We start from the raw sequence: 236,443 nt of genomic DNA, 5'->3' as shown, positions 1-236,443 counted from the left end.
GCCCTTCCGTTGCACCTCTCCACATCGTATTCATCAGCTGTCCCCGAGTCCCTCAGAGACACCCATGCCCACACGTCACACACACTTTCCTTCCTTCGCGCTGTGCAACTCGGCACAGAGCAACGCTCTTTCGTTTTGCCCTCCTCTGCCTCTCCCGCAAGGCACACACACGCACACATGCGACGCGCATTTCAAGGCGCCCCGAGACAGTAATGGTGCTTGTCGCTGCACGTTGGCGTCTGTATGTATGCGCCGTGCGTGTACACACCAATGAGGCCTGCGCTGCGAAGAACGGAGCAGGGGTAAGGGCCGGCCGCCAACAGACCCAGTCCCGTTTCCTTAGCAGCTAACCATGTGCGTCTCTCGCTCTCCCTCTCCTTCATCCTTGCTTGTTTCGATAATCGCTCAAGACACCACTAAAGAGAAAAACACACAAAACAAAAGGAAGGGGAAGCAAACGCACACGCATACAGAAAAGAAAAAAAACACAAAAAAGATGTGCGCGTCTAGACGGGGAGATATATATATATATATGTATACGTCTATGCTTCTCTGTGTGTGTGCGTCTGTGTGCAAGACAGCAACACGAGCCGAATCCCTTCAGAAAGAGAAGGAAAAGAACACGTCGCCTCGCCGGCTTTTCTCTTTGCTCTTGCCTCGAATACTCCTCCTCTGCTCTTCACGGCTTGGCGCACACAATCAAGCAAGCCGCACCGCTCTCCAACGCCTCTGTCTCCTCCTCCCTCTCCCTCCCTCACTTCCTCAGCACGCTGCGCTGTTGCTTGTCCGTGGCCATCCGCCCGACACCTGCGTGAAGGCAAGAGAGGAAGGCTACCGTGCAAATAACCGTACACGGTAAAACGTCGATGAGCGGGTCGGAACACAGAGAAGCGACAGCCAACGTGCATCGGCCACAATGCCCGGGCGTGGGTCTACGGCTCGCTTGATTGGCCAAAAACGACGCTTTCTTTTTCAGAACAAACATTAACTAGAAAGAGCATACACAAGAATGAAAAAAAAGACACAAAAAAAAACACTCAAGGAAGGGGAAAACACACGAAAAAGTGCTCCAGACAGCGCCCCCAACCGGCCTGCTTAGCGGATGAGCACTGTGCCGGCGAGCTGCCGGCGCACGGGTGGCCCTACGCATGCTGAAGCGTACAAAGGGACACGAAGGAAAAAGTAAAATTGAGAGAAGTGAACCCAGAGAAACACCAGTGGCGGGGTGCGACACGCGCGCGCCGGGCCAAGTTAGAGTAGCGGGTACATCCTACAACCCACCTCCCTCTGCACGAAAACCAGCTTGCTTGCTTGTGTGTGTGTGTGTGTTTGTGTTGCGCCTCTTCGATCCTGCAACGCCGCGGTTTCAGCCATTGCTAGTGCTGGCGCAGAAACTCGAACACGAGAGTAACACCGTAGCCGGTGGCGCCGGCCGTGTTGGAGCTGGGGTAGGCCATATCAACGTGCACAAAGGGGCCCCTGAAGCGCTCGCTCAGGTGCTGCTCGACAAAGTACCCGCCGCAGCTCGAGCCGGCGCTGGATGGCGAGTTCGCAGTGTTGCGCATGTCGGCGCAAGGGCTTTTGTACACCTCCTCGTGGTACTCGGGGCAGTACAGCACTGGGTAGCACAGGTCGCCGGACCGCAGGCCCGCATTGATCATGTCCTTTTCCGCCTCGGCATCGCTGGCGTAAACGCCGGCGTGCTTCGAGCCCGTCGCCACACCCTGCGCACCCGTCAGCGTCGCCATGTCGATCAGCACATCCGGGACGAAGTCCTGCTCGCCCGTCGCGTAGCACACGCCGTCGCCCAGCACGATGCGGCCCTCCGCATCCGTGTTCATCACCTCCACCGACTTGCCCGACTTCATCACCACAACGTCGTCGTTGCGGTACGAGTGGGGGCCGATCGCGTTCTCTGCCAAGCACAGCGTCACGCTGATGTTGGCGATGTGGCTGAAGTGAGTCCTCTGCATCTTCATGCTGCGCACCACCGCGATGAAGGCGCAGAACACGCCAGCCGAGCCGCCCATATCCGTCTTCATGTTCGTCATGTGCGCCGCTGGCTTCAGCGCAAGGCCGCCACAGTCGTACACGATACCCTTGCCAACCATCGCAATATTCTTGGCGCCCTCAGCGGCGTTCGGGTTCCTGTAGCGCAGCGTCACCAGGTGCGGCGGGTACTGCGCACACTTGCCGACAGCGTAGATGCCGCCATAGCCCTTCTCGCGCAGCTCCTCACCCTTGAGCACAGTCATATCCACACCGAGCTCAGCGGCGTAAGCAGCAGCGATCTCAGCGTACACGACAGTGTCCAGCATGCACGGCGGCGTGTCCACCAGGCGCTGGCACAGCTGCACAGACGTGCAGATCGCCTCCAGCTCCGCCACGCACACGGACTTTCCGCGCACCAGCTCCTGTGTGAACGCAGCGCGTGACGACATCACGACATTCAACGTTACTGCCTGCTTCATGTACGCCTTCGTCGCCTGCCTAGCCTTCGCGGTGTACGAGTGGGGCGCAGCACGCGCAACAGCGTTCGCGACCGCCGTCTCGGAGCCAGCAGGCGCGCGCACGTACACGTCAAGCACCTCGCCTTCTTCGACGCTCCCGCACGCAGCAGCGACGGCCTCCGACATGCTGTCCGCGCGGTAAGGGCAGTTTGTGCGCGACCTGGTTGCCGGCAGCGCCGTCACCGTCACTTCCGTGTAGCCCTTGCGCCCCGGAACCTCCGCAAGCGTCTTCACCGTCGCACCAGCCTTGACGCGCTGTAGCGCCTCCGCGACAGCCGGGCAGTAGAACAGCACGGACTTGAGAGAGCTTTCGCGCAGCTGCTCCAGCGCGCCCACCAGAAGCACGTGCGGCGCAACACATGATACCTTCGAGATGTCCGTGAACGTCACATTCGACCTGAAGTTCGTGCACGTCTGCACGTACGCCGACACCGCCGTCTCCTCCACCACCGAATTGGAACGCGGGCGCTTCATCACGGGCGTGTCTGATCAAGATACGGAGAGAACGTGAGGGGCAGCGATGCGAAACGAAAGCGAAAGCAGGGGTGCGGGGGTGGGGGGAGGGGGGAGGGGCCCAGAGTGAAACCGGCGGTGATGAAAGACAAAATGTGGCGTACGCGAAACACTAAAAGAAAAAAAAACACACACACAACAACAGATTCGGGAGTGGAAGGCACTTTACGTCGGTAGTGCAGATGCACACGCACACACACACACACGAGGATTGATTTATAGATAGAGAACAAGTAAGAACGATAAGCGAATGCAACACAGAAGCAACCGTGTCAATGAAGAAAGGAGGAGGAGGATGAGGAGGGGGTGCGACGATCAGGAAGCTGATGAGCAACTCCGAAGAACGAAATCGCGAGGTGTGCAGGCGTGGTTCGTGCGCTCGTGTGAAAGGCAGAGACAGTGTGGAAAGTTGTTCGATGGAAAACAAGGAAAAAGAATAGGCGAAAGAGGAGACACAAAGAGATGGGAAGAGAGAGGGGGTCCGGCACAAGTAAGTATGCCTCTCACGTGGCAAACAGCTTTTTTTAGCCCGCAAACGTGAGCCGAGGGGCAGCGTGTTTCGGGGGAAGGGGTTGGGGAGAGGGGTGCGCCTATCACGGTGAAAGAGCTGTAAGTTCCAGAGAGGTAGAAGAGACGAAGAGTCTCTCTATTCCTATTCGCCACCACCACCTCAAGCCACACACCGTAGATTCCTTCCACCGCCCCATTGCCTGGACTTCAAGCCCAACCCTCGCTCGCCACCGGGGGGCGTCGGGGGCAGCCACAGCGCGAAATGAAATCGCGTGCGCGTGCAGGCGATTTTGTCGGCTATTTTTTTACTCCTTTCCGTCAAGGACGACAGTGTGTGGCACGATCGCTCTCTCTCTCCAACTCTTCCCCCCCCCCGGCCCTCTCCCTCCTGTGCACTGCCGGCACCGCTTACAGCTACGATGGAGGTCGTGATAAAGTGAATAACGCCGTGGAGGCGAAGAAGCTGGGGTCGTCATCCGCAATGCCTTCCCGTCCCTCTGTGACGCCCCTCCTCTCTCTACATCCGCCAGGCTGCCGAGGTCGGTGGAAAGAAGAGACGACTTGCAGACGAAGGCGAAGTCAACACAGACGCGAACGCGCGAGGGAGAAGAGGGAGACCAAGCACAAAAGAGGAGGCGTGTATAGCAGTGAAAGGAAGAGGGTTCGAGGGCACATGCACACTCGCGCCACCAATGCACGTGCGCACGCACGCACAGGTAAACAGCATTGCAAGAGAGAGACAGCAGGAGACGCTAAAAAAGAAAGCCGCCAAAGGCAACCAGCCGCACAGGAAGGCACGGTCAGCCAGCAATGAACCCTTTCCGCCCCTTCTCAGCAGTGTCGCACCGAGTCGCTTAACGAAACGACCTTTGGTTCTGCATCCTTGTCGCGCGTCACCGCTATCGCCCAAAGTCCGCGCATAGGCTGGGCACGCACGCACACATACACACGCGTAGAGAGGGAAACGCGCCCATAGGATTCGACGCACAAAGCCGGTGCGTCCCTGAGACCCGATGAAGAGAGTGACAGAGGGAGAAGGCATATAAGGAAGCAACAAGTCAGAGGGGACCCCCCATGCGAGCTACAACAACGCACCACAACTCGGAGCCAGAGCAGCAACCCTCAGCGCCTACGCACTCGGGAAAGCGAAAAGACACGCCGACGACCTCACACCAGTTTGTAGGGGGCGAGAGAATACGAAAGGGCGGCAGAAGATCGAGCAGAAAAGGCTGAAAAATGATGGCGGCGCCGGCCCGCCAGAGAACGCGTCATCGGGGACTACGAAGTGGAAAGATGCACACACACACACACATGTGCACGTATGTGTACATGCAAACGCGCCACTCGCCGCGCTGTCGGAGGGAGCGAGTAGGATAGAGAAAGCGTGCGCCTGGCATACCTAAAGCAGACCCACATAAACACAGGGAGAGCATACCGCACAGCGGCGCGAGAAGAAACTCTGCGACCCAGTTGCGATGGGGGTGTATCGAGCGGCACGACGGCACGCCTTCACGCAATCGCTTTTTCAGCGATGCTTCGCCGCAGCACAGCACGTCTCGTCTTCATGCTGTGCATCGGCAGCCAAGATGCGCTCAGCCGCACTTCCTCTGCCGCTCGACTGCCACCTGCGGACTTTGGCACTTTCCTTTTGCTTCCACACCACTCACTTCGTTCCCCCGCAGACCTCCGGAGTGCGCCCCCTAAAACCAGAGATCCTTTCGGCCACCTCGACTATTCTTGTTTTCTCCTTCCCACCCCCTCCCCCCTCTTCATGCCCTTCACACCAGAAATGGGCTGCCTCCGTGCGTGCTGCGCACGTCCTGCATCATCAGGGACTCATCATCACTACGTCCGCCGCAGTCATGTTGGAGCTGGGGTAGGCCATATCAACGTGCACAAAGGGGCCCCTGAAGCGCTCGCTCAGGTGCTGCTCGACAAAGTACCCGCCGCAGCTCGAGCCGGCGCTGGATGGCGAGTTCGCAGTGTTGCGCATGTCGGCGCAAGGGCTTTTGTACACCTCCTCGTGGTACTCGGGGCAGTACAGCACTGGGTAGCACAGGTCGCCGGACCGCAGGCCCGCATTGATCATGTCCTTTTCCGCCTCGGCATCGCTGGCGTAAACGCCGGCGTGCTTCGAGCCCGTCGCCACACCCTGCGCACCCGTCAGCGTCGCCATGTCGATCAGCACATCCGGGACGAAGTCCTGCTCGCCCGTCGCGTAGCACACGCCGTCGCCCAGCACGATGCGGCCCTCCGCATCCGTGTTCATCACCTCCACCGACTTGCCCGACTTCATCACCACAACGTCGTCGTTGCGGTACGAGTGGGGGCCGATCGCGTTCTCTGCCAAGCACAGCGTCACGCTGATGTTGGCGATGTGGCTGAAGTGAGTCCTCTGCATCTTCATGCTGCGCACCACCGCGATGAAGGCGCAGAACACGCCAGCCGAGCCGCCCATATCCGTCTTCATGTTCGTCATGTGCGCCGCTGGCTTCAGCGCAAGGCCGCCACAGTCGTACACGATACCCTTGCCAACCATCGCAATATTCTTGGCGCCCTCAGCGGCGTTCGGGTTCCTGTAGCGCAGCGTCACCAGGTGCGGCGGGTACTGCGCACACTTGCCGACAGCGTAGATGCCGCCATAGCCCTTCTCGCGCAGCTCCTCACCCTTGAGCACAGTCATATCCACACCGAGCTCAGCGGTGTGCGGGTCTGTGTACTGTCATGAAGCGATGTTGTGGTGTGCCCGTGAGAAATGCGTGTTTTGCAATTTGGCATGCAACAGAAGGAGGGGTGCGTCGGCTCGTGAAGACGCCCACACAAGCACATGGGCGCATACGTGTGTGTAAGGGTGAACGGTCAAACGTTGCAAGTCTAATAGAGAGCACCGGCGCGATTGCCGGAGACAGCAGGCGATGGACGAGGAGGCGCGAGAAGCGGAAAGTTGGGCCGCTGGCGAAAAGTCGGAGGTGGAGAGAAAGCAGAACCAGACGACTTGTGAAGTCAGAAGAGGTGCCTCATACACGGCACGCCGCCGAGCGTGACGGAGCTGAAAGCATGGATGGCTCAGTAGCATATGCGCGCATCCGTCGGCGTCTGTTTGCGCCCGATATACCGTACGCGTGACTTTCCACTTCTCAACGGCATGGAACAAAGACGATGAAGCGTATATGCGAGACATCTGAAGCAAACTGACGTGCCGGCAAGCTCGCACCCTCAGCCGAGGAACGGAGGGAAGCGCCGCTCTCTGTCATGGAATGGGTGTGCTCCCACGCGGTTCGACGGGTGTGACGCAGAGACAGGGTAGGGAGAGAAACTTGAGTAGAGGGGACAGGGTACGAGTTGGGCCCGCCACCGACACCACGGCACTCCCACTCCTATTTAGCGAATTAACCTTGTATGTGTATGCGTTTCTGTTGCCCTGTCCTTATCAGGAGTGAGTGGCCTTTGTGGCACATTCAGAGCTGCCCTTCCCTCCCGCGTATCCGTCGAACATTGAGAGAGGCAGGGACGGTGGGGAGAGGATCCTCAAAAAAAAAAAGAAAAAAATAAAAACAAGCCAGACGAAAATACGCTCGGTATGGAGAAGGGAAAGGAAGAAAGAGGATGAGGCATTGCAACACACACACACGCACACACCAGAGTCAAGGACAGGGAAAAAAGGGAGAGGGGGCCGTCGCCGTCCGCAAAGACTACACCACACAGGCAAACGTGCAAGGGGTGAAAGAGGAGAAGGGATAACCGAGGGAGCGGTGGATCGGAAAGCGAAACACGAAAGAACGAGAGCGCATCATGGAGGTTACAGACATAAGGGGTGTGCCCCTCCGACGGCTCCGCTTGATTCCGTCTTTTCCTTAGGCTTTCGGGGAAGAGGGGTGTTCGAAAGGAAGGGATCTGGATGGGAGGAGGCGCTGACGAAGAAAGATAAAGGGGTAGAGGGGTAGGACACCGACGTAGGTGTACTCGTAGGGGGTGGGGAGCGGGCATGGGAGCGATGCTCCAGCATACACGTCATGAGCGGGTCGGAGGCAGTGGGAGTGGGGGAGGGGTCCAAAGAACGCAGAAACACAGAAAAAAGGCGAAAACCGGAAGAGAAAATGGAAGAAAACAGCGCCACAGCTGATGGAGGGTGGCGTACGACGGAGAACAGAAGAACCCGTCGCAAGAGTGTAAAGAGCGCGCGCAGACTTGGCGCGCAGATACAAGTGATATCAGCAAGGGGAACCAACACAAGAGGTGTTGGGGTGAGTATGGAACAAAACAAAAGTGCAAGAGAGAGAGAGAGACAACAACGACAACAAAGGCCGCTGTCAGCAGCCCTTCGCTCCACACGCACAAAAACGCACACCGCCCGCGTCCGCGTCAGCCCATGCGCGCCCACGTAGAAGATACACATCAAAGGAAAAGTCAACCATTCATCAAACCAAAAGACGAAAAGAAAGGGAGGGGCAGCGAAGATGAGCGAATAGGGCGTGGGAGATCCAAGACCAAGAGACAACGCGGAATGCCAAAAAGGAGCGAGAGGACGTGTCACAGCTACATGGGAGGAAGGGAGAGGGGGGAGGGGGGAATCAAACATGGAAACAGAAGACAGTGCGGTGGCCTCCGGCTGCCGCGAAGAAAGGCAAAGAGACACCGAGAGCACGTAACTGACGAAGGAAAGGAGTCGCTCCCTCACCTTCCGCTTATACTTTTCGTGGCTCCGGTGTCTCTCTCTGCCCACGCTGGACGAGCAACCATGTGAAAGCGGCGTATTTCGTTTCCTTCTTTGGGTGAAACCTGAATGCACCCGGCACACAAGGGAACAACGTCAGGACAGCATAAAGCACACACACACACACACAACGAAGCGCAACACAGCAACACGGGGACCTTCGTGATTTTCGACAAGGCGTGAGTAGTTTCTGTGCGTGGTTCAGGGCACACAAAAAGGGGGAGAGGAAGCAAAACAGGCAGCATGCACAGAACGAGACAGCAGCAAAGATGGCCAACATCACCAATCACAGCATCGGTATAAAAAAAACGAAAAAGCACACATGTCGCCTCTCGTCCTCTCAGAAAGACGCCTAGGCGAAGACACAAACACAAGCACACTGAGCAGGCATTTCGATGTGCATTCCCTCTGGCGACACGTGACGCGCTGAAGCGCGCATGGAGAAACAGAAGATTCGGAGAAAAAAAAAGTGAAGTAGATAAAAGTGGAGGGGATGGGGCAGAGATCAAACAAAAAAAAAGTAGGAAAAAGGGGGTGGAAGCACGGCGGCGTCACCGAAGATGCGCAGCGGGCTAAATAAGACGGGAAGAAAACGTAAACGGAGCAGGGACGAGTGAGAGAATGGAAGAGGATGCGGTGGCCACGCTGAGCGACGTCGTGCTTGTCTCTCCTTCTCTCCCCCTCCCTCTGATGGTGTATATGCTGAGGAGGTGATCCGAGAAGAGAATGGGCACACACCTACATGCACACAAACACATAGAAAAGACGAGAGGGCTATACAACGAAGGAAGAGGCACAAATAAAGTGCGAATGCCACGAGAGAGCATGCACGCACACAGTCCTTAGTTTGGAGACCTCAACGTAGCTTCGAAAGGATGCTTGCATGCATAAGCCAACATAAACGAGTGCAAAACAATGCAACGTTCCCTTTTCGCGGTGCTTTTCTTGTCTTTTTTCATGTGTGTTCCTGGGTAAAGGTAAAACGATGGAGAAGGTGGGCGTTGGGTGAGCATTAAGCGCTGAACACCCCCACACACCTATATGCATACGCACACTGTCATATATAGGCATCTATATACATTTATATATATATATACATATACATAGGCACGTACATGTACGCACGCGCACCCAGCATACATGTACACACACACACACCTACATGCACATCCATCTACTATATATATATCAGATGCGCACGAAGTATACATGTGTATTCACGCACTTCAAGCCCGGAAAGCCGCGAGGCAGTTGATTCGGCGGAGGGGGGGGGGGGGGCAAAGCACCCGTACAGAAAGAGACGCGCTAGCCCGTGCGTCATCAGGATCACGCCGTCGAGGCGCTGGCGCGCTTGCGCATGCGGTGAAGGAAGTTCAAGCGGGTGAAAGAAAAAGAGAAGACGTACACTGAGAAGAAGCCAGAGAGAGGCAAGTTGCCCCATCTCATCACCCACTCTCGGCTTTCTCCGGTATTCAGCTGCAACAAGCCAAGGACAAGCACATGCATAACGAACCAAAGCAGTATCGCATGCACGCATGCACTTCAGCTCCAAGCAGCATGAGCCTCATCATCCATCCTTTACCGATACTCACACGAGAAAAGAGAGATATGAACAGTAATACATGCATAAGACCGGTGCTTGCCAGCTCTTAAAGGGAATATCTATATACATATATATATATATGTGTATATATGCGCGTGTGTATACCAGAAACACGGAATGCCATCAAGGGCATAAGGCAGGAGGGAAGAAGAAAACCTTACAAAGAGCGGGAAGGAAAAGAAGAGCCCCGTCACGCCGAGACCAGCGTAAAGTTAAGACGACGGCAAGGGGGAGGGGGCAAGAGCTTTCAAGACGGAGAGGAAGAGGCGGGGGGTGCTGTGAACGAGGAGTTCGGAATCCGTACACAAAAGAGAATATAACTATATATATATATATAGTTATATATAACAAAGAGGATCGCGCAGTAACCTGAATACAAGCTGGGACGAGAAAGCTCAAAACCAAAGGAGGGGCAGGAGCTACCGTGTGATGTGTGTGTGTGTGTGTGTCGGGGGGAGGCGAGAGTAGGCACACAAGAAGAAAAAGAAGAAGCGCAGAAGGGCAGCACCGAGAGATGGACAATGAAAGAGCCGAAACAACGACATAGAGGCAAAAGAGGAGCCACGAGGGTTGGCGTGACACGCTCAGCGCTTGTGTGTCTGCGGGCGCACTTTTTACGGACTTCGCTACATGGCAAAGGATGGTGGCAGGAACTTTGGGTCCATGTGAATCACCTGCGCACTGCTGCCACTCGTGCTACCGCCAGCCCTGTAGCTACCACCCGCCAATACTGGCACCATGTGCGGTGACAACATCATCGCATGGCCATTGTTGGTCGGAAAAACCGGCGACCCGCCATGCAGCGATCGCACATCGCCAACGCTAGTGAGGAGAACGCTACCGCCAGCTGCAGAGGCGCCGCTGGCGGCCACGGCCTTGCCGCTCATGCTCGCGTTGGAGTGGCCATTGTGCGCCGACGACGACCCTTGCAGGCGGGAACGATGGCGATCCACGGCGGCGATCGGCACGAGCTCGTCGAAGCAGCGCGGTCCAGTGTTTTCAGGGACCAGCCCGCGATCCAGTGAGCGCGACAGCTCCACGACGAGCGGCATGCAGGGCAGCCCATCAGTCTGGAAATGCCTCGTCTGCTGCGGCAGGCGCCGAACACTTTCGCAGTACTCCTTCATGCGCACATACTGATCGATGTCGGCCGCGTACCAGAAGCCAAACCGATCCATCAGCACACGGCACCGCAACTTGTAGATCAACTCCCACACGTTGTTCGTCCGCACATGGGCGATGAAGGATGTTTCGGAACGGGTTTCGAAGCTCTGCACAAGACCAGCGTCACGCCCGCACGTCGCTTCTATCACGCGGTTCAGTAGGCCGACGCGGTCACGCAGTTCGCACGGAAACATTTGAATGAAAATGGGCAACACAGGCGCGTTCTCCAGCGAGGGCGTGTCACCTCTCAACGTGCAAGAGGACGCCTTCGCTCCATCGTGGCTCCTAAAACCGTCCAGTGATCGCCGACTTCCGTCCAGGTTGCACTCTGTGTTGCTATTCACGGACCGCGACGACCAGCCCGACCCGCTCAAGGACTGCACGAGAGTGCTGTTGCTGGCCGATCGGGTCCCCGTCACAATTGGCGCCGTCAGCGCGGGTGGGGCACTCTCGTTGTACGGGTAAAAGGGCAGCACGTTCATCATGGCACCGTGGACATTAACCTGCTTGCGCAGCATATCTGTGCTTGTCGCAGGCGCTACCGGCCGGATGCTAGGGCACTTCAGCCCAGCCATCTTGCTGCCTGGAGAGAAGGCCTCGGTGCTCATGGCGTGCGGCAGATGCGCTGCGGCTGCCGTGCCCAAGGGCGATGGCGTCCTGGCGTGCAGGGAGGCCGAGGCTGCCTGCTCGGCCGCTTTCGGCATACCCGCGCTAGGCACTTGTGAGGGGAAGTGCCCTGAGTACTGCTGCAGGGGCAGCGGCCGCGATGGCGAGTGGTTCGCTGGAGGATAGGTGTGCAGGTACAGGTAGTGCGAGCTCGGCGAAGATATCTCTGGTGCAGAAGCTTGTGTCATGCTGACGGAGCACGAGTGGCCAGAGACGCTGGAGGGGGGCGATGTGTTCACCTGACGCCCCGCCGCCGTGGGCGGGAACCCCGCAAAAGCTGTCGGTGCTGTTACGTACAGCAGGGGGACGGCACTGGCACCGCTACCAGAAGCCACCGTTGTGGGGCTCGACAGCTGCATCGATGGGGACGGTACAGCGCCACTGCAGTGAGAAGATACATAACGAGGCGCGGCGGCTGTCTCGCTGGTAGAGAGAGTCTGAGCCGGCACCTGCATGGCGTAAAGGTGTTGCTGAGCTTGCGTCGAGTGGCCTGTAGACGAGTTTTCACTGGACGCAGGCACTAACATGATCAGATGTGCTGGGCCACCTGACGGGGGCGTGCCGCTGCCTGTGTGGTAGCCATTGGAAGCATTGAAGGATTGCGCTGGTGAAGTTGTGTAGACACCGCTGCCAGACCAAGCCGGACCTACAAACGTCGCCGCCCCTGATGTGGCCCCGACAGAGTACTGGCGCGAGTTCGACTGCGAATGAGCGTTTAATTGAAGTTGCTGTTGGCCGCTACTGGGGGCAGCCACTTCTTCGCCATTCGCAGCCCCAGCAGTGCTAGTCCACGTCTGCGCCAGCAACGGAGATGAAGTAAAAGGAGCTCGATGCTGCGGCGGCGGCAGCTGGAGGAGGACCATCCCCTGCGACGGCAACAGCGGTGTTTGGAAGTCCCCCGAAGACGCCTGAAGCTGCGCGTGCGCGCTGCCTTTCAATTGGTTGACCCCGGTCGGTGCGTCCTGCACGGTGCCAGCACCGGCGGCGCTGGCGGACGAATACGCCCGATACTCGTCCGAGCCAGTCGTGGCAGTGCTGAGTGGTTGGAACGTGCTCAAAGGCGGCGGCGCCGGTGCAACCGGCGCACTCGATGCCGCCGCCCCCATGGCCGCTCGAGACCCCGGTGCTGCCGACAGGCCGTCAAAGCTGCCTGCCTTCACGTGCAGAGAAGCCGACTGCTGCAGGCGTTGCAGCGAAGAGCTGCGAGACGTATCGCACGACCTGCCCAACTCCTCCAGCTTGCCGCTCCCGTTGCTATCGTTGCCACCAGTGCCGTCGCACAGCTGCTTGACAAACTCTACCTGAACATGCATCGCATGTTCGTAGTAGTCTTCGCCGGTGAAGGAGGGAGGCACCGTCGGCAGGATAACGGAGGTGTACCCGGTAATGTGCTCCTCTGGAGCGGGCGTCAATGGCGACAGTAACGAGGAAGATCTCGACGACAGCGACGCTGAGAAGAATGAAGCGCTCCCGTGCACGTGTGCTTGACGCGATGGTCGCGACCGCTCATCGCCGCAAGCCTCCCCGTGGTTGTTGCTGTAGGAGATGGCACAGCTTAGATTTTCCCCTTCCGCCTGGTTCGCCGACGACGCGTTCAATGGCATCGGAAAACTGCCGTGGGCGCTCACAAGGTGGGGATCGGTGGCGGCAGAAGCTTTCGTGTCGAGCGCGTGCACAAAGGAAGACGCGGTGTACTGATTCACTGTGCGGAACTCCTTGGAGAAGCTCTGGGAAATAAACGACGGGTGTCGCTGTTGCAACGGCAATGCGGAGAACTGCTGTGGAGCCTCACCGCCTGCAGAATCCGAAAAGGGGAAGGGACCGTCCATGCTGGGCATAAAAGGAATCGATCTTGTCTGCACAGGAGTCGGCAGGCGTCTGAAGGCCTGCGAGGGTGCCTGTTGCTGCTGCTGCTGCTCACTCTTAGTCACTTCGGGGACGTCTGAAGAACTGAAAACGGCCCACGGCAACAACGTCGCAGTGAAGTCGCTGCTGCTCAGCAGGTTGTCCATGTCGTCGGCCAGAATGTTCCGTGAAAGCCCCGAACCCCGGGGAAGCCGCGCAGTGGCGAGCGAAGCGAAGCTCTGAGCGCCGGGAAGGGCGGCAGCAGCTGGGGGTGTGCTGGTGGCGGTAGTAGCGCAGTTATGGGTGGAAAGAGGGGACGAAGACTGGAATTTGTACATAGCGCGCGGTGCACAACAAGCAGCACGAGAAAACACAAAACGAAAAAAAAAAGGATGCGTGAAAGGTGCGAAAACACGCTCACACTCACTCAGGCGCAGGGGGGTGAGGGGAGGTGCAACCAACGCTGCCAGCGGGGACAGCGATATGCAGAAGCAAGAGCAGCCGGCGGTGCACAAGAACGCGCGCACGAAACCGGTACCGCGATGTAGAAGCTTCAAACTAAAAAATGGTGTATAAAAGTCAAGCGATCAAGGACAATACGACTGAAAAAAAGAAGAGAGGGGATGGGGGAAGAAAATCGTTCAATGAACCGACGCAGCCACTGATTATGTTGCTTTCGTGGCGTTGAAGAAAGAGAAGGAGGGCACTTCCACACACACACACACGCAACGTGACGCGACGCTAGAGTCGTAATCGAAAGGAGAAAAAAAAAGATCGTAAAAGGGGAAGCAACGACAAAAAAAAAGTACACGTAAGGAAATAAGAGAGAGACCCGATGACAGGAGAACCAATGCAGAGCGACCAAACCTCAAGAATAAAAAACAAAAGGCGCCAAGATGCACGTATGGAATAATGTATCCTTGTACGGAGAGAGCGAGGGACGAGTCTGTCAGCCGCAGAAATATAATCGAGAGCGAGACGCAAAGGCGACAAACACAAAAAAAAAGAAAAATAATTGCCTCGAGGTTTTCCCGAGTGTCGAGCCCGCGAAGCACACGAGAGGGCAACGAACAAGTCAAAGATGAGAAGCTATACGGCAAAAAGGGGGTCCCTTGCGTGTGTGTGTGTGTGTGTGTATTTATGTGTGTCGGTGTGTCTCTTCTATGTATGTATATATATATATATATATTCGTATGAGCCCCTCGAAGAGAGCGGAAGAAGCAAAAAACAAAGGAGCACACGCGCACGCACGCACACACAAGCAGAAAACAGTCGCGCACCGAAGGGAGCAGGAGCCCCACACGAGAAAAGGAAAAGGGTGAGGGGTCAACTCAAAGGAATATACAATTTTACGCAAACACTACCAGCAACAACCGAAAAAAAGATCGAGAGCGAGAGCACACGTAGACAAATATAAAGCGAGGGAGCCAAAAAAAAGAGGGAGAAAGGAATGAGCGCAACGAGAGGGAACAGCAGAGACACACGTAGCAACACACAGTCCTCTATGTGCTCCTCCGCTGTTGTCTTTGTGAATCCTGTTAGCTTGTGTGAAGGAAGGGGAGGAAGATGGGGGCCCGTTGCTGTTGTTGTTGCTGACTGCAAAGAACACTTGCTCGCCTCTTCACCGTCGCTGTTTTTTGTTTGCCCGAGTCCGTACAAAATTTGGGAGGGTTGCAGCGTGCTTACAGAGCCAAGGACACCGATTAAGCAGGCAAGAGGGTTGAAACCCTACTGGGTGCACCGGGTCGCAAGTTATTGTCACGCGAGCCCCCCGGGGCCGGGAGATGCAGGTGGCACAGGCCACAGATATGAAGGTAGAAGGCGAAAAGAAAAATAAGCAATGGGGGTAGACGAAAAAAAAAGGGAACAACGAAAAAAAATGTAAAACAGAGAAGAGCGCCGCTCAAGAAAATGGTGGGGTGGGATGAGAACAAGGCGAAGCCCAATTGTGAAAAAGACGGTAAAAAAGAATATCTTTCTGTTTTTTTTTTTTTTTTTTTGGGAGGGGTGGGGGTCACCACACGACGATCACTGTGAAGTACGACACCCAAGTATCAGAGGAGCGCAGAAGCCGCGTTCAGTTTTTCTTTGTTGTTTGTTTTCCCGTGGTCTGTTGTCGTGTGAGAGAGTCCGTCCTACTGAAGACAGCAACAAGTGGGGGACCCGAGAGAGCGAGAAGGGCGTGGGGGTAGAGTCGAACACGCACGAAGAAAGTGTGAACAAACAGAAAGGTTGTCAAAGAAAACTTGAAAAAGGTGAGGCGAAGATGTGACCAACAGAAAAACGCGCGTGGTGGAACAACAACAAAGGGGGAAACAAAAACGCCAAATAGATTTTCAAGCGCATACACACACACACAACAGAGAGACGAAAAGATGACGGGGACGGACGAGGGGAAGAGAGGCACGAGAAACGATAACGTGAACCCACAAAGACGAAATATGCAAAAAAAAATGTGCGGACGACCAAAGGGAAAACAAAATACGGAGAAGGAGCCGTCAACAAAGGAAAAAAAAAGAGCAGCGTCGATCTCACAACGGCAAGACGACGACGACACCCACGCAGTTTCACAACAAGTCGCGAAACAAGTCGAAAAAGGGGGACAGATACGCGGAGATTGGGAGATGGAAGGAGAGGAGCACGTGGGCAGGGACAAGCAAGCGCACAAGCAAACAAAAAAAAAAAGACGGCAGACAGAGAGAGAGGGAGGGGGACGGGCAAGAGAAAAAAACGGGTTCTGGTACGCACAAGCACACACACACACACGTGTAGCCCTTATAGGAGCGAAGAGATGAAAGACAACGGCAACAAAATCACAGAGAAAAGGAAGAGGACAGCGAGACAAAGCAAGAAAGGGAGAACAATGAATAGCGGGGGAGTGAGAGGCAGGAAGACAGAAAGACAGGAGATGAGGTGAAGAAAACCAAAAATCCAGAAAAAGGCGGATTACTCGTGCCCGCTTCGCCAAACGAAAACAGCAACTTCAGTGGTGATGTAGTACGCGCAATCACAAGCACAGACGCGCGCGGAGAGAACCGAAAAGAAGAGGAACGGCAAGGGGAAGTAGTTATCTTCCGATCCAAGAGAAAATCGGCAAACAGAAGCGTAAAAAAAAGAGTTTCTGCTGCCGTTGTGTGTTTGGGTGCGTCACGTTTTTTTTTTTCGTTGGTGATCCGCTAGACAAGTTCGGATAGATAAAACCTTGATAAAGATTATGGGGAAAGAGGGATGAGGAGGGAGGGAGGGGGCCGGCAACGTGTAAATCGCGCACAGACACGCAAGCTCAGGCAGAACGGAGAGAGAAATCAAGTAGAATAGGGCGAAAGGGAGACCAGAGGAAATGCACGTTGATCCGGACAAGGAGCGTACAAAGAAAAAGAGAGACGAGGTAGGTGATACACGGAGGTGGTTTTGGAGTGTGGAGAGGAGAACGTAAGAGGAGAAACGGAGCGGGAAAAGAGAGACGAGAGGAGGGAAGGGCAGCTCACATCCTTCACGAACGACGCGCGAAAACGGAAAATGGGTGAAAAAGAATTCGAGCAACACCAAATTGCTACACGCGCACGGCGAGACGGACAGAGAGACCGCGAGCAAGCAAGAATAGGCAACACAAACGGAGAGAACAAAGCGCAACGGCGACGAGGCTGAGCTTGCGCGTGGTGGTGAGAAAGGGAGAGGGATCCCCACAAGGTGTAGCGTGCGTGCGTTTTTTTTTTTTTGGTGGTGGTGGTGGGGAGGAGAGGGGCAGGCAGGGAGGGAGAGGGAGGCCCCCCGCCAGTAAGATTGAAATGGGAGAAAAGAACGAGGAAAAAGGGCAAGAGAAGGAGTAGGAAGTGCGTCGCTGATCTATTTTTTTTTCGGATTCTTTTTGCTTGTTGGTCTGTTTGCCGTCCGATGTTTCACGCCTCTTTGTGCTCCGTTTTTTTTTTGCGCGCGCGCGTGTGTGTGTGTGTGTGTGTGTGTGTGTGTCTGTCTGTCTGTGTGTGTGTGTGTGTGTGTGTGTGTGTGTGTGTCTGTGTGTGTGTGTGTGTGTGTGTGTGTGTGTGTGTGTGTCTGTCTGTCGCTGTTCGCTTCTCTGGAGGCGAGGGAAGGTGGAGGAGAAGGAAGGCTTTTCCTTCGTGTTTACGCGCTGCACTCGCCTTGGCACACGTCCCCGTAGATAGAGAGGGTGATACGAGGAGGTGCACGCAAATCCAATGAACAAAACCGGCAAAGTCAAAGGGGGAGAGGGGGGGGCGATTCTACTTCTGAAGGAATGCACGCACGCACGCACAGGCACTCCAGCACCCGCAGCCAAGATAGAGCGCACACGAACAAAATCAAATCGGCCGCACCAACACAGAAGCGGAAAAGAAAAACAACAACAAAAAGGAGGGAGGGGAGGAGGGGGGGCGCAGGAAATAGATTTTACGCAAAAAGAAGCGAGCGCCAAGGGAGGAAAGGACGAAAATGAAAAGGTGAAAAAAAGAAAAAGGGAGCTCCAGTCGTAATCAAAAAAAAGGAGAACGCGCAGAGAGAAGTGCCGCTGCACCTGGTGCGAATGTGGAGGAATGATTCTTGTGAGCCGGTGGGAAAACGACGGCACACATGCGCGCGCGGAGAGCGGCTGCGAGACAGATGAATCGAGCCGCAAGGGAGGCGAAGAAGAGAGTGCACAAGTCGAGGAAACCTTCTGTTGCCCCCTCGTCCACACACTACTGAGGAATCTCGTCCAATGGCACGCAGGCGCACCGACAAGAGCAGGGGCAGCGATAAGGGAGCAAAAAATACAGTCGCACTCGCACTCACCGGCACACGCCAGCAGTGAGCAAAGACGGAGCTGAGGAAGAGAGGAGGGGAGGATGCAGGAGGGGGGGGCGTGAACAAGATGAGCGGCAGTGGGCAAACCGTAAAACGAAGAGCCTACGAGAAGCGAGAAAAGAAAGAGGAGAATCGAAAAAAAAGACGGAAAAGGAGGGAGAAAAACAAAGATGGAGAGAAACGACGGAGAGGTAAAGTAGTGGAGCCGTTTCTCCGTGTTTTGTGTGTGAGCCGCTCGTGAATTCCTCTTGCTGATTTGTGTATGTATGTGTGTGTTTGTGTGTGGTACGTGGTTCCGCGCGTCAGGTTCCACCACGAGCACAGCAACGGAAGCAGCGAAACGAAAAGCCGAAGACGGGAAGGAAGGGGGAGGGAGGAAAAGGTGGAAAAGGTGGAAAAGGTGGAAAAGGGATTCTTTTGTGTGAAGAGGCTCTTGAATGACAGAAAAGCGACACACACGCATACACCGCGTGAGTGGAAAGCGAAAGCCAAGAAGGAAGAGAGACGTCAACCAAAGGAAAAAGAGCAAAGAAGGCGACTGGCGGGGCCTAGGGTCGTGCACGTGTGCATGAATCAGTGGGCCCGTATGTGCATACGTGCGTCTGCAGGGCGGCGCGCTCCGACCTGAGTGTACGTCAGGAATGCAGTAATAGGAAATGAAAAGAGAGAGGGAGATGCAAGGTAAGGAGACGAGCGCCAGCCTTGGAGAAACGAGGCGTAAAAGAGTTTCTCTGCAACACGGCGATCCGCTCCAACGCACACACAGACGCCCCGGCACAGATGGTGTGACAAGACAACAAAATATAAAATACACACACACAGTCGACAAGGTACCCCCCCCACAGTGAACAGACGAGGGGGAAGGGAAGAACAAACAGTAAAAATAGGGGGAGAGGAGGAGAATGTGGTGAGGAGAGGCCAAAAAAAAAATAGAAGACGGGCAAGAGGGGGAAGTCGTATACGCGAGTGGAGGAAGGGGAGTGAAAGGGGAAGGGGGGAAGAAGGGGAGGTAAGTGAGCAGGGCAGCGAGAAAGAAACAACGAGGAAGAGAGAGGCAGAGGGGAGGCAGACAGGTTGAAGAGAGAGGAGCGGGGGGGGGGGGGGGGGCAAAAAAATCAAAAGTACAAGAAATATTGAAAGACAAAAAGAGGCCAATGGGGGGTGGGGGCACTGGGCAAGAGAAGGGGGAGCGAGTGGGAAAGAGAATAGATAAGGACAAGAAGCGAAAGGGGAGAAGGAAGATAAAGATACAAGGAGAGAAGTGTGACAGTGTACTCGTTGCCAGCGCTTTCAATAGTGCCTTTTACTTCTGCGTTGAGCTGGCACGTTTTGGGGGTGGGGGAGAAGAGGGAAAGACTGTATGCGAGTGCTTTGTGTATGCGTGTGGGTGGGTGGGTGTGGGTGTGGGTGCCAAGCAGGGACGGCGTACTCCGCACGCAACTTTTTGTTGCTTTTCGCTTATTCTTTCCGATTTTCGATTCGTCGTATCCTCTGTGTGTGTGTGTGTGCCTTCCCTTTCTTTCGTGATTTTTAACCTTTAAAGTTCTGTTGCTTTTCCTCCGATTGGCACCTTTGCTTCGGCTGCACGGAAGCTCCGCTGGTGTCGGCCTTGCCGCGGTAGCCTTTCTCTCGATTTGTCCTGGCGTGAGCCACTTCTATGTGTTTGTGTGCGCGGAGGAGGGGGTAGTTTTGCGTGTGCTCGGAGGTGTCCGTTTGCAAAACAAGGGGTGGGCTGGGGGAAGGTCGTTTTCGTGGTGTGAGCGACGGTGCAGCAGGGGGAGGGCCCAGCGAGAAAAGGGAGCGAGCTAATTGGTTCGTGCGCCAAGTACACGCTTCTGCGTGGGAGCTGATGGCGAAAACGATGGGATGCAGTCAGAGGGAGTAGGCGGGAGAAGGGCGTGGTGCATGGGCAATGGCGGTCGAAGAAGAGAGCAAACAAGTGAGTGACAGGACCGGCGGCAAGACTGTGAGGTCGAGAAGAGCACGAGTGGAAGGAACCAGTTGCCACGGAAGAGGCAAAGCGGATCTGTCCTCCCTTGGGGGGGGGGCTCAACACACGCAAACTCGAGAGCACCACTCTCGCACGCACTTATCACACCACAAAAGGGAAAAGAAAAGGACCGAACGGCTTCAAAGAAAAAAAAAGGGGGCAACAATAAAAAAAAAACAATGAAATGCGTGCCTTCCAATCTCGGGGGAGAGCGAAGAGCGGAGACAGGGAGTGTGTTTGGTGTCTTCCTGTGTGGTACGAGAAGAACGGAAAGATGAAGAAAGGCGCACGAAGGCAGCCGTTCTTCGACCGACGCACACTATAGGCGCAATACACCGACAAGCAGACTACAGAGTGACAGTCAGCGAGAAAGGGGAATATATATATATAGATATGTGTGTGTATATGTATATATGTATGTGTGTGTGTGTGTGTCAGACGTTTGACATAACACCCATGAAAGCACAAAAAAAGGAACGGAAAGGAACGGAAAGGAACGGAAAGGAACAGAAGGAGGGTGGAGGGAGGAGAGAGGAGGGGCGTGCCGGTGTAGGCACGCGTGTATTTAGGCGCGTGTTTTTTTGTTGTGCGCGTGCCTCTTATCCGAGCCACCGCGGACAGAGACGGAAGAAAGGAAAACGTGGAATGACAACGAAAAAAAGAATAAGCCAAGCGAGAAGGCAAATTTAAAAAGGGAATAAAATAACAAGCGAAACCGCGAAGAGTCTGACAATGCCCTTTTACTCTGTGCGTCCGCCCTTCGTGGTCTCTTTCAAGGTACGTGTGCAAAGGGGGGTGGGTGGCGATGGCCAAGGGAAGGGGGGAGGGGGGCGGCAGCAGCAGCCGTGCCAGCTGTGTTTGGAAGGAGAGACTTTGTGTGCCAAAAAAGGGTCAGGAGAAAAAAAACACAAAGATGGGTGCTGATCGAAATCGATTTGTTCCTTTTCACACGTGGGCGCCTGTACCTGTCTGCGCGTGTTGGAACGCTGCCGCAGCTGCCTTGTGTATATCCTCGCTCACTTTTTCTTTGGGAATCTGTCGTCCGCTCAACAGAGTTCTTGAGGAATTCGTTCTTTCTTGTGTGGTCGTGGGTGTGGTTGGGGGGGGGGTGATGGGCCCGAGAAACACAGAGAGGCCAAGACAGACGGGCAGAAACTCAGAGGGCACAAAGATGCGAATCACTGGGAGAAGAAAGGAGGAGGGAGCGAGATGAGGAGCGGGGAGAGACCGAGGGACTCGAACGCGTGCGCGTGCAAATCACACGAGAGTGAACGAAACCACAAGCGAAGAAAGAAAGCCGAAGGAAAAAAAAAGGAAGCACCGTGAGAAACGGAGAACGAGAGAGTTGTGAGCGTGAGTAGGTTGGCGAGGGGACAAAAAAAAGAATAGAGTCTATTGTGGTGGAAGCTGCACGTACAACACGTGTGTGTGTGTGTGTGTGGTACAGGTCAATCGTCGCCGAGAATGACCGGTGAAAGCAGCGCGAAGAGACCCGCACCCGTTCAATGCAGAAGGCGTGAGGGAGGGTAGCAGGATGGCGGCAAGTTGAAGTGGATATCATGCGCTGCAAGGATCCATGGCGGGATCTCGCACGGATGGGATGAAGAGCCAGACACTGATGAAACTGTGTGCCGTCGATACTGCGCAGGTCTGGAAAATTGGCGGGCACGTGATGGCAGCCTCGGCAACTCACTGCAGACACACCAACAGGAGAACCCTGACCCTCTTCTCGGCAACCGCATCCACACACACACACACACACACACACACACACCTACTCCAAGCTGGAGGTCATTGCGACACTAGCACTGAGTGCTGCTGCGCCACTTGCCCGTCGGCGGGTGCACAAGAGAAAGAGCAAAAAGAGAGGAAGGCAGCAAGCCGAAGAAAGAAGCCGGCCTGTCTGCCCAGTCTCCTCCTCCTCGATGTCTTCATATGAAGACGTCCGCGCAGCGTGAACGGTGCAGCTGCGAGGGCTGGCGCTCACTGACGTACGCGTGCGTACAGGCGCAGCAGGGGTGTCTCTCTTTGGGGCGACATGTAGGGCCTTTCTTCTTTAACATATATATGTATACGGCATTATCAACTTCGGCGCGCAGCTACAGCAGCAGCCACACGCGCGTGCACATGCAGCCACAGAGAAGCTGCATGAGCAATGGGCGGGTGGGGGACAGCGCAGCACAGTCAACGTCCTTTGGCGCAAGGCAACGCACAGAGACAGAGGCACACGCTCAAAGTGAAGGTGAGGTCTCAGGCACGAAACAAGGAGGGGCCGGACGCGTGTTCAACGGCCTACGCCGTAGCCTCGGCCACCGTCATGGCTGATGCATCGGGCGGTTACACAAGTCGCCGTGCACTCGACCCCTTCCCCTCCACCCACCCTTCCCAGCCCAAGTGCACGCCCCATTCATCACCACCGTCATCACCGCTCACCATGACAGTAACTTTTGCGCACCTCTCAAGGGCTCTAAAACAGGTTGTCGTCGCTGTAGTAACCGCTGTCCCCAAGACGGCCGCCGCGGCGCGATGAGCCGTGACGGTGGGAGTGCTGCGACTGCTGCGAATAATGCAACCGCTGGTCATGGCCACGCGACCCAGCACCGCCATGCTCGCCCTCTGAGTAGCGTTGGTGACTGCCACCATAGCTGTCACGAGACCGCTCCTCATGGTGCCGCTGACCACCCTCTTGAAAGCGGTCTCGACCGTGCAGAAGAGGCGAAGACGAGGGGGCAGGGCCGCCGCCGGCACGAGAGAACGACGGAGACTCGTAGCGCCGTCGCTGATGATCTCGATCGCCACCGTAGGAGTCGTTGTAGTACGCGCTGCCCTCGCGGTGGCTGTTGCTGTACTGGTTGCCCCCTACGCGCTGCTCGCGATTGTCGCACCAGTCTCGCTCACGGCGCTGGCCACTCCCACCACCGCCGCGGTGGTTGCCGTAGCGCGTGAACGAGGAGGACGATGACGGTGCCCCGCCGGGGGGACTGCCGTAGAACCGCTGCTGGTGTTGCTGTTGCGAGGGGTGTCCGTAGCCGCTGCTACTACCACTGTTGTTGAAGGGCGCACCAGCTGTTGTAATGCTGCTGCCACGGCGCACGGAATCCGCGAAGAGTTGGTTGCGTCGCTCAAAGTAGTCAGGGTTGACGTGCTCACGCTGCTGGCAGTCGAAGACGGTGTGCCCGCGGACGCCACAGAAGCAGCAGGTGGAGATGAGCGTGTGCGGCACTGCGGCAGGGCCGGTGGACGACGAAGCAACCAAGGCGTATGAGGAGGGCAGCACCACAGTGGAGCAGTCGAAGTGACCGTACTCGTTGCACGCCACACAGCGCACGGCTGCCATGCCGTTCGGCTCCCCCGCTGCGGCCGCCGTCTTCTGAGTTGCCGCACGCCACTCGGACGGCGTCGGGTACACGATGAACGGCGACGGCGTGATAACGGGCGTACATCGGTGCGGCGACCCGTACGGGCCGCGCTTCTGGTGGCAGGTGCGGCACAGCGCGTTGGGGCAAGCGGGCTTCTCGTGTCCTGACATGCCGCAGCCCCAGCACACCTTGGCCGGCGGGGCGTGGCCGCCGGTGCTGGCGTTCTGCACGGAGTCGTAGTAGCGCGGGCGTTCTCGTGGAGCGGCAGGGAACGATGCGGCGGCGGCGGTGGCTGGAGTAGCGCCGGCAGTGAACGGAGCCGAGTTGTCGAGGGAGTCCACGTCATCGGTGTCGCTGTCGCTGTCGCTGATCGTCATTGCATTAGCCTTAGTGCCTTCGTCGTTCTCGTCCCCCCTATCTTCCCCGTCTTTAGCGGACGGTTTCGGCGAGACGGCGGCAGCGGTGGCAGAGGTGCTCGGGACTGGCGTGCTGCGCGAGGCATCGTAAAAGGACACGGCGAAGAGAGTGCTCACGCCGGCCTCCCTATCTGCTGCCCTGGCGGCACTGGGCTGCCCACCATGGTGATGATGCTTTGATTGAGCCGTCATGCTCGTGCTGCTGGCGTCTATGACGAGCGGCGCAGCGCCGCTGCTCTCACCATCCGGAGCGTTTCTGCGAGCATTCGAAGCGGCCGCTAGGCCATTGCTCTGCCGCTCACTAGCCGACCTGCACGTGAAGGGATGCTTGCAGACGCAGATGTAGTCAATCACCTCCATATCAGCGTTCAGCACCGCCTTCATCTCGCAGCACTCGGCCTTGCGCCGGACATTGTGCGTGCTGCACTGCACGAAACCGCTTGGGGCGGAGATCACCTTGCTGGGCGGCACTCCTCTCAGATCCGTCATGGGGCGGCTTGAACAGTGAAGGAGAGCCGAGTAAGAGACAGCGATGCGGTAAAAGTGGGGGCGACACTCTAAGGGTGCGTCGTGGCCGTGTATCTGTACTTACTGCAGTACGCCGTTCAGCTTTCGCTTCTCTGTTGCTTTCTTCTTCGCGCTCAGCCGCACAGGCAGGCAAGGGTGAAAACAGGACAGTCAGCGGAAACGACAAGAACACGTTGCCGGCAAGTGACGCGGTGAGAGCAAGGAGAGCAAGAGGAAGAGAGACGATACAAAAAGCTTGGGCCCATCCACCCGCACGAGTGGGGTCCATGGCAAGTTGAGCGTGAATGCCTGTGGCAGCATGAGGGGAGCACATGTACGCAAGAAAGGATGGTAGAGCAAGCTAGGGTGTTCGTCCGCGCGCAGGCACGTTGGCATCAGTGCTGATGTGCTGTGCTTCTTAACATAAGAATGGCTGGCACGTAAACACAGCGGTGTAGGGACTGCACAGCCACGATACAAGGTCAACCCCATGCCTCACACCGTGGCGGTGGTAGTCCAAGACGCCCTCGGTGCTATCACTCGATGATGGTCACCTATCTCACCACGTCTTTCCACATCGCCTCACGACCCCGTCTCCTACCCTCAGCCGCCACTCCCAGCATTCGCAGGAGGGCAGACGTGGCGCAGCGGCGGAGTCGAGATAGGGACGAGGATGACGAGCTCCATGCCATCGACCTTCCCAGCAACGCCCACGCCCGATCGGACTCCGTGAAATAAAGGAGTGGGCACCGAAAAGCACATCAGAAAACACGCCTAACCCGAGTACAGCACAGACGGCGCGAGCATGCATGCGCCCCATCGCACGAAGGGAGAGAGAAGGACGGAGAGCGCGAAAGAAGAAGGGCATGCGTGGAGGCTGTTACAGGTTTTTTTTTCGCACAGCACACCCTCTCACAAGAGCACGCGCACCAAAACTCTCATAGGCACGTCACTCTATTTTTTTTACCATCGGTGCCAGCCGCGTCGCACGCAGTGCTTCTGCCACAACGACACGCGTGTCCTCCGGAGCGATCACGCCGTCGTCCCAGAGGCGCGCGGTGCTGTAGTAGCACGAACCCTCCCTCTCGTACTTCCTCTTCACCTTGTCCTTGAAGGCAGCAACCTCGGCCTCCGAGGCATTCTTCAAGTTACGGTTCGTTAAGGCAAGCACTGTAGCGGCCTGCGTCCCGCCCATCACGCTGATGCGCGCGTTTGGCCACATGAAGAGGAAGCGCGGCTCGAAGGCGCGCCCGCACATGCCGTAGTTGCCGGCGCCATAGCTGCCGCCTATGAGCACCGTGATCTTCGGCACCGGTGCTGTGGAGACTGCCATCACGAGCCGAGCACCGTTGCGAGCGATGCCGCCCTCCTCGTACTTTTTGCCCACCATGAAGCCGGTGATGTTCTGAAGGAAGAGCAGCGGCACCTTGCGCTGCGTGCACAGACCGATAAAGTGCGCCCCCTTCAGGGCGGACTCCGAATAGAGGATGCCCTGGTTCGCGATAATGCCTACCTGCATCCCCTCAACCCTTGCGAAGCCGCACACAAGCGTGCTGCCGTATAGCGCCTTGAACTCATCGAAGCGGCTGCCGTCGACGATGCGCGCAATGATGGCCCGCACGTCGAAGCTCTTGACGACGTCCGACAGCATATCCGGGATAAAGCCGCCCAGCTCCCTCGGGTCGTACAGCGGCGGCACCGGCTTCACATCGGTTGGGTTTCGCGCTTCGTTGTGCTCCTTCAAGTTCAAGTTTGCCACGGCGCGGCGCGCGAGGTACAAGGCGTGCAGGTCGTCAGTCGCGTAGTGATCCGCCACGCCGCTGATGCGGCAGTGCACGTCTGCGCCGCCGAGATCCTCTGACGATACCTTTTCTCCGGTGGCCGCGAAGACAAGCGGCGGACCGCCGAGGAAGATGGTGCCGTTGCGGGCCACGATGATGCTCTCATCTGCCATGGCCGGCACGTAGGCGCCACCCGCCGTGCAGCTGCCCATCACCACCGCAATCTGCGAGATGGACTTGGTGGACATTCGCGCCTCGTTGAAAAATATATGGCCAAAGTGCTGCTCATCAGGGAAGACGTCGTCCTGGCGGCTGAGGTTGGCGCCGCCGCTGTCGACGAGATAGATGCAAGGCAAGTGGTTCTGCTCCGCAATCTTCTGCGCGCGCAGGTGCTTCTTCACGGTGATCGGGTAGTATGTTCCGCCCTTCACCGTTGCGTCGTTCGCGACGAGCATGCATCGAACGCCGTTCACGATGCCGACGCCCGTCACAATGCCACCACTGTAGCACCGCTCGTACTCCTTCTTCTTGTCATCCCAGTACAAGTCCCACCCAGCCAGCTGCGAGAGCTCGAGGAAGCGGGTGCCGGGGTCGATAAGCCGCTCGATGCGCTCGCGCGCGAGCATCTTGCCGCGGCTCAGGTGCAGCTTGCGGACCCGGTCGTCCGCCTCGAGGGACGAAATAGAGACGCCCGCCTTGGCAGCCTCCTCCGCCGACACAACGCCTCCGGCTTGCACGTACCGCACGCGCGCGCGCAGCTGCTCCACGAAACCCTCCATGCGCGCCATGTTCTCCTGGAATGTCGGGTCAGACGTGTTCGCAGGAAACCGCAGTATGTTGGGGGACTGCGAAGTGGAGCGCTCATAGTCGATCGGGTGATGCGCGTAGAGGCGGGCGTAGTCGACCCCCTTGCTCTTTATAGGGGCGGCAGGTGCGGGAGTGGCAGCGGCAGCCGGCGCTGCGGCAGTCTCCGACGGCATCAGGGTCGCTTCAACACGCGGCTCCTCAGTCGGCCTCGTTTTCTCGCCCGCATCAGCATCCTTTGGCGGCGACTCCGCACTGGAGCTTTCAAAGCACCGAGTGCACCACAGCGCTGACGTGGCAGACGCTGCGGTCGGCGTGGCAGGGCGACGGAACAGCGCAGCCATGGGAATGCAAGCTGTGCCACCGACGCTAGCAGCAATTCTAGGCAAGCCTGGCCTGCCGAGAGCACGCATCACCGATGTTCGGAGCATGTCGCGTGTCGCGTTGCGCAAAAACGAGTGCTTTTATCTACCAATGTCGATAGGACGTGTGCGTGCCTGCAGCCCTGCACACGCGCAGAGAGATCGAGGATGAGAAAGAGAGGAGGGCGCGTCTTAGAAGCGCTGACAAACACACGAAATCCAACGAAAAAAAAAAGAAATGCTGCGAAAGGAAAAGGTGATGACGGGGCGCACACCGGTGTTCGCACCTTCTCCCTCTCCTCAGCTCCTCCTCCGCGATCTCCGAGATGATGAGAGCACCGTTGATCCTGTTTTTCCCTCCGATCGTGGCAGGAGACACGAAACGAGAAGTAGGTCGCGGATACACAAACAGCCTCCGCTGTTCTTCGCTTCTCTCTGTGTCTCCTCTCACACGGGGAGGCGCGGGGAGGGGTGCGAGAAAGCGAGGAATGTGAGCAGCAGCAACGGTACGGAACGACACTAAGGGCGCAGGAAATGCATATACACATATATGTATACAGCAGTAGCTTTACAAAATAAGCGACGGGAATAGCAAGATGGACAGTCTTTTCGGGTCCTCCCTTCTACTCCTCACCAATTCTCCTTTGCGTCACTTGAGACTGTGCGCGAAGGGGCAGACGCAGACGAAATCGCACGCACACGCCAACTCAAAGATGTGTCGAAAGGGGGAAGAGAGAACAGGTCCGCCTGACTCCTTTGCCTTCTGAGGAAGTGTGTGGGTTGGGTGGGTGGGGTCTGGGTGTACGCATGTGCCGTTATGCATGCATAGGTATATACATATACGCATACGCACACATATATATGTATGTAGGTATGTATATATTTGTATATGTGTGTGTATGTGTATGTGGCGCGTTGTGGCTTTGGTTGATCTTGCAAAAGGAGTATTTAAAGACAGCGGGAGAGAGAAGAGCGAGAAAATGTTGGTCACGGCTCATGCCATCGTGTGTGTGTGTGTGTGTGTGTGTGTTACGTGTCGAAAGGAGGAGGAACGCGAGGGGAGGGGGAGGGGGATGATGTAAAGGCATGGAAAAGGAAAAGGTGATAAAGGCACACATGCTGGCTAACGTAGACCGCAAGGGCTCGCATCGGCATACTTAGATCTATACTCATGTACACTATATATGTTTGTGGTGATTGGTTGGGTGCCGTCCACAACATACCGTGTAGTCCCTCCCTCCTTCACTGCAACGCTAAAGGGACGGGAGAGGGGGACTGGTAAAACAGACAACGAACAGGGAGCACCCTCCCACGGCTCGAGCACGTACAGGCCAGTCGTAGGAACGTCGTTTACGCCTTGTGACAATGCACTTCGCATCTCTTCCGCATCTTTTCGGTGCCCTTTTTCGGCTTGCGCTGGCTTTCTCTCCTCGGATGTGACGCTGAGCTTCATGCCGCGCCCGCGCACTTTCCGTTTCTCTTAGCGTGGCTGCGCGGGGGGCCCCCTTTCCCTCCGGTGGAGGGTCTCGTCTTCGGCCTTTTTCGTTCTCCAACGGCGACGATCGCTGGGTATGGGGTACCTGCGGGGCACAGGGAAGGCAGTTGCCAAGCGGGGGAGCATCAGCCAGAGGGACGAGCCAAAGGTGACAGGCACAAGGCTGCAAAGAAAAGGGCACAGCGACTACACGTCAATTTGGTGCTGCTCGTAGGGCCCGCACGAGACACGGCGTTCCATCACGCGCTGCTTCCGCAACGAGCAAGCCAGCGAGTGCACGCACACACAGCCGCCGGGCATCCGCCGCTGCCGCGTCACGGCCCCATCCCGGCCGTCTAGGGCGAACCGTCCTGCCGCCGAGCCCGCCCATGCGCCTAACGGGCTCTTCTCGCCCCCTTCCTCCGGGACACTCCGCATCATCCGCGCCAGGCGGCCCCGGGGGCACCGCGCGGCTTGACCCACGCGGGCCGCGCCCAGGGTCCACCGCCGGAGGGCAGCAAGAGGTGGCGCCTTCCGTGCAGGGCAGCAGGGGGCGGGGTCCAGGCGCATGTCGGGCGAGCTCAGGAAGAAAGTCGGGCAGCCGCAGGCCAGGGCCCCCCGAGCCCCTGCGCCCCGCCTGTGTGCCATGCCTCGCCCGCCCCATCCCCCACAGTCGCATTACGCCGCAGTATCCCATAGTATGGCCTGGGGGCTCGTGGCATTCGGGTCTGCAGAATTCGACGGTGCTATTCACGGCGCTCTCGCCATGCTTCCGGCATTGGCGCCTCGTCTGTCCACAGGGTCGGGTGTAGGAGGTGCCGCATGTTTCGCTCACATGCGCCCTGGGGATGATCCGTGTGGGTCTCTGCGCGCCATCTACGTTCATCACCCGTGCCCTTGTGGCCGCTGCATGCCTTGCTCGGATGCGATGCGCCAGGCGCGTTGTGCCCGAGAGTGTCTGCGCACAGCGCCCGCATCTTCGCACGTGTGGTGGTGGAGGGGGGGGGGGCTTGCTTCAGAACGGCGTTGTTGTCTGGGGTGGGGGGCTCGCTGCCTGCATCTTCCGTTTCCGTCCGTGCCACGGGGGCGCGCTGGGATGACCTGCCCGCATGTGCCACGACAGGTGGGGCGGCGCCATGGGTCTATGGCTGCATGGGGGCATCGACCCCCCCCCACTTCTGAGCCCGCATGCCTTGGCCGGGTGCGGGTGTTTCAGGCGGAGGAGGCCCGTGAATGAGCAGGTTCCTGAGCGCAAGGGCTCGTAGTCTGCCGTTCTGGGGGAGACAGTGGGCAGCATCCGTGGACACCCGAGAGGGGACGCTCATGCAGCGCGGGTGGGGTGTGCGTGGCCAAGTCATTGCGTGCAAGCCCGGGGCTTCAAACTCGGCGCGCTTCGAGCTTCAAGGAATCGGGGAGGCTCACGTGGCATTCCGGGGCGCAACGATGGGTCGGAAGCCCTCGTAACAAGCACAGCCGGGGATGGGGGTGCCGCAACGCTGGCGGAGTCGTGCGCAGCACACCGTCTGCACTCCATGTTGCCACTGCCTGTCGCCCGTCGCTGTGGGAGCCCAAGGTGCGCAAAGGTGTTCGTGCACAGCCGAGCAGAGGTGGTCTCCCGCCGCCAAGCAGCCCTTGTCGTCGCGTGTTGCGTCGGGCGGCGCGGTTTCGGGGGATGTCGGCTCGGCGTCTGGAGCCGGTGGCCGGGTCCGTGATCCATGCAGTTGGTGATGGCGCCTCCGGCGCTGCCTATTTCGAAAGCCTGTGCACTCTGTCCTTGTGTTCCCATTCGTGGTGCGAAAAGGCAGGCTGAAATCGGAGGCGCACGCGACAGGCCAGTCGCGACAGCGTTTATGCCCCCGCCCGCACGCCGCAGTATGCCACACACAAGCGCACCCTTTACTCTTGCGGGGGCCGGTGTCGGGTGCCATGGGCGGGGGGAGGCGGTGTGCAACAGCCGCGCCTCACCGCCCGCGCCTTCGCTGCTCCAGCTCTCTTCGCGGTTGGCCGAGCCCCGGCTCCATCGCTTTACACTCAGCGCGGCAACTGCACGCAAGGGCTCGCGGTGTGTTTTCGCAGCACGTGTCAGCGCAGTATTGTTGTAGAGCATCGCCGCCGCTCCTCGCCTGATGCCTGTCTGCACCGCGCCGCCTGTCAAAAGCGAGAACTTCGCAAAACGCGAGAGTCGATGCCCGCATGAGAGCTGCCGAAGTGTTGTGGCGACACCTCCATCCGGCGTGTGCACCTCCCGCCCGAAACGCGCACAGGGTATTTTCCCGGCGTGGCTGCGGGGGGGGTGTGCAGGCGTGGGCGGCGCAGCGGCGCCATATGTTCGGGAGGCGGTGGATTGGCCTGTCTAGGCGTTTTTGTTCATCTGACCATTGTTCTCTCTGAATGGGCTTTAATCTTTACGCTGGGCATGTCGCATGGCGGTGTTGTTATAAGAAGCAGGGGGATAGAGGGGCGTGGAGGAAATGCGATTTAAAATGCTTTTGGGGCGTGTTTTCCTGTGGCCGGGAAGGATTTTTTGCGCGTTTCTTTTGGGTCGCTTGGGTGGGGCGGGCCGCGGGTGCGGTGCGTGGCCGGGTGTGCCGAGATCTCCCTCTTTTTCGCCCAAAGGGAAATGTCAGGGACGGATAAAATGTGCCAGATTAAAGGAAAACCTCTTCGGATGGGGTAAGAGAAACGTGTTTATTTGCTTGTTTTTCTGACCGGGTGTCATCGAAGTCCTGGCCGCTAACGTCCGTAGCGGTGCATCGCCCGCCGCCCCTAGCCCAGGCCGTGGATACGTTTTCCCTTTAAGGTGAAAGGCGTTCGGTGCGGGCGAGGGGGAGGCCGCTTAGTTTCCATACGGGTGGGGCTTCTTGGACCGTGGAGCGCCACGCGCCGAGATTTTCGGGTAATTTGGAAGAGCCCTCCGCCCCTAACCAAAAAGGCCGCCACCCGCCGGCGCTCCTGTCCGAAAAAATTTGCGCCGCCCGGGAATCGAACCCGGGTCAATACCTTGGGAGGGTATCATCATGCCACTAGACCAGCGGCGCCGTACAATAAACCCAAACTAAGCTTTACTTCAAAATAGGTTCCGCAGCGAGGAAAACGTGGACGAGTAGGGGATCGAACCCTAGGCCTTCCGTATGCGAAACGGACGCTCTACCACTGAGCTACACGCCCATCGAAAGGTCCAAGTGCTGTAGAGACACCAATGGTGGATGTGCAAATGTTTATATTTTGTCGGGCCGTATAAGGTGAGATGGTCGAGTGGTCTAAGACGTTGGATTAAGGTTCCAATCCTTTCGAGGGCGTGGGTTCAAACCCCACTCTCATCATTTTTCGCGCCACAGGCGCTTGTCGCCCCCGCTGCCGTACCGACGCGACGACGAGTACGACCACACTTGAGTGAAAACACCATATCCCGTCCGATTTGTGAAGTTAAGCACTCACAGGCTCCGTTAGTACTGAGGTCAGTGATGACTCGGGAACCCTGAGTGCCGTACTCCTTTTTTTCCGCCGCACCGTTTTCGTGCTCACCCTGCCCTGTTGGTCTTGGGAGGCGGCGAAGCAGCGAGTGGAACGTTGTTCAAGTCAGTCGTCTTTCTGTTCTCGCGGCGCAAAGGAGGAGAGCGTGGGGGCTGTGAGCACAGATTTTGAGACCACCTGGTTGCGTTCTTCGGAAAAGGGCTGGGATGGGGATAGGGGAAGCCCGCGATGCCTTTAGCCAAGTATCGGTGTTTCTTAAACTATGGGGACGGAGGACGTCCTGTTGTGTTGTTGAAAGTTCTTCGGTTGACTATGCAAGCGGTAGGAAAAGACGTCTTTTGTTCGTGTAAGCGGAAAAGTATGATTGTGCCCCTCACCTCTCCCTCTACTTGCGCAACGAAGTTGGGCAGAGGATGTGCAGCTGGATCATGTTCTCTTGAATCTCAGTGGCCGCTGGCAGCAAGGCTCGAAAAGGAGGTTCACTTTAGTTTGTTCTCATATTTTCATAACTCAGGTGCACTGTTCGTCTGAGATTTCTTGAAATGATGCATAATTTAGTGGAGGTTTCTTTGGAGTTTTTGCCTTGATAGCGCTGATTACGAAGGGCATCTCCGTCCGTGGCATCTCAGGGTCCGCCGCGCACCTTCTCTTTTGGGAGGCCGAGCAGCCCCCCCCTCCCCCTTCCCTCTCGCTCTACCCTTGCCAGTGCTGAACAGCCCCTGGTGGTGACAGGGCCAAGCATCTATGGCGTAGGGGTGGCCAGAGCGATGTATCCCCACGGATGCCGGCGGCCGGGCCCTGGATGGCGCTGCGTCGGGGCGACTTGTGACCGTGCACGCGCCCGTGCCGTCCATGTGATGGGCGGGGTGTGTGCGCGACCCGAGCGTATCCCACGCCCGGCCCTCACGCTGCCTACTGGTGGGTGGGCCCGGGTGCCGCCGCGAGGGATGCACGACGTGGCGACCCGCCTGCTGTGCGCGGCTGCGAGGCGACCTGCGGGGCGGGAGGTGGGCAGTGCTCCGATGACTGAGTCGGCGCATTGCTGCACCGCGTGTCTGGCGCTGCTTCGCACCGCGCGATGGGGGCGTGTGACATGCCTGGTAGAGTGAAGTTTTACTCATTGTGCGCTAGGACGTTCGTGTTAAATGACCGTATTTTGCCTTGGGAGCACTGTCGACCGGGATGAAGGAGTCGATGCAGTAATATGTGATGTTTCATTTCTCTTCTTCAATTAGTCGAAAAACTGAACGAGGGCTTTGTGCATGCAGCGTGGTTGCATGGCTTGCGAATCCGCGAAGTAGAGCTGAACGCTCTCTTCTGTGAAAGCTTTTTGTTTGAGTGTCAAGCGTGAGAACGCGCAAGGGTGAGAGGCAGCCCTTGAAGGAGATCTGGGTTGACATCTTGCTAGTGTGTCGAAAGAGCTAAGCAGCTAAAACGGGTAAAAAGGGGACGATTTTCGACTGTGCGAGCAAAGTCATAGATCCTGGGAGGTCGTGGCGTGGAGCATGTGTGTATCATGTGACCTCGTTTCTTCAAGGGTTGAGAAAAAAGAGAAAACGACTGATGCGCTGTGTGTTGTCAGGAGTGAAAGCAGAACTGATCGAGTGGCGGTATCCTCCTTTTCTAATGGTCAACTTAGATGCGTGGCGAAGCTGAAAGTTCCTATGTGAAAGTCGAGGCAGAAAAATGTTTAGTTTTCTCCCTTATGCCCCACTGGTAAAAAAGAAGCTCCCACACGTACATCACTTTTGCTGCAAAAGCAGACCTGGCGTTGCCAAGCCATTCGTGCTCTCTTTGCTCTATGATGCCGTTAGCGGTGAGTGAAGCGCTGGAATATTTCTTCAGCAACCCGCTCTACTGCTTCTCATAAGAGTGCAAAAAAAAGATTGTTGTGCACCTGTTGCTTTGCTGCTGCGAAGAAAAAAAATGGAATGCTATCTCTCTCACATTCGATTTCCTCTATTCTACTGAAACTGGATGTTGCCATTTGATGAAAATGCAATCAACAGTGCTGCTCTTTTTTTCCTGTAAAAGAAACCAACATGCTAAACGTCAATGCGAAAGCGTTCGTTCCTCCGGGGGTGATTGAAGGGGCACCTCCGAGCTTCCATACAATTGGCTGGTACCGATACCGACTGAGCGTTCCGGTTGAGAGAAAGATGAGCGTTGTTCAAGAAGATCGGTACTTGAACAGTATTTCCTCACTTTTGTCACTTAAGTATCTCTACGCCGAACGTGGTGGATTGGATGAAGACTCACTGCAGTACTTTCTTAACGGGCAGTTTATGGTGTCGAGCAATATCCCGTCAAATGGCGACGAAGAGCATGTTTCGTCGGGTTTTTTGCTTTCACGGTCTATCTTGACGCTATACACGGAACTCACCGCTGTCGCACATTTAAATGATTCTCGCGGTCTTCTCGTGCACCTAGATTTACCAACTGAATTCAACGGCGACGTCGCCATTTTTCTGGCAAACGCCTGGGAAGCATTTTTTGCGGCCGTTTCGGAAAATGCTAGCGTGTCAGCAATCGGCTACAGTCGATCGGTGGTTGGCATGGGCGGAATTCAGACGAACGGGACATACCGGCACTATTTTTTCGCAGCGTGCACTTCACCTGAATCGCTAGAGGTGGTGGTTGGGGGCATCATGTCTGAGTCTCCTGTTTCCGTTGCGCGCATTGTGCGCATGAAATCGGTGGTGCCGTACCTCTGCAGTCCTCATTTGCAGCTAGGCGTCATGATCACTGTCGGTGAGGAGGCGAAGCTTAGTGCAATAAAGGATCGGCGAGCCGATTTTTCACTGGAAATGAAGTATCGGGCAGACGATTTTTTCGAGGCGTGGAAGGCGCTGCGCGACGTCGAGACGCAACTCTTGGAGATACTCAACGGAGATGTAAAGTGGGACCGAATTCACGTTTTGCACCTGCACGTTGATCCGGCAGCGAGCGAGAACCCAGTTACCATTCCGCTTTGGGACATAATTTGGTATATTGGACTTTTGTGTGATGATTGTAGCGCTAGCGTCATTGGAGTTTCATTTTCCACCTCCTCTCTCGATGCGGCGACGAGAGAATTGCTGAGTCGCAACAAAAGCGCACCGTTTTATGTGTGCAGCAATCTTGACGCAATGCTGGCCGCAGATTTGTCACTTGACACAAACCACACATATTACGGGGGCGTTCCTTCGCATGTGAAGAAAGTTCTGCCGTGCTGGGCTTGGGCATCAGCCGCTAGCGCAATGGAACTATGGCAACGTGTTCAAAAACATCTTTCTCCAGTTCAGATGTTGACGCGCATGTCATTTGCGGACGCTGCAGACAGTTTTGCGCGAGGTACGTACACGGTTCACCGAAAAGCTGTGGGAACGCCTGTTGTTGTTGGAACAGATGCAAAGGGCAACATTTTCGGGTTTGACGTTGCCCATCACAGCGTCTTTGGCCTTCCCCTCTGTTTTGGTGGAGCCGTAGATCCGGTGATTAATTGTGTGTTCAAAGGCACGGTTTCCCCTTCGTATCGAAGCAGCCTGGATTATCGCATCATCATAGACGACGTTTTGCTTTTCAAAGGCAAGGAGACCAAAGGCATCCCGTTTGCTGAACGCATGCGCATGCTGAACAGTGTTGGAATTGAGGACGAAAGCACATGGCCGCACGCCCATCCTGCGCACATTGTTATTCTTAAAGCAGAATGTCTTCCGTTAGATTCCTCCAAGAAACTCGTCGATACCCCAGTCTTCGATCACAGCAATATGGGCCTCGTGTTTACACCATCGATACAGCTGGATGACGATTCGGTATTTCCCACGTTCGTCTGGCTCCCTCCAACGTCCCTCACTGTGCGTTTTTCGGTCGAAAAAGTTGTGGTCGCAAACGAAATGAACGAGGGTTTTGACCGCGCTTACCTTGGGGTCTCTTCCAACAGCGTCCACAACAGGATAATCATCCCCTACGAAGGCGAATTCGCAGATTATCAGAGGGAGGCGTACCCCACGCTGGCTGTGGGTTCAATTGTAGAATGTCTGCTTCGCCGTGCCGACGATGGCGCTCACTGGTGGGATGTTTTGCAGGACTTTGACGCCGCCGAAAACTGCGAGGCAGACTCATTTGATCACGTTGATGAGCTTGTTCATAGCCCTGGCGTGACGCAGGACGAGATGCTGTGGCTTTTGAAGGCGCCTTCTTATCAGTGCGAACGGTGCCACAAGGTGAACGACGTGGGGAGGCGGAATAGTAGGCACAATGCGTACTGGTGCAAGAACTGCTGGATCGAGACGGGCCACGGCGATTGCATGTACTGCGGGCGTGCTTTTGCGCTGGGCATGCTGGACGGCACCAGCAATCTTTTCTACTGTGAAGAGTGCTGGAGGGCGTTTTCGACCTTCAACACGGACGCTGAAATCGGCTATCACGTGCCACCGCCGCCAAACGCGACTTTCACACAGCAGGTGACCACCCGATGTGTATCTCTCTTGATCGATCTGATGAATCCGAAGACGCCGTCGAACGATGTTTTGGATTTGTGTTGTGGCGGGTCTGTTGTGCGTAAGTGGATGCGCAATAAGACCTTGCGCTATGTGGGCATCGATCTGAAGCGCAGCGTGGTTGATGCGACAACGAGCGTCATTTCCAGCTCGAAGGAAATGCCAACTGAGGCACGCTACGACGTCATCTGCGGCGATGTGTTTTCCGACGACTTTTGGATGAGCACCATTGTGAAAATCCACCCCCGACAGTTTCATGTCATCAACTGTTTCGCTGGGCTTCACCACGCGTTTTGCAGCGAGGAAAAGGCGCGTCATTTTTTGGGCAGCATCGCAAACGCCCTGGTTCCTGGTGGTACCTTTCTCGGTATGTTTATCGACGCTAGCGTTCTTTTTGCGAAGGGAAAGAAGTACGCAAATAGCATCATGAAGGCGGGATGGTCCGTCGACTCTGTTCCTCGCATCGGTCACACTTTCCAGTTCACCACCAACAACGGACCAATGCGTGACGTGAACGTCATTCCCATTGATTTCTTGATAGCGGTGGCCTCGGAGTATGGGCTTCATGCAGTTTCCGAGGCTTACTTGACGTTTCGCGAGCTGATTGAGAAGGATCCCAGCTGGACCAAGGTTCCTTCCGCGGATGAGAAGGAGTACCTGTGCGCGCGGCGAACATTTGCATTCAAGAAAGAGAGCAACGAGCTGGCACCGTTCTCGCCTGCACGCAAATCAGATACTGCTTGAAGTGCTGAACGCCATCCGCTGGGGGAGGTTGCTGCTTTGGCTTTTTCTTTTTGCTTTGCTCGTTCGCCGCTGATGATCAAAGCGCAGCGGCGGGGGCCCAGTTACGCAAGACGGCTTGTTTTGCTTTCTTTTCTTGGTCCTTCTCTCCAGCACACATACCACTGAGCCCTATGACTTACGGTAGCTTTTTTCTTCTTTTTCAGCTCTCCACCTTTTTTTTTGTGTGACTGGTTCTCTCTTCTTTTGTTCTCGTTACGGAAGTCTGTGAGGTACGCTCTGATTGATAATTGTTTTTCTTTAATCTGGAGTGAGGACTCAAGAAGGCTTACTTAAGAGTTACTTGAAAAGAGGAGCAAGCACGCAGATTCGCTGAATTTTGCGGCCGCACGCTCTTAATTATCAAATGGATACTAAACACTGGCACGCATTGTTCAACTCTCTCCGCCGTGTTGTGCCGTGCGTCCTCACTATTCACACCATCATCACCGTTTTTCCTTGTTTATTAAAACCTACAAGATTAAGTAACCCTTTTCTAGAAAGCGAAGCAAATCGTACAAATTAGCAGGGGCAAATACGACGACGCTGCTGCGCGTCATGGCGATCGCCGTGCGATTGTCCAGATACTTTCATCCCTTCAAACCAGCCTTCAGTAAGCTCCTGCCGCAGCTTTGATGAGGTCGGAGGCGTGGGTCCGTGCAGTTCATTCGCTGCGGTAGCGCGAAATGGAGGGGAGAGGATGTGTCACATATGCTTCTCTTACTACTTCATCAGACCACTTTTCAACTACTTGCTTCCTCTTGTGCTTTACACATCATTTGCCCTTGGGATGAGAATCACGACCGTCTGGTGTCTTGCGTATCTAGTCATCTGCATCGCCGGAGCGTTTTCGCTGAAGCCGAGCGCTTTTTTTTCTTTGTCTCCCGCGCACTGCGCATCTAATAGCTCTTTCACACAGTCCGGCAGCACGTCGCCATGCCTCCGAAAGGTTTGTTCAAGTCCGCGGCAAAGGCTCAGAGGGCAAAAGCCAAGAAGGAAAGGCAGCTGCTCGAGGCGCGTATGAGGGAGTGCTACGAAAAATGTGCTGAGGCCCGAGGATATCTAGAACCGACAGGTCGTAGCGCGGAGCCAAACTTCACCAAGGCCAAAACGGCACTGGATGCTGCCATTGAGGCATACGACGCAAGCTCGCTTGCGTTCTTCCTGCTCGGGCAATGGAACCGAATGCAGGGAATGTACAAGGAAGCGATCGAGTGCTACTCTCACGCGCTGGACTTGGAGCCAACAAACGTGCAGGCTCTTGAATGGCGCGCAAACTGCTTCCAAACCTTGCACGATTACCTGCACGCCATCGAAGACAATACTAGTATTATCTCGCTAGATCCAGAAAACGATCATGCGTACAACATGCGCGGTCTTTGTGTTCTGCAGAGCAGCGTACCGGGGTTGCGCTTGCGCTCCGTTCATTTTGAGTCCTGCGTGCGTGACTTTAGCGCCGCGGTCCGCCTCAACGAGGCCAACTACTACGCTATGGCAAACTTGGGCAAGGCGTACGAGGTCCAAGGCCACTTGGAGAAGGCGATCGAGTGCTACGGAAAGGCGCTCGACAGTAGTGAAGGCTATGCCTACGCGAGGTTTCGCCGTGGATGCACAGCGTTGCACATGGCGGAGAGGTCAATTCTGCGGCGAGAGGAGAGCGAAGGGAGTTCTGATAGCGACGCGCCGGAGGCATCTGCCGACGCGGCGAAGGCAGTGCATGGCAGCTCAACCCAACACATGACAGAAGCGGCCTCCTCGACTATTAGTCGAGTCCCTGGCGGCGCGACGACTCTCAAGGAGGTGAAGGCCGAGGTGCGCCAGCAAATTGAGGAGGAGGAGGAAGCGCAGAAGGCAGCGAAGCTGTTGAAGCTGGCTGATGGCGATTTCACTATGTTGCTAGACCGCAGCCCGGAGGCAAAGATACTCACGGCGGATGCGACCGTGGTGCTGAACATCGGCATTTGCGCACTTTTGAGCAAGAACATCAACAGGGCGGAGGAGCATCTGAAGCTCGCTCAGGAGATCGTGGCAAAGAGACCGGGCCTTGTCGAGGAGGGGGAGGCGCCGCCGCTTGAAAACATGGACACCTTCAACAGCGTACTGGCTATTCGGTTGAATGAGCTGCAGAAGTTGAAAGACATGGCGAGATCCGCGGCATGATATCGCGTATACGCCCTTTTTCTGCGCACATGTACAGATGTAAAATACCGTTTTGTTCTTTGGAGCGTGCTACATGGTGCTGAGGGTTTCATTTTCCCCAATGGTGCGCCTAGTGGTGCCCTATGGGCTTCGCCTTGATGCGAAGGCGAAGCTTGGCGATGCGGCGACACCCTCGCACATACGAAGTGGGGAGGACCCCGGTGAGTCGGGTTATGCGTGTTACAACCTACGTCAAGGTAACGTACGCTGCGGCAAAACGCACACTCCCTTGAGTAGCTTACGAGGGGCCGGGCGGACTTGAGTCGATATTTGCGCACGCGGTGCTCGCATCTCGTCAGACGACAATGCGCACGCGTGCCAGTCATGGAATGACTAGCAATGGGCGGTGAGTGAAAACTGTTTCCTCGGGCACCTTTGTCCTGTTATAAATTATGACTCCCTCTCTCTATCCTTGCCCCTCTATGTGCGCCTCATTACATCGATTATAAACGCAAAAGCAAACCACACGCACCATAGCACACAAGACTCAGTATCGTTCATAGTGTGATGCTGTACGTTTCTATCCCATTAGTCGCTTTTGTTCATTTCTAGTATAGCACGTTCGCCCCAGCATGCTTCGCTCTACGCTGACGAGGCGGAGTGGCTTCAGCGTGAAGGAGCTTTACCCGTATGGGGTGCCGAGGCGCACATTTCCGTACCGCGAGCATCAGAAGCAAATCAGCTTGGCGCCTACCGCAGGCGGGTTTTATGTAACCAAGCACGCCCTCGGCTGGCCGTTTCAAATCCCGTTTGAGTGGCTCTTCTACCGCTCGTCTGTGGCCTTCTTTGTATTCTGCGTAGCGTATGATATGCTCTTTGGCCTTCCACACCCATTTATGAAGGAAGTGCCGCCGGGAACGCCACATCACTTTTTCTTCGGTAATGCGGGTGGCACCCCGCACCATTTGTGGCAGTACCAAGACGGCTGGACGGTGCCGAACATGTCTGGTGGCCGGCGCTGGTTCGATTAGTATGCTCTCGCAGCCCACGCTTGTCGAGTGAAACAGTTACGTTCAGAGGTGTGGACCACATCGAGGAGAACGCAAAAGGAGACAAGCACCGCTACGATTTTGTACCACCCAATAGTTTGCAGTCACTTACATCATGCAAGTGGGAGAAGAGCTGGAGGCCTGCTTTTCACTTTCGCCTAGAACTGCTTAGCACATTTATAACGGCTACTACCTGGTTCTGTCATGCTAGCTCTCCATACCCCCATCTCCTTTTCCTTTTCTTCGTTAGCGGTATGCTCTTTGTGTGACAGGTACTCTGAAAACAAAAAACAAGAACAATCAAAGAAACAGACGAAGAGCATTTTATTGGCCCATCGACCCTTTCCTGTGTGTGCGCTTGCGGCATTGGAGGGTGCTCGGTGGAAAATGAACAACTCACCTTTTTCCCTCTCAAACGCGCTTGCTCTCCCTCCTTTAACGCGAAGGAGTGTAAGTACATATGATGTCCCTCACCAGCTGATATATATATGTGTGTGTGTGTGGGAGGGGGTGTATGACAACTGTCCCTCTTTTTTCTTTGCCACCTTTCTCTTCCTTTTCCTTTCCGTGTCTTTGGCGCCGTCGTAGCTTCGTCGTCTTTTTCACACATGTGCGGTTGTGTCGCAGTGGATCGAGCGTCATGTTAGCTTTACCCACTTCTCTCTTCTGGACACACACACACACACACACACACACACAGGCGAAAGCATACAACTACACGCGTATGCGCTCTTCTTCCAGCTACTCTTGCAAACCTCAGTGGGCACACTTTGCGATCTCTTCGTTTATTACCGCTTAGTTGCCCCCTTCCATTTTGCCGCTCCGCCCACCTTTTTCTCCCCCCCCCCACACACATCAGCACTTCGCCCGCTGTCTTTTTTCTCTCACAATTTTTATCCCTTGTTTCTCATTGTTTGCGCTGGTTCGCGTATGTGTTCACGATGGTGCAACACGCAGCGACGCTGAGTGTGCCGTGTCGTTACGCTAGCCTAGTTTCTCCCCCTGATTTGTCTCCCGCTCTTTGGTTTGTTCTTTTCTATGTGTTACACTATAGCCTCTGTTAAGTTCCCTTTTGCTCAAGTCCTTTGAGACTGTTTTACTGTGTTTACTTCTGTGCTCTTCTTCTCACACTCCCTGTCCTTCGGCTATGGTATTGCCGCTTTTATTCTTTTTTTTCATGAGGTGAAGTCTCCATGTGTTTGCCTTTACTCTTTCTGGCGGTCCTATTTTTTCTTTGAAAGCACGACTCGTTGCTCATGTTGAATGCTTCTCTCCTTGCATATTCCTCATGCCAGAGAGCACTCTAGCCCTCTTCTGTCGCATGTTTCTCCCTTAGAGAAAAAACGATTTCCATATCTCCGCGCGCTTCTACGCAGTTCTCGCGATCCACATGCGTACACGAAGGCACGCACGAACAAACATACAGCGCGGTCACCTGTCTCTTGATGTGCTTTTGGCATGGGGCTTCGCCAGCGCCGACAAAGGTGCTCCAGCTCCACTGGCGATCAAGCGGGGTGATACGCCCAACCCGTCACCGATAAGCAGCGAACACCACGCTGCCTTTCGGCGGCCCAAAGAGGGCCTGAGGAGCGCACCGCGTGGCATATAAGCGGTGAGCCCCGCGCTTCGGGAGAAAGACCCCCCCCCCGCACGACACAGAACGGGTTCGTCAGGAATATCGTTCTACAAATGGTAGATCTTGACGCGGCGCGCCACGGCGCAACCCAAGGGGGGGCCGCGTACCAGGCGATGATGTCGACCCAAAAAGGGATCCGGCGCGGAATGGCCGAGTCACAGCAAAAAAAAGGAACGAGGCGCCACCTGTCTTCCGAGATGTGTTGCTCCCGATGGCGAGTGGGCCGCCAGGGATGCTCTGAATCGCGCTTCTTCTGGCCTGGAAGACGGCGCCGTGATGGGATGATCTTTCGAGGATGACGGAGCGGACCAATGTTTCTTGAGGGAGGGGGGCAACACAGTCATTCCTAGCTTCGGTGCGGTGGCAAGCATCAGTTGCACACTCCCTCTCCCGCCGAGCCTTTAGTCGTCGTGGCGGGTGGCCTGAAACCCGCCATTGCAGAGTACTTGCGACGCAAGTGCGGCAGGAGAGAAACCCTGCGCTTCAACCTTGCGACCGCGGGAGTTTGGGAGTTGTCACGGCCGCTGTGCTCCCGGTGACAGCGTAATCAAACGCCGGGCGCTGACGCACTTCACAGCGCAGATGATGGGAGCGGGACTCCCTTTGAACCTCGCCTTGGCGCTGGCACGCCACTGTTGGCTGACCAAGGCTTGCAAAGAGCGGCCGAAACAGGTTCACGCCGCTCTTCCCCGTGCATGTCCGTATGGAAATGCATGCACGTTTGTACATCACCCTTGGCTACTACGCTCTCTCTATCCCGCAGCGCACTTCTTACGCGGTACGGGGCAGAAAAAGTGGTAGCCAGGCGGCGAGGATGTTCTAACTTTTATCTTATCTGCCCCACGCTCTCTCTCTGTTATTCTGTATACACATATATACATTTTCTCCGGTGCGCACCGCTGCTTTTCTTGCTGTTTTTTCACATAGACGTCTTTTTCCTCTCTGCACCCTTTCAGAGACGAAAACAAAAAGAAGAAAAAGGTGTGAAAAAGCATCAACTGATTCTCTTGTTGTTTTCTTTTTTTTTTCGTGTCTGTGTGTATGCTCAGCCCTCCTTCTCTGCTGTTTTTCTTTTTTCGTACATCCGCACAGACGCTTGAGTTTACATTGATGGCACTACATTCGCCCAAGTCTATCTTGCTTTCTTCTCGCGTGCTTGATTTCTTTCCTGGTCTCACCGAATGTGAAGCAAGGGTGGTGGAGCGAAGGAAACGTCTACACAAATAGGTGCAAACAAGCGAGATAGTGACAGGGCTGGATGGGCCACCATGTCGATTGCCTTTGTAGGAGTTTCTGCGGTGCCGCCCTTGGAGAGGCAGAAGCAGAGGCTGGCAAACATGGACCCCTCTGTGTACGCGGTCTTCGAGGAGTGCCGGTACAAAAGTCTGCTTGCCATCTGCCATCTGGCCCGAATCATAGATGCTGCCATGCGTGGGCTTGACGAATCGACACAAGTGCCCGCTTCACAGCCGTGCGAAGACACAAGCCACCACGATTGTGCCCTTCGGAGCGCAGCGAACGCAGACAGGGAGGAGCCTGTCGGACGTCCAATAGCGGATCCCACCATCAGCCGTGGTAGCAATGAAGATCTACCCCTCTTCATACCTTTGATGGACGACAATTCGGACGTCTCATTCTGCTCCATGTTGCACGTAGAGGCGGAGAGTAGCTCCAACGCAAGTGGTCTGGGGTACTTGTCCGAGAACGCCGCGAAGGAGCGAAGCAAGCAGAGCACAGACATGAAAGCCACCTCTCACGCCGCTCTCGGAAACAGGGAGCGTGACGTTGCCCTTTTTCCCCACCTCAACGGCCACTGGGAATGCGGCATCTTTGGCGGGAAACGGGTGTACATCGATACTGGTGGCTTGTACCTCGGCCGCGGTGCGACCGCGTTGGTTTACGAGGGGTGGATGGTTGTCACGGACGCGATGGACGGCAGCGAGGTGTGCCTCGCCAAGGTTCCGGTCGCAATCAAGGAGGTCACTTACAATGCGAAAGATAGAAGGCTGCACGACTTGTACGAGCTGGCGGTGAATCTGCGCTTGAATATGGTGCATCCTGGAATAGTGCACAGCTACTACGCAGGCACGTACATGCCACGCCTAGCTGGCTTCCGCAGTGCAGAGAAGGCGATGGTGTACGCGCACCTAGTGTTGGCGCGCAGTGTCACAGGGAGTGTTGCAGATGTGCTGAAGCGCAGTGGTCCATTTCCAGAGTCGGAAATCAAGCGGTGCATGACGGAGATATTGTCGGCGCTCCAGTGCGTTCACGAGGACCACAACTGCGTTCACAACGACGTAAAACCGCACAACATTCTCATCTTCGACGACTCTAGTGCCTACTACGCTGAGTTCAAGTATCAAATCATTGACTTGACCGATATTGCCCCGGCTACACCCATCGAAGACGTTCTGCGGGATCTTGCCGCCGAAAGGAAACAGCAACAGAATATTTTCTCGGAGAGGGGTACGGTTATGTACATGTCCCCAGAGAGCTGCCTGGGGCTGGGGACACTGACAAGCAACGATGTATGGTCGCTCGGCATCACGGCGTTCCACATGGCAACGGGAACGTTGCCTTGGAGGCCACTGGAGCGGCAGTATCCCAGTATGATCCTGAACGGGTACCGTCGAAAGTTCACATTGCGGAGTCTAGTCGACATGCATGTCAACGACGCATTTGGAGCTTCTGGTTCTTGTTACCCGACTGGAACGGACAACCCTCTGCATGCTGACAGCGACGGTAAGCCGCGTGCCAGATTTCACGCCAGCAGCGCACCTGGCTCGAGGGCCACCGGTGGGGCCAGTTGCACAAGCCAAGTGTTCTGCGACCAGTACAAGGGCTTTGGGCCAATCCTTGACATGCTGGACGAGGTGAGCGTCTCAAGTGAATTCCGTAGCTTTTTGGAGCAGTGTCTCACTGAGAACCCAGTCAAGCGCCCAACATGCCGCCAACTGAGAAGCCATCCATTTGTGAAGGACGTGACGGTGGCGTCGCAACACTGACGTCTCCCCATGGCTGTGCACGCGCACTGCCGTTGAGCATTTCCCTTTTCTTTTTCTCTTTTCCTTTGCAGGCCCTCTTCGCTCTATATTTGTTTTTCATTTTTTTAATTGTTTCTCAAAGGTACTGTCCTCTCTGAGTCTTTCTTCATCCCCCCACGTCGCCGCGCCACTCATCTCTGCCGTTTCCCGTCGCCAATGGTGAGCCGACGCGCACGTATCTCTCTTTTTGGAGGTTAACTGCCCTCGTAGAGTTATACAAGGGGAGAGCAAAGGGTTCGAGGGACGTGAGTGACACTGATTGCTCACCCCGCGTCGGCCGCGCAGATGGCGCACTGAGGTTATCTGTTGGGCTCGCTCGGCGGCTTGTACGGCCGTGGAGTACCGCTGATGATTGTCAGTCTCCGAGTGCGCAACCGCCATTTGAGCTGACTGGCAACGTGGTTAAAACGGGAGTGGGGTGCCGCTCGTTGCTAGTCCTTTATGACTGCACCTGCGGTACCTCTTTTTCATTTCCTTTCTAGCGGTGGGCGTGAATGCTCTGCAATTATACTCGTCGCAGATATGATTTCTTAAAAGGGAGAAGCGAGGAAGTTTTGGACAGCCAAAATCGGTTGCGTGCGTGGCTTGTGCGACATTTAGAGGGGGATGCAGCGAAAAGGGGGAGAGGATTGAAGTCAATGCACCCACTTGCGCCAGTCATTTGTTTTTTTTTATTGTTTGGCTTTGCTTATGCGTGTGTGTATTCTTCATCCGCGCCTCACTATTCCCCCTTCCCTCAACGCATGAACTTTATAACCTGCTCGTTTTTCTTCTCGTCTTTTTTCGTGTGCGCCCTAATGCTGGGGGGGGGGCATCTCCGTGCGTGGCATCTCAGGGTCCGCCGCGCACCTTCTCTTTTGAGAGGCCGAGCAGCCCCCCCTCCCCCTTCCCTCTCCCTCTATCCTTGCCAGTGCTGAACAGCCCCTGGTGGTGACAGGGCCAAGCATCTATGGCGTAGGGGTGGCCAGAGCGATGTATCCCCACGGATGCCGGCGGCCGGGCCCTGGATGGCGCTGCGTCGGGGCGGCCTGTGACCGTGCACGCGCCCGTGCCGTCCATGTGATGGGCGGGGTGTGTGCGCGACCCGAGCGTATCCCACGCCCGGCCCTCACGCTGCCTACTGGTGGGTGGGCCCGGGTGCCGCCGCGAGGGATGCACGACGTGGCGACCCGCCTGCTGTGCGCGGCTGCGAGGCGACCTGCGGGGCGGGAGGTGGGCAGTGCTCCGATGACTGAGTCGGCGCATTGCTGCACCGCGTGTCTGGCGCTGCTTCGCACCGCGCGATGGGGGCGTGTGGCCGGCCGGGTGTGGGGTGGGGAGTGTAAGTCGTGTTGTACGGCAGAGAAACGCACACGCAGAAGAAAAATCTCTTCGTGTGCGTGTGCGTCACCGGAACATGCGACTGCGCGTGCGGGCTTTATACGAGAACATGAATGTGACCTCGAACGTCATCATTCATAGACCAGCGTTTTGTCGTGTGTTCTCTCCGCTTTCTGCTTGTTTCTCCTTCCCCCATGTGTGGTCCGTGTGGTGGTGCGCTGCATGTACCATGTACACATAGAGAAGAAGTGGGGAGGGGTTGAGGGAGGATTTCCGCGAAGCGTTTCTTCATTTCTTCATCTCATATTTAGCCCCTCCCCCTTATTTCTGGCCTTGTCTTATTCCGCGTGAGCAGCGCGCACAGGTTTCACTCTCAGCCAGTACGACCACTTTTGTCTGTTTTTCTTTTCCGCCCCCTTTCCTTGCACTGTAGAGGAAAGAGGGAGGGGCGGAGGCCACAGAGCACTTCACAAAGGAAGGCGTTGCCAAGGAAATAGGCAGCAAAGAAAGATGCACAGAGAAAAGGCAACATGATGAGAGGCACGAAGCTTTCTCTCGTACTTGTTCTTGCGGCGCAGCTCATCGAGATGACACTCATGATGCGGTCTATTCACCCTTGCACAGGCCGCCGTAATCACCTTCCTCGCCATCAATGCCTAGTGAGTTTGCTGTAAAAGAAAAGGAACCAGGAGCGCCCAACAAAGCTGCTCAGAGGTGCGTAGCGGAGCATCCTGTACACCATCACACATACAGTTTCACACACCTGCGGTCGATCCCTAGCAGAAAGAGAATAGGTTTCTTTCGACCAGAAATGGTACCGGTGTCGTTGAGCGCATCGCGCGTTTCTTTCGAGTCCTCCTTCACTCGCTGCACTCTGCCTCTCTGTGCTCTTGCAGCTGATCATCAATATTATTCGGTTTCTTGTCTTTTGTAGTGGGCTAGCAAACAGGAGACACGCGCGCACACCAGAAAAAAGGAAAGAAAACGTGAGGAACTGTCTTTTCCGCTCGTTTGTTGCTTCTAGTGTTTAGTGTGAACATTCACGGTGCACAGGGTTGAATGCGAAAACCCGTCGCCCCCACCTTGCTCTTCGGAAACGGAGAGGACAGCAGGGGAAGAGTCTGCGAAGCGAGGCCCCGCATTACATTACGTGTAGGGGTAGGCCATCAGGAACCACACAAAGACGCTATCAATTTCGTACAAAGGACAGCACATCTGTGCGTCCGCTTAGGCGAAGCCATCCATGGGACCACATGCGCCATACGAGCAAGGCAACTGCGTTTTTGCTCATGCTTCCTTTCCCTATCCTCGCCAAGGTGAAAACCACAATGGGCTAAATCCAATGAGGTGTGCCCGTCAAGTTGAGGGGGGGGGGGCGGGAGGATCGAATCGGATGCGAGAGAGATTTTGCGCTCGAAGTAATATCAGCGTTATGGTCTTTCGGGTCGGCTCAACGTGATGCCATTCCTCTACCCTCGAGCAATTGCGGGCTCTGCTTTGTTTTCTAACCTTTGTCTCCGTATACCTCCACATTGTGTTTACGTTTTTCGCGCAACATGCCCTCTCAGAGATGCTGTGTCTCGCCGTGTACCTCTCGCGTTTCACAGAGTGAATTTATCACATCCGCGACTACAAGCTACCTCGTATCTCTTTTCCACAGTGCGCTAGCTGCAGTGCCTCTATTGTGTGCTTCAGACGGCTCTCATCTTGGCCTCTACTGACGACTGAGGACGCGCTTTTCTTGGCGTAACGCGACAACACAGAATAGGCAGAAGCCGCGCTCACCCTCGTCAACGAGAACAACTCTACGCTCGCCCTTTCGCTCCTTGTCTGTCTCCTTTCCGTATTTCTCTTGGTTGACCTTTCTTTGTGTGAAGGTGAGGGTGGCTGTTGCAAGATAGTTTTGCTGTGCCCACTGTGCACCCGCTAGACTGAGCCCGATTTCCCTTCCCCCTTCTTTTATTTGCCACAGCTTGTGAGAGCAAGGCGAACCTGCACACAGAGAGAGAGGCAACACACACATACACACACACAGACGCTTTTCGGAACTTCTACTCTTTTCTTTGCTGCCAGATTCGTCTTTTTTAACGTACGCCGCTTTTGACTGTCGACGAACGAGGGTCTCTGCTTGTCTTGTGTTACGCAATCTTTATTACGTAGGCACTGCCCGTAGTCACGCCCTTGTGCGTGTTTCTTGTTATTTACTTTGTCCTCCTTTGTCTCGGTGTTCTTGTACTCTTTCCCGCGTTTCCTTTCGTGGTCCTTTGGTGAATGAGCAAATATGAACCCAATGGAATAGTTTGGCAGCTCTACGAGCATCCGCCTCGTAGTCATCTGCACCGCCCTGCACTACCGAACGGGTACCAACTCGCTTCTGTCGAATTATCCGCCGATACGTCACCCTATCCGAGCGGGAGCTTGAGCAGTAGTGGTGTCAAAGGGGGATACCCAGCCACGACAGACAGTTTCGGCGGCTCTTCGGTTAGCGTCGTGAAGAGAGACAATGCACTGGTACAGGACTCGCCGTTGTCACAGACGGCGCCGCCGCAGCGTAGGGCTCTCTCCACATTGCTTCTGACGGGGTTGATGTACACATTTACCATCAGCGGAGCCTACGGAATCGAAGAAGCGGTGATGGGCGGCGGTGTGCTCTTAACCATCGTCTCGATTATTGTCATTCCTGTGATAATGGGGGCTCCAATGGTGCTGGTTGTGGCAGAGCTGGCAGCTGCGGTGCCGTCCAACGCCGGCTTCCTCATGTGGATCAAACTGTCGTTTCACCGGTGTGTGTACCTTTCCATGGCAATCATGTCGCTCATCTACATCGCCGTTGACAATGCTCTCTATCCGACAATGTTCTCCGAGTATTTGTGCACATCCATCCGCTGCAGTGATACGGGGGCGAAGTTTCTGCGACTGGGAATGCTGCTCTTCACGTACGCCCTGAACATGCTGGGTGTGGAAGCGGTTGGCGTGACGAGTGTGGTGCTGACCGTGCTCACGGTGGCCCCATTTGTGCTCATGTATCTTCTGCAACAGCTGCACACGGGCTTTTACGTGAACTGGCCAGCCGTGGCCTACATCCCGGCATCCGTCGATTGGACTAGGTTTATCTCCACCGCCTCGTGGTGCCTCTCTGGACTTGAGCAAGCTGGGACAGTCGTGGAAGAGGTCGAGGACTCGCAGCGGACCATAATCGGATCTCTCATTCCACTTATTGGGCTTGCGGTGATCACCTACGTACCCCCCATCATCGCAGGTGCCAGCGTATCGAGAGAGCCATTGGATTTGTCGAAGTGGAAGACCGGCTACTGGGCGGAGGTATCGTACCAGGTAGGCGGTAACGCTCTCAAGTTTTTTACCGTGGTGGGTGGCGTTCTCTCGGCGTTTGGGCTGACACTCTCGGCGCTGTGCACTACTACACGCATCATTTCGGGGATGGCGCTCACAGAGGCCTTTCCAGGAAAGGTGGGGGTGTGGTTTTCGCGGCGCAACAAACGATTTGGCACGTACCACTGGACACTGACCTTCAACACAGTCCTCACTGGCCTCTTCTCGACGGTGCTGGGCTTCGGTTCTTTGGTGCTGGTGGATCAGTGCCTCTATGGCATTCGCGTTGTTGTAATCTTAATCTCGTTTTACCGCTTTCGCCAACTGTATCCGTATCTGCCGCGACCCTTCCGAATTCCATTCGACGGTTGGCGACTGCACCTCATGATGGGCGTGGCCTTGGCGTCGTCTGTTGCCCTCACCATTGTTTCTCTCTTTCAGGAAAAATTAACGGTTATTTTATGCGTCGCCGTCGTCGGTAGCTCCTTTCTTGTGTCATTTTTGTATTGCCATTTTGTGCACCGGCACGATTTCGCTGGCCGTATTGTCACCTTTGTCGCGATCCCAGTCAGCCGCCACAGCAACGATGGCGGCAATACGGATGCGGCTGCGACGCGCCGTGTATCGCCAGAGGCTCCTGCGCCCACAAGAGAATAGAGGCCGACCAGCTAAACTACTATGCATTCGTGAGACTCAAAGGAGAAAAACGACGTGTGAAGATCAGCTCTGCAACTGCCATCGATTTATGCTTCCTTTTTCCATTCGCCTTGCGCGCAGAGGTTTGCATCGCGGAAATGATATTTAGCCTCTCCCTCTTCCTCCCTCTCTCCCATCATCGAAGGCTTTCCTGATCTTTTTTTTTTTGTTTTCAGATGCTGCACTCTTCCTCAGGGGAAGCGGCAGCTGCCGCGGGAACTCCGGCTCTGCATTTCTCTCCTCTATCGGATGGCTGCCGAATAGCCTTCTTTGCGTGCCCCTTGCTGAACTTTTCTGTCGACGTGAAACGAGGACCTCAATGTGTGTGCGTGCGTGCGTGTCACGGCATCGGAACAGGAAGCAAATATAGCCGGGGTCTTTTTTTGTTTGGAAAGGGATGAATGCCACTCCTCGTGAATGCGTGTCCATGTGTCTGGGGAAGCACATGTAAAGACAACCTGTGGTGCCACTCCTGTTCGCCTTGCTCTCGAAACACTTTCTATGTGTTTCCCTCGCGTGCGCCTGTGGCAATGCTGCTAACCTGTGTGATCGCTGTCTTCGACGCACAGCTGCGCTCGGCTACTCCTTGTTTGGTGAAGCTCGATTAAACACGCAACACCGAGAGAGAAGGGGAGGAGGCAGACAACACCGAGAGGGTGATGTGCACACGTGTGCGCGCACATGCCCGCTCACGCTTGTGTTTGCGTGCTATGACAGAAGCGTATCGGTGGGTGATGCGGGGCTACAGGAGCGCCGTACCCTAGTGCCTTATCTTTTCCCTGACCGTCACCACAGCTACGATGACACGAGAGGTGTGTCGCCGGGAGGGGGCTCGGGGAAGAAGGCGGGATTGCCAGCAATGCAGTGCATCGCAAGGCGGTGACAAAGAACTATGTGAAGGGTGACGTTGCCAAAGCAGCGTGTACGCAGCGTGCGTTCAATCCACCCGCCCCTTCCTCTCTCCCGGCGAAGCCATCAAAACCCCCTGGCAGCTGCGATCTTGGAGAGGGTAGGTGAGGGGGGAGGGGTAGGATTGCACTTCCAGCCCCCCTCTCTCTCATAGCTCGATAGGGGGCGAGGGAGCCTACGAGAAACGTGAGCGAATACCCAAACAACACAAAGGAATCATAAAGAGGTTTGAGACCTCGTTTTGCCTCTTCTTCCTCGTACGCTGCAAGGCAACACCCCAAGCAAAAGAATATGCGGTATGCCACTGACCACTTATGCGGTATGGTTGCGTTGCCGCTCGGGCGGAACAAGAGGTGCCCAGAGGGCATGCAGGAGAACATAACTGCACTGGTATCGGCGCGCAGACATGAGTTCTCTTCTGTGCTGCTGTCTTCCGTGTCGCGCAGGCACACACACACACACACACACACACACACACACACACACACACTGTTCTTCTCTGCACCTCCCTTTTTTTTGTGGTCACGTTTTCCCATCATCGCCATGAAAACACACGCACACACACGGCACGCATGGGTGCCGCTCTGATTTATTGCAAAAGCCGCTGTTTCTCTCTCGACACGCTGAAAATCTTCATGTCTGCTGCCGCCGTGACTGCAGCATCTGGCCGCACTGCCTGGCCGAAAGATGCCCTATGCTACCAGTGTGCTCTTCGAATGTCAATGCTGTTCGATTACCCTCCTCCACGAGCGATGGGGCAGCTTCCGCCTTCTCTCGCATCAGGAGTCGTCTCTGCCCCTTCCGACGATACAGTGCCGATGCTGGACGATGACCACCATCCACTGTTCACTCTCGTCCATGAGACTCCTCGGAGCGCGCGTCGCTACTTTCGCGGCGCCCTACAACCGACTGTCACCACAGCAGACGGTCTGCAAGCGCCACGTCCGGCTGGCGCACCTGAAGTGGAGGAGACCACAGCTGCAGCGTCCACGGCGCATGGTATGCTTGGGGGTGATACTGCTCCCAAATACGCAGTATCGTGGTTGTGTGTTGCGTGCATGGGACTGTACCAGTTCATCGACCTCATTCACGCCCCTTTGGCGGCGGCTGCAGTGCGGGCAAGCCCGTTTTACGATTCTGAGGCCATCACCATCAACGTGAACATTAACCGTAGCTTCACTTTCACGTGGCTGGCTGTGGCAACCCGTTACTTCGACCTCAAAGGAACAGGCACGGAAAGACCGTTGCCGTCGTCGGTCGTGAAGGAGGAGCTGAGCAATTTCAAGGACTTTTACATGAGCGATTTGCGTGCACGCATTCTTCCCTATCTGTTGTACTCACACGACGATGTAGCGGCCTCAAGCGTGTCGGCGGCAGCCATCAGGAGAACCACGCAGCTTCCTGGGCTCGCCGTGTATGTCGACGCCGTTGGGGCGACGCTGCCAGATCATGCGAGAGAGGCGGGAAAGGAGGCCGCTGCAGGAGAGCCCGTCATCAAGCGCGCACGAACCGCGGTGACTGCCGTTGTTTCTGGGTCGGCGAGCTCTTCTAGGGCGGCTGCTCCAGATCGCGGCGGAACCAGGCCTGCTCTCGTCGCGCTGCAAGCGTTCCGCTACAGCGGGGCAAGTGAGAGCCTCGTCGGAGAAGTGTTTTGTCGTCATCACGCCACGGAGGGTCTGATCACCGATGGGCACATGCCCTCTGCGTACTGCGGAAACCGCTCTACCGAGGTGCTTCCGTACAGCGTCATCTACGACTATGCAGTGCCGTATCTTACCAAGGCCGGATGGATGCCGGCGACAGCGACGGCCGCGAGAGAGGAAGGACAAGAGGATTGTCGAACGACTGCCCGGCAGGCAGCCAGAGTCTCCTGCCGACTGCATCACACGAACATCTACCTCATGGGAAGCTATCGCAAAATGATGCGCAACATGTCACAGTCTCCGTGGTTCCTGAATGGGCAGCGCATCGGCTCATTCTCTCTCCAGGAGGTCATCGCAAACCCGCTGCTGCCCTTCTTCTTTCCGGATATGCCTGCCCTGCCTCCCGAGACAGCGGAGTCGCCCGCGTTGCCCGCCAGAGACGAAGGGGAATTGACATCAGCTGCACCTCTGGCGGTAGAGCGCGGCGCCCACGCCACACGCTGGCAGGCTGTCACCCCGTCCGTCGCCTCATCCAACCTCGTCTTCGGCTACAATCGCTACAAGTTTCACAGCGCCGGCCGCGAGGATGTGGATGTGCGGATGCTCGGTGAGGGGCGGCCGTTTGTGCTGGAGTTTGTTTCGCCGATCCGTGAGCGCTTCACCGAGGAAGATCTGCGCCGCCTCGAGGCGTCCATTTGCTCCAGCCACGAGGGCAGCGTAGAAGTGCGTCAGCTGCGTCGGACGGATGCGGACATCACCGTCCGCCTCGCCCGTCATTCGGAGAGCAAGGTGAAGCAGTATCGCTGCGTCATCTGGTCTAGCCGTGCCATCGACGACGTGGCTACCGACCCCCATGTGCGTACCATTCACGCTATGAGGGACTTGCCGATCCAGCAGAAGACGCCCCTGCGTGTGCTGCACCGACGCTCGCTGCATCGTCGGCCGCGGCTGATTCACTCGATGAGGCTGACGCCTCTCAACACGCATTGGTTCCTGCTCGATCTCGAAACTCAGGCTGGAACCTATGTGAAGGAGTTTGTGCACGGTGATATGGGTCGCACGACGCCGCACTTGGGCATGCTGCTGAATGCCCGCACGGACATCATTCAGTTGGATGTCGTTGGGATGGCCATACACGACTTCGACCAAGAATGATGCGTTTGCGAGCGTTCTGCAAACTAATGGAAAGTGAGGGGTGGCGGTAGCGGCTCGACGAGCGAAGGTGCCTGCGGTACAGGCCGAGTTTGTGCATACTGAGCTGCATCTGACGTGCCGTCTCGATGCCGACGTTGAACAGCGCGCACCCCCTTTTCTCCGCTCCCCTTTCGAGTAACTAAGACATATACGCAGACGGGGGCGCACTGGCTCATGTGTCTCTCTCTCTGTTGTGCACAAAAAAAAGCAAGCAAGCAACAGCGGCGAGGTATCTGGCACCGCGATGACGGAGTCTCTCCCTCGCTTCCGTGACGTGACAAGTCCTCCGCTCCACGTAGCGATGCTTACTGCTGGTCCTACCGCAGCCCAGTGGCAGTATCTTCGTGGCGGAATGCACCACCTTTTCTAGTGGCTTGGTGATGCTCTGTTGAATCCATGGGAGGTGACCAGTGGCTGCATCTTGACGCGCTGCTGTCTCGTCGCGTAAAAGGGCGAGGGCGTTGTTCACACAAGGCACCTTTACTCCGCGTGCCATCTCCTTTTCCCTACTGGTAACACACTCCACACCTGTCTTCCCTTTCTCCGTTCCAAGGCGGTATCATGGTCACTAGTCGATCACCAAGGCAGCTGCAGGAGGAGAGGCGGTGGGGCTGAATGGCAGTGGTGGCGCCCTTAACTGCCATAATCTTGACGTTTGCGGCTATGCCACTGCACACACGGACACATACACTCACGACGTGAATTAGCGAGTTTGTTTGTCGATCTTGAGCCAGCCGGATGACTCTGGAGTCGATTCGCAAGCGAGGAGCGGAGGAGTCGTCGCCCGTGCATCATCAGCCACCATCACCCGCAGCTGTGCTTGGGGCGCTTGGCGTTGGCTCACTGCGCCACCGTCTTTGGAGCGCTCGCCGAGGATTACGCGGTCCGCGAAGTCTTTCTTGTGTTCTCATCGCGGCCACGATTTGTTTCTTCATTTGTTGTGTGATCTTGTCACAGACGCAAGTGTGGGGGTGGGGCTGGTACGGCGATGAAATGGTGGCCTTTCGCCAGCAGCAAGAGCACGACGACGCTCGTCGTCGCTTCCGCTGTCCGCTGACAGAGGCGCTTGTCTTCTCGGCCAAGCGCTCTGCCGAAGACCCCCTCGAGGCCGCTTACACGCTGATGTCTCAGATGCCCTCAACGGTTGCACGCTCACAGCCGTACGCGTTCGGGCCTGAAAGCGTCACGCTCGACGGTGGCGCGTCTGAGGGGCATCTTAACAGTGTAGAAGCGCTGACGGCCTACTGTGCAGCGCGCGTCGCGGAGAGGCCTTCATGGAGGACCGCTAGCTGGCAGCAGGCGAGCGCATCGAACGCGTCCGCGTTCCGCATTCCAGTTTCGCCGCGCTACCTGGCGAACGCCAGCTACGCCGCCACTGGCAGCCCTGTGTGCCTCCGCGCTGGCCGCATCTACCTGACGGATGCGCGCATCCGTGCCGGGATTGCCGAGTTTCAGGCTGCTGGGTTGACAGTTCTTCCTTTGACGGACGACGTGCTCTCCAGACCGTCTTCTCGCGTCTCTAAAGCCGCAGTGCGGGTTGTGCCAGCGATGGCGGTGCTTCTTAATGGAGCGTGGATTGCCACCCACTTTTTTCACCTCGTCACCGACGCCCTTGAGGCGCTCCGCAGCGCCTACCAAACCTGGCAGGACGGCGTGCTGCTGCGCATCCCCACGCAAACGGTGCTGCTGCATCAGCCAGAGTCGAACTGGATGGACCGCCGCGGGGACACACATAGGAAGATGGAGCTAAGCGCTGCGTTGGCGAACGCATTCTCGTCGCCGGAGCTGGCCCGCGGGTCTCCGTACAACAGCTCATTTCTTTTCCGCTCGCAGTCCCGTCATTGTGCAGAGTTGGAGGCGAATGCGACGGTCACGATGGCGTCGCCGCCGCCGCCGCGACGACAGTCTCAGGCCACTGCGTCCACTCTGTGCTTCTGCGACGGCCTTCTCGTGACCACCCACCGTCTCCCCGTGCTCGAGCGGGACATTCTTTACGGTATTCAGGATTGGGTCGCGCGGCAGTTCCGGGCTTCGCCGTACGGAGTGAATCGGTCCGTGCAGGAGATGGAGCGGCTGCGGTTGCAGCACGCATGGCTTTCGTCGGCCTCGACGTTGTGGAGCATTGGAACGCTTACATCTTCTCAATTGTCTTTGTCGTATAAGCCGCGAGTTCTATTCGTGCACCGCACAAGCCGGGTGATCGCTAATGCGTCCCGCTATGCAGGGTGGATGCGGGCGGCGGGGTTCCGTGTGGAGGAGGTATACCTGGAAAAACACACGGCTGCACAACAGTATCACCTGGGCCGCTACGCGGACATTGTGGTGGGCATGCACGGGCTCGGCATCGGCCACGCACTGTGGATGGAGCGCTCGCCACCTCGCTGCCGCGCCGTGATCGAGTTCCGCCCGTGGGTGATTGCTTCCATGCCAACACAGCCCGTCCTCACCCTTGAGGGCGCTATGCAATATCACTTTGTCATTATTCCACCGATTGACGTGCGCTTTGGCCCGTCGGTTGCGCACCCGGCAGAGGAGCGAGAGCTCCTGTTGTCGTCAGCGCGGATGGTCAACGCCTTCCGCTATCCAAGCTTCACCGACCAAATCGCCATCTACGATGACGACAGGGTAAAGCGGGTTATTGCGGATGTCCGTCAGCATCTCGAGCGCTGCCTGCCACCATAGGGCGACGGTGATGCAGATAGGCAGGCTCATCCGTCTGTTGTAGTTCATGCGACTATCCCCGCTCGCGTGTGTATGTGTATATATGTCAGTGTGTGCTGTTGCACACGGGAATGTGCCTCGGAGCGTCTCCTGCCACCCCGCTTTTCCCTCCTCAGAACATATCCATTTTGTCTTTCTGTACAGCGCCGCCTCCACGATAATGAGGGGCATCTCCGTGCGTGGCATCTCAGGGTCCGCCGCGCACCTTCTCTTTTGGGAGGCCGAGCAGCCCCCCTCCCCCTTCCCTCTCGTTCTATCCTTGCCAGTGCTGAACAGCCCCTGGTGGTGACAGGGCCAAGCATCTATGGCGTAGGGGTGGCCAGAGCGATGTATCCCCACGGATGCCGGCGGCCGGGCCCTGGATGGCGCTGCGTCGGGGCGGCCTGTGACCGTGCACGCGCCCGTGCCGTCCATGTGATGGGCGGGGTGTGTGCGCGACCCGAGCGTATCCCACGCCCGGCCCTCACGCTGCCTACTGGTGGGTGGGCCCGGGTGCCGCCGCGAGGGATGCACGACGTGGCGACCCGCCTGCTGTGCGCGGCTGCGAGGCGACCTGCGGGGCGGGAGGTGGGCAGTGCTCCGATGACTGAGTCGGCGCATTGCTGCACCGCGTGTCTGGCGCTGCTTCGCACCGCGCGATGGGGGCGTGTGGCCGGCCGAGTGTGGGGTGGGGAGTGTAAGTCGTGTTGTACGGCAGAGAAACGCACACGTAGAAAAGAGCAATACAACCTGCGACGCTTCTGGGCAGCACTTGAGAAGAAGGGGGCAACGAACAGGCGAAGCAACGGGTAAGATGAGGGACCTTTGCGAGTCTTAGGGTCACCCCAGCCACGCGGGTGCGCATGTGCGTATATGTTCGGTATGGGACACTCGGGCGGCAACAAGGCCCCGGACCCCCTCCTCTACCTCCCACGTCCAATCTTAGGCGTTTGATTGCGGGATCGAATGACGTGGATTCTGTCCCCGTTCTGCACTGCCTCGCGTCTGCGTCTGTGTGTCCGCTAATCCCTGCCCTCCTCTCTGCTGCGTACCATCCCACCCCGCCTCTTTGCACACACACACAAACACTCGCTCATGGATTGGAGGAAAAACGGAGACGGGTGTGCGGTTCCGTAAAGCGCCATCCCCGCTTCTGCCTTTCCCCGCCAACCGCTAGCTCCCGCTCACATCTTGTTCCTTGCCCCCCTCTCTCTTCTATTTTCGGCACGCTCTCTTTCTAGCACTTTTCGGAGACGCCCCTCAGCTCTTCCACGCCCGCCCTCCCTTGTTGCCACCGTTCGTGCTCGTCGCACCTCCCCTCGTCGCGGCTTCTTCTTTTCCGCTGCATCTCTTTGCGTCTGTATCCCTGACTCTCCGTGCTCCTTGTTTCGGTGCTGCTGTTGTCGGTGTGTCGTCCACAACGCCCCTCTTGCAGCCATTGCATTCCTGCTGCTCACGCAGGAACTACCCGACCCCCTCCACATCACCCCCAGACACGGCGCAGTGCGAGCGATGTCGAAGCTACCGCAGGCGGCCATGCTTGTCACCAGCCTTGTGGTCGGCGTGACCATGGTGATGGGCCCCAAAGCCATCAACAGTGCCCCGAGCTTCATGCTGGAGTACTACAAGTACCTCGCTGGCAACAAGGCTGCAGAGGCGCTCTCGCCGGTGTTTTGGAGGAACATCCTCAACTTCTACACAGTGGTCACCATAGTGGCGCAGGCGATTCATGAGCCGACAAACTTGACTTCCTTCATGTGCCGTTTCTCGCTGCTCTTCCGTCTCGAGGTGAGCTGCGTGTTGATGACGATAGAACTGCTCGTCATCCTCATCATGCCGCACACGAACGCTCCCGAGTACGGCGCGATCGCGGCGCTGATGATCGTAGCATACCTGGGCGGCGCTGCTCGTGCCTACTTTGAGAACACCGGGTATGCGCTTTTCGGCCCCTGCCCTCCGATTATGATGACTGGCATGCTGGTCGGTTCGGCGGTTTCCGGGTCTCTAGTGTCTGTGCTGCAGATCGTCTTGAAGGTAAGCATGTCCGACACCTACAACGCCGTGCTGACGCAGTCCCTCATCTATTTCTGCCTGGCGATAGGCATCATCTTCCTCTCCGGGCTGCTTCTCATGATCTTGCCGTACAATCCATACGCGCGGCGCTACGTTGCTGAGTTCCGCTCGAGCCGGGGTCTATGGGCGAACATCTACTGCCCGCGCAAGGCTGTGAAGGAGATGTCCGATGACGGCGTGTGTCGCAAAAACGGCGCCGCCGGCTTGCAGGACCGCGCTGCCTGCCGCTACTTGGCCGACTCCGGCTCTGAGAAGAAGGCAGAGCTGCTGCTGGAGACGGAGCACGGCGATGTCACAGCGAGAGGTATCCGGGCGCGCCACCACCCCAACCTTCTCTATGATGACCGCTTCTTCACCAGGGAGGGGTTCGAGGCGGAGCCGACGCAGGAGTTTGCTCCTGAGCCCGGGAGCCACGACGGCGCTGCGGTGAATGCCACTGAAACGGTCGCATGCGACTGTGCATATCCGCAGACGACCTCCGGCGAAGTCAGCAGCGAAGTTGTGACACAGACGAAGGCTGACCTTGATGGGGACAGCAATGACTGCCCTGCTGCCGCAGACAGGATGCTGACGACAGCGGAGCTGCTGCAGGAGGTGAAGCTGTGGCCAGTCATCAAGAAGATCTACCCGATGATGATTGCCTGTTTCCTGACCTTCTGTGCCACCTATCTCGTGTACCCGGGTATCATTGTTGCTGTGGACAGTGCTGACGGATGGTTCACGACACTCATCATTGCGGCGTACAACTTCGCTGACCTCGTCGGCCGTTTGCTGACCCTCTGGAGGCGGCTGTGGCCGTCGCGCAAGGTGATCCTGATTGCCTCGATTACACGCATCATCTTCATTCCTCTGCTGGTGCTGTGCGCGGTGCACAAGATCCCATCGAAGGCGGCCGCGTATGTGTTCACGATTATCATGGGTTTGTCGAATGGCTTTGTTGGAGCGCTTTCGATGATTTACAGCCCTGAGACGCCAAGCCTTTCCACCGATGGCGAGCGAGCCATGGCCGGTCAGCTGACAGGCGCGTGCCTGCTGATCGGCTGTGCGGCGGGCTCGCTCATTCAGCTGGCGGAGGTGCTTCCATTCACTTAAGCGAAATGGCGATACGCCTCCACGTCGCGCTTCATCAGGCCCATGCCCCCCTCTTTCTTTTCTTTTCGGGTGCTGCAGAACAGGGATGAAATTACAAAAGATGGTGGACTCGCTTGCTTAACTATTTCCTTTATTGATACTACCCCCCTCCTCCCCCGTCTCGCCGGCCACGTGCCGCTCTCCTCCCCTCCAAGGATCACTCCTCTTGCTCTTCTGTTTTTCTCCTGTTTCAGCGTCTTTGCAAAGGGCTGTGAAGAAGACGAAGTGACAAGTAGGGAGTCGAGTGGACAGACAAACCCCCAGGAGCCCGCACGAGCCCCCCCCTCGACACACACGCACACACGCAGACACAGGCGGACATCCACTTCCGGAAGGTGGAGCCCGTTACAATGATGGCGTCTTTTTTGTCTACTTAGTTTCGCTTATCAAGCAAAAATCTTTCCATCTATTTTACCATTATCTTATCAAGCTGTCATGTGTGATTTTGCGTGCATCTCTCGCGGTCTCTGCGTGTGAGTGCGAGTGTGCTGGAGGGTGATGTGAAAGGAAAAAAGAGGCTTGCGTGGCGCGACTTCCTGTTCTGGGAGTTGGACGTGCCCAGTGAACTCGTCGGCTTTCGTTGTCTCCGTCTGTCTTTCGCTCTCTCTTGTGATTCCTGCGCCGCAGTGGGAGATACTGTCACTTTAAGCGAGGTAATTACATCAGCCAATGTAGATCGAGAACTGTCTTCGATTTACGACAGGTGTTGCTTGTCTTTTCATCTCTATCGATTTTTTTATTTTCGTTTCCCTCGACCCGCGTTAAAAAATGGGCGCATCTGTGCGGCAGCCGGCCAGCCGCCATGCTTTGCTGTATTCCTTTCTATTCTCGCTTCTGTTTCCACCCGGATGACGCGGGGGGGCGTCTCCGTGCGTGGCATCTCAGGGTCCACCGCGCACCTTCTCTTTTGGGAGGCCGAGCAGCCCCCCCTCCCCCTTCCCTCTCGCTCTATCCTTGCCAGTGCTGAACAGCCCCTGGTGGTGACAGGGCCAAGCATCTATGGCGTAGGGGTGGCCAGAGCGATGTATCCCCACTGATGCCGGCGGCCGGGCCCTGGATGGCGCTGCGTCCGGGCGGCCTGTGACGTGCACGCGCCCGTGCCGTCCATGTGATGGGCGGGGTGTGTGCGCGACCCGAGCGTATCCCACGCCCGGCCCTCACGCTGCCTACTGGTGGGTGGGCCCGGGTGCCGCCGCGAGGGATGCACGACGTGGCGACCCGCCTGCTGTGCGCGGCTGCGAGGCGACCTGCGGGGCGGGAGGTGGGCAGTGCTCCGATGACTGAGTCGGCGCATTGCTGCACCGCGTGTCTGGCGCTGCTTCGCACCGCGCGATGGGGGCGTGTGGCCGGCCGAGTGTGGGGTGGGGAGTGTAAGTCGTGTTGTACGGCAGAGAAACGCACACGCAGAGGAAAAAATACAAAAGGTGGTCGTCTTCTCTCTCTATGTTTCTGTGATGTTTAAGTTACTCACTGGCGCTGTGTGTGTGGTGTTGAATTCGGTTATATCGGCGAACGACCCGCGATAGCTCTCTTCGGCACTCCATGTTTCGCTCTTCTCGTGTGCTTCTTTTGGGGAGCATTTGAGCCGCTCCTGTAGCCGTTCGAAATGGGCGATGATATGTCTGTGTGTGCCCATTCACATCGATGTCCCTGTCTCTGTCCTTATCAGCCCTACGGAGCATTCATCATCATCGTCACGACCACCACACACTAAGAAGCATGTGAATCGGCTCCCTGCCACATGAATCGATCCCACGGTGCATGGGTTAGGTATAGGAGCTGATCGAACGGCGCCGCACGTGGGTCCGCCTCACTCAGGCGGGTGTTCCACAGGGGCAGCCGGCGTGTAGCGTCCTCTCGGAGGAGAACAGGCTTTCACGTATGACACACTTGTACAGTGCAGCGCAGCTGGCCCTGGCATCCATCCGTTTCTCACTCCGGAACCCTTCCGCAAGTGGAGAGTGGAGACAGTGAGTCCGCATCATCATGTCGACAAGGAGACGCTGCAGCTCCACTTCGCAGGCATGACGTCACGGCTGAAGAACGCTCAGACCAATCCTCATGGCTCTGGAGCCAGTGAAGCAGGCATCACCCGAGATGGGGGATGTGCGCGGTGGGATCGCGCGGCGCCGTAGGCCACAATGAACACCATCGGCGACCGGGCCGCCCAGTTCTACATTTTGGGGAGGGGGAAGAGATGTGGAGCCCAGCGGGCACCGGCAAACGGTAGGCCGGGGAGATGTCCTCTGCCATGTGGTACACGAACTGCCATCGGCAGGCCGTGCTGAATCAGCGACTTGCGGGGCTGGGTGGCTGGATGCAGATGGCTCCAGCAGTGGTCTTTGGCACGCAGTGGGAGCTGCAGAGACACAACACACAGATGGCGAAAGCGGCGGCCGCAGCCCGACAGCTCTCAAAGAGGCATGCGGGCATGAACTCAAGAGCGCACGCACATTTTCGATCGGCAGCGCAGACGATTGGCAACCGGGAGCAAGCTCAAAACGCAACCTGGGGGGGGGGAAATGTGACGGGCCTGGAAGGGTCGCCTCGCCGAGCATTTCCAGATACTCGACAAGAGCCAGGTAGCGGTTGACGGCCGTGCTGCAGGCCATCGAACCCGAGCTGACAGCTCTCACTCACATATTCGCCGAAACTGGAGAGCGCAGCCGCGAGGAGATGTTCGAAGGACAGGCGTCCTTCTCCGGAGGCCTGAAGCGGCGAGAAGGCGAGTGATCGGGGATACAGAGATGGCGGAGCCATTGCGCTCGGCTTTCAGACTGCTGTGGCAGAAGCTTGTTGGCGGGGCGACTGCGGCTTATCCTGTGGCCCCGCAGCCTCGATACCAGCGGCTCCACGGCAGAGCGTGACGACGGATTGGAGGGAGAGAGACGCGTAGCTCGACATGCTTGCTCTTCCAGGTACAGCTGCCGCGCAAACACCTCCACGCTCGATTTCGATTCCGGGACGAGGCTGTCTCGTGCCACGAGATGCGGGTGCCGCGAATGGGGCTGCGCGTTGATCTCGAGATTATGCAGGCACACACACACTCGTGGCCACCCTTGGAGGCGGTCCCCGCCTACACGTGGGTGTAGAGGCGGCCTCTTCACAGACAACAGTAGTCGCACAGATCGGCAGCCTGGACATCGCAGGGAGGGGGAGAGGCAGCGGTGCGACCGTCGGTCACGCTGACGACAGGAGGAGGCGGTGTGCTGGCAAGCTTACTTCTGCGTGGGCACCCTTGAGCGGCGAGCTCGATAAAGTTCCGCCAAGTCTCTGTGGCGCAGCGAAGGGCGTTCTTCTGGAAAGCTGTGGCTCGCTGCGCACGCTCTGGCGATTCCAGCTTATCGGGTGTCGGTGGCTGTTGGAAGCGGCCTGAGGGGTCACGGCAAAGCTGGGCCGAGGTCGCGTCGCCCTCGAGCATGAAGCGCAGCTGCAGTCCATCGGCGCTGCATCCACTGGAAGAAAAAAGACTGGTTTTCGCGCGCGATCGCCAGCTGCCCACGCCAGGTTGCGGTTACGCAACCGACGAGGCAGACCTTTAGCGCCGACACCGATTCGTCCTCCGTTGGATGGGGTGATTAGCCCATCCAGCGGGGTGGAAGCTGACCAGTAGTGGTTGGTGGTTGATGGCAGACGCGACTGAAGCACGTGCAGCCACCCAAGTATTTGGTTTTCTTTGAAACGCGATCCCTCTCAGATCCTGCGTACACCCTTTCGTGGGCTGCACGTCCGGGCTTTCCGGTTGGCGTAAGGGACACGAACGTAGCTTCGCCATCGACCATGAGCGGCGCCATCGCTCTGAAAGCGATGGCCTCCTTCAGAGTGTGAGCTTCCGACACGCCCCCTCGCGCTACAGCCTAGCAGATGCCCCGAGTCGGACGTTGTGGCGGGCGTACGAGTTTCTTTTTTCGAACTCATAGTTTCCCATCCTTTTCTTCGCCGGTGCTCCACGTGTGGATACGGAAGAACAGAACTTTCAGACACACACACACACACACACACACACACACCAAACAGCAACAGACAAGAAAGTATCTGTGCATCATCATCACAGCAACGGCGGTGGGGCACGGAGTAGTCCAGAACGAGTTCCTTTCCATCCCTCACCATTCTCTGACGAGGTGCGGGTGAAACCACGAGAACTCAGGCCAAGTATCGGAGGGCGGGAAAGAAAATGTGTGCGCTACATGAGAGGTTCGAAGATGCACACCCCGTCATTGCTTTGCGCGACCACCTGCCTATTTTGAGGAGACTGCTCAGCCCGCTTTCTTCAACTATTTCACATCGCGTGACGAGTAGCTCATGCATCTCTCGTTTACTTCGCACTTGGATCGCATCCCTCAGCTCTCACCCCCACCCCCTCTCTCTGCACCACCTACACGGGACTCTCCGCACCAACCACCCCTCATATCAACCTACCTCCCTTTCCTCATGTGGGTGGGTAGTCCTTTGTGTGTGTGTGTACATATAATATATATCTTGTGCTTCTCGCCACAGGTGCACTTGCAGGCACGTGTGGCTCTTCACTTTTTCTTTCCCCGCTTGTGGTGCGCTTGCATATTTACTGCACCCTTTTGCGGTTCTCATCGCGCACTCACAAGGACGTGCGACGCTACTCTGGACACAAGCCGTTTCTTGACCTCCCTTTCAAGTACGTGTCTCTCGCCCTGCGCCTCACATCGTTCCTTCATCTATCTCCCCATCTCCTCCGCTGTTGGCGCTCGTTCTTCTTTGCTTGTCCTGCGAGGCCTCTTTCGTCTTGGCGCAGCCCTTATTCGACGAGTTCCTCAACTCCTGCACGCGCATAAAACACACGTAAGCGTTCTTTTTTTTCTACGTATAAAACTGCTCACGGCGAGGGGCACACCCCCTACCTCCCCACACACGCGAACACGCTGTGATTGACCCCCTCCTCCTCTCCTTGTTTCTTTCTCCATTACCTTCTTCGCTCTTGCGGCTCCTCGACCGAGAGGTGCTTGACTCTCACTCTCTCCTTCCTCCCTGTGCACGTTTGTGCGCGTTTCTGAGCACGAGTGTCACTTGCCTCACAGCTGCACGCACGCCCACTCACTATCACGAACTTGGCTGCGCAGGGAAGCAGGAGGGACACAAGCACAAAGAAGAGATCAAGCGGAAACGCAGGGGACGCGCATGCACACAAGAGAGAAGCCTGATCCGCCTTCACAAGTACTACTTCACACAGGTCGACTCGCCTGCCATTTGTGGCCATTTTACCGTCCCGTCCTTTCACCCCCGCCCGCCGGCTTCACAGGCGACGTCTAGCAGAAGCGTAGGTTTTACTAAGCAAGAGGGGTAACACGGATAAGTTCACACACATAACAACGGACGCCCCAGCCGCACCACGACCAGCACGAGCATCACCGACTCCCCTCCCGCGACCCTCTCCCTCCCCTCTTCGATCTCGCCCTCCCCCAGGGACTGAGAGAAACACACGCGCCGGCTTGCCTCTCTGTCTTGCGCTTGCTCACAGATACTTCAGCAAGACCCCCGTTAAACAGTTGACCTTCTGTGCCCTAGGAGGCGAAAGAAAGGCAGGCTTTGGCACTCCACTTGTTCGCGCTTGTACTCACGTACCCCCCTTGTCCCCCGCCACAGTGCGTTCTAAGCGACAGAGCACGTCCCTGCCCCCTCTCCTCCTCTTACACGCTTGTCAGCGGTGCTGTGGCCCGGCGCAACTTCAAGCGCACACGCACACACTCATACACACTTCCTCTCGTGTTTCTTTGTAATTTTCCTGTCTCTCTGTGTGTGTGTGTGTGTGTGTGTGGCTTCGTAAGCGCGTGGCGGAGCACCGGTGGGTGCGTGAGGAAGCGAGTCTTCAGACGAGAGCGCAAAACGAAAACTGTATCGTCATGCAGCGCGGTGGCGATCGCGCTTTAGGCACCCGTATCAGCAGGGGAGCAGGGATAGCCATCCTCCCCCTGCTGCGCAGTCGATGGATCGCTCTGAGGCTCAGCCAACGGATGTGCTGGGCCCGATATCGCACAACGCAGTCGTCACTGCGCTCTTGCTGTGTACTGACGCTGTCCCTGAGGCGGTCTTGGTCAGTGTCTCCCTGGCCATCATCGCTACGATGCACAGCGGCCACGTCGTCGTCGTCGTCGCTGCCTTCCTCGCGGGCCTCCTTGTGGTGCCCTTGCCGAGGTGCAACGGGCTTCCTTCGCGGCCGCCACACGTCCCCTCTACTCCGCCCGCAACACCATTTCTGTAGCTCTTTCTCCGCTTCTCCATTTTACGCATCGGGTGCTCGCTACTGCTCATCTTCCAGCATTTTCGGCCCCACCCGCACTTCTCTCGGCTCTGGCGCGTTGAGTCGTGCATTGAAAACTGCAAAAGCCTCAGACGGTGGTGAGGGGACCGACATGGTAGCCAGCGCCAACATTGGGGGGACGCCGAAGCGGATCAGGAAGGCGTCAGCGGCGCTCAGGGCGCCAACCGCAACGGGGAAGAGGAAATACACTCGAAGGGCCACTGCTGCTGCACCTAAGGCAGTGGCTGACACCGTTGACAGCGCCACCGTGGGCGCATCTGCATCGACCTCCTCCGCCTCCGGGACTGAGACGAAGCATCGCCCATCGACGCACCAGGGTGGCGACAGTGCCTCGGGCACGGATGCTCATGGCACCCGAGACGAGGAGGAGGAGGTGTACAGTGGGCAGTATGAGTTGTCGCCCGAGGAGACGTACCGGCAAACAAGTGAGCGCCTGCTACTCCCCCTGAACGCCGTCCGATTTGTGCTGACACAGGCGAAGGAGGGCGCCACGATCCCCTTCCTTGCGCGGTACCGGCAGGGCGAGACCGGCCGAATGGACGAGACGCAGTTGCGCCTTGTCATGGATACCGCCAAGGAGGTGGCTGAGGTGCACCGCCGCCGCCAGTTCATGCTGCGAAGTCTGGAAAGTCGAGGCTTGCTGACGCCGGCGCTCCAGACGGCTCTCGAGTCCATGGTGCACGTCAGCCAGCTCGAGGATGCTTGGGAGCCGTACAAGGAGCGTCGAACAAGCCTTGCCTCGCGCGGACGCGCTGCCGGGCTAGGGCCGTACGCCGACGCCCTCCTCCACTTCAATCCCGAAGACCCCGATTGCAAGGCGCGCCTCGACGAGCTGAGCGCGTTTGTGCGTCGCACTGACGAGGGGGAGCGGTTGCTGACCGCCATTGTCGCCGAAGACGTGCAGCGAAGCGAAGAGCTGCGGCGCCGACTTGGCGAGTACTGCCGTCACACGGCGCGCCTGTCGTCCACGCTGATGGCGAAGCCACGCAAGAAGGCCGCGAAGGAGCTGCATGAGGAGAGCTTCGAAGCGCTGCGCAAGCACTTCGCCTACTACGACAACAAGTCATGGTCAGTCCAGCGCGTCGCGGCGCACGTTGTGCTGGCGCTGCAGCGCGGCGAGGCCAAGGGCGCGCTAAAGGTGGACACGATATCAGGCCCGAAGAGCCACGGGTTGTTCATGCACACCGTTCGCGAGCAGTACCCCTCCCTGAATCGGCTGCTATCGTCGTCATCGCCTTCCATGCCCACCGCGGACAGCGCTGGTGCCTACTCCCACGTCTTTCGTGATTTCGGCTATGAACGGAAGATTGTGCATGCTGGCTTGCAGGCAGCGTACGACCACCTCGTTAAACAGGCGCACTTTGCGATTCGGCGAGACTTGAAGAAGAGCGCGGAGCAGGAGGCCATCGTCGTGTTTGCGCACAACCTGCAGCACATGCTTCTCCAGCGACCTCTCTCCCGCTCGCGCATCTTGGCGATGGATCCTGGCTTGGCGAACGGCGTGAAGTGCGTGGCGCTGGACGAGAACGGCGCAGTTGAAACTTTCTTCACCTGCACACTCATGGACGAGCAGAAGATGCGGCGCTACGTCATTCAGGTGGTCGAGTCGAGGAAGTTGAACAAGGTCGTGATTGGCAACGGCACGGCATCTGGCCGCGTGACGGACTTGATTGCGGACCTCATCAAGCAGCAGAAGTGGACAGATGTGGAGTTCGCCGTCGTGAGCGAGGCGGGCGCGAGTGTGTACTCAGTGTCTGATATTGCGAAGGAGGAGTTTCCCAACCTCGACGTCATGTACCGTGGCGCGGTGAGCATCGGCCGTCGCGTGCTGGACCCGTTGAGCGAGCTGGTAAAGATACCAGTGCGCAGCATGGGCATTGGAATGTACCAGCATGACGTGAACGAGAAGGAGCTGATGCGGGAGTTGAGCTACGTGCTGGAGTCCTGCGTTGCCAAGGTCGGAGTCAACGCGGCCAGCGCAAACCGCTACGTCATGGAGAAGGTGCCTGGCATTAAGAAGAGAATTGTGGACCAGATTGTGCTGGCGCGCCATGCGAAGAAGCTGCATAGCCGCGAAGACTTGCGGCGGGTGCCGGCCATGACGGAGAGCGTCTACGAGCAAATCGCAGGCTTCTTCCGCTTCCCTAACTCGCCAGAGCCACTCGACAACACGAGTATCCACCCCGAGTCTTACCCGCTGGTGCGGCGTCTCGTGACGCTGTACACGGCGGGCCAGCTGGGGGACGGCGAAGCGATGGCCGAGAAGCCGGGGGACGCGGCAGATGGTGCGGCGACGGCACTCGGTAACGCACGCATCCGCCAGCAGGTCGCCCAGCAGCTGGAGCGCATGTCTCCCGCTCAACTTTCGAGCTTGGCCTCTGAGAAGCTGTCTTGCAGCGTAGAGACGCTGGAGCTGTTACGCCAAGAGCTGCTTCACCCGGGCTTGGACCCGCGCGCTTCGCTGCCGCATGCCGGACTAATGCGCCGCGACGTGTACGACGTGAAGAATCTCCGTTCCGGCGAACTGCTCTCCGGTGTCGTGCAGAGCGTCACAATGTTTGGTGCGTTCGTTGACTGCGGCCTGCACGACGCTGTGCTCTTGCGCGGTGAAGGCGTGGATGCGCTGCAGGTGGGCATGTACCTGGACCAGTGCATCCGCTTTGACTGCCTCGACCACTTGCAGCGTCCGCGGGTGCTCTTGGTACGCGCTGCTGCTCCTGCCGCCTCTGGCGACAGCGCAGATGGCGGGAAAGGATGTGCGCTGTCGGCCGCGCCTCGACGGCTTCGGCTGGAGGCCGAGGACGTTCTCGGCAGAAACGGGCGAGGCTTCGTCAGCCAAGCTTCACCCGACGTGCAGATCTACGGCTCAGTGGCGAGCAGTGCGGAGGGGGATGTGACAGCAGCGGCGCCAACGCTGACCGCGCGGGTGATGCGGGAGCGCAAACGCCGCGCCGCGGAGGCGCTCGGTAGCGCTAACGGCACCGCGGCGACCGGTGCGATGAGGGCAGAGGAGAGCAGCCAGGCGAACCGGACATCTCGGCAGCACCTATTCCACTCTCCGGCGGGGAAGCGAGCCCGGGAGAAGCCAGAGACGGATGCCCTCTTTCGCCGCGCGCCGCGGCGTGTGGAGGATGTCGTCGTTGCTTCTGCTGCCGCTCGTCCAAATTCGACCCTGTCCTTGCAGTCGCCGAAGTGTCCCACCATAAACGGCGCCTCCACGGAACCGCCTGCAAGCGCTTCGCAGACGTCGAAGCCGACTGCTCGGAGAGTAGACACGGGGGATGCCAGTGACCAGCTTGGTGCCGGCGGTGACGGCGGCGACACGGTCTTCTTATTTTGAGATGCGTTGCGCGGTGTCGTTCAGGGCTGCTTCCGGGTTGTGCTGGAGGCGCTACGCCTTCTCTGTGTTGTATTCTTTCGCTTTTCCTTCCTGGGTGTGCCATTACCTTTGACTGGTGGTGTGCTTGAGAGCGAGTGAGCCCGTTGCTGTGTGCGTGTGTGTGTGTACGCTGCGTCCAACACAGAGCAGCGCTTGATGCGATTTCTGCCGTTCGAGGGCGAGGTAAAGAGGGAAGGGGAAGAGAGCGTGTGCGTGCACATGCATGAGGTGGGAAGGTCCGATAGCTGCGCTAATCAGCTCTCTGTCTCGCTCGGTTCAGCCTCGGTGCCGCTTCCTCTTTTCTCTTTGCGGTGCCTCTCGTGACGCGTCTCTGCAGCACTGAGCGGCGAGATATCGACGAGCCAGCAAGAGGGAAGGAGGGCGGCTCGAGTAAAGGATCGACATACACGTGTTGGTCTGCGAGGTACTCGACGTCCAAGCGGAAAAGAAAAAGGGCCACACGCACACACAGACGCACACAGACACACATGCGTGCAGGGGAGCACTTTCAGCTGTGCTCATGGCATGCGTGCACGCGTGCCGTTTCTTTTTGTTTTGTTTCTTCGGGTGACCTTTGCCCATTCCACTTTTGGTCATGGGAAAGGCAAAGTGGCGAGAGGAACAGACCCGTGCATGTGCGCATGCGTTTTCTCTCTCCATCTACTCCCCCTCCCCCCTCTCCGTCCTTCCCGCTTGCCTCGGCGCAGCGCTGACCCACTCCCTGGCGTGTGTGATCATCCAGTGACGTAACAAGAACAGAAGCAGCGTGCACTGATAACTCCAACCCGAAAGTAAGCGCGCTGATCAACAGTAGCTGCGTGCCTGTATACTTACCTCACCATCCTCGTCATTACTTTTTCGCTCTCACGCTTCTCTTGGTGTTTTTAGCCGCCGAGACCACACGCGCACCGCGTGCTGACAAGACCGCTCTTCTTCCTACACATCGAGTTGCGCAGCGGACGCGTGCTCTCTCTCTTCGTTTCTCGTTTCGCCGCCGTTGCCCGCCTTGAAAAAGACCTGCTCGAGAAGCCGACGTTGGCGATACACTTGGATCCTCATGATATGCGCCTCGGTCGCGGCGGCGGTGGCCGTTGAGGCTGCGATGAGGGTGAGCATGGAGGGCGTGGCAGTGACCGTGATGGCGGCAACATGCGCGAGTGCCACAGCCGCGAGAACTAGGTCATCGACGTTGCCAAGGAGAACGCGTGAACGCTGGCGAGCGCGTCAGACCCAGTCGAGACGAACTGCTTTCCGATTGATTTCTCTGAAGGCGAGCTCCACAACTACGCCAGGTCCTACGAGTTCTCGGAGAGGCGCAAGGACACTATTAGTGCTCTAACGTGGCGACATGACGGACGCTGAGGCCACCTTCACGGCGAACATGGAGCAGGTGCTTGCAGGCTGGGACACGACGACGGTGGCCGCGCAGCTCAGCTCGCACTTCGGCATGCTGGGAGTTCTCACGACGATGCTTCCACGTGAGGTCAGAGGCTACACTGGCCTCAGCAACGCCTCCTGCGGCTTTTCCACGACGGTGTATCGTATTCTCTTCGCTGATGCCGATCTCTACAGAGCGGTGGACTCCTTGTGGAGCGCGAACTGCTCCTTCGGGGCATGGCTCGTACACCTACTACCTCGCGCAGAAGCGTGCCGCCTCCCTCTCGCTAATGGGCCTTCAACAGCTGACGTATAACATGTGCTTCATGTACCCGAACAAGCCAGACACGCTTCCGTTGCCATTGCCTATCAGCTGCGCCTACGACTACCCGCGCAAGTACGACTCGCTAAAGGCATTGAGGGAGCTTCCCAAGAGTATGCATGCCACGATGCACGACCTTTAAGGCGACGCGAAGCGACGTGCAAGGGTGGGCAAAGGCCGTGACGCACTTGCTTCCATGGCGGTGTGTGCGTTCACGCCTTGCCCACCCCCGTAAACTTGCCAAGCTTTCACTGTCATCGGTGACACTCATTCCTGTTGCACACAATTTTTTATCGTATTCTCTTTTTCATCGTCTAACGCCTTTTCATATCCGCTTTGAAGGTGCTCCGCGCGTGTCTGTCTGTGTGCACTCGGATGAAGCACTACCTGCTCTCGCAGCCGCGCACAGCAGGCGGGTCGCCACGTCGTGCATCCCTCGCGGCGGCACCCGGGCCCACCCACCAGTAGGCAGCGTGAGGGCCGGGCGTGGGATACGCTCGGGTCGCGCACACACCCCGCCCATCACATGGACGGCACAGGCGCGTGCACGGTCACAGGTCGCCCCGACGCAGCGCCATCCAGGGCCCGGCCGCCGGCATCCGTGGGGATACATCGCTCTAGCCACCCCTACGCCATAGATGCTTGGCCCTGTCACCACCAGGGGCTGTTCAGCACTGGCAAGGATAGAGCGAGAGGGAAGGGGGAGGGGGGGCTGCTCGGCCTCCCAAAAGAGAAGGTGCGCGGCGGACCCTGAGATGCCACGCACGGAGATGCCCCTCATCGTACGGGGAGATGAGGCGAAGAGGGAGAGGAAAGAATGGCGCTGATAAAAAGGAAGCGATCGAGTCGGAGAAAGTGATGCTGCGAGAGGCGGGCAAGGAGGGAGGCGACTGCATCTTTTCTTTTCGCTTCTTGGGACGCATGCCGCGCGAAGTGGATGCTGCGGCTATTCGGTAGCACTCACATGTCTTTGTGTGCATGTGCCTGCACGCTTTTCCTTCTCGACCTTCCTCTCTCTCGGGGGTGGGCCTAAACTGGGTCACCGACTTTGCCTTACATTTTTTTCTCATGCTGATGGAGGGATGGTCGTGGGATATGCTCACAAAGACACGGTTATAGGCACACCCGCACGCGTCGACGGTCGGCGCTCCGTCGTCTCGCATCAGCTCTTTGAGGGCTTTTTTCGTCGTTACAGCACCACGTCAACGACGTAAACGACAAAAAAGAAAGGGTAGAGCGAGCCTGCAGACACGTAGGAGCACACACACACACACACACACACACACACACACGCGCTGATGAGAACATCACCACTGCGCACTCCTGGCGTTGGCCGGTGAGGATAGCTGATGCTGCACCGCGAGCGAGGTTGAGCGCGCTTTGCGCACCGACCTCATCCCCTTCGCTCCGGCGCATGCCCACGCCGCACAGCAGGCGAGTTTAGCGTGCTTTATGGCGCGGCCGCTTCTCACGTGAGTCCCTTGTGTGGGAGAGGGTGGGGTGTGTGGGGGCTACACAGGCTTGCCTTCTCTCTGCTGTGTGAGCGTCCTGCTGGCGAATGCTCAAGCCCACTCGTAAAGCCTCCTCTCTCTTCTGCTTTCCCCCTTACCGCTTCTTCACTGCATCCCCTTCATCACTGCTCCCACCCACTCGTCCTGATCGTCGTGCGCTTGTGTGCTGTATTTGCTCTGGCACTTGCGGCGCATGCATGCAGTGAAATCGCGTGCGCGTGTGCACGGATATCCGCGTGCGCAGATTATCGGCCACTCATCCATCCATCATCATTACTCTCTCTATTTTCTTGTATGCGTGTGTGTGTGTGTGTGTGTGCGTGAGTTTTGCTTTGGGCTTTTCTCTCGCTTGGGTCCTCTTTTCCTTCTCTTCCCTCCCCTCTTTTCCGTTGTCAACCTTGGCGCTGCTGGTTAGATTTCTTTTTTTTTGTGTGCGTTCTTCTTGTATCATCAGGTCGTTGCACCACCCCCGCCTCCTCCTCTGGGCCTCTTCCGTCGTTTACCCGCCATCGTCACAGCAGCTGGCTGCGTACGCGTGCAGACGTCGCACAAGAAAGAGGTCGGAGGACAGACGGCAACGGAAAAAAACACACCAAATAAGTCGGCGTCTCTTTTTTTTTGCCGAATATTTATTTATATATATATTTTTTTTTCGAAACGTTTTTCTCCTGCTGTGCTCTAGTGTACCCTTCTTGTTGCTCGCCTTTTCTTCGCAGCATTGCAGCTGCTCTTGTGTGTTTGGGTGTGTGTGCTTGCAAGCTTGCTTTTTGACTTTCTGCCTCTCGGCGACCCTCCTGTGTTTCTCTCTTTCTGATTCGTATCCGTCTCTGTCTCACTTGCCCCGTGAGCGCGGTCTGGCTTGTTCTTGGAGCATCTGAAGAGACACATACACGCACCGTTGATCCAAGTAATTTTTTTCTGGTCTGACTCCCTTCACCATGTCTGAGGGCGAACTGCGGGTGTACTCATGGGAGGAGATCGCGAAGCACACGAATGATGACGACTGCTGGGTGGTGATGTACGACAAAGTGCTGGATGTGAGCAAGTGGCTGCAGGAGCACCCTGGCGGCCTCGACCCCATCAAGGACATGGCTGGCATGGATATCACGAACAGCTTCGAGAGTATTGGGCACTCGAGCACAGCGTTGGTCAAAAGTAAAAGCTTCATCATCGGCTGCGTGGACTCGGAGGAGTCGAAGATGCGCAAGGAGGCCGCAAAGAAGGCGTCAGCCCCGGCCCCAAAGTGGTCGGAGACGAAACGCGAAGAGCTGCGGCGCTACAAGGGTGGTGAGGGTATTATCCCGCTGCCCGTCCTCATCGGGGCGATGGTAGCCATCCTGGCTCTTCTCTTCTATCTGTTGAAGTGACGCAGCGCCGCATGCGCATGTGTGTAAGTGCTTGTGTGGGCGGAGCGTTGAGGTGAGAGCGAGAGGCATCCGCTTTCACCCCACCCACCCACGCCGCCATCATCCATAACACAAAACTGAAGAAGTTGGAACCATCAACGTTATCAGGAGGCAGCAGAAAATGTAAAGAAACAGGACGAAGGGACGGAGGGGGGGGGAGGCTGTCATTCCTTATTCACCGGAACGCGGTGGACTTCTCTTCGCTTCACGCACTTCGCTGTATATCTGCCTTCTGCCTTTGGGTTTGTTTTCCCTATCTCGGGCAGGGATGAAGCGGCAACGGTCTAGAGCGAATGCCGCGCGCTGGATGGACGGCCGAAGTGCAACACACCCAAACGTATTGAAGGGCGCACGTGCAACAGATATGGCCGTTGATGAGTGTGGACAGCGGGAGCGTCAAGAACAACAACAAAAGGAATCTCAGAGAAGGAAGCGGAAGCGAGGAGCATGCGTGTGTCGTCTTTGAGTAGGAGTGGTCTTAGAGGTTCTTTCGTTTTAGTGTGTGTGTGTGCGTACCTCTGGAGCTGAACCCTGCACTGGCAACTCTGGTGAAAAGCACAACAACAAAACGAGTGAACGCGAAGGTACCGCTTCACAGAGGGAGCCATGGAGTTGAGCAGCTGCCAATACTCGCAAAGTAGTTCATCACGGTGCGCTGCTGACTCATAGAATGTGGGGAAGGCTGCGGGAGAGAGGCAGAGATCCATGTATGAGCGCCAGCTATGCGCTGCAGGCTCACTCGCCGGATACGCATCGCCATCTCGATCCCTCTTTTACTTACTTGGCGGTGGAAGCACACGTTCAAATGTTTTGCTCGGCTTTAATGCTGATGAGTGATTGCAGAGGACGCACAGGATCGCGACCCTCTTCCGTGGCTCCTCCCATGGCTCCTGTTTCGCTTTCTTCTGGACTCCAGGCATCCAACATTTTGCGCAGACTCGCACGCATTGGGACGAGTCGAGTTGCCCAGCTGGCGGGACACTCCGCATTGTTTTCTTCTCTGATCGCCTATTTGCGGTGTTCTCCATCTATCATGTGACTGTTTCCATCGTGACATGGAAGGGGGAGAAGGGGGCGGGCTCGAGCTTCCGGGGAGGGAGGGGGGGGAGAGGAGTTGAATGAGACGGAGCGTTCGCAGAAGCATTCGGATGCACGCACGCAACCCACACGCTCTACGAGCATCGTAGAGGGCTGAGCGAAAGGGAATAACACGCAGCCTCTCGGGAGGTGGTGCGTGTATGTGTATAGACGGCATGTGCAGTGGGTAGAGAGCACCGGCGAGACCGGGCCCACGCCTCCGCGCTGCCCCACTACTTAATGCCTGAGGAACATTAAGCTGTTATGTCGACGCTTTATTTCTTCCGTTCTTTTCGCACTCCTGACGTTGGACGTACAGGGGGTGATGGCGCGCGTATCGCAAGAGGGAAGGGGTGGGGAGGGGAGTGCCGCAGCGAAAAAGAAAAAGCGGACAACGCGGTTAGAGCGAGCGAGCCGGACGCGGCTGCGTGGTTGTCGCTGGGCACGCACACGTAGGCGTCTCTCCGTCCGTGTCCCAAAGGCAGCTTCTCCGCTGTAGATACTTCTTTCCGTCTCTCTTGTTTGCCTCCTTTCGCCTTGTAGACGCCATCATTCTCTCTCCCGGCTCCTGATGCTTTTCAAAATGCTCTGCGCCTCTCGCCCTGTCCCTCGACGCCATGGCGCCGCTGCGCCGCCCACGCCTGCACACCCCCCCCCCCGCAGCCACGCCGGGAAAATACCCTGTGCGCGTTTCGGGCGGGAGGTGCACACGCCGGATGGAGGTGTCGCCACAACACTTCGGCAGCTCTCATGCGGGCATCGACTCTCGCGTTTTGCGAAGTTCTCGCTTTTGACAGGCGGCGCGGTGCAGACAGGCATCAGGCGAGGAGCGGCGGCGATGCTCTACAACAATACTGCGCTGACACGTGCTGCGAAAACACACCGCGAGCCCTTGCGTGCAGTTGCCGCGCTGAGTGTAAAGCGATGGAGCCGGGGCTCGGCCAACCGCGAAGAGAGCTGGAGCAGCGAAGGCGCGGGCGGTGAGGCGCGGCTGTTGCACACCGCCTCCCCCCGCCCATGGCACCCGACACCGGCCCCCGCAAGAGTAAAGGGTGCGCTTGTGTGTGGCATACTGCGGCGTGCGGGCGGGGGCATAAACGCTGTCGCGACTGGCCTGTCGCGTGCGCCTCCGATTTCAGCCTGCCTTTTCGCACCACGAATGGGAACACAAGGACAGAGTGCACAGGCTTTCGAAATAGGCAGCGCCGGAGGCGCCATCACCAACTGCATGGATCACGGACCCGGCCACCGGCTCCAGACGCCGAGCCGACATCCCCCGAAACCGCGCCGCCCGACGCAACACGCGACGACAAGGGCTGCTTGGCGGCGGGAGACCACCTCTGCTCGGCTGTGCACGAACACCTTTGCGCACCTTGGGCTCCCACAGCGACGGGCGACAGGCAGTGGCAACATGGAGTGCAGACGGTGTGCTGCGCACGACTCCGCCAGCGTTGCGGCACCCCCATCCCCGGCTGTGCTTGTTACGAGGGCTTCCGACCCATCGTTGCGCCCCGGAATGCCACGTGAGCCTCCCCGATTCCTTGAAGCTCGAAGCGCGCCGAGTTTGAAGCCCCGGGCTTGCACGCAATGACTTGGCCACGCACACCCCACCCGCGCTGCATGAGCGTCCCCTCTCGGGTGTCCACGGATGCTGCCCACTGTCTCCCCCAGAACGGCAGACTACGAGCCCTTGCGCTCAGGAACCTGCTCATTCACGGGCCTCCTCCGCCTGAAACACCCGCACCCGGCCAAGGCATGCGGGCTCAGAAGTGGGGGGGGTCGATGCCCCCATGCAGCCATAGACCCATGGCGCCGCCCCACCTGTCGTGGCACATGCGGGCAGGTCATCCCAGCGCGCCCCCGTGGCACGGACGGAAACGGAAGATGCAGGCAGCGAGCCCCCCACCCCAGACAACAACGCCGTTCTGAAGCAAGCCCCCCCCCCTCCACCACCACACGTGCGAAGATGCGGGCGCTGTGCGCAGACACTCTCGGGCACAACGCGCCTGGCGCATCGCATCCGAGCAAGGCATGCAGCGGCCACAAGGGCACGGGTGATGAACGTAGATGGCGCGCAGAGACCCACACGGATCATCCCCAGGGCGCATGTGAGCGAAACATGCGGCACCTCCTACACCCGACCCTGTGGACAGACGAGGCGCCAATGCCGGAAGCATGGCGAGAGCGCCGTGAATAGCACCGTCGAATTCTGCAGACCCGAATGCCACGAGCCCCCAGGCCATACTATGGGATACTGCGGCGTGATGCGACTGTGGGGGATGGGGCGGGCGAGGCATGGCGCACAGGCGGGGCGCAGGGGCTCGGGGGGCCCTGGCCTGCGGCTGCCCGACTTTCTTCCTGGGCTCGCCCGAAATGCGCCTGGACCCCGCCCCCTGCTGCCCTGCACGGCGGGCGCCACCTCTTGCTGCCCTCCGGCGGTGGACCCTGGGCGCGGCCCGCGTGGGCCAAGCCGCGCGGTGCCCCCGGGGCCGCCTGGCGCGGATGATGCGGAGTGTCCCGGAGGAAGGGGGCGAGAAGAGCCCGTTAGGCGCATGGGCGGGCTCGGCGGCAGGACGGTTCGCCCTAGACGGCCGGGATGGGGCCGTGACGCGGCAGCGGCGGATGCGCGGCGGCTGTGTTAGCCTGCACCCGCGTACTTTTGGCGTTTGAGAGGCGCGCCCCCAAACAGTGGGAAAAGCATCTTATTCGTGAGAACAGGATGCTTTTTTTGCCCCTTGTAATTTTTTTTGGTTGCTTTAAAGGTGTTTCTGTGGCAAAAATGCGCGGGTATCGTGCCTCTTTTTTTTTAAAACGAAAAGTCCGCTGAAAAGGTTTTGGTGGTTTTTTTTTCTGTCCTGCGGCTTGGCGGGTTCATTTTCCTTTTTTTGTGGAGGTGGGCGGGTGCTTTGCCGAAAAGCTTTCGCGATTCGGGGGCGAAATCTTCTGGTGAGGCGGGGCGCCGATTACAAGGAGGCATGGGGGGACAGGGCGCGGGGCTTTGGGAAAAGGCTGGCGGCGGCGCCGCCGGCCATTTTTTCGGCGGCTTTTTGCCGGCCCAGGTAAAGAAGCCACCATGTTTTCAGAATAGGGTTTATTTGTAAGCGCGTGCCCCAGGCGTGGCGGTGAACATTTAAGGCGCCCAATACCGCCGTCCGCGTTTATCAAAGAAGACTGGAAATGGCACTTTGGTTGCCGCATGGGGTTGCTATGGGTGTTGTCTGCTATAACTGGCGTTTTGTTGTTGGGGGGCGTTATTTTGGTTAAAAGAACAAAGCAGAATAGCCGCGTAAAGGGGTGTTAAAAACGCACAGAAAATCGAAAAAAAAAGCATTCGCCCGTAAGAATCGACACACCGCAAGCGGCATCACGAACGCACGCTTTCGATCGCAAAGTGCCGCGGTGGAAGAGCACAAAAAAGCGACCCCCAACTGAGCAGGCGCAAGGAAGAATGGCGGAAAAGACCAGATAGACAGCACAACCAAAGCAACAGACGTCAAAACCATGGGCGGAAAGCAGCGCGGGGTCGACAAAATGGTAAAAAAATTGTTTGGCAAAGCGTGGAAAAAGCAGTGGTGATCGGAAAGGTGGGGGGGAGCTTAGGCGAAAAGGCTTAGAAGAAGCACCCCCAGAAGAAAAAAATCACACAAAAAATAAGCGAGTTTTTCGGTTAGCGCAACCACGACCTTCTCGCACGGAAAAAACAAAAACGGGCAGATAAAGGGCTGGTTACCCTAGCGCCGCCAGAAAAAAAAAACGAGCAAAAGACAGCACCAGAAAAAAAAAAAAACAGAGAAAAAAACGCGGCATACAAGCCAAAAGGGATAAAAGAATTATACAGGGCAGGAAAATATCGCCGGAATAGCTGGGACCCTCGTGGGGCGCTGAGAGGCAGAAAGACAAAAAGCCAAAAGGCCAGCGGAACGCGCTGACTCAGCAGAAAAGGGGGTTAATAAAAAACGAGGCGTTTAAAGCCATATAAAAGAGAAAAAAGGGGGTGGAGAAGAAACCCGCAAAAAAGGTCGCGCGGGAATAAAATAAACGATGGGCTTTTCAAAAGACACTCCGCGGATGTACTCTTTAGAAAAAAAAGCAACCGCACAAGCATCATGGCCGGCAAGCGTTCAAAAAAAAAGTGAGTTCCCCCACCCCCAAAAAAAACTGTCAATAACCTGAAAACGCAATGGTTAGAAACCTGCCATTCCAAAGAAACAAGGAAAAAAGGCATAAAGGAGGCAGTGGGGATTGAAATGGTGCAAGAAAAAGGGGCACCAAAGCCTTTGAAAGGAGGTAACCGAGGGTGGTCCAAGGATACTGACTGAAAAAAGCCAGGTGTTGCCGAAGAAATGGTTAAAACACAACAGAAGCCGAAATCAAACAGGCTTCGGTGAATTCAAAACCCCCCTCGATCCAAACCGCATGTTCGGTGTGCCCGTCCAAAAGGTATACCCAGAAAGGCGTGTTGAAACCAAGAACTGTGCTCGTCAGGCGGCGGTCCGAAAACTTTTTCAAAACGTGTTCCCCTGGAATTCAAAACACTTCTTAATCGCAGAGCGCTGCAAAATGAAAGGGCAGTGCAATTCAAGAAAAAACCGGGCGCTAACCCACAAAAAAAAAATTATCTCGCTTAATGCGCGACAAAGAGTCCCGACTAGTAACAAGAGGTGCTTGCACTACGTGGCTTTATGCGCCACACATCTGCCACATCAACGTGCTCTACAACAAACCCCTGCTTGGTTTTTTACCTTATTTTGCATGATTTGCCCGGCTGTGGGAATCCCGTCCGTCCGTGGCATCTCAGGGTCCGCCGCGCACCTTCTCTTTTGGGAGGCCGAGCAGCCCCCCCTCCCCCTTCCCTCTCGCTCTATCCTTGCCAGTGCTGAACAGCCCCTGGTGGTGACAGGGCCAAGCATCTATGGCGTAGGGGTGGCTAGAGCGATGTATCCCCACGGATGCCGGCGGCCGGGCCCTGGATGGCGCTGCGTCGGGGCGGCCTGTGACCGTGCACGCGCCCGTGCCGTCCATGTGATGGGCGGGGTGTGTGCGCGACCCGAGCGTATCCCACGCCCGGCCCTCACGCTGCCTACTGGTGGGTGGGCCCGGGTGCCGCCGCGAGGGATGCACGACGTGGCGACCCGCCTGCTGTGCGCGGCTGCGAGGCGACCTGCGGGGCGGGAGGTGGGCAGTGCTCCGATGACTGAGTCGGCGCATTGCTGCACCGCGTGTCTGGCGCTGCTTCGCACCGCGCGATGGGGGCGTGTGGCCGGCCGGGTGTGGGGTGGGGAGTGTAAGTCGTGTTGTACGGCAGAAAAGTATGACGAATAGAAGAGAGGCCAAAAGGCAAAAGGTAGCGCCCAAGAGGTGCTAGTTCGCTGGGGAGGGGGGTTAGGGTTTTCTGATGTGTTGGTAAAAAAACGTGGACGAGTAGGGGATCGAACCCTAGGCCTTCCGTATGCGAAACGGACGCTCTACCACTGAGCTACACGCCCATCGAAAGGTCCAAGTGCTGTAGAGACACCAATGGTGGATGTGCAAATGTTTATATTTTGTCGGGCCGTATAAGGTGAGATGGTCGAGTGGTCTAAGACGTTGGATTAAGGTTCCAATCCTTTCGAGGGCGTGGGTTCAAACCCCACTCTCATCATTTTTCGCGCCACAGGCGCTTGTCGCCCCCGCTGCCGTACCGACGCGACGACGAGTACGACCACACTTGAGTGAAAACACCATATCCCGTCCGATTTGTGAAGTTAAGCACTCACAGGCTCCGTTAGTACTGAGGTCAGTGATGACTCGGGAACCCTGAGTGCCGTACTCCTTTTTTTCCGCCGCACCGTTTTCGTGCTCACCCTGCCCTGTTGGTCTTGGGAGGCGGCGAAGCAGCGAGTGGAACGTTGTTCAAGTCAGTCGTCTTTCTGTTCTCGCGGCGCAAAGGAGGAGAGCGTGGGGGCTGTGAGCACAGGTCTTGAGAGGTGGGGCGGGTGTGGAGCTCGCCCATACAGTGCGACAGCCCAAGGATCAGCAACGGAAAAGGCCAGCTCCTTTTTGTTCAGGATTGTGTTCTCACACCGATGCGCACGCGTGTGGCGTCTATCAGCACCGGTCTGCGGGTCAGGGTGGGAAATTCGTTTTGGGTTTGCCTCAGTGGCGGGATGGGGAGAAACGCAGCAGCAACATATTGCCCCCCCCCCTCCCGCACGTGTACGGGCGGAAGTACAGGGAAGGGGAGAGGGAGGCAGTGGTCGGCGCGTGCCGGCTTACCGGAAAGGCGCACGGCCACGCATGCGGTGACGTGCAGCATGTCTAAAAAATAGGAATCACTTTCATGAGTTTGTCCACCGCGCCTTGACATCCTGCAGGGACTAGTGAGGGTCGTGTGGACGACGGCAGCAGCGTGCTCACCTTCGCCTTCGTGGGGGGCAAGAAGTATGCTCATTTGGTCTAGCGCATCAATGAAGGCAGACAGCACATGTGGCGACCCGCAGTCGAACGCAGCCACCGTCCACATGACGCGTTCCTCAGTCGCGTACGGGCACGCGCGGTAGCGCGCGTTCCACGATACTTCATCCGGCACGCCACACGGTATCACCACAAAAAGTAAGAAGCGCAGCAGCAACGTGAGTCCCTCGGACGCGATGACGCGTGCCTCGAGCACCACCGCGTCTTTGTGTGCGCACACCGCTGGACACGTCAGGAGCACCTCTGCGAGGCGCACGGTCAGCTGTCCAACGAAGGCATCTGCTGCGTCGTAGAGACCCCATGGCAAGGCGGGGAACACCTCGGCGCGGTGCGACACATCCAGTAGTTCCTCATCGATGGCGGCGTGGACGGACCACAGAAAAACATTCTGCAGGATCTCCACGTTTGTGCCGAGGACCGTGGGATCATGGGACGTCGTCAGCAGCGCCGTCTGAGACTGGCAGTCTCGCAGCAGCTGCGTGATGATGCACGGGACGATAGGCGTTCGGCCGATGAGCATCCGCTGCACATACCGGACGTACTGCGTTGGTGAGCTGCGGCTTTCCTCGCGCACACTGAGCAGGTCTTTCACAACCGTCGACAGCAGGGGGACTCGAGCCTTGGCAGCGCCTGACGCGGCCGCCGGAGACGCGTCCTTCTCCAGGTACACATGCGTAGACATCTCTACGAGCCCGGCAAGAACGGCATGCATCTGCATTGCTGTGCTCCTCGCTGTGTTGCTGCCTGTGGCGCTCTCCTCCACCTCCAGAAACACAAGCGCCTTCACCAGTCGTACGTACGCGACGAAGAGAGAGGCGTAGTTGAGGGTGCTGCTGGAGAGGGACGAGATGGGCAGCGAGACCGGGGCATCCTCCTCTCCGTGCGGGACCGACTTCGCCACTGTCCGCAGAGCCAGTTCCCTCCACACATCTGGTGGCACCACACCGGCATCTCGCACACCGAGCACAACGTGCAGCGCCGTGTAAGTGAGCTCCAGCTGCTTGGTGGCGTCCCTCGGCTGTCCGATAACGGACACAACAGACAACAGCAACGGCTTCCACGACTCGCTGGCGAGGGAACGGACGCACGGGTGCTCCGCGAGGACGGCGAGAAAGCTCAGCATTTGACAGAGCAGGGCCGCCGCCGTCGTCGGTGACAGCACCGATGCCGGCGCGTTCGTCTTCGGAATAGACGGGTTCCTTTGCGTCCCTGCGTCGCCGGACCGCGTCTGCGCCATCTCCAGCTCCGTCACCCACGTGTGCACGTCGTGCAGAAGTGTGTGGTTGGCTAGCTCTTGCCACTGACGCCACTGCGCTGGCGACAAAGTGCTGCAAGAGGCGCGTGAGGAGTGCTGCAGCCGTGGTGCGGATGGCCAACGCCACCTGGGCGGACCCTACAGACCACGGCTCTGGGTGGTGAAGACGACGCGTTAGGTTCAGCAAAACGCTCTGCAAAACAGCGTCGGGCACGTGCGGGGTGGGGGCCTCACTGCGTTGGGGCTGAAGAGCGCGCGTCACAATCAGGAGAAGTGGTGCGTCTGCGGTAGGCAAACCACTCAGCGCTGTCAGGGACGGCACCAGCCCGAGGAGGGGGTCTCAAGATCGGCCGCTGACATTCGCACCTGCGATGAGGCGAAAGCGTCGCGATAGAGTGCGCCAAGGTCTGTGCCCATGGCTCGCTGAAGGCGAGCGCGGATATGATGATCGACCTTTGCCTTTGCTCTTCCTGGTCCGCGTCAGGCACTGTGAGTGCGTACGAGTCGTAGATGCTGCCGAACTGTTTGTGCAGCTGCTGCAGTCGTTTCTGGAGCGGCGATCCAGCCGCAAGGGCGGACGTGACTGTTTACCCTCGCTTCTTCGCTTCCTTGAGGAGGAAGAGATGTGCGTGTGTGTGTGTGTGTCTGAGGCGGGACGTGGGGCAGCGGTGGCTCAGGGGAACACAAATCGAGGTGTGGATGTGGACCGCGTCAGGAATAATGTGCCTGCGTGCGTGGGGCCGTGCAACGAGAGCAGGAAGAGTGCAGACACTCTGTCGCTAAACGCACACCCGAGGAGGGCTGGGAGAGCCGTGAGGCTGGGGCAACACAAGTTCCATGTTGCCGCTGTTTGCGAAGGAAAGAGGAGGAAAAGAGAAAGGGAGTGCGCACGACTCGTGGAAAAACCAAAATGGCGAACATGAATACTCCAAGAATGACAGGGGTGGAGAGGGAAGGGAAGGGCTCGCCGGCAGCATCCAACGTGTTGCAGATATAACAGCACGTGCACAGATGTACACACACACACACACACACACACTGCTCCGCCGCACGCAAAAAAAAGGTACGTATTCTGGTCTTCGTGAACCACCGAAGTGCTGAGAGAAGAGGGATAGCGAGTCGAAGAAAGATATTAGTTTGCCGTCGCATTAGACGTGTGCCACATGATTGCACACCCACAACACCGAAGCATGTGATATGCTCACTCCTTACATGGAGAGGCATCTTAGTTCGCTTAAACCAAACACAACACACATAAAGGCACAAGAAAGCCATGACACGTAAAACTCTTCTTCACAACACCCTGCTACTGGGGTTGCTCCTGTTCCGGTTGCTGCGCAATCTGCACCACAAATTTGCCAAAGAAGTTCTGCGCCAAGTCGCTGCGCACCAGCGAGTTTGCGGAGAGACGCTGCTGCACCGCCGACAGCACCGTCGGCTCCGCTTGCATCAACTTCTGCAGCACAATCGAACCGCACTGGTGCGTGGCGAGGGCGGTGAGGTTGGGCATGATCGTCTTCTCCACGCACACCTGCTTGCCGCGGGCATCCATTCTGGCAAGCAATGCGCAGAGCACATGCTGCGTGCCTCGCTCCTGGGCTAAGGGGAGAAACTGGCGCGACACGCTCTCGCGCACATCGCGGCTGGCGGCGATCATCTTCTCCACAATGAAGCGACCGTTCACGTGTGTCGACAGGGGCAACACGTGCGCCTTTAGCGCGTTGCACAGAAGTGTGTGCGTTGTGGGGTCCACCAGCTCAAACAAAGTGAACACCACGTGTGATGCGTACGGGCTGCGGCACATAGAGAGCAGTTCCTCTCCACCGGCCAGCTTCTGCGCCAGCAACGACGCGCCCGACTTGCCGAGCGCAGTGAGATAGGCCGTGACGACCAAGTTGCCAGCCTCCGTGTACACTAGGTTCGAAAAGTCCTGCTCCACCATGCCTTGCAGAAGGCGGCCCACCTTGGAAGCCTTGCGGGAGATGAGAGGCATGAGGCGACGCACCACGAGGCTGCCGTGCTTGTGGTACAGAAGATCCGTGACATTGTGCCGCGTGACAAGCTGCTCCGCCAGCCCCTCCACCGCAGACTCCGAAGAGAGCGTCAGGGCAGCGTCGATGAGGGACAGGACGACGTGCACGCCGTTGCCGTGCGTCACCAAAGCAGAGATACCGGCAGCGCCTCCCAGCCCGAGCTCTAGGCGCTCCAGCTGCTTCGTGCTCTGAGGCCCCATGACCGGCAGAAGTTGGATCAGCGCCTGAACAACGAAGTTCGCACGCTTGTCAATCGCCATCTCGCCCAGGTCACTCCCGAGACGCTCCAGTACGTCGCTAAAGAGAGCCACCGCCTCTGCCTCTCTGCCCTCGCTTGAGGCGACGGAGGCCGTCAGCGTCAACAGCTGCGTGAGGAACGCGGTGCCGCGCTTGCTTCGGAGGAGTTCAACGATAGGCAGGCGCTTCAGCAGCTCGCGACGGGCGTCGGTGCGGAGCAGCTGAAGAAGCACCTGACCTGACACCGGACCATTAACGAGCTCCATGAGCTTCTCGGTGGTGATGCGCTCGCCAGACGCCGTCTCTTCAGCGGCCGCGCCGCGCTGCTTGGCGGCCTTCTTTTTCCTGCCCCCGGCTTCTGCAGCAGAGGACGAGGTGACGGGGGTGGAGAGGGAGAGCACCTCGCAGAGCCAGGCAGCGGTTTCCGGACCGTAGCTCTTTAGGAGCTGCTCGATGGTGCCGGCGGTGTGGCGGTCAGAGAGCAAGCGCTCCACACCCTCGATGGTTGTGCTGCGCTGGCGCAGCAGGTTCAGAACACCCTGCCGCGTCGCATCTGAGCCGAACTGCGCGAGGGCGCTCATGACGCGACACGCCACATGGTGCTGAGGGAGATGCTCGTTCTCTTCGAATTGCTCCAGCACGGCCTTTGCTACCGCCTCGCACTTGCTGCTGCGCACCGCGTTCAAGGAGGCCAGAAGGGTGGCGACCACACGGCGGCCGCTGTCATCCTGCAGGATGTCCTGCAACACCGTCACTGTGTCGTCGTCGTCGTCGTCGCCCAGAGCGTTCTCCCCGTCCTTCGCGCTGACCGCGGCTTCTTCGATGACTGCTGGTGCGTTCTGGGTCCGCAGCAGCGCATCTGCAACGGTGTCGAGAAAGGCGGCGCCTGCAGCGGGTGCCTCCTCTTCCTCCTCCGCCTCGTCACGCTTGCGCTTGCGGGTGGTTGACTTGCTCGATGACGCACTTGCCGTCACCATCGTCGTCGATTCGCTCTTCTGCTCCGCTACCTTGGCGTAGTGACGCATGAGGATGCACATGTCCGTGCTGGGAGCGACCAGTCGGCACGCTTGCGCAAACTGAGCAAGCAGAAGCGCTTGCTGCGCTTCGTTCGGGAGGGGTCGCTGGACAACAACTTTGTCGATCTTGCGCGCCAACTTGTCGACGCCGTGGCGCCGGTCCCGCTCCGCTCGAGAGCGCTGCATGCGCTCTTCGCGCTTCTGCCGCGCCTCCTTGAAGCGGGATCGGGCGAACTCCGCCTTCTTGCCCATGATGATGACTTGGCGGACGTAAAGGCAAAAATGAGAAGGGAGTGTTGCGTATGCGCGCACTTGAGTCCGTCCGTCAGCGCTGTGCGGATGTGGTTAAAGAAGCAGAGACAGTGCGATGGAAGGCGTAAGGGGGCGGGGGCGTGCGAGCGAAGTTGGGAGAGCGAGGGGAGTCGGTGATCCGTGTAAGAGGTCGTCACACATATCACAGGAGCAACGTGGAGTGGAGAGCGCTCGGCATGGGGGGGGGACGAGGGAGGGGGAGCGAAGGATCATAGGGGGGTACATACACTCCGCCCGTCGCGGCACGAGGCGTGCACACATGCATGCTTGTGCGCGGTTCACGTCATGGACAGCACATACAAACACACAAGCATGCGCACGCGGCTATACGCACAGCCCCCTCAAGACGCATTTTTCGGCCTTTAGTTTTCTGTTCGCTTTTGGTTATCGACGAAGTTCACGGTGAGATGGATGAGCCACATAAAAGCGTCGGCTCGAAAGGAGCGGGCCGGCGGTGGGGAGAGGGGGTCACACCGTGGCCTGGATCCAAAGCGTGTGTGCGTGTGTGTCTGTGCGGATGTGGATGTCTGTTTGCATGCGGGCACCTCTTACTCAATTCGGATAGAGGGTGACGGTATAGGCTTCGAATACATGCGATACCCACGCACCCACGACCTCAGCTGCCACCACTGCGGGAGAAAAGTCGTCCGCTGTGAGCCTTTTCCGAACCTTGACATGGCGGTGCACCGCCTCTGTCGCCCATGACAGGAGCCGTCGTTGGAGTTTGCGCAAGATGCCATCATTCAAGGTGCCGCGGTGGTTTTCCTCTTCTTGCTGTTCGCGACAAACGTGCGCCAGAACGTCGCGCTGGAAGGGTGCCAGAAGCTCAGAGAGATGGTTTACGTACACCCTCCACGCCAGCGGCACCGTAGAGGCGATTGGATCCGGCATGGAGCCATCTTGCAGAATCGTCTGTTGTTGCACAACGGCATCAGCACACTTGCTGACATGTTCCATTACCCATGCTGGTAGTTGTGCCTCTCCTGCTGAGGCCGTGGCTGTCGGTGGCAACCGAGCAGAGAGAGCGATCGCCATAGCGACTGCTGTTTGCTGATGGGCCACAACAACGGCGGCCAGGCGCTCCATGAAGGCAACGAAGGTATCCAGAGACACCACGCCCAGCATGCTCGCCGACGCTGCCATGCCATGCGCAGGGCTCCCGAGAACGCGGGTCAAGTACGCTGTGGCCCGTGACTTAAGGGCTTCCAGCGGTGACCCAGCATTGAGATCGTCCGCCTCACCGCTCCTGGTACCACAGCCGTCTCTTCCATCCACGGCAGCTGTGCCAGCCGTGTGCGGTGAGAGGGGCGAAACGATCATCTCCCGCAAACAGCAGTGCAGCCAGTGATGAAGTTCATCAAGCTGATGGACGGTCAGGAGATAAACGCCGCGTGTAATGTGACAGACATCAGCGTCCCCTGTTGTGGTGTTCCTGTCATCATGGCTGCTCTCCTGGACTTCGTCCTCTTGTCCTGGATCTAAGGCACTCGCGCTGCTGCTGTTGCTGCTACACTGGGTGCTCTCGGCGTTGTGCTGGAGATCCATGAAGGCTGCCAGGAGCTGCAGCGCCAGCAGCTTCACTGAGATTTGGAGGCGGCGGCACAGCCGAGGCGGTTTCTCAGCACCACTTGTTCTCCCGCCACACTCTGCACGGCGCAGGTGCTCTTCAATGACCGCCATCACACACAGAAGCACTGCCGAGGCAGGAATCTCTTCAGCGGCGCTGTAGTCGACTGGCGGCATAACAGCTGCACTGCATGATTGGGCGTCCCAGTGCTTGGCTTCGGCAGCGAGTTCAACATAGGACATGCGACTCTGCCGATGCAGCAAGGCAAACATGTCCATCCACTGCGGAAGCCGAGGTGACGACATGGCGTACGCAGCTCTGGCGGTAGCGGTATCGAGACCTTCCGCACTGCCCACCGGTGACGTGCTTACCGCAAAGCGACTCGGGGCGGCAGGCGGGGGACGCAGCGGCGGACACGCGCACGCACACCGCGCCACTGCGTGCAGGCCGTACGGTTGCAGGCGTCGCCTTACCCAGCTTTGCTCTATCAGGTGCTCCACTGTAGGTACGGACGCGTTACGGTCGTTGGTGACAATCGACAGGTTCGGCTTTTCGGAACCATTATTGAACGCGGTAGATTTCGCTGCCCCTGGTGCCGACGGTGCACCGATCACGCGACCCGCTTCCGCCTCCAACTCTCTTTCCCTCGTCGGCGCAGACGTTGTGGGGTAAGTGGCGGCCAGGACGGCTTCCGTAGAGAAGCGAACGCTCAGGACACGCAGCGGGTCTGCCGGCTGCGCTGCGAGTATCTGCGCAGTGGAGTCGAGGAGACGAGCGCGTGTCCACACATTCAGCGAGGCTGCAGCAGCGGCGCCTGGACTCGACTTAGCACCGTTGTTGTTGCTGCTGGTGCTGCTGTGCGCACTACCGCCTCGGTGTTGCGCGTCGCGCTGAGCAGAGAAGGTTGACCTCCGCATGCGTGCCTGCGTGCACGAGGCGAGCGCAGTTGGCTGGGTTGGCAAAAGCAGAACACGAGTCGCGAGTACGAGGGAGGGGGGGAGGAGGAGAAGCGGATGCACGGCAGAACTTGAGACAGCGGACATGAGAGGCTGATCAGGTGCATTCAGAGACTGCTGTCTATCCAACACGCTGAGGTCCACCGGGAAAGCTGCAGTGCGATCCGAACCATCCTTGGTGCGGTCGATAGCCGAAGCTGCGCAACATGAGCCTAAGCCCCCGCACACGCATAGAAAAACTGAAGCGTCTGCTTGGGATGTAGAACTCTCCACCTTCCTTCGTCGGTGACGGGGCCTCCTATCACGTTATATCCATCCACGACATGCACTGTGGCTTCATTGTGGTTTACTGTTCCTTGAGGAGGGCGATGATCCGCCAGATTCCGCACACGCGCGTCCCCCTTCTCCCTTCCCCCGCCTGGGTCGCCTACGACTTCCAAAAGAAAGTGGTCACATGAACCACCCTTTACCTCCGCGAATGGCCTTGACGCTGCCAAAGCGAGGCAGGCCGTGCTCTGTAAGGGTGCTGAACTTCACTGTCGCGTAAAGCCCTGCGAGGGAGACGATCTTGGAGGGGCTCGCGTGTGCAGCCCCCCCATACGGCGCCTTGGCGTTCGACCTCCTGTTATGAAGCGTCTTCATAGTGGCAGATGCGGCCTCCCTGCCGTCCCGCATCGCGTCGCGCCCCGCGCTCAGGAGGTGCTGCAGCAGTGTGTTCTGTTGCGCGAGAGTCATCTTCGGCAGGGAAACATTGAAGACGAGTCCGTTCTCAGCCAAGCACTGAAGTCCGTAGAAGACAGCCGAACCTTCGCCGGAAGTGGTGGCATGGTTCATGCTCTTCGTCTCCTTCTTCCCACACCGTGAGGTGGCTGGAGTCAGCGTTGTCGCCTCGTCACCGTCGCTGAGTGCCGTGCCGGTGCTTGGTTTTATGGAGTACCCGAGAGCACGCACGTGTGAGCGTGGGATGGACACCAGCTCCCGCGTTCTGGGGTTTTTCGATGGCTCCTTCAGCAGCGGGCGAAGGATGGGGTACTCGCGATCGTGGTATGTGAGTACCTTGACAGCGGTCATCGAGCGCTGCGGCAGCTTTGCACTTTGCAAGATCGCCCGCCGGCCCACGGCTACAACGTCCAGCACATCCAGCTCGGCATCAGTGAGGCCGGCATCGGAGGGCAAGATGGGCTGCATTGGCTCACGACGAGGAGCATCGCCCCTGTACGCGTGCACCATCAGCGGCGTGGCTGCACCTAATACAGGTCCGGCGTTTAGGGAGAGTAGCAGGGCGGCGCGGTTTCGAGCTCTTCGACCACTCGCTTCACCTGCACCGGCGTTTGTCCCACGTAGGTGCCGACCTCGACGAGTCTTCGTAGTCTCAGTGGCCCGCAGAAGTGGAGCGACCAATGCAGCCAGCGTGCCCTTCGTCTTTTCCTTGAAGTCGTACGTGTTCACCGGAGCGCGGATGACGGCGCCTTCGTAGCCCGCGTCAAGGTACACGGGCAGCACTCGCTGCGTGGTGTCTTCGAGAGACTTCACGAGCTGATACGGGATGCGAGACACAAAGTGTCCGCCGTGGTACTGGCCGATTCCGCTATGTGGTGGCTGCACTTGTGCCGCCATGGGTGTGTGCTTGCGACAGTCGCGGATGGAGCGTGTCGTCGGTGCGCTACACATGCGCGCAGATGTGGGGCAGAAGTGCTGCCGCAGCACTGGCGACTCCATGCCGCGTGAGAGCAGCTCAAAGAGGTAGTGCATGGTGCGGAGTCGCTGCGAGAAGGGTGTTACGTTGGGAATGATGCGAAGCTGCTCCACATCGTTGAGTCGAAGTGCATCGGTAACGTTGCTGCGGACACGCTGCAACTCTGCCAAGACTTGCTGAGAGCTTTCATCATCCTTCACGGAGGCTTTGGTCACGACGTGAAGACGTGACGCTGCCGAGATGGCGGTCGGCGCATCGCGCGTGGGGGGTGCCAGTGGATTTGCGCACGGGCTGTAGGACGGAACATCGAATACGCAGAGGCGAGGCAGAGAGGGGACGTACTTCAGGACACCTTCCTCGCTCGCGCACTGGAAGGTGGAGCTGCGAAATCTATTAACAAGCGCAGAGACGGCGAGAAAGCCCGTATTGAAGTTGTTGACTCCGTCAGCATCGGAAGACGGCAGCGCCCTTCTAGGTGGCTTTCTCTTCGTACCATCTGGGGCGTCATCCCGGCCTTCCTGCCCCGCTCGCGAGGCGTCCATGTCGGTCTGGTGCAGGTACAGCTCCCCATCGATGATGAGCGAGGCATCGCCGCAGAGGGCCCGCAGGAGGCGCAGCTCCTCTTCAATCCAGAAGAGACCGTAGATGGGCCGTCCGTAGCGCGAGTAGCACGTCGTCAACGGCGGCGACGCAGCTGTGGTGGCGCCGGTCTTCTTGGTCTTACTTGATGCCTGCTGCGCAGATGGGGACTCTGTTGCAGTTGTTGGAGGGACGTACGAGATGAGGCGCACACCATCGTGCTTGGGGGAGATGAAGAATGGAGCGTCGACACTGCTGCTGAACCATTTAAGCTGATCCACCTTGTCTGCCTCACTGTAGTTTCTGCTGGCACTCGGCGCCGCACCCAACTTGGGGGTAGCAGCGGTGTTGGTTGTACCACCCAGCCCAGCTGCCTGCAGGCGATGTTCCAGTATGTCGAGGGTACCGAGGGCCATCGGCACAAACGGAAGGGTATTGAACAGCCGACGACATGGGTGCAGCATGGCTGCAGGCACAACGCGACCAGCCTATGAAAATCAGAAACGAAACGAACACACACTCGCGAACGTCTGCGTGTGTGCGTCTTTTCCTTTTGGGAGGGAGGGGTAGAGGTAGGGAGGAAGGAGGAGACAGAGTATGACGGGCTGCACTCTTCACCACTTATTGCTCGTCAATGTGTATGTGTGTGTATGTGCAGATATGTATATGTGTATGTAGGTGTGCATGCACGCGTATGTGTCGGCGTATCTGTGTGAGCGCGTATCTACAGAGATGTCGGCTGCACGCTGAGGAGCGCACTGCGCCACACCTCGCTGATACGTCTCCCCTCACCGCCATGGTAGGTGGTAGGAACGAGGGAAGGGGAGAAGGCATGAGCGGTGCCCTTGAGCGCGAGATCATGGTGCACTTGCGCGACGCCGTCGGTGGCGGGGCTTCAGAGTACGCGCCTTCCGCGTTAGCGGGTGAAAGAGAGGGAGTGCGCCACCGATGCAAAATCTTTTTTTCGTGTTCGCACGCCCTTTTCATTCCAAAGGAACGCACGCACACAACCAACTATCCGAACGACATGCGACAACGTGCGTATGGGTCGATGGGGCTGCATACAGTAAAGCCGCGCATACAGCCTGACCACTCCATCACTGAACCTTTTCTTACACGCACCCTCGCACCTGTAGCAACACGAATTCTGAAAGCGACATCAAGCGACACAACCCACAGCACGTTTGGCGCAGAAGGGGAGGTGGGAGAGGAGGCCGGGCGCCCCCCCTCCCACCCGTTCATTTCGAGGAAGAGCTGCTCTGCTGCAATTTTGTCATAAAGAGAGCCGCAATCTCGCGCCTGTCCATCTTCGATGTACCCACTGAGCTGCTCATGGCGGCGGAGTTCTGCGGTGCGCTGCGGAGGTCGTTGTTGGACGCATCGGGGGTGTCGCTCTCGCCGTCCTGCGAGCAAAGCGACGAGTGGGCGGACATCTCCACCGCTAAGATACGCACCGACGGCGACCGCTGCTGCTGCTGCTGTTGTGGGTGGCGAGGCATTCTATGCGCACCGCGCGAATCCCCCTCTCCGTGACCCGGAGCTGCTGCTGCGGAGCGCAAAGATGCCTGTGCTAGCCCTTCCCGGTCCTCCGCCCTCTCTTGCGAGCACTGCCGTGCAAACTTTAGCCGCAGCTCTTGAAGCTCTCTCCGCAGGGCAACGACCTCGCGTCGATAGTCGTCCCGCTCCGCAGTGACGCGCACGAGCTGCTCCTCCAGGTCATCCCGGACGAGCTGACTGCTGTGACTTTCGCCGTACCGCGTGGCTTGCGGTGCGGCGACGACGGCGCCGTATTGGTGAGGCGATGATGCGGCGCCTGGGAAGAGACTTGTAGTCAGCGAACCTCGACCGTTGCTGCTGTGCAATGGCCCAGGGGACCACGACACGTGCGTGCGGTCAGGTGAGGAGGACAAGGAGGCGGAGCCGGGGGTTTCTGTGAGGCGGTGCTCATGCGGTAGGGCACGACGCGGGCATGCTAGGCTATCTGACGAGCCTCCCACCACCCCAGTAGAGGCGGCAGAGGCGGTGGTAGTGGTTGGAGCTGCCGCAGATAAATACGACGGGCGAGCGCTGTCGGACGTGCCACGATGAGGCAGACGGTGATGGCTCCGTGGGGAAGAGGGGTGGTCGTGTCGCGGTGCCGCTCTCTCCAGCGTTTCGGAAGAATCACGCATGCCGGTGGTGTCGCGCATGGATAGTACTGTTTCTTGGTGCGCGCTTGCTGGCCGGCTGTTCTGCCCGCTGCCGCAACGCCCTTCCTTGCGATTCTCACCGACAGAAGCCATGGTGCTGTGATCGAGCGAGCCGACGGACGACGTGTCTGCCACGGAGGGAGGTGCCGCTGTCGAGCTGCGGACACTGCTGGGAGGCGCCGTCGTGGGCAAGTCGTGCTGCTCGACACTGGAGGGCAGCAGGAGATGGAGTTGAGTGAGCAAGCGCTTGCGCAGGAGCAGGGGGTTGCCGGAGAGAAAGACGGCGCTCAAGAGTGAGAGAGACTTGAGGGAGGCGACGTCTGCCAACTCTCGCAAGAGGTTACCCTCTGCGTGAAGTGTGCGCAGCTGACCGCAGTGCTCGATCCCTATCAGGGAGCCGAGTCGATTGCACCGCACGTCGAGGTACGTCAGCTGCGCCGTCACGTTGGGAACCCCTCGCAGGTCTTCCAGATCGTTGAAGGAAACATTAAGAGAGGTAAGAGACTGCAACGGCAGAAGAGCGGCATTCCGGAGTGAGGCGAGGTTGTTGTGCGATGCATCGAGTTCGCGCAGCGTCAGCGGAAGTCCACCACCGAGGGAGCGCAGCCCGTTGTGAGAAACGTTCAGCACAGTCAAATGGGTCAGCCCTTCAAGTCCACGGATGGTGTACAGCGAGTTGTGCGAGAGATCCAGCTGCCGCACCTGCAGAAGGAGATGTAGGTGCTCGTCCGTATTGGCGAACTCGGCGGGGTCGAAGGACTGCAGCCCGCGACGTCGAAGATCCACCTGCATACTTCACACGCTGACAAAGACATGCAGCCACAAAGTGAGGGTGTGCGTGGGCGAAACGCGCCCTCGACGGAGAAGAGAAACGCCAGGAGAGCCTGAGAGACGACAGCACCGAATGCACTCCACGGCCTAGCATGACGTCCGGAAAATAAAAACCGCAAACCAACAACAGGTTGGGATCAAAGCGGGGTGGGGTGGGGGGTGGGGAGAGCCTGAGAGATGAGATGATGCGGTGGTGGTGATGGCGTGGGTGCGCGACTGAGGGGACTTGACTGAGCACGTGTTGTGGGGCGTTGAGAGAAAAGGGACCAGGGCTGCGCGGAGGGAGGGAGATGAACAGAGGTGACAGTGAAGTGTGAGCAGATGATGCACTCGATAAAGCGGGGAGACTAGAAGAGAAAGGAGAGGAAGAAACAGCAACACACACACACACACACGCCTAGAATACATAAAGAGGTTATCGTGTGTGAAAGCTAACACGGTCTATGGAAAGGGTAAGGGTGGCTTTGGCCGTCTCCACCGCTCTATGTGTAAACTAAAGCGAAAAAGAAAAGGGCAGAGGAGAGAGAGCGTGATGATATGTGCGCGTGCGTACGATTCTCTTCAGCACCCACGTGGCGTGCGCTGACTCGCCGTTTGTGCCCTTGCACAGGAGGACAGGTGAGAGGAAGGGAGGAGCGCGAGACGAGACGAGACGAGACGAGACGAAGAGGCAAGACGGAAGGAGACGTAAGGAAGGAAGGTGGAGAGGTGCAGGAGCCGAAGACAAGCAGGCGGGAAACCCCTGACGTGGCGTCACCCTTTTCACAAACCAGAGGACGAATCGGCGGAGAGAGAGAGGCGCCTGGTTCACCCTCCCATAGAACAGAAAGGGACGCCCTGAGCGCTCGTCTCGCCATGAGCGATGACGGCGTCCCCACCAGACGCTACGCATCTTTTCATCTTTTTGTTCGTCATTGCTTCTGCTCCGCACCTTCTGCTTGACAGGCGGAAGAGAACAGAAAACTGTGGAGTCACGAACCTGCTAAGACACACATACACCCTCCCACCTCACATCAGCGAGCAACCGCAGAAACCAACTTGCTCCCTCAGCAACAGCTTGACTGGTCATGTGTGTACGTGTGTGGTCTGTGCGCTCACACATCCTCAATCCAAGCCGTCGTCGAGGTCCCCATCGTCGTCGTCGCCACTTTCATGATCATCATCGTCATGGCTTGGCGCATTCGGGTTGTTCAGAGAAGCCGCACTTGCCGCCATGGTGGCGTCCGACAGCTCTTGGCTGGGCACTTGGATGAGATGCACCACAGCACTGCTTTTCACGTTTTGCTTGTCCGTTTTGAGCACAACGTTGAAGTACTGCGGGTATCGAGTCACGAAGAAGTACACACCGCCGTACCTGCGCCGAATCACCTCCTGGGCGCCGAAGGGGAGGTTTGTGTGAACCATGGACGCCGCACGAGCGCCGCGCTGCTGAAGGAACTCGGCGATGAGCCGGAGAAGATCGCCATCGCTGAAGTTCTGTCGAATCACCCCGCGCGGCAGCGGTTGATCGGGTCGACAGAGACACCACGTACCGGCGCTCTGGTACTCAAACTGAGTGAAGTACTGCGGATAGTTGTTGAAGAAGCATCGTATGCGCTTGGGCATGTACATCAACAACTCCTCCGGCACGTTGCGCTTGAGAAATATCTTGAGGTACACGAAGCCACGGCGGGGAAGGTGCTTGCTCACTTCCTTCGCCAGGTTTTCCGGGTCGTGGAGCGGGTGAGACGGGTCGTCACGGAAAGCGATCTTGCGGCGCAGAGATCGAATGCGTGCCTTATCGCGGGCATCCGTGGCTATGCGCAACTGTTCCTCCAGCGGCAGTTTCGCGCGTTGAGTGCGCAGCCGATAACGCATCCGCATCACCACTGTCGGCGTCTCTGGCGGAACGAAGAAGACTGGTTTGTGAGCGGCAAAGAAACCTTCCAGCCCGTCATAGTAGCGGCTCAGTTCCGCGCGAACCTCGGAGGTGAGCTGGCACCTGACAACATCAATGTCGACCTGCGTGTCACCCGGCACCAGGTTCATCAGTGCCTGGAAGCTCTTTGGCGTTGGCGTAGAGTGAGCTTCGAGGCCAGAGTAGCCGGGCTTCCGCAGCAGCACCGCGGCCTCCGTCGTGAACTGCGGTGACGATGGCGCCCCCGCTGCACCGCCGCCCGTTGTGGGGACCTCACGTACTGCGAAAGCAAAGCGGTGCTGCATCTGGGCGAAGTACGTGATGGCAGCGGGGCCTTGATAGGGCAGCTGCGCCGTTACATCCGGTCCAACACGGCGCAGCAGCTCCGGCAGCGGCATCCATTTGTCGTAGATGCCTTCAAAGGCGGCTTCGAACGCCGCTACAAGAGCCACATCGGGGCGGTAGCGCGCGTAAAGTTTCTCTGATACCTCACTCCCACTCAGTGACAGATCGCCGAAGCTTCCATAGAGGCGCACATAGCGCTCGCCGGCCACGGTTACCAACTCCAACGACTTGACATTGAGGTACACCTCAAGATGTTCCGCCGTGTAGCCGGGCATATTCGCGACCACTTCTGTCACTGGAACAAAGAAGGGCGGGATGTGCGAGACAAAATCCCGCACCGCGATCACGGCACCATTCGCGCTGGAGTGCGTCCCATCCACAACGAGCGCCGACGGGGTCACATCGAAGTCTCGCGGCGGATTCGGTATGTCGTGCAAACCAACGTCGAAGAAGAAGCCCACAGGGCCCGCTGTACTCGAGCTGGGAGAAGTGGCGTCAAGGTCGGTAGCGTTCATTTCTGTAGATGATGGGGGCGAGGGGGTGTGCACAGCTGCCCTAGCCACGCTGTCGCCGTGAGCATTGGACTTCAGATTTGCAGCTTGGCTCTCCTTCACGGCACTGACTGTGTTGCTCTTAGCGGCCTTGCCAGGGCTGCTGCCTATGCTCTCTGCCGAGGAGGTGCCCTCGATCGACGAGGCTGCAGGGTAAGGCATCTTTCCTTTTGCGTAGTACACGCCCGTCGCGTTCAGCGATATGCCGAGCACATGGGCGCACTTCTGCAATACGTGGGCCATGGACTTGTGCGGCTTCACGTAACATCGACGCACATGGGACGGCAAAGCAGCGTACAAGTCACTGACTGGCAACCATGTCTGGTCAGCTTGCCTCTCCAGAACCGCGCGAATCTCGGAGAGCAGGGCGGGAGCCACAGAAGTGTTGGAGGTGCCCGCTGTATTACCCGCAGCGAGAGCGGTGGCGGATTCATGTGACCCTTTAGCAGTAGTGGCAGCAGATACGCCCTGTACACTGCTCGAAGAAGAGGTGGAGAGGGCTCTACGGCCTGGTACGGCATCAGCGAGGCGTGCGATAGCGAGGCAACGGAGCGCGCTGGAGGCGGAAACCGGTGTTGACGTCGTGCAGTCCAGGATGGCACACTTCGCTATTGGTGGCAGCCAGCAGGTGACCGCGTATGGTAAACCACCAGAGGAGGGTGGCGAGAGGGAGGAGGAGCCGAGAGCCTTCGTAAAAACACTTAGCACGCGACTTTTCGGAGCTAAAGCTCCCACGACACGGGCGACTCGGTGGGAGCGCTGGGCTCTGCAGAGAATGCCAGCATGAGAGAGTCGCTGATGCTTGTCAGAAGCGCGCCACATAGTGACGACGCCGGTGCACAGGCTCTCTATGCACCTCTTCCCCATCCTACGCCCTTGGGTGCGCGTGTGTGGGGTGTGTGAAGGGGTGGAGGGAGGGAGATAGACAGGAGGGACACGTGCAGGCCACGTGCGTATCCGCTCTCCCTTCTGCTGTCTCGCAGCGGCAACTATTCCAGTCACGGGCACGCCCATCAGGGGGAGGGGGAGCACACAAAATGCCATTAAACAGAAAACGCCAGAAATGAGGAGAGAAAGAGAGGGACGAGTGAGGAGCGTGCCGGTGGGTGGGTGGTAGTCCGCAAAGGGGGCAGAGGGGCAGGCTACGGGGGGGGAGGGGTGGCCGAGAGGCGTAGATTGGGTTGGTGAGAAAGCGAAGGAGACACCTGAAGGACCCCCTCTGTGAATCTTGTGCAGTCGCGCGCCTGCAGGACCGAGATGCGCACCGACACAAACACACACACACACACGTGATGGCCAGCGCCTCCGCACAAACTCGATCTTCATCTCTTTCGTGTGTTTCCGTGGTTATAGTGTCGTGACAGGGGGAGAGAGGGGCCTGGAGGGTGCGGTGAGGCAGGTGGCTCCACGAGCCCCTTTCCGCACCCGCCCTCTCCCCTCCCTCGCGGACCACCGCGCCTTCACGTCCGTGAAAGAATACCGGCGAAACACAAACCAACGCAGCGAGGAACAGAGAGAAGCCGAGAGCCGGCCGCACCGATGTGCAGGTGTGCGTGCGGATAGGCCACCGAGAGAATTTACGTGAAAGGCGAAGAGAGAAAAGGGTGATGCTACCCACGCGCGCACACACGCCCACACACGGACACGCAGGAGGTGCCAAGTGCAAAGATGTAAACGGTGGTGGAGGGAAACAGTGGAGGCAGACCGGGGTGAGGTCTGCTGCGCTAGTCGCTCGTGGTCGCTGGCGCTGCTGATGCTGCTGCTGCGTCAGCAGGACGCACATCGACGAGGAAGACGGAGTGTCGCGCGCCGGCCTCAACAGCACGAATCGCCATCACTTCGTAATGCACCTCCGCTCTCGACGTGAAAGGCTCCAGCGCTTTTGCCGCAGCGGGGAGGCGGTGGTGTGCGGGTGGAGCCGCAGCGTCGCGCAGCGTCTGCTGCACAGCGGTAGCGACGCGCAGTACATTCCCGTCTCGCAGAACAGGCCGTGGTGCCACAACAACGTCATCTCCCGGCACATCCCTGGCCTGCAGCGCAGGTGCACCAATCTGTCCGTGCAAGTTGTCGCCAAAGCCAAAGACACACGATGACGAGGCGACCGTCGACCTTTCGTACGAAGGCGCGGCTGCCGCGGAAGAGTGGCCCGCCGGGCTGCTCGCCCGCTGCTCGTGCATCCAGATGAGGTAGTGCGAGCGGCCCACCACCGAATGCACCGTCGCCTGACCTCCGGCGGCCACGGGAGCGTCCGAGAAAGCCAAACTCGTCCAAGTGCGCGTGAAACTGTCGTCGGTGCCGAGCCCAAGGTTGCCGCTCCCCATGATTTGCAGCAGTGGCACGTGTGGAGGGGCTATACCACAGGGCGGTGATGCCGCGCTCTTTTCGTCTTCTGCACGGGCGAGTGCCGCTGCCGATGCGGGCACCGAGGGGGCGCACGTCGCTCTGTAGCGCAATAGGCTTTCCTCTCCGGCATGTATTCCCATACACAAGCCACGGAGCGCCGCAGCAGCCGCACCGGCATCATCCCTGTGGGATGCATCTGGCACATCGGCAAAGACGTCCCGTGGGTGGGAGGCGGCTGCGTCCTCGATGTCAGAACAATAGTAGCAGCCCCAGTGCAGAACCAGCTGCTGCTCCCCGCCCTCTTTGCGGCACCGCCGCAGCGTGACGGCGGAGTGGTGATGCATCGCCTGCAGCTTTGCCACCTCCCATCGCCTTTGGACACCGCTGCTGGTCTGGAGGGCGGATGCTGTGGGAGGGAGACACATGCAGTCCGTTGCAGCGCGCTCATGGCAATGCCGGATCACGTCCTCTGCCAGTTCATGAGCTGTGCAACCTCGGTGAAGCAGTGCTGGGCGCAACTCCTCCGCACAAGTCGTAGGAAGCCGCACCGCGCTTTCCTCCAGATGGTCCACACCCTCCACCAGTTCGAAGAAGGCTGAGTTGAAGGGGAGACGGCGCTGCTTGACGGCGGCCGCAGCCTTCCACTTGAACTTGTAGGTGTCGTCCGTTGCGCCGTGCTGACCGTCATTGACGTTGCCGTGCGCCTGCTGCTGCTGCTGCAGGGATGAGCGCAGCGCGCGCTCCTGCCGCTGAGATTTGGCCTGCAGCACCGCCCAGGCGTCGCCGTCGTAGCCGAGCTCGCCAAAGTCGCCTCGGCCGCATGCCATCAGTAGGGACGGGTAGTGAACAAGCTCACGACTGTCATTGGAGTTGGCCGGTGACTGCTGGGAGGCGGGACTCGATGCTGCTGTCGCGCGCAGGATGACTGCGTCACTCCAGGCGAGAAGGGTGTGGTGGGTGCCGCAGCTGATGTGCGTGAGGCGGCCGTAAAGCAGCCGCGCGTGTCGACCGCCCAGGTCGGAGTCGCACGCGCTCGGTAGGGCCGACATCATCGGCGAAGCTGCACGCGACGCTGTTGTCGTGTGCCTTGCATTGCCGTCAGCAGTCGTTTGGGGGAGCGCCGCGCAGAGTCGAGTCCACGTGTACACATTGTCCGTGTGCCCGAGGCCAAGCTGGCCGCAATCGTTCCGACCTGTCACGTAAACGCCGGCCGTCGAGCAGAGAAAAGAGTGATCGGCACCGCAGTGGATAGAGATGATGGCCGCGCACACGTCGGCCAACACCCCGTCCCCACCTGGACATTCGGGGAAGGGGATTCGCACAGGTCGATCCACGTGAGTCGGCACCGACGCCGCCGTCGCACCTGCGTTGCCGAGAGCACCGTCCACGGCAGCCGCTGCTGTGCTTGCAGTGGATGGCCGGCCCAGGCCGAGTTGGCCATCCTCATGCAGTCCCCAGCCGTAGAGTCCAGTGCTCGTCAGCACCAAGGTGTGATATGCTCCACAGGCCACCTGACGAATCTTTCCTACGGTGGAAGCGGAAGCGAAGGTGGGCAGGAAGTCGTCTAGTAGTGCAATCTCGCTCATGGTCGACGGGGCGTCCTGCCCAATACCGAGTCGGCCGCCATGCCCGCAGCCGCACACGGCAATCGCTGTGTAGACTGACCCTGCCGCCATGGTGGAGGCTGAGGTCAAGTCGTCCACTGACATGTCCGTGTCGCGCAGAGGAGGGGAGGGGGTGAGTAACCGAGTGAGAAAGGCTGTATGCGTCTACGGAGAAGGATGCTGCAACGCTACTGTCATGCGTGCGGAGGAACGGGTGGGGGCTTTACGGAGAGAGAAGTACACTGCCCCGAGGTGGTCCCCTGCTTTAGGGAGCGTGGTGGATTCGTGACGGTGGTGCCAGCATGCGCTGCAATGTACACGGGCACTGTGCCTGAAGCACAGAGGTATCGTGGCAATGGATTCGTGCCCTACACCGAGGAGGAATACAACGAGAGGCAGAGAGGGACGGTTGGGACGGGGCGACAAGGAGCAGGGCATGAGACAGGTGAGCTCTGTGTCTTCGGTGGCAAACGATAAGGCCGCACATACACAGACACCTACGCCGCTACCTGGCTGTGATAAATTTGCTTGGGAGCTCCTCCTCTCGCCCAACCGTATGGGAACTTAACGTAGCACGTGTGCGCACACCCATGTCGCATGAGGGGGTTGATGCAGCCGGCTTGGGAGGCGACCGGAATGATTCGAAGGCGCGGAAAGCACGATATGTCGCTTCTCCAGCTGCTACACACACACACACACACACACACACACATATACACAAGTGCATGTGCGTGAACGGATGCTGTAAACCCGGTCCCGGCTTTGCGCGACTCTTGCGGCTGCTGCCTCTAATCCACTTCTTACGTCCACGCGCCTCTTCAGGGTAGTGTCTTAAGCGATACCCTCCATGAGCAAGGAAGGGAGAGTTCTTTATGATGCGAGCGTCCAGTGGGCCCATGCACGAGGAGGAGGGAGAAGGGAGAAGGGAGTAGAGCACAGCGTTAATCTGCTTAATAGAGGTAAAAGAAAACATAACACAGTGACACGCATTAGACAGGCCACACACACACACACACACACACACACAGCGCCAAAACGACAGACAAACAACACCATCGACACTGCCTCGGACCCGCGCTCGCGCTGTCCATCTAGACCAGCGTGCGCCGCACCCCCCCCCACCGACACACCACTTCCTCCGCGCACTAAGTGTTACTCCTTTTCTTAAACGACGCAGCAGGACCAACCATACACACACACACACACAAAATAACGTTGGCGCTAGTAGAGTTCCGTCTTCAGGTGTGCACCAACACGACACGCAGTACCGCAGACGTGGCTTCATCGTTCCTATGTACCGATTTGGCAAGCGTCAGCGTCAGCAATGTCACTCCGTCCACGCCGTCACCACGCCGTCTTCGGTGGACGTAAAGAGCCACGCAAGCGTGGGATGCCACGCCACCGCGTACACCGGCCGCTGATGCTTCAGGATCTTCACTGGCACGACCAGCGCGTTCTTGTTGTAGTCGTCGTATACCATGCCATGAAACACATGCACCTGGCCATCCGAGGCGCCCGTGGCGAAGAGCGGGTAGGCGTTCGTTTTGGGGTGAAAGGCGAGCGCGTTCACAACGCCCCTGTGCGAACGCATACGCTTGTACGGCTTGTCGGAGAAGTCCATGTCAAACCACGATGTGTGGCTGGTCGTGTCGCCGACGAGGAAGTTGTCGCCCTCGGGGTGGATGGACAGGCACGTCGTGACACCGCCTGAGGCCTTGAAGCGCCGCTGCAGCCGGTGCGCCATAAGGTTGTAGCACCGCACGGAGTTGGTCGTCGCGAGGAAGAAGATGGGTTCCCGCGGGTGGAAGCGGCAGTCCGTGACAACTTCAGAGAATTTGCGGAACGGACAGAACACCTTGCGCTTCGAGAGCTGCAGCATGATCGTCTGGCGGTACTTCACGTGATCCTTAGGACACAGAGCGCACAGGTAGTCGCCCTTGATGTGGAAGCAGAACTTCTTCACCTTGGCGTGCATCGCGATCTTCACCACGATACCTGCATTGCGCTCCTTAGCGCTGGCATCGACGAACTCGGCGCGCTTCTCGCGCTCCTCGATATCGTGCAGGTCGGCCGTCGCCTCGTGCGCTGTCTCGTCCGCGTCGAGCGTCGTCTGCGTCACCGCGCGACCGCCGAGCGTGTCCACGGCACCAAGCGCGTGCGCCGCCTCCCGCTGACCTGCCGACAGCCCTGGTGCGCGCAGGAAGCGAATCGTGTGGTCGTTCACCAGGGTATGAGCCGCGAAGGTCGGCACAATGAACACGAGGCTGTACTCCACTGCGGCAGCGAGGATGTTGAGGGACGTGGAGGGGCAAAACTCCACCTGCTGCACCGGCGCCCCCATGTCGTACCGCTTCATGAGACGGCCCGTCTGCACCTCGAAGACGCGCACGAGATGGTCGTCGCAGCCGGTTGCGAGGTACTGCCCGTTTGGGCTCACCGACACGCTACGCACTGTCGCTGTGTGCCCCTTGTAGTGAAAGGAGAGCTTCTCCGGGTACGGCCGCAGGTCCTTCGGGTCCGGCAGCTCCGGCAGCAGCTTGTCAGGGTCCACCACGAGTCGCGTGCGCTGCGCACGAGGGAAGAAGGCGAGGTCCAGGCAGCGCTGGTAGCGATCTTGGATGGTGTGGTGATAGAAGGGAACGTGGCGCAAGGCGTCGAAGGACTGCGGCAGAAAGTGCTCCTTTCGATCAATGGCACGCAGGCGAGCCTGGCGCTGCTTTGCCCGCTCACTCGGCAGGTACTCGGGCGGTGGGCGGTAACTCTCGAACGTGCCCGGCGGCGGAAGCTTCGGCTTTGGGACGCGGTTGAAGTACTTGAAGTGCGTGTGCGTGTCCATCTCCACGTGGCCGTCGTCCCAGAGAAGCTGATCCTCTTCCTCCTTCTCTTCCTTGCCCGGGCGCAGCTTGCGCTCCGCTTCCTCTTTGCGCAGGCGCCGCACCATCTTCGCAATCACCTTCATGTCGTGCAGTGCCGGCACGAACGCCCTCTTGGACGGGCCACCACTGCGGGCGAGCGGGTGGTTGAGAGGATCAAAGACGACTGTGTCCTCCTGCACCTCCGAGTACATGTCGTAGTTGGGGTTCGTTGTGCGGTTTCGCTGCAGGTTGAAGATGAGCTGCAGGTCGGCGTTCGACAGCGTCTTCTTCTCGTCGTGCAGGGCGTCGTAGATGGTGCGCATCGCGTTTGGATCGTCCGTCGCCTCCAGCAGCCGCTCCAGCGCAGATCGCTCCTTCTTCATCAGCTTCTTACCCTCGATGTCGTAGCCAATGTGGTCCTCATCCTTGTACCACTCCAGCGGAATGTCGCCGACGCGGTTCAGCGTCGGCTCGTCCTCGCTGCTGTCCGACTCTTCGAGGTGCTGTATCGTCCCCAGACGTACTACACGGCCGTTGTCGTCATCACCGTTGATACCGGCAGCGGCGTTCGCGAGCTCCTCGGCGTGTGGGAAGAGGATGACATTATCCTCGTTCGCCCTGCCATCCTCGCTGTCGGCGCCGGTGTCGCCGTCTTGCAGGATAATGTCGTGAAGGCGCTCGTAGCCGTGTGCGTTGTGTTTGCTCTCGGCTGTGTATCCAGTGAACACCACCGTGTCGTCGCGGGGGCTATCGAAGCTGGAGCTGATGTGGCTGCTCGCGCTCGCACTGGCGCTGCTGGTGGCACCCTCCGTGCGTTCCTCTGTGCGTGGGGTAAGAGCTGCAGTTGTCGGAGCAGGCGCACTACGCTTCGGCGACGGCTTGCCTTTTGGCGACGTCATTGTAGACTGGAGGGAGGAGGACGAGACGGTGGTGGTGGTGGTGGTGGTGGCGGTGCTTGGCGCACTCGCCACCGCCATCTGCCGCGACGACGGCGACTTTGAGACGAGGCGACGCTTCGGAGGCATCCTACACGGTGACTCTTCTCTGCGTATGCGTGTGGGCGTATTACTGCCACTTCTCCCGTACCTGGGGTTATGATGGTCGAATGCAACGGCGGAGACGCTGCGTGCAACTTAAACGTCGATGGGCAACACCTGCGTGCGTGCGTGCGTGAGGAGCAGGTGATCAAAGACCAAAAGGGAAAGACACGAAAGCGGATGGGGTGAGGTTGTGTGCAGGGGTGTCAAGTGAGTCGGAGTCAAGAGGCGGAATGGCTCAAGTCACCCTCTGCAGACTCGACGAGCGCGAAAGAGGGGCCAGGGAGAGGGTGAAGAGGTTCACCTTCGTATCCTTCGTGATGCCGTTCGTTTCACCTTCTCGCCCGTTATGTCTCTTACCATGTCGTGCGCGACGGGGCTGACGCACACGCGGGACCGTGGCAGCCTGCGCCACCCCCCTTCCCTCCCTTTCCCACACACACCGGAAGAAGAAGCACATGCTGTAGCACGCCTTGCGGTTACATGTCTTTCGTCTGTTTAGCTTACAGAAGGAAATCAGTGTCATAAAAGAGGCATCACACAACGGGCGACACCGACGCCGCCGAGGCCGTCAAAACCACCACCACGACACGCCATGACAAAGGACGGCAATGACGGGAACAGCGTGCTTGTCGTGTGCGCATGGAAAGCACGAAACCGAGAGAGGGAGCGAGAGAGCTGCAGGCGGAAGGCGAAGAGGGAGGAGGCGTGCCCGTACGTGCACGTGCCAGCAAAAAAGTACCCGTTACACATGCGTGAGTTCTTGGGCGGGCACGGCTTTCATGAGGGGTGCGGGCCAGCGGCTGCCATCGGAGCTTCGCCACGCCACTGTACACCTACGGCAGTAGGCCCCTCTCCACCCCACCGCACCCTCACTCACATGGAAGCGCACTTCGGCGTTGTCCGTGAGGTGGATGGGAGTAGATGGACGTAGAGCGACACAGTGCCGTCCACACACACGCACACCCATCACAGCCACAAAGAGCAACAACCACATAAGAAGCCTCATATCACACAGAGACATGAACGACATAGCGGCAGAGTCCTGGAGCTCGTCCGCCTCACCACTGAAATCATCACCGGACTTCCACTATCCTGGCAGCTATCGTTCACGATGCCGGGGGTGGGGCGAGGTGGGGGAGGTGCGTGGGCCACACAGGCCACTGGGTTCCCCCAAACAAGGCAACACAAACACATAAGCACACAGGCAGTTAGCATAGGAAAGCACACATTACGAGATAGAAAAAGGACGCACCAGCGCGCACGCCGCACCCACCCACCCACCCACCTACACATACACACACACACCTACACAATGAGGGGTGAGGGGGAGGGAGGGCAAAAGAAGAAAATGAGACCAACAACAGAAAGAAGCGCGCACAGGCGACTTGTCCATGCAAAAAAAAAAGGTGGTGGAGGGAGAACGAACGTTAACGACGCGGAGAAGTGGCAGCGCTGCCCATCCGTTATTGTTAAACACACAAATTTCCCCTGCGTGTATGTGTGTGTGTGCAGGGTTTCCCGCAGCTGAGGCGGGGGCGAGAGAGAGAGAGACGCAAGACAGACACGTTCCTGCGAACAACGAAAATAAATGATACAAAGAAGTTTGTGCGCGGAAGGGTGGTGGTGATCGAGGACGGGAGAAAGAGGGAGCAGCAGCACCGTACACACAGATATGCCCGCTGTGCTGCACTACCTGCTTCCTCTCTGGTTTCTCACGTAGTGATACTGCGTCGCTCGCTGCGACTCGAACCGCCGCACCAGCATACGCCCACGCAAAGAGTTACGGAAGCACAACAATAGGCAGCAGCACGCGTGACGTAAAGAGAAGAACACGCACTCTGCTGAGAGCGTGTGCATCACCGTTAAGCTTTCCCAATAAACCTCGTCACTCATCCTGCAGTGATGATCGCCTGGGCACGCGCACGAACGCAGACGGAGAGACGCCCTCTGTCGCTCTCTCACTCAGTCAGGTTGTAGTCATCATCGTCATCGTCCGGCTGCGGGTCGGCGGCGGCCTCGTAGTCCAGCATCGCCTGCAGCGTTGCCAGCCGCGCCAGCTCTTCCTCGGTCGGCTCTTGGTGCGGAAGTATAGAGTGCATCTCGCAGTCTTGCGACCTCCGGCCAGAGTGCGCCTCGCCGCTAAGGTCAAGGTCACGCATGCTGTCGCTCAGCGAGACGGACTTGCACGTCATGGAAGAAAGCTCGTGGCTGTTCGCGCGCGGTCGCCCAGCCCCGTTCGGCGTTGTCACCGGTGAAGGCGTCCGCAACTTCTGTCGTGGGGTAGGACGGCTGGAGATATGGATGGGACCGTTGGCCGCGGGATGCGGTGCAACGGTGCAAGACAGCGACGCCACCTCATCGTCCGGCTTGTCCGTCTCCATTGGCTTCATCTGCAGGGCCTCGCTGGCCGGCATCGCAGTTGCGTTCGAGGCCGGCGTGCCATCGTTTGCCGAGGGGCTCGCCGGGATAGCGTTGATTGTCATGGCTATAATTGTGGGTGAGCTCCCGGTGACGAGGCGATGCACCTCAGCAACGCGCGGCTTCGCCCTGTTCGCTGCCGTGCCATCTGCCGCTGTTGCCTTGACGCTCGCCTTCTGCGGTGAGGACGACGTCTTTTCGGCGAACGAGTTCTTTCTAACGTGGGTGGGCGAGAGCTGCGGCGTGTGCACGCGCAGCGGATGAGGCGACTTAGCGGCCGCCGGCGTGGAGGTCGCTGTCCCGCCGCTCTCTGACGGTGTGGTGCTGCTGCGGGTGGTGGACGTGTGTGACAGCGCCGCCGCACCGCTGCGAGCGTCCGATGAGCGACGACGGTGACGCAGTATGTCTTTCTCCATTAGCTTGAAGATAGTGGCGGGGGCAGGCTGGCCCTCGCGACCGGTCAAGGGAGTTGGCGCGACATAAGGGGCGGCGGGCGCCGACGCGTTGTTCGCGGCAACAGAGGGACTTGTGACGGTTTGGCCGGAGGTGGCGAGGAGTGCGGCAGGGATTGTGCCTATGGGCGTTGTTGTGTCAGCGGCACCAGAGTCCTGCGCGGCAGAGGTGGTGTTTGGCGTCATCAATGTGGCCGGCGTGCGAGGCGGCAGGACCGTGCTGGGGCTACCGTTAGAGCTGCCGTTACGCGAGGTTGTCAGCAGTGGACCCAGCAACGGTGGTCGAACGCGGGAGGGCAGCGCGGAACTCGTGCGGACGCCCGGCGACGGCGGCGGCGACGACATCGGCACCGGCACCGGCGCGGCGACGGTGCTGTTGTAGTAGAGGCGGCTATTAGCGGACTCCAGTGTGGCCAGGCTCTGGATCGTGTCATACACGAGCTGCACATCTGAGTTGGGAGACGGATAGATGCGCTTGAAATTCTTCAGCTTGGTGTCCTCAAAGTCGCGGCGGGCATGCACGTAGGGCGGTATCTCCTCCTCTGCGTTCGCGCGGCCCGTTGCCGCGGGGCTGTGGTCGGGTGAGTCCGAGTTGTCGGCGCCAGCGCCGCGCGAGGTATTCTTCTTGAGCTGGCTCCCGTAGAGCGGGTGGTTGCTTGCCCACGGTGGCATATTGCGCTTCGCGAACTCGTCGCGCTCCCGCTGCCGGTCCCTCTCGTAATCGGTGGCCTTACAGTCGATGATGCTCCATACCTCCGAGATCAGCTTGCTCTTGATTTCGTAATCCAGCGGTGTCTCGGTGGCGAAGGACGGGGTGTGATTGACCTCCATGAGCCACGGCTTCATCTTATTGTCGATCAGGATGTCGAAGCCGAGTACCTCGAAGCAGCAGTAGCCCTCGTTGAAGCCGGTGGGAAAGCACGAGTCGTACACCTTGGCAATGATCGGCTGCGCCGCGAGGATTGTCTTGACGACGATAAAGCCGACCTCGTTCCAGAAGACGTCCGGCGAGTGGCCGCCCTCGGCGAGCCAGCGGTTGAGGAAGCCGAAGTTGCGCTTGTTGCCGACGTCCATGTGCTCGACATTCGTGTTGAAGACGAATTCCGAGCTCTTCTTGTTCACGGCGTAGTTTGTGAGGTGTTTGCAGGCTTGCTTCACGTTCTCCTCGTTCGGGGTCTCATACGGCTCTGTGCAGATGCGCACGAGACCGTCGTTGAAGAGAAAGATGGACGGATGACGAATCGAGGTGAGCAGCACGTACACACGGAGATCGAACTTCTTGCCTTCCAGCAGCAGGGGGCGGTGCACGTACTCCTGCACAATGTAGTTGTCGAGGATGTGCTCGTCCAGCGCCGTCAGCGGATCGCGCGCCACGACGATGCCGCGGCCCTGGCAGCCAGAGTTCGGCTTCAAGATGAAGTACTTGAGGATGCGACGCTGACGGACGGCTGTCATGTACTGCGTGAACTGCATCCGCTCGCTCCGCATCGACCACGTGCGCGGGTAGTAGGCGAAGTGCGAGGGCAGCTTGCGGCGCATCTTCCCCAGCGTCGTGCTCAGGTGCCCCTTGCGGCAGAGCAGATACATGGATGGGAAGTGGTTGGTGCGTTGCCAGTTTCTCAGCCGCACGAGCCTCATGAGGGACAGCACTGTATCGCTCCAGCAGAGGTTGAACTTGTACTCGTTCAGCTCGTCTTCCGTTGTCTCCATCTCGAAGCCCATCTCTTCCGCAATCTTACGGATGAGAGGGTACTTTGTGAGGCACACGTTCAGCACCTTGCGCGGCTGGCGGGAGCGGCGGGCGAGTGCGTTGGACGGGCGTGACGAGTGGAGCGCCACCTTGTACGCGTCTGACGGACGCGTTAGGTCAGTCATGCGGGCCACGTGCATGATGGAAGAGGGGCGGGAGATAACGATGTGCTTGTCGCGGTGTATCTCGGCGGTCATGATCGCTTCCTTCTGCAGCACGTCAGAGGCGGCCGACGCCTTCGCGTTTTCCGCTGTGTCGGCGGTTTTGAAAGCTGGGATCAGCACCGAGGGTGTGGCGACCTCGACCACTTCGCGTGAAACGCCGTTGCCTCCGTCGCCCCTCACCTTTGACTGCTCGGCGGGGGCGACGTCAGGGCGTTGCGACTGTGGACTACCCACGGTGATGGTGATGGACGAATGGGAGGGAGAAGATGCCAAGTGCTCGAAGCTCGCGTCCGTCGCAGACGCAGACGCGGACGCGGAGACAGGCACTGGTTCAAGCGCAGCGCTCTTGGATGCGGCGGATGCTGCTTCAGCACCAACCACGCTGTGGCGCTGATGAGGCTGGTTGGAGGCGCTTTCTGCCGTAGCGGGGGCCCGCGGAGAGGTGTGGATGGCCTGGATGTGCTTTGGGATCGAGTGCATATACCACGCCGCGTGCCCAGCGACGGTGGAGGCACCGTTGGCAGCAGGCGGGTGGGCTGGCGACGTCCGCTGCATGCGCTGCCGTTGAGGCGCGGTCATGGTGGTCTCTGCAGCACCGTCCGCAGATGTCGAGGGGTCAAGAAAGCGGGTGCGGCGCTGGCGCGGAGGACAGCTGCTCTTCATAGCGCTGCCGTTGCCCGTTAGATCTCCTGCGGCACCCACGAGCACCCGGCGCGACAGCTTTGGCTTTTCCACCGGAGCTGCCGTCCAGTGCACGCGCGACTCCAGCTGCGCCGACAGAGTTCGGGTAGCGGGTGAGGGGGCAGAGAAGTGCTTATGGGCGGCCTGCAATTCAGTGGCCACGCGTCGCGAAGCCGGGGACGATCGACCCTGCGGTTTCCACGGCGAAGCGCCTTTGGATGCCGCAGCGGCGCCATTGCTGGCGTTCTTTCCGCTTGAAGTCGCAGCGGCCGCGCCTGCAGACGACCTCCCGTTGCTGTGGCCGTTTGTCTTTGCGGCTGAGGCCGGGTAGACGTCGGAATGGTGCGGGGCACCGGACTCGACTTGATATGGGATGTGAATCCGAACCGTAGCAGGTGCTGGTGGTGGAGCTGCCTCCGTAGCAGGTGCGTCTTCCGTCGCCGTCGCCACTGCTGCGGACCCGAGGTCGGGGTCGAGGTCGAGTGCCGCGAGTGCACTCCCTGGTGCCACGGATTCTGCAACAGACGTCATGATTGGCAGCGGTGAGGAGCTGTTGAAAGTGAAGGAGGGGGGGGGGGTAAGAGAGAGGGAGAGAGTCTACTCAGTCCAAAGAGCGTCGAGAAAATCGGAAGGAGGAGGTGGAGTGGGTGGGTGGGATCGGAGGAAGAAGTGACGCACTACGAGTAAAAACAACAAACAAAAAAATGAAGGAGAGGAAGCAAGCAAGAGAAGGGAGGGGGAGGGGGATGAAGAGGTGTGTGTGTGTGTACCACAATGATGACAACAAGAGCAACAACAACGCGTTGCACTTCCGTGTGCGCATACAAAAATGATTTTGTTTCCTTTTAAAGAAAACGCGCGCGCGCACACAAAAACCGAGAAAGATAGAGATGTCAGAGGAGGAGGAGGAGGAGAAGGAGGAGGGAGGAGGCAGCAGGTGAGCGGTATACGTACTGGCGGAGCCTGCAGGCGGGTGCGCGGCGAACAGAACACAGACAGACGTATTGTTTTCTGAGGAGGAGCACGCTTGATGGGACGCTCGAGGCGAGCCTCTCAGAAACAATCAAGACAAACAAAAAAAAACAAAATGTGACGCGCGCGGTTCTTCTTTCTGCCCGTGCGTTGTGTGTGTGTGGGCGTGCGTGTGTGCGTGCCCCTCTCCGCCTTCTGTCGCTGCCCTGCTGGCCTCTTTGTTTTCGGGGGAAGGGGTGATGGGGGATGGTGGCGCTCTGCCAACGAAAGAGGAGAGAGACGCACGAGAGGGAGCGAGCGAGCGCGGCGGTAGTGCCTGGATGTTTGCCTTTGCCCGTGTGCACGTCTGCCTACGCGAAGACGACTCCACAACCACGACAACCAGGAGCGGACGTGCCGCGTACACGTGTGCTCCTCTGCTGCTTTCTTTTCTTCCTTATATCCGATTCGGCAGACGTTGGAGGGTTTCTCTCTCTGTGTGTCTGCGCGTGTGTGGCCCACGAGGGTCGGGGGAGGGGAAGGAAGGGGAGGGAGAGAGATATGAGAGGGAGGAGGGCAGCGGCGGCGGCGGCTGGAGTTGTCGTGACGGTGCGTTCGAGTCTAAGATCTAATCCGTCGAAAAGAGGGACGTGAAACGAAGAAGGGAGAGCTGTATATATATGTGTGTGTGTGTGGAAGAAGAAAAGAGGGAGAGTCCGACGGAGAGCGGGATAGCGCGTGCGAGTCGGGAAGCAACAGCAGCAGCAGCAGCAGCTAAACACGCGAACAGGAGCGTTGAGGAAGGCGAACAGTAGACACCACCGCCACAACCAAAAAAAAAAGATACGCTAAACACAGGAAGACACTCGCAAGACAAGAGGAGAGAGCGTGCGTACAAAGGTTGGAGGCGGGAGAGAGGCGGGAGAAGGGGGAGAGAGGGAGACGAGAAAAAAAAGAAAGGCAGAGGGAGTGTTGTGCCGGCTTCCGTACGAGGGCCTACGTGCGTGCGCAGATGGGGCTGGGATAGACGACACTGTATGGTCTGCTTTGGATGCACTACAAAGAAGAGGAGAAAGAGGGAGGAGGGTGTGGGGAGAATGCGGCCGTCGTTGAAGCGCTGCGCCTCCGCCTACTTTACTTACTACTCTGCCACCCGCTCGCCCTCTTCTTGCTGGTGATACAGCGACACACAGCAGGAGAAGGTGAAGGGAACAGGGACGAGGCACTGACCGAGGGCTCGGGGGCTGGGAGCTGATGGTGCACACGTGTGTGTGTTTATGTCCAGGTTCGTGGGACGGAGAAAGAGAGTGATGATACAGAGAGAGGGGGAGGGGCCTGCCTTGCGTGCGAGTATGTGTGCGCTTGGGTACACGGCTCCGTCGTGTGCGAGTGCCTTTGTGTACCGCGTGTGGAAGGCGGACCCACGCACGCACACGAAGAGGAGGAAAGCGAAAATGAATCGCCCACAACCAAGGCGAAGATTAGGGGTGCCTAGAAGACGACGTCACTGGCGAACACGCGCGGACGTCGGGGGATAAAGAGAGGGAGCCAGCGAGAGGGACGAGGGAGGGGAGCGTGTGATCAAGCAAGGAGCGTCTTCACAACAAACACAAAAAGTCGCCACAAGACAGAACGCGAGCACTAGCAACCACAACATATAAAGCAAAATCAAAAAGGCAGCGCCCACAAAGAACAAGTTAAGCGTTTCTTCCCTTATACGTGTGCGCGTGCGCGTGTGTGTGTGCGTGTGCGTGCGACGGCGGCGTCACGGCGACGGCGTTAGCCGATCAACACGCCGCGGAAGGGAGGCGAAGAGCGCGCGTGGGACAAACCACAACAAAATGGGGAATGACCAAGCAACACAAAACGCAAAACAAGAAAAAACCGAAAAAAAAACCATAAAAAATACAAAGCGAAAACGAGAGAGAGAGACGTCGCAACACTTCGCTGCTCGGCGTGGGTGAGTGGTGGTGGTGGGGGGGAGGGGCGAGTGTGGGAGAGGGAGAGAAGGTGGCATATGGAGGTGGTATAGCGTGGGCAGTAGTGCGGGGTGGGGGACAGCGTGTGCATTTGGAGGAGAAAGAAAAAAGGCGCCCCTACCCCACCGTGTGGAACAACCTCCACGCGCGAGGGATGCGCATGCGGCTGTATATGGGTCGAGGCGGCCATGAGCTGTGCTTCATGGCGGGCTGGATCAGAAAGAAACCATGCATGCCTGGTGCACACTCGCACACGCTCTCCATCTCTAGGCAGCTCTGAGGCACACCTCGAGGGGGCTCGTGCTGCACAGACAGACACCTGACACGCGCCACCCCTCCTGCATCCCGGCCGCAGGATGGATACGGAGAGCGGGTAGAGAACAAAGCCACATCGCCTTTTAAAAAAATTCTTCTTTCGTTCTGTACGAATAACGTAACCGAGTGCCACGTGCTGAACAGCAGCGACACACACACACACACACACACACATGCGAAGAGGTGGTGTGGTCATCCATGCAGAGACTGCCACGTGACACTCAGTGTCTTCGAATGTACATAGGGCTAACTACATGAAGCCCCCTTTTTCGCCCGCAACGCCATCAGCACCCGGATGACGGAGGGCACCTCCGTGCGTGGTATCTCGCGGTCCAGCACATCCACACTCTGTGTGGGAGGCAGCCAGGCAGCCCCCCTATCTCTGCCAAATGGCGAACCACCTTTGGTGGTGACACGGTCAGGTGCCTACGACGTAGGGGAGGTCAGAGCAACGCACGGTGACTGATGTCGGCGGCCATGTCCTGGATAGTGTTGCGCTGGAGAGACTCGCAACAGCGAACATGCATGTGCCATCCATATGATGGGCAGAGCGTCTCAACGTGACTGCAACGTACCCCACCCGGCACGTTGAGAGGAGCGACTGTGAGGCGAGGGGTGGGTGGGTAGAGTTCGAGGCAGAGGCCGTACTTGGATGACCGAGTCGGCATATTGCTGTAACGCGTGTCTCGGGCTGCTTCGCACGGCGCGATGTGGTGGGGGCGTGTGATCGGCTGTGTAGTGGTGGAGTGTGTGTGGAGGGGGGGTTTGAGCTCACGCGCCCCGCGGCGGCGAAACGAACACGTTGGAGCGACGAAAGAAAATACAGGCGACAACACCTGACGTGCCAGACGCACGTACGCGGCAAACAATAGTCCCACACCAACGACCGCCAGCGAAGCATCCCTGTGTCTCAGAACGGGAGCACAATGCAGTGCGGGTTGCTGGTGGCTAGCAGCGCCAGCTGCAGGGACTCGGGTACCAGGGACTTCGGCATGACCAGCACCTCCGGCTTCAGCGACCCGACCTGCTTTATAATCTGCGGGAGTGCCACTTCCGGCTCTGAATCGAGGCTGAGGAGCGGGTTCTTTTTGGAGGCCTTGAGCATACAGACCCTCACCGGGGAGGCTGCTCCTCGCGGCGCGGGTGCCATTGTAGCGCTGCCCTCAACACACATCGCCGCAGCACCATCTTCCGGCTGCTGCCGCTGCTCTATCCTATCGGCTTCACCGACAGCGGCAGGGTTGATGCTGCTCACCGGCAACAACGGAGGCGCAGCTGCATTGGCAGGGGGGATCGATTTGCATTCCACGAAGGGGAGCGACTCAAGATACCGCTTGTAGGCTTCAAGAGGGCTGATCCGCGTCGAGCCATCTTCCCCACCGGAAGCGCCGGGGCCAGCAGCGACGTGGCCGCTGTTCTCGCTGCGATCTGGTTCCGTTATGCTGTCGCCATCCTGCGAGCTCGACGTGGCGATCACGGCAAACGTGATCGGTTCTACCTGCGGAGCAGAGTGGAGGCGCATGCAGCGAGTCTGCAGGTACTGTACCGTCGCCGCTACCGTTTCCTGGACGTGCATGGGCACCTGTGGAGGTGCCACTGACGGCGTCTCGATCGAGGCAGTCGTTTGCGGGGCCACCTCCTCGTTGGCGCTCCTCGTCTCGGCTGCCGCGGCTGACTCCCATCGTGCGTCTGAGGGCACAGTCACTACGATCGTGAAGCGACGCGGGGTCGCTGCGGCTGTCGTCGTCGAAGTCGACAACGCGGGGCGCCACTTAACACCGTCCTTTTTCACGTAGTACAGAGGGTAGAGGCTGCGCAGCTCGAGAAGGACCCCCTGCGCCACCGCCCCGACGGTGCACACCTTCCCATCTTGCCGCTGACCGACTCCGAGAAGGACGGCTGTGACATGGTGGTGCGCCGCGCGCGCGGTGGCGAATTTCACCACCGCCATGGCTCTCTTCTCGTTTTCTGGGATGCTGACGGGGGCTTCTTGTCTCTCTGGCGCTGTGCCGCCGCCGGTGTTGTTGCTGTTTCCAGCAGAGATCTCCGCTGCCGTGTCGATTTGCCTCTGCGATGGGCGACGATCGGAGCGACGGTGAGCCGCAACAGCACCGCCAGGCAAACAAGAGGCGTGCTTCTGCCCTTGCCCAGACCTGCCGTGCGCTGCCTGCAAAGCCGCGGCACCGCCTGTTGGCGCAGCGCCAGCTTCGGGGAGTACGCTGTGGTCGGTGTTGTCACGGGCGAAGACAGTCGAGGCACAAGCCGTCTCCACTGTGTAGTGCAGTTTGTTCTTCAAGTACTTGTTTGAATGAATGTATCGCAGCGTCGTGGTGAGCACGTCGGCACACGGCATGGAGCTACCGCCGTGCTCGCCGGCACCAGCGGAGGTGTGAGCAGCTGCTGCGGCAGCGCTGCTAACCGATCGGCGAGGCGCATACATGCCCTCGGCACCAACGCTGGGGTGAAGGATGCTCGTTCGCGTCACTGGGGCATCCCAGACGTGGAGGAGTAGGAGCGAGCCTTCCTGCGATGGCATCGACGATGAGGGGGTGGCGTTGCCGGCGCACGCCACCTCGATCGATCGCAGAGACCCCTCCGAGCCGTCGCACAGTACGAGCGTCGTCATGACGACGGTGAGTGTAGCGGCAAGAAAGGAATACCAGTGCAGAGGAAGCAGTCCGCGGCACACACCACCGCACAGCCGCACCGTGCAGGGATGCTAGAGTGGGTTAGGAGGCGGTGGTGGTGGATAACAATGCAGTGCTGCGGTGCGTGTTGGTGTCTGTGCAGTCGCCTTCACCATCGCAGGGTGAGCGAATCTCCTCCGAACCTTTTCCTTCGCAGCAGAAGCAGCAGCAGCAGCAAACCCGCAAGCGCCGTCGCACGCATGCGCTGAGGGTGCGCATCGACGGACGCGGAGCAGAGGACATGTTTCGTAAAGCCCGAGAGAAAGAGGGAAGAGAGGGGAGGGGAGAGGAGAGGAGAGGAAAGAGATGCGGCATCACGCGGGCACGGCGACGACAGAAGGGGCAAAGGGCGACCAGTGAGACACATAAACAATATACTCACTCAGCTCCGACTGTACGCACCGGTGTGCAGGGAGCATCACCCCAGGCCGGCGTCGTGGCCCGCGGTGGGAAGGGCTGAGAGGGTGGTGGTGGTGGTGGCGAAGAATACGTAAGGGCGCTTCTCCACGCTGCAACTACTTAGCCTTTACGGACGCTTTCATCGCCCTTCACTTTATTCCTCACTTCTTCGCAGACTCTCATGACGGCGGCTGAGGGAGGGCGGGGCGGGGGGGGACGCACCTGCTCAGAGTGTGGTATCGCAGGGCCCAGCCCCCCTTATCCCTGCCCCATGCCAAACCACGCCTGGTGGTGACCGGGCCAAAGTGCCGACAACGTAGCAAGGTCAGAGCGAGGCATATCGCTGCTGATGTCCGCGGGCCAGGCTCCGGATGGCGCTGCGTCGGAGCGGCCTGCTACAGTGCACAACGCTTGTGCCATCCCAACGATGGGTAGAGCTCGAGGCAGAGGGGGGGGGAGGGCGTGCTCAACCGGGTCGGCGCATTGCTTTCATGCGTGTCTGCGGCGGCGTCGCACCACGCGGATGGTGGTGGGGATGGCCTGTGACTTGTCTGGGGTCAAGCGACGCTTGGCTCATGCTCTATGGACGAATGGACATGCTGTACCTCATAAAGCCTTATCACGGATTGTACGGTGACTTCTTCACGGCTCGAACGCTGCAGCCGCTTACTCCTCCGTAGACGTCGCCCCGCGTAGGACGCTGAGGTGTGGTGGTACGTGCTGAGCCAGGCAACCCCCAACAATGCTCAGCCTTACGGAAGCGAGGGGAGGAGAGGACGGCGGAGGCCAGGCAGGACGCACGCAGGTCAGAGACGAAAGGCTGCAGGCAGCAATGGCCGCACCCGTCTACGTCTCTCCACACGCGCGCAGAGACCTGAGTTCTAAAAGTCCACCTCGCGCGGCACCGGATCGATGAGTACCCACCCCGTCTTATCGTGCGGCTTGACCCCCGCTGCCGCCTCTCTCTCCTTGTAGATCTCGCGCATAATCTCGTACAGGGCCTTGGTGTCGAGGGAGCAGTACTCCAGCAATTGAATGCGCAGGGTTTGCCACATGCGGTCTCGCTCCTCCTTGGTCATGGTGGTGCGCACGCTCTCGGACCAGTTCGGCGTTTGCTGAGTACCGCCAGAGAGACTCAGCTTCGCCCGCTCGAGGTCCTGCACGGTGCCGCCGCCTTCCATGTGATGCCAGAGCCGGTACACGCCCATCGCGTTCTCGCCTTTCTGCTCGTCCTGGCCCTCTCCGGCGCTGCCCTTGGCCACGGAGGCATCAGACACAGGCGCCGCATTTCCTCTGCCACCCACACCAAGCAAGCCATCATTTGCCGTCACCATCACCGTCGCTTCTGAGCCAAAGACGCCGTACTGGAAGTCGGGGCAGAGCGCCGGCAGAACCTTCTTGAGCGAGTTCGACCCATGCGCGTTGGGGTGCAGGTATCCCTTCTTGATGAGGTCGAGTGTGTCGAGGAACCAGAAGCTCTTGATCTCGTCCTTGTACTTCTCCTCCAACTGACCCAGCTTCTCCAGGCACGCCTTCTCGAAGGAGGCGAAGTGCGCAATGAAGCAGCCGTCGTAGGGATGCAGCGGCTGCTCCAGCGGGTTGGATTTGGTAATTTTCGGCGGCTTCGGCATCTTGCCCCGTCGTCGGCGGCGTCCGCTCGCCTCCGCCGCCGCTGCCTCCTCCGCGGCGCGCGCGGAAGCAATGCGCTCCAGCTCACCAGATGCCTCCATCGCCTTTCGCTTCTTCTCCCGCTCCAGCCGCACGATCCGGATGAGCTCAGCGATGCAGGCTGGGCGGGGGTCTGTGTTTGGCGAGTAGCCCTTGCCAAAGTGCAGGTAGTTGTAGTGCGTTGGCTCCTCCGTCAGGACGTCGTGCTGGAACACGTCCAGAGAGAACTGGAACGGGATAGACTGGTACGCCACCTCCTTCGCAAAGGGCGGCAGGGCAAACTGCACGGCCTCAAAATCGATGACGAACAGCGGGTACTGAATGCGGTCGAAGAAGGCGTCGATTTCCTTCGGGTTCAACGCTACCTTGCCTTGTCGGAGGGCGTTCGCGTAGCGCACTTGCGGACTGGTCAGCCGCACCCCGCTTTCCCCTCGCTCGTACGCGGCGAGCACGTCGCGCACAGTGCGCTTGCCCTGCGCCCACCACGCCGCCTTGCGTGCGAGGGAGGTGGACGGGAGTGTGAAGAGGTGGTTGTCTCGTGCCACAATCGCGTTGTCCACCTTGCGAGGCAGACACATGCCCTCGGTAAAGAACGGACACGCGTCGCCGCCGCGCAGACAGTGAGTGCCAACGTACCGCGCGTAGCACGGAGAATCTATGTTGTCGCCGCCGCCCATGCCGACGTCACCAGCGTCCTCCTCCGCCTCCGCCTCCGCCTTTGATTCCTCATCCTCGCCGGCCGCCGGGGCTTTTCGCTTCCCTCGGCCGCCTGCTGCCGCGCCTTTCACTATTTGGGCCGCCGACTTCACACCCTTCTTGTGCTTGCCGTTGTCCACTGCGTCGGCGGCGCAGCTGGCGCGCACGAAGCCGTCGTCGCCCAGAAGGTTCGAGAAGGCAGTCAGGGGGCTGCTCGCTGGCCCCTCGGCGGAAGAAAATGCGGCCATCTGCTGTTGTTGGCGCTTCACGAGGGGGAGGGTGTGCTGGCGCAGCAGCTCCTCCATGAAGCGCTGCTCTGCCTCGAAGAGACGATGATGCACCTCATCCTTGTGGCGCTGGCTGCGTGTCGCGCGGGAGTTGTGAAAGTCGCCGAGTCCCAGAGCCGCCAGCTCAACCTCCGCGGCATGGCCGGCGAGGACTGGATGGGAAGCGATGGCGCTGGTAAAGTTGCGCAGGTCAAACGCCCCACCGGCGCCGCCGCCGCCACCGAGACCGTGATGCGAGAAGTAGTCCGCACCGCCGCCTCCAGCGCGAGCGGTGGCGTTGCTGTACTGCCGCCCGCGACCATCCTTGCTGTAGTGCTTGCTGTCCTCCGCTATCAGTTCCTCCAGGGAGACTCGCTGGATAAACTTGACAAGCCGAGGCGGGTCGCAGTCCATCAGCGTGGCCGGGCCGGGGAGGAACTGGCGAATGTGCAGCAGCCCGCTGCGCTTCAGGTCGATCGGCGCCGCCGCGCGTGCGGAGGACTCCAGTGAGCGGCCACCCAAGTTCTCGCACGTGATGCTGTCCAGGTCCACCTGCAAAAATTTCTTTCGAACTTCGATGGGCAAGTGCGGCTGCGTCAACCACAGCCGGAAGCACAGAGCCGTGAAGTGAAATCGCTGGACGAAGCTGCTGATGCGGCTCGGACTGCTGAGAGGGTCAATGACGGCCTGGGAATCGAGGAAGACCCACTGATTCTCCTTTGGGCGATACCGCACTACAGCCGGACGCGCGCGCAGCTCCATGACTGCCGAGTCAGCGGCAGCAGCACTGGAGCCGCGGCCGTCAGCTCGCGTTTGATGCGCGCCGCCAGGGAACTCGACGGCGAAAGCCGGCCGGTGAATCGTCAGCGACGGCGCCTGCTCTGCGAGCGACTTGTACGGGCCTTGGAAGTATGTCGTGATGAGCTGCTCCGTGCGCTGCACCGCCTGGTAGAATTCGTTCTCCTTCACGAGCACAGCGCGGCTGCCGAACTGGAGCCGGTCCCACCGCCGCACCAGCTCGTTGAAGCCGACGCTGTCATCGAAGTGCATCATGTCGCCGAGAGAGGCCTTGGGGATGAGGTCGGAGCGATTCTGCAAGAGGAAAAGCTTCTTTGGGCAGACGAGCGATGCAGCGAAACTGCGGTACGTGATGATGGAGGGGGAGGCTGAGGCTGTCGCCGACCGTGGCTGCCGTGGCGGTAGTGACTTGAATGGCGCCTCGCTGGAAGCGCCGGATGAGCTGTCCGCCTCCTGTATGGTCTCGTCCAAATCTGCGAGAGGCTGCGTGGAGGCGAGAAAGTGCTCGACAAGGGCGGTGAAAGTGTCTCGCGGCGGCTCTTCTTTCACAGCTGCGGATGACGCCGCAGATGAGGTCGCAGGCGACGGCGGTGCAACGGTAATATGCGTGAGTTTCTGCTGCTGCAGCTCCCCTTGCTCGAGCGTCAGCTGGTCCATCTCCTCTTTCTGACGCCTTGCCTCTTCGAGAATCTTTCGATGCTTCTCGATGAGAGCGAGCGTCTTCGCTTTACTGCCGCGCGTTGCCGGGGCGTGCACCTTCGCCGCCGCTGCAGTTGCTGCGGCCGCTGAGGCAACCGCCGTCGTCACGCTCGAAATTTTCTTCTTGAACATGATCGCCGAGCGTGCGTGCGTGGGATTGCAGTAACAACCGCGCAACGGTGCAGCAGCGCTGTTCCCCGTACAGCCGAGCACCTGTACGGTGCCGAACTACAAAGAGCAAGAGAGAGGAAGAGAAAAGGAGCGCGCGCGCTGGTGTGTATGGCCGAAGGCAACTGGACGTCCACATGCGCAGGCGGAGGAGCTGCTTGTGCGAAGGATGAGGGGGTAGGGGTGGGGATGCAGATACGGTGATAGGTCACCGCTAGTTCAATGGCACGCGTTCTGCTTCCGTTCTTGTCCTGCTTTTTCTCAACTCGATCCGTATTCAGTCGATGATGGAGTTAGGGAGAGACACTAAAGATGCGCGGCGACGTGGTCTATGATTGTCAGAAGATGCGCATGCACGCGTTGGTTTTTGTGATCAGTTTGTGGTGACTTTTCGCGTCCACCGCCGGATCACCTGTCATGTCTTCGTGCGCGTGTGCGTGCCACCGAGAGAGGGACGAAGACGCACACACACACGCACACATACAGAGGCAAGCTAGCGAGGAAGAGGACACGCGGTAACACCGGAAGAAAGGGGTCGATATCAACACACAAGCGATGCTGAGATGGTTCGCAGAGGTGACGCCCTGTTCGCTTCGTCTCGTGCGCGTGTCTATGCGTGATGCGTCTGGATGGGATGCAACCGCCGCAGTGACGCCACGAGACGGCGAGGAGACAGAGAGAAAGAGAGCGGAGACGGAAGAATCGGAAATGGGAGCAGCAGCGACAACACCAGCAAGCGAAATGGCTTTCACAATCTACAGAGACAGGGGCAGTGGGGAGGCGGATGCACAAGACTTGCCTTCCTGCGCCTTATGCCTTCCGTTCCCTTCTCTGCTTTGTGTGTGTGTGTGCTTGATCCTGTCCGTGCGCACTGTTCATGGCAGAAAAACGTCTCACCAGGGCCGATATCGGCTTACGTGTATGTGCGTGGGCACCATCCTCGACGCAAATTCGAGAAAATCACACGACAGTGAAAAGGAGAGGCGGGGCAGATCGAAGCGCCGGCAGAGGCGCCATCCATTCACGCAGATATAGGTTACCATGGGATTCATGAGAAATACGGGCGGTGGGGTATGCTCAAGGTGCGTATGAGCCTGCTCTTGCGCGCAGGCACTTGGTTGAGGACTCCGACACGGCTTTGACAAAACCCACAAGCCCATCCACAGAGAGGGTGGGGGGGGGGCGATCATCCGCGGAGAAACGAGCCCATACAGAGCAGCTCCAGCCTGTACGTCTCTGTGTGTTTTCGCGGACGGCCCTGTCGCGCAAGTGCCCGCGGTACAGGAGTGGAGTTGCCACTTTCGATGTTCGAGTGCGAGAATGGGCGAAGCCGAAGAGGAGCGCGACGCGCAACCTGACAGAAGCAAAGGGAAAAACGAGCCAGCGGACGGTACCGTCTGCCGCCTTCGCTTTCCTCACGCGCTGCTGCGCACCTCCACTTTCAACGGGGTGCGTGTGTGCAGCAGCGCTAGGTGGTCGACAGAGGGGGATGGGGGAGGAGGGCGCCCAGCAAGAGGGATGCCGGCACACGATCCACTCGTCAGTCAGCCACTGCCTCAACTACGGAGTGCTCGACGACCTCCTGCCATACTCCTGCCACTCCCCCCCTTCCCACCTCTTCCCTTGGTGCCTCGGTTCTAGCATCATCAGCCAAGGTGGGGCGGCGGGGGGGGGGGAGGGAACGGCCGGCGAATTTGGTAGATGGGATGAGGTTGACTGGGAGGATGAAGCGACCGTGAGCGTCTGCAACCGTGAACAAAGGACGTGATAGTTGCATGGCTGCGCGCATGAAGCACAAGAACAAATACAGCGAATACACGCACCACCATGAACACCGATGGCACGCGCTACGCCACGACCCTGAAGCTGGCCAGCATGAAGAGCAGCATGAGTGCTGCCACTATGGTCAGAAATGCATTGCGACGGAGACGCCGAGGAACACCGGTGGTGCCGCCGCCCGAGAAGCAACAGGCGCACAGGCCGCACGTGCCTGGGAGGTGTAGACGCCGCCGCTGCGCCTCTAGCAGGCGCAGTGAGCCATGCAGGCTAGATGGAAGCAATGATGCCGCCGTGGAGATGAGCGGCGATGTGTCGGCGAGGCCGCGGTCGCTATCGTCGTCTTCCGCGTTGCTCCTGTCACCGCCTCCGGTGAATACGCCGCTGTCACCATTCTCACGACGACCGTGAGGACCACCGACGCCACTGCTACCACCAGCACGACCACCACTCTTACTCTGCTGTAGGAGCAGGCTGGCCTGACTTGCCATGGAGCTGCGCATCTTGTTCAGTTTCGCCTCCGCAGCCGCCAGAAGGGCAGCCTTGCGGGCCAGCTGCGCCGCCTGCAAATCGAGATTCGCTTCCCTGGCGGCGAGTTGGTCATGCCACGCCTCAGGTGTGCGAACCGCTGCTGCTGGGGCAGTTGCAGCGGCAGATTCGTGCTCGCCATCAGCCTCGGCTGATTTCTGCGGGGAGGGACCCCCTTGCGACGTTGCTGCTACTGCCGCTGAGGGAGGCTGTGAGGCTGTGACGCTGGCGTAGTACTGCATCTTCCATTCCTCCGCCTCGTCCCGCGCAGCCTGGAGGGCCCGCTGCAAGTCCATCGTGATTCGCTTGCTGTCCTCCGAGAACATGAGCGAATGGAAAGCCTCCTCGCGCATCGTGGACTCTTCCTCCAACGTGGCGACTTGCTGCTGGGAGGTGCGAAGTTGCTCTTGCAGGCGCTTGTTGGCCAACTGCACCTCGTCAGCGGCCTGAATGCGCTCCGCTAGTTCCTGACTGAGGGCGGACACCTTCGCTGCATATCGCTGCTCCAGCGCCTGCCGCTCTGTTTGAGCGTGCGAGACACGCTCCATGTACCGACTGTTCTCCACCTGCACCTGCTTCAGCAGTGTGTGTGCTACCTTGAGCTCCTCCTCCCGCAGGTGCAGTTCTCGCAGCAGTTGCGTCTTCTCCGCCTCGTGCTCCTGCTTGGCGCGGCCCAGCAGGAACTGCGTGCGCTGCTCTTTGCTTTGCAGATCGGCCTTGATGCTTTCCATTTGCCTAGCGTGTGCCGCTGCCATAGCCGTCTTCTGCCGCTCAGCGTTGCTGCCATTGGCGTTGAAGGCGGCTGAGCCGGTTCCGGAGGCTCCAGCAGCAGCAGCAGCAGCAGGTGACGCGCTTTCGGACCTCGTTCCGTCGGCTGCGTGGTCGCCTGCTTCCAGCACGCACGTCTCCGCCGTGAAGCCACACTCTGGCTGAAGCAGCGTTGCGAGCTCATCGTACTGGGTGCCGAGTCTGTTCAGTCGCAGCTGCAGCACGCCACACTCGTGCTCCGCCTGTGCCCGCTCCGTTTCCTTCGCTGCCGTGAGCATCTGCAACTGCGTCTTCTCCTTCTCCCAATCCCCCTCTCTGCGTTTGTACTCCGTCTCCAGCTCCAGTTGGATCACCTCGCGCAGCTTCGTACGTGCCGCCTGCAGCTCCGCCTCGTGCGTGGCGGCCATCGTCTTCTTCTCCTCCCGCAACGCGGCGGCCTGCTTCTTCAGCGCCTCCAACTCGTCCCGCTGCATCGCGGTGCGCTCCTGGAATTCCTCTGTCAGCTGCACCCGCAGCCCGCTCAGCGCATTTGCCTTCTCCTCGCGGAGAAGGCGGAGCTCTTCGCGGAGCTTCTTATTCTTGCGGGCCGCGTCGTTGAGCTGGGTGGTCACCGCCTCCTTCCACTTGCCCATCTTGACTTCGAGCGCGCGGAGCTGCTCTTCCGGCGTGGGTGAGGCCGCAGCGGCGGGGGTGGTGCTCGGCTGCGGCGGCGACGACAGCGCCTCCCCGCTAGCTGAGAGAGACAAGGGCGGTTCCAGCAACGCCACATCTCTGGCTGGAGCCGATGGGCCTGTTTCCGCCATGGCAGAACAAACTTCTATGATGGCACATAAAGGGGAAGCTGAGCGTGTAGGCATGTGGCAGAGAAGGTGAGCGAGAAGTAGGGCGGCGGCTGAGGAGTAATGCATGGCGCGACGCAAGAGCGGGTGTGAGTGGGTGGGGCGCAGCGCCAAGATGTAGCCCCCTTCCACTGCCACTTGCTCAAGAGGTACACAACTGCAGACGCAAGCGGAGTAGGGTGCCTTGTCTACGTCATGAAAAATGCGCAGAGAGAGTGCGTGTGAGCTCGTGCCTCCAACCGTGCCGTCCGCCCGTAGAGGATGAGAGTCACAAGCCTCCATGGATGCGCAACGGCTTTCATGGTCGCCTCCACCGACACCAATCTTCAGCCTCGCTTCCGCGTCTTCCAGCGCGTGTGCGAGCGTGTACAGGGCTCTATGCCTCCTGTTGAGTGTGTCCATAGTCGTCGTGCGCGAGCGTTTGTGTGACGTGCGCGGGCGCCCATGCATAATAGCGCAGGACCGTCATTTCTGTGTGCACTCTTCGCTCCGGCCTGTGTGACGGCATCCTCGCCTTGACTTGCTTCTTTGCGTGCGTGTGAACGGAGCGGGCGAGAAAGCAACACGCTCCAGCAGGCGCGCGCGCGCAAGCCGAAAGCATAACTCCAGAGGAAGATGAACGTCTGCGCAGAGCACATACACACACACACACACAGACGCAGACCTGGCATACACAGCACGAGCCAAACACAGGAAGGAAAGAGACAGAGATAAGGGGGAGCGGGCGGGAGGGTGGGGAGCAGTTGAGGCCATCGGATGCGAAAAGACGCACACGAGGATGTTACACGTCCTCATTTCTCGCCTCCTGTCGGACAACAACGTTGTCATCGGAGGGCACACCGACGCCGCCCTCCGCACACGCGCCTGCACATATCGGCATAACGCAAAGGTACTCCCTGAGAAGAGCCGCACACCCACGCGTGAGGAAGACGCTCGACGGATAAGGCAACGTAGGGGAGGAGTGGCGGCGACACCGCCATTGCCACACAGCGCGATAAGCGTAGCCATCGGTCAAGAGTAAGGAAGGGCACTGCCTTTCTCCCCTTCGTGTGGCCGCTGGGGTGCGTTGCATCCAGGCAGTGTGCCCCCCCTCCCCCTTTCCGCTGCATCCCCCTCCTCTTACGCGATGAGCAAGCGATGCGCTGACCCTCTCCACCGAGCGGCCCGCTCATTCTATGCCCGCTTCTCCATCCGCACGACATTGCCCATGAGCTGATCCAGCTCCTCTTGCAGGAAAATTGTCTCATCGTGCTTGCTCACCTTCACCGCGGGGTCCCGCGGTGGGGCATACGCCACGTTGAAGCCGTTCTTGCGCTGTGGGACGACAACCTTGCCGCTCTGCGCCAGTCGCTCAAGCTCTTCGGCTGCGAGGCTGCCGCCGCTGCTACTGGCACTGCTCTTTTTGCGGCCTTCGGTGTGTCTGCTCACGGAATCACCAACAAAGCCGACGCCGCCTGTGACGGCACCCCAGAGGGCACTGAGCCGCCCTGTCACGCGCAGTTCCCGCACTGGAGGCAACTCCTGCACCGGCGGCGAGGAGGCTGCCCTGTTGCTGCACTCCACCAGCTCGTTCACCTTGGATTCGATTGCCTCCAGGCGGGCCTGCAAGTGGGCCTCTTTCGCTGCCGATGTGCGGGACTGCTGGTAAAGCTCCACCACGAGCAATGTGCACAGCACTGTGTAGGCCACCAGCTCGATGAGAAGGTCAGCGCCCGCTGCAACGAGTCGATCCTCCGGGAAAGGAGCGAGAAACGTTTGGCGGAACACATCCCAAGCACTGCGAGACGGGTAGCGGATAAAGACACGGGCTACCTCGCCGACGGTGCGCGAGAGATCGAGAAAGACGGTGCTGTCGTATGTGTCCACCGCCCCACCCTTCGGCTGCGGACCGTAGACGACGCTCTGCAGAAGCGATCGCGACCGAGGTGTGACGGTTGCCGGCGTAGCAGCGGACTTCGCCGTTGTGGCTATGCTTGACTCTACGGCTTTGCCCGCCTGCGCCTTCGCCGCGGAGCTCGCTGCTGTGTTGGTGCCGCTACTCGATCCCGCCGTGTTGGGTGTCTCGCTGCTGCTTGCTGCTGTCGATGCCTTGCCCACCACATCCATGGCCACCTGCGCCGCGTTCTTTGCTGCAGTCGCACCCGCAGCCTGTGCCGCCTTGAGCTTCGCCTCCCGTTGCTTCTGTTCCTCAGCCCGTGTCCACTCTGCGATGACGCCGGAGAGGCCGAGCGAGACGCGGCCCAGCCCAATGCACACACAATACGTCAGGGCGCGCTTCGTGTTCGCACGTGAGACGATCTGCTTCGCGACAGGGCGCGTCACCTGGCGGATGGCCAGGAAGACGAACTTAAACGCCGGCAGCGCCACCATCTCATCGGCGGCGGCGACGTTCCTAGCTTCACACCCGATGGCACTTTAGCGGCGATTGGCCGATCCGAACAGGAAAAGAAGAAAGCCTACAGGGTGGGTGGGGGCCGCGCGCGTCTCTCTCTGTGATGTTCTTGGAGGAGTCGCTGATGAACGCCGGCCGAGTGAGCGAGTTCCGTAGGTGTGCGGTGCGCTGTGCGTGCGACGGAGTTCGAGCAATCGTAATGGCGAGGGCGAGAGCAGATGGCGCAGATCGATGATACCGAAAAAAAAAGAACGGAGCGGAACAGATTTGTGCTGACACACGCGCACGTGCTGATGGGCGTGGTGCTTTCATTTCGGGGGGGCCGGGGTGGGTGGAGGAGGGGCCCCCCTGCCTTGCTTTGGGCCGGTGCTCCACATCCATCCGCTCAGACCCGTCCACGCATGCACGCGCGAGTCGACGCCTCGCAGGGAGGCGAGGGGTAGTGGTGCAGGGAGCACACACACACACACACACACACACACACACACACACGGGCAAGGTCAGAGAAGAGAGGCGGCGTTTTTTCCTGTTTTGGTTTTCAATGCTGGGCAGAGGGCCGTGCACGAGTTCGACCAAGCTTGACGAGGGATGGCGAGAGGGCGAGAGGTGGCAGCAGAGAGCACACGGGAGAGCACACCAAGGCGGCACGCACAGCAGATGCACACACACGCACACAAAGTGCTGCACATCTGAAAGGCAACGCCATCTTTCCCACCTTTTCTTTTTCGCATCGCTGAGAGGAGCTTCTTCTACCTCTGCTTTAGAATTCTTGTTTGCTCGTCATCCACGCACGGGCCTGCGCCGGTTTGCTCTCTTAGCCCTCTTTTCTTGCCGCCGCTGCCGCCGGCCCTCCGTCCCTCCCTTCCTTCTCTATGCCATCCATCACCATCGTTGCCACCTGCCCTGCCGTCTTTCGAGCCGTATTCGTATACGTCCCTCTTTTTGCCTTTTTCGCCGCCCTTCCACACGAGCACAAGCCGACATCCAAACGCCGATCGAGGCTTTAGGCGGATGCGGGCATCACTCAGACGAACACGCGCGCACACGCATCAGGAGGACACATCACGATGAGCATCAGCATGGAGGCAGAATAATAAGAAACTACACCACAACGAGAATGTAAAACAAGAACTCAGACAACAGAGCCACGGCACAACTGCACTCTCCCTCTTCCACCCCGCCACACTACCAACACCCTCACCTCTACGCATCCAAAACAAACAAAAAAGGAACGCACGTACGCGATATACGGCTCTTGCAGACGGGCACACCGCTGTGCAGCCATCGAAAAGAGGGGCGGCGCGGGGCGGTAAGAAACGCCTAAAGAACATACAAGTGGGAGGAGGGGAAGAGAGGCGAGACGCCCGCACACGCACGCGCGCGCGCCTGTGCAGGAGATGTCGCTGGGCCGTACATACATGACGAAATAAACGAAAAAAAGAAACAAAAATAAATGGAAAGCAACGCGACTTGTACCCGGTTTCGCAGCCGCGCCTCTCTCCCTCCCTCCCGCCCCCATCCGTCTTCACGGGAGGGAGGGAGGGAGGAAGGCGGGGGCCCGCAGGCATCACGAAAAGAGGGTGGTGGGGTGGTCGGAGAAGAACCAACAACAGTGGAGCACGTACACAAACGCACAGACTTTGACACACACACACACACACACACACACACACACACATACACACACACACACACACACGTGCACACACACACACACGTGCACACACACACACACACACACACACACGCACGTTGAAGGAGATATGAGACGCGCGTGAGAGCGGCGAGCGAGGGAGTCGAAGAAGCTTGCAGCGGAATAGGTAAAGAGCGAGGGCGGCACACGGGTGTGTGGGTGTCTGCGCCCACCTTCCCCACCCAAATACCACCAGCACACCCTCTTCCTCTCCCTATTTACACGGACGCCGCTCCATCTACAACGTCGTCGCTTTCCTTGCGTGCGCGCGAGTGCGTTTGTGTGTATCGGCCTTTTACTCAAGCTCCTCCATGGCTGTTTCATCATCCTGGCCTTCCGGGCGAGAGTCCTCCGTCCAGAGAGCGAGGTTGTCGCGCAGCAGCTGCATGATGAGAGCTGACTCCTTGTGCTGCTCCTCATCTAGCACCTCCGGATCGCTTAGGGCCTCCTCGAAGGCCTGGCGAGCGAGCTGGCAGCCCTTGTCGGGACTGCGCAGAATCTCGTAGTAGAAGACAGAGAAGTTGAGGGCGAGGCCGAGGCGGATTGGCGAGGTCGGCTTCAGCGAGGTTGTGAACTCGGACGCCTTCTTGTACGCCTCCAGGGCAAGGTTCTTCTGCGTATCTGAGCCGGACTCCACCTCCGCAAAGTAGCGGTGGTAGTCACCTTTGAGCTTGTAGTAGTACACCTTGCTCTCGTCGTTGTCGGCGGCTGGGATGAGGTACTTGTCCAGAAGCTCCAGAATGTCGGAGCAGATCTCCGCCAGCTCCTTCTCCACCTGATGCTGGAAGCCATTGAAGAGGCTCGCCGTCTTGCCCTTGTGGCTGTCCTCCTTGTGCGCCATCGAGCTCATGCTGCGCCAGCAAGCGCGGCGGGCACTGATAATGTACTTGTAGGCGGCAGAGAGCAGGTTGCGCTCCTCGCTGGACAGCCGCGGGTTCATCTTGACAGCGCGCTTCATGCAGAAGAGAATTTCATCGTGGCGCTCGCACTGCTCGGCGATCTTCGCCGTGTAGACAAGCTCCTCGCGCTTCTCCGGGACCTTGAAGACGTTGGTCATGGCGGATTGGATGGGGTGCGTCTGCGCGTTTCAGAGAAGACGGACACAGGCCGGCAGACGCAACGTATGCACGCACTTTAACGGTCGCTGAGCGGATCGCTAGAGGCTCTTAAGGAGGGCGGATAGGGTGATGTTGGTGGTGGTGGCGGTGGCGAGAATGAGAAAAGGGGAAGCAAAAAAAAAAGAGACGCAGTCGTGCATTCTGCGGCAGAGGACGTACGTGCGTTCAGGTGCGTGTGAAGGGAGACGGAGAAGGGCGGAGGGTTGATCGTTGATATGCATGCATGATGCAGAGGTCGAGGGGTGCATAGATGACGAGATCAAGAGTAAGGGAGAAGCTGTCAAGCAAGCAAAACGCTTCGAGGGGTTCCTCGTTATGGAGCACTGCCCGGAGCGATGCACTAGACGGAGTGGCCTCATGGAAGCATGTGCGCGTTACGCTAGCCATTTCTGACGGACGCACTGGCAGCCGCGCCACCCGCCGATGCACAAACGTACAGGCTAGACACGGTGATGTGGCGGGGAGAGGGAGTGGGCATGCAAGACACTGTGCCGTCTCCTCACCACGAGCGCTTTCTGTTTATTGAGGAGACGCCTTGCAATGATGCTGCAGTCTCTTGTAGCAGATGAATGAAGCAAGCAGAGCGGCGGAGGCCCTGCTGGGGGTTGGGACGAGAGACAAGGAGCCAACGAGAGGAGCACACATGACCGCACACACGGTGGCCGTAAGCGCGGCACACTGAACGTCTACCTGCTGCTGATTCGCTCTCTCTCTCCCCATCGCCGCGCCACCAAAGAGTTGTAGAAGAAAACGAAAAAAGGGGGCGGGGGTGGATCACTAGCACTGCCGCCGATCTCGTCACGTCCTTGCTCCACGCGCTCCGTCGGCCGGGTATGGGGCGATGCGATTACCAAGGAGGAGAACCACCGGTGCTACAGCTGCTGCTGGCACTGCCGTCAACGGCAAGTGTGACTCAGGTGCGCCGCTGCGGCGCTTCTGAAGTTGCGGCACTGCCGCCACGTACGGAATTCGGTACTGGGACAACGACGACGGCATTGCGGCATTAGGCGCAAGTCTGGAGCGCGTGGTACTCGCCGTGTTCTGCGACGGAGCCGCCGCCGCCGCCGCGATGGATGGCTGCTGCTGCGGCGGCGGCGACTGCGCGCGTGGCGACGGCGAGTCGCGTTGCCGCTTTGCCTTCACAGACGGCGTGACACGCACCCACCGCGTTGGATGGGGCTGCACACACCAGCCTTGACACTCGAGACGGTGGGCACATGCGTCGGAAGCTGGGTGGCGAGGCGGTGCCGTGCGTAGCCACTCCTGGGCCTGGAGAAGCGCGAAAAAGCTCTCCTTCATTACGGAGGGTATCAGCCAATAGACGTCCCCCGACGTCGCTGCTCCTGGTGCGGCTGTGTCTGGCTCTGAGGAGACCGAGGCCGGCGTCATGCACCCTGCCGCGCCGCCCCCTTCCACGGACACTAGCGAGGAGGGCGCAAGCATGAAGCACAAACCGGTTGCATCGACGCGCATGATGAGTTCTCTCGTCTGCTGCGCATGGGGGGAGGTCGAAGATGGGTGCAGGGCACGGTTAATGACCGGCGATGCGTGTGCGTCAGGGCTGTGATGCCAGTGTACCACTTGCAGACAGTCCCCACTGCGCAGAGAGTACACCCCCCACATCGTCATTGGCATTGTGGTGTTGTTACTCAGCTGCTCTGAGAGAAGGTAGGCGACATAGTGACCCTCGCCGTTGCCATCCTCCCCGCATTGAGGACTGCAGGAAGTGACACCTGGTATGCATGGCAGGTGGGTGGCCGCCAGCACAGACGGAAGTCCGGCAGCACCGCTGGCTACACTCAAGCGGGCCAAGTCGGCCGGAGTGGGCGGGACAGAGTACAGGAGGCCTGACGTGCCTGAGCAGCACTGGTAACCAGAAGTGCCTGGCTGCTGCTGCTGCTTCTCGCTCTGCTTTTCCTGGGACATTTCTTCTCCGTGTGCTGATCGCAAGTTTGCTTCAGTGGGCGACTCAGCAGCAGCAGCGTTGCTGCACGTGCCGTTGATGGTCACCGGCGCACAGGATACAGCCCTGTCGCCGGTTGACAGCGTTGAAGAGAAGCCGGCATCGCAGTACTGCACAGCGGCGCCTTCATCAGCGCCACCAACAGGTACGAGTGCTGCGGCGACAGCCGCTGCTTCGGCTGCATTTTGCAGCTTGCGCGCTGGTGCCCTCCGCGCCTTCTTGTTCTGGCGCTTGCGCTTGTAAACCATCTGCGTGGTGGTGGTGGTGACCCCTACGCCAGCTGCTGTCTGCAGCTGTGGTGTGGCGTCGCCGAAGAATCGTTCTGTGACTGAGAAGAGCGGTGACGGTGCCGTGAACGCTGCTAGCAACCTAGTGCATCCCTGCAGCAGTGTAGAGAATGATGCGATGCGAGAGCGTATTGGTGCGCGTGCGTGCGCGGATGCCCTAGACGACGGTAGAAGAAGCGCAAAAAGGGAAGAGGAGGGATGAAGAGTGCTTTAAATGGCAGGGCGTTGCTTGTTGAGAACATGGCGCGCTCGCCACACACACACACACACACACACACAGGTGCAGTTGCGCAAGCCTGGCTGGCATTGTGCAGGTGTGCACGGCAGCTACACACTAGCCCGATCGAAACATGCTCGTCCCTTGAAGGTCGAGCGGAGGGGGGAGGGAAGGGGGTGGATGAGGTGGCGCCGGGCGCCAGTACCCAGCAGGCACTCGTGCAGATGCGAGCGATGCATACACCCACTCGCCATCGTGTTGCCACGCTTCCCAGAGGGAGAGAGAACCGGGTGGCTTGCGATCCAGGGCTGCACGCCCCCACACGTTCGGCCTGTCCTGCGTTTGCGTCACAGACAGCTCCCCGCCACCAAGGGACGAAGAGGAGACAGGGGGAGGGCAAACCACCAGAAGATGCACGCACGTACACACAAGGGCGTGCGCATTGCACAGAAATACAACGGGTGGGGAGGGGGAGTGAGGGCGGAGGCATCACGGCAAACAGATGAACGAGAGAACTAAACACACACACACACACACACACACACACACACGCCGGCAGCGCATCAGCACCATACGCATCTGTACATGTATATACGCATGTGCGCGTGCTCGCGTGTGCGCGCACACACCATGCAAAGAGCGCGAGCGAGAAGGCGGGCGACGGAAGAGAAGGGCATTCGTTTCTTTCCCCCCTCTTTGCTGTACTGTGAGGGAGGAAGGGGTGAGGGGCGGAGTCGTCACACCTCAGCGACATCTAACTGCATACGCAGCAAAGACAGATACAGAAGGGGGGATGCACGGGAGCGACCAGGCGATAAAGCAGCACCCGCCACAACAAAAAGGGCTCACAGAGACACACGCACGAATAACACGCAACCTACACGACACGCGGAAAAAAAAACAAAGAGGGTCGATTCAGGGGATAAACAGATCGAAGGAGAAGGAGGGAGGCATAAACAGAGGAATGCACATTGTCTACGCTGCCGTTACCGCATGCGCCTGCGTGGCGCATCGCTGCGTCGTCACTGTTTTCCCTCGTCTCGGGCTCACCACACGTGCGGTTGTTGTGCATCTTTCGCCCGCTCCACTTCTGCGTGATGCCCAGCCATCGGACCCGTGAGTCTATATTGGATTGCCGCCAGAAAGTACACACATGCACGCACACACACACACACACACATATATATATATAAGCAGAACAGTGCTCGCGACTATCATGCGTACGCCCTCGTTGTCGCGACCTTATCTCTCTGCCTCTCCCTGTGTGCGTGTGTGTGTGTGTGTGGACGTGCATCTATGAAGAGAGAACAACTACACATGTATACATAGAGAATACCGAAAAGAAACAACGCCAAACCGTGGTCGCACACGCATACACGACTACACATGCGCAGGTGCAGCACAGCGGAGCACCACCACCTGCCATGGTATCAACAGCCCAAATACACGCGCACACCTCGAGAGAGAGAGAGAGAGCAATGGGGGATGTTGTGGAGGGAGGGGCGGGGGAGAACACGTGAGCCGACTGACCCTCCGCACCCCACTTCCGACTCTTTACCGGCAGGCGCCACCGTCGTCATCCATAAAGATAAAGGGAGGCCTAAAACGTGTGCTCTTCGCCCATGGCAAGCGAGACGGCGGGCGACGCCGCTGCCGCGGCTGCTACGGAGGCTGCCATGACGCTGGCGGCACGCTCAACGTCGCAAGACTCGTCACCGTCCATCTCCTCCGCCTCCGCTCCGTCTCGCCTACTCGACGCATCAATGCTGCCACTCACGACCGCTGCTGCAGCTGACGCTGCGTGCGCAGAGCCTTTCGGAGCCGCTGGCCCCTTGCTATTCTTCCCGTTGCTCTTGGTGCGGTGTCGCGCGTCAGTCAGCTTCGCTACCCGCTCAACATGCCGCACCAGTTTACGCATGCGACGCGCTACGAGGACCGACTGCTGGATGGCGCTAAGGTGTTCTAGGTTGAAAGCCAGGTCATCAGTGTCGACCTCCCCCACCATGCCGGTACCGCCGCTACCGTGCCTGCCTACACGCACCATCACTCGACTACCGTCGCTTGTGCTCGTCATCTCGTGAGCTGAGAGCGCCTCATGGTCGTCCTCACCGTCGCTTCTACTACGAGACGCGAAGCTTCCCCCAGAGCGGTCGAGAGCACTGCCGTGTGCCTGCGGGCTGCCGCTCCCCGACACCATCAGCGGAGATATGCTGCCGCTCATAGACGTCACCCCCTCCAACAGGCGACGCAGCGAGGCGCCACGGCAACGAAGGTGGTAAATGGTGTCGTTGCATCGCTTCCATGCCGAGATAGGGTACTTGGCGATGTCAGCGACGGTCAACTGTAGCGCCCCACGCAGCGCCTTGTCGAAGTGGACGCACGTTTCGTTCGCCACTACCATACTTGCCGTGAAGCTCGACATGGACAGCTGCTCCGGGTTGCGCACGCGGCTCATGGCAACGTACAGCAGATGCTCACACGGCCACATGCGGGACAGCTCCAGGTGCACGCGACCCACCAGGGTGAGCCCCTGCACCTTGTGCACCGTGAAGGCGTAGGCTAAGGAGAGCGGCAGGGCGACGCTCGAAAGGCTGTAGAAGTGCGTGTTTGGCCCACCACCAACGGAGAACTCCCACGGTGGCACCGCGATTTTCTCGCCGCTGTAGAACTGGACGACGGGCACCATTGGCACTGGCATGCCGCACTCGGTGAAGCAGAACACGCGATAGCGGTCGATGCAGCGCCTCACAGACTCAGTCTTGATGTACTCGGGAAAGGACTCCTCCTTGCACTCCACAAAGTCTACGACGGTGCCGATGCTGCCGTTTACGAGGCTGTTCGAGAGGTTCGAACGCAGAAGAACGCGGCAACCCTTCTTGAGTGTCAGCGGCTGCGCGATCGGGTGCTTCGACATAACCTTGTGCAGGTAGTCTTCTGTCTCAGGCGTGTGCAGGCCGTCTCCGTTCGGGATGATCTCCGTTACCGTGGCTCCAAGCTCCAGGTCGTTCAGCAGGCCAGCAATCTCGAGGAATCGCTCCCGCATCGCGTCGCGCCACGCGACGGACTCGCCAGGTGGCAGCATGACGCGCATCACGTGACCGTCTTCGTACACACGGTAGAGCGAGAGGAGGGAGGCGCGGGGCAGGTCAAGGGTGGCCTGCAGTAGAGAGCGGGTGTGGCGGGCAAACTCGGCCTCGTTGAAATCCGGCGTCGTGCGCAGCAGCAGCGTCGCCGTCGTTTCGCACTGGAGGGAGGTGATGCCGGTCTCTGGCGTGAGCGTCAGCGGGTCCCCTGGCAGCTCCTGGAGCTGTCGCTCGTTGGCTGCATGCACCTCCTTGTTCGTCGGCAGCAGATTCACGGCGGAGTCGACCATGGTTCCCGGCGGCAGTAGCTGCACCGTCGTCTGGAGATCGCTCGGCACGATACCCAGACGCATGAGCTGCAGGTCGTTCGCGAACTGGGAGTTGGCGGTCTGCCGCACCTGCGTCTCGAGACGGATCTTCACAAAGTTCTTGTGGAAAACTGGTGAGCCAATGAGCGATTTTTCGTTGATGCAGCCGAGCTGGAGGAAGTCACCGCACAGGATGATCTGCACTCCGCCGAACGGCAGATCAGGCGTGCCGGCCTCCTCGCGCAGAACGCGGTCAAATTCCTCAAAGAGGCTTTGCGGGAACATGGACACCTCATCAATGATGATGACGTCGTAGTCGAGGATGATGCTGCGTCGCATGAACTCGCCACGGGAGGTGACGCCGAGGGCATGGTGGAAGGTCGAGCCGCCAATGTGGCACCCAGCTACGCCCGTAGTGGCGGTCATCGCAACGCGTAGGCGGTGGCCTTGCAGGCGACGCGCCACGGCACGCAGAAGCACTGTCTTGCCGGTGCCGGCGCTGCCGCCGATGTACAAGTGGTGCCCTCGCAGGGCGATATCGATGACGCGCTTCTGCTCGTCGTTGAGCTCGATCGCCTGATCCGGATCGTGCCCGCCGTTCATGCCTGCTTGCTCCGCCGCCGTCGTCTCCGCCATGGCGGCGTCCAGGTCGCTGTTCACCGCGGACACAACGGAGGTGTAGCGGCTGCGCATGACGCTGTTTGTCTTCACCTGGATCATCTGCTCGAGCGCCTTCGCCGGATCGCTTATGTTACTGTTCATAACCACCGCACTGATGACGCGGGCGACAGTGACGGGCCACTTCGTCGGCAGCGCCGACGTTCCGGCGCGTACCCGCTCGGCAAGCGCGTTCAGCACTTCTGGATGCTTCATGATCACCTGGCGCTGGTCGTTGACGCCAAAGCCGAGTTCGCGCAGGCATTGCATCGTCACCGACGTCTCGCTCGTCATGCGACCGGTGAGAGCGTTGTACACGAGAGTCGACTCCCTCGGCTCTGCAATGCTGGAGTCGCCTTTGCCTGGTTGGAGGAGTGACGAGAAGAAGGACTCCTCGTCAAGGCTCTCGCGGAACGCGTCGGCGGCGGGGTTCGCTGGCGCCACCGACGCCTCAGCGGCTGTGACGACTGCTGGTGTTGGTGTAGCCGTCTCCCGCTGCGTGCGTCGTCGGCCTGCTGACCTCTTCGGCTTCGCCATCACATCCGGCGTAGCTGCTACGTTGGTCTGCGGCCGCTCTTCTTCCCAAGCTGCTTTGCCGACCGATGGAGCGGACGAGCTCGCCGGTGTCGCGGTGGCACCGGCATGCCTGGAAGCCTCCACGGAAGCGCCGACGGCAGCAGCCGTCGGCGGTTCCACGAGCTTGGTAACCTGTGCCGTGAGGGGGGTTGCGTCAGGCATGTTCAAGGCGCTAGTTTCTGGAAAAGGTGCTGGTGCTGCTGGCATTGGTTCGGCAGAGCCCGCGAAGATCTTCTGCGCCACGGAGGCCACTGCTTGATCCAGAGCGGCGTCTGTTTCTGTGCGGGAGACATCGCTCACCGCCATCCTTGTGTCGGCGGCTGCTGTTGCGGAAGTGGACCGGCGTGTCTTGCGGCCCGGTGGTCGTCCACGCCTCTTGCCACCCTCCGGCTTTGGCGGCGTGGAGGAGGGGGAGGACTGCCACCGCATGCTGGTGAGCTGAGCGCTCACCAACGCACTGCGCGCCACCGCGGCAGCAGAGCCGCGGATCGTTGACGATGCGCACGCGTGGGCGGCGGCTGAGTGCAGAACCGCAGCACTGGTGCGAAGATGGGCGCAGACGGCGAGCTGCACGGCTTTCTGCCGCGCCGCGGAGGAGGACGACGTAAAGTAACGAAACATTTATTGTGGAGGCGAGCGAGAGCAGCGCCAGCAAGAATCCGTTCGTGATGTGCCCCTACACACGTCAGCGAGGAGGGGTGAGTGGGGCTGGGCGAGCGGCCAAAACACCGGAACAAAATGGAAAGCACACCACGAACAGCGAGCACACGAGACGAGAGGAGGAGGAGGGCCGAGAGAGGCCTGAGCGTCTGTGCGATCCGCGTGAGACGGAGAGGACAGAGGAGATGCGGAAGAAACCGAAACAAAAGGAGAACAGCGAAAAGAAGAGAGGAGAGCGCGCCCACACACACGCTTGTTTCGAAGGAAGCAACGGGATGATGGGCGGTGTGGCAAGGTGCGGACTGGGTGCGCGCGTGCGGTTGTGCGTGTGCGAGAAAGAGAGAGGGGAGGGGGGAGGGAGGAGGAGAATCAAGATCTATGAAGGTGTGCGGGGAGTTCGGAAAGAAGGAAGGAAAACAAAACACAAGGAAGGGCGCCTGTTTACAAACAGAAGGAAGAGCTTGACACGCCTGGGAGAGAGTGGGGAGAGGTGTGCGTGTGTGTGTGTGGTACTATGAAAAATGTACAACGACCAACACTGGAGCGAGACACCAGGAGAGCGGAAAAATGAGTCAAAGTAAGGGAACCAAGAACAGGAAGATGCAACGGAATACCACCGCGCAACCGACAGAGACGACGATCTGAGTGAGAGGGATGCGAAGGGTTGGCGCGGAAGGTGAGGACCAGGAGAGGTCGCGCCGAGGATGGTAGACCGCAATGTATCGGAGAACCAAAGAAGAAGCAAAGGAAAGAAAGATGTGTACAGGAGAAGTTACGGAGATGTGCTCTATGAATGGTGTGCGTGTAGAAACAAGTAACACCAAACAACACACGGGTGGTGTGTGGTGGTTGGTGGGTGGTGCAGCCGTGTGGCAGGACGGAAGTGCGAAAAAAAAAAACGACACAACGACAGTTGTGGATAGAGAGAAAGAGAAGCGAGTCTCTAGGAGCGCAAGAGAAGAGCGTGTGCGTCGGCGGGTGGGACGAGGAGACGTGAGGGGCGGTGTGTGTGTATTTGTGTGTGTGGAGGCGAACAACAGGGTGGCGGTTGTCGTGATATCCGCTGCTCTCTTTTCACTTCTTCCTCGCACTCGTTTAGTTCCGTTCACGCTCCCGCTTGCCCAGCCGCTTGTCTTCTCGTGTGGTTACCGCTGCAGCTCACTTGTAGATGATGCGCTGGTGCGTGTGTAGGTACCAAATACCACAAAGGAGACCGGCAGCGCACACACAGACGCACTCGGTCACGCAGGCGCACGTGCTCGAGCACCGAAGGCCAAAGAGAGAAAGAGGAAGGAAGACAGCGGAGACGCCGAGAGGCGGGGAGGGGGAGATGAAAGATGCCCAAAAGGCGGGGTGAGGTGGGTGGGTGGGAGGGTGGCAGGCGCCAATCTAAGTAAAGGCCTTCCAGCACCACAAGCACGCACACATACACACACTCGCAATGTACGAAGCAAAAAAAAAAGAAGGATCACAGTATATAGAGAGATATATACAGAGAATCTAGTGTAGGTTACACGTTACGGGCCTCTGTGATGGCACCGGCGTGACAAGCGTGTGGATGCGTGACGGAGTGAATGGGGAGTGGGGTGGGGAGATCGGAGGAGGAGAAGTATAAGGAGGAGGCAATGCGGTAGAGAGGGCGTGCCATGACGCGAATGCTGTGGGCGAGGCGAGAAGGGGCAGAGCCACCGACGGCTCCGGTGCATGTTCGTTGCCACCCCCCTTTCTCTCCTTGCTCCCCTCGAGGCGTGTGATCGTCGGCAGACGAGCGACGGTGTGCGTGTGCGTGCGTGCTCGCTCTTTCGCACAGACCGACCGACGTGGCCGCATGCGTCTCTTTGTTCCTCGCTGCGTACACGAGTGGTTTGCTTGTGGGTCGATTTTCACTTCCTTTTAGGAGGTAACAGACTGCAAGCCAATGGGAGCGGGCCGGTGGCGGCGGCGGTGATGGTGGAGAGGGCTGGGCTTCTGCATCGAGTCGCCCATCAACAGGCATACAGTGCACGCATACAGATATCTGTGTGTGCTGGTGCCCCCGCAGCCTCCTCACATGTACCGGCCAAAACAGTGAACATCAGACTCAGACATACTTCGGGGAATGCGGGATCGCCTATGACCCGCTGAATCGGTGTCGGCACATCGGCCCTCTCGCTTCTCACACCATCGGGGAACCAGCAACGGCGCCCAGCTTGCCGGGGGTGCTACGACGCTTGCGGTGCGCGGCCGACGCCCTCACCCGCTGCTTTAGCATCTTCTCCTCCAGGAGTCGTATTTCTGCGCGGATGTCGCCTTTACTCGCCTCACTCTGCAGCCTCTGCTGGCGCTTCTTCACGTACGCCTCGAGGCGCTTCCTCAGCACCGTCTTCTTGCGTCGCTCCACTGAGCGCCGCCAGGTCGCCGCCACCATGTACGGCGCGATTCGCGCCTGGGTCACCGGCGGCAGGCTGTCATCGAATAGCAGGCAGTCCGCCGCCGCACGCACTAGGCTGGGGTGAAAAGAGGATACCGACAGCTGCTCCGGGTTGCGCACGCGGCTCATGGCAACGTACAGCAGATGCTCACACGGCCACATGCGGGACAGCTCCAGGTGCACGCGACCCACCAGGGTGAGCCCCTGCACCTTGTGCACCGTGAAGGCGTAGGCTAAGGAGAGCGGCAGGGCGATGATCCCCATGCTGTAGAAGTGCGTGTTGGGCAGCCCTCCAACAAAGTGCGTCACTGGCGGGATCACCTCCTGCCGCCCGTTGAAGTCCAATACCGGCGCCAGTGGCACGTCGAAGCCCTGCTCGTACTTCAAGTAGTCGGCGTACTGCAGGATGGATTCCTCCCGCTGCGCGTTGCCAACGATGTAACGCGGAAGCTGGTCAATTTCCAGCTTGCGAAAGGCCACAACGGTGCCCAGGCTTCCGTTCACGAGCCCCGGGGCAAGGTTGGTGCGGAGCATCACGCGAGCGCCAATCTTCAGCCCCAGTGGCCGGGCAAGCGGGGTGCGTTGGGCGTACTGCGAGAGAGTGAACTCGTCCTGCTCCGTGTGCATGCCGTCTGCGTGAACGAGGACGTCGCGGACCCGTACGCCGTTGTCGATGCTTTCAAGATGACGATCCAGCTCACTCAGGTACAGCAAGAACTCCTGCGCCTCTTCCTTGTCCATCGTCGGCGGCAGACGCACCCGGAGGGCCAAGGCGTCGACGAAGAGGGGATACAACACAATGCTGCGCTCGCTGAGGCTGGGGTGCAGGAGCCACGCGCCGTCACTGAAGTTTGCCGACGCTACCGCGGTGCTGGAGGACGCCGCGGCATCCTTTTCGCGACGCGCCAGTCGCGCTGACAAGCGAGACGACGGCTGCGACGACGCACGCTGCCCGTGTGTGTAGAACGCGGCGAGGTACCGCCGTATCTCCAGCGCGAACGTCTTCATGTTCAGCTTCGGTGGCGCATGGATGCGCAGCACATACGTCGGAGACCAGGTGCCCACGAGGGATGGGGGCAGGAGCTGAGGCGCAAAGGTGATGAGATCCCCTTCCAACCTGTCCAGCTGCTCCGTGTTGGTCGCGTCGACCTCGCGATTCGTCGGCAACAGGTTCACGGCGCCGTCCACGAATGCAGCCACGCTGTCGCGGCGCCTCACTTGTGGGAACGGACTCACAGGCGTGGTCGCCGCCGCGGACTGAGTCCGAAGGCTCTCATCGGCAGCGTTGGAGGTCGCCACTGTCTCCGTGTGAGGGTCTATGGAGGGCTCGCTGGTTGCGGTGGACAGGACCTGCTGCAGCTGAGCCTGCTGGCGCTCACGAAGCTCAGACGCTGCATGGTGCTCGGCCACCACCTGCTCTCGTGACATGAACCGCACCGATTTCGGTAGGTCCAGTGGCACCATTCCGCGCCGAAGCTGCTGCAGCTGGGCGGCAAAGTGCAGGTCGCGGTTCTGCCGCACCGCCGTGCGCAACTTCAGCTGAACGAAGTTGCGGCGGAAGACAGTGGACGTGATGAGCGGCTGCGCGTGAATGGCGCCGAGCTGCAGAAAGTCGCCACTCAGTATCATCTGCACACCGCCGAAGGGGAGGTTGATGTTGTTGGCGCGGCGCAGGTGCACCTCCAGCGACTCGAAGAGATCTCGTGAAAGCATCGACACCTCATCAATGATAATGACGTCGTAGCTGCTCAAGTCCTTGCGACGCGTGAACTCGCCGAGAGGGCTGATACCGAGACAGTGATGCAGCGTGCACCCGCCGATCTGAGAGCCGGCAATGCCAGTCGTCCCCGTGACAGCCACAGCCAGCCCTTCACGAACAAGCTGCTGCTTGATGACACGGAGCAGCACCGACTTGCCCGTGCCAGCGCCGCCACCGATGTACGTATGATGTCCCTGCATGACCAGCTGCACGACGGCTTGCTGCTCCGTGTTAAGGTCCTGAAGGGTGAGGAGCTTATCATCGATGCTCTCCATCATACTAGGCTGTGCAGTGGTCGCCTCTACAGCCGCTGATGGTGTTTGCTCCGACTCTGTCGTCTCTCCGCATACGACAAGACCAGGCTTCTGCCGCTGCAGGTGGGATCGGCTGTACTGCAACTTCAGCAGCCCAGACACTCGCTCCACGGGGTCCTCGACGGTCGCATCGCTCAGGAGACGCTCAATCTGTTGATAAAGGGGGCCGCGCGACCAGAACTTTGGCCAGGAGACACGGTGGGCACGCAGCTCGCCAGCGAGGTTCCGCAGTGCCTCGCCTTCCGTCACGCAGAGCTCACGCGTGGCTCGGTCGACGCCGATGCCCATCAGTGCCAGTGTGCGGATGCTCATCGATCCAGCCTTGGCGACACGGCGCGTAAAAATGTTGTAGACGAGTGCGCCCGACTCCACCGCTGGCGCAGTCGTGCTATCCCTCTTCGGTGCCCTGAGCAAGGCGGTAGCGACTTCGTGACAAGGTGCCGGCAGCGCACCGCCAACGGTTCCATCTGCACCCTCGTCTGGGTTGAGGGGGGCTGCAGACTGGGCGGCAGGAGGCGGTGCCTCGGCTTCCATCGTTGCCGCGTCGTTCTCACGACTCAGAGGCGCCTCTGACGGGTGCTCTGCATCCGTGAGGCGGTCTCCGTCTGTGTCAGCATGAATCGAGGAGGCGGCGGCGGCCGCCTTGCCGCGCTTCGCCTTCTTGTTGCGCGGTCGGTGCCACTGCTGCTTGCGGATGGCTCGAGAAACGTCGGCGTAAAGCTCAGCAGTCAGCGCCTCCTGCAAGCTCGTGTCTTCCTCGGCGTCGATGCTCTGCTGCGATGCTGATGCCATAAATGCTGCCGTTGCCGGTTCAAAGCCCTTGGCGACCATCGCTGCCACATGGCCCGCGCTCGGCGGCGCTTCGCCGATTGCCGCCTCCGCGTCGCTGAAGGCGGCATCGTGCGTTCGATGGCGAAGCCACTCCGTGTACTTGGCGGCAGCGGACGGCGCGAGTGCCTCAGTAAGTTGGTCCTTGATGTGCGTGTTCGACTCGAGCAGGGCCTCGTCCATGAGCGGCGCGTCGGAGGCCTGGGCCAGCCACTCCACTGGGTCCAATATGAGCTGGCGAGTGCGCTTATCGGCTGTCCGCACAGCATCACCGACAGAGGCGGCAGGTGCGACGGGCAGGGCATCGTCGCTGATACAATCTTCCACGTCTTCGATGTCCTTTTCAACAGCGCCGTACGCCTGATCATCCCAGTTGTCTTTCGAAACGCCTTCCTGATGTGCTGGTGATGCTGCCGCCGCGGAGGCGTCGCCATCGAGCTGTTGATCCCTCTCCTCGTTGATCGCGCGCCCCTCTCCCTGTTCGCCACCTAGATCAAAGGCAGAGATGCTGTCCATGTCGAACTCTTCGAGAAGCGCGTCGTCATTGCACACCAACGCAGGCGATGCAGCGACATCTGTGTGTGGATCGCCTAATTTGGCCGCTTCCGCATCCCCGCGTGGCGCGAGTGAGCGCGCTGCCGCAGGTGCGGCCTCGAGTGCAACTGGCTTAAGCGTTTTGTGTGAGGTGCGTTTCCGTAAACTGCCGCGTGCCGCCTGCACGCCGCACTCGTCTACGGCACGCCAACGAAGATCGACTGTGATCGTTGGTGCCGCTGCTTCTGGCTCCGCTGCTGTAATCGCAGCGGCGGCGTGCCGGCGCGCGTGTGGGTTGGCGCGCTGAAAGTCGGGCCGGAAGAGGAGCGGCACGTACGCCTCTTCCTCGGCCCCTGCCGAACTGCGTAGACAATCGTGACGGCTAGACGCATCCAGAGCCGATGACGCTGCAGCGGGCACTGCTGCCCCCTCCTGAGCACTGATCTCCATCGGCAAGTCCGCGGCGTGTGCACTCGCGCACCTGCCGCCGGCCGAGACACCTGCCGTCTGTTGTAGTCGGCGAAGCAGCTCGCTGAGCAGAGATGGGCGCTCCTCCTTCGCGTCCCCATACTCGGACGGAGCCGCTTCGCTCGATGGCGCGGGCCCACATTCAGCACGTGGTGACAAATCACCGCCACTCGGAGGCTCCCTGGACTGCGAGTGGTACCACCGCCGTGCTGCTGTGTGCCGCGTTACGTGCACTGCCGCCACAGTCAGCTGCGCGAGCTGCCGTTGTCTTCTTTTGCAGTGGAGTGGCTCTACCACCGATGACGCTACAGCGATGTACGCTCCCCTGGCGCAGTACGAGCCACCGCCGCCTCTCCACCGCCCCTTGTCCCGTGTCTTCGCCTTCACCATCAGCTGTGTACACTTTTCTGCAGAACGCACGGGGGAAGCTGGCGATGCTGAGGGAGGTGGGGAGGATGAAGGAAGAGAAACAAGAGGTATACACGACGGCGCAGCGACACACTTGGACACTGGTGCCATAACAGCACCACGAGCACGGGGACACACAGGTGCAGCAGTGAGGTGGCGATGAGACGCGAGGAGCACTTGTAGGTATCCCATACTGCTACGCTTTTTATGAGGGCCGTCGTATGCATGTAGCAGTGCTGTGCACTGGTGCCCGCTTTCGTCTGATGTTGTACTTCTCTCCCCCCGTAATAACCGAACAGATCGAGAGCACGACCGCACACGCTACAGCACGCAACCGAGAGACTATGTATGCCAATATAAATGGATGCACGCACACCGACACAGTGCACAACACGCTGATGAAGGCGGCGGCGGCTCAATCGTGATTGGGGAGAAGGAGATGCAGCAAGACGGGCCAGCCAAACCACCGCAGCAGGCTTAAGCACACGTGTGCCTTCCGCTTTACGGCTCTTGCTCACCAAACTCTCTCTCTCTGTGACGACCTTCTTTCGCCTTCCGTGTTCAACGCGTCGATGTGACGCGCCCCTCTTTTCCTGCGCGGCAGCTGTGTGATCGTCTTCTGCCGTTCCTCGCCGCCTCGTGTAACCTTCTGCTCGTCTATCTATCCTCCTTTACGCCTCCCGCTCTTCCTCGCACCCACTGCGTCAAGCAGCGGTGCTGCCGTGTGGAGTGCGTGAACGCACCGGCACACGCGCACACGCACGGCTACGCCGGCTGTGCTCGATGAGAGGGAGTGGCAACAATAGTAAGAATAAAGGAGATCTACGCACACGTGCACGCACACGCACACACAGACAGACAGACACGCACAGAGGAGAGAGAAGATGTATATATAGAGATATATGTATGTGTATATGTATGCATGCTTGTATTTATGCGCGTGTGTGTATGTGTGTATGTGTGTGTGTGTGTGCGACTTGCGCTCTTATGAAGTTATATGCACGACCTGTATGCGGTGATGATGATGTGCCGTCGAGTGGGCTGCTCGACATGAACACCCAGACACACGCGCTCCTGCGTATGCGTATACAAACGTGTATGTGTATGCGTGTATGTATGTGTGGTCCATCCACACGGACACCTGCGGGGCATATAACAAACCCGAGACGGTAATCACGAAATACATGCAGAGAAGGGGCAGCAGGGCAGGACGAGGTGTGGCGTGGGCGCCCCTCTTCATCGAGAAAAAGAAGCGAGCCCACTCCTCACCGATCTCGCGCACGCTTCTCTCCCTTTCTCCTCCGCGCCCTCTCCCTCTTGCCTTTCAGTGATGGCCAGTACTGCAAGAAAAGCGTGTGTGTACACGTGTGGCGCCTTTCACTTCGTGTCTGTGTGAGATGCGCGTGTGAAAGCCTCTCCTCCGCCTCCGCCTTCAGCTACCGTCACGGCTGTGGCTGATCAATGACGAGTTGCCCGACTCTCCAGAAAAGACGGCCACGCCCACGCTGCGCAGCGGTGCTGTCTCTCCAGCTTGCCTTCACAAGCGCAAGTAGACAAACACCAAGTGATGCCCTCACACCCTGGCAGCGAAGCAGGCGTGATGTCAAGTGCTGAGCCGCCACAGCCCCGGGTGAAGTGTAGGATGAGGTTCCTTCCACTCTCCGACGCCTCTGCTCGCCCTCTTTCCGTCCGGAGAGGACCTCCCCGTCCTCCCCCCGCGCAATCGTCACCACCGTCACCGGTGCGCGCCACTCCTCCACTCCACCGAGCGCCGGCCAACGAGGTACGTGCGCAGCACCACTACAACGATGTGATGTCGGCGCAGGTCACCGACAGAGGGAAGGATCCACAAGCGGGATCGGCTGCAGTTGAACGATAAGTAGAGCGGCAGCTGCGCTGTACCTTAGCATGATCGCTGTGCGGGTGCGCGCGCGTGTCTATGTGCGTATTAACCGATAACGCCGTGATCGACACACGCGAGAGCGAGGTGTAGTGCGAGAAGAGAAACGGGTCGGGCCCGAGTGTGACCGCAACGGCGGCACAGGACTTGATGACAAGCGGTCGTTGAATGCGCGATAGTTGCTCCCGCTGAGCTGCGAAGGCAATTCAGGCCACTCAACTCGCGCGCACGAGGACCGGTGTACGCGAAAGAGAGTGTGCGCGTGATAGAGAGCAGGCGTGAAGGGGCAGGGGCAAGCAAACCTACTGCAGAGCGTGAGCGAAGAAGAGGCGCAGATGTGGAAGAAGAGGCTACGGTATTCTGTCGTCCGTAGTCGCACACGTCTGAAGATGTTGGTGGGAGAAGTGGCAGTGCGGCGCGAGAGTTGAAGAGGCCGAGGAAAGGCCGAGGACGAAGAGAAGAGGTAAGCGGGCATGAAAGTGTTTGGCGCACACGCGCTCGCTTGGCATACACCCTTCTTCCTCTTGCTTCGAAGGAGCGTGGGCGACGCGCACGCAGACAGGGACACGGCACACTGCACTCAGGACTTTCCAACGTGTGCGCCTGTGCCTGGTGGGGTGCCGCCTCTCTGGATCCGTGGCCGCGCTTGACATGATGAAGTGGCCATAGTGGGAGACCGTGGGCATCGGCGAACTCGAGAGCCTACAACAAACAACACACATTTTCTCTTTGCACCGTTCGGAGTGCGACGGTGACACGCCGCCTGCGGGTGTGTGGGTGGGCGGGTGCAGACATCTCTAGTCGTGCTCTTGACAACGATGCTGGGCGATGCAGCGGGCTTTTCTGTGCCAACGATAGCGACAGGAGGCCCTTGCGCTGATGGCGCCAGCGACAGGGGGGCGGACGGCATCTGTGGCAGCTTATCGAAGTCCGCGAGGTAGGTGGCATAGATGGTGCGAGGCGAAAAGAGAGCCTCTGGGGTGTAAAGCCATCGATGGCGCCGTTTTGTAGTCTTGGCCTCGCCCTCCTCGGTGCGCATCTGCACGCCGAGGCGGCCATGGCGCGCCGCGACGTTGCTCCAGGAGGCGTGAGGGCTTGTGGCGACGGGCTTGGGGAGGGGGCCCGTGGCTCAAAATGAAAGGCATCTTTGCGCCATCCGCTAAATGGCCAGCGCCTCTCTCGGTGCTGGCGTACATGCGTGTGCGTGTATCGGGGAGTAGATGATGAGCAAGGGAAGAACGGTAGATGGGAAGAGATGGCAGTGAGCGTCTGTGCCGGGCTGCTGATGCATCACTCTCTGATGACAGCCGCCGCTCGCACACTACCTCGCTGCGTCGCAGTGGACCGGCCACGACACAGCACAGGACCGGGTGCATGAGGCGGGAGGCAGGTGATACGTGGCGCACAACGGCCACCACCTCTGCGGCAGCGCAGTTCTCCTCTCCCACACTCTCTGTGGCGTGTATAGATATACATTGAGAGAAAGGTGGTGCACACTGGCAGACACGACGCGACCCTGTCGCTGCTACTCACCCTTCACGTGCAGCCCTTTGGGGGGGGGAGGTCGCGTGGAATGGAGAGACGTCCTGCATGGCGATCACTGTCGCCTCGCTTACGTGCGTCTTGCCAGAGCGTATGTACATGCATGTCGCAGATAATGACGACATGACGAGGGAGGGGAGAAGGCACAGCCGACACGTAGCACCGCACCTGCATCAAGAAGCGAACCCAGAGAGCGAGAGCAACACCGTGCAGGACTGACCTGTCAGATAGAAGGAGGGGGGTGTCCACAGAGTGACACGAGCAAGATAGATAGAGGGTTCCAAGGAGTGGTGGTGGTGGGAGGGTGGGGGCAACATTGATCACGCACACAGACACGTCCGCACACAACGCACTCACTCATGGCGGAGGCGATCCGCTGTACATGGGCAGCAACAACAACAGTAACAACAACAGAGGAAACATGAACAGTACAGCCAAACACCAACATGCACACACACACACAAGCGCCCACGCACACTCTTTGTGTCCTTGCGTGACTTTACTGCAGACGCGAGCGAGCCCTTACTTCCTGTCCTTCCCATTCATGCCCGCAGCCGCTACGAGGCTGCGCCGCACGCGCCAATCACACCGCTGCCACCCCCTCCGCCCGTGTGGCTGGAGATGCCGTCGTTGTTGACGCTACCGGCTCCCGCTGTGCCAGAAGAGACCAAGACGCTGTTCGACCCCCCGGCTAGCTGCGAGCGCGACACCAGCGACGCCAGAGCAGGCACCATGTGCGTCAGCGGCCGCAGGAGCGAGTGATGCAGGAAGGAGAGCAGGCGCTCCTCAAACGGGACAAACACGTTCGGCTGCTTGAAGCCGCACAGGACGCACAGAAAATCGCAGAAGCCCTCGAAGGTGAGAACGTGGGCGCGCTTTCGATGCGCTGGTTGCGCGACGGCGGACTCGGTGGCGGCATCTGGATCGACGATACGCACCGCGCGGTAGCCTGGCCGTCGCGACGACAACGGGAGGCTGCCAGGGCCGCCGTTGGCGTGCGCCAGCCGATCCATCTCCTTGCGGTTGGCGATGGCGACCTCTTCGTTCGCCTGGCGCAGCACAGAGCAGCTGGAAAAGAGCTCATGGATGCGATGCTGTGAGAGCTCGGTGCTGGTGAGCATCGCATCGCGCAGAAGCCGAAGCACATCCTTGCGCACCATCCCCGGCTCCCCGAAAACCTCCTTGCTATAAGTCTGAAACACAAGCAGCAGCGCTGGGGCGCAATTCCGTAGCACCACCTGTGTCCTCACGCCACGCGTGAGCTGGTGAAGAACGAAGCGAGGATCTGTCGCTTGCAGGTGGGCGGCGGAGCTGGGCAGCACGATGCCCTGCATCATGAACCTGAAAGCCTCCATAAGGGAGCAGTAGGTGGGCTTGCTGCTCGACACGCGGCGGCTGCGGTTCGCCTCATCGCCATACGGCGGCAGCGAGGCGGGACCCCCGAGCCGCCCATCATCGCTACTGGCGAGGGTGCTAGATTCCCAGCTGCCGACAAAGGCAGTCGGTGAAGACAAGGGTTGCACTGCTACGCCTGCTGGAGTCGCCGAGATGAAGGCCGGGTAGAGACGGTGCGCCAGTAGCACAAGCGCCATCACAAACGACGGGTATGTCATGTCCATCTGTATGTCTGGTAGCGTCTGATGCTGCATTGATGACTTCGGCGAACGACTCCGCCTGTCGTCACCCTCGCGGCGCAGCTCCGTGGCCGCTGGCGCCGTCTGCGACGACGCCTCCCTGGCGGTCCGTGCCGACTGCAGCACTGCGGGGTCCACCTCATCCCGAGCGAACGACACCGCCATGACGGCGCGTTGAAAGAGCTTCGTCACTACCTCCATGTCTATCGCCTGCAACTGCGGCTTCGGCTGGCGTGACCATAATGACTGGACTTGCATCTGTGACTGACCAGATTCGCGCCTCCTGAGCACCGCAGAATCATGCGCGCCGGCGTCCTCGCTGTCTGGGCTCGCCAAGCTGATCACTCCGAGGTCACTACACAGCATGCGCCAGCTGCCGAGGTCGAGAACCGGAAGCGCCAGGTGTGCGGAGAGGGTGGCGCGCTGCACAAAGAGCGAGAGAAGATCTTCCTGCCAAAGACCGGTGATGGCGTCCGTCAGTGACGCCGTCTCAGCAGTGGGGTCGGTCAGATGCTGTTGCTGTGTCGGCGGCTTGGCTGCCTCATCGTCCACGGAGGTGAGAGAGGCGCCGAAGGTCTCGCTCGCCAGCGCGTTCAGGTAGGCCTGCTGGCGCTGCTCCACGCACTGACGGATGAGCGGATGCTCGATGGAGAGGTTCTCCTTACCGTCCTGACGAAGTCCCAGCAGTAGTGCCGGGGCTGACGCACACGGTCCGGTAAAGACACCGTTGCTCAGCCCACCATACGTGCGCACCGGCACCAGGCAGTTGAGCGTAACATGCCAGCGGTGCAGCTCCAGTGAGCGGCGCAGCACTATGGCGAGGGTGCTCAGCATCGCGGCCAGCTCAGGGCTCTCGAAGGCGTCGCTTGGCCAGAAGCCGCCGCGCAGCAGGAAGGGGTGCGCCTGTGTGCCGAAGACAGGAAGGCAACGCTCACGGAAGAGCTGCCACGCCGTCTTGTCTTCTGTCGGCAGCTGACGCAGCATGTCCGCCTCGATCGAGTAGCCGGATGGCGGTGCCCGGTCAAGCGTCGCCGTAATTTCCGCCGGACTGCCGCCCCCTCCTGCAGCATCTCGGAGGCTGCCGTTGACGATGCCGTTGAGCTCGGCCGCTGTCGCTTGGCCGCCGCTCCAGAGGTACAGCAGTGCGCTGCGCTCTCGCTTCGCGCTCTGAAGACTCTTGTGGTGGAAGGGGTGCGCGAAGCGGACGTAAAGAAGCGCCACGAGCGTGATGACGGCTGACCTCTCACCGCGCACGATGGCGTGCGGGTCGACCGCGGTGTGGAGCGGCAACGGAGCTGACAGCGTAGGCAGCGACGCCACGGCGGCTCGCGGCGACCGTTTCACATCCCCCGCCTCTGCCGCGCTCACACGAACGTCGACAGTGGCCTGCCCGCTTGTATTCTCACCGTTTGTGGTGTTCGCCCGCCACGCCTCGTTCTGCTCCTGTGCCGAGACGTCTTGACCGGCCATGAGCTCTGTCGCAAAGGCGAGAAGCTGGGACATGCGCTCTACAGGCGGTGCGGCCAGCAAATCACCAAAACAGTCGGCGTACACAGGGAAGGGCGGGTTTAGCTGCACGCCATGCTGTTCCAGCAGTTGACGTCGGCGATCGATGCCATCCAGCCTGGCCCCGGCAGAGTCGCTCATGCCCACGCTCGCGCCGACGCCACGTTCCATCTCGGCGGCCGACGTCGTGGTGCGGTACCGCGGCAGGGCAAGGTAGTAGAGAAGTCGACTGATCAGCACCCCGCTCCGCGCTTCCTCGCTGAAGCTGTGGAAGCGCTCGGCTAGAGGGCCATCCTTCATGTCGTCGAGGCACTCCAGGTCGTCGAGGCAGCTGTTGGCCCAGTCTGCGATGATGACAAGGGCATCAGGGAGTTGACGGTCTGAGCGCAGCACGATTGGGGCGATGCGGCTGAACAGACGTTCCTCATCGCTTTCGCTGCGTGGCGGCGCCGCGCGGCTTTCTGTGGAAGCCGATGTCACCGACATGGTGGCTGTCGCCTCTCGCCCGTCCGCCGTCGCCTCGGCAGCCACGGCGGACTTCGCGGCATGAGGCGAGGCGTTGCCGAGCTCGCCCTCGTCACCATCGTCATCGTCGCTGGTGGTGCACCCTGTGCCGTAGCGATCCGCGTGCACGCGCGCCTCGTCGGCACCCTCGGCTGCCGCTGTGGAGACCTCGCACATGTCTCCGACGACGCGCAGCACGGTGTTCTGCCACGGGCGGTGCCGGTGCGCGCGCAGGCGAGAGCGGACGTGCCGCAGCTGGCGGTTCTTCTCCTTGATCGTCATGAGCTGCTCTTGTGCGGTGTTCAGCGCCTCCAGCTTGTCGCGCAGCAACTGCAGCGTGCCATCCTCCAGCTGGCGATTCCGCTCACGCAGGCCATGATTTGCAGCTTCGACCTTGCGCAGTCGCCGAGACTGCACGGCCAGCTCCGCGCGGAGATAGGCGTTGACCCGGTCAATTTCGTGCAGCTTCGCTAGCATCGTCTGGAAGAGAGGGTGCATCGGGACGCCGCCGGCGTCACCTCCGCGACTAGAAGTGGCTTCCGCCAAGGATGCGTTGATGTCAGATGCTGGGAATGTGGACGGCGCTGTAGAGCGCGCGTGGTATGACCTGTTGCCCTCGTCTTGGATATCGTCAGCGTGGGACTCGAGGTAGACGAGTTGCGCCAGCGTTCCGCCGCCATCGATGGCGTTGTCCTCATCGTTACTGCCCTCACTCTGGTCTTCGCTGCTGGCATCCCGCACAATGTACCTCTCCATCATGCCACATTTTCCATCTTCTCTTGCAACGACTTCATTGGCCGCAGAGGCATTGCTTCCCTGCAAGCTGCGGGTGCCAGCCTCCCCGGCTCTCTCTTGCTCTGCCGACGCCACGCCGGCAGCCTTCCGACGGATAAAGGAGAGTTGGACTCGGCTGTAGCCCGCCCCCTTGCGCTTCGAGGAGTGCGTTTCGTGGCGATGGCGGCTGGGAGGGGGCGACAGGGACGCCTGCGCGCTCCTCCCTCGCGAGTGGCTGGGGGCCACCGCCCATCCGGCAGGGGTGTCCACCATTGTGGATGCGGCGCTGGCATGGATGCCCGTTGCTGAAGATCCTTCCCTGTTGCCAGCAGCAAGTTCCTGCTGTCTTTGCCCGCTCTCTTGCTGCTGCTGCTGCTGAACACGAGACCACATTGTAGCTACGGGTTCAGCTGAGGTTTCGGGGCCGTACATGAGCAGAGCCGTGGCCATTGTCGCCGCTGTTCCCACGTATGCTTGATTGTCCCGCAGCGCTGATAGCCTCGACTCATTGAGAAATTCGATGTACGCCGCCTCCATCCGTGCCTCACGTACAAGCTGCTGCCCGCGCTGTGCCTCTCGCCGCCACGCGCTGAACATCCGATGCAGCTCGACACGTCCCCGTAGTCGTGCAACCACGCGCTCCGTTGCAGCCTGCTGGGCGAGGCACTGGCGGTGCCGTATGACTCCTTGCAGCCACGCGCGCATCGTCCACGACTTCACAACGCCCTCGAGGTACTTCGCGTCGGCCTGGGCCTGCACGGCTGCATCTATCAGGCTCTGCTGCTGCTGGACGCGCAGCGGAAGGGTTGCAAGGTGGGTGACCTGCTCGCTCAGCGTTCCCAGCCGTGGCCGCACCGCCGCCCACCCGGCATAGTCGGCGTACACGTGAGGCAGGATGTACTGCCGGAGGAGGTGGCTTGCGAACTCCATGCCTGCCGTGATTGACTCCGCCTTCTCAATCATGCTGGAGAGCAGCGCAACACTGACCGCCGCTTCTAGCCGCAGCACGGGGGCAGGGACAGGGCGGTCACAAGGGAGAGCGACAACAGAGACGCCGGCCCCGGTCGGCAAAGCCGTCGACACCTGTTGCTTCACCTCCTCCGCCAGTGCACGCTCCGTGTTGAGGGCGGCCTGTAGCACCTCGTGACGCTGCTCCAGCTCCAATGCGTGCTGCGCCTCCACTTCGTTCTCTTGCTCCGTGAAACTGCTTGAGGTGCTTGTGAGACCGACATGCCGTCCTGCATTGCGATTTCCATCACACGTGTCCTCCACGGTGGCGACTGCGGCGGTGGTCTTTCTGCTCTGGGCCTCGATGAAAGAAACGCTCGTCTGATGAAGGACCAGCTGCAGCGCTTGCAGCAGCGCCGCCATCTTGTGGAGCGGCACCGGCGATGCACTCGATGGTACCAGGCACACCCCACTCTTTCGCTCTCGCTGGTGCTGCAGCTCGCGCTGCCAATGATGTTCTTCCGACGTCAGCAGTGCTCGCACAGCTTGCTCGAGAGCCGGGCTCAGCTGTTCGTCGAGCGCAGCCACATGGCGCTGGTGGAGCCGCATCGCCTGTCGCTCACGCCACCAGTGGTGTAGCGGGCCGTTGAAGGAGGTCGTTGAGGCATGAGCCGGCGCTGTGGAGGCGGTAAAGGCTGGCGTGCTGCGCGTCCACAGCGCCAGCTGCCGCGTCTCGGCAGCGCTCAGGTCTGGTGCCACGATGTTCTCCGTGGTTGACGCTGGCAAGCCCACGAGCGCTTCGTGGAGGGGTGCAGCCGCACAGCCGGCAACGCTGGCCCCAGCACCGGGTGGCGGAGACGACTTTGCCTTCTGCCGATTCGCATCGCTCTTATCCCTCTTGTTGTCCTCGTTTGGCTGGACGCGAGCAGGGATGAGGGCTGCGTAGACACGTGGGGTTGCTGCAGGCGGCACGCGTATCGCCTCAAAGCCGCTCATCGACGCTGCAGAGGTAGCGGGCTGAGCTGCTCTTCGACTGTGGTGCGCCGACGCAGTCTTGAAGAGGCCACGCGCTGCTGCTGTCGTTGTCGTCGCACTCTTGCCGGCCGATTGCTGTAGATGTGGCAGTTGCGATGTGGACGCCGCCGCCGCACTCGAAGGGGCGGCGGTCGCGTTTGTATAGGATAGCGGGCGCAGGCGGAAGGCGCTCACATCGTGATGGGTGAATGTGGGCGCATTCGAGGGCAGCCGCTGCTGTGGCGAAGTGCGTGACGAGGAGACGGGCATCCTTGTATCGCAGCACCGAACCCGCTCGCAGACAAACAGTTGTGGGGCGGTGAGCGCGTCTCTCTGAGCGTGCGGTCGTTGTGGTGGTGCTGCACGAGAAGGGGAGAGGGGGGGGGAGGACAGAAAGACCTACAGTCGAGGTGTGTGTGTGTGTGAACCGTCCGAGACCATACGTGGAGATGCGAGGGGCGAGGGGACAGGCGCTGGCAAACGCGCGTCGCACACCCGTGAGCGTGTCGACTTGAGGGTCGGTGCGTGCGCAGAGTGCAGGCAGATATAGGCGGACCGTGCGCGTGTGTGAGTAGGCGCGCGTGTGTGTGTATGTGAGCGGAGGATGCGACTTGAACATAGCGGCGCTGGAGAAGAGAGCGAGCGATCGAGACGACACCGTAGAGCAGTAAAGGCAAAAACTGCTTCCCTTCACACCAGCCTCGTGGGCCCACAAACACGTGGGGCGGATTACGCAGGCACGCACCATCGCGGAGCCCCCCACCCCTTCCCATTCTCACGCCTCGTCCAAGGTGACGTACACGGTGGTAGGAAAGAGGCGAAAGACTCGCTGCGCCACGACGTACAGCACCACCAACGCAAACAGCACGGCAGACACGCGCAGCAGCAGATCATCGCGCGACTGCACTGTCAGTAACGTGCGCACCATGCGCTGTGCCATCTCCATCGATGAGTGCACATCTTGGAGCGACTGTTGAAGGGTCGCGAGGGACTCACTGGAACCGGCGAGCCCCTGTACCGCCGTGTCCATCTTCTTGAGCTCCATCGAGAGCATGGACCGCGTGTGGAGCAGCGAGCGGAGCGCCGCCGCGGTGCTGGCGGCGGATCGACCTGAGGTGGACGTCACGTCACCCTCGGTGACGTTCTCTGCGTCCTCGACCTCGGCCACAGCGCGCGGAAGCACGCGGCGAAGGTCGATGCGGGCCTTCTCCAGCCGCATGTACAGCTGGCGCTCCTCTTTCGTCGGCGCCCGATTCGCCACAGAGGGCGATGCAGTCCGAGTACCGGGAGAGGCCGAAGAGCCGGACCGCTGCTGCAGCTGCTGGTGCACCCGGTGTCGCTCGCGCTCCCGCTGCTCCCGCACCGTTTCTAATGTCCGTAGAACCAGCTGCGCGTGTGCAGCGGCGATGGAGAGGGCACCATGCAAGCGCTGCGTACGATTCGTCACGAAGGCGTGGTGCGTCGTGATCAGCTCGTGTAGCGCCTGGTCCGCACGGTGCGCCAGGGACAAAAGTACTTCAGCCGTTCGTGGCGGTAACGGCGAGGCAGACGGAGGCGAGGGCGATGCCGCCGCAGCGCGTAGCGCGGCAGTCGCTTCCATGACAAGGGGCACCAAGAAACGTTGCTGCTCCGTTCATTCAGGTTTGTGACTCTCCGCGCGTGCCAGCGCGGAATGCAGGCGCAGGAGGGGGAGGGAGAGGAGGTTCGATGTGGAGGAGAGACACAGAACAGGCGAGGGCGATAGCACATGCCCGCCTCATGGGTGCGGTGCGCGTCACCGTGACACAGTGCAGATGACGTACACACACGCTGGGCCGTGGTGATGGTGGGATGCGGCTGCTGCGGCGCGAGACGCCCCCGCACATGCTTGCCGATGGCGGTGGCGCAAATCGACCGTGCGGCTCACACCCCATCAGCGGAGGCTCCCCCCTTTCTTTTTAGCTCACATAGCATCAACGCTGCTCGGGCGACAGGCACATGCTCACACGCCGCGGGAGAGGATGTAAAACGACACAAGAAACCAAGTCGATGCACGGGAGCCGCGAGCTTCCCCCCGCACCCTCTTCTATGAACAGATGCCTTCACAGAGGTGCACAGACACCCACACGCCACTGCACGTGGCCAAAGCATCGCTGTGATCGGCAGAGTCGCGTGAACCACCTCCGATATCGCAGGCGCCGGCACCCCCGCCGCCTCCTTCAGCGCCAGAGCTGAGGGCTCATGCCCGTGCAGAGCAGATGCGGCAGCCTTGCCTCCGCATGAGCCCCTCTCGCTGCTGCTACTCCCTGCAGACTCCGCACCATGTACCATTACACAGACGGCAGTGTGGCACCACCACAACCGTTGCTCCTGTAAAGCTTGCAGTGCCAGCTTCCACTACGTGGTGGTGCCGAGGAGTTGCTGTCCTTACAAGCCCTTCCCATCACTGTCCGGCTGATGTCTCGTGGCAGGCTGGAAAGTGAAGAGTTGCAGTAGCTCCGACACCGTTGCACTGGTGCTGTGATCGCGCCGAGACGTGGTGCGACACCGAGCGGCCGTAGGCGTGCGAGGCCCCGTCTTGCATCCTCGCTGCTGCTGTACTTCATCCTCTCCCACTAGTGTGGTGAAGGCGGTGAACTCAGCGGCTAACGCGCATGCCACAATGCGCGCGTACCGCTCCTGCAAGAACGCATCGTCCTCATCGAAGGAGCCGCACGTCTTGTGATTCGGTGGTGCGCTGCCGTCGCCGTCGCATCGCTTGTCGCGCGAGGGCGGCAAAAAAGGGCGCCTCGCCGCAGGACGGTCATAGTCGGACACAGCGCCGCCACTCGAGTGCTCATTGCCGCTCTCGCTGCCCTCATCTTCATCGACAGGGTCAAGACGAAAGAGTCGCCGCGCGACATGCTCACCTTGCCGCTGCAGCGGTGCGTTTGGCGAGCGCACGCCTGCACCGCCGCGATGTTCTCTTCCACAGGGAGCCGTTTCACCGACCTCCGCCATCGCCGCTGTCGCACCACCATCGGCCTCACGGGTTGACTTGACGCTGGAAAACACGCTCAGCAGGTAGCTCATTGCATCCTGGTTATCGAACTTCACTCGCGGGGTCTCGAACTGTGCATTCCGCGTGCGTTGTGCAGTGTTGCGAGGGTGCCGGGCGAGGGAGCTGCTACTGCTGCTCCTCTCCTGCTCTGATAGCAGCGACGATGCCCAAAGCGCGTCTGCAGTTGCTGCCTCGCCGGACGGAGGACGATCACACACAGTGCTGGGTGTTAGGCCGACGTTGGCCTTATCGCTGAAGCTGCTAACGTCGCATACGATAGACGGAAAAGCGAGCGCCACCGCCATGCCGTGCTGCCCGCTCGACTTGCTGGCGGAGCGCGTCGGCGAGGGTACAGCACTTCCTGCTCCGCTGCTCTGGGGGCTGTGCGGTGCCACGACAGTGGCTTCTGGATAGGGCCCCGTGGTGGAGTCGACGCCCGCGTCCTCGGACGAGTTGATGGGGGACACCTGCGGTGTCGTCGGCGATGGGAGAGTGAGGCACAGTCGAGGGTCTTCGTGCGTCATCTTCCTCTGTGTGGGCGCTTTGGCTGTGATGTGATGTGCGTGATGATGCCGGCGCCCCTCCGCCGATACGCTGAAACTCTCTGCCGTGCTGACGGCCGCTGCACGTTCGCGCTTCTCATCACCACCCCGTTGCCGGTCTCGGCGCTGCCGGTGTGGACTGGAGTGCAGTGCCGCCCGCAGGGAGCGGATATCCTTCTCCTGCTCCAGCACCTGTTGAGAGAGCTGCACGATCAGCCGCTCGCATTGCCGCAGCATGTCATCCGTGTTCACTGTCGTGAGGGCCGAGGAATCCGTCGACGCCACGACTGGCCTTTGTGGCTGCCTCCGAGTACGCGACGATGACATTGACCTACGGCTCGCAGAGTCTGGAGTAGGCGAAGACCACAAGTGCGCGCGCGCAAGGCTGTATATGAGTGTATGTGTGCCTGTGCACCGGCGAGAGCCACTGAGCAGGCGGGAGATCAAGCTTTTATGCGTGTGCTCGGTGCTCCACTTCTATAAAACGTAGGTGGCCCTCGAGGGGAGGGGCGCGTGCGCCTATCTCACACCCACGCACGCCTTATGTCAGGGCCGCCGCCAACCCACGGTGAAGGCTTCACGGCCGAGGGGGTGGTGGTAGTGGTGGTGAAGGAGTGAGATAGACACGCGAAAAGCGGAGCGAAAAACAACAAAGAAGGACGGACACACGATCGGACCCCTCCCTCAGCGTCCTTTCGGCTGCACGACTCCTCCTTTGCAACGGCGGCGGCGATTGTGCGCCGAGACAGCCGAGACCTGTGCCATAAGACAACGCACAAGCGGGATAGGGAGAGCACAGGTGGGGTGGTCGTAGTGGTGGACGAAGTAGGAGGGGGGGGCATAACGGTGATGGTACGCTTGCGTGCATAGTGCGCGTGCCTGCTTGTCTGCGAATGGGCGAAAGACACGGGCACAGGCACAGAGACGGTAGAATCCAAGGGCTGATGCTGCCTGCACGCGCTTGCGTATGTCTGCACCTCCAACGGGGCACACCTGATGCATCAGTTGAGTTTTTCCTTGGGTCTGCGCCCTCCCGCTCATCCATCACACCTCTACACACATGCACAGCGCGCTGCGCATGGATGAGCAGTTGGCCCGCAGACAGCCCTCCCTCCCCACATAGGCAGACACAGCGAGCACGGCTGCCTGTTCGTCGCACGGTATCATAAAAGCTCATTCGAGGGGTCCGAGACGTACATGCCAGCCGACATGCAGACGCGGAACTCGCCGCGGCTCCACTTGCCGGTGGTCGAGAGGTAGCGGTCCATGTTCTGGAGGGTGCGCTTCTCCGACTCGAAGAGGCCGCCGAGGCAGGAGCTCTTGTGCTGCACGCATCGCAAGCCTAGGTAACTCAGGAACCACTGCGTATTCTACATGGCAGCGTGCCGGTGCACGCGGAAGAGGTGGGAGGGAAGGCAGACAACTTCTCGGTCGGTTGGCTGCTTCACGGAGGTGAAGCGCCGTGTCCGTTCTACCGTGCACTTGAGAGATACAGAGGCAAGCTTGCTTTCCATCGTGCGCCGGATGTGCTGGAGGGCGTAGCTGACGTTCGGCAGAAACGAGAGGTATGTGCCAGCCACTCGCGAGAGCTGCGCCGTGTTTTCGGAGAAGAGAAGCGTCGCGTACTGGTTCAAGTACGGCGACCACCCAGCTGCGTTAGAGAGGGAGAGCCGCGGCACGGCTGCTGGCGCCGCAGGAGAGGCGGGTGGATGGGCGGCAAGTCCGGCTATATTGCTTGTGGCTGTGGTAGTCGTTGAGCACGCCAGATTATCGGCACGCCAGCGCTTACGCTCAGCCATCTCGCGGTAGTGCAGCTGTGCTGCCTTCAGGTGTGCCACCCACTCCACCGTGCACAACCCGTCGCCGAGTCTTTGCGCCATGTCCATCTGCTACACCTCGACGTCGCTCTCGCGCTGTGCCGGGGACTTGCGCAGGGTGACCATGAGGCCCGCCACCTCGGCTTCGGATGCTGCGTCCAGCTTGGCGTTTCCATGTGCCGGTGCCTTGGGGCTCGGAAGCAGCGCGAACTGCAGCCACTCCTGGCAGAAAACGCGGTAGAAGGTGCTCCCCTGAAAGGCGTGTGCATCACCAAGCCCCAACTGGCTGCTGACGAGCGCCTCGCAGAGAGTCGTGAGGGGTGGAGACGGTGCTTCAGATGTGTGCCGAGAGCGGCGGAGCCAGTATGCGGGTGCCGTAGAGAGGCGCGCGTTGGCAGTGGAATTGAGCGGATGCGCTGTAAGCTACAATGTGCAGCCCATTCTGCATCGGCATCTCACTCGTTGCAGTCGCCTCAGCACCAGCGGTGGCATTGGCGTTTCTGGCGGTGGCGGCACTTGAGATGAGGGCGTCTGAGATGGGTTTGTGGACCGACGCCACCACAGAAGGGGATGTTGTAGTTGGAAACCGAATCTTCTGCACGTAGGCGATCAGCTTGAATTGCAGTCCCGCCTCGCGCTCTGGCTGGCGCCATTCCTGCGACGCGCACACTTGCAGGCGGTATGCATGCACGCCCTCTGTGGTGCCGCTGCGCTCCTGTTTCACCACATTCGTTGGCAGATCTGGGCAGGCGTTCTTCGATAGCGTCTGAGGAGCTAGCGTGATTTCGCTCTGCACAACGTTGCCATTTGAAGAGGGCGAAGTGTTGGAGTTAGCCGAGTCGACGCGTCCGATGGACGCAGCACTCGTCGCGTCTGCTGCGCCACCGAAGACAAGCCTGCTCGCCCCCGTCAAGGTTCACTGCAGGTTGTGAAGAGCGACGTACTCCGTCACGACAAGCCGGACGCCGTGCAGGAGCGCGAACGCCAACTTCGCCATTAGAGGACTCGTGAGTGATGTGTGTGGCAGCCCCGCCACGCGCACATGCGGCATCCGCTTCGAGGCAGAGGTCCGCCCCGTCACAGAGGGGGCCGCTGCTGCCTCCTGTTCGCTGCACGCCACGCGCCACCACGCCCGCACCGTGGCCTCCTCACTCTTCTGCGCCGCCACCTCCAGCACTTTGCTGTGAACAAGGAGCCACTCGTGGAAGCTGACGTGCTGCGCCGTGCCCAACCGGTAGAGGCCTACGGCGGCCCTCTTCAGCAGCCGCACTTCCTTGTCGTGGATGCGGCTGGTGGCATCGCCCCGAGACTCTCGGCGCCGTCAAGGGCGTACCTGCCAGGACGGTAAGAATGGAGAGCGAGTGGCACAGGCGAACACTGCGATCACCTTTAGCCTACGGCGCAGGACGTAGAGGGGGCATAGGGCTATCACGCATGTCTTCCTCATCTTGCTGTTTCGGCGGCTGTGGTGGTGGCACATGTGTGACAGGGGTCGGGGTGCTGCTGCTGCTACTGCTGCTGCGACGGATTTCCGGTGGCGGCACTCGGGTGGACCAATGAGGTCAGCTACTCTTCGACTAGTGAATGCAACGTCTCCGCGTTGGTTGTCGTTTCTGCGGCATTCCTTTCAGTGACGGCTGAACGGTTTGCGTCGGCCACCTGCTCGTGCAGGGGTGCCGATGCCGATTCGTGCACTGATGACATCACATCAGGTGAGGCCAGGGCCGGCGAGGCATTGACCCACAGTACGTGAGCCGTGGGTGGCAGCGGCTCTTCGTCGATGCCACCCCTTTTGCCGGCTGCCGTCGCCGCAGCATCGTTCTCCCTGCTGCCCACCGCAGCCTCCGTGGACGCCGGTGGTCGCGACGTTGATGACGATGACGCCACCGCTCGCTGCCCAGCCTTCATTTGATCGGCTCCCGCATGGCCGACCGAGGCTGTGGGCACAACAGGCCTCAACACCGACCGCGCTAGTAGAAGCTCAGTGAGGAAGAGCGTCATCAACGTCAGCGCAACGCAGATGCTCCAGTAGAGCTGCCCCATCACGCGGCCGCGCCGTTGGTGCAACGTTGATGTCGCGCCTTTCGTGACGCTGGGTGCAACGGCCTTTTAGGTCCGCTAGCGGGTTTTGGAGGAATGCGGCACCGCACAAGCGTTCACCTCTCGCCAAGCACCGGTATTGGACGACTCCATTCGCACCGTCTCCGCAGCATCCTGGCTAGGGCACATGAGCATACGTGATCGCCTGTTGCGACGAGTGTTTCGTGGTGGTGATGAGGCAGTGACACCCACACCCACCCACCCACACACACACACACACACACGCACACGCGGTTGAAGTGAGCTTGAGGAGGGTGTCTGCATTTGCACACTTCCTTTTCGGCGCCAGCAGAGAGGGAGAGAGGTGGTGGTGGTGGAGGGCGGGGGGGGCCGAGGGAACGTTACACGGAGGTCAATGGGCGTGTCGGCATATTCGCTTCAGTCGACCCGACTTCGGCGGTGGCGGTGGGTGCGGTCGTGCCGCTCACACCGAGCGCCACAAAGGCACGCATAGAGTGCGTCTTTTCACGTAAGAAGATACATGCACGCATATGCCTGCCTTTGCAGCTTACTGTCGCACCTCACCGTCTCGCCAGTTGTGCACTGCCACGCTTGGTAAACGGGGTCGCGGCTCGGTCCGTCGGCGGAGTTTTCGCCGCATTGTGTGTAACGAGCCGTAGATTACACACGGCAGGGGAGGCATGCAGCGATGGAGTTCCCCGTTGACTACATGAATGTGCGTGTAGCCCTTGCGGACAGCAGCGATGGTAGAGGCGCCATCCGCATGAAAGTGAGCCACAGCTCCAGTAGACAAGAAAGAAAAGGCGCTTCCCATGAGCGGCGCCCCTACACGGTCGGCGGGGCCATTTCCCTACCGCGTGCCCGTCGTGGCACCCGGATTTCCCGATGCTCTGCGGGTGCGTGCTCGCTTCGCACCATCTCACCCTCTCATGCTCCTGCTCGCGGTTAAACACATCAGGGCCACGAAGCCCATCGTCCGCTCGTACCGGGAGCTTGCGCTGCAGAGGGTGAGCCCGCGCGAGAGCCGCGCCTGAGTGAGGAGGCTGTCGAAGGCCCTCTTCAAGGCCAGCGCAGTGTCGCGGGTCTCTGGTGGGGCCATGCTGCACCCGTTGAATGCGACGCCGTAGATTGTCGAGAAGACGACAACGAGGGTCTGGATCATGCACCAGCCTGGGCAACAAGAGTTGATTCTGAGGATTTGGACAAAGTCCGAGTGCTCAGCGAGACCCATTCCCGCATTCGCTTCGTCTTCCGGCAGCGGGTGCAGGCGCACTCCTCCGACACCCGCACACCCTCCTGCAGCATCATGATGATTGAACCATCTGCAATCAGCCCATTGGAACTCAGCGGAAGCGGCGCCACGATCTGCACCATCAAGACCACCAGCCGCGTACGGAATACTCCTGCCCGGCAGAGTTCCTATCGCGCAAGAGAGAGATCGGCATGGAGTGGCATCTGTGGAATGTCTGGTACAATGATGGACTTGCGCGTGCCCAACTTCCTCTGCAGTGGCTGCTGCACGTGCAGTCGCTGGCGCGAGGGGGAAGAGAAAGCAAGCAGGGGCAAGCCGCCAGCAGCCAGCGCCCGAGGCACGCCCTCACCGTCGTGTTCGTGTGCCTGCATGTGCCTGCGTGCACGCGCGTATGCCGCCATTTTGGTTCGCCCCTGTGCGGCTCTGTGCCCCGGCGCTGGCTCCTGCACGCACGCGCCGAAGAGAGCCGTCTGGCAGGTGGGCGCCGGAAAGGTGGTCGCGACGGTCAACGAGGCCGAGGCGAGCGAGAAAGGAGGCGCATACCAGCGAAGTATAGACCTTCGCTTCGATGCAAGGCATCAAAGAAGGCTGATGCACCGTCGACGCACAGCTGCGCACGCACATGAGTGCGCGAGCGCTCCTTCCGCTGATGCATGGTGCACACTGACGCATCGCCCAAAGATGAAAGAGCTGACGTGCGGCTGTGTGCGTGTGTGCATCCGTGCTTGTGAGGATCTTCGTGTGCTGTCTGCAGGCCTGACGGCGCCGCGCGCTTCGCTGTACTCCGGGGTTTCATGGCCATCTGACCTTCCAGTGAAGACCATCACACACCTACACTCATGGGTCGACGCCAGAGGGGTCGGGCGACTTCGCTGACGCCTTTTCATCTTATAACCTCCGTGCTCGGCCTCTTCGCCTCTTCTCGCTCCTTTGGTCTGCACCACACAGACGCCGACGCGCAGAGCAGTTCAGGCAAACTGAACCATCGCACTGATGGTGAGCGGCCAGCACCACCACCACCATCGCCCCCACGAGCAAAGCCTTCTCAGATCGAGCCAGCCGACCAACCGACCACCAGCGATGCCGCCGCTGCATCTGCCAGAGAGAAAGAGCTGAGCTGTAACTCGCCCGCGTCTCCTTCCTGATGATGTGCCGTCAACATTGTCTTGCTTGCCCTTGCCATGACGACCATCGCGCACACGTGTACACCCCGTCAATGATCTGCGAGGAAGTGTGTCGAAACGCCGAACTTGTACACTTGAGAGCGGGTGTAGCCCATGTCTTTGAGGAAGCCAGAGTAGCGATAGAAGGGCCCCTGCCAGTAGCCGTAGTTTCCGAAGGAGCTGACGCGACCACACAGAAATGCCAGCATCGACTGCGGCCCACAGATGAGCAGCTGAGGGCGGTACGTCGCGAGCTGCGACGCGGTGCCACTGCCGACGCCGGCGCCGGCCTCCACAATGCGCACCGGCGGCGGCAGCGCTGCCGCAATTGTTTCAGGGTCGATGTTACCAACGTACATGTTCGGCTCGATCGGCGCGGCGCTCCCCCTTCGCCGTCCACCGGCCAACACGTTGTACGAGACCTGAATACGGTTCTTGTTGCGCTCTGCATACGCCTTGAAGAAGGTATCCTTGAACGGAATGTCGGTGGCTGTGTGGTGGCAGTAGAGGAGGCTGAGCTTGGTGTCATCGGCCTTGTTCTTGTCCATGATGTTCATGAGCTGCAGCGCCACGGAGGCGCCGGAAGTGGTGCACACTACGCCGAGCTCCTTGAAGGTGTTCGGCTGGTATGGGAACTCCCGCATCCATCGCCCGAGATAAACGATGTCTCCCGGCTCGAGGTAGCGCAGGCGAGCAGACATGCGGCCGGGATCACAGTCCTTGATCGCGAACTCGATGAAGCCGCGTTCGTCGGGGTGGCTGATCGGGGTGTACCACCGGGAGAGCGAGGAGAGCTCGCGCACGTTCCCACTCATCATCCGGACAGAGCTGACCGGCTCATACCCGGCGTAGTCGTAACTGTTCGGCAAAGCGAAGCGGTACACGAACATGCTGCTGCCCTTCTCCCCGTTCTTCTCCACCAGTGTGATCGGCACCGGCGGTGCACACCAGCTCCACCGCTTCGCCAGCGGCCGACGTTGTTGCGTGGGCTGCAGCACGAGCGTGTACACCGCGTAGCTCATACCAAACGCCGTGGCGACGGCGGCTGTCACGCGGGTCACGTAGCCCTTATTCACGTCGTTGAACATGCCTTGAACGGCGCCCGGGATGTCTTGCAGGGTGAAGGACCACCGCCGTGGCGATGCAGCAGGACCGCGTCGCTGCTCGCCGGCCGCCCCGTCATGTCCGCCGCGCCTTTGATGGTGGTACTCAAAGTCCGAAAACGTACTGCCCTCTTCCCCCGGTGCAGGTCGTCGGTGCGACATGCTGCTCCCCGTCAGCTGCTGTTCCCACGGCTTTGGCGGCATGCGGTGAGGTGGTGGTGGTGGTGGTGGGGGCTCTCTGGATAGGCGGTTATGGAAGCCGCTCATATATGTGTGCGTGTGTGTGGCCGCGGTGACGGCGTAAGAAGGCGAAGGATGTGGGGAGAGATGCATACACGGTATAACGAGGAAACACATCTGCGGCGGCGAGTGTGGGTGCCACACACCGTAGCACCATCACCGTTCTGGGTAGACTGTTCCGATGCCTCCGTTGCTGTTTGACACTCTCGAGGAGCGTCGGAGGCGACGATTTCCGGTACTCTCGTCACTGGCCTGCACGAAACCACTGACGCCGCGCAGTGAGCGTGGATGCGACAGTGCCGGCGTGTGCGTGTGCGTGTGCGCGTGGGCTGTGATGCACGTCCATGCACAACGTGGTAAATACGAGTTGGCAGATACACATGTACAGAGAAAGCCGAGAGAAAAAAACAAAGGAAAGAGAAGCGTCACGCCCGCGGCATGATGTGCACACGGGCACAGGCGGCTGCCAAGCGACGGCTTCCACGTGCGAGCCCTGCTCCCCCTCGCACTCCCTCAAAGAGAGAGAAGGACAGCAGCCGCAGGGAGGGAAGCGGCGCCCCCTCTGTATGCGTGTGTGTGTGTGTGTGCGTGCATGCGGGGGTGCATCAGCGAGCACGCAAGACGGTGCTGGAGCTCACTCGTCCCACTTCCCGCCTCTCGTCTTCTTCACCTCCGATAAGGGAAGGGAGGCTAGGGGCGGTGCTGCACGTACCGCTACGCATGCGTCAGCTTCCCTAGCACGGCCTTTGAGCTTGCACAGGGAACCACTTTTACACTTTTTGCCGCCTTCAGCGCCGTCCTCATCGCCTCCTTCAGCGGCGCCTCTTCGGCGTACAGCATGCCGCGGTCCTTGAGCGTGCTTACAATAGCAGCGGCGGCGTCGGCTCCCTCGCCAATGACCACCACATCGACATCCTTCATCAAAAACCTCGAAGGACGCGGCTGATGGCCGGCGAGCTTGTCGGTCTTCGGCGCCTTGAACAGATGCCCACCGGCGTACGCCTTCGTGGCAACATCTTCCGTGTAGTTGTGTGGCCACTTGAAGCCGTACTCGCTGACGTGGCGGCGGCCGTGGTGGCGGTGTGAGAGGGTATGCGGGAGGCCCATGCGCGTGGGCAAGCTGCGCTGCACCCGCTGCAGGTCCTGCTCCACTATGTCGGTAGGCAGCGGCTTTGCGCCAGTGGCGCTCGCCGGCATTGAGACGACATCCCACGCACGGGATACAACGCTGTTAGCGATGCGGTGATGCCGGCTACCGTAGAGCTGCGGAGACGTGCGCAGAGCATCCGCGTCGGCCTCGTCGCCGGTAATCACCAGCGTCAGCGAGCGCCCATCCTTCGACATGATCGACTCGCCAGGGACGGTGAGGTAGCCTTTCTCGTCGGCGTAGAAGCCCCAGCGACCGCACAGCATCGCTGTGCTGTCGAGGAGTGCGTCGCAGCTGGGCTCGCCGCCCATGGCGCACTTCATGGGAATGCTGTAAGGCTCCGTCGCGATGAAGCGGTTGTGACTGAGGCCCATGTCCTTCGGCCGCGGCCCGCCGAACTCCTCGACGATGCGCGGGCTCTCAAAGTCGTAGGAGGGGGCGTGGTAGATGAGCACGCCAGGGCGGCGCCACCCCCACTCGTCGATCGGCGACTGCGACAGCCGCTTCACAAGCGTCACCTCCTGCCGCGCCACGTAGTTGAAGGTGCGAATCGCTGCCATGGACGCGAAGTAGGCATGCGTCGGGTTGTCCGTGATGATGCGGTACGGGGTAGCGGTGCCTGGGTCGCTCCCAAAGACGCCGTCTACCAGGTAGAAGCGCAGCCCTTGACCGAGGTGGTACTGAAGCTCGCGCAGAACGCGCTTGCCGTGCAGGGCTGAGATCTCCGTCACGTCCTTGTTTGCCGGGTTTTTGATACGGTGGTGCTGCTCGTGCTCCTTCGTGTGCGGGAAGCAGAGCCTCTGCACCGGCTTGCTGGTGCTGCGCTTGCCGTAGCGGATCATGACGGCGCCGGTCTTGGGGTCTTTGCGGCCCCACGCACGTCCACGCAGCTCGTAAGGGCGCAGGTTATACTCGCCGATGCCGTACGTGTAGCGCCACACGCCCGACCACATGCCGGCGTTCGCGTAATCGCCAACCTGCGACCAGTTAGACGCCAGCGTGCTGGCGTTGGCGTTCCACCACGGCCCAGGGTCTTCGTTCGTCTTTTTGAAGAGCGTCAGCGAGTCGTAGCCCCACTTGTGCATCGTGTGCAGGTAGTTGTCCTCCTCTGCCGCGGCGGCCGCATCTGGCATCACCTCAGCACGGAAGACGGGCTTGCGCCGCTCCTCCTCCGCATCCGGGTTGCAGCATATCTCGTTCAAGATGGAGATCTGGCCTGCAGTTTGGCCAGGGATGGGCTTCAGAGTCTCCTGGATGTTGGCGTAGCGCACGCCACGGAGCTGCTGAAGCAGCGGGGACGACGACGACGCGGCGGCGGCGGCCGTGGTGCCAAGCCGAGAAAGACGCATCATCTTCCGCTGCACCCTCGCCGCACGAAAGAGGGGAGGGGCGGACGGAGAGGTTTGGGAGGGGTGGGGTGTAGATCGTGAAGAAGACGTGCAGTGACGGACGAACACAGGAGACGTGCTTGTGCACCCCGCACGTGCCGGCGTGCCTGCGTGAGCGCCAAAGCGAGCGCGCGCGCGGGGCAGGAGGCAGCCGCCTCGCTCCGTGGGCCCACGAGCACTGCGGAGGCGGCTGCGAGTGATGCTAGCGCTGCAGAGCGTACACAGAGAACGCAGGAAGGGGCAGCCGCACCACGCACACGCACACACATGCGCGTGGCCGAGGACAACCACAGCGGACGAAGAAAGAGAGAGAGAGGACGAGCAGCGCGCCCGTGCCTAAGTTATTGCTAATCTGCTAACTACTCTATTCGTTGTGCAAGCGTGTAGGATGCACACGCGAGGGAGTTGCGTTCGTGGACCCGTACGCGGGGGCTGGGGTGGGGAGCACGTCGCTCTCCTGTCGTGAGAGAAACGTAGCGGCGACGGCTAAGAGAACCGATTCAGGAGCGATAAGTGGGTGCGCCACGAATATACGCTAACACGCGCGCTGTGATGTTTCTGTTGTGAGAGCTACCCTTAACCACCGAGTTCAGAGCGGGTGTGGACGTGCGGGGGTCGCAAGGGCATCGCGGTACAACGACACCAAGAGAGGCAGAGAGAAGTGAGAGAGGAAGTACCGCCTTCTGCAATCTACATGACGCTCTTACCGACACGTCTCCGTGTGAAAGAGAGGGAAGGAGGAGGGATGAGAGGGCGTTCCGCGTTGGCAGCGGAGGGACCAGCCGGGCCGTTGGCGCATCGTTGCCGTTTGTCGGTGCTCCTTCGATTCTCACACAAGTGGCACATGTTTTTGAGCATCCGCACGGGTCAAGATACACACGTTGCAGGGTCTGCACGCACACAGCCCCCCCCCCCCCCCACACACACACACACACAAAGCCGTGGGCAGACCAAGCGAACGCCGGAGGGAGGAGGGGCGCGTGGGTGCGGGCACGCTTGCTCAGGACAGACAGAGAACTACCGAGCACAGCAGGATCGAAAAACGGCGCACACGACGACGACGACAGTACAACAGAGTCGACCAGCGGGAGCCGATCACCACACATACCGAAGCAAGGATGGAGGGGGAGGGAGAAGTTGGCCGTGCGTCAAGCGCATACGCATTGCACCACACGCACGCGCACGCATCCCGCTCTTCCTACCCACCGCACGCAGGCGCCGACACGAGCTGGCAAACGGTGGTAAGGTCGAGAGAGAGCGAGACTAATGGCACGCGTGCCATCGTTAATACGCATGGAGAAAGGAAGAAAAGGGCACACGGGGGAGAGGATACTGCCGGTGGTGGAGTTCGAGGGGCGACCGTGAGAGAGAATGAGATGGACAGCATGGGGCGCTCCCACAGCACCGCCATCACAGCAAACAAACAAGAAATAGACAGGGAAAGGAGAAGACACACGCACGCACAGGTACACACACACACATATATATATATACATGTATGCATGTGTGCCTAATAGGGAGGCCGGAGGCAACAATATAGAAAGGATACACTAGGCACATGGAAGGGTATGCTCTAAAGGATGGGCGTTCGTTGATTGGGAGATGCGAGACAGTGAACACAAGTACACCCGCAGAGGCCCACACACATACACGCAAGCGGGTGGAGAGGTAAACAGTCAACCGTTCTCCACGGTGGGGAGCACTGAGAGGAGCGAGATGTCACTTAAGTCCTGTAGCCTGGGTCGGCCCTCTCGCCGCTCTCGTGCCCCCCACCTGACTGAGCTGGCTCCTCGACTGCTGCACCTCATACAGCCACCGAGGGAGCAGCGGCACTGCCGGCTGCTGAGCGCACTCCGCCAGACCCGCACGCACACTCTCTAGCTCTCCCTGCAACTCAGCTCCTGTTTTTTTCGGATTCGTGTCGGTCGCAGGATGTTGAGGCCGACGGATGTGATGCTAAGGCCGAGGATGCCCTTGCTGTACCCGCTTGTGCCGCTCTCATCGCTGCTGCTGCTGCTGCCAAGGTTCATACTCTCCTCTTCCGCGTCAGCAGCAAGACTTGCACTGCGCGCCATTCGACCCTCGGCGCAACACTGGTGAGAGGCTTTGCGAGGATTGCCGAGGGTTGCGCTTCGTGAGCGTGTGCTGAGCGATGCCTTCCGGCTGCGTCCGCCAGCCCTCACCTCTGCGGCCTCTTGCTCCGCTAGCATCGCGTGCAGCATGTGGCACAGCTCAGCTGAGGAGATCCGCAGCTCTTGACGCGGCTCCATCATGCGCCGCAGCACGGTGCGCCACTGCTCTGGGAGCGAGGCTGGTATGTTCACACCCTTCTCAACCGTCTGCGAGATCTGGAGCATGGATGTGAAGGGCACGTGGCCGATGAGCAGTGTGTAGAAGGTGACCCCTAGCGCCCAGACGTCGAGGGCAAACGGGTCGATCACGCGTGAGTCGCGCCGCTCCTCGCACAAGGGGCTCGCCGTCATGTTGCTGCTCTCGTCAGCATCATTGCTGCTTCTCCGCCGTGTGCACCGACCTGGGGCTTGCTCCGCATCCTCGTCTCTGTCTTCGTCGTCGACGCCGGCGTAGATTTCAGGAGCCATGAACAGTGGTGTGCCTTGATAGGTGAGCGTGGCGGCAGTTGGTTGGCCTGCCTTCGCGCTCATGAGCTCTGCGACACCGAAGTCGGCGAGAAAGGCGTGCCCGTCGCGGTTAACGAGGATGTTTTCGGGCTTGATATCACGGTGCACAATATGCTGCTCATGAAGGTACACGAGACCGTCACTGATTTGCGCTGCGATCGGCAGAACGGTCCACGGGTGCAACGGAGCTCGAATATGTCCAGTCGAGTCGAGCTGCGCGACAGCGCCGTTATCCACGTACTGTAGGACCAGGAAGAGGGAGTTCGCCTTGGGGTCGTTGATGACCTCGTAAAGACGAACAATATTGGGGTGATTGAGGTCCTTCATAACCTCGACTTCGCGCTGCAGGTTACGCGTCTTGTCCGCCGCCGTCGTGAACGGGGTCGACGGTGTCTGGCGGTGCTTGCTCCGCCTCCGAGCCGAAGAGGACGATGACTTGAAGTTCTGCATGGCTTCGGGTGTCGTTGTAGCCAGCGCAGTCGCTGCTCTTCCCCCACTAAAAGTTCCCCCGCTGCTGTGCTGCCCGAGCACGGACGTGGACGGGGAAGCCGACACGCGGTGCTGCAACCGGTACTTCTCTTTCGGCTTCAGAATGATCTTGATGGCAACACTCTTGTTCATGCTCGTGCTGAACGCCAGAACGACGCGCCCTGTGGATCCACTGCCGATTTCGTTCAGTAGAATGTAGTCATTGAGGTACTGAGCACCGTCGAACGTCTTCGCCAACAAGGCGGTGGAGTAAAACTGCGCCGTTGTTGTCGTCGCTGCCGAGCTCTCGTCCAGCGGCGGCGGCCCCAGCGGTAGAACGCTCGCTTCGTTTGGCTTGAGGTTCGGAGCCGACGCCATCGTCTTGACCAGCGGGAGAGATCCGCTCGCGTGCACACCATCACGGCCTTCGACCGTGCTGCGTCCGCTCGCTTCTGGGCGCGCCTTATCGGCCGGGTACGAGTTGCTTCGATCTTTCCTTGACGGCGCCTGCGCCGAAAGGCGTGGCCCCAGGTACGAAAAGGCGTCGTTGCCTGCCGGCATTGCATGCACATCTGCTGCTGCTGTAGTCTCTGCCGATGATGACACCGATACCGTGGGTATCTGCCTTGTCACCGCAGCTGCAGGGGGCGGCACAGACATCTTTGAGACGAGTGAGGATGAAAGCTGTAGGCTTGTCGACACTGATGGCACCGACGTGGGCGGCGCGGCTGGCATGGTGGCATGAGTTGGTGAAGGCGGCGACCGCAGCAATCTGCTGTCCTGCTGCCACCGATCGACACCGTTGCTGAAGCCACGGAAAATCGCGTTCAGTGCGGGCACATCGTAGGAGCGGCCCATCATCTGGTGAAAGGACGGCATCGGGGACAGCAGCGGCGAGTCTACTGTCGAGGTTGAGGGCTGGCCAGCATACTTGTGGATGCCGACGCCAAAGCCCTCGCTCGTTCCGCCGCTGTTGTGCCGCGACGCAGTGCGTTGTCGCTCGGCAGAGAAGCGATAGGGGAAGTCTAGGTGGGCGCTGCAGGTGGGGCTTCTCTTCCGCCACACTGCGTCGTTCTCGCCGCCGCTGGCGTCCACCTTTTTGTGGCGATTGCCACTGCCGCCTTTCGTGCGGCCTCGCGATGGGATGGCCAGAGAGAATGGAGATGAGGAAGATGGCGCCGTTTCCCGCTCGACGTCAGGCGGGTCGGAGAGGCGCTTGAATGAGTTGAGAGCAGGCAGCGGCACGTGCGAGTACAACATCAACGCTGCCATTGACGAGCGCGTCTCAACGGACGACCCGGCATCAAGTGCGATGGCAGGTTGCGAAGCCATCGCTGTCCGCTCAGACGCGGTCGCGACGCCGAAGGCCATTTCCGGCAGCACCCGTGAATGCTGCGGAGAGGCCAAGGACGCGATAGATGACGCGGGCGCCACGCGCGTGATTTGGGTCGATGAACGGAGCATCGGCCCGCGCAGCGGGCTCAATGAGGTCTGAGCGGCGGCGCTCTCTTCATTGAGTGCGCCGCCGCCGAAACCGTCATCATCTCTGTCGCCAAGTGAGCGCGTGGTGCTACTTGCCATGCTCTTCAGGCGCCGCCTAATCGCCATAGACTTTTGGTACATCTTCATTGCCTTGTCGAACTTGCCTGCCCCACCACTCGCACAGGCACGGCCTCTCAGGGTGCCGCTCCCGCTGATGCTGCCTTCTGCCTCGCTGGTGCTCATGGCGCAGTGCAAGTTCTCAAGCGCTCGGCCGTTCCTCAGCATCGGCTGCACCGCCGTGGGCGCACGGGGCAGTCGTAGAAAAAACTCGAGCTTGTTTGCGCGGCTGTTTAGGTGAGTGGCGCGATCGTTTTCACACCCTGACTCCGCCGTGGCCGCCGCGACACCCTCTCCACGAAGCCGACCTTGAGCTGCAGCCGCGCCAGGCGTAGCAGGCAATCCCTGCCAAGCGCGATACGCAGGCGAGAGCGCGCGTGCTCTCGCTCCTCAGAAACCAGGCGAAACGCCGTTTTACCTATACACAGGCATGCACACGTGCTGTGCACGCAGAGGAGGGGAGGAGGGGGGAGGGGGTGAGGCAAGTGTAGGTTTCAGTGTGGAAGGGCAGAGTGCCCAAGCAGATGACGTAAGAAAACCGAAACAAAGCAAAGGCGGACCGCGACTGAGGACGCGCAGGCGAGGTGTGGCCGGATGCGCCGTCGCGAGGCGCACCAGTTAGCGAAGCGGCGACACGCAGACAGAGGGGTGGGCTGGTGTGGGGCGTGATGGGGGAGGGCAGAGGAGTAAGGAAAGAGGCAGGAAGCGTGTGTGCGGGTGAGGGAGAGAGCGTCACTGCACAGGAGAGGAGAGGACCGGGCCACACACAAAGGAGGATGTGCACAGGTCCGATTTCGGACATACAAGGAGGGGGTGGTGCCAACGGTAAGATGGGGCTGCGCCCGCAGCGTTTCAGCCCGCCCGGCACCGCGAGGGCCAACTACAACAAGTGCCAGCAGCGCGCGAGGCTCACCTCGCTCGGACAAAGAGGCGCCTGCTCAAGAATCTATTCGTCCGCTTCATCCAATCGCGGACGGAAACGCCGGCGAAGGAAATGGAGCGAGGGCCGTGCATAATCCAAAAGCGCCGCCGCCGCTCCTTCGAGTTGGTACTGCTGCTGCTGCTGCTACCCAAGACGGCATGTGGTTCACTTCACCTTCCGTTTCTCTGCTGAAAGACGCGCCCACAAGACAGAACCCCGTGAACCAAGACATACGTGCACTCGTGAAGAACAGACGAAGCCTTCAAGCACCTCCGCCACCTCAAAACACGCTGCTCTCTCACTTCGCTTTATCGCCCGACACTGTCGGGGAAGGGTGCCCCCTGTTCCGCTGCTACGGCTTCTACCCATCCGCGCATTTCGCGGCATCGTGCACACGTGTTCGACAGTGCCGGAAGGGAGGAGAAGAAGGTGCCGGCACCGGTGAACAGGGGTGGGGTGGAAATCGAGAAGAAAAGATATATAACAGCTAGCGCCGCCTCAGCGACGTTCATACACACACACACACACGCTGCAGGCGAAGGCTATCCTCAGAGGTGCGAGAGTCGGTGAGGGGGAGATGCTACTCCTGCTCTGCCTGGCGCTTCTTCTTCGCTGCTTCCTCTTCCCTTTCCTTCTCCACCTCCACGACAAACTTCTGCAGCTCTTCCTCGGTCAGGTAGCGCTCCTCCTTGTACTGCAGTACCAGCAGCTCGATGTTGCGCGAGCCGCTCTCCACTACCTCCAGCAGCGACTTGATCGCGAAGTGCACACATTCGTCGCGCGACATGCCATCCTTGTAGTTCTTCTCCATGTACTCAATCACCGTCTGGTCGTGGCGGCCGATGGCGACGGCACGCCAGGCAGAGCACATGCCAGATGGGTCTGTCTTCCATAGGTGTGGCTTGCCGTCCTCGTTGAATCCCCCAATCACCGTGGCCACGCCGAACGGGCGGCTTCCGCCGCTCTGCGTCGACTTCTGCTGCACCCCGGCCACGTAGCGCACGAGCATGTCCACGTCGATGGTGTCCTCGTAGTTGAGCGAGAAGCGCTGGCACTCGAGCTGGGCCTTGTTGATGAGCACGCGCGCGTCGGCGGAAAGGCCGGCAAAGGCGAGGTAGATGTGCGCATCCACTTTGTAGATCTTACGGATGGTGCGGCTGTCCTGCAGCTTGACAGCTGACTTCTTCTCCACCGCGATCACAACGCAGTCGCTGCCGAGCACGCCGACCGCCGCCAAGCCCTTCTTCACGGCTTCCTGAGCGTACTCGACCTGAAAGAGATGCCCGTCCGGGGAGAAGACCGTGATGGCGCGATCGTAGCTCATCTCGAGGCGTTTCTCCGTCTACGGAGAGATGGCAAGTGCTGCTCACGGTGCGTCTAGCTACAATACTCGGCGTGTGGGCGAGTAGGCAGCGTTTAAAGTCCGATGAATGGCGGAAGTACAGTGGGGCTGTGTCGCTGTAAGGGAGGAGGAGGGAGATGTGTGTGTGTATGTGCGCGGTTCTGCTTGTTTAGAAGGTGCTCTGTGGCGGAGGGGGAGGGGTGTGTGGTGTTGGTCGCTCCACCGAGACTCACTCAGTAATAGCCAACAGACGACACGAATACGTGCGCACAGGCACGGCTGCTCGGCGTATGTTCTCTTTCACGGACCGTAAGCGAAGGAAAGCAGTCGGACTGGAAGGCGTCGGGGGGGGGGTAACTCTCTGATTGTTTTGGTGGTGTGGCTCACGAAGGGGCGGCGGCGGTGGTGGTTTGTGGAAGAGGTAGCGGCAAGTGAGATTAAAAATGTGGTAAGGGTGGAGGGTGGGGCGGAAGGAAAGTGGAAGGCATAGCGCACGCAGTCGTTCCCATGCGTGCACTGGCGTGGAAAAGATCACGACAGCCGACGGTGTATGGCTAACGTCGATGTGGACCGCATTCACTCGTACAACAGAAAGAGTGTTCGATGCGCGGCAGCGGCAGCTCTGCAAGCACGGCCAGCAGACCGCTGCGCCGCGTGTACGGGTTACGCAGATATGCCTCTGTGTTCCTGTCGAGGAACCTCGTGGCTCCGTGAGGGAGACAGCGAGCACCACCCATAGTAGTGGTAGATGCACGAGAGTGCACGACATCATGCTCAGCAGCACCGCGAGTGGAGGAGAGGGAGATCGCGCGCGGCAAACGCAACACACCCCAGGGAAGGGGGCGGGATCGCCACACGTCCCGGACGACAAGGATGCCAAGGGGTTCGAGGTCATCACACATGCACGCGCACTTCCCCGTTATAGATACAAGAAGGATGGCACCTCCGTGTAGTCCCACGGGTCCAGGGACAACAGAGACAGCCCTTCTTCGACTTGTGTGTTCGGCGCCAGCGGCACCGCGGACCCACGACTCCCGTCGTCGTCGTCGACTTCCTCTACGCAGAGAGGAAGCCCCGGCACGCAGGGAGGGTCATCTGAGCACGACAAGGACGTCGGAACCCTTAGCTGAAGGCCTACGGCGAACGGTGCACACAGCGGAGACTTCAGAACCTCGAGTTGCCACCTGAGCCGCAGTGCCTCCCTGTCGCCCTCGGGGCCGCCGGCGTCAAAGGGCTTGCTTGGGGAGGGCCTGCAGCCGGCAGACCGCACACCGGCTCGCAGCTGCAGCCGCACGTTCACATTGTGGAAGAAGAGCCGACCAAGCTGTCCCACGTCCTCGGAGCTGAAATCGCTACGGCACGCATGAGGACCGACGACACCTGCGCCTCCACTTGCATGTCTGCTATACTCGCTGCCCCACGCCTCGCTGTCGTCCTCGTCCTCGTTGCCGTCCTCCTCGTACACACCACGGATGGTGTGCGAAATGCTAGATCGCCCGAGCGCGGGCCAGGGATGGCGCTGCTGTTGCGTGATGACGAGAACTGCCACTCGCTGTTCCTCTGCCAGCCGCTTCAGCGACTGAAGTGTCGTAGCGAGTGCCTCATGCCGCTGCAGCGCGTCGTCGTCTTCGAAGCGGAAGCTGCGCCGCATGAGGTCGGTGATGCTATCCAGCACAATCAAGCCAACGGTGGAGAGCGGAGACGCAGAGCCCTCTGTGCCTTGCCAGCGGGCCAGCAGCTGCTGGAGGCCATCGAGGCTTGAGAGACAGGCGACATGCACAGCATCGACCAAGGACGACAACTCAGTTGCATCTGCTTCTTGAGCTGTGGCCAGCACGGCAGAGTGAACGGCGCTGCCGGACTGCAGCCACACACAGTCGTGCGCCGTTCCACACGATCTGGCATGACGGAGGCAGCTGCGGCACCACTCGGCTGCGAGCGTTGTCTTGCCAGTGCCGGGGAGTCCGGTCAGCTCCGTTACCCATCCGCGCCGCAGCCCACCCAGTAGCGCCGCGTCCAGCGAGCGAAGGCCTGTGGGGAGGAAGAGGTGCGAGGATGAAGCCGCCACGACCGCGGCACTTGCCGCTGCAGACACCCGACCATGCGCGTCGCTGCCACTGCCTGTCAGAAGGTGGGGAGGAGTGGCCCGGCAGCAGCTTCGGAGGAGGTTAGCTGCTGTGCAGGGTCGGTGCGGGGAGTGGGGTGTGCCTCCTTCCAGCGTTGTCTCCGTCGTGTCTTGAGGCTCCCGATGGCCACTTGCTGATGGTGCGGCGATCGTGGACGTTCTGTGATATAGAGGGCTCTGCTGTTGGCTGAGCTGCGTTCTCCAGGCCCACACCTGTGCCAGCGAGGCGTGGTGCCGTGCACACAGCTCTGCGTCTGGCGTCACTAAGAAAGCGCTGTCGTCCGGCATACGGCGGTGAAACATATGCGCTTCACTCTTGACTGGCAGTGCATCTGTGCTGGACATCATCATCGACATGGATGCGCCTTGGGGGCCCGCAGTGCCAACGGCGTCGTTCACGGCCCTCAAGGATGGCGGGCCCGCTGCTGGGCTCTCTACTGCTCCGTGCTGACTGGGGAGGCCCTGTTCGGTCACAGCAGCGAGATGCGTCGCCTCACGCAGGCCGCCGTACGCGCTGTGTAGCGCGTAGAACTGCGACTTGTTCATGCAAGCACCACTTACTGTGTCGCTAAGACATCCGCGCAGGCGTGCGAGTGCTTGTATATGCGGTGGGGGGGGGCCAACGCAGAGGGGCGACGAGGACTGAGGGGAGACACACGCACACGGACACAGAATGCGGTGAGCAAGAAAAGAGCAGTGAAGGAAGAGGAGAATTCACAGGCATTCATGGGCGTCTGTGTGTGCGCCAGGGCAGCTGTTTGAGACGCCTATACCACTGCTGCACGTAGCTGCCGCTCCATGAACGTCTTTTCGCGGCAGCACTCGTGGGTGCACCGCTGCTGGGCAGTGACCCTTGGCCGGACAGAGTCTACGAAGAGGCGGAGAGAAAGCGAGCGAATACATGGTACATGGCTTGCACAGCTTCCACGACTGTGATGCGATCAACCTATTTTTTTTTTTCCTTGTGCCCTCTGCTGTACCTCCACAGCTCAATGCGCGCGCATCGCTTCGTACGCCGCGTTCATGGCCTTTGCCAGATCCACGTCCGCCTGCGTCACCTTGTTGCCGGCGTCGTGCGTCGTCAGCTGCACGTGCAGGCGGTTGTAGACGTTTGACCAGCGCGGATGGTGCTGCATCTTTTCACAAACGGGCGCGACAGTGTTCATGTAGCGCATCGCCTCTGCGAAGTCGGCAAAGACATAGTCCCGCTCGATGGCGTTTTGGTTGTTGCCGTTCACCCTCCAACCCGGGAGCGACTGAAGTGCCTGGGTGACCGCCGGTGCCGAGAAGGCCTTGGGCGCACATAGAAGAGCGGCTCGACGCATTGCTGCTGTGCTGGCTGTGGCGCGTAGCCAGGAGGAGGAGGAGGAGGAGGAGGAGAGAGCGGGCGTCAAGGGTGGTGGCTTGTGTGTGTGTGTGTGGCCGGCGTGTCGGCAGAGGAGGAAGAGGGAGAGAGGGCTCGAGGAAGGGCACAGGGGGGGGACCACACCAGCACTGAGAGACCTTTGATGCACAGCTGCGCATATGCGTGAGCACGAGCATGTGCGCCACCATGGGTAACGCCTCTTACGGAGCAAGGAAACGCAGCGGAAGCTGCGACGTCGCTGGCGACGTTAGTGCCGACCACGTACGACCGTTCAGTCGAGGTTATGAAGGAGATGAGGGCGGCGCAGCGCAAGTGTAGGCTGCCCCTCTCCTTTACGCTTGTATCTTCTCCTGTGCAAGGCGGTGACGCCAGGGAGAAGAGCACGAGGGCCTAGCAGCAGCATCAGCAACACCGGCAACGGCCGCCGCGCGCTCCCATCAGGAAGTGCGGCATTCTCCTTTCCACTGATCAGCACACAGATTTGAAACACATGCACACGTCGTGCACCTACCCATCAGACACGCTGCGCACATGCAGTGCGAGCAGCATGGCACGATCTCTGCTTCCAAAGGAGCATATCTGCGCGCAGGAGGCCCTGAAGCTCTATCTGTCCATCAAGCGCCGCCGCCGCTGCTGCCTCGGGAGACTCACGTCTCGCTCATCTTGGCCTCGATGATGCTCCGCTCTGCCTTGAGGTCGCTCAGCTGCTGGCGCAGTTCGCACCGCTCTTCCTCGAGCTCTTGGATGCGCTGGTCGACGTACTGAAGGAGGCTCTGGCGTTGCTCCCTGTCTGCAAGGTGGTCGGTTGTCGGCAGAAGCTGCGACTCCGAAGAGCTCGACGCTGAGCGCGACATGCCGCAAGTACGTTGCTCAGATGCTGCGCTTTTGTGGTGCCCCACTCTCGTCTTCGTAGCGCCTCCACGCGTGCGTCGTGTTCCTAGCTCCTGCAGCCGTTGGTGAGTATTGTGACTGCAGCCAAGAGTGTGGGAGGGGACGGTGTTGGCTCGCAGGGGTAAGGTGAAGAGAGTCGGAAAAGGAGACGGAGAGTGATGGTGGCTTCGTGGCGCCTGTCCAAGGGACGAACAAAGCATGCGCATGTGGACTTTCGGGCGACTACCCCTGACAGCACACGGGCGCCATCGCACACCCTTCGCATGCCTCCGTGAGCGCGTCTGCGTGGCCGCGCAAGATGGTGGTGTGGAGAGAGGTGGTCGGTACTGACACGCCTCGCTTATTTCTTCACGGCGCTCTTGTACGTAAGAAATTTGCCTCTCTGCACTTGCCGTAGAGATGCCCATCGACGAAGAAACGACGGTGGCCGAGCGGGAGGGGCAGCGGCATCGGCAACTTCACAACTGCTGCGGTAGCCGTTGATGAGAGACGCGCATGCACACATACGTGGCAATTTCCTTACCTCCTCGCCTCGCTAAAGCGGTGTGCAGCGCCACGCACGTCTTGGCGCCAACAGTGACGGCTGGGATGGGCAAGACGGGGGGGGTCATCTCGATCGGGAGCGCGAGGTTGCCTCCTGCGTCGTTTCTCTCCAACCAAGCGGTGTCGCCTGTTCCATCGAACAGGGCCTCAGCGTAGAGAACGTGGCTCATCAGTACGCAGGTTGCAGAGCTGCGGAAGGGTGCAACGGTGCCTCCCACGCTGCTGTAGCCGGTGGAAGGGGTTTGCGTCACTGGGTGCGCAAGAGACGTGTGTGCGTCGAGGTCCAGCGTGCCTGTGACACCGACGCGCAGGACTGCTTAGAGCCCGTGCTACCGTGCCACTGAGCTTCCGATCGAACTACATGGACGGCCTGCACGGCGTCCAACAACTGGCCTTAGCCACCTCTTGCAGCGCCCGCGCCCACAGAATGCGCAGTCTCGGCGCTGGAGAAGACTTCGCGTTTGCCGGCCGCGGAAACGACGCGAGCGTGCGACTGCCGCCTGACACTGCCGCTGCTGCGGCATCACAACGCGACATGACGTAGCTGAGCGCTGAGGGAGTCGATACCGATGTTGCTGCGATCCTACCCGATGCTTGCGCAGACGTGTACGAGCTTGTTCACGAGCGAGGGCGACCGCGGGGCTGGATCTACGTAGAACTCTTTCGGCCGCGGCAAAGAGGGGTGGGGAGGGGGGGGGCAGCAGGGCTGCAAGCGATAGAGAGAGCGGGAGTGACAGGGTGGAGCGCCGCAGATGGGAATGAGGGCGCGGAGAAACAACGATACACGGGAGGCGGAAAAAAAAATATGCACAAACGGAAAAGCAGAAGTACCGAAGTCCAGTGCAGCGGCACTTGAGCTTTTGGCAGAGATCGGCGGAGCGTGTGGGTGGTGGTGGTGGTGGTGGCTCAAGAAGGAGAAGCGACACAGTTGCGTGCCTCCGTACGCGGAAGTATTCGGAGTGACGGCGCTGGGATGAAGGTAAGGACTGTGCCCATCGGTAGCGGGGAGAGGAGCCGGCGGGGGCTGAGAGACCGAGGAAGCAAAGGATAGGATGCCAAAGACTTTTACATGACGGGCGAAGATAGGTGGGCGGGAGTTGGCGTGGTAGCCCACGGAGTGCCACGGCACTGCTTGAGCCGCGATGCCGTTGAGAGCACTCGCGGCCGTCACACCCTACTGCAACGCACACGTGGGTCGCGATTCACACACACACACACACACACGCACACAAGCATCGGCGGCTCAACGAGGGGCGGCAAGAGAGGCGCAACTGTTGCGACCGCTGCCAGCATCGCGACATCTTCGCAGACGCGCTCACATGCTTGTCTTGGTGTCCACGTGGGCCCCAACGATGCTCACTGTACGCTGAGAAAGGAGGGTAAGGAAAGGACCAGTGGAAGTGAGAACGCACACACACACACACACAGAGGCCCTCATGCCCCATCAAGAGCCGAGAGTCTCGTGAGAACTCAGCCAGCGGTGATGATGCGTGCGTGCATCCGGGTCACGTCGCGGCGCATAGGAAAAGCAAAAGCCAGGTGGCATCCACTTTAGAGAGGACACAAAGATGCGCGAGGTCAACCACCCCAACGGCTCGTGCCCATCAACAAGACACTGCGCATGCCAAACAACACTGCCTTGCGGCTCAGCATGTCCATGCCACCATACAACGTGAGCTGAACGCCACGTGACCCCGGCCGCTCACACAGGCCCCCATCGCGTCGGGCAAAGCAGCGCCATCCAGGACCTGACCGCCCATACACCAGCAGCAATACATCGCTCTCACTTCGCTGCGTCGCGGGCGCTTGACCCTGCCGCCACCGGAGGTGGACCGGCATTGGCAGGCATAGGGGGGAAGGGGCCTGCTTGTCCCCTTCACACACAGAGTGGGGCCACTGAGCCCTGATGCGGCGCGCCGAGGTGTGCCCCTGTCATCAGGGGACGCCGACAACAGTAGAAAGTAAAGAAGCAAGGCCAAGCGATCACAGAGACGCGGGCAGGAAGAGGGAGAAGGGCGTGCGACTGAGAGGAGTGGGTGGGGCGCAGGGGGTGAATGATATCCGTGTCGTGCCGTTCCCTTCAAACACACCGTTCTTCTCACCTCAACCTCTTACTCTCCAAAGGACGCCAGCACATCCATACACCGAGGCTGCGTGAGGCCCTCGTAACGAGAGAGAGAGAGAGGCGGGGCGGCGGTGAAAGACATGAGCGAAGAGGCGCGGGGGAGGGAAGCGGCCCACGCCGTTGCACCGACAGCACAAGCAAGGCATCGTGCTGTCCTCTCAGATCCACAAAAGCCACCACAGATGCACCAAGCTACTCTCACACATAGAGAAACAAAGTTATGACGTCAGATGCGCCGTGCACGAACGCAGTCGACACATACACGCACCCACGGGGGAGGGCGCGGGGGTGGGGAGCACATCACGAGTGGGCGGTTTTTGCTTCACACCTCTTCCTTCTTCTTAATCTTGCGCAGATTCTCCCACATGTAGTGCGACTCGTCCACAACCTTCATAGCGTATGTCTTGTCCTTGTATTCACCGTTGAAGGCAAACTTGTTCTCGACCCCGCCTTGGCAAATCTTGTACACCCGGAACCACTCGCGCAGTGCATCGAGGCAGCCAGGCAAGAACTTTGGGATGTCGTCGATGTCTCTGATGAAGCGCGCGACTGGGTCATTGACGGACATGCAGATCACCTTCCAGTCCATCTGTCCGTCGTCGATCATGCCGAGGACGCCGAGGATGCGGACAGGGTGGATTTCGCCGACGCGCATCTGGCGCATGCCGATTTCAACGCCGTCTATTGGGTCGTTGTCGCCACTGACGCCGTCCTCGAAGATCACCTCCGTGCTCTCCCACGTCTGCGGGAAGGCGCCATAGTTCCACATCATGTCTCCGTGCTTGTAGAATCGTGGCACACCGTTCTTGATGTCCTGCTTGATGGGGTTAAACGGCTCGCCGGTGGCAATCTCGAACTTGGCGCGTGTCCACTTCGGGATCTCGCAGATGAAGTTGTAGCGGTTGGCGCGGATGTTCTCCGGCTTTGTGCGCACCGGGTCGCGCACGTAAAGCGGCACGTCGTGCCACGGACTCACACGACGGCGTAGGCCTGTCTCCATATCCTTGAAGTAGTACTTCACGCGGTAGCTCGGGGTGAAAATCTCACCTTCTTCTTTGATTTTGAGCTGCTGCTGGTGATAAGGCACGGAGAAGTCGGCGGACACGAGAGAGAAGGTGTCCTTGGTCATCTTGGTGTCCGGGTAGGTCGTCCACCAATTCCAAAAGACGTCGAACGTGATGTGCCCGTCGATGCCTTTGAGCTCATCGAACATTTTCTCTGAAGCCTCCTGCGACATGTTGCGGCCAACATAGACGCAGAGCTCCTTGAGCTTGTTGATGTCCAGGTAGCCCACCTGCGTGACGTCAAAGGCAGAGAACATGCGGCTCATGATCCGCTTATGCAGCGTTTGCGTGAGATCCTCCTTTGAGTAGGCGGCCAGGTCAAACTCGTTCACGACCTCGGTCTTGTCGCCATCGCTATCGGCTTCTTGCAGGGCAAGGTCGCCGGTGGAGCTCTGCATGCCAAGTCCGGTGCCAAAGTGCGTCACCTGCGGAGCGCTGGGCTTGATCTCCGCGGTGGGCGACATGACGTCCGCGATGGAGGCAACGCTCCCCCACGTCTGCCTCTGATCTCCCTCGGGGTTGAGGGACGAGCCGAGGTCCATCGCGTGAGCCTTACGGGCCGGATACATGTAGCGCGTGCCATCGGACATGCTGAGGCAGCAAGAACACAACTTAAGCGAGGGAGAGGGGCGGGGTGGGTGTGGAGCAGGCAAAGTGCGATGGCGTCGCTGTCGTCCTCTTCCGCACTCTTGTGACCGAAAGTGTGTGCGCGTACTGGCAGAGGTGTATCTGTATATATATATGCGTGCCTGCACGGCACAACTCGCTTGTATACGTGGGCGAGACGGTCTTGCTAAGCTTACTAATACCAGGTCTTTGTAAGGAGGGGCTCACGGCGATGTGGGCGCGGCTAGGAGGGGGGGGATGGGGGCGGGTGGGCTGCAGGCAAGCTGGAAAAGCGGAGCGAGAAGGCCGACACACACAGATACAAAGAAACGATGAAGCGAATTGGGGGAGGGGAAGGAGGAGGAGGCGCGCAGTCGAGGGGAGGGCGGCAGGGGAGCAGCGGCTGGACAGGCCAGGAGGTTTAGCGACAGAGCAGGCGCGTCTCGGCAGCCGAATATCGGGGAGCCACTGCACGCCTCTCACGCAGAGGTGAGCACACTTGAGCAAACGGGGAAGAGAGGTGGAGTCAACGCTGCTGCCCAGTCGCGTGTGAGCGCGCTTTACAAGACACAGTGACCTGCGTCTTCTCTCGCTCGGCAGCGGCCATAAAAGAGTGATTTTCCTGTTGGCAGCATCTCGCCTTGCGGGGCCGCCGCGCCTCCTCACCACCCGCCAACGTGAGGAAGCGGGCGGTGATGGTGGTGGTGGTGGAAGGCCGCACGAAAAGGGATGACGGAGGACGCTGAACAACGAGACATGGCGAAGAGGCGCGGGATCGAGGGTGCACGGCGGTGTCTAAATAACAACGAGCCGCATTTCTCAGTGCTTGCGTGAGAGACGGACCTCTTTCTTTCTCTTCATGCGCACACAACAGCATACGCTTAATCATGCACGAACCTGCGGGTGTGCACTACGTCACAGACGCACGTACTGATGGGAGGCGCTCAGGACACCTTCCATCTTCGCCACGCACTGGCGCCGCTCAGCGGCTTCGCGCCGCAGCGCGTTGAGCAACACGAGGCGAATGGCCTGCGCTTGCTTCGAGCGGATGCCCCGCTGCAGCTGCACAATGGCGGCCTCAAATTCTGTCATGAGACTCTCCGCCTGCGCCTCAACAGTGTCGCTGCTGCCGTCCGATGGTGACTCAGCGTGGGCCGCATTTTGTGTGCTGTACGGCTGCTCTGCCAGCTCCAAAAGGCGCCTGTAGTGTTCCTGCAGCGCATCCACCTGCCGCAGCAGCTCTACCGTGGGTGCGACAGTGTTATCTGCCGGCGGATCTGAGGTGGACTGCTCTGGGAGCTCCCTTGCCGACCGCCCTAGAGATGAAACGGTGTCGACATCCGAAGGCGAAGTAGAGGCAGCGTTCAGCCGCTCCACTGCGATGATCAGCTGGCGAAGCGCAGGCGGCATGACCGGCAGCGGTGAAGTCGCTGAGCTACCGGCCGCAGAGGCCATTGTCTTGTTGGACATTTTGTACAGATGCGTCTTGGTGTTTCCGCTGCTGCGCAGAACCAGCGGTGTGGGCGGTGTGTGTGTGTGTGTGCGTTTGTGTGAGTTCAGCCGAAATCATCGAGATCGTGAGAGAGAGAGTGAAGGATGGGTAGGGGGCTGGGTGGTGTGGGTAGTCGCCCATGGACAGCAGCATGCGTGAGAGCTGCAAGACGCGACCGCTACGGGGCACATCACACACCCCCAAAGCTTGCATGCACGCATGCGCTCGACATTGAAGCACGCCTCGAAGGTGAATGGAAGCCAGTGCGCAGATTCGGCCCTGTGGGAGGTGATCCCCTAGTGCGCAACACAGAGACACATCTTCACCAAGAGTCTAACTTCGTAATCCCCACCCGCGGGTGGGTCTATTCCAGCAGGTGAGACTAGCCAAGCGAAGAAGGGTGAGGGAGGGGGCCGTGTAGGGTGACAGTGCTCCTCGTAAAACTCCACCTCGTTCGTCCTCATCACATCCAAAGACGAAGAAGGCGAGAGAGTGATATCTCGATTCTCGGCGCCCCTTCCGCTCCAACGGAGCCTTGCGCCCGGCCTCTAGAGATGCGCGGCCGCGTTGTCGTGAGCGTGGGAGGAATAAAGCGCTGCGGGCTCGAGGGAGCGTCGACGCGGCACGCTCGCTGATGCACGCATGTATGCACACAACACCCCTGTGCTTGTCATAGTACGCACTGACGTCTCTGAGTGCAGCCTGGAAAACTGTGCGCCACCACGCACGAATGCGCCCTCAGGTGCTGCCGGCCGCCGCGCCGCTCGCCGATTCGTTCACGGCGCCAGCGACGGACTCGGTAGTGCGAGCCTCGCCAGAGCGGAGGAGGTCTTCCACGGCACTCATGCGACTTGAGTGAAATGGAATCTCCAGTGAGCTGCACACCTGCTGCACCTGGCGACCAGAGGATGGCGGGTACAGCACCAACACGTCGCCCTCCGCACCCATGCGGCCTGTACGCCCTGCGCAGTGGACGAAGCACGCAGCCGAAGGGCAGGCGCCGTAGAGAATGACGTGTGTGATACCGTTAACATGCAGTCCTCGGCTGCTGTTGAAGCTACCCACGCCGACCACCAGCTTGCCCTCATTCAGCCGAGAGAGGGAGCTGTTATTCTTCACGTAGACGTCGCCGTGCTGCCGGATAACCTGGTGGGCACGCACATCCTCGTAGACGCTGCTGCTCCCGCGTATTGCGCTGAAGGGGGCTGCCTGCTGCGTTGCGGTTGTGAGCGGGACGCGGCGGTGCGACACCGGGTTGTCTGGGTAGTGAGATTCCTTGGTGTCTGCCGAAGGGATGCTTCGGGGCAGAGCGTGCAGGGCCCCAGCAAACACCTTCGTAGGTGACAGCGTGCCCGGGGCGATGCGGCGCATCTCTCCTTCCACCTCCGCGGACGTGAGCAGCGCGCACACCTCGGCGACGCGCTCGTCTTCGGTAAATATCAAGATGCGGGTGTCAGGCCGCTGTGTGCAGATTAGTTGAAGGGATAGCAAGAGGCACCGCTCCAGCGGATACACCCTTGACGCGCCAAAGAAGTAGAACTGAATTGTCGGCGGAATCGTGTGCTCCACGAAGCTTGTCGTCAGCCGCACCGTGCGGTCGTTGCGTGTCCACGTGTTCAGTGTCTGTGCTGTGACGCCGTCGACCGTCGCGCTGGCTGCCACAAGCTGTGCTGGCACCTCTTCTCGCCTGTTGCGGAAAAGCCGGTCCACAAGGTTTGCGCCGCTTAGTCGCTGCCGCCCGTACGCAACGTTGGCATGAATGATCATGTCCGCCTCGTCCAGGACGACGCAGTCCACCTTGCGCCGCAGCTTTTCGCCAAGGATGGAGGGGCTTAGGCGCACAATGTCAGCCACGCGCTGCGGCGTCCCGACGAGCACGTGCGGCTGAATGTTATGCAGCTTGGCGAGCTGTGCCTCGAGAGGGATGCTGTCGATGGCGACCTGCACCACCTGCGACGTGCATCCACCGAAGTGTCGCAGCCACTTGTCGTACTGCAGGGCCAGCTCCTCGGTGGGCACCAGAACAACGGTGTGGAGGCGGTAGTTCAGCTGGTCGCGGATGATGCGGTTGGCGATGCCCAGCGCAACGCCAAAACTCTTGCCTGTTCCGGTCTCTGAGTGCGCAATGACGTGCTTTCCTTTGAGCAGCAGCGGCACCAACGCACCTTGCAGCTCCGTCAGGCGATGAATGCGTAGCCGCTTGAGGGCCAAAACCAGCGGCGCCGTGAGCCCAGCCGCACGTGGGGAGGTTTGTGCGTAGTAGAGCGGGTGCGCCTCGTTGACATTGTCGATGCTGGTGTGCTGTGAGGAGCTCAGCATCTGCGCAGCACCGAGGCGCAGCTGTATCATCTGATGTTGCTGCGAGGCACCGGAGGCACTCCGCGAGGAGACGTCGTTGTTCCTATTTTTCATGTAGAAGTACCGCTGCGACACTGGAAGATTGACGGCGTGCTTCGCGCCGGCATCCTGGTGCAGGTACGAGTCAAGCAGCTTGGCAGCTGACCCGCCGTACTCTACCCGCACGCCGGGAAGATACTTGAGCAGCCTCCGTCTCGAGTGGCGCTGCATCACGGGCACACGCTTGCTTCACTTCCCACACGAGGGGCGAAAACGTGCGCAGTGACGATGGTGGCGACGCAAACACGCGTGCGTGTGAATGCGGAGGAAGGGCGCGAGGGGGTGGGGACGGAGAGAGACAGGAAATGCACATGGTGGGAGAATCGGGAGAGCCACGTGAGCGCAAGGGGCGCACGCCGCTTAGGTACACGAGTGCTGTCTTTGGTCTGCACCTTTGTTGACACCGCGGGCCACGCCCGCCTTCTCTTCGCGAGAGAAAATATCGTGGTCCCTTGCGTGACGCAGCTGCACTTTCCGTGCTTTTCACTTTACGCGTGCCGCTGCGCTTCGTGTTTGAGCTCCGTTTTTAGTCCTTAACGCCCGGCGCATCGAGAGAAATGAACACACCAAAACGCGCCGCCAACACCAATATGCGATACAGCGAACCCGCCAACTCAACGGGCGCAGACGCCATATCCCGCCACGGGGCATGGCCAACACACGACGTCTAGAAAAGGGAGAAAGGCGGGGTGAGAGTGAATGGGGAAAGAGAGAGCGGAGCAGCGTGACGCGGCCAGGTGATGTACCGGAACCCTCGAAACCCTCTCAACCAGACAGACAGGCCCTCCCCTCCCCCCTCACACACGCCGCCACCGCCACTGATGCGTTTAAACATATGCGCGCGCACCGCACCGTATTCGCTGTGTGACTGCAGCTCTCTCTTCATTCCCTTGCCTCGCCCTCTCCCCCGCTACGTCGTACACGACACCGATGCACCTTGCTTGATTTCACGCCTATGTTTCTTCCTCACGCTACACGCTGATGTGTGAGGCGCTGAGGATGGGGTTCATCCACAGCCCGTCGCCGAGGTGGTGGATGTTCTCTATGCACGGCCCCTTATTCTTTTCCTTGATCTCATCCGAGGACATGAGCATGGTGCCCACCGCCACCGCATGCTCCTTGCCCTCCACGTAGACAGCAACCACCTCCCCCTCCTCCGTGCCGTCCGCAACGACGCCGCCGGCAGAGGTCAAGCCTTGGCACATGACGTTCGCACCAGAGATGACATAGCGGCAGCCGCCAATGTCCACCTGGTGCCCCTTCAACATGAAGGGGTACTTGTGCAGCAGCTTCAAGTGCGGTAGGTAAGGCCCACCGTGGTGATTGAAGAAGAGCACCTCGGGCTGGGAGCTGACGAGGGTGATGCAGTGCACCTGACCCTGACAGCGGATGATGAAGATGTCCGACTTCTTGGGCAGAATCTCTTCCCAGTACTCCTCTAGCGCTGGGTACTGCTCCGCGAGCTCCTCGCGCACCTCCTTCTGCTCTTTATGGCTACTGCTCGCGATCTGAGCCACGTTCTCGAGCGTGAACTTCTTGAAGAGGCTGGCCGATGTCGTCATCGCGAAGTTGCCGGCGTGTGTGATATGATCGTGCTCTGTACGAGGGTGGTATACATATATATATATATATGTGATGCCTCTCTATGCGTGTGAGCACGGGCGGGGAGAAGGTCCTCCAAAAGGAAATAGCGGTACAGATGACGGAGAGGGGAGATGGGCTACACGGTGATGACACAGCAATAACAGGAGCGAGCACACGGCATTGCCAGGCAGCACGCGCGCGGGAGTGAGTCCCATCTGCAGCCAGGCATCGCCGTCCATGCATTCAGCTAGCCAACCAAGAGGCCAAAAAGGCCATTGAGAGGGAACAAGCCTGGCCTATGCTTACCCCATCCTTGCGCCAGCTCTCGCTGCACCACCTGCGAGTGCGCGTGTGTAGGACTGCGCGAGGTTGGTCTGTCATTGTGGCCTGCGTCTTCTAAGCAGCTCTTTCAAGACATGGGCCACACGAGGTGCGCCGTCGATCAATATCCTCTCTATGCCTCGAGAGCAACCCCGGGCGTGAGCATGGCGGAACAGTAGTAGCGAAAGCCACACAACGACGCAACGGCGCTTCGACGGCACGTGTGCCAGTCGCCACCATCACCACTGCTACCCTTCCCCTCTCACGCGACTATGCTGAGGTTCATCTATGCGTCTTTGCCCGTCCCGCGGCTTCTTCCTCCTCTAAGAGCGCCTGAAGTTGCGCGCGTGTTTCTCGCAGCATCTGCGACGAGCCGTGGGAGCTGCCTTCACTCATGTCAGAGCGTGTCGAGAAGTGCAGGCTGAGCGTGCGGTTCGCGGACGGGTGCTGTGGCGCTGCGGGCTGCACCACGACGGCCGCTGCTGTCGGGGTCTTGTTAGGGTACATAGGAGGCGCCGAGGACGGCTTCGCGAGCACCCGAGGGTAAGCGTGGCTGACTTCAGCAACGCCATCCGCCTTGCCGTCGGAGCTCTGGGAGGAGCCCGATGACGAGTCTGACGAGGAGCTGTCTAGCGGTAGGAGGTCCACGTCGACGTCTCGCTCGTCTTCGTCATCTGCTCGGGAGACGACGCTGCGTGGCCCGTCGCTGCCGGCGCCTGACGGCGCTGCAGCGTCGCCGTGCTCGCTGGTGGGCGGCGTGCGAAGAATATCGGGTGAAAAGTCCGGCAAAGGCTTTCGCGTCTTCGAGCCGCTATCGAGCGCCTCACGGCCTCTCGTGGAGTGGCACAGGGCCGCGCCGGACGTCACGAAAGAGTTCAAGAACGAGGCCGGCGGCGAGCTGTCGATGGACGGCGGAAGAGGCGACGCGGAGGCCTGTGGAGGCTGTGAGAGCGGCTTCGAGTCGTTCGTTGGCGGAGCGTTGTTCAGGGTTACGGGCGCGCTGCTGGCGTGTCGGGAGGGCGCCGGCAACGCGGCGGCAGCGGAGTTTCTCACATTCGACAACGCCAACACCGGAGAAAACGGGGAGAGCTGCGCGTGAGGGTCGGAGGCGCCACTTGCGGCGACCGGCATTGCGACCGCTCTGAGATCAGGCGACGGTGTCGCGTCCTTTTGCTGCTTGTACGCCGCTAGCTCAGCACTGAGACTGCCAAGCGCGGTCTGCACCTGCGCCATCAGCGCCTGCTGCGCCTCTGCTGTTTCTTGCATCCGTTGCTGTGTGGCGGCACGCACCATCTCCTCGGCGCGTGCCGCCACTGCGCGGGAGTATGCGACGACTTCTGTCGTGACACCAGCGGTGAGTCCCGCAAAAAAGGAGTCGAGTTGCGCCTCCGAGACTTGCGGCGTGGCTGCGGCAGGCAGGGCCGCTGCCGGCTCGCTCGGGTGCTGGGCCGCCGGCATCAGCTCCGCCTTTCTTTCGATGCGCCTCTCATCGGCTGTCGCCCTTGCAGCGGTGGGAGAAGCATGGGTAGAGGTCCACGCGGATGTCCTCTGCTCCTCGTGGATGATGTAGCGTACCAAGGTGCGCCAGTCCAGGAAAGGGGGCGGCGGAGGATCAACACTGCCGCAGGGCTGGGGTACGTGAGAGTGTGCTCTGGCGGCGACCTCGGCGGACAGACAACTGTCGCCGTACGAAGTATCGCTTGTTAAAGAGGCGGTGCTGTCTCTGTGCGCATCTGCGTTGCCCGTGGGAAGCCGAGAAGAGTGGTATACGGTGGCAGCTTTCTTTGTGCGGTGCGTTGGCGCAGATGCGTGCCGATTGCCAGCTGAACGTTGCTGCGACTCTCGAGGTGGAGGTAAGCGCGGTGCTGACATCAACGGCGCCGCCAGTGCCCGCGCGCACAACGCCTTCTCCAGCTTCGCCACCAGCTGTGCGTTGCGTCCCTGCTCCTGCTGCAGCTGCCGCTCCTGCCGCTTAATCGTCTTCTCCATCTGCAGAAGGGAGGCGCGAAGGTTTGCCGTACCCAATGAGAGCATGTCCCGATCCTTATGCAGGGCTGCCATCTCCCCCTCTAGCGCGTGATAGCGCCTCTCCAGGTTCTCGAGCTGCTGCGCCGATACCCCCTTCGCGACGTGCGTCGCCTGCACTTCGAGCAGCTTCTCCTTGAGAATGTTTTGCGACCACAGTGAGAACTGCAGACATACTTGAAGCACCTGAACAAGCTGAAGAATGTCGGCGTCGTTGTGGTCGTGGATTTCGTGCAGAGAGACGTCGCAGTCGGAGAGAGCAGAGATCAGGCTCGCCATGAATGGGAGGTCGGGCGCCTCGTGACGCAGCTCCGGGATGCTGACGTGGCGCACATGCGTCCATGGCACTGGGCAGGTGAAGGCTGTCACGTAGCGGAACTGCTGCAGGTCGTGCACCAGTGTGGAGGCCATTGCTACGGTGGCCGTGCTGAACGCGATCGGGGTGGCTTTAGTGGCAGAGTAGCGTAAGCAAGCAGAAAAGACGCGGTGGCGCGAAGCCTACGTGGACGATGCGCAGAGCGTGTCGGCGTGCCGGTGGGTGGCGGCGGTGCGAGGGAGTGCGTGCAAGTGAGGAAGATTCGAGCAGACCAGAGATACTAAGAGCGACGCGACAAGGGGGCATCCATCTTGGCGCCTGTGTACCCCGTGGGCGACCTCCGTGCCCGTGTGAGCGGGGCGTTCGACCGGGCTACGTAGGCAGTGCATGCACTTTCACGCTGCCCAGAGGCAGCGGAGAGGAGAGAGCGTCGAGGGAAGAGACCCACACCGACGCCCTCTCTCGAGTGCTGCGTGGATCACGGGAGATGCTGATGCAGCGCATGGGCAACGGCGCAAAGAGGCGAGCGAGCGTAAAAAAATGCAGCAAGAGAAGAAACGCACATACGTTTTTGAGCAGATGAGGACGCACGTGCGAGGGCGCCGACAGCGACAACACGAGTGACAAGACACAGACGGCGATAAGCGTACCCATGTCGACTGTTCACACGGCCGGCGTGAGGGCCGACACGCGACACTGGAATCGCCACAACTGTGCGGCAGCTACTGCTGCTGCTGTGGCCCTTTCCCAAAGACACTGGCTCTGGCAGCGACGCCCTTGCCCACTGCTTGGAAACCCTTCGCCACAGCCTTGCCGGCGCCTTCGATGCCAGCTAAGATCTGTGGCTGGCTCGCCTTGTCCGCCTTGTACGCCTGCTCCTTCGGATCCATCCACTGATGCACCTCCTGCACTGCGACCGCCGCGTTGAGTGGGAAGCGTTGTGCCCCACTGATACCCGGCAGAAGCTCACCAAGACGGCGCTGCCACAGAGGGACACCCATGGTGCACTGACTCTCGTACTCCTCGATGGCTTCTTTCCATATAGAAAAGTCGCGCGCACCGTCTTGATAGGCGTTTGTGATGGCTGTGTGCAAGCTGGACTGCATGAGAACTGCTGCTCGCGTGATCGCCGTTCCCACGACACTGCGCACGACGGTGCTCTGCAGGACGGAGCTCAGCTTGGGAATCATCGTGAGAATGTACTCCATGCAGGACGCAAAGGCCTCGCCGTTATCTTTTTGGTTCTGTCGGCGCGCCTCGACCTGCGCCTTCCAGTACGACATGGAGTCTACGGCCTGCAGCCGCACCTCGACCTCCTTCATGATCGCCGAGAGCAGCCGCTCAATCCCGAGCTGCAGAGACTTGGTGAAGAACTTGACGCAGTGTGCCATCAGCTTCGGTGCCCCGATTGTCTGCGTCTTCTCCCGCTCGTAATGACATTGCCAGTGCAGCATGTACTGCTGTTCCGCGCATGATATGAGCACTGGCATCATAGAGCAGCTCGTCACGTAGACTGCGAGCTGCAGAACGGCTCGCGCATCGATGGACATGAGCTGACCCTGCATCGACTCTGCCACTGTGCGGAAGAGCACCGTCAGGTACTTGAGCAGCATCTCGTCCACGTTGTTCAGCTCCGACTGCATCACGACGGTGGACGTGTCGGTGATGATGGTGGAGTAGCACTGCGTAAGGAAGCCGAGAACGCACTCACCGATGTGCGGCACGACAGCACTGTAGGGCAGCGTTAGGGCGCCACTAGTGTAGGCGCTTGGGATGCTCAGCTCCAGAGAGGTGCACCTGTGGAAGTAGAAGCGCGCAACAAGCTCGGCATATTGCGCGGCATCCGTGGCCACGGCGGGGGCAAACGTATCGCTCATAATGAGCTGCATGCAGTCAACACAGGCCTGCTGCAGCCATGAGCTGATCAGCTGGTCGCTCGCCGTCTCCATCGCGCGCATAAGGGGCAGGTTGCTTAGCTCGACACATTTCACGTTGTCGGCGGCACAGCGGATGAGCGACTGCAGTACCTGGACCTGCTGGACAGCCTCGCTTGTCTCGCTAGGGTTTGCCAGCAGGACCTGCAGCACCTTGAGGGCGTGCTCGGCAATCTTGGCAGAGAGGCTGGCCCACAGCTGGATAATCTCGGCCCGGGAGCGAAGGTGCGGCGAGGTGGCGCCGTAAACTATGTCCTCGATTAAAATGAACCCCATGGCTGTGGCGCAGTACTCGCGGAACTTGCTGAGCACTTCGGCAGGCGACAGGCTCGCCAACGTCAGCGGACACTCCAGCAGATCAGCGCGCGCCTGTTGCCACCGGCCCTCTGTGTAGTACTTGTCGAGGTACTCCTCGCGGTGCAGCTCTATGAAGACGGCTTGGATTCCGGCACCGTTGGACACCGCAGTGATCGCCTCCGCCTCGGCGAACGGCGCCAGCTCCAGCTGCGCTGGCACAAACTCCTCGTTCAGCCACCACTGCTCGCTTGCCTCGGCCATGACGAGGTGCGAGGAAAGGCGACCGGCGGCCACGGTGCCTTGCCACTCCATCGCAGCCTTCCCAATCGGATACGCCTTGTCCCGCAGGACACGCAGCCAGTTGTTGAGATGCTGCACGGCGTAACTGAAGACATCCTGCGTGAGTGCCGGGACGCGAACATGCAGCACGTACTCGCCAATGGCGTACTCGCTAAGCGGCGCGGCCAGGCGAATCAGCTCGCGCAGCGTGGCCACCGCCCCAACGAGCTGCTGGCGCTGCGTCTGCGACTCCGCTGTCTCGAGATACTCGGCGACGGCAATGGCTTTGGAGAGAAGGCTGCGCACCTGCTGCAGGTTGTCGCGGGTGCTGCGTGACAAGAGGAGGCTGGAGGTAGCCTTCTTCATGTTCACGACAGCGGTGCGCACGAGGGCAGTGGCGCCGCTGAGCTCCTCGCCTACGAGCTCGGCGTCCCGCTCAGAGATGCTCACGCACTGCTGCGCGGCGTGGATGAGGGCCGGGTAGTGGTGCTCGCACAACGCCTCCACCTGACCTTCGTTTTCTTTGATGAAGACGCCCAAGTCCCGCAGCAGGTCCTCCTCCTCATGCCGCATGTACGCATTCTTGAGCGTCGTGTAGTCAGCAAACTCGCCATCCACAAGGGATGTGATGGCGATGTAGCGCGATGGGGCCATGTGCAGCCCCCCTTCGGAAACCTTCTTTTTGCGCCCTCCGTCTCCCTGCTGAACCGCTGCACGAGCGGCTGCCGAGACGAGTGTGGCGGATATGGACGTACCGCCGCTGTCACCGTCCTCGCTATCAGAGGAGCTGCCGGAGTGGGCGTCGTCATCGTTGTCGCCAAGGTAGCGGCCCCCGTCAAGCGCAATGCCACGTTCCTGCTGCTCCAGCACCGCCGCCGTGCGCTGCGCACTTTCAACAAGGTACATTATACGCTCCTCCACCTCCGCTGCCTTCAGCGCCGACTTCGTCTCCAGTGTGACCGTGCTGAACTCGTTGACAGCGGCGTCCGTCGTCTCCTTGTAGGACTGCGGCGTTGCTTTCATGGCGCGCGGGTCAAGCGACGTTAGGGTGATCCGGTCCGACCGAGCTGTCACAGACAGCTGCCGATTCGCCCACACCGCATACAGCTTGAAACCTTTGCTCTTGACCATGTAGGTATAGTACTTGGTGCTGAACAGAAAGACGTAGCACCGGTCGCCATGGCGCACGAGGACGAGCGGATCCTCGGTGGAGAAGAGGACGCGAGGGGTATCGCATCGGTCACGCAGCACCTTGTAGATGCGACGATCTTGCTTGGTAGGGGCCGCGTCCTCCATTGCGCACGAAGTAATGATGAAAAGACGAGCCGAGAGCGAGCCGATCGGAGAGACGCACACACGAAAGGCGTCCGTTCGCGTGCGCGAGTGTCTTTGAGGCTTTCAAGGCTGCAAGGTGAAGGATGGGCGGTCCAGGCCTGCGGCAGCGGTGCAAAGAGAGTCGTGGCGGATGAGTTCTGCAACTTCCGCACTGTTGGTCGGGCGGGGTGGGGGGGTGCGCATGCATGCGCATGAGGCAGTCGGCGAAAGGGAAGGGGTTGAGGAGGCTGCGTATTCATGAGGTGCAGAGATGCGCGTACATGCTCGAAAGTGCTCACCAAGCAACTGGTGAGCTTCCAGACATGAACACGTACGTAATGCTGTGCTAGTAGCCGCGCGAGCATCACTGTATGGATGCGGTTGGAGGGTGGGGGTGGGGGCCGTTTGTCGGATGAAGGGAAGGGGTGCACTTTCCATCTTTCATTGGCTCGCTGCGGCACATTTCAGAGGGCAAGAGGACGGACGCGGATATCGCGTCGTCGCTGCCCGACCCAACACGCACACGAGCAGACGACGCAGTCTAAGTTACCTCAGAGCACAGCGAAGGGAGGGAATAAAAGAAGGGAAAATCATGAAGACCCGCACGGCGGGCGAGGGACACCAACAACAACGACATACGAAGGCGACGTGGATGGGGGGGGGGAGGGAGGCACCAACGCTGAAAACAAGGGTGAGAAGACTCCCTTCTCGCCGTTCTCCCTCCCCTCCGTCCAGCCACAAGCTACCTCACGTACTCCCAGCCGCCCTTGCATGCTCGCTGACACAAGCACACACGTACACGCATGTACGCCCCGTGCGCCCACCACTGCCGCAATGCCCTTCGAGAAGAGGAGAATGCGCAGGTACGCATACACCGTGCCAACGCTTCTTCGACAAGGCCGCTGTCCTCTTTGTGGTACCAGCGCCCCCACCGGTGATGTGAGAGAACGAGAAGCAACGCAGCGCACGCACGCTTCGCGCTCAAGAAATCGCCGAGCGGTGCCACGACGACTCTTTACGACGAGTGCGCGAAAACGGCACGAAAAAAAAGATGTGTGAGTACAGAAAAATGTTTGCTTGCGGCTCAGCATGTCCATGCCACCATACAACGTGAGCTGAACGCCACGTGACCCCGGCCGCTCACACAGGCCCCCATCGCGTCGGGCAAAGCAGCGCCATCCAGGACCTGACCGCCCATACACCAGCAGCAATACATCGCTCTCACTTCGCTGCGTCGCGGGCGCTTGACCCTGCCGCCACCGGAGGTGGACCGGCATTGGCAGGCATAGGGGGGAAGGGGCCTGCTTGTCCCCTTCACACACAGAGTGGGGCCACTGAGCCCTGATGCGGCGCGCCGAGGTGTGCCCCTGTCATCAGGGGAGCGCATGGATGCAACAGAAACACTAAAGCAAGGCCACAATGCGATACAGGTCATGCGACAACTCAACCACAAAGCCCAACTTCTGCGCCCGTCCACACGCAGACATATGCTTTTTGGCTCTCTCTCTGTGTGGACTCTTCTGCGCGCAGGGCGGCATGAGAGCTCTCCCAGAGGAACACATGCATGCACACATGCACGCATACACGCAGCCTCCAACACCGGCATTCCTGATTCCTTCCATTATCAGCCGAAATAAGCACACAACAACAACAAAAAAGTCCAAGTAAATGAGAACACACACACACACGCATATCTCTCTCTAGATGCACACATGCATACACATATACATAGATATATTTTAGGGTGCAGGTCAAAATAAAAAAAGGGAGGGGACAGCGGGGTGGGGGAAGAGATCTACGCCGTGGATACGTCGAGGCACCCAAACGAAGCAACAACCCAAATCCAACAATAACAGCCAAAGGGCGCGAAGTGGGTTTTGAAAGAAAGAAGAAAAAGTGCTGGGGACGGATGTCGTCCGCTGGCAGGCGGTGTCATCCGCCGAAATCGCCCTCTCTACCGCTGCACTCCCTTCTTCTCAGAACGGAGATATCAACACAGGCAAGCGTATGCGCAGACTCACCGCACCACACCTTCCTCTGTTGCTGCTCGGACGTAACGCCTGTGCGCATGACTCCTCACTGCACCCGCCATTGTCAGCCGGCATCCTACATCATGCAGAGGTGCGGCAGGGTGGAGGGGGGGAGGCGAGCAGCCTTCCATCTCCGCTGCCGTCGTCATTGTTGCATTGAGGTCCAAGGTAGAGTGGCAGGGAGGCGGCGACTGCTGCAGTAGTAGCTGCGTTGCCGATACGGTCGCTGCCGCAAGCTATCGGCACGCATCGACAGCTGCTGCCGAGGAGTGCGTGTACAGCTGCCGCTGGTGCTGTTTCTATGGCTGCACGTTCGTCGTGGCCGGTGTGGTCTGCATCTGCAGGGGCAGTATCGGCGGAGCAGAGGCTGGATCGGGCCTCTGAAAGGCCAGTCGACGTTGCGGCTCAGTCGACTGCGCGACCTTTGCCTTCCTGCCGCAGCAGCACGGAAAGAGGCAGCTGAACATGGCGGACCAGCAACTACAGAAGCCAGCACAAGGAGCAGAGCAGCAGCTGCACCCACTGCCTCCACACCCGCAGCAACTGTCCTCGCCGTCGCTGCCCACGTCACCCGGGGGCGGCATATCGCTTGCCATCATATGCGGCGGCGGCGGAAACTCCACGACCAGCTCGTCTTCGTCGCCCCTTAAAGCAACTGGAGGCGGTGCTGAGAGCTTGGCAGGGATACGGGCCGGAGAGTCGCCTTCTCTATGTGCTGACTCCACGTCGAAGGGGAGTCCAGAGTCTTCGTTCACATCTTGAATGCGCACGGATCGGTGCCGAGAATTTCGCTGAGCGCCGCGCTCACCAGCACCGGTTGCTCTGGAGGGAGTTGCAACGTGGGCAGCGCCGCCGCCGTATGGCACGTACGCATCGCGTCCCGCCTTCGTACCCGTCGGCGCCGCCGACAGTTGCTTGTCCGCATCAACACCGGCTATGGTCGCGTCCGCAGCTCCCGGCGCTAACACGGTCGTCATCTCCGGCGACACGTACTCGGAGCAGAGCAAGCTCTTGAACTCACGGTGCGAGAGCGGCACGGGGCTGTTGGAGGCGTACCAGAGCGCTGGCGGGCCATCCTTTCCTTTCTGCGTCGACCTCCGTGGTGGGGCATTGCACGGCCAGTTGGCCACTGCCCACGGCTGCTTTTTGGTCCCACCCTGGCTGTACTGCTGCACTGGGTCGCTGAAGATGAGCTGCCGTTCAGCGACGACGTGAGAGGCGGGGCTTGGTGGTGGCGGCAGCAGCTGCAGCGGTGCACCGATGGACTGCTGCCACTGCGCTGGCTGCGAGTTTCCGGCGGGAGGCGAGACAACCCTGTCTTGTCGCTTCTCGTTTGGCGAAGGATCACCCTCTAAGGCTGCGTCATCGTCCGTCTCGGACTGGTGCGCCGGAACGTGCGAGCGACTGCGGCGACGTCGCACCTTCACCTTGATGCGGCGCCGCTGCACCAGCTCATTGCAAGTAACGCGGCCGCCTTTCAAGGGTCTGCTCGCCGCCGGCTCAGCGGCCTCCGCTGCCTTCTCCTTTGCCGGCGCGACCGAGCCGCCTTGTTTCTGCTCGCCATTTGCAGCTGTGACCGCACCTTCCGCCGGTGCGCCGGCAGCGAACACCTGATTCTCTGTCTTTCTGGCATCGACGGTGAGAGACTGTGCCGGCACCCTTTCCGACGGAGCAGGCGCTCTTGCGCGGTCGGTCGGAGTTGGCGGAGGGGAGCGCGTGAGAAGGTGGCCCTCTACGGGAAGACTGTGCTCCAGCAACGAGTCGACCTCGGCGCTCGTCCCGCGCAGCTCCACTCTTTCACTGGCAGTTGGCGCCGAGGCCGCGATGAGCGGCGTAGTCGCCGATGGTGCCATTTCCGGTGAGCCACTTGGCTGGCTTGTAGGGACCGGTGGCTCATCCCCAACAATGACGAGGCGCTCTTCGCATCGAACGTTGGCGGCCGCGGTGGTGGCGGGCGTGGGTGGCGGTGCGACGATCCGACTCAGCAGCGGCGCCACCCCGTTTCTCGACAAAGTTCCCTCGCAGGAGCGCAGATACGTCAGCGCCCCGGCGTCCGTCGAGGCACCGCTCGCAGGCGGAGCCTTGGATGTGCGCCTCAGGAACTCCTCCAACGCCGGCGTCGTGTCTGTAAGATCGACAAGCCGCTGCATCTGCCGTATTGCGTCGTCTTCGGCCACAAAGCGATGCGGCTGGGACGACCGACGCTGAACCTCCGCCGCGAAGTTCCGCTTCTGCTGGAGAAGCCTTAGCTCCTGCTCCTTCAGCTGCGCCTCCTTGCTGAGAATTGCTCTGCACGCCGCTGCTGCGGCGATTTCCTCGTCCTGCGCGGCTATGATCGGCTTCGCAGCGACGCGAGAGAGCGCGTTGGCGTGCCGTTGGAGATGCTTCTGCATCTTGTGCGGCTGTGCACGTCTTTCATGCGAGGAAGTGCTGCTGTTGCCGCAGGTGGACTTCGACGAAGCCGAGGTGCTGCTGGTGCTGGACGTCGTCGCACTCCCTCTTTCCGAGTCGGAAGGCTCGTACGAGCCGCTGCTGCTCGATGAGCTGGACGAGGTGGTCGTGGAGCTTGTAGTGCTATCGGCGCTCGAGGTGGAGGACGCGCGGCTCGTCACCGTGCTGGTCGCGTCGCTAGAGGTGAAGCTGGCCGATCTCGCACGGCGCTTGCGACGGGGCTTCGAGTGGTGCTTGTGCTTGCGTTTTGCATTCTGAGACTCCGAACGGTGTGGTGGCGGCGGCGGTGGCGGTGGCGGTGGAGCGCTCCGACGTGGGGGCAGCTTTGGTGAGGGAGGATCATCGTTGAAGTACCGCCGTGGCGGGGGCGGGTCGTATGTGCTTTGGTACGCATCATTCCACTTGCGACAGTACTGCGGCGCGTAGCGCGAGCGATAGTGGTCTCGGTTGCTGCCACCGGCGCGCCAGCGATCGATGTCATCTAAGTCCATACCGCCGATGTTTGTCGCAACTGAGCAGCGCTGTGCATCACGAAAGAAATGGATGAAGAAAGGGCAGCGGGATAGTTGCAAGAGAGAAGAGGCGTTAGGCGATCGTGGCCAGCGATAACTGCAACGCAAGCGGGCAGGGGCACGAGGCGAGGAGGCGCGTGAAGGACGTCACCGCCGAAGACGAAAAAGAAGCCGGCCCCATGCGCTGTCCTTTATTATTTCATTCCAGCGAAGGAAGCGCGTAGTAACGCTTCTTCAACCCAGGCGAGCCGCTGGCTAAGTGTGGGAGGTGTCCCAGGGCGGCGCCGACCGCACAGCACCGTGGTGGGCCTCTCCCTCACCAGCGTTTTTCTCCTTCCCTCATGCGTATTTACGCTTATGCCGTCTGTTCGCCACGCACGCGCCCAATACTTGGCAACACCGGCATCCATGCTTGATAGCAAAACAGAACTGAACTAAGAAAGAGAAGGGCGCTCGCATGTCGTGCGAGTACCGCGTTGCATCTACAAGAGAGAAATACGATCGCAGTCAGCACATCGGCAGTCGTGCCGCCTTCGCCGCCCATGACTGCTATACGCAGGCCATCGTGCTCGTCCAGACAATCACTTTCCGTCACCGTGTAATCGAGCAAAACGCACACCGAGCCATCGACGGGTGCCTTCTCGTTTCGTTCCGTTTCCTTGTCCATCCAGCTGCACCACTACCAGCAGCGAGCGGGCGCTTCTCCGACAACGCCTTTACACAGTGATTTTTCGTTCGCACGAGGAGTCCGCCGGGCACGCCCACGCACGTTATATTGCGTCAGGACGAGGTATCAGGCTCCATCCAGATACGGGCACGGAAGGTTTTGTACAAGTCGCGCACCAGCGTGCGGAAGTCGAGTCGGTGCATGGACTGGTAGTAGAAAGTGAGCTTGCGACGGTCAAATTGGTACTCGGCGTCTACGATGCGCATGGGCAGCCCGCTCTCCTGCACCTTTTCCTGCGCCACCTCCACGGCGCGCGTCTCAAGCTCTGTCTGCACACCCTGCAACTGCGTCACCTCGAGCACGCTCGCAACACGCAGAACCTTGCCTACGCCCTTGTCGCGGTTCTCGCCGAGCTGGTGAGCCTCCGCGTCCCTCCACGTGTGCGTGACGAGCCCGATGTCCTCTCCTCTGTCGCCACCGACCACGACGTGCTCGCCCGGGGCTACGTAGTAGGGAGATTCGTACTGCAGTATGCGCTTGCGCTTGAACTCCACCAGCACCTGACAAGGCCCGTTGCAGTCCTCCGGCGGTGTGGAAGGAGCTCTCACCGACTCCGCGTTGGGTCGCCGGCGCCGCTCTGCCTCCTCCTCGGGGTTGAAGGGCGGCATCGATGCACCTTTGCTGACCACTTCGTCGAGCAGATGGTCGTAGTTGAGCTGGCCACGGCTGACGGGCGGCGAGGCCATCGGTGGTGAGCCGCTATTGTTGTCATCCGATAGGTACATGTGGCGAGGCGGTGTGATCATCGCATCCACATGCGCGCTGAGCGTCGGGGCGCCCGGGTCAAGGCCGAGGCGCTCCTGCAGCTGCCGCAGCTGCGCAGTGAACGCAGCATGGCTCGCTTGCAGATTGGACGACGACTGGCGATACCATCGATCCACGGCGCATTGGATCTCGTCCACATCCTGCACCAACAGCGATGTGTTCATCATCCGCCTTTCCTGGGTCGTGTGTGTTGCCGTGCAAAGGTGTTTGCGGATGTGCAGCAGGACGTCACGCACGGAAAACGGAAGCGCGGCCAGAGGCGGTGCGAGCGTGCAGGCAGCGAGCAGGTGTACGCGGCAGAAATGCTCCCCGCCAAAACAAAAAAGTGGGCGCCGCGATCAATGAGCGGGATCAGCACCTAATACGGGATAAGCGATGCACACGCGCAGGGAGGGGAGTCGAGGGGGGATGGCAGTCTGTGCGAATGTGGGTAGGAGGGTGCGAGGAAGAAGGGACCACTCGGTTGCACTCACATCTTCCGCCGGCGCAGAACACGAAACGTCCACGTGAGGGGCGAGCACAAAAGACAGGAGGAGGGGCACCGCCCAGCACACATGGGTAAGGGTGAGGCGTGGAGGAGAAGAGCGTCATGACTTTGTAAAGACATTGCGCTGCAGCGAAGGGGGGAGGGCGGTGGCTCCTCTCGGCAGTGAAGTCGAACCACAGACAAAACACGAGCTGTGCATCGTGGAGATTCTCTACTGTGTGCCAGGCACGCACGCAGCGGCATATGCGCTCGCCCGTTTGACCCATTGAGGAGCCTGTGCGACAACGTCGACCGCCTCATTGCTTGATTTGAGACTGGTGTACCTCTCTCGCGTTGCAGCGCGACGCAGGTTGCTATGGTCTCCTCCTTTTCTCCGCAATCTTGCCGGTTGCAGTCCCCCTCCCCCCCCCCACACACACACGTGCGCAAGAACAACACGGGTACGCAGGTGAATCTATGCACATTTGGTGGCATCCACCGTGGTATTTGGCCTTCGGATCGCGCCACTGCAGTGTCTATGGCTGCACCACGACTATGACAATGGAGAAAGACGAGGAGGTGCACTACCGCGAGCGCGAGTCTCAACCTGTTCCGCTGTTGGCTCGCCTCTCGCCCACAGCTGCGGCACACGCCTGGCCGAGACGAAAGGGAAGAGCAAATAGTGAAGGCACAATGACATCAGGCAGGCGGTGATGGCAATGGTGAGGGCAGCGACACATCTGCCTACCAGGCTGCGAGTGGATCGCGGTCCTTGTCGGAGACCAGCACGGTAGTCCCCTCTAGCTTCGCCTGCAGTGTGCGTTGCAACACCGCTTTAAGAAAGCCGCGCTCGGTGTTTGTATGCTCGCAAAGGATAACCGCCTGCCCAGCTGCCGTGGCGGCCAGCACATCATGGTGGCTCATCTCACCTGAGAGCAACACGTGCACTGGGAGGCGCAGCAGCCGAAACACACTGGTGCCGCTACCGGCACACAGGGCTACCGACGATACCTTGTGTGACGGTTCCCATGAGTCTGGCAGCGCCACTCGCACCGTGGCCAGGCCCAGCTGCTGCTTCAGCGACCCCACCATAGAGCAGAACTCCACCTCTTCCTTTAATTTGACAAGGCGGCCCATTCCGGTGGCCTTCGTTGCCTCCGCCGCGTTCGGTGCGTACGAGGAGGTGGGCTGGATGGGACTAGCGGTGTAAGCGCCGTCGCCAGCAACCAAGGAGGCAAGCCAGTCGTTGATGCCGCCCTCTGCAGCGTCGAGCGACGTGTGTGGCGCGTAGATGGACATCCCTGCCGAGGCCGCCTGCAGAATAATTCGTTGCTTCGGATCCTGGAGCGTTAAGCGCTTCACAGGGCGGAAGAGCGGCGGGTGGTAGGCGAGAATGACCTCAACGTTTTTTTCCAGGCACTCTTCCATCACCTCCGGGGTGAGGTCGATGGTGAGCATAATGGCGTTGCTCTTGTTGGGTGCCGGGGACTCGAGAAGAACGCCTACGTTGTCCCACGAGTGGTCTGCAAGGCTTAGCGGGGCGACCTCCTGCATGACCTGCACCACACGCTGAAGAAGCGCCATGATGGACACTGCGCACGCCGTGGCAGCGGAGCCGCGAGAAGAAGAGCCGAGATGGCTGGGAGGAGGGAAAGGCGCCGACCTCGCTGTGGCGATGAGGTTGTGTGGGTGGGCGGGCGGGCTCCCGAGTTCTTGTGATGCGACAAGAGAGAGGTTCGTATTGTGATCACCCTCTCTAGCGACACCGTTTGTTTTCTGGTACGGAGGGGGCGGCGGGGGCGAGATGCGATGCGGTGGGAACACGCATAGAGGGTGGAGAGTTGCGCAGCGCGAGAGGAGAGGGTCTGGGATGCGGGAGGGGGAGGGAAAAGGAGCAACCTGGACTGTCGGGGGTGCAGACCGCTCGGACGGCTGCGTAGAGCGATGTGCCATCGCACCACACGGAGGAGCTTCGCCGAACACCTGTGCTCGTTGCTCATGACACCCTGAGGGAAGTCGCTTAGCTGAAAAGAGAACAAAGGCGAAGCTGCTCACGACAGCGCTTTCTCGTGTTTCTTCCGGAGTTGCGACCGCACTGCATTCCCACAGTTTGTCTTAGGTGCGTTCGTGATTATACGCGCACATACGCCACTAGTTGCTCTATCCATCCCTGATGGCGCAGCGAGGCCAAGTGAGTGAGTGTCGGGTAAGAATGGTCATTGAAGAAGGGGGGCCGGGGGAGGCACGGGCACCAATGCCGTGTGCCGCAGAATGAAAGAGACACGGGGCGACTGAGAAAACACGAAGACAGAAGACAGCAAGCGAGGGCTTGTCGAGGCACACATCGTCGTCCTCTTTCTCAGCCAAACACACGCACACACACACGCGGAGGGACAGCCACAGAAGGCACTATGCGTGTGCACGGCAGACGTCTATCGCCCCAAGACCGAGAGCGGAGAACAGGAGGGGGTGGGCGGAGGTGCGCTGCTTTCTATACCAATCCTTGTCGCTGGCAAAACACAAGGGAAGTGCACCTCACCACTAGCATATGCACACCAAGAGTGAGGGGAAGAGATGAACGGGGAACGCTAATAGTGATAGAGCCAATGCCGAGCCGCTTGCATCAACGACTTGAAGGGTGTGAGATTTCACTGGTGCCGTCATGCACGCACATCATCATCGGGGAAACGGGAGAGACTGGGTACATACGTGTGATTGCACATTGACGAGTGCGTGCTTGCCACGCGCACAAACGCGCAAGGCCTGATTCCATTCGCGCGCGCGTTCGGAGCGCAGACACGATGACGGGAACAGACACGAGCACACCCACACTCGAGAACATAGCGAGAGGACCACCTTTCACCCTTCATGGCTCGCTTCGCTGTAGGCATAGGCGGATAAACGTATTGGCATGTCGCGCAACCCTGTGATGTACACCGATCGTTCGCGGGCCGTTGGGGAGGAGCAGCGGGAGAAGAAGGAGAAGGGGGGGGGCGTATTCTGCATGTTCGCCGATTAAACTGATAACGAAAAAACGAAAGGTGACAAGGGAATATATATAGGCGGATGCGCGCCATCATCTCCCCGCACAGCACAACAGCAGAACGTGAGGGAAAAAATGGTGCAAAGGAGGAGAAAAGCGAGGGCCGATGGAAATGGCGTCTGCGCAGTGCTCACTTGCTTCTCGGATTATACAGCGGCAGCATCGGCCAGCTGCCAGCTTCACGAGCAACAGGGAGAGAGGTAAGAAACCACAGAGGGCGATGGTAGCGGTGGTGGGGAGGGAGGGGGGGGGGAGAAAGATACAAATACGGCTTCAGTTCGATACTGCATCAACGCCCGCACACACAGACACACCTCTTTACAGGTCTGCGAGGGAAGTGATGCCACTCATCTCTTCGCGCTCTCATGCTCGTGCGCGTGCTTGTGTGTGCATTTTGCTGTATTGCTGACAGTGATGAAGGCCCGTTTTTGGGTTTTTCGTGTGTTCGGCGCGCGACTCAGCGTCCTTTGTCGCACATGGGGTCAGCGTTGCGGCCGCTAAGGCAGAGGTGAAAGACGTAGTCGGAGAACTCCCAGGAGGAAGAAGCGCAGCCTTTGGGGTCGAAGACGTGGTCTCGCAGCATGGCGCTAAACACTTCGGAGAGCTTCGGCCCACCGCGGCACCACATACACCGCCGTGCTGTTGGTGCCGACTCGATCGGCCAGCGATAGTGGCGATATGCACCTTTGCACCTGCTGTGAACACTGCTGAAGTTCTGGGAGCGCTGCACCACAATAACGTCTTCCCGCCTCTCGAGCGACCACCAGTACGAGGCCGTCTGCAGAACAACAAAACAACGCGACCTAGCGAACAATTTCAGTACGCTGAGGGGCCCAGTGGGCTCCTCGAACTCCTCGATGGACGCGATACGCTCGTGAATGCTGGGCTGCTCACGCAGACGCTCCACCACCTCTTCCAGCGTAAGAAAACAGCGCATCTTATCCTTGTAGTGACCCGCTTGCGCCTCCTCGTCTGCGAAGAGGTCGAGGTAGTGCTCGCGCCTCTCGCTGTATGCATTGTTGAGCATGACTGGGCAACGAGGGGTGCTGGGGGTGGCGGGGCAAGGAAAGAAAGACAAGAGGGCGGGCGAGATTTCGGCGGAGAAGGGAGCGCCAGCCCATGGCAGCGACTGTGCTGGAGGAAAGGGAAGCCAAACAAGAAGCCGGATGAGCGTAGCGCGCTTCGTCACCGGTTGCTCTCACGTGTACGCACACGCGCCTGGTCTTCTGTGACGGAAGCGGCGATGGGTGCAACACCGTAGCGGTGAAACAAGCGTGAGTGTGTCGCTCAGCGGGCAGGTGGAAGTCGAGTATGCGTTTGGTTGGGACACGACTCCGCCACGAGAGCGGTGACGGTCTTTTCGATATTTGTAAACTCGCTGCGCACTTCACGAGGGAGTCGGACGAGCGGGGCGGCGATGCGGGTGTTTTCGCTGAAGTGATGTGGCTGCGGCGCTTAGCGTGGCCAGGTTCGGATGTAGCGCGGAGGGGACGTGCAAACGTACGAGAATGGTGCGGTGCACGCTTCCGCGCTTCTCATACGTTGAACTAGACGCAACAAAGAACACTAAAAGGCAGTGAAGATGCCAGGTGCTTGCTACGGGAGGCATCCACAGAGAACGATGAGAGATGCTTTGGGAAAGAAGTGAATGAGCCCCGATGGGCGCGTGAGCGAGGCGATGATGGACCATGTCGGCGTTGAGGAAGGGGTGGGGGTGACGGGAGCTTCGTTATGTAGTGCCTTGAAAGAGTTGTGCCAACGTGGAGAATCTTGAGCATCTGCGTGCTCCCCCAAGCTGTGTGGAAGTCACAGCACCCACGCGATCTGCAGGTCATTGTGTACTCCCGTTCTTCCAAAGAAAACGAGCGGGCAGCTCCAGCAGACATAAGCGTTGCATCTATGCACGCAACAGACATCATTTTCCATCTCTTGTTGCAGATGACGTCTCGCGAACGGGGAACGAAGTGACCATCCCGCGGGCGAGGTGCACTTGATCGACACACGAATGCGGGCGTGCTTGTGCACGTATGCTTGCACCATCAATGCTCCAGCTCCTTCCGCTTGACCTCCACCAGTCGGAACATATTGTGCGCCGGAAGCGGAATGGCCCTCGGCACGCACATCGTCGGTGCCGTTGTAAACCAGGGGTCTCTGAGGAGTGCCTCGGCGGTGGCCCGCTCCCCCGGTTCTAGGCACAGCATCCGCCGGAGAAACATTGCCTCTGCTGACTTGATGCCGTAGTTGTTACACCGCTGCGCGAACGTGTCGGGACGACCAGGGGCCAGAGGGAAAGTGCAGCGGGCGGCGCACCGGTAGTACACCTCGCTGGAGCTAGGCGGGGAGCCAAGCCAGTCCACAATATTGGCGAGGCACTCCGCCTCGTTGCGGCTCTTTGCAAACGGTGTGCCCCCCGTCAACATCTCGAACAAGATGCACCCACAGCACCAGATGTCGAGGCTGAAGGTGTAGTGGTTGTGTGCCCCCACCAGCACCTCCGGCGGCCGAAAAGCAGTAACACAGGGTGGACCTGTCATGGCTCCTGCTGCGGCACAGAACCGCGACCACCCGAAGTCGATCAGCTTCACCACACCGGTGTGATCGACCATGACGTTGCTCGGCTTCAAGTCGCGGTGAACCACTTTATGCTTGTGGAGGTAGGCGATCCCGGCGATGATCTGACGAAAGATGCACTTGACGACGTGCAGCGGCATGCGCGGACGCATGGAGGCAGCGGTCGAAGCTGTGCCGTGGCCGCTGCTTTGTGGGGTTGCGGGCCACCGACGCAGCAGAGATGTGAGGTCGTGTGCGATAACCGGCATCAGCATCACCAAACTACCGTCGGAGAGGATATGGTAATCAAGCACCTGAACGATGTTCGGATGCTGCAGTGCCGCAAGCAGCTCCACTTCCCGAAAAGTGCAACGGTGGATGCCCAGACTGCGGCGCCGCAAGCTGAGCAGCGTGTGCATGCGCTTCATGGTGATGTACGTGTGGGCCACGGTGTCGTAAAGAACAAATACTTCGCCGAAAGTGCCCTCGCCTACTTTCAGCACGCGCTGGTACCTCTGGAAAAGTGCCTCCACGGTGAGAGACGACTCGCCGACGCTAGCGTGGGCCAGCTCTGCAAAGCGCTGCTGCATGGAAGGGAGCACGTGCTCAAGGCACGCGCGCTTGCGCGCTGCGTTGCCATCATCGGGCGCGTCTTTGTTCTGGTCATCCAGCTCCCCTCCCATTTGAGGAAGAGCGCAGTTCTGCACAAATCCACGGCGCTGGCAGCGGAACCACACCGCGACTCGGCGCAACGCTATCTTTAGTGATGGAGCCACTTGAGTGTAAGCAGAGAGAGTGATGCCCGCCTTCGCTGTGGGTGATGGGAGGCGGCGATCTTTCCAGTGAGTCTGCGTTTGGCAGGCCGAAGGAGCTCACCACATAGAGGCAGCAGCAAGAGCAGATGAGAGAAAATAGAAGAAAATCACAGCCACTGCAGAGGTCGCACGGAGTGCCTGCATTCCTCCAAATAAGCAAAACACACACACACACACACACACACACAAACGCATGCTGATGCGGGGGCCGTCCATTCCCACCTGGCATTCAAGCAACGCGATATGTAGGGTTGCATTCGACGAGTAAATGTACAAAGAATGCACATTGGCGTCTGTCTACTCGCCACCGCATCCTACATCCTGTGTTTCTTAAAACTAGCTCCGAAGAGAATCATGGTAGGCGCAGCTAGTCACACATGCAGCCATGCACGGTCTTTTTCCCTCAGTCTGCCGACAACCACGCACGAAAGGGGGCGCGGTAACAATCACAGTAAAATTAGGAAAAAGCTGCTCCTCCTCCTTGGTCGGTATCGGCACGGTCGTGTATAGTGTGGTGTGAGTTTGTGTTCGCTGCTGCATGCAACCCAGTATGCGCGAGCACCGACTAGGGCGCACCTGGGATGTCTTGCGGTCTTCCTCGTGTTGCTGCTTTTCACATAGACAACGCATATGCAGCTAACGCGCGATCCGCTCAAGGTCGGGAAGACGAGGGAAATGCAAGACAGCTGTGTGCGTATATATCAAGAAAGAGGCGTCGTGTACCGATGCACCCACACTCGCATTGGGCACGTCGTCGCTTGAATTGCTAGGGCTTACTTCCGGTTTGATGTGCCACTGCCTAGCGACTCGTCGGCTGTGCAAATCGGCCGAAAAAGAAAAGGAGAGATGGGCATGCGAATGGCTGCTCGATGCTGTGAGGCGATAACGCGTAGAAGACCTCTCCCCTTCCCCCTACCTCCGTCTTTCCCAATGACACTTGTGCCACTGCTGAGCACCCCCAGCCATGTGTGTGACCAAGGGCACGTCGCGCGCTCGCTGGTCCTTAAGCGACAAGCGCGGAGCTGCAAAGCATAGAGGAAAACAACAAAACGAGGAGAGCGCAAGAGAGCACCATCAGGGGTTCCCTGCTTGCGGTGGCGTCGCTGGCGAAAAACATTTTGTCGCCTGTTCTCGGCAGCGAGGATCCGACGATGAGATGGGAAAGCCCCGCTAAAAGGATGATGATCTCTCCACCATCCGAGACCGGAGGACGAGGGGGAAGGGGCGAGAGAGACGCACTTATTTTTCGCTTCACATTTCTGCGTCGCTAAGAAATGACAATGGGGGGGGGGGGAGGTAGAGTGAAAAGACCCGCACGCCAACGCTCTGGTCAGCGTGGATGGCCCGCTGCTGTTGCACTGATCACATCCCACTGAAGGCTCTTACTCCTTATCGGCCGTAGGGGCTTCTGCCGGGAACTTGAGCATCTCCGTCCCCATCATAAAGGGGCGCAGTACCTCGGGGATTAAGATGCCTTCCTCGGTCTGGTAGTTTTCGCAGATGCAGCACATTGTGCGAGTGACAGCGCAGAGAGTACCGTTCAGCATGTGGCAGTATTCCTTCGTGCTGTTCGCTGTGCTGCCCTTTGTGTTCGGGCCGAAGCGGCAGTTAACACTGCGGGCCTGGTAGTCCGTGCAGTTCGAGCACGAAACAAGCTCGCGGAATGCACCAGAGCCGGGGAACCACGCCTCCAGGTCGTACTTCTTGGCAGCAGCATTGTTGAGGGCCCCAGAGCAGATGTTGATGACGCGGTACGGCAGACCGAGGCTCTCGTTGAAGTCCTGGGAGGTCTGGATCATCTCTTCCAGCATCTTCCACGACTGATCTTCGCGAGGAGAGCACACAACAAACTGCTCCAGTTTGTCGAACTGGTGGACGCGGAAGATGCCGAGCGTGTCGCGGCCGTGCGCACCGGCCTCCTTTCGGAAGCACGACGAGACGCCGGCGTACTTGATCGGCTCCTTCATTTCGGTGAACCACTTGTTGGTGTGGTAGGCGGCAATGGGTGCCTCGCTCGTCGCAATCAGGTACTTCTCGTCCCCGTCGCCGGAAACCTTGTAGAGCGACTCGTCAAAGTCAGAAAGCTGCGCCACTGCACCCATATACTCCTTGTTGAGGAAGAAGGGCGGGTAGAAGGGCTCGTAGCCGCGGGCGATGAGGAAGTTGAGCGCGTACGAGATGAGGGCGAATTGCAGCTGTACGAGGCCACCACGCAGAACAAATGCGCGGCCACCCGCCATTGCGGTTACCGCCTTGGACGTGTCCATAAGTCCCAGACGCTCCATGCAGTCTACATGCGTCATCTTCAAGCGGCGCGTCACGTCACCAAAGGTGCGCACGACCACGTTGCCGGTTTCCTCGTCGTTCGAGACCGGGACAGACTCGTGCAAGACGTTGCCAACGCTAATCACCATACGATCCCGCTCCGCTTCCTGCTCCGCGGCCAGCTTTGCAAGACTCTCCACCTGCGTCGCCAGTGCCTTGGACAGCTGCTTTAGCTGGAGAATGCACAACGACTCCAGCTTCTCCGTGTCTAATGTGCCTTCCCGGGCGGCGCTCATGACATCTGCCGGCACTTCAGAGACGTCGCCGTCCGCCTCCTTTGCCTTCTTCTTGGCGCCGACGGCTTTGCTGCAAGTGTTGATCATTTTCTTGCTGGCTTCCGTTAGAAACTGCGTGCGGCGCCAGCGCTTGTCAATCTCTATGATATCATCGACGATCTCCGGCCTGGCGTAGCGGCGGCGCTCCGACTCGCGCACTATATCCGCCATCTCGGGATCGCGGAACAGCTGAATGTCGAGCCCCATGGTCACCGTAAGCACACAAGACAAAGGAGTATGCTTCGCAGCACGCAACGGCGTTTCTGTGTTGTTGTTACAGAAAAAAAAAACAAATATTAAAGAGAGGGTGTCGCAAGTGTGTGTTGCACGGGTATGATAAGGGAGGCGATTCTTGGCATGGCAGCACGTGGCCAGCGTCCGTTGAGCGTCGAGACGAGGCAAGGAGCACATAAAGAGACCACCACGACACACCAGCCAGTTTGAACCGCAGCAGAGAAGCGAAGAGAAACACATCATTGCCGTAATGCGGAAGATGAGTTGGGGCATAGCAGAAGAAGGGATGAGATATGCCTCTCTTGTGCACTCACGATGGCTCCTCAAGCTTGTAAATCACCCATGCGCACAGGCAGTTCCTCAGCATCTCTGAGCGAGTGCGCAAGTCACCGTTGAGCACCGAAAATCAGAGGTCTCGCGCACGCCGCGTATAACAAAATGCGTGGGCCTGCGTCTGAAATGCCCGCCGCTTGCGTGTTCCCTCGAATCATTACCTGAAGCTGCGTGTGCGACTAGGCAGCGTTGAAATCACCCGTGTATACTCTTAGGCGCGTGTACGAGTTGTTGTGTTGCTTGAGATGACGGAAGGCGGACACAAGTGCGCTCCCCTGCAAACACAGATTCGGAGTCGCCCTCTGAGCGAAAGGGGGCCGCCACGCCCCCACCTCCATTCAACGGTGTCAAACATAAGAGTCGTCGTCGTAGAGCAGGAGCAAAGAGTGAGGGCTCAACTATACATACGTGAAGCGGTAGTCGGCATGCACCAAGTAAAGTCTCAGATACATCTTCGAATGACGCACAGGCGCACATACACGCCTTCACATGATTGGTGCCACCACCGCATCGGGAGCCCGCAAACGGAAGCAGGAAACGCGAAAAGGATAGCCTCACACGAATCGTGCTTCTACTGGGCAAACAAACGGCGCTGAAGGTCGACCAGCAACGCATCCGCATTCGTGCAGCCGCGATGACGCGCAGCCTCGACAACCGTCATTACCGTCTCCACAAACTCCACAAACGACTGCTCCGTTCCGGCATCCTCGTCCAGTTGCTGCACTTGCCTGTTCCTCGCCATGGCGGAGGTCACCATCTCCTGTGCCAAGGATGGCTCTTCAGCGACGGTTTTCGCGTTCGGAGCGGTGCTGTATCTCGACTCCGACTCATCCTTCAGCCACGCCAGCTTCTCGAGGACACATGAAGAGCTAATCTGGCACTTCGCAAGCGTTCCCTTCATGGCTATCAGGCAGGAGCGCAGAGACACACCGTATCTACCCCCGTCCTTCACGCTTTGAAGCTCGGCGTAGCAGCGCTTCAGCGAACTGAGGTGATGCTGCACGTCCTCCATGTGCTGTAGAGAGTTGGGCAGAAAGGTGGCAGCTACCGCGCGTGACGATGCCCCGGAGACGCGGCTGAGCGAACCATCCAGCAAGGCACTCACCTTCGCCTTCACTGTCGTGCACGTTGGCCCGCCATTCACCGTCACAGCGACGCGGATGAGCCACTCGCAGAATTGACGGTAGTTGAGAGTGCCCTCCGCCTCGTTCACTAAGGTGAGGGTGGACGCCAGGGTGGTTGCCGCCCTTGCACCTTTCCACGTCTCAGCCTCGACGCGCAGCACCTCGGCTACTGCGCGCAACGCGGCACCAATCGAGAAGTGCGAGCCAAGTATGTGTGCGTCGTGAAGGAGGCATAGGCACTGCGTGAGTGTCATACGACCAGGCAACCGGTGCTGCCACCAGTCACTGCGCGTTGTAGGCAAGGCCACATGCGCACTTCGATGGCTGTAGTCCTTGAAGAGGGTTTTCAGCGTTGTATTGTAGCGTAGTAAAAGGAGGTGCATTGTCACCTGCAGATCGTCCTCGGTCTCGAGGAGGTTGCCCAAGCCGTGAGGTGACACGGAGGGTACCACGGAAGATGCGGATTCCTCCAGAGTCAGCGCCGCCACTGCTTCTTCTGCAGCTTCTGTGTCTTGCTCCGATGTTGCGTTCATCTCCTGCACCTCTCCGACCGCAGAGGTGAAGTGACCTTCTCCGCTTTTGAACCCCGCAGCCCACCCGCCCTCGTAACAGCTGCCGTCTGCGTAGTAGAAAATGCCTCGGCCGTGGCGTTGCCCGCGGCGGTACGCACCAACGTACACGTTCAAGAGTGCCTCGGCAGGCGCTGCGTACTGGGACGGTGCCACGAGCGGAGTGGAGGATGACCCAAGGAGGCAATCCTTTGGCATGGCCATGTACGTGGACACGCCGCTGCCGTCCGGACACCCTGCCTTCCACTCGCCCTTGTACAACTCTCGGTAAAAGCAGCCGCTGCGGTCTACCCAGCCCATCACCCCGTTCCCGCATGGCGTGCCGTCGCTCCATGCACCTTCATAGATGTCGCCCGTGCTATATTGCATGCAGCCGTTGCCGTGGCGTGCATCGTGCTGCCACTCCCCCTCGTACACGCTCCCATCAGGGTAGGCTTGGGTTCCGTGTCCGTGCCGCATCCCACTCTGCCAGTCGCCAGTGTACCGTGACCTGCCGGCGTCAGAGACGAGGGTGCCGTGACCGTGACGCACACTTTCGCAGAGGTCCCCTGTGTACACATCCCCGTTGGGCCAGTGCAAGGAGCCGCTCCCCGTCACAGTGCCGTGCTGGAACGTTCCACAGACTATGCGGCCGTCGCTCCAACTCTGAACGCCGGCACCAGAGGCCTCGCCTTCGTGCAGCAAACCAGTGAATTCGTAACCCGTTCGAGAGCGTAGTGTTCCAGGACCCTCCAGCACGGGGTAGGAGGCGGCGTCCGCCTGCCTCGTCCCGCCCACATAGCTGTCAACGGTAGTGATAGTGCGCAGGGGCCCCCAGTTTTGAGGCCGACACTCCTTAAGTGCAGCGTACGTTGCCTCATCCCTAACAGCCCTCTCCATCTGCTCGCGGCAAGCTTGCGAGCGAATCGACCGGCTCTTCTACACTGCACTCACCAGTCGAGGGTAGCACACACAAGTGACCCTCGCGCAGTAAAGACACGTGCCCGTGCCGTCTTCAGAACACACCTCGGCCGTGTTTACGTATATTTGGGTGCTTGCTTGTGCACCCGCTGAGAGAACGCTGATAGGGGGAGGGATGACGCACTGCTGAGATGAGGCTGCGAGGAGTAAAAGGGTGAAACAATGAGGGGTGAGGGAGAGAGAGACCGGCCTGTCGGCAGGCGTAGAGCCTGTGAGGGAATGATGGACGGAGCAGGCATGCGTACTGCTTTCGACTGGATGACGGGAGCTGCAAGAGTCTTCCATTGAGTATGAGCTGTTTCTACATTCACTACAGGAACGAGAGAAACAAAAAGGCGAAGCGCGACCATTCGATTCGCAGCTCTGCAACAGGGAAAGGCAAGGCGAGAATAGAAAGGTTGGGGCGGGGGTAGGATGTGCACCTTTCCAAACGCCTTTGCTTGCCATCTCAGTTACGAGAGGAAGTACTTCAGTGGCGTAGACGCTCAGACAGGCTTAGAAAAGAAGGGTTACTCGTGTTTATTGAACGCTTCGCTCAGTGTGGCTGTCGACGAGATTCCATCGGTCGCACTGCACATCTCGGCACGCACGCACACACACACACACACACACACATGGTGATTCAACCACATCACGAGAGACTGAGCATTTTCCCGTCTTGCTTGCCCTTCTTTGCACCGCTATGCTGCTTCAAAAAGTTTCGAATAAACGCCATGTCTTCTTGCGCTTCCATGAGCTGATTTCGCTCCTTCTCATGGCGGATCTTTCGGTTGAACGTTTTGCGCGCAATCTTGCTCTGCTGCCTTGTCAGCATAAGGTTCAGCTTCAGGCTACTCACACCCAGAAGATCACGCTGATTGGTTCCGTCAAGCTTCTTCACCGCATGCAGCGCCATTGCCTTGTTGCGAAACGTGAGCACTGCAAACTGTGACTTGTTGAGCAAATTGCCCTTCTGCGCTGTACGAATTTCGACCTTGGGCTCGTAGGCCTCAAAGACGGTCCGAACGGCGTTCAGTTCCGTGCCAGGTTCGACAAAGCAATGGAGGCGATAGTCGGTGCTCTCCTTTTTGACGGTCTTCCTCGTTTCCTTCTTTGCCGTATCGCTGTGCTTGCTCGTGATGCTTCCGGCATCGCTTCCAATGTCTGACAGGGCGGCTGGGTCTACGTCGTCGTTGTCCTCGACAGCACCAAGACCCTTCTTTTGAGCGGCTCTGCGCCGTTTAGGAAAGCGTGCATCCCCTTGGACCTCACTGCCCCAAATAGCAGCGAGCTCCTGCTGCTTCTCCTTCTGCAAGTCTCGTTTCACCATGAGAGCCTATGCCAGCGCACAGAACGAAACGACAGCAACCGTGCTGTGCCTTGTGCCTATGTGGGAAGGGAAAATAAAGCTGCAGCACTGACTCACGAGACTAGAAGTTTACCAATGGAAGAGGCCGTAGGTAAGTGGGGAGAAAACATAGAGGCCCTGTGCAAGCGTGGTAGACCTGGAGATGCCAGCGCAGCATGCGCTAGTATAGAAGCACTCGGCCAACATTCACGGAGCCCTGACATGCACTCGGGCAAAGAGCTGCAAGTGGATCCCATGTTCAGTATCCGCGGTGCAGTGGAGCCGGAGAAGACACACAGCACGCCCAAATGCTGTTACGCACTGCGGCACACATTATACCCATCATCCTCACGCGTAATCACAGAAGTGTGCGCATGAGGGTGTAAGTGTGAAGGACTGTAAAGGCCATAGAGTAGCAGAAAGCTAGTCTGCCAAAAAAATGAAATGAAAAGTGCGACAGCAGCGAGCTTCCGCGGTTCAACATGTCCATGCCACCATACAACGTGAGCTGAACGCCACGTGACCCCGGCCGCTCACACAGGCCCCCATCGCGTCGGGCAAAGCAGCGCCATCCAGGACCTGACCGCCCATACACCAGCAGCAATACATCGCTCTCACTTCGCTGCGTCGCGGGCGCTTGACCCTGCCGCCACCGGAGGTGGACCGGCATTGGCAGGCATAGGGGGGAAGGGGCCTGCTTGTCCCCTTCACACACAGAGTGGGGCCACTGAGCCCTGATGCGGCGCGCCGAGGTGTGCCCCTGTCATCAGGGGAGCGCATGGATGCAGCAAAGCTAAAGGCAATCACGCTAGTGCCGAGGAGCGCAGGGTACCTCTCTTTTCGCATTATCGCTTGTCATGCCATTGATGGCGTCACCAGAGCACACGACAGTCACCGGCTTTGCCGCTCCAGGCCATTCATCTCAACAGCGTCGACGACGGTCAGTGAAATCGAGGGCATCGTGGGTTCGCTGTTTGGACGTCTTCTTTTTGTTTGCTGCTGAATTCCAGAACGGTGCAAATGGCCGGAATCATCTTTGGGCGCAAATCCTCTGCCGCACAGAGATACTGCTGTACTATGTTGCGGAGATACTCGATGCTAAGCTGCACTCGTTCATTTGCCTTGTACCCCTCTAACTCTCTGATGTACTGAGCAATGACGGTGTTGTTGTGCGCGTTTTCTCGCTTGAGTTCTGCATTCTCCTTGATCAGCTGCTCTGCTCCTAGCTTGCTCAGCTTGAGAGACCCGCCCTGCGAACCCCTGCTGTCCACAAAGGTCACGACATCCCGCTCCGACACACAGCCCGCAGCCGCAAGCAAAACAGACTGAACTGCACTTGCATTCTCCGTGATTGGAGACGCTGCAGCCTCGCTGTTTGCAGTCTCGTGCGGCTGCGACCGGTCTCGCTGCATTGCCTCCCGCTGCCTCTGCAGTTCTTTTCGAAGAAGGTTGCACCGCGTCCTGAGATCACTGGTCTCCTGTTCCAATTCTGAAACACGCTCTGCTTGAGTCGATGCACGCTTCAAATCCTCTTCAACACTCCTTGCATGAGCTTCGGTATTTTCGCAACGAGCACTCAATGAAGCCTCCGATTCCTTTAGGCGCAAGACTTCAGCCTCCAGAGCCTCTACTCTCTCAGCCGCTTCCTTGGCCGCAGACGCACGAGCACCCAGGTAAGCTGTCAACTGCTCCTTGAAACCTTGGATACCCGCCCAAGTGCTTTCCGTCCATAGTTCAAACGAAAGGCAAACTAAGGCGGCCTGCCCATCTTTCACAGCTTCACACAGACTCTCCGACCACTCCGTCGGCGACCCCGCATTACTGCAGATCTTAGCACTGGCACACAGCATCCGCACAGCCTCCGAAACCCTCGCCGCCTCCCTCTGCCAGCCATCCCTCTCCTCGCTCAGTCTCAAAATTCTCTCGGAATCCATCAGTTTTGCGCTCTTCACCTTCTCCTTCCAGCTAAGAAGGCTTGCTTCCAGCTGTTCGAGCTGCGCTGCCTTGGCCCCCAGTTCCTGCCTCACACACGCGGCATCCTCTGCGTGCCGCTGCGCCTGCTGCGCGGCGTTGTCGCGCTCGCTCTGCGCCGCCGCCAGCTCAGCGCGGAAGGCCTCGTGGGCCTGTGCCTGCTCGTCCGCGCCGGCGGCCAGCTGGTGGCGGAGCTGCTCCAGCTCCTCTGCGTGCCGCTGCGCCTGCTGCGCGGCGTTGTCGCGCTCGCTCTGCGCCGCCGCCAGCTCAGCGCGGAGGGCCTCGTGGGCCTGTGCCTGCTCGTCCGCGCCGGCGGCCAGCTGGTGGCGGAGCTGCTCCAGCTCCTCTGCGTGCCGCTGCGCCTGCTGCGCGGCGTTGTCGCGCTCGCTCTGCGCCGCCGCCAGCTCAGCGCGGAGGGCCTCGTGGGCCTGTGCCTGCTCGTCCGCGCCGGCGGCCAGCTGGTGGCGGAGCTGCTCCAGCTCCTCCTCCTGCAAAGCGATGCGCTGTGCGTCCTGGGCCTTGGAGGCTTTCACCTTCTCCTTCCAGCTAAGAAGGTTTGCTTCCAGCTGTTCGAGCTGCGCTGCCTTGGCCCCCAGTTCCTGCCTCACACACGCGGCATCCTCTGCGTGCCGCTGCGCCTGCTGCGCGGCGTTGTCGCGCTCGCTCTGCGCCGCCGCCAGCTCAGCGCGGAGGGCCTCGTGGGCCTGTGCCTGCTCGTCCGCGCCGGCGGCCAGCTGGTGGCGGAGCTGCTCCAGCTCCTCTGCGTGCCGCTGCGCCTGCTGCGCGGCGTTGTCGCGCTCGCTCTGCGCCGCCGCCAGCTCAGCGCGGAGGGCCTCGTGGGCCTGTGCCTGCTCGTCCGCGCCGGCGGCCAGCTGGTGGCGGAGCTGCTCCAGCTCCTCTGCGTGCCGCTGCGCCTGCTGCGCGGCGTTGTCGCGCTCGCTCTGCGCCGCCGCCAGCTCAGCGCGGAGGGCCTCGTGGGCCTGTGCCTGCTCGTCCGCGGCGGCGGCCAGCTGGTGGCGGAGCTGCTCCAGCTCCTCTGCGTGTCGCTGCGCCTGCTGCGCGGCGTTGTCGCGCTCGCTCTGCGCCGCCGCCAGCTCAGCGCGGAGGGCCTCGTGGGCCTGTGCCTGCTCGTCCGCGCCGGCGGCCAGCTGGTGGCGGAGCTGCTCCAGCTCCTCCTCCTGCAAAGCGATGCGCTGTGCGTCCTGGGCCTTGGAGGCTTTCACCTTCTCCTTCCAGCTAAGAAGGTTTGCTTCCAGCTGTTCGAGCTGCGCTGCCTTGGCCCCCAGTTCCTGCCTCACACACGCGGCATCCTCTGCGTGCCGCTGCGCCTGCTGCGCGGCGTTGTCGCGCTCGCTCTGCGCCGCCGCCAGCTCAGCGCGGAGGGCCTCGTGGGCCTGTGCCTGCTCGTCCGCGCCGGCGGCCAGCTGGTGGCGGAGCTGCTCCAGCTCCTCTGCGTGCCGCTGCGCCTGCTGCGCGGCGTTGTCGCGCTCGCTCTGCGCCGCCGCCAGCTCAGCGCGGAGGGCCTCGTGGGCCTGTGCCTGCTCGTCCGCGCCGGCGGCCAGCTGGTGGCGGAGCTGCTCCAGCTCCTCTGCGTGCCGCTGCGCCTGCTGCGCGGCGTTGTCGCGCTCGCTCTGCGCCGCCGCCAGCTCAGCGCGGAGGGCCTCGTGGGCCTGTGCCTGCTCGTCCGCGCCGGCGGCCAGCTGGTGGCGGAGCTGCTCCAGCTCCTCTGCGTGCCGCTGCGCCTGCTGCGCGGCGTTGTCGCGCTCGCTCTGCGCCGCCGCCAGCTCAGCGCGGAGGGCCTCGTGGGCCTGTGCCTGCTCGTCCGCGCCGGCGGCCAGCTGGTGGCGGAGGTGATCGCACTCCGCCTGCAGGGCTTCAATTGTACGCGTGTCGTGTACTTTCATTTGGTTGACCTTTTGCTTCCAAATTGCTAACTGCTCTTGAAACTGGCGAGAGTTAATGGGCTCTTCCTCTAGTTGAATCGAGAGCTTGTAAAGATGCTCCTCAGGTGGTGACAGCGTTGGCTTCGAGGCCGAGGTAGACCCTCGGTCGAGCGTTGCTGCTGTGGCGCTCGTACCAGGCTGGGAAATTGCAGGGGGCTCAGCTACAGGAGGTGAATGATTCATCTCGAGAGATGACTCACGCATGAGTGCCAGCTCTGATTGCAGCTGTTTGATGGTCTCGTCATCCTTCGCCTTCATCTGCATCACCTTTTCTTTCCAAATTGCTTGCTTCTGCTTAAGGGTCTCGAGTGATTCTTGAAGTGAGCGCACCTCCTGAATTAGCGATTCATTTTTCTCTGCGGAGGAGGCCAAGTCTTGTTGAAGAACACTCATTATCTGTGCATTTTGCAGCGAGTGATTCTCCAACGAGGCGATCTCCTTCTGCTGCTCTTGGAATCGAGATTTCAGGTCCTCGAGTTCCTGCAGAGATTCAGGTTGGCAGCGCAGATGTGCCATCTCCTTTTCGTGGTGATTTGTCACGGACTGCATTTCCTCTGCGAAACGCTGCTGGCTCTCCAAATAAACCGCCTTGACCGCCTCCAGCTCTTGCATGAGCTCTGCAATGGTGGTTTCCTTGGTGCTCAAAGTGGCCTGCGCAGCTGCCACCTGCTGCTTACATGCGCCCATCTCTTCGGCGTGCTTGGCCACGATGCCGCGAAGTGCTGCTTGAACAGCAGCGCGTATCTCGGGGGTCAATTCACCGCCGCTGGCTTCGCCGGCCACATGGTAGGCTGCCAGCTGTGATTCTAGCTCAGCGATGCGCGATCGATCGGACTCAGTAAGTGCCTTTACTTTTTCCTTCCAGGTGTTTGTTTTGGTGAGCAGCAAAGTGTATTTTGTCTTTTCATCATTCAACTGAGCCTCCAATGCTGTCGCCACTTCACCCATCGTCTTTATCTTCTGCTGCAACAGTTCCACTTCCTCCTTCGCCTGAGCGGCTTCAGAAGAGCTCTTTTTGAAGAAGCGGTCCATTTTGCCACCGGCGAACAGTAGCTGCTGTTGCTAGCTGCGCCCACTGGAAGCGGAAGCGCCACGAAAAAGTAGGTGCGACCCAAGCCTATACAAAGAGCTAGCAGAGATGCTAGCGGAAAGCGAATGCCTTCCGAGAACGCTGCGAGGGGGGGGGGGTGGCAAATTGCGTTTGTGCGAAACACGTGCAATGCCTTGACACTGGACAAGGAAATCGTTTGTAGCCTTTTTCTTCCGGGACAGGGAGAGCGGCGGCGCTGATAAGCCTCTGCAAGATTCTGCTCAGTGAAGTAAAACCTTGCCTTGACACGCGCCTCAGGCTGCGTCAAGAAGACACCCGCGCTCAAACGACGGAGCTCCTATGAGCAACTATACTCTCCAAGTACGAGCTGGCGTGGTGGGAAGGAGGAGAGAAGAGGTTGATGGGAGGGAGTGTGACTCTTAAGCACCGCTCCACTGAAATCATCGTCATTTTTCTTTTGAGGAGCTTCAGCGCTGCAACGTCCCTCACCCTTTACGAGAAAACGTTTCACCTTTTCCCGATGCACCAGCACTTAGCTGCAAACTGCATGCGGATTTCATGGCATGCGCATGCGTTGATCCTCTTCCATGCTCACAGGGAAGTTTTTTATGCATAGCGCTACCTATCTCTCGTTCATTCCATATCGCTTTAGCACTAATACGATAAACACGTGATTGCACACTTTCTTTTTTCATCAGCATGTCCATACCACCATACAACGTGAGCTGAACGCCACGTGACCCCGGCCGCTCACACAGGCCCCCATCGCGTCGGGCAAAGCAGCGCCATCCAGGACCTGACCGCCCATACACCAGCAGCAATACATCGCTCTCACTTCGCTGCGTCGCGGGCGCTTGACCCTGCCGCCACCGGAGGTGGACCGGCATTGGCAGGCATAGGGGGGAAGGGGCCTGCTTGTCCCCTTCACAGAGTGGGGCCACTGAGCCCTGATGCGGCGCGCCGAGGTGTGTCCCTGTCATCAGGGGAGTACATGGATGCAGCAAAACGAAAAAATCAAATCCGTAAAGCAAGTTCTTCAGCAGGCGGTGGTATGAAAGGATAAGAAAACTGGTGTTACAAGCAAGGAAAAAAAAGAGCAGTTGGCAGTTGTTTTCCGCAACGGTAAGAGGAAAACAGCAGTTCCCAATAGACAAATACCCATACACTCATAAGACATCGACGCGGCCCTCATCACACCGGTGCGCTCATGTCTCGCTGCACAGAAAAAAAAATCGAAATCGAAATAAGTAGTGTGCAAGCTGAGCAGAAGAAGCGCACGGAACCAAAGTGAAGAAACAATCAACCCGACATGCTACGACTGCTCCCTTATTCAGAGGCAGCGAAGCTGGAATGACCTGTTGTACTGTCCTGCTTATTTTTCTTGTGGGGTTTATTTCTTTTTTCCAGAGACCTTGAATCGTTTGTAGTTAACAAAAAAGACTATCTTTCCCTCGGTCAGGGAGTAGACGGGCACCACACTCGACGCCGCAGCGTTAGCCTTCATCCACCTGGCCAGCGTGGGCTCTGCAAGGGTCTCGGGTGGCGAGTCCGGCGCCGACTCGTTGAACTGTTCCAGACACTCGTGAATGCGCTTCACGTCAGTGTTTACCACCACCACTGTGGACGGAGGCGGTGTCATCATTGTGGAGAACAGCTCTACAATCTTATCAGCTGTGCGGGTCTCAACCTTTCCCGAAAGGAACTGAACGTCTATGTTCGCACTGCTTGTCGACTTCTCCTTTACGGAAAGGCTGCGGACAGTTTGTCGCAGATCGTCGAGCGCGATGTCGCCACCGTGCCCGCTTACTTTACCCTGCTGATTCGTTGACACCGCTACAATCCGCTTTCCATCCACGAGCAACCACCTGATCTGCTTCGCCTTCAGGGCCCGCGCCAGTGCGCGAGCGTCCGTGTCGGCGCGGATGCACGCCCGGATATTTCCCTTCCACAGCTGAATCGCCGCCTCCACGACGTGAGGGAGTTGCGTGAGCGAGTATAAATCGTGTCGCTTTGCGGCGACACCATCCAACAGAAGATTCTCACGCCAAGTCACGTGTACGTGCTTGCCCACGTTGAGGAGATGCTGCACGTCCACCACTACGGAGAACGCAGAAATGTCGGGGTTCACAACGGTGCAGTTGGTTGTGAAGTTGTCCAGAAAGCAGCCAAAGGCCAGCGGTACCGCCCCGCGCGTAGAGCGACACTCGAAAATGATGCCCGTCTCCAGGGCTTTTCGCGCAACGAGCAAGTCGCTGGGCTGCAGTGCCGGGTCCATAACTAGAGTAAGGTGCGTATTCATGTGCTTCGCAAACGTGTTTATGACGTCGACAACTGCCATTGTGAACTTTTTGATGTACTCGTCACGCTCGTCGCACAGCAGCAGTCCGGCAGCGCACAGACTCTCTGTGATACTTGAGATCGCATGCCCGACCTGGTCTGCTGTGAGGATCTCGCTGCGCAGATGACACAGCGCAGGTGGCGGCGACCGCGTTCCGATCTCGGCGGGAAACACTGTCTTTAGCCAGTGGACGTGCGACACAATCACCTCCATCGGCTCCGTCGTCTCTGTAAACGCCAGCAGATGACATAGCGACAGCAACGGCTCCAGCACACACTCGTTGAATACACCGTGGTGGGGCAGTGGCGTGGTGAATATGACGTAGGATCGAGCGCGATGGTAAAACTGATAAAAGGAGCCGATGGCGCTATTCTCCTGCATGCCGAGAAACGACGCTGTCGCAAAGTATGGAAGGGCAGAGTAGGCAAAGCTGCGGCCGCTGCTGTCCACCACACAGTCTACATTCATCTCAGCCAGCTTAGGGTTCATTGCCACAGTCGGGTCAAAGAGCGCCACCGGGACGGCGCCGTGCAGCATGCCGATCACCTGAACCGCTTGCACCACATCAGTGCACTGCGACGATCCCACAAATTGAGCGTCGTCGCGGAATGCCCTCGACGGCTTGCGGAACTCAGATCCGATTCGTTGGATTTTTTGGATGATGCGTCCAGCTATTCTCTCGCCATACCTGTCCACTGTATCCAGCGCACTTGTGAGATCAGCCGGATCACCTGGAAGCTCAGCCGTGCTCAGCACAGCCTCGCAGGTGGTGCGTCGACGTGGGTCAGGCTCCAGCAGCTTCTCGATAATATCGGCCATCGTCGGGTTCCACCGGGCAAACCACTGCGGAAGCTTGCCAGTGCGCCAGACTTCGCCCATAATAGTAAAACGCTCGCGAAAGCCTTTTCCGGCGATGGCAAGCCACATTTCAAACGCGATCATACCGATGCTAAACTCGTCAACCTTGTAATCGTACTCGAGACCCTTCTCCTGCTCTGGCGCGCAGTACAGCACCGAGCCGCAGTTGCCTGTGGGATAGTTTGCTGAGACCAAATTTGTCGGCGTATTCACCTCATCCACGTCTAGAACGCTCGTGATACGCTTTACGCCGCTCATCACGCGCGCCAGGCCAAAGTCTGCAACGCGGATGGTTCCAGCTTCACTGTTGTGGTTTGACTCCATTTCAAACAGCACATTTTCAGGCTTCAGATCCCGATGAACAATGCGCTCGCGATGCGTGTGAGCTGTGACGGAGAGGAGCTGGCGGAGAATGGACACGGCGACCTTTTCTCCGTTGGCAGAAGAAAAGATGCCACCAGAGTCGCTGGAGTCGCTTTCATCAATCAAATGGCGAAGTGATCGGGCAGAGCACAGCTCCATTTGAATGTAAAGCGTCTGGAAATTCATGGACGGCCGCCTCCCCTTTGGTTCGTGCATTTTAACATCACTTCGAGCGTCACCGCTATCGCTGCAGGATTCGCCGGATTCGTGGTCCTCCTCGCTTGTGTCCGCGCTGCTGCTCTTTTCCACTGATGACGAGTAGAGGGAAGAGGTACAGTCAGTATCCGAGGACAACGAAGCGCGGGCAACGGCACGCGATTGGGGTGATAGCATTTTCCCGCCGTGCTTCATCTTCTCATCTTCCTCATCCTCCGCGTCAGTGTCAACGAACTCACGCAAGTCCTCATCGCACCCGTCCTCGACCCACGCATCGTAGTAGCGAACAATGTTCTTGTGATTCAGTGCAGCGAGAGTCTGCACCTCTCGCAGAACCTTCTCAGATTGCGCCTCTGTCATTGCAATCTTCTTAATCGCGTACAAGCGGCCATCGATCTTCTTCCGACAGACGTACACAGGAGCAAAACCGCCGGTCCCTAGAAGACGCTGCTGAATGAACTCGTTCCGGTAGCGACCCTCCGAGCCCTGCTGGATGCGAAGGTTGCGTCCTTCATCCTCCCAAAGCCATTTTGGCAGGCCCTGCTGATCTGGAGGGAGGGCCAGGGCGCTCTCAATGTTCGCGGCAAAGGCACGCGAAAACGAAATTCCATTCCACGGAAAAAAACTACGCGCCGCTTCCGGGAAAATGCTGACGCTGTCCAGCAGATACTTAACAAGCCAGTCGAAGTTGCTGGCGGCCTCCTCGTTCGACTCCGGGTTCTTCATGTGACAGCACTTCTTTAGAAGGTGAAACGCAAACAGGCTGAGCTTCAACGCTTCCTTCGCCTTCAGCGGAACTGGCGTCAGTGATGACGACTGGCCCGCGCTAAGCACTTTTGGCTCACCCTGCGCCTTTCCGTTCTGCTGCTGCGACGGTGGATCAATGCTGCACTCTACAATGGCGGCCACAGTGGAGACGATTTGCATCATGCACGGCATACCACTAGGGAGACACGGCTGAATGTTGTTCAGCACCTCCTTGGCCATCTGCTTCACCTCGTACTCTGACAGCGTACCCTCACACCCGGGTTGCACACCCGGTGGAAACAAAAGATTGATGGCCGGTGCCACATACGGATAGCCAGGTACCACCCGGATCTCTAGTGTAACGCGTCTGCTCGGGTGGCTTTCGGATGTAAGTGGGACAAGCACTCGGTAGTGCGCCGCGCTCTTGCCCGACACGCGGACATTTTCGTAAGTGTTGACGATGATGTCGATTTCATCTTTTATTTCGTCATTCTCACAAGTGTTGTACGCTTGTACTAACCTGCAGAAGTGACATTCGTTTTTCTTTTTGGCCATCAATTCCAGCACTACTTTCGTTGTTTTGCGAATTTGGCGAATGCTGTTGCACCTGTACAGGATGAAGACAAACGATCAAAAGCTGCCGTGCCAATAATATGCCCGTGCGTGCGCGCGTCGTTTTCGTGTATACATGTGCGTTTGCGAAGGAGAGGCAAGAAAGCAGTGCTGCGAGCGGGACCCGCTTCATAGATGAAGCCGTCTTCTGATGCACCGTACGGAGGGAAAGGCTGCGAAGCGGAACACACAGAAATACAGCATGCGGTACATGGCTTGTCTGGGATGGTATAGCTGTGATAGAAACACTGCAGGGCGCAGTATTAAGAGTCTCTACAGCCGAGTGCGCGCGACTCGCCACACAGCACATTAGAGCAGCATGATACGCTTCTCTCCATGCTTCCGCCACATCAGCCCTGCACTACCTTTTTGAGTTTCCACATAGCTTTTTCTCGAACAAAGGAAAAGTGGATGGAAAAAGTGTCGCCGTTTCACAGTCACATGAGCTGGCAGTATCGACACGGAATAAGGAGGAGGGGGTGGAACGAAAGAACAGATAGCCCCAACACCAGCAAAAAGAACGTCTTCGACAATGGTTGCTGCGGGCACGCTGCATGTCTGCGCAAGTGGAAGTTCATACTTTGCGCCATGTGACCCGTGAGCCACTGGAAGCAGTCACCTTTATCCACGCGACGTCGACTGTTGTTCGAGCCACCGGCCCTTGGACAGGCAACAGTGCACGCTTCTGTCGCAGTTGCCTCATATCTTCATGGGTTTTGAGGGCGTGACAGACGACACACAGCGTCTGCAGGTTGTCTAGAGTCGCCTCGCCCCCACCCCATGCAACGGGAACCACGTGATCAACGTGCCAGAAATTCCCAGGGATAGGATTCGAGACGACCTTCTCGCAGAGAGCGGGGAATTGCAGCAGTTGCGGGTGCAGCTTCCCAATCACAGCCACACGCTCTCGTCTCCCTGCCGCTGCTGCTACGGAGGTGCACAGTGTCTCACAGTCAACGTGGCAGTGCGAGCAAACACTCTTGTCTACACCCGCAACACTGCGGCGTATCGCCCCACCAGACCGCCGGATAAAAAACGACAGCCTACACTTACCTGAGCAGAAGAGCTCAGAATCGCCGTTGGCGGCACCGCAAATTGCCCCGGGCACAAAGATGTAAGCACCTCGATCGAGCTGTGGGAGGCTCGCCGCGCAGTTCAGGCAGCCCGCCTCGTATTCATTGTTCGCAGCAGCAGTGAGGGGACCAAAGTAGTAACGCGTGGGAAAGTACAATCGGCGCACTTCCCACCACACCCCCCATCCAACAGTCAGTGTTTTCGCATAGCGGTTGCGCCGTCGTGGAGCGGAGGCAGCCACTCCGCTGCTTTTCCACTGGAAGACAGGTGGCAGCCACGCCTGGCAAAGGACGAGTTGCCTCCGATGAAACGGTGAAAGGCGAGCAACGGATTCAAGGAAAGTGTCCAGCTGCTGCCACACTAGGTCCTGGCGCTTCTGCACGCACTGTCTTGCCTCATGCCACGGAAACGTGGTGTAAAAGCCAGTCGATCTGCTTGCGCGTACGTGGATGCGACCGGTGTTTTTGCTAATACAAAAGAGCAAAGGCTCCGCTGTTGGCTGCACTGAGCCATGCGTCTGCGCGTTGGAAGCAGGCTTCAGCTGCAGTGCTGGGTGGGACGCGTGTGCGATTTGCGAAAGCGAGAGACTTGCGCCTCTAGACTCCTCCGCTTCGGAGAGGCTCCTGCACAAGCGGGAAAAGAGCTCGGCGTCAAACTGCGAATGGAGCCCTAGCAGATAGTATACAACAACCTCGTCGCGCTGTCCAGGGCGATGCAGGCGATCCTCTGCCTGCCGCATCCACGCCGCGTCAGGGGGGAGCTCACAGAACACAGCACACTGAGCCGGTGCTAGCGAAATACCCACCGCGCACGCCGTAATCCCGATTACCGCAATTCTCGCCTCCCCGCGGTGGAAAGCGTGTAGGAGATCTCCACGCTGTTGCACCGGCACTCGCCCGTCGATGCGTACCGCGCGCTTGCAGTGGTCACGAGCCCACTGCACAAGTGAGTCAATCAGCTCGATGTGGTGCGCCAGAAGCACAACGCGGTCGTACTTGCTGCAGCAGTGCTCCACTGCTTCCGCGATGCCGTTCCAGTTTGCTTTCCAGCTATTCGCGTACCGCTCCTGATACGGCGCTTCCCCGCTGCAGCGGGCGCCACTGTGCGGGCCAATACGATGTGCTACCCGCATCACAACTCTGCTTTTTCGTGGCAGCTCCAGCACATCCTCCTTGAGGCGGCGCAACATACAGCAGGAGCGCAGCAGCGATGAAAACTCTACCCTCCTCGTCGACTCTCCAACCTGCAAGTAGGGAGAGAAGGTGAGCTGGCAGTACCGCATCGCGAACTCAAAGCGCGACTCCCCGAGTAGGTTGGGCCGGAGCGTGTCAATCTGGTTAAACAGATCAAATGGATTATCCGTAGCCGGCGTTCCAGAAAGCAGGAGACAGTGAGGCGCCCGTTTCCCGATAGCTACCACCACACGTGTATAGGTTGCATCAGCTCCGCTAACATTTGTGTGCAGAAGATGGCTCTCGTCGCACAAGAGACACTTCCAGCTGCGAGCCTGCAGCTGCTTCTCTAGTACCGCTGCCATGTGATAGCTCACCAGCACCACCTTTGGCTGCGAGTCAATACTGAGCGCGTCATTGGCGCCGTGAATCGGGTGCATCTCCTCGACAGACACCTGCTCGTGCAGGTACTGCTCGATTAGGTCTGCCCACATGAGCTTTAACGCCGAGGGACATACAATGAGAAGCGGATAGGCCTCGAGTGCTGCCACGGTGGCCAATGCCTGCATTGTTTTTCCAACACCCATGTCGTCAGCAAAAAGAATCCGTCCTCCCCATCGCAGCGCCGTCCTCACACCCTCTACTTGATGGGCTTTCATAGCGCGACGAAGGAGATGTGGAATCCGATCGAGCCTGGTTTCGGGCACTGCACAGCTGAGAATGCCAGCTACAGCTTTGCGCAGGCCAGGCGGCGGCGGGTTCACAAAGAACGGAAGCGCGGGATCTTGTGCGGACTCAAGAAGCTCCTCAGTGAGCTGGTCAATCACTGGTGCTGGGCCCGTCAGAACTACCCCACTCCGTGCCAGTTGCTCGCGAAGTGCGAGGGAAAGACTAAACGCTATCTGCGCCACTTCAGCGTCGTGAAAGTTCCGGAAGTGGGCGGAAACACGATCGCGCACAAAGTCCACCTCCACAGACACCATCTTCATGGAAAAGGTGAGTTCGCAGGATGGGGATAACATAACCGGGACAAACGGCACCGCGGCTGTTCGTCCACGCACGGCGGCGGAGAAGGCCGCGGCCACTTTCAGCACGTCGATGCACTCGTCGCATGCACACGAGAACACACACCCAAAGCGCGACAGGCGAAATGCGTAGCGATGACCGCATCGAAAACAGGTCTCGACAGGCAACAGGGCCTCCATCTTCACGACATTTTCTTCTACAGCCTTTCTCGTGCCATTTTCACGCACAGGAGATACAGAAGACGCTGCAAAGCGAACGACAAGAGGATCGTTTTCTGAAGAGAGAGGCAGAAAGCATCAGTGCTCACGGAAACGAAAGTGCCACTGCTTGCTGACCGCGATCGGCTGCGACGCAAGGCTGTGCATGCAGAGAGTAGAGTACGCGCGGGGTTCTCGACGTCGGATGCACTCCATGAGCGATCCAATCCAAGCCACTTGGAGCATAAAGAAGTGACAAGGGGAGAGAGCGACAAGGTGTCTCTTTTGCTCAAGATATCGGCGGCATTTTGCTTTATCCGTGCTGTATTTTTCTTTTTTTCGAATCAGAAAACCAGCGCCATGCTAAAAGGGTGTTTTCACTGGAAAAAGATAACTAGCAAGCGAAAAGCACTTTGAAAAGCTGAGAGACAACGAGAACAAAAGCGAAACGCAGAGAACTACAGGACGTCCACCTCGTAGCAGCACAAAAAATGAAAAGAAAACTGAACGAGAGCAGTGCAAACAAACAACAAAGATGAAATAGAGAGGCAGGGAGATATAGAAAAAAAAGGAAGAGAGGGCGTTGCCTCGCCTTTTCAGACTCGGCCCTGCTGAGGCCCGAAAAGCACATCGACCACCTGCTGCATTTCTGGGTCCTCATCCAGATTCAGCGGACCTTGCGCTGAGAATGTGGCGTAGTCCTGAGGGGTGCGCTGCTCGCTGGTAGGTGTCTTCTGTTCCCCTGTCCCGGTGCTTGCCTTGCGCAGGGACTTCTGCAGCTCATTCCAAGCTCGTTCGCGAACATTACTGTGGACAGTTTCGGTGGTGCTCACCTTGCCATCGCGGATGTAAATGACGCGATGGGCGTACTGTTTCATGTACACATCATGAGTCACCATCACCATCGTGAGACCATGCTCACGGTTCAGCCGCATAAGAATGTTCATGATGATGAGAGTATTCTTTGTGTCCAGGTCACCTGTAGGCTCATCGAGAAACAAGATCTCCGGCTCATTGGCAAGAGCCCGGGCAATCGTCACGCGCTGCTGCTCACCACCAGAGAGCATTGATGGAAAGTGGTGCAGCCTATGCCCGAGACCAACCTCCTCGAGGAGTGCGGTGGCACGCTTTTTGATGTCCGACGCTGATAGCGAACCTTTGATCATCATCGGCAGCGACACATTGCCCAGTGCATCCATGGTGGAGATCAGGTTGAACGACTGAAAGACAAACCCGATGCGCTTGCAGCGCATCGCTGCTAGCTCTGAGTCTGGCGTTTGATCCGTCACACGTTTTCCAAAAAGAAACATATTTCCCTTTGTCGGGGTGTCAATTGTCCCGAGAACGTTGAGGAGCGTGCTCTTACCACCGCCGCTCGTGCCGTACACCACGAGAAGTTCGCCAGGGTTTATGTCCACATCCACGCCACGCAGCGCCGGTACACCCTCGACGCCGAGGAGGTACGTCTTGTGAATGTTATCGCAGGATATGATGGGGTCCATCTGCCTTGGTTCTTGTATAGCCGGAAAGCAGTGGGAAGTGTAATCAAAACAGCCAGATACTCCAAATAGTCCCAGGGTACTGTGCATCAATGGTGGCGCCAGATGGCGTGAGACAAATGAAAAGTCACAGGAAGAAGACAAAACGACGATGGCGATTTCAAAAAGGCATGGGTAAGCGCACACGAGCTGGCTCGTGCATTCAGCAAGAGCTCCGGCAGGATTTCATGTGCGTCTGCGCCAGGGAGTGGCTTCAGCATTTATTGCCAGCATAGACGGAGCACCTTGCTCAGCCTGCAAAGCAAAAAAAAAATAAGAAAGACTCGATAACTGTCAATCTCTTTTGTTTGTGGATGGTGTCTTTCTACGATACCCTTCTCAGCTCCCAAATCGGAGCAGAAAAAAAAAACAGTCCATCCTACAGAGAAAAAAAAATACTTCTCCGAGAACAATTGCAGAAACCACAGCTGCATAAGCTGTAATGCGGCAGAGAACAACAATACACACACACACACATTCAAGAACGACACTATCATCACGACAGGCATTCGCCTCTTTCTGTTGTGGCGCGAGCGTAGAAAAGCAAAAATAGTACATCTTGAGAGAGCAGAGTCGGCGGCATACCCTCACGATAGTGGGCTCGAGTCATCATTTTGTCTTTCGACATTGCAGTCTACAGCACTGAACTTTAGTAGCCCTGGTGAATACTCTCAGCCAGCGCGGGAGCGTTCTCGCTGCCGTCGACCAGCTCGTGTGGTGTGCGGCGACCCATCTTCTTTCGGTTCGGTCGCGGCGGCTCCTTGATGTACATGGCCTTAATACGCAGCTCCCGGTTGCCTTCGGCGTACCGCGCAAACAGCTCTCGAGCGTCGCGTTGGTCCTCGATTTCCTCCCAGGTAAGCTCCCACGAGTCGTGGTGCTCGATAGCGAGCAGGACAGAGTGCTTGGCCGCCTTGATAATGGCATCCTTTTCCTTCTCCGTGAGGTCGGCCACTTTCTGGGCCGGGTTGCCGGCCCACATCTCACCGGAAGGGATAATCGCGCCAGACTGCAAGACGCTCGCGGCGCACAACATGGCACCGGACTCGATACTACTACCTTTCATGACGATCGCGCTGGCTCCCACAAACGAGCACGACGCAATATCAGCAGACTCAACGATGGCCATGGGCTCAATCGTAGTCCACTTGCCCACCGTTGTGTTTCCGGTGACTATTGCCTTCTCCTGCACGTTGCAGCTTTCGCCGAGGTGAATGCTCTCCCCCTTTTCAGCCCGGATAATGGCGTTGTAGCCGATATAATTCTTTCGTCCCACATGAACATCGCCGGTAACTATAGCACTTGGCGCAATGAAACAGTTATCCATAACCGTCGGCCGCTTCCCGCTCACCTTCAAGAGACGCGGAATGCGATAAAGCTCCTCCTTCGGCTGCACGCCCATCATACGATCGCTGACAGCGATCAACTTTGTCGCCAAGCGCTGCACTTTCAGCGCCCATCGGTCAAGTGCCAAGCTCAGGTACGTGCGCTTTTCGATTGCCCAATCCGGCAGCTGCTCCGGTACCTTCGCTGCACCGCTGAGAGCGCAGCCAAGAAAACGAGAGCGGAACATGGACTTTACAGGTATCCGAAACCGACCCTACTAACAGTGCTACACTGACTTACGATTGGGCCGCTCCTCGTGCACTACAATCCTGCTGTGCCAGTAGCCAGAAACGTGTTCTTTTTTCTTCCTTGAGAGACTGGCAGCAAACCACTTATATGCGGACACCCCCAAACCCCTGCTATGATAGAGAGTTGGCAGAAAAAAAAAACAAGTGCAGCGCATGGAAAGGTAGACGGAAAAGAAAAAGCAGCAACGTCATAGAGGGCAAAATCGGCAAAAAAAGCAGTCTGGTACTGCCTGCCTTCACAGTAGCCATATGCTGTCGATCTCTTTCCTACTCTAATATTGCCAAGCACCAGTTAACTGGACTCACAATGCTGAGACCTTTTCAGGCGACAAAAAACGCAAAACATATACTCCTCATTTGTTTGAGTAGGACAGTCGTAGCAGAGCATTCAACAGCCTCAGATTGTTCTATTGTGATTTCGCGCCCCATATAGAGCGGACGGAGAAGAAAAACAACTTATCTACCGCTGCCACTTCCCGAAAGCGCCAACCCAGTCGACAACATTGTCGATAAATCCCAGAACAACAAACAATCCACCTACGATACCGCAGAGCTGCACCAGGAAGTGCGAAAAAGGCTGTCGCTCGAACACATTGTTCACCTGAATAGGGGCAGGCTCAAACTCGAACAGCACAGCAGGGACCGCTCCAGCGAAACCCACCACAATCGTCCGCCTGCTCCACTGGGCACTATACTCATAGGTGGAAGCCTTTGCGTTTTTCGTCTTCGTTTTTCTGTAAGTTGTGGGAACCACCTTCACTAAGTAACGTGTCTCCGAGTAAGTCTTCGAAGACGACTTGTGACCAGAAAGCGGCTCAGCCACACCATTCTTTGAAAACCGCTCCACAGTCTCATCCCCGATGCGTAGTTTTCTGATGAAATGAGAGGTATCCAATCGAATCACATCCTTAAGCGAGTAAAAATGGCCGGTACGTCGGGGACCGAAAATGACTGTGACAGGAACCTTTTTCAAGTCGAGAGAGCCCATCACGGTGCACCCGCTCGCTCGTTGGTACAACTGCTCCAGGCACTGCGGAATGTACTCAGTGCCTGGAATACCCTTTCCCAGCTCCTTGTACAAGTCCAAGACGCTCTCGCAGGTGTCGCAGCACTTCAACTCGGCTGCGCTGCGCACCTCTGCGGGTACTCCATCAAAGGCAGATGGTGGGCACGGGCGGCACTTTTTGCCAGCGCGCCCTTCCCTCGTCTCCATTTCATTGTCGAGATCCTTCAGGCTTCCTTTGTACACGACTTCTCCGTCAAGCGCGGTGGGAAGTTTGTGTAGCCTGCCTGTATAGTTGAACTTTGCCATCCCCGTTGTGTCAACAACGTCAATGCTAAGACGATTGCAAGGCATGAACGGGAAAAGTACGTCGAAATGCACCGGCATATCCTCTGAAAGTCCTTTGTCGAGAGAAACATCTGTATCATACGCGTCGCGCCCTCTTAGGTATGCGGCGCCTTCCCACAACACGAGAAAAATCACAAAAAACACAGTGAAAACGCTAAGAAGAGCGCCCCACCTCGTTTGCTCGCGCTGATAATCTTCCTTCGGTTTCGGGAACATGTCGACATTTGCGATGTGCCGTGAAATTGCCGTGCGCACGACCGGCGGCTCCGCCTCGGCTGCAAGTGCACTTCTTCGTTGCCGCATTTACTTCACACCACTTTACTTCAAGGTAGATGAAAGAAAAAAAAGATCCAATAATAAGTAAAGCTATCACTGAGAAAACACATGAGTAACGTAGGCAGAAAGCCTTACTAGCGCGACGGCAGATGATAACGCTGTCTCTCACAGAGAGGGGACGAGTACCAGCAAAAATTGCTTTAAGACACAGCGGAAAACAAAACAGACGATGTCCATCCGTTCCTTGACAAGAAGGCTGAAAGTCCTTTGTATCGTTCACGATTCGCTTCTTGAAATGTTCACTATCTGCCTCCGGCACAGAGATAATCAGCAAATAAAAAACCCCAACACCACTAATGTACCACACAGACCGTTGTCTCTACATTTCTTCTTCCTTCAACGCTGCAATGATGGCATCCTTCTCTTGGATACACGCCGATGCGTGAGCGTAGAAACGATCCATCTCGGCTTGCATAGCACACATCTTCTCCTCGTAAAAGGCCGTCAACTGCTGTTGGCTGCTGCGAATAATCTCCTCAAATTCGCTTTCGTGCAACGGCGGCCCGGCTTCCAGCTCCCTCGCAGCCACCGTCACCAGGAGATGGCGCTCTTTCCGTTCACTTTCACGAAGCAGCTCTCGCAGATGCTCTAAAGTATCCTCGTCCATCCTCTTCTGTCGACGAAGAGCTTCATTTTCTGCCTGCAACACCACCACTTCTTTACGAAGTTCACGATTCCTAGCAATCAGGTTGGCGTTCTCCTTTTCACAGCTTCTAAGCTTCTCTGACAGGTCTCGATTTTCACAGGTTAGCTCTGAGGTCCTTCGTCCGCTTTGCTCAGGAGCGGCAGCAGACGCGTCCATAACATTGCACTCTTTGAGCCGGCCTTCCATAGCTTTAACCCTCGACACCAATTGCCTCACTTCTTCACTTTTCGCACGCAGAGCTTCA

General features: G+C 59.3%; 62 protein-coding genes, 1 non-coding gene and 2 pseudogenes across 65 annotated transcripts; 11 read left to right on the top strand and 54 right to left on the bottom strand.

Annotated features, from left to right (window-relative positions):
• Positions 1–1,376: 1,376 nt before the first annotated feature.
• Positions 1,377–2,984, bottom strand: LINJ_11_0640 (metallo-peptidase, Clan MF, Family M17; the record flags this gene model as incomplete). The annotated part of the gene is made up of 1 exon (XM_001463827.1): positions 1,377–2,984. The coding sequence occupies one exon, from the start codon at positions 2,982–2,984 to the stop codon at positions 1,377–1,379; it is 1,608 nt and encodes a 535-aa protein (XP_001463864.1).
• A 2,377-nt stretch (positions 2,985–5,361) lies between these two features.
• Positions 5,362–6,216, bottom strand: LINJ_11_0630 (metallo-peptidase, Clan MF, Family M17; the record flags this gene model as incomplete). The annotated part of the gene is made up of 1 exon (XM_001463826.1): positions 5,362–6,216. One exon carries the CDS (start codon positions 6,214–6,216, stop codon positions 5,362–5,364), a length of 855 nt encoding a protein of 284 aa, XP_001463863.1.
• A 4,260-nt stretch (positions 6,217–10,476) lies between these two features.
• LINJ_11_0620 (conserved hypothetical protein) lies at positions 10,477–13,692 on the bottom strand (the record flags this gene model as incomplete). Its single annotated transcript, XM_003392206.1, has 1 exon — positions 10,477–13,692. The coding sequence occupies one exon, from the start codon at positions 13,690–13,692 to the stop codon at positions 10,477–10,479; it is 3,216 nt and encodes a 1,071-aa protein (XP_003392254.1).
• Positions 13,693–22,782: 9,090 nt separating this feature from the next.
• Positions 22,783–24,579, bottom strand: LINJ_11_0610 (conserved hypothetical protein; the record flags this gene model as incomplete). The annotated part of the gene is made up of 1 exon (XM_001463825.1): positions 22,783–24,579. The coding sequence occupies one exon, from the start codon at positions 24,577–24,579 to the stop codon at positions 22,783–22,785; it is 1,797 nt and encodes a 598-aa protein (XP_001463862.1).
• Positions 24,580–25,546: 967 nt separating this feature from the next.
• LINJ_11_0600 (putative 3-methylcrotonoyl-CoA carboxylase beta subunit) lies at positions 25,547–27,157 on the bottom strand (the record flags this gene model as incomplete). The annotated part of the gene is made up of 1 exon (XM_001463824.1): positions 25,547–27,157. One exon carries the CDS (start codon positions 27,155–27,157, stop codon positions 25,547–25,549), a length of 1,611 nt encoding a protein of 536 aa, XP_001463861.1.
• Positions 27,158–31,985: 4,828 nt separating this feature from the next.
• Positions 31,986–32,056, bottom strand: LINJ_11_tRNA1. Its single transcript has one exon. It is a non-coding gene; the product is annotated as a tRNA-Gly (tRNA).
• A 2,478-nt stretch (positions 32,057–34,534) lies between these two features.
• LINJ_11_0590 (conserved hypothetical protein) lies at positions 34,535–37,717 on the top strand (the record flags this gene model as incomplete). Its single annotated transcript, XM_001463823.2, has 1 exon — positions 34,535–37,717. One exon carries the CDS (start codon positions 34,535–34,537, stop codon positions 37,715–37,717), a length of 3,183 nt encoding a protein of 1,060 aa, XP_001463860.2.
• A 972-nt stretch (positions 37,718–38,689) lies between these two features.
• On the top strand, positions 38,690–39,913 carry LINJ_11_0580 (tetratricopeptide repeat (TPR) protein; the record flags this gene model as incomplete). The annotated part of the gene is made up of 1 exon (XM_001463822.1): positions 38,690–39,913. The coding sequence occupies one exon, from the start codon at positions 38,690–38,692 to the stop codon at positions 39,911–39,913; it is 1,224 nt and encodes a 407-aa protein (XP_001463859.1).
• A 611-nt stretch (positions 39,914–40,524) lies between these two features.
• LINJ_11_0570 (conserved hypothetical protein) lies at positions 40,525–40,923 on the top strand (the record flags this gene model as incomplete). Its single annotated transcript, XM_001463821.1, has 1 exon — positions 40,525–40,923. The coding sequence occupies one exon, from the start codon at positions 40,525–40,527 to the stop codon at positions 40,921–40,923; it is 399 nt and encodes a 132-aa protein (XP_001463858.1).
• A 2,922-nt stretch (positions 40,924–43,845) lies between these two features.
• On the top strand, positions 43,846–45,582 carry LINJ_11_0560 (putative protein kinase; the record flags this gene model as incomplete). Its single annotated transcript, XM_001463820.1, has 1 exon — positions 43,846–45,582. The coding sequence occupies one exon, from the start codon at positions 43,846–43,848 to the stop codon at positions 45,580–45,582; it is 1,737 nt and encodes a 578-aa protein (XP_001463857.1).
• A 3,945-nt stretch (positions 45,583–49,527) lies between these two features.
• Positions 49,528–50,928, top strand: AAT15 (putative amino acid permease/transporter; the record flags this gene model as incomplete). Its single annotated transcript, XM_001463819.1, has 1 exon — positions 49,528–50,928. One exon carries the CDS (start codon positions 49,528–49,530, stop codon positions 50,926–50,928), a length of 1,401 nt encoding a protein of 466 aa, XP_001463856.1.
• A 1,583-nt stretch (positions 50,929–52,511) lies between these two features.
• Positions 52,512–54,674, top strand: LINJ_11_0540 (conserved hypothetical protein; the record flags this gene model as incomplete). The annotated part of the gene is made up of 1 exon (XM_001463818.1): positions 52,512–54,674. The coding sequence occupies one exon, from the start codon at positions 52,512–52,514 to the stop codon at positions 54,672–54,674; it is 2,163 nt and encodes a 720-aa protein (XP_001463855.1).
• Positions 54,675–55,451: 777 nt separating this feature from the next.
• Positions 55,452–57,395, top strand: LINJ_11_0530 (conserved hypothetical protein; the record flags this gene model as incomplete). The annotated part of the gene is made up of 1 exon (XM_001463817.1): positions 55,452–57,395. The coding sequence occupies one exon, from the start codon at positions 55,452–55,454 to the stop codon at positions 57,393–57,395; it is 1,944 nt and encodes a 647-aa protein (XP_001463854.1).
• Positions 57,396–58,925: 1,530 nt separating this feature from the next.
• Positions 58,926–60,578, top strand: NT4 (nucleobase transporter; the record flags this gene model as incomplete). Its single annotated transcript, XM_001463816.1, has 1 exon — positions 58,926–60,578. The coding sequence occupies one exon, from the start codon at positions 58,926–58,928 to the stop codon at positions 60,576–60,578; it is 1,653 nt and encodes a 550-aa protein (XP_001463853.1).
• Positions 60,579–67,000: 6,422 nt separating this feature from the next.
• Positions 67,001–70,249, top strand: LINJ_11_0510 (putative transcription modulator/accessory protein; the record flags this gene model as incomplete). The annotated part of the gene is made up of 1 exon (XM_001463815.1): positions 67,001–70,249. One exon carries the CDS (start codon positions 67,001–67,003, stop codon positions 70,247–70,249), a length of 3,249 nt encoding a protein of 1,082 aa, XP_001463852.1.
• A 372-nt stretch (positions 70,250–70,621) lies between these two features.
• Positions 70,622–72,126, top strand: LINJ_11_0500 (annotated as a pseudogene). The gene is given in 4 exon segments: positions 70,622–71,101; positions 71,103–71,624; positions 71,627–71,836; positions 71,839–72,126. Coding segments are annotated over 4 exon segments (1,500 nt in total).
• A 2,310-nt stretch (positions 72,127–74,436) lies between these two features.
• Positions 74,437–74,865, top strand: LINJ_11_0490 (putative cytochrome b5; the record flags this gene model as incomplete). The annotated part of the gene is made up of 1 exon (XM_001463814.1): positions 74,437–74,865. One exon carries the CDS (start codon positions 74,437–74,439, stop codon positions 74,863–74,865), a length of 429 nt encoding a protein of 142 aa, XP_001463851.1.
• Positions 74,866–82,024: 7,159 nt separating this feature from the next.
• On the bottom strand, positions 82,025–83,671 carry LINJ_11_0480 (hypothetical protein; the record flags this gene model as incomplete). The annotated part of the gene is made up of 1 exon (XM_001463813.1): positions 82,025–83,671. One exon carries the CDS (start codon positions 83,669–83,671, stop codon positions 82,025–82,027), a length of 1,647 nt encoding a protein of 548 aa, XP_001463850.1.
• Positions 83,672–84,995: 1,324 nt separating this feature from the next.
• On the bottom strand, positions 84,996–87,227 carry PUF10 (putative pumillio protein 10; the record flags this gene model as incomplete). The annotated part of the gene is made up of 1 exon (XM_001463812.1): positions 84,996–87,227. One exon carries the CDS (start codon positions 87,225–87,227, stop codon positions 84,996–84,998), a length of 2,232 nt encoding a protein of 743 aa, XP_001463849.1.
• Positions 87,228–87,839: 612 nt separating this feature from the next.
• Positions 87,840–89,771, bottom strand: LINJ_11_0460 (hypothetical protein, unknown function; the record flags this gene model as incomplete). Its single annotated transcript, XM_001463811.1, has 1 exon — positions 87,840–89,771. The coding sequence occupies one exon, from the start codon at positions 89,769–89,771 to the stop codon at positions 87,840–87,842; it is 1,932 nt and encodes a 643-aa protein (XP_001463848.1).
• Positions 89,772–90,260: 489 nt separating this feature from the next.
• On the bottom strand, positions 90,261–92,501 carry LINJ_11_0450 (putative DNA ligase; the record flags this gene model as incomplete). The annotated part of the gene is made up of 1 exon (XM_001463810.1): positions 90,261–92,501. One exon carries the CDS (start codon positions 92,499–92,501, stop codon positions 90,261–90,263), a length of 2,241 nt encoding a protein of 746 aa, XP_001463847.1.
• Positions 92,502–93,323: 822 nt separating this feature from the next.
• On the bottom strand, positions 93,324–95,066 carry LINJ_11_0440 (conserved hypothetical protein; the record flags this gene model as incomplete). Its single annotated transcript, XM_001463809.1, has 1 exon — positions 93,324–95,066. The coding sequence occupies one exon, from the start codon at positions 95,064–95,066 to the stop codon at positions 93,324–93,326; it is 1,743 nt and encodes a 580-aa protein (XP_001463846.1).
• A 1,143-nt stretch (positions 95,067–96,209) lies between these two features.
• On the bottom strand, positions 96,210–98,141 carry LINJ_11_0430 (conserved hypothetical protein; the record flags this gene model as incomplete). Its single annotated transcript, XM_001463808.1, has 1 exon — positions 96,210–98,141. The coding sequence occupies one exon, from the start codon at positions 98,139–98,141 to the stop codon at positions 96,210–96,212; it is 1,932 nt and encodes a 643-aa protein (XP_001463845.1).
• Positions 98,142–99,622: 1,481 nt separating this feature from the next.
• On the bottom strand, positions 99,623–101,950 carry LINJ_11_0420 (putative chromatin binding protein; the record flags this gene model as incomplete). The annotated part of the gene is made up of 1 exon (XM_001463807.1): positions 99,623–101,950. One exon carries the CDS (start codon positions 101,948–101,950, stop codon positions 99,623–99,625), a length of 2,328 nt encoding a protein of 775 aa, XP_001463844.1.
• A 1,222-nt stretch (positions 101,951–103,172) lies between these two features.
• On the bottom strand, positions 103,173–105,599 carry LINJ_11_0410 (conserved hypothetical protein; the record flags this gene model as incomplete). The annotated part of the gene is made up of 1 exon (XM_001463806.1): positions 103,173–105,599. The coding sequence occupies one exon, from the start codon at positions 105,597–105,599 to the stop codon at positions 103,173–103,175; it is 2,427 nt and encodes an 808-aa protein (XP_001463843.1).
• Positions 105,600–107,698: 2,099 nt separating this feature from the next.
• On the bottom strand, positions 107,699–111,004 carry LINJ_11_0400 (tubulin-tyrsoine ligase-like protein; the record flags this gene model as incomplete). The annotated part of the gene is made up of 1 exon (XM_001463805.1): positions 107,699–111,004. The coding sequence occupies one exon, from the start codon at positions 111,002–111,004 to the stop codon at positions 107,699–107,701; it is 3,306 nt and encodes a 1,101-aa protein (XP_001463842.1).
• A 4,356-nt stretch (positions 111,005–115,360) lies between these two features.
• On the bottom strand, positions 115,361–116,890 carry LINJ_11_0390 (conserved hypothetical protein; the record flags this gene model as incomplete). The annotated part of the gene is made up of 1 exon (XM_001463804.1): positions 115,361–116,890. The coding sequence occupies one exon, from the start codon at positions 116,888–116,890 to the stop codon at positions 115,361–115,363; it is 1,530 nt and encodes a 509-aa protein (XP_001463841.1).
• Positions 116,891–118,417: 1,527 nt separating this feature from the next.
• LINJ_11_0380 (conserved hypothetical protein) lies at positions 118,418–121,795 on the bottom strand (the record flags this gene model as incomplete). Its single annotated transcript, XM_001463803.1, has 1 exon — positions 118,418–121,795. The coding sequence occupies one exon, from the start codon at positions 121,793–121,795 to the stop codon at positions 118,418–118,420; it is 3,378 nt and encodes a 1,125-aa protein (XP_001463840.1).
• Positions 121,796–123,678: 1,883 nt separating this feature from the next.
• Positions 123,679–125,535, bottom strand: LINJ_11_0370 (conserved hypothetical protein; the record flags this gene model as incomplete). The annotated part of the gene is made up of 1 exon (XM_001463802.1): positions 123,679–125,535. The coding sequence occupies one exon, from the start codon at positions 125,533–125,535 to the stop codon at positions 123,679–123,681; it is 1,857 nt and encodes a 618-aa protein (XP_001463839.1).
• A 1,380-nt stretch (positions 125,536–126,915) lies between these two features.
• On the bottom strand, positions 126,916–128,112 carry LINJ_11_0360 (conserved hypothetical protein; the record flags this gene model as incomplete). The annotated part of the gene is made up of 1 exon (XM_001463801.1): positions 126,916–128,112. The coding sequence occupies one exon, from the start codon at positions 128,110–128,112 to the stop codon at positions 126,916–126,918; it is 1,197 nt and encodes a 398-aa protein (XP_001463838.1).
• A 2,010-nt stretch (positions 128,113–130,122) lies between these two features.
• LINJ_11_0350 (putative 14-3-3 protein) lies at positions 130,123–130,884 on the bottom strand (the record flags this gene model as incomplete). The annotated part of the gene is made up of 1 exon (XM_001463800.1): positions 130,123–130,884. One exon carries the CDS (start codon positions 130,882–130,884, stop codon positions 130,123–130,125), a length of 762 nt encoding a protein of 253 aa, XP_001463837.1.
• Positions 130,885–131,743: 859 nt separating this feature from the next.
• On the bottom strand, positions 131,744–133,156 carry LINJ_11_0340 (hypothetical protein, unknown function; the record flags this gene model as incomplete). Its single annotated transcript, XM_001463799.1, has 1 exon — positions 131,744–133,156. The coding sequence occupies one exon, from the start codon at positions 133,154–133,156 to the stop codon at positions 131,744–131,746; it is 1,413 nt and encodes a 470-aa protein (XP_001463836.1).
• A 1,856-nt stretch (positions 133,157–135,012) lies between these two features.
• Positions 135,013–137,997, bottom strand: LINJ_11_0330 (putative DNA repair and recombination protein,mitochondrial precursor; the record flags this gene model as incomplete). The annotated part of the gene is made up of 1 exon (XM_001463798.1): positions 135,013–137,997. The coding sequence occupies one exon, from the start codon at positions 137,995–137,997 to the stop codon at positions 135,013–135,015; it is 2,985 nt and encodes a 994-aa protein (XP_001463835.1).
• A 2,854-nt stretch (positions 137,998–140,851) lies between these two features.
• LINJ_11_0320 (putative DNA repair and recombination protein,mitochondrial precursor) lies at positions 140,852–145,399 on the bottom strand (the record flags this gene model as incomplete). Its single annotated transcript, XM_001463797.1, has 1 exon — positions 140,852–145,399. The coding sequence occupies one exon, from the start codon at positions 145,397–145,399 to the stop codon at positions 140,852–140,854; it is 4,548 nt and encodes a 1,515-aa protein (XP_001463834.1).
• Positions 145,400–149,416: 4,017 nt separating this feature from the next.
• LINJ_11_0310 (conserved hypothetical protein) lies at positions 149,417–154,834 on the bottom strand (the record flags this gene model as incomplete). The annotated part of the gene is made up of 1 exon (XM_001463796.1): positions 149,417–154,834. The coding sequence occupies one exon, from the start codon at positions 154,832–154,834 to the stop codon at positions 149,417–149,419; it is 5,418 nt and encodes a 1,805-aa protein (XP_001463833.1).
• Positions 154,835–156,014: 1,180 nt separating this feature from the next.
• Positions 156,015–156,839, bottom strand: LINJ_11_0300 (conserved hypothetical protein; the record flags this gene model as incomplete). Its single annotated transcript, XM_001463795.1, has 1 exon — positions 156,015–156,839. The coding sequence occupies one exon, from the start codon at positions 156,837–156,839 to the stop codon at positions 156,015–156,017; it is 825 nt and encodes a 274-aa protein (XP_001463832.1).
• Positions 156,840–157,645: 806 nt separating this feature from the next.
• On the bottom strand, positions 157,646–159,037 carry LINJ_11_0290 (hypothetical protein, unknown function; the record flags this gene model as incomplete). The annotated part of the gene is made up of 1 exon (XM_001463794.1): positions 157,646–159,037. One exon carries the CDS (start codon positions 159,035–159,037, stop codon positions 157,646–157,648), a length of 1,392 nt encoding a protein of 463 aa, XP_001463831.1.
• Positions 159,038–160,173: 1,136 nt separating this feature from the next.
• On the bottom strand, positions 160,174–161,668 carry LINJ_11_0280 (annotated as a pseudogene). Its single transcript is given in 2 exon segments — positions 160,174–161,040; positions 161,042–161,668. Coding segments are annotated over 2 exon segments (1,494 nt in total).
• Positions 161,669–165,143: 3,475 nt separating this feature from the next.
• Positions 165,144–166,181, bottom strand: LINJ_11_0270 (NADH-cytochrome b5 reductase-like protein; the record flags this gene model as incomplete). Its single annotated transcript, XM_001463793.1, has 1 exon — positions 165,144–166,181. One exon carries the CDS (start codon positions 166,179–166,181, stop codon positions 165,144–165,146), a length of 1,038 nt encoding a protein of 345 aa, XP_001463830.1.
• Positions 166,182–167,150: 969 nt separating this feature from the next.
• LINJ_11_0260 (conserved hypothetical protein) lies at positions 167,151–168,935 on the bottom strand (the record flags this gene model as incomplete). The annotated part of the gene is made up of 1 exon (XM_001463792.1): positions 167,151–168,935. The coding sequence occupies one exon, from the start codon at positions 168,933–168,935 to the stop codon at positions 167,151–167,153; it is 1,785 nt and encodes a 594-aa protein (XP_001463829.1).
• A 1,913-nt stretch (positions 168,936–170,848) lies between these two features.
• Positions 170,849–173,803, bottom strand: LINJ_11_0250 (putative protein kinase; the record flags this gene model as incomplete). The annotated part of the gene is made up of 1 exon (XM_001463791.2): positions 170,849–173,803. One exon carries the CDS (start codon positions 173,801–173,803, stop codon positions 170,849–170,851), a length of 2,955 nt encoding a protein of 984 aa, XP_001463828.2.
• A 1,376-nt stretch (positions 173,804–175,179) lies between these two features.
• Positions 175,180–175,923, bottom strand: LINJ_11_0240 (putative proteasome alpha 7 subunit; the record flags this gene model as incomplete). Its single annotated transcript, XM_001463790.1, has 1 exon — positions 175,180–175,923. The coding sequence occupies one exon, from the start codon at positions 175,921–175,923 to the stop codon at positions 175,180–175,182; it is 744 nt and encodes a 247-aa protein (XP_001463827.1).
• Positions 175,924–176,860: 937 nt separating this feature from the next.
• LINJ_11_0230 (conserved hypothetical protein) lies at positions 176,861–178,417 on the bottom strand (the record flags this gene model as incomplete). Its single annotated transcript, XM_001463789.1, has 1 exon — positions 176,861–178,417. One exon carries the CDS (start codon positions 178,415–178,417, stop codon positions 176,861–176,863), a length of 1,557 nt encoding a protein of 518 aa, XP_001463826.1.
• A 638-nt stretch (positions 178,418–179,055) lies between these two features.
• LINJ_11_0220 (putative pterin-4-alpha-carbinolamine dehydratase) lies at positions 179,056–179,391 on the bottom strand (the record flags this gene model as incomplete). The annotated part of the gene is made up of 1 exon (XM_001463788.1): positions 179,056–179,391. The coding sequence occupies one exon, from the start codon at positions 179,389–179,391 to the stop codon at positions 179,056–179,058; it is 336 nt and encodes a 111-aa protein (XP_001463825.1).
• Positions 179,392–183,313: 3,922 nt separating this feature from the next.
• LINJ_11_0210 (acidocalcisomal pyrophosphatase) lies at positions 183,314–184,645 on the bottom strand (the record flags this gene model as incomplete). Its single annotated transcript, XM_001463787.2, has 1 exon — positions 183,314–184,645. The coding sequence occupies one exon, from the start codon at positions 184,643–184,645 to the stop codon at positions 183,314–183,316; it is 1,332 nt and encodes a 443-aa protein (XP_001463824.2).
• A 931-nt stretch (positions 184,646–185,576) lies between these two features.
• Positions 185,577–186,131, bottom strand: LINJ_11_0200 (conserved hypothetical protein; the record flags this gene model as incomplete). The annotated part of the gene is made up of 1 exon (XM_001463786.1): positions 185,577–186,131. The coding sequence occupies one exon, from the start codon at positions 186,129–186,131 to the stop codon at positions 185,577–185,579; it is 555 nt and encodes a 184-aa protein (XP_001463823.1).
• A 760-nt stretch (positions 186,132–186,891) lies between these two features.
• LINJ_11_0190 (putative DEAD-boc ATP-dependent (RNA) helicase) lies at positions 186,892–188,721 on the bottom strand (the record flags this gene model as incomplete). The annotated part of the gene is made up of 1 exon (XM_001463785.1): positions 186,892–188,721. The coding sequence occupies one exon, from the start codon at positions 188,719–188,721 to the stop codon at positions 186,892–186,894; it is 1,830 nt and encodes a 609-aa protein (XP_001463822.1).
• An 800-nt stretch (positions 188,722–189,521) lies between these two features.
• Positions 189,522–190,112, bottom strand: LINJ_11_0180 (conserved hypothetical protein; the record flags this gene model as incomplete). Its single annotated transcript, XM_001463784.1, has 1 exon — positions 189,522–190,112. One exon carries the CDS (start codon positions 190,110–190,112, stop codon positions 189,522–189,524), a length of 591 nt encoding a protein of 196 aa, XP_001463821.1.
• A 625-nt stretch (positions 190,113–190,737) lies between these two features.
• Positions 190,738–192,891, bottom strand: LINJ_11_0170 (conserved hypothetical protein; the record flags this gene model as incomplete). The annotated part of the gene is made up of 1 exon (XM_001463783.2): positions 190,738–192,891. The coding sequence occupies one exon, from the start codon at positions 192,889–192,891 to the stop codon at positions 190,738–190,740; it is 2,154 nt and encodes a 717-aa protein (XP_001463820.2).
• A 627-nt stretch (positions 192,892–193,518) lies between these two features.
• On the bottom strand, positions 193,519–196,602 carry LINJ_11_0160 (conserved hypothetical protein; the record flags this gene model as incomplete). Its single annotated transcript, XM_001463782.1, has 1 exon — positions 193,519–196,602. The coding sequence occupies one exon, from the start codon at positions 196,600–196,602 to the stop codon at positions 193,519–193,521; it is 3,084 nt and encodes a 1,027-aa protein (XP_001463819.1).
• A 2,347-nt stretch (positions 196,603–198,949) lies between these two features.
• On the bottom strand, positions 198,950–201,592 carry LINJ_11_0150 (conserved hypothetical protein; the record flags this gene model as incomplete). The annotated part of the gene is made up of 1 exon (XM_001463781.1): positions 198,950–201,592. The coding sequence occupies one exon, from the start codon at positions 201,590–201,592 to the stop codon at positions 198,950–198,952; it is 2,643 nt and encodes an 880-aa protein (XP_001463818.1).
• Positions 201,593–202,393: 801 nt separating this feature from the next.
• On the bottom strand, positions 202,394–203,272 carry LINJ_11_0140 (conserved hypothetical protein; the record flags this gene model as incomplete). Its single annotated transcript, XM_001463780.1, has 1 exon — positions 202,394–203,272. One exon carries the CDS (start codon positions 203,270–203,272, stop codon positions 202,394–202,396), a length of 879 nt encoding a protein of 292 aa, XP_001463817.1.
• Positions 203,273–204,315: 1,043 nt separating this feature from the next.
• On the bottom strand, positions 204,316–205,155 carry LINJ_11_0130 (NGG1 interacting factor 3-like protein; the record flags this gene model as incomplete). Its single annotated transcript, XM_001463779.1, has 1 exon — positions 204,316–205,155. One exon carries the CDS (start codon positions 205,153–205,155, stop codon positions 204,316–204,318), a length of 840 nt encoding a protein of 279 aa, XP_001463816.1.
• A 1,916-nt stretch (positions 205,156–207,071) lies between these two features.
• LINJ_11_0120 (conserved hypothetical protein) lies at positions 207,072–207,641 on the bottom strand (the record flags this gene model as incomplete). The annotated part of the gene is made up of 1 exon (XM_001463778.1): positions 207,072–207,641. One exon carries the CDS (start codon positions 207,639–207,641, stop codon positions 207,072–207,074), a length of 570 nt encoding a protein of 189 aa, XP_001463815.1.
• A 1,012-nt stretch (positions 207,642–208,653) lies between these two features.
• Positions 208,654–209,847, bottom strand: LINJ_11_0110 (putative cyclin-dependent protein kinase; the record flags this gene model as incomplete). The annotated part of the gene is made up of 1 exon (XM_001463777.1): positions 208,654–209,847. One exon carries the CDS (start codon positions 209,845–209,847, stop codon positions 208,654–208,656), a length of 1,194 nt encoding a protein of 397 aa, XP_001463814.1.
• Positions 209,848–211,361: 1,514 nt separating this feature from the next.
• On the bottom strand, positions 211,362–212,786 carry LINJ_11_0100 (putative seryl-tRNA synthetase; the record flags this gene model as incomplete). The annotated part of the gene is made up of 1 exon (XM_001463776.1): positions 211,362–212,786. One exon carries the CDS (start codon positions 212,784–212,786, stop codon positions 211,362–211,364), a length of 1,425 nt encoding a protein of 474 aa, XP_001463813.1.
• A 931-nt stretch (positions 212,787–213,717) lies between these two features.
• On the bottom strand, positions 213,718–215,298 carry LINJ_11_0090 (conserved hypothetical protein; the record flags this gene model as incomplete). The annotated part of the gene is made up of 1 exon (XM_001463775.1): positions 213,718–215,298. The coding sequence occupies one exon, from the start codon at positions 215,296–215,298 to the stop codon at positions 213,718–213,720; it is 1,581 nt and encodes a 526-aa protein (XP_001463812.1).
• A 1,132-nt stretch (positions 215,299–216,430) lies between these two features.
• On the bottom strand, positions 216,431–217,108 carry LINJ_11_0080 (conserved hypothetical protein; the record flags this gene model as incomplete). Its single annotated transcript, XM_001463774.1, has 1 exon — positions 216,431–217,108. One exon carries the CDS (start codon positions 217,106–217,108, stop codon positions 216,431–216,433), a length of 678 nt encoding a protein of 225 aa, XP_001463811.1.
• Positions 217,109–218,067: 959 nt separating this feature from the next.
• On the bottom strand, positions 218,068–222,072 carry LINJ_11_0070 (conserved hypothetical protein; the record flags this gene model as incomplete). The annotated part of the gene is made up of 1 exon (XM_001463773.1): positions 218,068–222,072. The coding sequence occupies one exon, from the start codon at positions 222,070–222,072 to the stop codon at positions 218,068–218,070; it is 4,005 nt and encodes a 1,334-aa protein (XP_001463810.1).
• A 1,409-nt stretch (positions 222,073–223,481) lies between these two features.
• On the bottom strand, positions 223,482–226,853 carry LINJ_11_0060 (putative protein kinase; the record flags this gene model as incomplete). The annotated part of the gene is made up of 1 exon (XM_001463772.1): positions 223,482–226,853. The coding sequence occupies one exon, from the start codon at positions 226,851–226,853 to the stop codon at positions 223,482–223,484; it is 3,372 nt and encodes a 1,123-aa protein (XP_001463809.1).
• A 946-nt stretch (positions 226,854–227,799) lies between these two features.
• Positions 227,800–230,676, bottom strand: LINJ_11_0050 (putative SNF2/RAD54 related DNA helicase; the record flags this gene model as incomplete). Its single annotated transcript, XM_001463771.1, has 1 exon — positions 227,800–230,676. One exon carries the CDS (start codon positions 230,674–230,676, stop codon positions 227,800–227,802), a length of 2,877 nt encoding a protein of 958 aa, XP_001463808.1.
• Positions 230,677–231,290: 614 nt separating this feature from the next.
• On the bottom strand, positions 231,291–232,196 carry putative ABCH1 (ATP-binding cassette protein subfamily H, member 1; the record flags this gene model as incomplete). Its single annotated transcript, XM_001463770.1, has 1 exon — positions 231,291–232,196. The coding sequence occupies one exon, from the start codon at positions 232,194–232,196 to the stop codon at positions 231,291–231,293; it is 906 nt and encodes a 301-aa protein (XP_001463807.1).
• A 685-nt stretch (positions 232,197–232,881) lies between these two features.
• On the bottom strand, positions 232,882–233,805 carry LINJ_11_0030 (conserved hypothetical protein; the record flags this gene model as incomplete). Its single annotated transcript, XM_001463769.1, has 1 exon — positions 232,882–233,805. One exon carries the CDS (start codon positions 233,803–233,805, stop codon positions 232,882–232,884), a length of 924 nt encoding a protein of 307 aa, XP_001463806.1.
• A 521-nt stretch (positions 233,806–234,326) lies between these two features.
• LINJ_11_0020 (conserved hypothetical protein) lies at positions 234,327–235,433 on the bottom strand (the record flags this gene model as incomplete). The annotated part of the gene is made up of 1 exon (XM_001463768.1): positions 234,327–235,433. One exon carries the CDS (start codon positions 235,431–235,433, stop codon positions 234,327–234,329), a length of 1,107 nt encoding a protein of 368 aa, XP_001463805.1.
• Positions 235,434–235,872: 439 nt separating this feature from the next.
• On the bottom strand, positions 235,873–236,385 carry LINJ_11_0010 (conserved hypothetical protein; the record flags this gene model as incomplete). The annotated part of the gene is made up of 1 exon (XM_001463767.1): positions 235,873–236,385. The coding sequence occupies one exon, from the start codon at positions 236,383–236,385 to the stop codon at positions 235,873–235,875; it is 513 nt and encodes a 170-aa protein (XP_001463804.1).
• Positions 236,386–236,443: the final 58 nt, after the last annotated feature.

This window comes from Leishmania infantum, chromosome 11 (assembly GCF_000002875.2).
Source record: "Leishmania infantum JPCM5 genome chromosome 11".
Lineage (NCBI taxonomy): Eukaryota > Euglenozoa > Kinetoplastea > Trypanosomatida > Trypanosomatidae > Leishmania > Leishmania infantum.
Note: the sequence above shows the minus strand (reverse complement) of the source record. Positions and strands in the feature narration are given on the sequence as shown.